This window comes from Rhodnius prolixus, unplaced genomic scaffold (genome assembly GCF_049639745.1).
Source record: "Rhodnius prolixus isolate KJV_2025 unplaced genomic scaffold, Rpr scaffold_2, whole genome shotgun sequence".
Taxonomy (NCBI): domain Eukaryota; kingdom Metazoa; phylum Arthropoda; class Insecta; order Hemiptera; family Reduviidae; genus Rhodnius; species Rhodnius prolixus.
In genome coordinates, this window is record NW_027411592.1 from 38,311,966 (window position 1) to 38,550,913 (window position 238,948).

Genomic DNA, 238,948 nt, shown 5'->3' on the forward strand with positions numbered 1-238,948 from the left:
CACTAGTGAGGTAAAGTTGGGCATTAAACAGCTGATTTTAATTGAGTAATGAGAAAATTGCTACATGGTTGCAGAAAAAAGAAATTACAGTAAAATATGTTTGCTAGTCGCCTTCGTCCACGACACCTAATTGGTAGTTGGACGTTAAGCCTGCCTGAAAAATAGGTAATTACTTTTTTTACATTACCCTTTTTTACTCAACTCTTAAAACATTTTTTTGCTAAAACTCATGAACTTTTCTTCTTCAATTTTCATATTTTCATTAGAAAATGGTTTTCTGTAAGTACACTATGCCATACTGAAATTCATCTTCTAAAGCTGAATTTATTCTCAATATGAATTATGAAGGGATTCCGGTTTAAGTTCTAACCTTCCCTGTTATACTGCAATTATAACACTTAGTTTCAGCTATTGGTATTGTTGATGTATTTTGATCTGGTCCAAAAGTAATGATTTTTAATAAATCAGTACTCTGGAGGTATAGAACACTACGTCACATTTTAAATTTTTTTACAAGAGAGCAAATGAAAGATTTGCCGTTTTTTCATAAAAAACAATAATTTTGTATTAGAAAGATTAAAAAAATTAATTTTGAAAAAATGGACTTAGTGTTGAACACCTCCAAGGTATGAAAAAATAGGTATATTTTTCCAATAAGAATTCGATCGAATATTATGAAAAAGTTTTAGATAATTTAATGTAAACTTTTTCTTTTATACATTAAAAAAATGAGGCATTATCGACATGCTGGGCTTGCCAATTATTTTATAACTCACATTCGATGATTAATTTTGCTGAAAAATCAAGAATGCTTGGTTATCTCGTCTATTGCAAGCAGCCAAGGAATTCTTTTCCTGAAGACCTGAAGTATAGGATGTTTAAATTGGATAAAGGTACCAATATTTTCCTACAATTTATCTCTTTTCTCTTAAAAACATTTCATGCAATTATTATTTATTTCTAAAATCTTTTTTAAAAACAAAACTTCTCAGCGATATATGTTAATAGAACATACATAAGAGCTTTCAAAAAGAGGAAGTCAGAGAAAAGACGCAAGACCTAAAAAATATTCTGTTCTAAGACTTTTCAGCATTCTTAATTAATGCTGAGAGGACATCAGAACTTTTTCTGATTATGTTAACACCATTAACATCCAGTTTCACTATTGATCATATTCTTATAAGATACATCCTTTCAGAAAAGGTATTCATCAGGGCAGCTCAGAAATATATCTCGAAAAAAAGAATATTCCGAAATTTGTCCTTCAATCAATACCTCATTTTTACAAAAATAGGAAGCAATAATGAGCGAAAAGTCAATTAAATTTAATAACTAAAAGCAATACAAATATAATTTATCTTAGACATTTCCCATCTACCGAATATTTGTGATGCTGTAATCCCCAACCTACAAAACACATTTCAGTTATAAGGCAGTGTGATGATATGCTCTCAATTTGGAACGTCTAAGTATAGGTTATATAAGAAAATGTTATTTTACAAAATGCGTACAAAAGCTAATTGTGCAAGATTCTATTTAAGTGCCACGTATAACCATTAAAATGGCTTAACACTGACAGCTAACAGCTTAATACTAAATATAATCACTGTTGGGTGTTTTATATTATTGTTAGTCACAATACCACCAAAGTAGACTGGTATTGTTAGCGTGAAGTTGCGAGAGTTGCTATAATTTATACATAATGAATGTTTAAATGCTGTTTTAAAGAAAATTCATTTCTTTTGCGCTAATTGTTATTACCTTACATTAAGTGAAACAAATAGACATTATCATGAAACTGTTTGTAGATAATAAATGTAATTAGCGAAAATTTATAATAAAAAATTGTTTATTTTAGTTTCTTTTAGGCAATAATTATAAAAGAAGGAATGGAGGAACTAATACTGTTTTATTTTACAAATTTTAAAATTTATGGATTAACTGGAGTTACAAACTTAGAATATCTAAGTTTTAAAGCATGCGCCTCTAACTTAGACTCTAGACTACAAGCTTTAAACAAAACTATTGAACTAAGAACAATAAAAGAGCGTTTAAATTCTTCACAATCTAAAATTGCAGTGTTCATAGTCTCTCAATTTATTTATTCTAATTGCTGCTAAAAATGTATGTAAAAAAAAAATTAATTAATTAGCCAGGAAGTTACATCATACTAAACACTCATTTTACTAGGTTACTAGGTTTATCTAGGTTACAGAAATTTTGTTACCTAGCTAGAATTATTAGTATACGTTGAGAGAATTGTCGTTAAATATTTGCTTAAACAAGTTCCGATTAAGAGAATAAAGAGAAAGTATTTGAAATTCTCCATCGATTTTCTTTCACTATTTTTCACAAAAATGTTTTACTCATCAATAACATTTTGAACTGTACGTGTACTCATCAATTACCCTCTTTTGCTCAGTCAGCAAGTGGAGTGTGAGACGGAAATATAAGTGGAGTCGAATTCTCTACACCAAACTGATTAGCCTACATCTGATGGTGGATGCAAGTCTTAACCAGCACGGTGTGCCAAACCACATTTTATTTTATTTTTGGGTATTAAATAAAGAGACTGATGCTGTAAAACATTTTATTTTAAATGTATACATATTTAGTTATTATCACCTTCAATATTCCCTACAGCGCTCCATGCGAATTTACCATTGTACGAAACAGTGCTGGAAGTCTTCCTGTGAGCTCCTGCATGACGCATGCCGCTTTTTCTTTCACAGCTTCAACAGACTGAAATCGTGTTCCTTTTGATGCAGATTTGATTTTGGAGAACAGATAAAAGTCAAATGAGGGCAGGTCAGGCGAATAAGGCGAATGGTCTAAAACTGGGATGTTGTACTTGGCAGGAAACGTCTTGACAGACAATGCAGTGTGAGCTGGCGCGCTGTCTTGACCAATCGGTTCGTTTTTTCCTTACTCTTTCACGGAGTTGAGCAAAACCCTCACGGTAGTAATATTGATTAATTTTAATCGATATTTTCATCCGTTTTGGACGTGGAAGGGCGACAAGGGCGGTCATCATCTCCGACATCTTCTCGGCCATCTTGGAAACGCTTGAACCTCTCAAAAACTCGCGCACGTGATAAACATTCATCGCCATAAACTTCTTTTAATAAAAGATAAGTTTCAGTAGTGGTTTCACCAAGTTTCATGTGAAATTTCACGACGATTTGTTGCTCTACTATATGTGTAGTATCATGTTTTCGGCAAAACGAAACTAACTGCTCTTACACAAACGACGGTTCCGGTCAGACTAATTTCTCTACAAACACGTGAGACGCTGCAATCGAAAGAGAAGGCTTTACGCTGCACAGCTGTCGGTCGTTAGGATTTGGCGCATGCATAGTTCTTCTGTAGCAGCATCAGTCTCGTTATTTAATAGCCACACCTCGTATTTCTTAATTCAAGTATTAATTTAATTCTCCATTTCAATGAGTTCATAATCGGAGGAATTAGAACAGTGATTGGGTCTCTGTCCTCCCACTCGGAGATTCTAGGTTCGAATCCATCAACTAATCCTCGATTTTTTTTCTTCCCAAAATCGTCTTATGACTGGACTACGTTCTCAGCAACAAGTGAACACTATCCAGAGGACACACTACAAATAATTAATGCACTGCCTAAATGATTTCAACCTACACAATCTGTGTTCAACTATTTAGGATTCTAAGGATGCATTATACCTTTATAATGCTCGCCTATCTTAATAATTATTTTCACCAACTTGTACTTTATGGGCACAAGAGAAAGTGATTTTTTATTTTTATTTTCCTTCCTTTGAAATCGTTGACAGTTACAAATTATTTCCTTTCTTTTAGGAATCTATTTGAAAGGATTCAATTATTATTTTTTTTTAGAACGAGATGAATTGTTGTTATTGGATTTGATATTACTGGCTGGCGAATTCTATTCTGCAACCTTCGAATAGTCCATCAATCTTGTTCCCAGACAATACTCATCTATTCAAAACGTTCTTTTTATAAATTTTTAAATAGTAACGACATGTCGAGGAGTAAATACCTCTATATAACTTAACTATCACAGTATCAGGAACTGTCAAAGCAAGAAAAATAAAGAAATTAATTACAAAGTAAAGCAATGCCTATTTTTACAGACGGTGGATGGTGGCTACTAGCAAATATAATTTACAATAAATTCAATTATTAACCATTTAATAAAATCCAAGGCCTATACCGGTAATCCAACCCAGTATACCACAGTACATCTTGCGGGCCTCGCCTCTAAACCGCTTGGCTACCGTGGCGCCTACCATGAGGTGTTACAATAAACATAACCTACAACCCCGTCAATCCTAATTCATCCGAGAACTTCAGGATTGAAGCTAGCGAAGACTTGGAGACAGATTTCAAAATTAGATAGTTCCCTATTATGTACACGAATAATCAAGGAAAATTTTTGATTTTGCACAAACAATTGTATATATCAGCAAAGTAGGATTGTTAATAGAATTTAATAACACCAGTTCTTTATATTTTCTGATATCTCATAAGAACAAGAATTTCAATCATGCAGATTATGGACTTTCTATTTTTAACAAAAATACAAGTTTTGTAGCCCCTTGAAAATGAGTAAATAATTTGAAAAATTGTTGTTCATTGTTTTTGGTGACTGATTTATAGTTTCAATAGGATGAAAAAATAAATTTTACTGACTGAAATGGCATTTATTTTTTCATCCTAATAATTTGAAAAAGTTGATTTGAGTGTAAATGTAGCGTGTTTGACCTGCCTATGTTTGCTTAGCGGAATTTAAAATAGCTTAACTTCAAATTTTATGCATCGGTTAGATCATAGGCTTTTGCACCAATGAACTTTCGGTAAAAATCGATGAACTGGAAGTACCAATATTCTAATTCGATCAGTACCTAAAAGTACTGAAACATACTATTTTAAAGTACGAAGTATTCAACAAAAAGATGAGTGTCCTTAAGTTGAAATGGATATTCTTCAATCGATCAATTAAATCCGAAAGCAACATACGAAACAAAGAAGATGGATAAAAAGAAGATAAGGTAACATTTTATGGACTTCTAAACGAAATTTAAGATTCGTTATTATTGCTTTCCGACTGATTATGATATTACCTGAATACCAAAATCGGATAGGAAGAAGTTTTCAGACTTACTGCAGGAAAAGAAAGTTAAAACTATCATATACATAGAGAATTTATAGGTAACTAAGGCCTGAGGCAAAGCGTTATTCAATATCTCAATGGAAGATGCAACGAGAAACTTTCACAGATACCCTGGAGGTAAGGTTTATTATAAAGCTATAATGCTGACAGAAAGTAGAATAAGTTATTTTCTACTAGTGAGCTGTCCCGAAAGATAAGTATGTTGTTATCATAAATGCCTTCAGATTTTTAAAAAAATAATAATAAATCGCACTCACATCAACAATTAAGTCTCACAATGTGACAATTGGCAGAAAATACCAAATTGGAAGGATATAACATCGTTAAATGACATCATGGTGAAGTTAAATCCTAGACCTGCAACATTAACTACCTTCGTAACTATTTCTAGCTTCACAGTAGTTCAAATAACATTTTCAGCCGAAATTCTTTAGTTCACAGGTGACTTGAATAAAGAAAGCACTGGTTAAGTCAGTTCAAAATGATATGTCAATAAAAATCTATCCAATTATCAGCTTCAATAAGCCTAATAACTACTATTATTTTAAGTTTTATTATATTTAAGTTATTTGAAGTATATAATAATGATATGTCCACGTTATGTGGTAGAAAGGAAACGAATGTTTGATGACTTATACAGGTATTTAGATGCACCATTTCGCTACTAAGACATAATATTCTCCACCAACGTCTATGTGCTTAAATCTGTAGCAGAGCTAGCAATGAAATATGAATGTATTTAAAAGTTATAGCCGATTAGAATGAATGCAAGAAAATGATTAGAGAAGGATTGCGTGATTTTAATTTCGGTTAAGCTAAAAGGATGGCAGGAGCACAGAGTACTGATCCATCCATTAGTTGTAGTATATGTAAATAGCGGTATATAGTAGAGTGATGAATGGGTGAAGGGATGTATTTATAAGTAAGAATGGAGAGTGAGTGATATTCTAGTGATAAGCACCTAGACGATGCTGGCTGTGTACATAGACGATGCTGGCTGTATGGCGGAAGCCAATGCCAAAAAAAAAGAGTTATTTGAAGAACTTACGACAAAATAAAAGTAGATATAGAAATAAAACAGAATAAATTCAAAATAAAAGTGTATACATTCCTATTTCCCTATAGATTTGGAGGTTGAATGAGATTTAAGAAAATTCCTATAAAAAATGTAAATAGTTAAAACATTAAAAAACTAGCGAAATTCCCTCAGCTAAAGGCTGTCACTTTTTATTATTTTTTGGAACAGGTATCAATTCATTTCTTGGAGGAAATGCTGGTGAAAGTCGGACTGGGGTCACATAGTTGTCATTGACTGGCAGAGTAGAAAAATAAAATAGAGAACCTTCATACACCACAGAAAACTGAGCTAAGTAATTGGGAAATACTATTACCTAACACATAATCCAATAGTTTCGCCAAGGTTGGTAATCGAGCCCTTCATACTTCCTTAAATATATGATCTTTTTGGCCCTGATATTTTAATCCTTGTACTTTCTAGTCACAAAGAAAAGTTATCTTGATATAAGAACAAAAAAACAAACAAAAAAGAATGGCATTAATTATCATTCGAATTGGAATTGTTTTCGTAGGTTGTTTGTTTTACTAAGAAATAGAGACCAATAATTTACTGAGGTAAACATTTTTGTTTTTTTAAACTACCTGCTAAATATTATGTTAAAATATGCAAAGAAGATTACATTACCTTGACCTCTGTTTACTGGAGTTGAACACCAAACTTCTTAGTAAACTGACTTGATACAAAATTTTAGACTAAATATCGCAATTCAACTTGTAAATTTTAAGTATATGAGAAAAAAGATGGACAAGGGAAATCCAAATATAGAATTTAACAATCAAATTCACAACTCGCGATTTCCAAAAATGGTAAGAAACTCTCATTAAACCGTAGTTGACTCACTTTGTGTAATTTATTTCAACAGTAATAAAATTTGAAATAAGAATAGGCACAAATCTTCAATCCGCAAATATCATAGGAATTCAAAAATATTTTGCTAGTTCGTAGCAGGAAGACCAAAGAACACTCGTCAAACAATGATTTTAATTAAGCGATTTTTTTGCCAGGACAAGCTCATTTAAAAAAAATAGGCAAAGCGAATGCTCCTTATTTACGAGGGTGGTTTGAAAAGTTCTCGGAATGTACTAGAAGGAAGTATCTTACCTCGGTGGAACTGCTTTTATTTTTCAACATAGTCTCCCTGTAGACTAATGCATTTGGTCCAGCGATGTTCCATTGCCTTGATCCCATCTCGAAAATGAGATTCCTCCAGGCCTGCAAAATACTTCTCCAATTCGGCTGTCAGTTCTTCCATTGTAGGAAATCTCCGTCCACCGAGGAAAATTTTCAGCTTGGGGAAGAGATGAAAGTCTGATGGTGCCAAATCAGGTGAATTTATTTATTATCTTTATACTTATTCTTCATTTCATTTTTGATATTCCATTCTAAATCTCGTTCGCTTTATTTAATAATTTTTAATATCCGATAATTTTTGAACTGACATGAATCAAACTTATAAAAAGTAAAGTAATCGCCTATTTTTTTTAGGGGGGCTTAACCTTCAACTACCAATTAGGTGCCGTAGACGGGGACGGAAGCACTAACTTTACTATAAACAATTTTTCCTAGTCATACGCGAGATTCGAACTGGGGATCTCCCACTTACAAAGCCACGCTCTTGACCACTAGACCTGCACCCGTTCAAAATCAAACTTGTAAAACATTTACCAAAAATAAATTAATTACGACTTATATGTATATTGAAGATGCCATTTTTCTTTTCTTTTTTGCTGAGGAAGTTATTTTAGAAGGATACTCTCTATCCCCAATATTATATATCTTGTTTGCAATTATAACCGTAATTTCTTCAGAAAATAATCATGATGTGCAAACAATAAAACCATAAATGTTTTTCTTATCTTAAGGTATTCTACGTACAAAAAATTAAAATTATAAAATTAATTAAGCAAAAACAAAGTAGGTACACATTTATAGAAAATATTAAATTTACAAACTTCCTGTAACTTTTACTGAGAAAGACAATGACTTGACTTGATTATAATCCTTCCGTTTTATCATACAAATTTCCAATGTACGTGCTTTCAAGTAACAGCTAGTCAATTGGCGCAGAATTCCTAGCACGCAATATTTGATCGTGACCTACGTAATATTATGTGAATTCCCAGTTGGAATGGATGTTTCAAGTATTGTACAAGTGAATAAAAACATTTCAACATAAAATTATAGGTTCAAACAAGTCTTTTATTGAAAAGTTTTACGACAAAAAATACTAGAAATTGCTGACGGATTAAGTTATGCCCTTTAATAATGCAATAATTAGAATTAATGTTAGCATTGCAATACCTTCTTGTCCATAACTAAACCTATCTTCTGAGAAACTAAATCTATTTTCTTCCTGATAGATTTCCATGTTTAGTTCTGAATAAAATCCGCCACAAAACGCGCAATTGTCCATTGTAATCCCGGATATGTTCTTTGTTATTACAAAGAACATCTCTTATTCTATAGGATTCCCATTTGAATAGGAAGTTGCCTTCAAATAGTAACAAAAATAACACAGCCAACTCAATTTTCAAAAAGAAAGTAACTCTACGATTAACTCTGAGATTTATCAATCAATGACCTCTGATTTTTCATAAGAAATCAATGATTAATCACCGCTGGTATCTTAATGTCTGGTATAAAGTGATGTTAAAATGATGAAAAACTTAGGGATTCACCGACTTCTTAATCCGTAGTTTGCGAAATTTACAGTCAAAGATTCGAGGGAACAGAATTGCATTTAGTTGCTACTTGCGCCTAGAGTTTGGTTGGTAACAATTGTTAATGTTAAACTAGCAATATAATAGAGTTACCACTGATGGTTATCTCTTGATTAGATGCATTATTGGAAACTTGTTGAGTATTGTTCTTGAGATCTTGGATCTTAAAAGTTTTTTTTCTGTTATTTAACTGCTTGCTGCCGTTGCTTAAATATGTTTAGATTGTAAAATTGTTCGATTGACAGTTTCAGAGAAGGCAAAATTTTAAGATTCGTATAGCTGCAACATCGAACTGCACCCTAGACTTGCCCAGGCGTGTTGTTTTGCTGTCATTGTAAGTTTCTCAGTTGTGAGTTATACGTTTCTCAAATCTAATTATCACTTTTGGTTTATTTCTGCTTTTTAAAAAAATATTTTGTATTTTAATGATCAATAAAAATGCTATTCAAAGTACCGGCCGGCCTAAGAACACAACTGAGAATGACTCAAAATGACAGGACGACTTGGACACGCCAAAGAGGTTCTTGGACGTTGCAACTGGTACAAAGGTTAGAATTTCGCCTAATCTGAAACTCTCATTCGAATAGTTTTTGCCAACAAATTTACAGAATTGTCTAAAATCTCTAAATGTAGCATGCAGCAATATTTATTTTCAAACACCTTTCAACCTTCAAGTTCGATTTTTTGTGTGCTTTTTTCGGGACAATAAAGAGCCGATTGAATTCTATTGCCATTGATCAAAATTGCATTCATAACTTACGAATTCTAGTTGACCAAGTTTTATAGTGTGAATTGCCTGAAAATGTAATATAAAAAATTAAATATTTTTCCATTAAAAGCAAATCTTAATTTTGATGCTATAGATGGAGATTCTGTCTGTGATAGAGTAAACATAAAAAAAGCACATAAAAATATAAGCCTTTTTAGTTCGATTGTGAAAAGACACCAACCGTACCCTTTCTCTGAATTTATCTTAATGAACTAGCATGATCTATTGGTAAACTTACGAAACTATTTTATAGATTAGGAAAAAATAATTATAATAATAATGATCAATAAAAATATTTGCAATTCAAATAATAATCTCCGTCAAGTGAATGTTCAATCTTCGAGTACATGGGTACCAAGTAAAGTATGTGATTCTGTATTTGAAATGCCGTTTTTGTTTTGTGGTTTTAGTTATTCACCAACTTATTATTTTTTTTATGCATAACTTTTTTGCAAATAAGGTAAGTCTTTCTAATCACATGTAATTGTTTCTTCGATTTATTTTCCTTATTTGTTTATGAAAGATAAGCAGATAAAAAAAAAAAAAAAATAGAATACGCACAATAGTGCTATTATTTTAACTTTCTAAATGTATTTCTTTATTATTATTATTAGGGCAAATTATGTGAAGTAATACATTTGCTAATGTTCGCAATTCACTCTCGTACTAACCATCTGTGATTAATCTGAAGATTTAAGTCTTATCAATTGCAAAATTACGTATTTCTTCCTTTTTTTATCTGAAACAGTAAAGTCAATTCTGACATTAAGTTCTACACAGTCTCTTAATTTTTACTGAAGTTTTGGAGGTCGCAAGAAGGGCAGATATGAAATCAGAAAAATGAAATCACAACAGTTTAATCACCAATTTTTCTAGAACTCGATTTCGCTATGTCAATTAACTAAGAGAAAGATTTAAATCAAAGAGACAAGAAGATCATGATGAACTTTATGACAGAATTTTCCAGGCTATATTGTCTTATTTACAATTGTAATATGTACTAAGATGGCGTGAATTTTAAGAAAAATCACTTTCATCCAATCCAGTAAATCACATAGACAATAATCGCCAGAATATATTTAGGATAGACTGAGAGTGGTTCAACTGATAACATTGTGCATGAAGAGGGAAATGATTAAAGACATCATTCATCATCATCTGGACATCGAAATAAATAGATTACTCTTTAAAGGTAAGAATTTAGTCTCACTGTTCTATAAAGGATTGTTAAGGTACTGGCTAGTAGGTAGAATTCTGTTTATTAAGGTTCTCAAGTTTGCAAAACGTGGCCTCTTTGACTGACCATTAAGTTCTTAAAAAGGAAAATTAAAGCAATTAATCTTTTCTCCAATAGGTGAAGACAGATTTGCTTAGCTGATGCTTTAAAAGCTTTAAATTAACTGAAGAGCAAAATAAACCAAGTGTTACTTAAATAGAATTTCTACTATAAGTAGTAAAGAACCAATCAACACTAGACAAAGAAATAGCCTTATCTAAAATTCATCATAAAAATATTACACTTTTAATGTGAGAGTATTAAAAAAAATTGAAATTGAGAATATTTTTTAAATTAAGTAAAATTCTAGGTTAAATCGTAGGTAACCTTGGACAACTAAAGCAGAACTAATGAAAACAAAACCAAATAAATTAATACCCCCACATAGTAATTGGATTGTGTAACACAGAAACGTATGCTTGAACAAACATTTTTAATAAATTAAATCCAAAATTCAGAATAATGATCAGACCATGAACCAATTTGTACGAAAGATATAAATAAACAAATTTAACTGTTTTACATGTTTTTATTATTCTATGACCGCCAAAACGCGAGAAATGTAGGCCTCCGAAAACACTTATACGCTGCTACCACAATAAAATCCCTCAACATTCTTTGATTAGTTTGTTGGCCTTCACGCAATAACTAAGAATATACACTGACTATCAACTGACTAAGATTCTCCTAGCAAAGAAAGTGAGAGCAATATGTCAAGTGTAAGGTCTTCAGCACCCTGTCCTCACCCAACGTAAAAAATTCTTTGATCTTCCTTCTGCTGGCATTCAAATCGCCAGCCACAGTAGCGTACAGTCTTCACCTTCCCGAAATCTCTTAAATGCTTCTTTCCCAGACTCAACAAGCACCTTGTAGTATCCGGACTGATTCCTCTTACCTTCATTCAGAGCCTTTCCGGCTTCCTCAGTCTTCTCTTCCTAAACATTCCATTTCTATATTTTTATTTATTTATTTTTGAGATAGCCATGGCAAGTACGGTTCCACAGAATAATGTGACCTCTAGATTTCTCTCTTGAAAGTTCATTGATTAGCTTTTCGTTACTCTCAATCCTTGGATGTCCAGGATTCCATCATTCCGCAGGCAAAATTAGCCAAGCATTGTCTGCAGCTTAGAGTCCTAGCTGGATTTAGCTACTGATCGTGGAGTTCCTTGACTAACAGGAAAGTTAGTTATCTCCGTAATACCATGCTAGACCTCTTCCAGCGCCTTGCAGTTAATAATTAATTAACGTTCAATTAATAAATTTTTTCTTACTCATTCTCATAGGAAAACGAGAATTACAATAAAAACCACTATAAGCAGTGCGACCCAGATCTACCGTTTTGCTTCTAAGACACAAATATATGTCAAGTTAATCAAATAAACTATTTAGTATTTACATAATTATGAAATGTGAAAGTATGCAAAAAGCACCAATCTAATGAAAAGGCAACATAAAAAAAGAGAGTGTATTAATTAAAGATGATTTAAAGTAGAAAATATTTTTTAAAATAAGTAAAACTCTAGGTTAAATATATAACTAAATTACATTAAATTGGGTCTAACCTAGAACCGTACTAAAGCTGAAATTTATTTAATAAACACTGGTCATTATAATGGTGATGATATCATCTCCTAGAGAGTCGTTTATTAGCATAGTGATGATTTTTGGGTGACTACAGACTATGCCCACAACAAATCAACTTTCGGGAATCATCTCCCTCCATATATTTAAGCCATATATTTTAAACTCTCTTTTATCAAAATCATCTTTAGATTTCTGCTAAAGTAAGACGATAAACTTGTGAAATAGCTTCTAATTTCTGCTGTACCTTTCCTGTATTCTGCACCTATATTCGAGAAGCAATTTGTTCTAAAACCATAATAAGTGCACCGAAATAAGTAATACATCATTTATAATACACAAAGGTCTTTAATATTAACTTTCATATTTGGTCAAATTAACAATTACAGTTCGGAAAGTTACAAAATAAGATAGTAATGGGGCTATTTATCGTATTAATTAACAGATAATCAATTTTTTTTTGAAAAAAAATTATAATTAATTTCGAAAGGGCATTTCATAAAAAAGTTTGTCCTGCTCATTTGTCCATATCTAGAATAATTGAGGCTACAAATCGATTTCCATGTATTTTACACTGTAATAATTTGTTCACGGTTGATATCGTGTTAAAACTTATGTATAATGAAAAGGTTGTGAAGTAATCACTACGATTATAATGTAAATGCTCTAACGTTACATTGTATACATTTTATGCGAGTAGAGGTCATTTGTTGATTATATTAACTTACGCTATTAAGTAACAGATCAAATGTCGAGTGTAACAACTAGAAATAAAATAATAAAATTCAACTCAATAGAAAAAAAAAACTTTCTTTTACCTGAAAATCTGTATAACACATTTATTAAGTAGTTTCAAAACTGTGAAGAGAAAACTTGTGGTGTGTACTTTCTCAGATTTTCTGTTTTTCCAGTAATCTCAAAGTATTTACCAAGGAGACTTTCTGTTACTTCATATTCCAAAAGTACTTACACATTTCATTAATACTTTTTATAAGTTTATTTCAATTCAGGTTTGCTATTTTAAGGGATCATCTCTTTAAAATATATTGTGCTCCTTTGTGATCTTGTTGACTTCTTGCCTGCAGCAACAGTGAACTCAATGCATGCTTTTCTTGCGTAAAGAAATTAAATATTGTCCTCATTTTTCCGGATTCCGTTTATCCAGCAAAATTACCAAGTAACTGGAGGATTGAATATCGGTCCATCAGCAAACAAAATTCAGATGGGAGAGGTTAATGTAGATTTAGTTTGATATTTTTTATATCACTCAAGAGAAAATAAATGCTTTGCTTTCTTATCTTGTACATTTCCGCACCTAACATTTGTTATATTATTAAAACCTAGTTGTAAATATTTTTGGTGTATTAAGTAACGTTTTTAATTAGCCTTTATCTTTCCATTGAACAGTAATTCACATTAAAGTATCTGAAAGTTAGTGTTAGGCCTGGCTAGTTAGCGAAATGATCACAACACGGCGCTCCAAGACGGTCTGTGGAAGAGATAAAAAAAAAAAAGGATGGAATTATACATTGCGGTGAGATACATTATGGTGTGTGGTAATCTTGAGTAATTTACTGGTGATATAATCTATCCAGAGGTTAATCTTAAATAACGTCAGCCACCTGTTACAAACTTCTCATACTAATTGCAACGTGGCGTTATTAAGGAAGAATTCTTCTGAATTACGGATTTTATGATATCCTAAAGTTTTTATTTAGAAATAAAAACGCGAACTTCAACATTTGCATTTGAATTTATCCTGAACGATTTTTTTTGACGTCATTGAACATTCCGGAAAAAACATATTTTAAGATAAATATGTTAAGAGAGAGCTAAATGTGTTTAAGCGTTTGTGTACTGAGTGAGGACGCAAATAATTTGGAGAAGAAAAATTGGGGAATTTCAAATTTGGTACCTTAAGTAAGACTTTATGTACAGTCCAGTTAAGTACCTCATCGAGAGCGGTTTATTAACTTCAGTTTTTCAGTGTCAAAGAACGCCGTTAACTGCATACATAAAACCAACTACACACTTTATTTGAACGATTTTACATAAAAAATTACTTTATTATAAACATTTATTGTTATATTACAATTATTTACATTACTTACGTATTTACATTACTTATTACATTTTCTGCTGTTTCTTTTATTGATGGAGGAGTGTTTTCTAAACAGAAATCACTAGAATCCATTTTAAATTTCCATAAGGTAACACTATAACCTTTTTAACTGTTATAATTAAAAATATCTAATTATTTATTGAAGTATTATTTTTATTTCTATATTCCTTCAATTTTTATTTTATTTTTTAATATTCGTTTTTTTAATATTTAGTTACGTTAAATAAGCTTATTAAAGTTTTACAGAAAATATTTATGTCAATAACAAAACTTCTTATATCAAGGAAGCACAATAAAGTTTTTCCACTCACTAGTGAGGAAAGTGGCACTAATGGGAATTTTTCCCCACTAGTGTGGGAAGTTGGGCATTACACAGCTGATTTTAATTGAGTAATGAGAACTTCCCTACATGGTTGCAGAAAAAATAAATTACTTTTTGTAGACTGTGCAATGAAATTTTTAATTTTTTTTAGTTAATAAATCTAATGATTGCAGAAAAAATATAATATTTAACTCGAGTGTCAAGTATTTTCCTCACAATCGGCAATTTTCACTTGCACTCGCCTCGCTTCGCTTGCTCGTGCGTGCAAACCCTGCCTCGCGTGAGGAAAAGTACTACTTTCCACACTTGTTAAATAAATAACTATTAGATCGTTTTTTAAGAAGTTTATTTTTTCTCCGCCCTCCCCCAAAATGACCCCAAAGTATATCGTGTGGTTCATCTAATTTTGAAATAAATAAGCTCACTAAATTCTTTTATCAGAAAACAAACATTTGGAGGTTCAACTTTACAAGGTTTATACTTTGCGAAAACTATTGCATTAGATATTCCTATAATTTAGAGCATGTCAACAATTTTTAGGGCATTGCCGGCCTTCGGACAGGGTTAACTTTCTTTACAGACTAGACAGTGTATGTGGTTTCTAAAAAGAGAAAATCTGTGGGTAGGTAATTGGATTCGCACACAGGATCTCCGTGTGGGAATCCAGAGCATTAACCACTAAGCTAATGACTCTCTAAACATTATAAAAGGAGGAAACTTGTGTGTAAAGGACACATCTAAATTAACGTGTTTCAATTTTCTAGCATTAATGCAAAAGATAAAAAAACAGAAAATGAGTGAAGATAGATTATGAAAGCCACAAACTTTTGTGTAACAATAAAAGTAATTTAATAACAACTGTTTTCGTGTTCTATCTGACTATAACTTAAGTTGAACGACTGACATACGTTATTATTCTAAAACTGTAAGAAAGCGAATGAATTGTACAGTACGAATGAATTGTAGAAGTTTATGATACATTTACTAAATACCAGATATGATCGGTGTATTATACACGCTATACCGCTATTAATGAATATTGAATTACCTTAATATGAGTAATAAGGTAAGGTGGAATCATAAAAAGAATTGGTACATTCTACACTGCGTAATTAATATTGGCAGATGTAAGTCAAATTATTCTCTGCGTCCTGTCTTCTATGACTTCCCTAAGTATTCTTAATTGAATTATTTTTCTCATTTGATTAAAAAAAGAATCCATATTATTTACCCTTCAAATTTTAACTCCTAAAGGCTGTTAGTTTGTAATTTTCAGTTTGTGTTTTTATTAGTTTTGTAGCCGTGACTTACGCGTCCCACTGAACTCTTCCATAATCAAATCACTTCGCCAGACATCCTACTTTATAGCAACAAACTTACGAGCAAAATTATTATACCAACCCTTGGAAAATAAAATAAAAAAATTGTGTATATAAAAGGGTTTATTTTTCCTCGTAAAGGTATAATCTCATTTTCGCCTATCAGGATATCAGGATATACTTCAATTTATTCGGCAAGAAGAAGACAAATTAAATTAGGGCATCTTATTTAATATTTGACCTTAAGATAACTAGAGTACACACTGCAATACTCTGCAGAACTCCTACTCGACCTACTTCAGTTTACTCGCCTGTAAATTAGCTTAAATTCGACATCTCTATTCCACACAACGATAATATTTTTGCGAGAAACAAGACTTAGAAGATTCCTAAAAGTATTTTTTGTTTCTTTCTTAAAAAAAGAAAACAAATACGAAGTGAACCTCCTCACTGAAGATGAACATGCGACCCGCATTCCATACAAATGACGCATGTCTATTTGTTTTCCATTATAGACACTTTCTTTTTTATCTTTATCTGTAGCCTGCATTTAAGTACCAGTAGTGAATGTGAAATAATTTTTCCAGGCGAAATGTTCGTTTTTAATGTTAATGTTTATCTATTGATATTTGCATTTTACGAGCTTTAGTTATAAACTGCATATTAACAAAGCATCATTTTGTAAGTGGTAGCAGTTCTTGATCAGTTGTTAATTAAATTTTTTTTTATGGAATCTTGAGTTTTGGCCTTTTTTTTTATAAAGAAAAAAAAAATCTCTTTAAGTCAACTTTTTGCACTGTATTTAGTTCATCTACCTTTATCGATTCATATTTTTAAAAAAACTAGTTGAAAGTTTTACTAATTATTAATATCCGCTTGTATCTTAATTACGTCAAGATGATTCAAAATAAAATTAGTAACTTCCATACATTGGCTTTATAGAAGTTTCCAAAAGACTTTTTGGTGAAAATCGTTCAGTTTTAATAATATACTTACCAAAATCTTAATATATAATTATTATATTGTATAACACACGATATAAAATATTCAGCAATATAACAAGTTTGTTGAGACTCATTCCTTTGGCAGTAAAGAGGAAGATATTTTACATTTTGTTTTATTAAATTCCTTCACCATGAAAGAGCTTAACTTCCCAGAATGTGCTGTAGGAATGTTTACTATCACATAATCAAATTTTCTAAAAAAAAAACTGCAAATGGACAGATGGTCAATTATTATTATTATTTCATTGAATACAAAACTTAACATCGAAGAGAAACTTTCACTTCTACAAGATTGTAGATTTGTTGGACGAACATTTCTTCAAAAAAACTAGTTATTGCCCATTTAGGTGCAGTATGATACACCATCTACTAAGGTAACTGTGAGACCTAAGACTAAACACTATTTATTAGCCTTAATAAATTTATTTCTTAAAAATCGGGTATGAATCCTGAGTAGGAATTCCTCTTACTCTAATTCTCAAGGATCCAACTTACAAAGTTTCTTCAACCTTCAAATGTGTTCTAAAGCAGAGCTGTAAGAGGCGAGAACCTCTATAAAGCTGTGTGGTGGTACTGGATTCAATATCCGGCCTAGTTCTTCTTGGTGTTTATGTAATGTGATAAACTGAGAAACATTTATTAAAATACAATAGCTATCCACCTTCGTCTTCGTCTTCGGATAGTAATGCCTGAAAGAATCATGACGGGTTCGGTCATAATTGTCCGAGCCAACATGCTCCTGGTGCATACAGTGTATTACAAAATCTCTGAGGAACCTAGAAAAGACCTATTTCGAGGAAATGTATGCAATTGACATAGACAACTCTGCGTGATACGCATATGCTAGTGATTTTAAGTCTACCTTTATACCAGACAAGACTCACATAGAACACGGTGTTGTGGCTAGCTGACGAAATTATTTTTAGCTCCATGTTTATACCTGATTCTTTAATCCTGGATGTCGCTTACTCAGTCGATTTGAAACTTTTTTTTTATTATTACTATTATTTGGTTCATCTTACTCGGTTATCGTTAAATATTGATGAGTAAGAAGTGCCTCAGAAATGCAATACAGTTGAGCGGCCCGACTCGGGTCGATGTTTAGTCTATCTACTACAGGACACTGCGCTAAAATAAGTGAAGAAAACTTGAAGATCCAGTTTATGTCAAGTCCGCTTATAATCAATATGAATTTGAATTATTTGGATACAAATATCTGTTCTCCCTTCTATGGTTCTCAGTTTTTTCTATAATTCAACCAACTTACATAACCACGAGAGTTCTAACGAATTGTAATTGACTTCATTTCTAATAGTTTTTTTGGTAAGTTGTTATGTATTTTTATTCCTATGTGCTTCATTAGTCTACTTAGGCGTTGTTTATTTGTAAAACCCGGGCCCTGTGGAACTCAATAAATTGGTCGAATTAGTTTGTTTGTAAAGACGGAGTTTTTGTTTTTTATTTTGTCTGAACCCTCGCTAGTTCAATCCTAAATTACTTATAATCAATATCCATGAAAAATGGAAATTGAAAATGGTACTTTGCTAGGACGTCCTTGGAACAAAAACAACAGCCCTTCTATATTTGAGAATACAGTTGTTGATTGTAAAGGAAGCAACTTGCTAGACTAATACCACTGCGAGTTAAAAGATCTGTTCAGTAAATACATTAGATTACAATTAAAACATGATCCAACTAAAAGAAAGGAACGCAGGCAAAATGCTGCTTGTTAACCGTCCACCTTTCACCTCCAAGGCGGGCACCGGAGCGTTAAGAATCGATGAGCCGAAAAGTTGCTGGATAATAGTAAATTACCGGATGCTAGTAATACCGGCAGCATAGTCCCCTTAAGAGTCAGGGCATTCGCAAACCAGGACAGTCGCAAACCTAATGAACATAGTACCTAATCAAATTTAAAGATATTAGCAGAAGTTCAAGAAAATCTCGGATAACTGAAAGAGGAAAGACAGGAAATTAGGTTAGTTATTTTGTCTTAACTTGGATTTTAGCAACTCAGTTAATTTCGTTGATATCCCTTTTTTAATTAATAGGCCCGTATAGTACACAAAATGATACGTTTAGGGAACATTGTCACACCCCTTCATAGAAATTTCCATAAACAATTGTAAAAAAGCATTAATTAAATTGACGGTTCTGATTGACTGATTAGACCAAAACCACGTATGTATCTACTGTTGGCTCCAAAGCAAAACATTAAATTCGACCCTATAATAACGTATTTTAGTGAAAGCTCTGAATTTACAATAGTTTTTATTCCTAAACTATTCCTAGAAGTTCTTCCTATTCAAAAAAAAAAAGACGTTTATTTATTTACTGTTTGTTGAAACACAGTGTTTACTTGTGACGATAGAGTGACGTTGTTGTGAAAGATTTTGATTTAAAAATTTGTGGTTGCTCACTTTGGATAATAACAAAATTCTCAAAGGCAGAAAAAAAAAATCCTCTGCAATGTATTAAAAAGAAAATGAATGACCGTTACCAAAGGTTATTGTAGTTTATTTTCCTTTTTTCTCCCACGAAAACTAGGGAAATATATCAAAATATAGCTATAAAACATACAAGGTTTCAAATCTTAGGCAACACTGTCACCAATATTTCCATTCTAAACAACTTTATTCTCACAATAACTTATTCAACGTATTGGAAATGGATTAATAGATACACTGATTTCGTTTACATGACTCGTCAGATGGTGTAGAATTTGTTAGAAATAGTTTTCACGCCGTAATAGGTTTACAAAATATTTTTATTTGTACTACATTCTTGCGGATAAAATGCTTTCCAAATGTTTTGTAGATACTGCCATTTAGAATAACCTTCTCGCAATCAAAATTTTCTCAACTTTTTTTTTTTTTGTCAATTACAAATATCCTCTTAACATAAATAAAATGTAAGTATCCAAGGACATTTAACAATTCTCTGAGCAAACTGTTTCTAGCTGGAACTAGTCCCCTAGTATCAGAAGATGGCAATTTCATTTTTTCATTTTCATAGGGAATTATTTTATATTATCTTTACAATTAAGTAAGTAAATTATGCAGCTTCTGTTCTTAAATTTGTTTCCTTCCTAAAAGCAACCCGCTTATTTTGGACTTAGTTATGGCACTGAGAACGCTGGACTTCAGAAGACCCAAGTAAAAAAAATAAATAAGACTAAACAAAGGAATAATTTTGGTAAATGAGCTTGCTAAGCTGTTAATTATAATTATAAATAATTACAACAGTCATTAATGCTTGTTAGAAAATTGGTTAATCATGTAAGACAGCTAAATCGGTTGTTTTAGGCATTCATTCAACATGTGTGTATCGTTAGTGAAATCGTTGACTTTTTCTAAAGAGCATTTTTTCATTTTCAGAGATCCTAGAAAGATGTATGTCTGAACTCTCAGTTTCTAAGATCTTCATCATCAACATTGAAAGAAAGCATAATCTGCGTGAAATCTGAAAGTGAACTTCAGTTTCTGATTTCATTGAAGTGTTATCAATAAACTTACACGCCTCTATTTGCACTTTTCACAAGGAATTAATTGTGAGTTCTCGTGACATCATTTGAATATGACTGATGACTGATTATTTATTATTAATCATTTACTACAAGAACAAACAATTTAAAAAGTACCATGAAAACATAGAATCAACTTTCTCAGCCTTACAAGCGCAAATAGAAATATAACATCAATATTTCGTTCGTTTTCCGCAAGTAATTTTTCAATATTTACAATTCTACAATAAAAAACAAATATTTATCTAAAAAAGCAAATAAAATGGAATATCGTTGCTTGATTGTGAAAGAGTATTTTCTTTTTTCTAGGAATTCTTGGAGTTCACCTCAATACCATCCGCTAATATAACTTGATGAAGGAACTTGTGAGAGATGTAGGCCTAAAACTATCCGGTTTATTTATGAGCTTTCTTTTCTTAAGAACAGAAATAACTTCTGTTTTCCTCCATGGTGCAGTGCAGTCTGCAGCCAGATAAGGTTTCAGTCCTATCTCCTTAGTTGAAGTGCCTAAGAAAACAGAGACTTTTAGGAGTATATAATCTTGTCCACAGCTCTTTACTACGTCTCGTTTTTGGGTGCAGCTGCTAGTGCTTAAGGTTCTTCAAAGAGAAGGTGGCTGGTTCATAGTGGCTGGTTTTAGATTTCTTTTCATAAACATTTGCAACTTTCTCATGCTATGCCGGAGCAGGCAACTTTTAAGAATTTAAAATCATTTTAAGAAAGAGGCTCTGGAAATCTAATAACAGTAGATTTGATTTCAAGCAATCGGGCCAATTTGAATTATTCAATGGAGTTATGATTAATTTCACAATTAGAATCTTATGTTATATGAATTTCTATATTGCCTAACTTTAGAATTAGGAACTTAGTGAATTAAGAGTAGAGATTAAAATGTAGCGAAAAGTTAACACAAGCAATTATTACTTTGTGTGGTTGTTTATTTCACAAGCAATATTATTACGCAATCGTTGTTCGTGATGAACCTTCAAAAACTTAATCTTTTAAGATAGAGAATGTACGGATTAATAATTACGAGAAAATAATAGAGTAAAACAAGAGATAAATAGTATTTACAAATGAACTCGGGCGCAGAAAATAGCTTGGTGGGACAAGCTAATTATAGGTAAATCATTGTATTTAATATTAAAAATAATATAAATGAGAAGGGGGATAACAAATGAACAAGCTAGATGTACTGCTGTCAGTGCTATACAAGATACTCTCCTTAGCAATTACTCTGAGGATGGAACTGTGGACAGAAAGGATTATTGCTGAGGCTTCAGGCAGAAGAATTCTTCAATGGGCTTTATTTCTAAGATAACTGTTAAGGAATATCTAAATAATAATGTACCTGCATCTCAGTTCATAGATTTCACCCAGACTTTTGATGCAATAAGAAGGGACGTAGTTGGGGGATCCTTATAAGTTGTAACGTAAAGGTGACATACGAAACGTTAGGTAAATATTGACAATATACACAGATGGGCTCAGTGACACCAATTTTATTAACCATACTATCCACACAACAATAAAAGCCGTCCGAACTAACAATATTGGGACCATGTAGAAGAAGATGATTCTACTTGTGGCACATGGGATAAAATTATTTTCTCAGCACATCTCTTTTACGTCCTATTCGGCTCTTATGAAAAGTTTGAAACGGCGGCAGCAAATTAAGGCCTGAGCGTTAACAAAACTGAGAACTTCAAGGCCTCAGGAGCGCTTTGTGCAAATTAATGGCAACAGCTTCTTTGCTGTAAAAGGTTCAAATAACTGGGAATTTTGGTAGCAGAGGAGAATGATGTGTGACCCGAAATAGAATAGCTAGCAGATGCCTTGATGCTTTAAATAATGTGCTTCGGCTTCAGATCCTTTGCAGCAAAAATCTTTATTTTACAAGACGATAATTAGATATATCAATGCTTATGTCAGAGAGAGTTAAGTTCTGAACAAGAAAGAGTCAAGTGATCCTGAGTGTTTGGAAACGTTTTAGCCCGGTAATAGAAAATAGGAGCTGACTGAGAAATAATTAAAAAAACATATTTGGGAATAATTATAGTTATAATTGTTAAATAATGTTTAATTAATACATTGGTAATTTTGTCTTTGTGGGTTGGCGGCATTGTGGCGTCAGTAATGCGGCTTGTAGCGTCTGTACAGCGTCATTGTTGTTGTTGTTGTTGTTGTTGTTGTTGTTGTTGTTGATGTGTACTGGGAGTTAGCGTCAAGTGTATATAGTACCTTGTGTAAGAAAGTACAATTAAAATAAAAACTATAAAACATATAAGTGTTGTTTATTCGTAGCAGCTGCAGCAGAAACCTCACAATTAAAAACATTAACAAGAAAACTTTTAACAGGTTATGGGCCCAGGCCGTTGTCCATCTTAAAAACTACTAAAGGAATATAAAGGTTAGTTGCACGTTGCTACATTAAAACCCGTAAAAATGAATCTATTAAACGAAGTGATAGAAATAGACAAATTGAAGAAACCCGAGGACTTCCAATGTTGGAAATTTAAAATAACAATTTTATTGAAGGCCAATGGGTTATATGGCATTGTGTCTGGGGAGGAAGCGTCACCTCCACAAGACCAAAAGGACTATAATTTGTTTGTTCAGAGGGACGCAAAAGCGCAAAAACTTATTATCCTCTCAATAGACAAAATACCACTGACACATGTTATGACTTGCAATAACTCTAAAGAAATGTTCAAAAAGCTAAAAGAAGTGTATGAGCGAGACTCAACGCAACAAAAATTCGATTTAATGCAAGAATTTTTTAACTTCAAGTTTAATAATAGCGTTGATATATCAACTAATATTAGCATTTTAGAAAACCTGGTTTTTCGGTTAAAAGCCCTGAATAATGAAATAAATGACAGCATGGTTATGTCAAAAATTTTAACTAGTCTTGACAGTAAATACAGACATTTTTGGAGTGCCTGGGAGAGTACCCCCAACGAGGAAAAAACACTGTCAAATTTAATCACAAGACTAGCAAATGAGGAAAAACGTTTCTCATGCTCAGAGGATGTTGCAGTAGCATTCAAAAGCGTGATTAAAAATAAAACAAATCGTTCTTATTCAACACCGGTAAAATGTTTTAGTTGTTCGAAACCAGGACATATATCCAAGTTTTGCCCCAATAAAAGGCAAAGTAAATTCTGTAAGATATGCAAAAAGAATAACCATGAAGAGAAGAACTGCTATTTTAGAAAAAATAAACACCCTGAAAAACACGACATATCTTTTCTGGCCAACGAAACATCAAACTCCAAGTGGATATTGGATTCAGGATCTTCGAATCACATGACAAATGATGAAAACATATTACAAAACGCGAGGAAGACAAAAAAGGACATACAGTTAGCAGACAAAAGACTAAAAGGTGTGAAGGAAGGGAATGTGAATTCCGTTTCTTGTGAGCTAAAAAACGTTATTTATGTACCTAATCTAGAAAAAAATCTAATATCAGTTAATAAAATTACGCAGAACGGGGGAGTGGTAGTATTTAAGAAAGAGAGTGTAGAAGTTTTCAAAGATGATGAAATAGTGTTACAAGGAAAACGGAATTCCAGTGGCCTATACTCGGAAGATCTGGATATTAAGGAAAGAGTAGAAGCGAACTTTGCTGAGAATGTGAATCCCAGAACATGGCACAGACGTTTGGGACATGTAAGTCAAGAGTATATTAATAAACTCAGTGGAATGGTGGATGGATTGAATTTAAAAAATGAAAGACCTCAGTTCGACTGCGAGACAGGTATGCAAGCTAATTTAAATGAAATAATTTCTTTAGAAGATGAAGTAAAACAAATGTACGTAGAATTACGAGCGTCTAAAGATAAATTGCTAAAAAAGATCGAAGAAGAATCTTTGATGACTAATAAGTATATGAAAGGAAGAGGTGAATTAAAAACGGATGTTAAACCATTAGAAAATCATATTTTAGAATTGAATGAAGAAAAAAGAAATCTCGAATGTAAACTTAAAAAAATTCAAAGTGAATTACATTATAATCAAGTTAGTGAGGATAAAATCCAGACTGATATAATAACTGCACCAAATGGAAATTCGCCTGTTAAGGGTAGAGAAATCACTGGGAAAAATAGAAAAGAGAGACGGAAGAAATTACTGCAATTACTTACTGAGAAGGAGAAATCGGAGAGAAATTTAGAGAAAAAGGAGAAGAAATTAAGATTTGCTGATGAACCAGAAAACACGCCTGTAGAAACTTATGCCAAAGAGCTGGAACAGCTGAGTGAAACCAGTGACAGAGAAGTCAAAGAAGAAGAAGAAGATACAGTAGGAGATGAAAAAAGTGCTACAACCTACCAAATGCTCAAAATTAAAGGATTAACACCTAAAAGAAAGAAAGAAGTGAGAAATCCGCGAGTAAGGTATAAAAATAAATAGAAGAAGAGCTTATATAGCTTACTCAGACGCCGACTATGCGGGAGACCCTGAGACTCGTCGCTCAACAACTGGATTCGTGATATATTATGGAGGCGGGCCGGTTAGCTGGTGCTCGCGAAAGCAAAATATAGTGGCATTATCAAGTGCGGAAAGTGATTATATTAGTAATGCCTAATGTTGTAAAGAATTAATTTTTATAAAAGAACTCATATATGAACTAACTGGTGAAAATTTGAATTGTACATTATTTATAGATAATAAAAGTGCTATTGATATAATAAAGAATGGTAACATAAATAAAAGATCAAAACACATAGATGTAAGATACCATTATATAAAAGAAAAATATGACAACTGTGAAATTAATGTAAAACATTGTAGTTCGAATGATCAAGTCGCAGACATTTTCACAAAACCTTTAGGTGGAGTAAAATTCAATAAATTTAAAGACTTAATTGTTTCATAAATAAATGCATACCTGTTATAGATAAAGATAAAATTAGGGGGTGTGTTAAATAATGTTTAATTAATACATTGGTAATTTTGTCTTTGTGGGTTGGCGGCATTGTGGCGTCAGTAATGCGGCTTGTAGCGTCTGTACAGCGTCATTGTTGTTGTTGTTGTTGTTGTTGTTGTTGTTGATGTGTACTGGGAGTTAGCGTCAAGTGTATATAGTACCTTGTGTAAGAAAGTACAATTAAAATAAAAACTATAAAACATATAAGTGTTGTTTATTCGTAGCAGCTGCAGCAGAAACCTCACAATTAAAAACATTAACAAGAAAACTTTTAACAATAATTTGTAACAAGGATTAATATAAATTACCTGATTTTTATCAATGAATAAACTTTATAACCATTAGAGGAGGACCTATTTCAAACAAAACACTTAAAAGCTAATTTTAAAGCTGAAGTAGATCTTTAGCATAACTCCTCAAAAATACTTCAAAATGATTTCATTTCGGTAATCCAGCATTGCACCCTTTACAAAAAATAACTTTGATCATCTACAGGTGGCATAACACCTCTACAATATTTAAATTTTTGATTGTTACTCTTTCGAAAAACTACCCTTATTTATCCTATGGTACAATAGAATTTTTTTTTTTTTAATGATTTAAGGATTGTCAACATCTATGGTTATTGGCGCCCGGAGCTTTTTCCAGTGCACTGCCGGCCTCCTGACAGTGTTCTCTCTTTACAGACAACACTGTCCATCACCGGACAGTGAGCTGTAAGAAGCTCCTAGGAAGAAAAAATCTAAGGGTCAGCAGCTGGATTCGAACCCGGGACCTCCGCGTGGGAGTCCAGTATGCTAACCTCATAGCTAATCCCTTCCCTGGTACAATAGAACTATTGTTTTTTCTTAAAGGAGATCAGGGAATTCAAAATTTTAAGAAAAAAATAAATAAAGTGTTGTAGAATAAAATAAAAAATATTTAAAAATGGTTCATTTGTTATAAGTTTTTGTTTTTTAAAAGAGTCCCTTAATTACAAACACAGTTTACTTTTGATTGCCCTTGATAACGTGATGCACGATTAATACAATTAACCTCGATTCGATGTGGTTATTTAGTCGGATTTCCAGATTTGTAAATATTTTTTTTATTTTATTTTTAAATAAAGAGAAAAACAAAGTTTTGCAAATATTTGTTAGCGAACAATAGTTCCATTAGTAATGTTCCTGTCGGCTTTGTTTTCTATTTAAAACAATAAAAAATACGTGAGTGTATATCGAAGGTCAGCTTTGTCAGTATCAATTTGATTTGTCTAATTAAAGGAAAAAGAAAAGAATAGAAGGTATTACAAGTTAAATAATTACTTGGTTAACGTCTTTTGAAGAATTTATAGTTTAAACTATAATGGAATTAACTTCTTGTTTGTTTCAAAAAAATTTATTGTTATTTTATTATAGTGTGTAACAATTATAAAAAAAACAAGAGATTTGATCAGATTTTGTACAAGGGCGTGTTTTATGCTGCCTTATTTGACTGGATTCCCTCTTGCGTGCTAAACCAGGATTGTGGGAAGGGAAATGTCTTCAGTTCTTGTTAAGTAGTTCATCTACCATTGTGACTTTAGAAATATTTTTGGAATTAAATCTTGTAGCATTGTGCCTGCTATTATATCTGCACAGATTAGATATAAAAGCGTAAAAAATATAATTGTTAATAAGCACAAGCCCTGAAGATAAATAAATAATGGCTGAAATTGATAATATTCTGTCTTCCTTTTGGATAAATGTACCAGTCACCAAAATTGATGAACAATATTGTATAATTTTTATATTTGTAGTTTTCAGTCTTGGTGAAGTTTTATCCCTAATTTTCTAATCTGCATTTTATCAGTGTAATTTTTTTTTGGGTGAATATTTGCATTAAAATGAAAGAATAACTTAATATGGAGTTTAACTTAATGGCCAAATACCTGCTCAATGCTGTTATTAAGCACCCCTAAGAATTCAAATTTTGAAAGAATTGGCGTTATTGAGAGTTCTATAACACAGGTTTCTAAATTAACAATTTTTTTCTAAAATAATTTAATCCCCTAAGATCTAAAAGATGTATTTTGTTTCAACACTTTCTCTAAGTGTCTTCAAACACTAACATTATGCTAGGAAATATTATAATTACGTTTTAATTAGATTAATGATGTGGTTTGCCAAGAAAAATTATAACTTGACAAAATATTAGATACCTCAAAGCATAAATTTCGCTTTACCAACTTATATTTACTTTTAATTATATTCACCATTACAAAAAATAAAACACAAAAAAATTATTAGTGATTGCGTTAGGAAAGGAAAATAATAATTCGGTAGCCATTGATTCTTATTTAGAGAATGGTGTTAGGTTTAGGAACAATCAAGTGGCCAACAGTAAGTTAAAATCAATTGAAAATAGTGAAATGTAAGCTCTTTGATTGTATATTACGCTCTTTCAGCACATCACGAGGTTAATTAAACATTCAAATGAAAATCATTGGAGCAGAACGAAGGAATAAAACAAAGAGATTCTATAAAAATGTTTTAAATTTTTCTGATTCAAGGATTTTTGTTTTATTAATTTGCCTTAAATCATTTAGAGCACTTTTTGAACCGTAAAAGTAAGGAATAATATTAAAGTTTGATAGACCAAGAAACTCTTCGCTATTAAATTAACTTAACACAAAATGAAAATAAATAAATAAAACACAATACGTATATTTTTTAAATTTTTGTTTGCAGTACAGCCGCTGAAACACCTGGCTTGCTTTGTAATTTTCCTCCAGTGTTCTCTCGTTCTCTTTTATCATTTCCAGCACCTCAAATCGTCCTCGACCTCCACCAATCACCATCTTTTTTCGGCCTTCATACGTTTCTCATTTCAGTTTATGTTCACACAACTTTTTAACTAACCTATTGCTTCGCATTCTTTTCATGAAACCGAGCTATTTAATGATGTATTTGAATTGAATACACTTGTTTAGTATGCAATTTTCCTCTGTAACATGTTGCACAACAAGGCAGTCTAGAACTAGTCTTGAGATCTCCTTAAAAAAAACTTGTTTAAAGAAGATGTTTAAAAAGTATAAGGGTTGATTAAACGCCAAAAGGTACACAAGTCAGCTAGTACCCATTATTTCATTAATATGTACTTCACTGATATCATTTGAGTCATTAACTTTTCATTAATTTTTTTTTTTAGAATTTATTAGATGTCACAGACCCTTTTGCTGGCCCTTATACTCGTAATAACAAATAATAAAATGTATATTTCATCTTCATAATTAAGTAGAAGCTTTATTTTAATTCTATTCCAAATTATTCTTCTGATTTATCTTTATTATACCCTTCGTTCTGTATAATAACATATACATGCACATTAAAATATAAAAAAGATTAAGGAGGTGTTGGTTACTATTTAAATTTGAATCACAAAGTTAGAACAAAATTTGAATCTTCAATTCGTCTAACAGAAGTATTCGACAGCACAAATAACACACATTTAATAAAAAGTAAATCATTCAACAATAATTATTGAATTCTTTATTGTAATTTACTGTAGTCCCTTTAATTGAGTACTTGTAGTAAAATATTTAGTAGATATAAAGTAGGGATCCTGGCGCAGGGCAAATGAGCCAGGCCCCCCAGCCGCCTCCGGTTTACGTTATCCTTACCCCTCTCCCTAAACATTGTGCAGGTAGTCCCCCTCTACCCCCACTCCCACTCCCAATCTCCAACTCCTCCATCGAAGAGTAGATATAAAGTGGGGATCCTGGCACAGGGCAAATGAGCCAGGCCCCCCAGCCGCCTCCGGTTTACGTTATCCTTACCCCTCTCCCTAAACATTATGTAGCTAGTCCCCCTCTACCCCTCCTCTCAGACAGGGCAAATGAGCCAGTGAGAAATAAAAAATTATTTTTACCTGGTGTATTCGATCCGACGACTCTGTGCACCAAAAGCCGACGCTTAACCATCCTTGACCATAGTGGTAGTCTTGTGTATGGTTATGAAAGATGTGAATCTTATGTTTCGCGGTCGGTGCTCTGTGGTGTGGGGGATTCAAGTTTTGTGCCCGGTGTTGGGATCTGGTTTTAAATGTCAAGGCTACGACAGTGGCTGTTGGCTCAGGGTTATTGCACCGGTGAATTCCTTTAGAGGGGGGGTTGTCCTGGTAGTTACATGTCGCGGCAGGTGGGCGCACTGCTGGAACATGCTCGTGCACAGCACAAAACTTGAATCCCCCACACCACAGAGCACCGACCGCGAAACATAAGATTCACATCTTTCATAACCATACACAAGACTACCACTATGGTCAAGGATGGTTAAGCGTCGGCTTTTGGTGCACAGAGTCGTCGGATCGAATACACCAGGTAAAAATATTTTTTTATTTCTCACTGGCTCATTTGCCCAGTCTGGGGGGAGGGGTAGAGGGGGACTAGCTACATAATGTTTAGGGAGAGGGGTAAGGTTAACGTAAACCGGAGGCGGCTGGGGGGCCTGGCTCATTTGCCCTGCGCCAGGATCCCCACTTTATATCTACTCTGCGATGGAGGAGTTGGGGATTGTGAGTGGGGGTGGAGGTAGAGGGGGACTAGCTACATAATGTTTAGGGAGAGGGGTAAGGATAACGTAAACCGGAGGCGTCAGGGGGGCCTGGCTCATTTGCCCTGCGCCAGGATCCCCACTTTATATCTACTCTGCGATGGAGGAGTTGGGGATTGGGAGTGGGGGTGGTGGTAGAGGGGGACTACCTGCACAATGTTTAGGGAGAGGGGTAAGGATAACGTAAACCGGAGGCGGCTGGGGGGCCTGGCTCATTTGCCCTGCGCCAGGATCCCCACTTTATATCTACTATATTTTAATAATTAACTGTCCTAAAAGTGTGCGTATCTTATCTATTTTATGTTCCATATAAACATTGAGACTGTGGGAAGAACACCTAGATTAAGAATATAGTTGAAGAAAACTATATTATTTAATATTAACCCAGATAAATATTAACCCGATTATTACCTATTACTTTTAAAATTTGACTACTACATAAAGTAACAATCACTTTAATCGAAGAATGAACTTGAACCGACGATTTTAAAAATAAATAAAATAAACGTATAACGTTTTTCTTTTTAATCTGTGATTAATAGTTTGATTCTTATAGATTAATAGATATTACAGTCAATCTAAGTTAAATGTAGCACATCATCTTAGTAGGTCCAAGAGCATAATGACACTTTAGACTCACGTAGGGAAGCTTTAACCACTTCTTCGCTTTAAATTTTATTAAATCAGACTAAGCGTTATAGAAATATTAGTAATAATAGTTTTACAGAGGACCTTACTTGTGTGGGGCAAACTCCCCCTCTTTTGTGGCACAGCGTCGAAACATTCAAAATGCAAATCTGTACAAAATTTTAATTCGAATGACACATCATTCATGAAAATCAGTTCACGTGTGGATAATTTGAAACGATTGCTATACTTCTCTTAAACAGGCGTAAGAGCAAACCGTCGCTTTAATGTTACGTAGGGGAGCTCTAACCCTGTCATCCTACCAAATTTTATCAAAATCGGGCCAAGATTTACAGAGTAATTAGTAATAATAATTTTAGAGGGGGCCATACACAAGTAAAGCTAAATGCTCTCTCATTCGATCTACACCGTCGAAACTCCCAAAAGGCATATCTACATCAAATTCAGAATCGAATGAGACCTCATTCATGAAAATTGGTTTTAGAGTTTAGGCGCTACGCACTTTACAAAAAAGGTAACAACAACAACAAGAACAAAAAGAACAAGACAAATTTTTTTTTTTGAAAATGCGGTTATTGCTCAATTTCAGCAACTTTTTTCTCGAAAACTATTATATCTGTGTTGTTGCCAAAAAATGCAGCAAAAAAGAAGGATTTGCCCTAAATATTAAAGACAATTTGGCAAATTTATTTTCTATAAAAAAATAAATAAATCGTCAAAGTTGGGTGTTTTTCAACGTTATGCTTTTTCGTGCACTTTTTGACGATCAACCCTTATACCGGACAGTTTTAATAAAAGTAAGGTACCACATTTCTTTCGCTGGCTACCTCCGTTTTTATTGGTCCAAGTGTGGCTTACTTTATGATGACGTCATCAGCTAACAATACCAAGAGACCGCCTACATTTCACACCTCTATTCCGCCAATGAGACCTAGCCAATACTTATTGCTAAATATTTTAGTAAAAATACGACTTTGATTTTTTTATTAATTTTTCCCTCATAGGTATTTGATAAAATATCTGAATATGCAATAAAAAAATAACGTCTTAAAAACACAAAGAACAAAGAATATTCCTGCATGATCATTCCTCTACAGCACTTCTAATATAATCTAAAATCAATAAAGTTCATAATAATATAGATTAATAAACCATATAGATAAAAATATAAAAGTAAGGTACCACAGTTCTTTCGCTGGCTAACCCCGTTTTTATTGGTCCGGGTGTGGCTTACTTTATGATGACGTCATCAGCTAACAATACCAAGAGACCGCCTACATTTCACACCTCTATTCCGCCAATGAGACTAGCCACTACTTTTTGCTAAATATTTCTAGTAAAAATACGACTTTGATTTTTTTTACTAATTTTCCCCCATAGGTATTTGATAAAATATCTGAATATGCAATAAAAAAATAACGTCTTAAAAACAAAAAGAACAAAGAATATTCCTGCATGATCATTCCTCTAAAACACTTCTGATATAATCTAAAATCAATAAAGTTCATAATAATATAGATTAATAAACCATATAGATAAAAATATAAAAGTAAGGTACCATAGTTCTTTCGCTGGCTAACTCCGTTTTTATTGGTCCGAGTGTGGCTCACTTTATGACGACGTCATCAGTTAACAATACCAAGAGACTGCCTACATTTCGCACCTCTATTCCGCCAATGAGGCTAGCCAATTCTTTTTGCTAGGTACGTATTTCTAGTAAAAATCACGAAAATCGGCAGATGCAACGATAATTTTAAACGAATGAAACACTTTTCCTTAGGAAGTGTAAGAGCAGAACGTCGCTTTAATTTTACGTACGGGAGATCTAACCCTTTCATCCTGCCAAATTTCATCACAATCGGGCTAAGATTTCTATAGCTTATAGCTATAATAATTTTGAAGAGGCCTTACATACATGGGGCTAACTCCTCTCCCATTCAATGTTCATCATTGAGAACACCTACATGTAATTTCGAATCGAATGACCCTTCATTCATGAAAATCGGTTTTCGCGTTTGGACGCTGCGCAGTTTACAAAAGAGGTAACAACAACAAGAAGAACATTTTTTGAAAATGAAGTTTTTGCTCATTTTTGGAAACTTTTTTCTCGAAATCGGTTTTAACTAAGTATTTGCACAAAAGTTGTAAACGAAGATTTGCCCTTTATTTTAAAGAAAATTTGGGAATTTTATCTTTTATAGAAAAAGAGAATAAAATTGTGAAAGTTAGGTGTTTTTCATCGTTACGCTTTTTCGTGCAGTTTTTGACGTTCAACCCTTATACAACGGTCCTGCCGGACAGTTTTAATGAGATGCTATTGTGTACAACATACCGGTGGGTAGCACTGAAACCAAAAATGAATTAAGTGGCACCAGTAATTTATTCCTGGAAAAGAGTTCCACAAACTCGAACGTTTAACAATATTTTACGGTTGCCTCGAAATAAACTGAATTATCTTATCTTAATATTAATTAATCATTCAGCACCGGTGGAACAGATTTAGTTTACCCAAGCATACGGAGCTGCAATAGAGAAGTGCCCTGCAAAAGTCAAACTTTGGCTGGAGTGATTATTAGGATTTATCTGAAAGCGGGTTATTATCGATTGTAATTCTGATTAATTGGCCAAACCCAAGTCTTGAGATTGATGTTGAATATAAAAAATACCTTTATCAGGTCTCTGTGTTAAACCAGCTTTGATAAACTTTCCTCGTGCAGTCCATTTGCTCTCCTGAAAATTGAAGTTGCACAAATGGCCAAAGGATGATAAATTAGTAATGCTACCGAAGGGATATTTTATTCTTAACAAATTTGCCCACTAACAACTTACATACTCTTGAAAATATGTATGATAACGCCAATGATATACATAAATTAATTGATTTAATTTTTTACACAAAGTATTTGATTTTATGAAATTTCCAAATATTCATTCTTAAAAATAGCAGCGATTCTTTCTAGTTCAGTAGTTACAATTATCTGCAAGAATTTTTTTTTCTAAGATAATGTAATGTATAATGATAATGTAATTTTTCTCAGATAATACCTAAATATAATGTTTAATTTACATACCAGATGTCGAAAAAGCCAAAGAACATAATTAACAAGATCAGTTTCGATATAAGCCAATAGATAGCACTAAAGCACACACGTTGCATTGTTTGCAGCGTAAGAGGTTATTTAAAATATTGATGGTTACATTTATTGTTTTGTTTAGTATGTTTTGTAAAGTAACGGGTATTAATGTTAATATTCATTCTCATTAAATGTAACAAATATGTGGTTTCATTTTAAGACTAATACGTTGAAGTGATTAATTTTAGATTTTAGGCATTAATCCACATTTTATTAATATTAAGTTTTTATGAAGATGTATTTGAAAATAGCAGGAAACTTCTTCATAAAATAACATTTTGCCTTATGGAATTTTTATATCTTTTGATTGGAAAAAATCGGCATGTTCGGTTAGCTACTGTTATTAGAAGAAAGTTTTCTCAGATTATTATGAACATTAAAAGTAGGTAAGGTACAGCAGTTATTATTCTAATTTAACATTACATTTGTTTTCCCAGTGTAAGCGTTTAATATATATATTTATAAAGATATATATATTTGTACAGAATAACCCTAAACCTGTATTTTAGATTTTAGTAAAATAATTCATCTATAATTTTTCAAGAGAAATTCAAGTAAATGAGCAATCTTTTTTTATAAATTGGCCATCCACTCCGTCTTTCTTGGAATAATCTCGTTCATGTAACCATGAATTACTACATCTTAGTTTAGTTGTTACAGTTTTTGAGGCTAAAACCAAATGCGCTGGGATCTGGAATTCTTATGTGTTTTCTAAAACTTGTTTTTCTTTGTTGGAATTCATTTTGTTCCTTGAAATTATTGATACATGTTATCACATTTGTTAGATGGCCAAAGACAATTGTAAGTGAAATAAAGTAAAACAAAATATTTATGTCAGAATTTCAAGTTTGAAAAGTAAAATGTGGAAATTTTGGTATTGATGAGAGTGATAATGGTTCTCTAAACCATCAGTTGGCCACATCACCATTCTCTGTGTGATTATGTTTAGAGTAATCGAGGTTACTTTATATGTCGGTCTGAGGAATAGAGGTGCTAAGGTCTCTGAAGAAATGGCTGGAACTCTTTCGCTTGGGAACGAAATCTTTTTTTTATTATTTGTAATTTCATAGTATATGTTACTTTAGCCCTTTATATTAGAGCATTTGTATGAAATTTAAACAATCCTAAAAGTTGTAGGGAATCATTTTAAGTATAGTTTGGTCAGCCCCTTTGTATAGATTGCTCTACCTCTGTCAGCTTATTATTAAGCTAACTCTTCAATCCTTTATTTCTTTCTATTTATGTGTTAGTTACTTTTTTGTGTTTAATTATAGAACATCTGTTGTTCTAGAAATCAACTTAACGATGTGACTTGAGTTCTACAATAACAGCACGGAGGCGGCGCACAGTATGTAAGCTTTAATATAAGAAGCCACAAATGAATTTATGCCACTTCCTCTTCATAAATCTGGTGAGATTTTTTTTATCATTATTAAAAAATGTTTAATACATTAATAGTTGCTTTTGAAAGTTAACTATTATATCATTAATCTCCTTAACAAAAACTTACAGTTTAAAATGTTAAGTATAAGGGTTGATTAAACGCCAAAAGGTACACAAATCAGAAGTACCCAACATTTCATTAGTACTTCATTGATATTATTTAAGTAATTTTACTGCATTAATTTTCATTAACATTTTTTAGAATTATTAGATGTCACAGACCCTTATGCTGGCCATTTTCATCTACAATATATTTGTTCAAGTAGCACACCATTTAACTTAAATTGATTGACTGTAATATCTTTTTATCTATATATATGCATTTTAATAAAATTTGCATACTTTTTAGGACAGCTAATTATTCCAGCATTTTACTATAAGTAAAATTAAGGGGACTAAATTAAATTAAAATTGAGAAATGAATAATTATTGTTGAATAATCTACTTGTTAGTAACTGTGTGTTATCTGTGCTCACGAATATTTCGGTGAGACGAATTCAAGACTGAAATATTGTTTTAGATCCTCCGTGATTCAAATTTTTTAAACAGTAGCCGACTCTAACTTTGTCTTTTTCTACTTTAACAAGCATGAATATGTGTCAGAATAAAGGGCACATTAAAGAGAAATCATAAGAATAATTTGGAATAGAGTTAAAATAAAGTACCTATTTAATAACGAAGATATAATATACATTTTATAACAATTATAACAAAAAAATATTATAAATGAAGTGGCCAGCATAAGGGTCTGTGACATCTAATAATTCTAAAAAATGTTAATGAAAATTAATGCAGTAAAATTACTTAAATAATATCAATGAAGTACTAATGAAATGTTGGGTACTTCTGATTTGTGTACCTTTTGGCGTTTAATCAACCCTTATACTTAACATTTTAAACTGTAAGTTTTTGTTAAGGAGATTTTTGTACTTTTTGGATAGATTTTCCTTTTTGTCTATTTTGTATAGTTACATATCTGCTTTACAGATTTTTTTAAAATTTGGAATAAGCAATACTATCATTATAACCTGATAAGGTGTTAAGTCGGAACCGTAACTACCACTGAAGAGATCTTTTTAAAGAATGATTATAGTTGCGGTCCACAAACCATCCTCAATAACAATTTTTTTGATAAAGCGTTTTGAATAAAATAGGAAGGTATTTGTACGTAAATAGAAAAATTAAACTGCGATTTCAGTACTTCCTTTTAAGAGGAGTAAGAAAAATAAACTGCGAATACAGACAAAGATTTTGAATCGAACGGCAATTCATTGATGTAAATCGGTTCACTCATTGATTATTTTAACGATTGCAGTACTTCCTCTTGGTAGGAGTAAGAGCATGATGGCACTTCACAGCCACGTAGAGGAGCTTTAACCGCTTCTTCGTGCTAAATTTTATCAAAATCGGACTAAGGGTTATAGAAATATTGGTAATAGTTTTAGAAAGGGCCTTATTTGGGTGAGGCAAACTCCTCCCCTTATAAGGCACAGCATCGAGACTTTCAAAGTGCAAATCTGTACAAAATTTCGATTCGAATGACACTTCATTCATGAAAATCGGTTCACGTGTCGATAATTTGAAATGATTGCTATACTTCCCCTTAATAAGTGTAAGAGCAGATCGCCGCTTTAATATTACGTAGGGGAGCCCTAACCCTATCATCCTACCAAATTTTATCAAAATCGGGCCGAGATTTACAGAGTAATTAGTAATAATAATTTTGGAGGGGGCCTTACATAAAGGGGGCTAACTCCTCTCCCATTCGGTGTACAGCGTCGAGACCCCCAAAAGGCACATCTACATAAAATTCCGAATCGAATGACACCTCATTCATGAAAATTGGTTCACGCGTTTAGGCGCTACGTTGTTTACAAAAAAGGTAACAAGAAGAACAAGAACATTTTCTGAAAATGCCGTTTTTGCTCATTTTTGGCAACTTTTTTCTCGATACCTATTAGATGTGGGTTGTTGCAAAAAAATTACAGCTATAAAGGAGGGTTTGCCCCATATTTTAAAGAAAATTTGGGAATTTTATCTTTTGTAGAAAAAGAGAAAAAAATTGTCAAAGTTGGGTGTTTTTCAACGTTACGCTTTTTCGTGCAGTTTTTGATGGTCAACCCTTATACAACTGTCCTACCGGACAGTTTTAATTTTTTCAATATTTTTGCCAAAATATTGTTAAATAATTCTTATTTGAGATAAAAACATGACTCTTAAAAGTTTACTGCAAGTAAAGAATATTATTCTATTAATTCAATACAACACCAAAAAAAAGGAAGAAAATCAAATGAGAAAGTAATTTGAATATTAATACCAAGTGAAAATTAATGAAATGCATCTGTTGGACTAATTTTATGTATTGTTTTTAAAGGTTATTTTGGAAAGAAAATGAATATATTTGAAAGAAATGAGATGGTGTGATTCAACGTGTAAACGGTTAGTAGTAAATTTCAAGGTTTGGATGTTAAAAAGCTAACCATATCAAACTAAAGTAATTATAGGTATTTTACCACTAATATATATATTTTTTAAATGATTTATCAGGTGCAGTGCCAGGCCCTTTAAAGCATCTATCCAATTAGAACTGCTATGACTTTCCTTTTTCTACTCACTTCCAAAAAGAGTGTTCAGATGTTGACGCATAGAAACGCACACAACCCCTTTATTATGTTTTATCTATGCAAAAGTGCAGTTTGAAGGGGACTTGCTACATGTGAAGTAATCATTTATAGAAAGGTAAACATAAGATAAATAGGAATATATTAAAACTGTCCGGTAGGACAGTTGTATAAGGGTTGACCATCAAAAACTGCACGAAAAAGCGTAACGTTGAAAAACACCCAACTTTGACAATTTTTTTCTCTTTTTCTATAAAAGATAAAATTCCCAAATTTTCTTTAAATCTTACTCCAAACCCTCCTTCATAACTGTAATTTTTTTGCAACCACCCAGATCTAATAGGTTTCGAGAAAAAAGTTGCCGAAAATGAGCAAAAACCGCTTTTTCAAAAAATGTTCTTGTTCTTGTTCTTCTTCTTCTTCTTGTTGTTCTTGTTCTTGTTGTTACCTTTTTTGTAAACAACGTAGCGCCTAAACGCGTGAACCGATTTTCATGAATGAGGTGTCATTGGATTCGGAATTTTATGTAGATGTGCCTTTTGGGGGTCTCGATCCTGTACATCGAATGGGAGAGGAGTTAGCCCCCTTAATGTAAGGCCCCCTCCAAAATTATTATTACTAATTACTCTGTAAATCTTGGCCCGATTTTGATAAAATTTGGTAGGATGATAGGGTTAGGGCTCCCCTACGTAACATTAAAGCGGCGATCGGCTCTTACACTTGTTAAGGGGAAGTATAGCAATCGTTTCAAATTATCGACACGTGAACCGACCGAAGTGTCATTCGAATCGAAATTTTGTACAGATTTGCACTTTAAAAGTCTCGACGCCGTGCCTCATAAGGAGGGGAGTTCGCCCCACCCAAATAAGGCCCTTTCTAAAACTATTATTACCAATATTTCTATAACGCTTAGTACGATTTTGATAAAATTCAGCTCGAATAAGTGGTTAAAGCTCCTCTACGTTGCTGATGCTCTTGCACCTACTAAGAGGAAGTACTGCAATCGTTTAAATAATCAATGAGTGAACCGATTTAAATCAATGAATTGTCGTTCGATTAAAAAATCTTTGCCTTTTAGGGAGAAGTACTGCAATCGTAGTTTATTTTTCTTACTCCTCTTAAAAGGAAGTACTGAAATCGCAGTTTAATTTTGATATTCACGTACAAATACCTTCCTACGCTTTTTCAAAAACATTGTTATTGGGGATGGTTTGGGGGACCGCAACTATAATCATTCTTTAAAAAGATCTCTCCAGTGGTAGTTACGGTTCCGACTTAACACCTTATCAGGTTATAATTATAGAATTGCTTATTCCAAATTTTAAAAAAATCTGTAAAGCAGATATGTAACTTTGTAAAATAGACAAAAAGGAAAATCTATCCAAAAGGTACAAAAATCTCCTTAACAAAAACTTACAGTTTAAAATGTTAAGTATAAGGGTTGATTAAACGCCAAAAGGTACACAAATCAGCAAGTACCCAACATTTCATTAATACTTCATTAATATTTAAGTAATTCTACTGCATTAATTTTCATTAATAAGTTATTTTTTAGAATTTATTAGATGTCACAGACCCTTATGCTGGCCACTTCATTTATAATATTTTTTTGTTATAATTATGATAAATCACATAAATATGTACATGCATGTTAAAGTAGAAAAATACAAAGTTAGAGTCGGCTACTGTCTTGAATTCGTCTTACCGAAATATTCGTGAGCACAAATAACACACAGTTATAACAAGTAGATTATTCAACAACAATTATTGATTTCTCGATTGTAATTTAATTTAGTCCCCCTAATTTTACTTATAGTAAAATACTGGAATAATTAGCTGCCCTAAAAATATGCATATCTTATTTACTTTATATTACATATATACAACATTGTGGGATGAATACCTACATTGAGAATGTAATTGAAGAAAACTATGTTACTTGCGATAAAGCCAGATAATTATTATAAACGTTTGACTACTTCATAAAATAACAATTACTTTAATCGAAGAATGAACTTAAACCGACGATTTTTGAAAATCATTGATGTATGTTGGTGAAGTTTCTTTTAAAAGAAAGTTTTGAATTTTTTAGCCTCATAATTTTTTTTTATTTTTTGTAACGTTTTTCTTTTTAACCTGTAATTAATAGTTTCATTATTATAGATAACTAGATATTACAGTCAATCTACAGTGCTACTTGAACGTATATTTTGTAGACGAAAATGGCCAGCATAAGGGTCTGTGACATCTAATAAATTCTAAAAAATAACTTATTAATGAAAATTAATGCAGTAGAATTACTTAAATATTAATGAAGTATTAATGAAATGTTGGGTACTTGCTGATTTGTGTACCTTTTGGCGTTTAATCAACCCTTATACTTAACATTTTAAACTGTAAGTTTTTGTTAAGGAGTATATATAAATATATATATACTTTCTCATTTCGTCATTTTTTTCTCATAAAGGCTTTAATTTTGAGTAAGTTTCGAACATCTTTACTCGCCATTAGCTCCCTCTGTAAATAATTTAATTCCATTGAATTTTCTCTCACTTGTGGTTTGTGAGTTTGCGTTTTTGTTTTAGTGAAAGAGAGAAGAAATATGTGAATATTCTTTGATAAATATTAGTACAGTACATATTTACCTTATAACCGTAATATTATTACTTTTCTTATTTAGAGTGGGGATATTGCAAAAATGACAAATTTGAAAACATTCGTTTTTTCCAAAACTCTTGTAATATTATACTCTAAAAGGAAAAAAAACATGTTTGTTATGCAAAAAGCTAATTTAATTTGAAAGGAAAGAGATTTCTATTTACTTGACGATAGTGAGTGGTTAGAGGCAGGCCTGAAAAGCTAACATATATTGTTGTATTAGGTTCGATTCCCGGTCTAGGTCATGGATTTTATTTATTGGTTAATATGATAAATTTAACGCAAAGTATGTTTGTTACCCGCCTCCGTCTGCGACATCCTGATCGGCAGTTGGACGTGAAGGCCGCCTGAAAATATAGGCAGGAATTACTTTGCTTTACTCATTTTTATTTGGCGATAATTCGTAATTGGTTTCACTTATAAATTCTCAGAAACTAAAACAAAAAAAATATGATATTTAAAATTGTCAAAGTTTGGAGTTGTTTAACTATTACCCTTCTTCGTGCAGTTTTTGATAATAAGCCCTTATCCCAGTGTTCTACCGGACAGTCTTAATGTATGTATTAATACTTTTCCTATTTATAAAATGCCAGCTTTTTAAAATTATTTATTTTGATGGATAACACAACTTTATTGTAATTAACAGGATTAAAGTAAAAAATAAAGTACAGGGCAATTATAGGAAAAAAGTATAATGAATAAAATAAAAATATTTAATTTATATTAAAATACAAGTTATAAATTTTTTACAATAATAGGTAGCGTAAAACGAAAACATTTGTCCGTCCAAACTGTTTTGTTTCTGACAGTTTTTTAAAGAAGAAACATCCCTGTGGAAAAAATTAAAAAGTCAGGAACATCATTCCCAAGCTGTGAGATCTCTCACGATTGGAGTATTCTTTGTAAAATTACGACGGGCAGCTTCAATAGAAATTAGAAATAGATAATAAAATGGGTCTTATGATTTGGAATATAGAAAATTGATTCTGCTAAGTAGGTCTTTAGCAATGAATGATTGAATATACAATCTTGAACTACAAAAGATTGTCAATCGATTCTCCTGGAGACGGAAGAGGAGTATGTCCGTGGACATTTGATCTTCTAACTTTACCATCCAAATAAAATTAATCGATTCTTCCCGATAATTGTCTGTGATAAACTAATTTCATTTTGTTCATATAAGTTACTCAATGGGATACCAAATGTCCAAAGAATTCTTTTAAGGCACACTAAAGAATTTTAAAAATTCTACATAAATATCCGGATATGTGAAAATTTTCAATGATAATGATGATATTTTTATATGTACAGTAATATTGTTTATTATTTTACAAAATAAATATGGAAATTGAAAATTTTGAGATAAATCATAGTTGTTTAATCTAATCTTCTTAGTTTAAGTAGCTGTATAAGTTCTATCTACTACATAAATGGCTTCACCCTCTGAAGTATAATCTAAAGCTACTAAGGTAAAAACCTGATATTGATGGAGATTGGTGGAATCGAATTTGCTGGGTGTGATACCAGACTTTACCGTTTGAAAGTGATATTTTTTAAGTAGAAGGCAATTTTATCTTGAACTAATTATTCAAATAATTTTTCTATGACTATTGTTTTCATCATATTGATGTTTTAAAGTTTAAAAGCAATCGAGTTTAGCCATAATATCTCCTAAGTGTTACAAATATAGTTATGATTAAAATAATGGGTCACAATAAGAAGTAGAACCATTAAAAATCTTTTATATTTTAATAAAACTGAAGAAAAATGTTGTGCAAACAAATCAGCAAAATTTAGAAGGGAGTGGAGTCAGCAGTATTGTACAACATTGTGGGACATGTTCGATTTCCTTAATGTGTTTTCATTTCACTAGAAGAATTACATGTTTATTGGAATACTAACTCAAACAAAAATTAGAAATTGCTGTGGCAACGCTAAAGTATTTTACTCTTAAGAATAGAAAATTTAATCTAATCAAAAGAATAATACAAAGAAAAAGTTTATACTATCTGTGAGCTTTCTAATGTTTGTTTAATTGAATCGTGTAGACAATCAATTGAGAATTAAGCAAAGGATAGTTACTGTTTTTAATAAACTAGTTTGACAATTATTACTTAAAGAAGATTATTGAAAATATTCGTTAAAACCTCAAAATAATCATTAACCCCCTTTTGGAGGGGGAAAATAATAATAATAATGTTCTAGATTATTTAACTTGAAATATACAACGTGAGTTCAAAGTCGCAGCTTTTATAATATTGGATTATAATATTTAATTGCACCGTAGTAAAAATTATTGAAAATATTCGTTAAATTTCAATTTTTACTCTTGTCGAGAGTACCTCTAACGCCAGGGAATTTATTAAATCCGTGCAAAGCTATTAACAACACTTCCTGAAACTATGCTAACAGGAAAAATTGTGCTTCAGTCGTGTGTTATATCACACTGGTAGAAGTATCTATTAAACTTCAGAATAAAATATTAGCTCTTCACTAACATGTCGACTAGAACTAGTACGTGAGGTACTAAGTGACAGTAGGAATGTGGTCAATGTAGACGTACCAGTAAAACAAATGGTATGGCATTCAGGAAAATTATATACAATTCTATTATTTGTTTAGTATTTAGTTACATTAAAAAAAAGAAAAAAAAGGATGCACTATTATTTGGTACTTAAAGTTAAAAAAATAAGAAACCTACAAATAGTTCTAATCTTAAAAATCATACTTCAATTTATAATAACACTTTTTACTTTGATTACAAATTGAATGGAGACAGCATTCTTGCAGCTATTCCCCTGGAATTCTAATAATGTATTTTCTTAAATATTTCAGTCTATGAAATTGTAATTATTTTTTATATTCGTTTGGCATATTGTGTTCCTTATAACCTTCTTGTACTATTACAAAAGTTAAATAAACATAATTGTATAGAAATTTGTACAAAAAAACATAATAATTCAGAAAAAATATGACAAAAAATGGAGTGTTAGTTGCTTTGAAATGTAAAAAAAAAAATCTGATTTCAGTAATTTAGAAGTTAAACTCTTGTGAACATCTTCGAACCTGGTATTATGCAAGCATTCATCCTCATTAAAATGCTCGAAATGCCTCTCCTGCACATTAATTTAGCGATAAAAGTAGAAAATCATTTGAAAATTAAAAATTTTAACATAATAGGTGAAGCGGTAACTAAGTAAAAAAGACTGTCCTTACCTTCTTTCTCTAATTTCTTTTAATATCTCATCCCATACTACACGACATTCTTCTCAGTTCAATGTACAGTACTGCAAGCATAATTACGTTTTTTACTGCCCTATCTTTCGTATGATGCGGACAGCCAATCATTTTGACTTAGATTTCTTTGGCACTAATATACAAAATTTTCTGAATAAAGTCAGATATGAACTATTTCTTTGAGCTATTTTTACTGTATAAATTTGTATATAAACCTCTAAAAGGTAAAATAAAATGCTAAAGCCTAATTATAAACCTAAATTATAGACTGAGAACTATTAGTATTATTTATGTTATTAATTTATTTTATTTTATTTTTATTTTTTTGGCGCATCAACAGCTGAGGTTATTAGCGCCCGGAGCTTTTTACAGTGCACAGCCGGCCTCCGGACAGTGTTCTCTCGTTACAGACAACACTGCCATCACCGGACAGTGAGCTGTAAGAAGCTCCTAGAAAGAGAAAATCTAAGAGGTCAGCAGCTGGATTCGAACCTGACACCTCCGCGTGGGAGTCTAGTTATATGTTATTATTAAAATTATTGTTGTTTCTGTAAATTGGATTATTGATCTGTTTTTAGTTAAAAATAAAAATGAAATAAAGACATTTGCTATCCTTTAGGTAGATCCCGAGGGATATCTAAAATACACTGTTCACAACAATCTCTGGTTGGTAAGTTAAAAAGAAATATTTGAATGACTCGTACATACCATGACTTTTAATAGTGTCTTGTTTATTAAGGTTATAAGTTTAAATCTTCCGCCATCTAAGTATGGCTTGAACTTATTTCATTAAAACATTGCATTTTCTCCATTAATCAGAGAAGGTGTTGCAATTTTCCAAATTTTGAGTTTTCACTTGAAATATCCATGTTGAGGTCTTGTGAGTCCAAAAATGTGGTTTGGGCGAAGAAAGTATTCCCTTGATAACTTCTTGTACAAGTTCTTCAGGAATCAGCACTCGCTCTGATACAGCAGTAAAGGCCCAGTTAGATCTCAGATACACCATAGCTGTCAATACACATTTAATCATTCAGAACAGTTACTTGTAAAAATTCATTCCCAAATCAATCCTCTTTATTCAGGAACTCTTTAATCTCTATCTTTAATAAATAAAACTACACTAGCAACATTTAAAACTAAATTGCATAATTATTTAATGGAGCTGTTCAAAAGGTGACGCCAATTAATTTAAATATATTTACCTATTTATATTTAAATTTAATTCAATAGTTAATCAATTATCTAATAATTAATATTGTTACATAGTTAAGAAAGTATTTGTAAATGTTTATCAGTTTAGAAAAGAGATTTTATGTTTGATATCTATTATTTAATGAACCTTTTTTAATGTTGCACTTAAGGGATACTGTCCCAAGGCAAAATAGAAGTTTATTTTCTTTCTTTCCTTGCATGTTACGTATGTGTACGTATCCTCTGTAACTCGAAATGACAGAAAGTTGTAATTTGATAAATATTTACTTCAGGTGCTAGTTAACATTGATGGCAGAATAAGGTTTTGGTCGGTTAAAGTCAGTCAGCCGGTACATAGCGTTGTACCGAATAAATTTGTCAGTTGTTTTTGAGGGGGAGGATTTTTTCGAAAACGGCCCCAACGATTTTCCTTTAACTTGTTGTCCTAGTTGCGAATATGTAGATATATAACTTTTATTTGAAAATTTGTCTAGAAAGATTTCATTTAGGACACTTCTAAATTAAAAATAAAATTAAAAAAAATGTATAGTATAGTGATAACTAAGGAACGGATTTTTATGTATTTAAAAATGCCAAATATTTAATTAAAATATGCATTTATTTTCGTCAATTATGTGGAAAATATGTGATTTTCTTAAAATATTTTCTGGAATATTTAAGTAAAATGGACATTTTTTTTTATGAAAATGGATTTTTTTTTGGGTGGGGGGGTAAGTTATAATTATTTATACAAGAAAAGAACATTTTTACAATTTATAATAATTTATTAGAGTTAATTTTCCTTATTTCCAGTTCATACTGCAACTCTTCCTTCAACAGCCTGTACACATCCATCATAGGGAACCTAAAATTCTCCTTCCGGTTCAAGATGAAGATGTTAAAAGGATCCCTTTGTTTGTTTTACTCGAGCCCCATGTTGGGCGCCAAATTGTTACGCCACCCTCAGCTCTCGAGGGGCAACAAATACCTCTGGAGAAGGCAGGCTCAGTGGAGACCATCTTTGATATGTTCTCGAATTTTGGTTAGTGTATCTTTATAGATATCTTCCAGGTAGTTTTTCCGCAGAGTGCTCTCGTCAGGCATTTTTTTCCCAATATAGGTCTCTAAGAATCGTTTGAAATGAGGATTTTTAAGTTTGTGGAAAGGGATATCTGCTCTAACCAAAGCCCGACACAGATCTGTACTAGAGTAGACTTACTTGATGATGGAGATGTAAGGAAGGCTTGATAGGACGTCCTCTCTTTCTTTCTGTTTTTATTCTCTATGTGCGATCCGGTGGCAATATGTTGGGTGACTTGGGAACGTTGAGAGCAAGAATCGCGCTTGTCACAAGCTGTGCAGTACAAAATGTCTCCATCACTTTGAAAAAGTTCTGCTGGAAACTATTTAGCAACCAGTTGTTTGTTTCGTGGCATTTCACCCAAAAAAGAATACACTAAGTGACCAAACGAAATGAATTGGACACTTCAATGAACGAGCTGAAAGAACAGACAACGTCACACAACTTCAAAGAACTAACAAGTGCCCGTCACTGTTTAGCAGCATTCTGTGTAAATTACAATAACCATTGTACCCACTGTGATTCACAGCCCTACAGTCTGTGGTTCACAGTTCCTGTCAACCACCTCCCAATTATGAAAATATGCTCAAAATGAAAAATATGTACATATTTTGATTAAATATGTAGAAATATTTATTTATTTTAATCAAATATGTATAAATATGCGATAACATCCAAATATGTGGAAATATGTGAAATAAAAGTAGACTCAAACGGCTTAACAAGTGTCAGTATGAATACTTCTAGTTGAAAAACGTCTGTAAATTGCCTAGAAAAAAATATGTAAATACATACGAATCCGTTCCCTAGTGATAACAAACACATAAATCTACATCGTTTATTAGAATCATTTTTTCTGAAAATTCGATTATAGATTTTTCACAGAGGAGTCTAGATTACCTCTAAATGCAATTTTTGTATTAATGACGATTCTATCAGTTCTATACTGTTAAGGGGAGTCAAATGTGTTACTTAAGTCCGAGTAAGAAGACAATATTATTTTAACTGGTCTTTTTACTGAAGTGATCTTTAATCAATGGATTCTCAATTTAATGAGATTTCCCCAAAATCCCCAGTATTTCTATAAATTTCATTCATAAGCATAGATATATTTATCGTTTCTTTAAAAAATAAAAATAAATTTTTTTATGGCAGTTTTCTAGGGAAGGGAATTGGCCCTGTAAAGTTAAATTTTTGTGAAATGTAGGATTTTACTCCCAGTGTAATGTTGATAAGAACCAAGTTGGAAGTAAATTAGTGAATTAGAGCTTCTCTGTTACTTGGAATGTTTCTGATACTTATAATTTTGGACAACACCCAAAGTGATAAGAGGATAATAAATTATTTTTATCGCACATAGTTAACAAAAAAAATAAATAAAATACCAGAGGATAATACATTAATATTATTGCAAACAATTACAAATACAGCAAGAGGATAAACAAATTAATTCTATCTCAAATAATGAAAAATAGAACATTATTTTAAAACTTGAATTGATAGGCAAGAGAAACTAATCAGTATGCCTATTTTTTGAATTCTATTTCATTCTATGATTTCCTTCTCCATCTAAAGAACTTACTAGATAATTCGTACATGAATTTTGTGCAACTACTAATAGCGGTACAGTTTTTTATAAATAAGGCCGCCAAAGTCTTACATAATCTATTTCACGTGTACTGTTATTTGTGTTGTGCAATAGGAACATGATATACCGATGTGCTCTACATCCTTTTATTTTTGTTACATGTTTAAAAGTGTGACTATTTCAAGTAGACAGACACCTAGAAACAAATTAATTGCACCTGATTTTTTATAAATAGAAAAAAAAAATCAAATAACTTGCTTTTTAATTCATTAAATTAAAAGAATTAATTGAATAATGGATTTATTTAGTTTTTCCATAAGGTCTTCCACTCTTTGAATATTAAATCGTTTTTCTATCCTTTGTAATTAACATTTGTGCATAAAATAAATAGTTGTTTTTAAACGATTTGATAATTCTTTAAGAGGGCATTAAACCTTGATTGAAACGCTTGACTTCTGATGCATTGGTGCATTAATTCTTGTCATTTCTGTAAATATTTTAGAATGTATTTCTGAATAAACTTTTTGCTGGCACTTTCATTACTTATCACAATCTATGTTACTTATTTCCTGGAAAAAAAAGAAGTTAAGAAACATTAAGTATATCTTGCAGGTTTTTTAATTTAATTTAAATTTTTTTTTTTTTTTTAGAGGATATTTTGCATCACGACCAACTAAATCTAATGTGCTTTCAATTGGGGCCAGGTGAGGCAACTTAACTAGTACTCTGCCAGGTATTGAAACTACATGACCATATTCTCTGAGAAAGTTCCAGAGAGTAAAGTGGGAGCCAATAATTTGGTAGTACCACTTTCCGGTGCCAACTCATCTCTTCTCTTTTAGTGTCCTCCATTAATAGTCTGCAAGAAAGGTCACAAAAAATTGAAAACACAGCTACCTGGGTAGGGTAAATTCTTCTCTAATAGCAGGGTTTAATATATTCTTTCCATGTTTCCCAGGGTAGCCATTTAACAGTGTATAAATAGTAGCGAATAACTATTCCCAGGAGCAACTCACGGTCCCAATGCTCTGAGGTAGGTCCAGAAAGTAAGTGTACTGAATTTTTGTAGGTTACAAAAATGTTTATTTGAACAAAAACTGATTAAATTAGTACATATGTAAGCTATTTTCCGACATAGCCACCATTCCTCTCTGTGCAGGGAACCGGGGTATTAATTTTTTGATGCCTTCGCCAACCCCTTCGTCCACTTCTCCACCTCCCCCTTCACCACCTCGTCGGTTGGAAACCTTTTTTCCACCCATGTGCAGCTTCAGGGAGGTAAAGAGATAGTAATCTGAAGGTGCTAGGTCAGGGGAATGCGCGGGATGGTTCAGGACATCCCATTTAAACGAGACGAGCAGTTCCTTCGTGGCATTGGCCGTGTGTGGTCTGGCATTGTCGTGCAGCCTTTGTCAGCATGCCTCTTCTCTTGTTCTGAATTGCCCTCCGCAATTTTTTAAGGGTCTCACAGTATCTTGCAGAGTTGATGGTCTCCCCTTGAGGCATACAATCTATTAAAATTATGCCTTGACAGTCCCAAAACACGGATGCCATGATTTTCTTGGCTGAAATTGTGGTTTTGAACTTTTTGGCGGAGGGTGAAGAGGTGTGACGCGCCACTGTTGAGACTACCTTTTGGTTTCAGGTGTGTAGTGTGCAACCCAAGTTTCATCTCCAGTAACAATGGAGCGGAGAAATTCATCATCCATGGAGTTTGTAGCGTCTCAAAAACTCTTGCGTATTTCGCACTTGGCGGAAGATTGGATTGACATTTTTCACGAAACCTATTGTCACGTGGACAGTTCTCAACGTACTGACCTCCAACCGGTCTCGTTGCGGAGGAGAGGAATCAGGCTACACGGTAGTGTAGCCAACATGTCGAACTCCGGCCTTGATAGGCTCAGTACACTTACTTTCTGGACATGCCTCGTATATCCAGGTTCTAAGGATGGCTTCTTTAAATCAAGGGAATCTAGCATTTCCAGCGAAGTTACAGAAAGAAAAAAAAGAGCCGGACTCAAAGGATAACCCCACCTTAGAGCCCTTTCCCCCCTCTCTACAATGGCCTCTTCATATCTTCTGAAGGTTGCTCCCCAAAAGTTTTTTTTTGGAACATCCTCTAACCCCTGGAAACCAGCCAGGATACCTGAGGAAAACCTTGATATTGTTGAGCTGGAACTAACTACTTTTTGGTGCCATAGATATTCCACCATCGAAGAGCAACTCACGCAGTATATACTCACTATATTACTCTGCTCAAGATTTTTAGAGAAACCCTAGAAGAGAGAATGTATCAACCAGAAATACTACTTGACTACAGGTTTTTTGGGATTTACTCAAAAAAGAATTAAAACATTTTCTTTCAACTTGTTATAATGATTGCATTTATGTAGATCTAAAATTTGCCCACTTAAGTGCGATTACTTTTTTTTTTGTGCTGCCTTGCTAACTATATAGCAATAATAAGAATTAAATTTGAAACTAAAATTAAAGAAAATCGGGTAACCAGAGGTGCTACCTCACTGAAAAGATTTTCCAATATATTAAGGTTTCCTTGAACTCGGCGCCTAGTTTTTCATTTAAACTTCTATGATTTAAAATATACTTAGATTAGTAGAACCTAGATTAAATTTGGGTGGCCTCAGGGCCTACGCCACTGCGACCCCTTTGGGTCTATTGTGGCTCCCCTAACTTTAAAGCTCACCCTCCAGACCTGTCCTTTTAATTAGACTCTTAATGCTGGAGAGCGACTCTTGGGTAAAGCTCACAGGCCTTGGTTTTTCCTCCCCGAGAAGTAACATCCTTAGCCAAACAAGCCCCTCACACTGGCACAACACGTGCAGTGCTGTTTCCTCCTCTTCCTGACAGAACCTACAAAGGCTATCATCTGCCAGGCCCATGCGATGCATGTGTTTACTGAGTCTGCAGTGGCCAGTTAATAGACCTACAATCATCCTGATAGCCCCACGGCCTTGGCGGATTAATTCTGCAGTCAGCCTCGGCGAATAGCCTTTAATAAACTCCTTCGCCTGTCTCTGTCCAGTGGTGGCAGACCACCACTCCTGAGACCTACTCTGCACCCATAAGTTAATGGTCGCAGTCTTAATACACTTCGGAACCCCAAAACAGGGCTCCGGGCCAACGAAGTATCTCGCAGAGCCTTCCCGGGCCAATAAATCTGCCGCTTCGTTACCCTTATGTCCTGAATGACCAGGTACCCAGACCAGAAAGACCTTATTTTGGTCACTAATTTCCTTCAGGGCACCCAGACAGTCCCAAACCAGTTTTGAGTTAACCTGATAGGAACTAATTGCCCGTAGAGCAGCCTGACTATACGAGAAAATTACGACTTTAGAATTAATAATTCCTCGCCCTTCAATCTCGGTAGCACAGAACCTAATTGCAGCCAGCTCAGCCTGAAAAACTGTAGCTAGCTTCCCTAGGCTAACCGAAAAGCTACATTTCGGCTTCACCCCGTTCACTCCCGCTCCAACTCCCTCCTCCATCTTGGAGCCATCAGTGTACCACATTGAATCTCCCACCACTGGGGGTACTTAGATTAGTAACTCTACACCTTGTATTAGAAAAAATTTTCCCGGAAAATTCAACTTAAAGTACATTAAATTCAACTAAAGTGCCATTTTCACATAAGGTACGGTTCTACCTTTTCAATAGGATGAAAAATTAATGCCAGTTTCAGTCATTATAAACTTTATTCTGCCGGAGCTTTCGAGCTAGGGCCTAGGTCATCTTCAGGGCTGTGGAAAATATTTACAGGGTGTTAACAATTATATTACCAATTAATTATATTACAATGAATATGTATAATGTAACTGAAACTGGCATTAATTTTTCATACTACTGAAACTATGATTCAGACACCAAAAATAATGAACAGTTCTACCTTTTGTTTCTGTTAAAAGGAAGAAAGTTAAATTTAGTGATAAAATCTATTTTTAGAAATTTCTCGACCATAATTATCTCTTTATTATTCACTGGATAGCCCACTTTCTCTTTGGGTTTTCTTGGTATAGTCAGTGGTAAACTTCTCTGCAAGGTTGTGTTTCAGTGTATTGTGCGGTTGTAAAAACTACACCCAACTTTGACAATTTTTTTCTATAAAAGATAATATTCCCAAATTTTCTTTACAATATACGAGGGTCGTTTGAAAAGTCCGTGCAAAGTCAGAGAGATAGCACTACTGGCGCGTATCGAGGTTATGTTTAGTTAGTAGCATCTCTTGGAAGAACACACACCAAGTTTCAGCCAGATCGGTCTATTTCTTTGTGTTTGGCATTCGTTTGAATCGAGAAAGTCGAGTGATTTTCAAAAAATGGATGAAAAAGAATTTCGTGTGTTGATTAAACACTACTTTATGAAAGGCAAAACGCCTCAGGAGACTAAAGAGAAGCTTGATAAACATTATGGTGACTCTGCACCTTCGATTAGAACAGTTTATAAGTGGTTTCAAAATTTTCGGAGTGGCCATATGGGCACAAGTGACGCTGAACGTTCTGGACGCCCTTACTACTCCAGAAATCATTGATAAAATCCATGATATGGTGATGGATGACAGAAGAGTGAAGGTGCGTGAGATTGCTAGTGCTGTGGGCATCTCGAATGAACGGGTACATAATATTTTGCATCAACATTTGGACATGACAAAGCTATCCGCAAGATGGGTGCCGCGATAGCTCACGCTTGACCAAAAACGAAATCGTGTGAAGTGTTGCAAGAACGGTTTGCAGCTGTTCCAGAAGAATCCGCAGGTCTTTAAGCGTCGTTTCGTCACTGTGGATGAAACATGGATACATCACTACACTCCTGAGACCAAAAAACAATCTAAACAATGGGTTACCAAGGGGGAATCTGCGCCAAAAAAGGCGAAGACCGTTCCTTCGGCCGGAAAGATTATGGCGACTGTCTTTTGGGATTCGCAAGGAATAATCCTCATCGACTATCTGGAAAAGGGTAAAACTATTACAGGTGCATATTATTCATCGTTATTGGACCGTTTGAAAACCGAGCTGCAAGAAAAACGCCCACGATAGGCCCACAAAAAAGTCCTTTTCCATCACGACAACGCACCAGCTCACACCTCAGCAGTTGTGGTCGCAAAATTAATGGAAATAGGGTTCCAACTCGTTTCACATCCCCCCTATTCTCCAGACTTGGCTCCCTCGGACTACTATTTGTTCCCCAATATGAAGAAATGGCTGGCGGGAAAAAGATTTTATTCAAACGAGGAGGTGATTGCAGAAACGAATGGCTATTTTTCAGACTTGGACAAATACTATTATTCGGAAGGGATCAACAAACTAGAGCAGCGTTGGACGATGTGTATGAGCCTAAAAGGAGACTGTGTTGAAAAATAAAAAAGGTTTACCCCAAAAAATTAAGTAGTTTTTATTTTTGCACGGACTTTTCAAACGACCCTCGTAGGTCAAATCTTCCTTTATAACTGGTTTTTTTTTTTTTTTTTTTTTTTTGCAACAACTCAGATCTAATAGATTTTGAGAAAAAAGTTGCTGAAAATGAACAAAAACGGCATTTTTTGAAATCAAAAATTAATTCTACTATTTTCTTTAAATTAGTGTTATGACCTAACTTTACTTTAGACAATTTTTTTTTTTTTTTTTTTTAATGTAGGGGAGAAGTAATACTGAGGAAGATATTCCGAGATGAGAATAGTAGAGTATGACATGTTAAAACTGTCCAGTAGGACAGTTGTATAAGGGTTGATCGTCAAAAACTGCACGAAAAAGCGTAACGTTGAAAAACACCCAACTTTGACAATTTTTTTTAGTTACCTGTTCATGCTTGACTTGTTCATCACAAACAATTAATTTTTAATGTTATAGTCCTTTTAATTGGAAGCAGTTTTACAATAATCAGATAATGAATCTCACTGTTTATCACTTAAGTCATCTATGTTTTTTGTTCTGAAAACATTTCTTTTCCAAACCATACTAATCTATGCTCACTTAATTTATGGCAAACTGCGAGGAAGTGATTAATCGAATCGCTCAACATTATATCGCTTAAGTATCAATTGTTTTCTCTTTCACAATGAAATGGCAAAAAAAATCTTGATTTATAAATTAGCTTGCATTCTACAGCTTTCCACCTCTTAACTTGCAGAAGTGAATCACAGCAAATTTATTTATTTATTTATTTATTTACAAGACGGGCAATCACCCAGTTACAAAGAAATATAATTTAAAATAACATTTAATAATAACTCAATATATAATAATTATAGAATATACATATATCATACATTTATACATATATATATCGTAGAATAGAAATAAAGATAAAATAGAAATATTATATACACATAATTTACTTAATAGATGAAAAATACTTCAAAATATGTACTATAAAATATACTTTAAAAATAGAAACTTTACTCAATTAATAAATCTTAATATCACAAATGACCGGTAAGTTTTCCCTAGTACCAATCACCGCAAAATCAGCTATTTAACAAATGTTTCAACTCGATTATGTTGGTGTTGAATAAATCAAATATATCAGCGGGTAGATGATTAACTTGATCCGCAACTCTTGGAAAATAACTGAACTTACGATAACTAGTACTATGGCACACTTTAGAAAACACTTGTTTTTGTCTAGTACCGTTTGTTGGCACGTGAAAATTTAACAATGATAAAAGTTCAGGGCAGTTTATATTATTATTTAGAATTTTGAAAATAAAATTTAAGTCTGTGGCTTGTCTACGAAACTGTAAAGTACTCAAACCAGTAAATTCCATTACGTCATCGTACGGTACCTCTGTCATGGCTTTTGTCTCTCGATACCAGAGCAATCTTAGGAATCTTCTTTGAAGTGATTCAAGTTTGTTGACGTAAGTTTTATGATAAGGAGACCATAAAGCAGAGCAGTACTCAAGAATAGGTCGCACCATTACTTTGTAAAGGATAATTATGGTTCTGACATCTTTAAAGTTTCGAGTAGATCTAGATATAAAGCCAAGCATTTTATTTGCCTTTGTGACTATGGAGTTCATGTGGAGGTTGAATGAAAGGTTAGCACAGAACTGATCTGTGCTAAAATGATCAAGATCAATAAATTCTTATTTTCAAAATCATTAATTTAAAGGAAAACGAATTAATATAATCCTCCTTAACATTTTTTAAGATCTGGGCAAAAATATCATTCCAAACATGCAAATGTTCTAAAATTAATTTTGATATTAAGTAATGCCTATTTTTACAGGTTGGCGTTACGTCTAACTACCTAATTAGGTATCGTGGACGAAGGCTACTAGCAAACATACTTAACTAATAAATTGTCATAATAACCATTAAATAAAATCCAAGGTCTAGACAGGGAATCGAACCCAGTTACCCATAATACTTATTAATTTTTCGAGCCCAATGTCGGCATTAATTTTATGATTACTTGCTAATTTTGCAATATCTTTATGCTAGTAGAGAGAGGTTTCCAGAGTTTTAACAGAAATGAATATTTATTGCTTAGCATATGGAATGGAAATAAAAAAAAATCACATTCTTTGTAAGTAAATATGATGTAGTAAACTAAATAATTTTTTTTTGTTTTTAAAGTGTAACAACTTTTCAATAACATCATATTACTGGCCTCCCAAAACCTGAATTAAAAACTGTCCGGTAGGACAGTTGTATAATAGATTTTGAGAAAAAAGTTGCTGAAAATGAACAAAAACAGCATTTTCAGAAATCTAAAATTAATTCTACCATTTTCTTTAAATTAGTGTTGTGTCCTAACTTTGCTTTAGGCAATTTATCTTTTACACATTCAGCTACATTTAATTTAGAGGTAATTATTAATCCTAAACATTAAAATTCGTTTACAATTTCTGTACTTTTTCCTTGACAATACCATTTATCATTTTTTGCAATCTTACCTCCATTTTTGAAAAGATAATTATCATTTTGTTCGTTTTCAAGTTCTATAGAGTGACACACTCATTTAATGACTTAATCATTAATTACAATGACTTAGGATACGAAGCAAGGAGCACTTTGTCGTCTGCGTAACCAAGGACTTTTATTCTAATGAACATATCAGTGCATTACCTCCATTCAAACTCTCCTATCATTGACTTACATGAGAATAAATTTACTCGAGTTTCAAAATAAAGTTATGGTAAGTATACTTGGTAAAAGGCTTGCGATGACTACGTCCAATTAGCCCTAAGCCAATGTTTTTGAATTTCTGTCAAATAAGAGGAAAATATTCCTGGGCTTTCCATTTCAAGCAAAAAAGAACTGCTTTTGAGAAATCAAGAAAAACTATATATACGCGAGAACTAACCATTAAAAGGCCTACAACAATTATGGATTAGGAATTTTTAAAATCTGGAGTGAACGCCGCACTACTTTCTAATATTTTTTTGGCGGGCGCAACGACTACGACGGTCATTAGCGCCCTAAATCTAGTTTCCTTCTTGATCTAGAGCCACTCTAGCTGGATGGCACTGGCTATTATCCTATGCTTCTATCTGCAGAACCATTTCCAGCATGGATAATATTATAATTAGTAGTAGTAGTAATAATTGCCTATTTTTTCAGGCAGGCTTTACGTCTAACTACCAATTAGGTATCGTGGACGGAGGAGACTAGCAAATATACTTTACTGTAAATTTCTTTTATTAACCATTAAGTAAAATCCAAGGCCTAAGCTGTAAATTTCTTTTATTAACCATTAAGTAAAATCCAAGGCCTAAGCTTCACAGGTTTCACCTCTAACCGCTCGGCTACCGTGGCGCCAAAATTATTGGTGTTAGGATCTTTTCCCAACATGTTCTATCGTTCAATTAACAATAATTACTGTTGTAACTATTTTGTTTTTATTTAAAATTTTAAGGCGCGTTAACATCTTGATGTCTTTGGCTTGGCGCCGAGGGCCTTTTTCCAATGCACTACCGGCCAGACCTCTCTCGTTACAGATAAAACTGTTCATCACTAGACAGTGAGCTGTGAAAAGCTTCTTCGAAGAGAGAAATCTTGAGGACAACAGCTGGATTCGAACCCGAGGTGTCCGCGTTGGGATCCAGAATTGGGTTAACCGTTGAGCCCCTACCCTCTTAAAAAAAATTATTTCCACTAAATTACAAAATGGAAAAATTTATTTTTTACTTTTTTCTCAAATTATATTATAATAAGATGGCTAATCGCCACATTTACATTTGTTTATACGTAGTATGTGGAGGCAGTTGTTATTGTAGAAGTACATACTATACTAGTACATGTAATCAGTCTGCTAAAGGCATGAAATTATTTCTTTTCTTGTCATAATGTAATAATACAATTGGATAGTTTCTTATTTTTACTTTTTTTTTCTTTTTAGTTCAACCGAATCACTGATTTCAAAACTACGGAGGTTACCGCGAAAGAAACACCTAATTATACCTATAGCTTACAAAATAAAAATAAACAAAAAGTGGTAGGGGAATTTCTAGCTAGTTGTACCTACCTGTTGGTGCCTTTCAAACGGTATAGTCGTCAGTAATCGCCAGGAACTGCCGCTGACAACAGGTTAGATTAAATACAATTTTTATACTTGTATTAATCTAAAATTTTTTTTTCCACGATCTTTTTAGTTTTTTTCCTTTTATCTGGTAACTGTAGCACTAACTGACAGCCCTTATTGGGTTAAGATGTTAATTTGAGCGTTGTTGATGACGTTATTGTTGAGATTATTTGTTTGGGTCGAAACGTTCATGTAAAAAGAACGAAGTTAAAAATCCATTGGTCTTCTTTTTATCAATATTTTTCATTGTTGTTCATTAACTCATGTTTTTTTTCAATTAATTTCAATTATAAACTATCGCCACATAATTTTAATGAATACAAATATAAGTAATAAAACTATTAGTAAACAAATTAAACAACCGCAAACAATTCACTTAAAATTTAAAATTAATCAAACATGTGAACTTAACTTTTAAATAGCTTTTATAATTTTTGCTTTAATTAACTCATACTTTATTTACTAGTAAGGAAAGTTATTGTAATCTTGCAAATTTTCAATTTTTTTGGAAATTTATAGGAAATATCCACTGATTTCGAAAAACAAGTTTTTAACATATTCATTGATTTGGATGCCTACGCCCATACTCAAAAACGAAAGAAAAATCTTTGGAAGTTGCAATTCAGTATTTCATTTCGATAACACCAAAATTAAAACTATTTTGGCGTACCAATTATTTATGTGTAGTTCTACCACTTTCATTTAGTTTTTTTTTTTTTTTTTTTTTTTTTTATAAAAATTCAAATTAGGGCACTTCTGGATGAGGGTAGTATAGGTTCAAAGTGATATTTTTGTATATTTCACAGTTTTGCCAACAATGTAATAATAATAACCGAATTTCAAGAAATTGGCCGAACTGGAGTACTGCTTAATGAATGAATGGATTTTTCAATATTTTATTTTGGGATTATTTTTTTTAATGACTCCTATGATTTTATTTAAACCTGCTGCACTATTTATTTAAATCCTAGATCCTTAACTATTTATAACTTTATTTCCAGAAAATTTTGATTAAGAGTTCCTCTGTTTAACTAGTAGATCACCTCGGAAGTGCCACGTTACTGAAATGTACTCTTGTATGTACTGGTAGGGGCCATTAAATATTTGTCTAAAATCTTCCGGAAGTACATTGCTCAATAGATAGTTTATTTTTATTTTATTATTATTATTATTTTTCAAATTCGCTCCTAGAGTTTTGTGTAAACTTCGTACATATATTACTTACTCATAGATTTATAATTAATTCGATCATTTTTCTAGAAAGATTCATTGTAGGGAGGTTTTCGGTGATGGTTGTGATAGACTTCTCTGTAGTTACATTACAGTGCAAAGTACGGTTATACTGACTGCTCAATGTTGACAATGAGTAAACACAACACAAATATTCTGTGTTTAAATAAAGTTTTTGTGAGTTACAACCTTGTGAGTAGTTGTAAGAGTAAATCATGAGAGTCACACAGTAGTTTTTTCAATTATCTTTATTGTTTCTTAGCATTAATTGGTGGTAATTCTGGAATTAAGGTTGAATTTGAAATGAAATTGGTAGAATTACATTTAAAAAAAAAAAGCACGGTCAGAAATGCAATACTATTATGGTATAAATGATGACTGCAGCAAAAAAATAGGAGTAAGGCATTCCACTTCAAGTGAGCTGATTGGACAGTATAAAGATTAGTATTCAATTTGTTTAATTGTTTGATTACTTATGTGATTTATGGTAGAATTATTGACTTTTATTATTATAATGTTTATCATAAAATAATAATTTCGTGCACCTTTTTCGTGTGGCTTTTTCTAGATTAGATTAGATTAGACTAGGGTGGCCTCAAGGCCTATGCCACCGCGACCCCTTTGGATCTATTGTGGCTCCCATCACTCTAAAGCTCCAGATCTGTCCTTTTAATCAGACTCTTGATGCTGGAGAGCGGCTCTTGGGTAAAGCTCACAGGCCTTGGTTTTTTTCCTCCCCGAGAAGTAACATTCTTAGCCAGGCAAGCCCCTCACACTGACACAACACGTGCAGTGCCGTTTCCTCCACTTCCTGACAGAACCTGCAAAAGCTATCATCTGCCAGGCCCATGCGATTCATGTGCTTGCTGAGTCTGCAGTGGCCAGTTAATAGTTCTACAATTATCCTTATAGCCCCACGGCCTTGTTGGTGGATTAATTCTGCAGTCAGCCTCGGTGAATAACCTTTTCCCAGTGATGGCAAGCCACCACTCTTGAGACCTATTAACCATAAGTTAATGGCGGCAGACTTCAGTGGCTTTTTCTAACATGAGGAACAAGTGATAAAATTGATTTTTAATCGTAGCAAATTTATGAAATTTCGAAGAATTTTACAAAACCGTTAGCTTCATCGAATATTCTTATTTAAGCCATCTTTTAACAACTTTAACTTTTAACGAGAGTACACTATCCCCAGGCTGGCCGTGCACTAAAAAAAAAGCTCTGGGAGACAAAAACCTCAGATGTTGACAAGTCTTAAATCATAATATAAAAATAACTCCATATTTTACCAGAAGACAAGTTAGTTATTATATACTATCAGTTCCAAACCTATACCTGTTCTTCACACTCGGAATTACAAATCTCTGTTGATATTTGAAATAAAAACAAGCCTGTTCAGGCTCGCGTATCTTTTATTTCCTTTATTTATTCAAGTTTCATGTTCCTAAGAAATTGTTTTGCATCGAACTGGTCGAACTTCAGTCCAAATTGTCGAATTATTAATATTTACAAACAATTTATTGGGCATAAAAATCTTTAGGAAAAGAGGCTTCTAAAAACTATATATTCTTCTCTTTTTTGTTAATAAATTAATATAATTTGATAAATTCGAAGTTATTTCGACGAGAAGTGGTCAATAGATAAGATAGAGTGCGAGAAATGGATGAAGTTCGCCCAAATCTACTATCTCTGCTAATCTTTAAGTAGATATGATAGCGATAGATACTTAAGATTATACCTAAAGTGACTGGACGAATTTGCCTCAGAGTGTATTATTTTGATTTTGTTTTTAATCTCAATTGGCTTCGCTGATATTCTCAAAGCTTTTTTTTTTTCTTTTTTTTTTGTAAAGCATGTTTATCTAAAAATTGAAATGATGGAAACACTCGTATGTTCACTTATGTTTTAAATTTAAGGGGTAGTAAGACACGAACTTAGTATCTCCGCGAGAGAGCCCTATGCAAAACCTGAGCTATTCAATTGCTTTATAAAAATGTATTTATTAAAATAACGATGGACAAAGCGAGATACACTAAATGCGGACTACATAGATAAATAAATGAAATTTTTTAACTAAATAAGTAATTTCACTGGCAAGCCGAGTCCTGTTATTCTCATTCATCCCATCCATCCCTCTACTATATACAACTATTTACATAAACTACAACTAATGGATGGATCAGTACTCTATATTCCTGCCATCCTTATAGCTTAACCGAAATTAAAATCACGTAATCCTTCTCTAATCATTTTCTTCCATTCATTCTAATCGGCTATAACTTTTAAATACATTCATATTTCATTGCTAGCTCTGCTACAGATTTAAGCACATAGATGTTGGTGGAGAATATTATGTCTTCGTAGCGAAATGGTGCATCTAAATACCTGTATATATCGTCAAACATTCGTTTCCTTTCTACCACATAACGTGGACATATCATTATTACATGCTTGAAATCCTCCTCCTCATTGCAATCTACGCAAAGAGGAGAGGACCTTTTGTTGATCCTGTGTAGATACGATCGGAACACCGCGGGGTTCGCTCTCAGCCTGCTTATTGTCGGTAACAACCCATTTATAGAATTGATTTTGTATTTATTTGTCCTAAAGGGAAGAGATTAGCTGTACGGTTAGCGTATTCGATTCCCACGCGAAGATCCAGGGTTCGAATCCAGCTGCTGGCCCTTAAATTTTCTCTTCTTAGGAGATTCCTACGACTTTACTGTCCTTGATGGACAGTATTGCCTGAATCGAGAGAACACTGTCCGGAGGCCGGCAGTGCGTTGAAGAAAGCTCCGTACACCCAATAACCTCAGATGTTGATGCGCCTTAAATCATTAAAACAAATATTTAAACAAAAGAACTGAATATTAACCGAGGTTATGTTAGAAATAGCTTGAAAAGATCAGCCTACTATAGGCAAAATTCATTGCCTGCAAAGGCATTTTCATCACAGGCTGTTTCGCCGGATTTAATTTCTAGGTTAATCATTTATTGTTTTTGTTTTGTTTGTATTTAGTTTGTTTATTGGGTTAGTATATAGATCGGAAGTGATGTACGCAACAGCTATTTCCATAAATTATTATTATTATTTTGTTAATTAATTACAAATCCATCGTGTCATTATAAACGTATTTTTATGTTTATAATGATAAAATGTTTCATTATAATTTATTTGTTATGTTGTCCAGTTGCCTTCGGTAATTATCTAAGGTGGCAAATATAATTAGCTGATCATTGTTAATTTCGCAGTAAAATCAAGGTCAACAGACTCTTAATGACTAATTATTATCATTATTATTATTATTATTATTGTTAGAAAGCTTGCTTACAGTCTTAAACATATGATTAATTGCTCTAACATTCAACATCAATGAAACGCGATTCAAACTACTCGTACTTTAGGGGTTCATCCTTGGTCTGAAAAGTTGACTACATATTCTGTGTGACATATAATTTGCCTTACGTTAGTTATTGTATTGTACTGGAATTTTCATCTGTAATACATCAACTGTAATTTATAAAATGACTAAATATTTAATTGTAAATATTTTAATTACTCAAAAAAATTAATAATATAAAATAAAAAATTAATAATATAAAATAATTTGTTTTTACAAGTATCGATTTAACAAATCGATACAATTTGTAATTTATTTACTCCAATGATTTATTTGGCTAGACCGTTCATGAAATGATTCCAATTAAATAACATTCGTGTTTTTTTCATTAACTTTAATTAGATTTGATAATTCTTGTCTTGTTTCTTGAAATGTATATATTTTTAGTGTGTAACTTTGAATTTTGCTGTAATAGCTACAATTTTTTGTTGTAATCTCTCAACAGATTTTCTTGCATTAATACTTAATATCAAGTAAATTATTAGTTTGTTTATCCCCAATCTATTATTATTATTAATAAGTATAACATTAATTTAGATGATTAGTTGCATTTTCAAATTTAAATTCCCAATTAAAATGATAAGTCGGTCTTAGGGTATTTCTTTTATAATTAGGTAAGTTGTATACTTCTTTTGCTGCTAAGAAAAGAATTATTTTTCCTTTCAAGGGAATGAAGTGAATTTAATTCAAAACTAGAGTTGAAAGAAAAAATGCTATGTCAATTACTTTTACCATTTTAACGATTCTTCTAGATATTTCTCCTGAATATATAGAATAGTTGTATTCTTGGTTGATACGAGAGGTCTTTATAATAAAAGAACATTATGTATTAGCACTTAGTAATAGTATTACTGTATCTCTATTAGAATGTGAACGATATGAAGGGAAGGTTATACGAGGTGTGGCTATTAAATAACGAGACTATCGCTGTAAAACATTTTATTTTAAATTTATACATATTTAGTTATTATCACCTTCAATATTCACTCCTCCCCTATCCCTACAACGCTCCATGCGAATTTACCATTGTACGAAACCGTGCTGGAAGTCTTTTTCTGTGTGCTCCTGCATGATGCGTGCCGCTTATTCTTTCACAGCTTCAACGGGACTGAACTCGTGTTCCTTTTAATGCAGATTTGACTTTGGGGAACAGATAAAAGTCACATGGGGCCAGGTCAGGCGAATAAGGCGGATGGCCTAAAACTGGGATGTTGAACTTGTCTAGACACGTCTTGACAGACAATGCAGTGTCTTGATGGAGAACCCATGACTTGTTCTTCCACAAATCGGGTCGTTTTTTCCTTACTCTTTTAGGGGAGTTGAGCAAGCATCTCACGGTAGTAATGTTGATTAATCGACATTTTCATCCGTGTTGGACGTGGAAGGGCGACCTGGGCGGTCATCATCTCCGATGTCTTCTCGGCCATCTTGGAAACGCTTGAACCTCTCAAAAACTCGCGCACGTGATAAACATTCATCGCCATAAACTTCTTTTAATAAAAGATAAGTATCAGTAGCGGTTTTACCCAGTTTCATGTGAAATTTCACGACAATTCGTTGCTCTACTACATGTGTAGTCTCATGTTTTCGGCAAAACGAAACTAACACCTCTTACACAAACAACTGTTCCGGCCAGACAGATTTCTCTACAAACACGTGAGACGCTGCAATCGAAAGAGAAGGCTTTACACTGCACAGGTGTCGGTCGTCAGGATTTGGCACATGCATAGTTCTTCTGAAGCAGCATCAGTCTCTTTATTTAATAGCCACACCTCTTACTTCTTGCAACCATCAAAATTTGCTCAAAATAACACAATTAATGTCACTACATTAATACCATATTCGGCCATTAGTTTCTAAGTAGGTTATTTATGTAAGAGGCTGTATATTTTTAATGATTATTAATTAGACAAGTTTTAATTAATTCAAATTTCATTTTTTCTCTTTAGAAATCTCGTAATGCAGCTTAAAGATTTTCCATTTCGCGGTGGTGGATGCGAAGTCCCAAATGAAAGAAAAGAAGACGTTGCCAGCATCAGGAAATGGTTAAAACATCAGGCACATCTTCCACAAATTACAGGTATATCTTTTTTTTTATTTATTTTTATAATTGTTTTAATGGCAGCCTTAGTTTTTTTTGGATTCAGGATATAAAGTATAATTTCTTATGGGTTGGCTCCCTAAGAATCACGACCTGGCAGGCCGTCTTGGTATTATATCATTTGATACAGGCTCTCTGTAGCTTTCCTCGTATCTTCATTCGCTTACAGCCTCCCGGCTAAAAAAGATTTGATCATTTTATCCTGTCAGATGCCTTTATAAGTTCACCAAGCACACATTTTCTTTTTTCCTCTAGGACCTTCTCGCTTATTCGCCGCCCAGCAAATTCAGTGTTCTGTGAACTTTTACTATTTCTAAAATCTGAAAAATGGTTCCAGTAAATTGAATGCCTCAAAATTTGTGTCAGCCTCTCTTCTCCAGTATCTTTTAATAGTCTTTGCGGGGAATAAACAACGGAATCCTTTTGTTCTTCTTCTATTTATTTTTTTGTAAATAGATACAATTTTTTAGTCCTCCCAATTCTTGGACACCTATTTCTCCTTCTAAATCTGGTTAAATAATTGTAGGTGGACTTCTTAATAGTAATTATTAAGATTGTATTAAAAGGGCGGTTCCGCCAAAAATGGGAAGAGATGCATAGACATGCACTTTCCTGCCAATTGCCCCTTACTGCCAAAGAAATAGATTCAGCTTTAACCGGGTTTCAGGTATCTATTATTCTCTGCTTTAGTTCATCTACAGATGCAATCCCGACTTGATTCTGATACACCTAGATTTAGAAATGCTTTTAGATAAGCTCAAATAAGGAAAGAAAAAAGTTATGACTAATCACCTTGTTTTTCAGGTATCCCCAAAGGAAATAGTCCATAGGTGTCAAATCTGGTGAACGAGGTGGCCACTGAATCGCCCCCCGTGTCGATATAACACCATCAGGCATGTAAAGAGATATCTCGATAGGCAATTAGATGGGCATGTTCACGACACAGGGGGCGATTCAGTGGCCACCTCTCTCACCGTACTGGACACCTATGGACTATTTCCTTTGGGGACACCTGAAAAACAAGGTGATTATTCATAACTTTTTTCTTTCTTTCCTTATTTCTGCTTACCTAGAAGCATTTCTAAATCTAGGTGCATCAGAATCAAGCCGGAATTACAACTGTAGATGAACTAAAGCAGAGTATAATAGATACCTGTAAGTTGGTTAAAGCCGAATCTATTTCTTTGGCAGTTAGGGGCAATTGGCAGGAAAGAGCATGTCTATGCATCTCTTATGGTGGAGGCCATTTCGAGCATGATCTGTAATATTAATGAGGAGTAAAATTTATAATAAAATAGTACTTTTCTTCTTATTCAATCAAAAAACCGTTATAATATTATCATTTTGAAATTTCTTATAAGAATCATGTTTTCATTCATAACTTCTAAAATATCGCTCACAGAAAAAAACCGTTCAAGTAAATTTTTCTTTAAAAAAATAGAGGAATCTATTTCTTAAATAAAAACCGCACCTTCCCATTTGAAAAAATGAAGTTGGTGCCTGTATCTCGCTTCTGGAAGCACCGAACAAAATTTGCAAAGTAAATTTGGATTCCTAACAAAAAACTAAGGGAACACGTATTTTTTAGTTTTTTTCTAGCTATCTTAGTTTCCGAGAAAAAGTCGTTATATAGCTTGGGACACCCTGTATATATAATTCAATATTTTATATTACACTTTCGTGGAGTATTTATAAAATTTACGTTTAAATAAAATGAAAATATGTCTTTTGTGGCAACAGTGGGATATTTATTAATGCAACGTAATAATGCTTTAGAAAGTTCTCATCTAGTTCCGATGAAAAGTGGAATGCAATTTTACAAAATCGAAATAGTGAAAAGCGAGAATTTAAGCCACGTATTATTAACTATCAAAGTGTAATTGGTCGTTGTTCAGTGGTTTAGTATGTAAAGGGATAAGTAATCGTTCATTTTATTATTTTTTTTAGACTTTCGAGAAACACATTCAGTTATTTACATGAGATAATACTTTCATTTACATGATATAATTTTTTCGGTCGCCATCTTTCCTTTTAAAAATTGCACCAAATTTCTGAACGCCCACTTCGACCCAGCTCTCAAAGTGGGGCGTTGTGAGCTTCGCGTGAGCGAAAATAATGACGACCGCGATCGTCATGTGGAACGGCTGAAGGTACATTTTGATCGTTGTGAGCGCTTAGTGGAACGCACCCCTAGAAAGTTCGTTAAGATGACCAGATGCCATAATCTCCGATAGGGAAACATGATCTCCCGAAGACGAGAAATCTCATAGTAACCATAATACTATCAAGATGATCACCTTTTCTAATCATACTTACTCTTAGATTTGCCAATTAAAGTTTCCAATTTGGTTTCATCGGAAAATATTATGCAAAACTTACAATAGTTGATTAACTGGAGATCCTTCGTTCCACTTGGGCCTACAATTGGCCTCAGCTTCAAATACCGCTGCAGGTGTCCCTTTATTTGCACTCTTAAGTCCCTGTGGATTCCAGTCTAATGGCTGTTTCGGAAATTGTACATCAACTATTCTTGGGAAATAGCTACATTCTTACTCTCGGCTTCAACTATTTTGTTTTCGTGCTCTCAGTTTTGTTGGTTAAGTATTTATTTGTTTAAACTGAAACTACGTTTTTTTCAGAATTTATGCGTCGAATAAAAAATCAAAACTTAAACTAATTCAGATACATCAAAGTGAAAACAAAAACTATAAATACTTCACATAAAAATACTTTTAATTATTTTTTAATTAAAGTATTCATTATTTTAAATATGATTTATTACTATTTTTAAAAGTAGTTACAATCCGAGGCCACTGCCGCCTGCAGGTTTTCTTTTCAGTGTTCGGCCTTCGGATATTGTCCTCTCGTTGTTGCTGTTTAATGAACAAGGAAATAAATTTAAGATTTGGTGTGAACATACGTGAACCACTCCTACCGAAGTGAAGGCGTGATATATGAGACAAATTTAATGAACCACCACAGATGGTGGTGGCGAGAGCGGGAAATCAAAATTGAAATCTGCAATTATTTATGATTATCATTTGGTATAATAATTTCTTAAATTTATCCGCAGTTTTGCTAAATTAATTGTCTTATTAATAACTTTTATATTTCACAGTATACGGAAGCGCTAAACAGTCTTAATATCATTCGGCTTCAAAACCAAAAAATCCGGTTTATGTGTCCCTCAAATGTCTGAAATGCTGAAAATAAAGTAGTTTATTAAAGTGCAATCTTTTCTTATATTGTATTACTAGAATGCAATGAACAATTTAACCTATACTTCGCATATTATTCAGGCTGCACACAAAGGAAAAGTAGTTCGCCTGTTTGTCTTCCAACCCACCTTGAACTATAAGTAAATTCTTTCTTTTTAAAAGTTTCGAAAAACAGTAACACATTGATATTTTATTAATTTAGTGCTTCTCATTACCATAATCATTTAAAATAATTTATATACAGATCCCTAATTAGCAATTATAAACAAATCATTTTCACACATTTTTAATTTTTCTCGTAAGAATATTTTTCTGTATGATGAAGAACCGGTTTTATGAGTTCCTCAAAAGTTTCCTTTTACTGCCGCTAATCCTTTTTTAATGATGACGTTGTTCAAACTTAAGTTGTCCTTAGATACAACTTAATAATAGCTGATGAACAAATTTATGTTCTGTTTACATACGAGTAACCTTGAACAACTTCGCATTCACACATCTGGAACTAACCTTTGTTTTTATTTTATTTTCTTATTCATTTAAAAATGATATATTTTTCGTTACATTAGAATCTCAAATCAAAAAAATATGCAGTACTTGATGTTAGTAAACTGGTTTGCTTACGCCTGCTTATACGCCCATTGTTGTTCAAAATTAGAATACCCGAAACCTATAAACATTGGTTAGATCTAACGTAGATCTTAGGTCGCTGCTGTACATTATACAGGGTGTTCAGCATAAGACTATGGCAACTTCGGGAGGCGATTTTGGGCATCATTTGCAACAAAAAAATTCCATATAAACTATGGCTCGATTCGGCTCCGTTTTATAGATATTTTTAATTTTATGTTTTTTCAAGGTGTTACTACTTTTTAGCAAAACGTTGTCTATATTTCTCAAACTATTAAAGCTACAGCTATTTTAATAAGCTCATTAGAAAGAAGGTTAAATTTCCTTTTAAATAAGCTAATTTGTATTCCAAAATAATAATATTAAGTATTTTACTTTGTGGCCCAAACATAAGAAATAGCAAGTTTCTGAATTTTTCCAAAAACTTTGACTTCATTTTTCTCAAAAACATTTTATATGAAAAAACCGTGCACTATTCAGGAAAAACATCTACATACGGATCACCTTTCGAACGGTATACAATAATTAGGGTTATGTTAAAAATTGATACAGAAATCTGTTATTAATTGCAAAAAAGTAGGCCTCAAAACAGCGTCGGCATTATGAAAGGAATTCACCTACCATAAGAATATAACTGATCAGAATCATCAAATCCAGTACGTTTGTAAACGTGTAATTTAATAATTATTTTTTTTAAGAACTATATTCAAAAATATAAAATTTACATTATAAATAATAAAATAAAAAGAAGAAAAATGACTATGATGTTAAATGAGGGTTAGGTATCAATTTCAAAGGATTTTCGTTTAACGAGTTTAGATCTGTGTGTTATTCTGTAGTTAATTAAAGAAATATGCTAGATAATGTGAATAAATCATCATTTTGAACTACTCAATAAAATTTTGGAATTAACAGGTTGTAAAGAGCTAATGAATAAGCCGAACACAGGAGATTGTGGAGAGCTAATGAATAAGCCAAGAACTTATTACTCGCTACGATCCCCAAATTAAATAATAGTGGATGGAATACTTCACCGGACCGCCAGTACACCTCCACGATCGTCTTAGCGTTCGGACCACCCTATCAGGAAAACATTTAGAATACTCCCGCCTAGCTTCTCCACTATTCCCATCTAGGAAACCGTAGATGTATAACATATCGCGATATTTAATATTCGAATACGCTGGCATAATGATAGCAAAATGACAACTAAATATCTAATGAAAATGTAGACTCGTATTAAACTATGCCGACAATGTTTTGAGGCCTACTTTTTTGCAATTAATCACAGATTTCTGCATCAATTTTCAACATAACCCTAATTATTGTATACCGTTCGAAAGGTGATCGTATGTAGATGTTTTTCCTGAATAGTGCACGGTTTTTTTCATATAAAATGTTTTTGAGAAAAATGAAGTCAAAGTTTTTGGAAAAAATTAGAAACTTGCTATTTCTTATGTTTGGGCCACAAAGTAAAATACTTAATATTATTATTTTGGAATACAAATTAGCTTATTTAAAAGGAAATTTAACCTTCTTTCTAATGAGCTTATTAAAATAGCTGTAGCTTTAATAGTTTGAGAAATATAGACAACGTTTTGCTAAAAAATAGTAACACCTTGAAAAAACATAAAATTAAAAATATCTATAAAACAGAGCCGAATCGAGCCATAGTTTATATGGAATTTTTTGTTGCAAATGATGCCCAGAATCGCCTCCCGAAGTTACCGTAATCTTATGCTGAACACCCTGTAGAGTTCATTTGATATTTGCAGTTTATACAGCACCTGTAATATTTTGTTTGGATAAAATTTAAAGGAATTTAAGTATAATCTAGAGCTCACTTAAGTCTATAATTCAATGGCTGTGTTAAAGAATCCTGATATACGACCATTATTGCTGTCGAGGTACAAATGCTTTCCAATCTTCCCTGCCTTTGGTCCATCTACCGACTGTTCAATCTTAACCTCTTTTTTCGAGAAAGTCTTCCCTTGCTACATCATTCCAAGTAGTTTGTAGTCTCCACCTACCTCTTTGGCCCCTGCATTTGTCGCCTCATCGCAAAAGTTTTGATGTATTGCCTAGCGTCAATTCTCATCATATGCCCAAAACAGCCCAATCGTTCTCTCTCTAAGCAGTTCCTTCTCAGGTTAAACTGAGAAGAACTAATTGTTGCATTTCTAAACACTGCATTTTCGTGTTTTTTTTATATTTTCCCAATGCTTCAAAGAAACTCCCATTTTACTGCTTACAATTTGCTGTAATCTTTTGAGGTTTGAGGCTGCCGTACGTCAAAACTAGGATGAGTAGTTTTTTTTAATGCTATAGTTTTTCAATTTCCCTATTTTCTTTTTATTTATAGAAGCCTCTTTTCAAGGCATTAACGTTCTCTCGGCCGAAGATATTCTATCGTTGATTTCTTTTGTGATTCGTTTTGTAATTGAAGAGCTTGGTGCAAAAAGGAGTTATCTACAGTTTTTTAAAAATTTTAGTAGGGACAAAAAACTAAATATGCTTTAATATGTATTCCTTATGTTGTGTCTGCTGTAAGGATTAGTTAATATATTGTGATGGGGGTCATTTGGGGCTCAATTTGAACTTTCTAGGGCATTTTTTAAGCTTGCTATAAGCAAAAGTTATTTTGCAGCTAACTCTTTTTTTGCACCAAAATCATAATTTTCAGTAAAACTTGAGTACATATTAAGTACTTTAGTCAACAGATTTCTTGTTTTTGAGCTTTTAAGCGGCATTTTGTGTCTTGTCGAAGCGAATGTTAGATATATTATTATGCCTGTCAAAAAGAAAATTAATAATATCTACCTAATATAAACATTAAATAAGCCTAATATAAAATTTTTTGTTTGATTGATGGCGTCATCTTATCTGTTTGGAGCAAAAGAAATTTATCTGCAGCAGAAAACTCATTTTTGCTCCAAATCTAACCTAGGTTAGAGAATAAGTAATAATAAACGAGTCTGCTTAAAGACTCGTTTATGCACCTAAAGATGTAGAATTGAACATACAATAGGGGGGCGCCACTAAACACATTTTCTGAAAAAAAAATATAGATAACTCCTTTTTTGTACCAAGCTCTTCAATTGATGCTTGCCCCAGATAATTACGTATAGTTGGCCACACATATTTTACTTGAGGTTATAAAACCTCATGTTTTCATGGATAATAACTCCCATACTTGAAGTGCACAGCCTTCTTGTGTTTTATTTATATATTTATTTAAAAACATTAATCGTCAAGCCCAATAATTTGTAATATTCAGTCATATCTCTTGTAAAGTATCTCAACCGGAGTTCCTCTTTGCTCAATAGATTGTTAGTTTTTTACTGACATGGCTCTTTGGTTTTCTGTAAACTTCGCATATTTTTACATTAACGTTTTACACTTTTCTTTTTTAGTTATTTATATTTTTTTTAAAGAAAAATTCGTTTAGGACAATTCATGGAAAGGCTCCTCTAAAAGTTGTCATTTTAAAGTAATTTTCCTTTTTTCTAACTGCATAATATTGGTTAAAAAAAGGTGTCTGAGAGAAAGTATAAGTTGTAACTTTGAGATTAGCAGTAAGGGAGAGCCACTCCAGAGTAATTTTTTAAATCCATTCATTTCGAAAATGGCGCTGAGCTAATCTCCCCACTATCAAAATGCTAAAACTGACTCCAGCTTACATAAGTTATATAACTGAATTATTGTATCATTAACTGACCTGATTTCTGTGTGTGAAACAAAACCAATTATAATTATTCAAGTTAACATCATTTCCCAAGACTTGCTGCTGAACATTTTTCAATAGTTAGTGCTATGAATGAGTAGTCATATAAATGTATATGTTGTAACTGGGCAATATTTTTTATCATAACACATACTATTGTGTTAGTGAGTATTAAATACGTTTCTATAAAATATGTTGTGTTCAAACGAAAGAATATAACTTGATTCTTATAATTCATAATTTATTTAAAGAACGTTATGATGTTACGATCGAAGCGAATCAGTTGGATTTATACGTACGTAGAAAACCATAAATTTTTAATGGGGTTTACTTCCGAAGACTGCGGAAGATGATAAATAGTTTCCAGGCATTATAAAGCAGCAACTCCCTTCGGTTTTTTAGTATGTATACATAAGTATGTGCTTTCGAGTCCCAATTTAGGAGCATATTGTCCGGAGTATGTCCACGTAAACTTTCAGCGTTAAGAGTTCCGTCGATGATGACAAGTTCTTCTGCCACCCCATGACTCTACAGTTTATCTCTTTTTTTAACTTCTTTATTATTTTCTTCTCCAGGGGTGGATGCTGGTCTAGTGGTCAAGAGCGTGGCTTTGTAAATGGGAGATCTCCAGTTCGAATCCCGCGTATGACTACTTTTTATTCGTTAGAAAAAATTATTTATAGTAAAGTATGAGTTTCCGCCCCCGTCCACGACACCTAATTGGTAGTTGGAAGTTATGCTCCGCCTGAAAAATTACTTTATTTTTATTTTATACTTTATGTCTTCTCCAAACGAACTTCCGGCCATCTCCTAAAAATATTGAATTTGCTTTCATCAGAAAAGATTAAATTTTACCAAAAAAATCGAAAATTGAGCGAAATCCAGTCTCTTCACCCTGATTGATTTCACTAATGAATGGTTTCTTCGTTGCAATTCTATCTTTGTAGCCTGCTGCATATAGCCAATTGCAAATGGTCTGTGGCGTAAGCTAGAGTCTCTGAAGTTGACACGAGGTTTTCCGAGTGAGTTTGCGTGCACTTATCAAACGAGTTATTGGAAACTTGGCGCACTAGTTTGTGCGTTTTTCTTGCAGGAACTTTTCGTGGCCTTCTCCCGAACGTTTTGCGATATCTATGGAACTTAGTTATTTTAAACTTTGTAATTACAGGGCGGTCGCATTTAAGTTCCTCTCCTCTCTGGCGACTTTCGCCCCATCTCAATCAATTGTTAACAAGGACTAATATTTATTCCAAAACGTGCTTCCTTATATTTAAAAATTTTTTGGTGAAACCCTAAATATGTATAATAGGTGGTGGTTAGTTTATAAGAAGTTGACCACCTTTAAAATTTTCAATTAGTTATAATTAGTTAATTATATGCTTATTTTTTCAGGCTTACAATTAGGTATCGCGGACACAAGCGACTAGCGAACATACTTTACCTTATATCCCAAAATACAATAGTTTCAACATTCGCTGACGATGTTTCTATTCTTTCATCCCACTCCGATCCGGTCCAAGCCAGCCAGAACATTCAAAGCCATTTAAATTTTCTCGAAACCTGGTTCAGAAAATGGAAAATAAACATTAATGGGCAAAAATCAGTGTACATTACTTTTACTTTACGAAAATCTGCGAGTCCACCAGTTTAACTGAACGGTGTAACGATTCCTCCAGCTGACGCAGTACCATACTTAGGACTGTACATTGGACAAGAGACTCACGTGGAACCCACATACTCGACTGAAACGACAAGAAGTGAACAGACGCTAGAAGCTACTCACTAGACTACTTGACCATAGATCCAAACTCAACTTGAATCACAAACTGACAATTTACAAAACACTGTAAAGACCCAAATGGACATACGGAGCAGAAGTGGGGGGCTCAACCCAAACCCTCTAACTCCAAACGCCTGCAGACACTACAGTCTAAAATCCTACGGAAAATGTTTAATGCTCCATACTACATTACTTACCTTACCATACACACTGACCTTCACATCCCTTTCGTCGCTGACCTAATAAAGTCTCGCTACTGCAACTTTCACAGCCTCCTAGCTCTCCACCCTAATCCTCTTGTACAACAATTCTCCCCTCCTCAACTTCCAGACTATTCTGCTCGTCGTTTGAACCGGAAATGGCCTAGGGACCATAGGAGTGCAATCCACTGATAAAGAGTTTCACCAATGGGTGATTGCTCTTACATGACATTCATGTCAACTTAACCTGTACGATCAAATTTACTTGATGCAACATTTGTTGTAGTTGTAAATATGGCTAATTTAGTGACAAAAAACTTTACTGTAAAGTTCTCATATTAAACATTTAAATAAAATCCAAGGCCTATACCGGGAATCGAACCCAGTACCACAATACATATTAGCTTTAAAGGTCTCGCCTCTAACCGCTCGGTTACCGTGGCGCTTTACTAATTATATGTTTGATGCATTTTTTTAAAACTCTTCTTGGAAATCAGTGGAATCTTAATTTCCTACCGTTTAGTCTTCGTTCTCAAAGATTCTATCACTTATATGGCAGGAAAAAATTAGTAGAAAATTCATTTTTGTGAAGCCACCTAGTACTGTCAGAATTAAAGGCCATTTTAGAGTGCTGTTTCATTGTACATTGTACCTTTATGTTGAGTTAGGCTTGCCAAACATAGACCATCTCGTAAAAAACATTTTTCATGTCATCATGGGTGATAAATGGGTTCGTTTCCGCTGGAAATTTCATCTACGCAAATTTGTACGATTGTTCATAAATTTCAGAACGAATGATAGCGTTTTATCTCAGCAATTAGTTTTTCATTTATTTTTTATTTTTTAATGAAATCTTTAAAAAACAGTTAAACTGATGCTAATTACAAGTTTAGCTCAGCGTAAATAATGATAATTAAATTAAATAGACCATTCTGTACCTGTTGTGTGCCAGCGTTAATTGCTCGAATGTTTAACGACTCGTACAACTTTGTGAATTGATAATTTAATAATATTATTCAATCGCCATTTAAGAAGGTAATTAGCAAAATAGTGACTCTATAATTCAATGCTTCCATCTTTATTAAGGTTGTTCAAGTTGTTTAGGAGGTAATCGTCAAAACTGTGCGCGTACTGATGTATAAAAAAATCCAACTTTCAATTTTGGATCTTGTTTTAAAAATTTAAGATAAAAAAAAAGAAAAAATTCCGAATTTGTTGAAAAATGTTGTCAGAAATGTTCTTCATTTTTTTAAGTATTTATTTGTATTTTATTTATTTTTTTAAGCAAGATCGCGCGTAAACGTGGAATACGATTTTCTCGAATGAAAAGTTATTCGATTCGAAATTTGATGTACACATATCGATGATATACGAGGGTCATTCAATAAGTTACGAGACAAATTATTATTGCTCAAAAACGGTTTATTGAATCAGTACAAAACTTTGGTTACTTTTCAACATAGTCCCCAGCAACACTTATACACTTGTCCCATCTTTCTGCTAATTTGTAAATGCCCTTGGCATAAAATTCTTTGGGTTGATCTCGAAGCCACTTTTGCACCTGATTTTTTACCTCTTCATTGGATCGAAAATGTATCCCTCGTAGACCATCTTTAAGGGGTCCAAACGGATGGAAGTCTGATGGGGCGAGGTCGGGGCTGTAGGGGGGATGTGAAAGGATCTCCCATCCCAGTTTCTGAAGTTTTTCTTTCGTCAGCTGTGCCGTATGTGGACGGGCGTTGTCATGAAGCAAAATCACGTCTTCAGTCAAGAGCCCACGGCGTTTCGTTCGAATTGCAGCTCTTATCTTGTTTTCCAGCATGTCACTGTAGTACTGGCTCTTGATTGTTCTTTGGCCTTCAAGAAAATCACAATAAATTGGCCCCTGAAAATCCCAGAATACTGTAAGCACGACTTTACCGGCAGATGGCTGGGTCCTGAATTTTTTCCGAATGGGAGAAGTCGTATGCTTCCACTCAAGGCTCTGTCGTTTTGACTCTGGCTCATAGTGGTGGATCCATGTTTCATCACACGTTACAATTCTTTTGAAAAAACCTTCTCCTCGATTTTTCAACTGTTGACTGATTTGAAGCCGGGTTTCTTTGTGAGCGTCCGTGAGTTGTCTGGGCACCCATCTCGCACAGGTTTTCTTGTACTGCAGCTTGTTGTGAATAATGTTATGGACAGTCCCAACACTCGCGTTTACTTTTTCACTTATCAGTTCAACGGTGATACTACGCCTATTGTCCCGAATTAACGCGTCAATCCGAGATTCGAGAGAGGAAGTCCCAACTTCGATCGGTCGTCCACTGCGTTGCTCGTCAGAAACTTTTGTACGGCCACTTTGAAACTGTTCTACCCATTTGTAAACGTTTGAACGATTCAAACAATTGTCTCTGTACACTTTTAACATTCTTTTGTGGATTTTACTACCTTTCTCACCTTCCGCGACTAAAAATCTGATCACGGCACGTTGTTCTTCCACGGTGAAATTCTCGAGCGGACTCGCCATCGTTAACTGAGTAAATTTGAGGTTATGTTTACAAAATATAATTGAACAGCTGATCAGATGTCATCGCAAGGTTGCCAACTTTATGTCCTGAAAGTTTCATACGGATCAATTTAGCTGTTTTTGAGCAGTAGTAATTTGTCTCGTTACTTATTGAATGACCCTCGTACATAGTTTTAGGAGAGGAGCGTTAGTCCCAGGTATATAATATATGGGCTTTTGTTGTCAATGTCCTGACACCCAGACAATATGTTATACCAATATTCATCCGAATTTCGATCCAGGAAGTATTAGATTGTTTAGTTATTTTCGTAGGATTTGGTAGCCAGTAGAGCTGTCTGGATTTTAGAGTAAAGTAAGTAAAGTAAAGTAATTGCCTACTTTTTTCAGGCGGTTTTTACGTCCAACTACCAAATTAGGTGTCGTGGACGGAGGCGACTAGCAAACATACTTTACTGTAAATTTCTTTTATTCTTCTTTCCTGGCGCTACTACCTAGTGATGTGGGTCTTGGCCTCCTCAATATGCTTCCGCCAGTCGTCTCTATTTCTAGCGGCTCGCCATCCAGTTACGCAGTCCGAGGATATTCCTCGCGTCCTGGGCAACTCCATCAGTCCAACGCAGTCTAGGTCTCCCTACCCTCCGCCTTCTATCCGGGATCCCGCGCAGCAATTTGGAGGGAATCTCATCGGCACTCAGCCTCGCCACATAGCCTGCCCATCTCAGCCGGTTTAATTTAATCCAGGCTACTACTGGGGGTTCCTTCATTAGATCTCATATAACTCTCTATTCTTCCTACGTCGCCAGATCGTGCCTTCACGTACTGGGCCGTAGATTTTGTGCAGTAATTTTCTCTCGAACACATGCAAACGGTGTTCGTCTGTCTTTGAGATGGTCCAGGTTTCTGAGGCATATGCCAAGAACAGGCCGAATGAGAGTTTTGTACAGCCTAAGTTTGCTGCCTCTTGTCAGCAATTTACTTTTAAGGTGCTTATTTAGGAAATTTCTTTTATTAACCATTAAATAAAATCCAGAATCGAACCCAGTACCACAATACACAGCTTTGCAGGTCTCGCCTCTAACCGCTCGGCTACCGTGGCGCCTGGATGTCTGAGAAAGATTCTGAAATTGATTATTCTTTATCTTGTGTCCTAGAGCTCCGTCCTAGGAAGCGCACAAAGTTGTAACTTTAAAGTAATTTCTAACGACTAATTAATTTTTAATGATAGTTCCATTATTAATGTTTATTTTATAGCTTAAAGAGTGCATGTCGACTAAATTACTATTTTGTAAAGATATTCGCAGACATAATTTTACTTAAAATAAAGCGACAATCTTGTGTTCAAGATAAAAGTATTATTTTTAAATGAAAAAATAATGGATTTACTTCTCCGTCTTGCTGCCCTCTCCCCAAAAAAATTCTGGGTGCGCCCCTCGGTGTGTAACATTCTCTAGTTTACATTGATTTATTTACTTTCTCCGATCTCATCAAGAACTTGGAATATTAAATGTTTTTAGTGTTATTATAATATTAAACAAATTTTTAATTTCCAAATTATGTTGTAATTGATTGCAAAGTTTGCTTATTAGGTCTACAAAAAATAAGAATATTAAAAGATAACGTGCAAGCGATCTACCTCATTCACTTAAAATACTAGTTTTTTAAAGATTCCTTTATTTTTGTCCCCAGCGAGGGATAATAGAATATTAAACTGTGTTCACCTGTATTTATTTTATCTAGGTGAAAGAAAATTGAGTTATTTATGTAGGTACCCATGTTGGTATTAAGTGCATGCATCTGGAGATTGTGACAATTACAACGTCACAAGGAGCTCTCTAAATACCATCTACACTTAAACTAAATTATTACCATGTTGCATAACATTAGTGGACCTTATTTAACATACTATCCATAGTAAATATATCCTTTTACTTGGACCAGTGAGACTGATTTTGTATAAGATAATTTAAACAATCACTGACACTGTCACTGTGGTTTATTTCAAAGGAGGACCTTTAGAACCGTGTGGATAAAAAAATTTTTGTATAAATTTTATAGTTTTTCCGCCGTTTATAATTGCTTTTGGATAACCAAAACTGGGGTTCATACCCTACCGATTTTCTCTGATTGAAATCATTAAAATTCCACTCTAATTCTAACCTACAATTTTCTTGAAACCTCCAAGTTTTGTTGAATATAAGTTGCCCTCTTTATTTTGTAAATACGAGGGGGTACCCAAAAAAAACCGGAATTATTTTTTAAAAGCTATTTATTTACAAATTTTTTACAGAACAACCTTATCCCCTTCAAAATACTCTTCATTACAACTAATACATTTGTCCCACCGGTGCTTCCACTGTTCGAAACATTTTTTGTAGTCATCTTTAGAAATGGCTGAAAGCTCCTTCTTCGTTTTTTTCTTGACCTCTTCAATGTTGTCAAATCGGTGACCTTTCATGCCCTTTTTCATGCGTGGAAATAAGAAAAAGTCGCACGGAGCCAGGTCAGGCGAGTAAGGTGCGTGGGGCAGCGGAACCATGCCATTTTTAGCCAAAAACTATGTAACAGAGATGGCTGTGTGTGCAGGTGCATTGTCGTGGTGGAAGAACCAGTCTCCTGTTTGCCACAAATCGGGTCTTTTTTGGCGAACATTATTGCGCAATCTTTTCAAAACTTCCAAATACAAGGTTTGATTGACGGTCTGACCTGGGGGGACAAACTCTGAATGGACTACGCCTTTGGCATCAAAAAAGCAAATCAGCATTGTTTTGATGTTTGACTTGACTTGACGACATTTTTTTGGTCGGGGTGAAGATGACGTCTTCCATTGGCTCGACTGTTGCTTTGTTTCTGGGTCATAACCATAGCACCATGACTCATCACCAGTAATGAATGACCTTTGACAGAAAGTCTGGATCAGTTTCAAGCTGTTGTTTCAAAGCACGACATGTTTCAACTCGATGTTCTTTTTGATTGTCAGTCAGAACTCGAGGAACAAACTTGGCAGCAACCCTTTTCATCCCCAAATCTTCCGTTAAAATTCGCTGAACCGAGCTCCAAGATAACTCACTACTCTCTGACAGTTGATCAATTGTCTGTCGACGGTCTGTGAACACCAGCTCTCGAATTTTTTCAACATTTTCGTCGATTCGGGCAGTTGATGGACGTCCAGAACGAGGTTTGTCATCAATCGACATGTCGCCATTTTTAAACCGAGTAAACCACTCGTATACTTGAGTTTTTCCTCTTAGCGTCATCTTTGTAAGCTGTTTTCAACATTAAAACACTTTCAGCAGCATTTTTGCCGAGTAGAAAACAAAATTTCAGAGCTGCACGTTGTTCACTTAAACTTGCCATCATAAAAAACGAAAAAAGAACAAAACAGCGCTGGTAAAAACAATCACTGCAGATGAACAGAACAAGCCAGGCAGACAACACAGGCAGGACTGAACTGGCAAGGAATTGCGCTATACACGTCTAGCGGCAGAAATGCGTACTACATAAGCTCCATGCGCGGCAACGCAATTCCGGTTATTTTTGGGTACCCCCTCGTAGACCGTAATGCAGCGTGTATTTCAGGGAAAAGATTTATTTTTCAATTCCCCCAGAAACTCGGTAGTTCTTTAAATAAACACTTAAGTAAATGAATTTGAAAACTAGATCTTGATACCTTACCTAATCCTTTTTAAGAATTCTAAAATTTATACGCAAATAAATTATAAAAAATAATAAATAACAATCTGTAATGAAGCAACCAACTTTTCTAATACCGCTCCTTTACATAACTTTTTTTGTAAAGCTTCGATCTTGTATTGCAAAAATGTTTGACTTCGGCGTTATAAAAAGAAAATTTTGAAGGAGAAAGTGAAGATATCTGAGTTTTGAAATCAGCCAGGAAAGCAGTGAGATTGCAGCACCCGGTTCTTTGCATCAAAACTCCCTTTAGAAGGATAATAATAAAATAACAAAGAATTTTTGAAATGGTATTAGGCGGAACTGTTTTCTAAGGAACGGATAGTTGTACCTCGACGCTGAAGATGAAGGAAAAATAAAGTGACACAATAAAGGGAATGAAGCATAGATGAATGGCTTAGAATTTAGATGGTCTAATTGTGCCGCTAGTGTCGAAAGACAAGGTTGGACAAAATGAGAAATGAAAGATTAAGAAAAGGAAATAAAAGTCAAAGAAAACAGAAAGGGGAATGATTTGCAAGAATAAAAATCATGAATGTTACGGACACTTGAGAAGAATTCCTCACCGGGACCCTGCGAGGAGGAGAAGACCAGCAAAGATACAGGATGTTGATATTGGCAGGAAGAGAGAAAGAAAGCAAGTAGTAATGTTATTGAGATAAGCATTTCTCGAAATTTTGGTTACACATTTTGTTCTCAATAATATCGCAAGAGTTAAAAACCATAAAGTGTACAGAAATCTCAGAGAAGGGCTTAACTTCATCTCTGAAATTAAGAATCTGTTTAAAGTTCTATGAAAAAGTGTTTTAGAATTATTGAAAGATTAAAATAAAAAAAAAAAATCTAATTAAGCAGACCACTTTTGTTTGATTAATTCCTTTCGAATTTGGAATTTCACTTATTATATATTTAATTAATTGTAATAATAATTGGATAATGAAGAAGCCGTCCGTACATTTAACCGAAAGTGCACGTTAGAGGAAAGTTTAATTTCGTTTATAGACGGTACTTAGTTTTGTTTTTTTTTTTTTAATTTTTCGAATGATGTAACAGTGAAGAAATAGGTTAACGAACAAAATAGTTCTGGGTATTAAATAAAGTGGTTTATTTACTAAATTAGTTTACATAGACATAACTTGTTAAAGTGTTAGATAGTTCACTTTCACTAAACTATAAACAAGAGTACCTTCAATTAGAATGTGTTGAATATCTGTTCTCTTCTTTAATATCTATTTCGGTAGACATAATTTGCTTATATGTAAGGCAGTCTAAACTTCTGTTCAATTCTTAGTAAGATAACTTCCATTATTGCGCCTAAATCTATTAATAGGGCAAAACAAAAAGTCAAAATGTTTGAGAATATCTGCTTCGTGTCCAACAACTTGTGAGAAAACAAAATAATAATAAGATAATAACAATAAATAATAATAATAATAAATAATAATAATAAATAACCATAATAATAATAAATAACCATAATAATAATAATAACAACAATAATAATAAATAACCATAATAATAATAAATAACCATAATAATAATAATAACAACAATAATAATAATAACAACAATAAGGGAAGGGATTAGCTATGAGGTTAGCATACTGGACTCCCACGCGGAGGTCCCGGGTTCGAAGCCTAGGAGCTTCTTACAGCTCACTGTCCGGTGATGGACAGTGTTGTCTGTAACGAGAGAACACTGTCCGGAGGCCGGCAGTGCACTGGAAAAAGCTCCGGGCGCTAATGACCTCAGCTGTTGATGCGCCAAAAAAAAAAAAAAAAATAATAATAATAATAATAACAACAATAATAATAATAACAACAACAGTAATAATAATAATAGAAGATATAAGGTAAACTATATTATCCGAATAAATTGTATTTTTAATTCAATTTGCTTCCCAGAGTAAACTGCAGAAAGCACTAGTAGGAAATAATTATTTATTGTAATTCATGTAATTGCAAAGATACTTCTGCTTGGGTTTAAAACAAAGCAAGAGAAGTGATAAGAATCTTATTAATTGTTTGTTGTTATTATCTCTTGTGTTTTCTTGGAAGAGAAACGCTTTTAATTTGAAAATGCTTTCAGTTTTAATCACTTTATTTAATAACTTACATAAAATAATTCTTATTATTCTTTAAAACAGATTTAATTGAAATTCAGTAAATTAAGTTACTTCATGATTCATTATCCGCTATTTAAATTCATAAATATTTACAAATGGAAATATGATAACAATTACTTGTTTTATGAGATAGTATTATTACAATTTATCCATTCATTGTTTTAGTTATTGTTATAAACACTGTATCAGTTTCATGAATCATTGTGTTTGAATGTAACGTTGGAAAAATGCTTTAAAAAAATAAGATGTCACTTTCAAATCATTGTGTAACAAATGACAGATCGCTGGAGCGTGAACCACTTGTTTTCACACTTTTCATTTAATTACCACTTCTATTATTTCCAAATCTATGATATAATACGAACTTATTATTTTTTCCGCTTCATTTTATTTAATTAACGAGTTGAATGACAAATTTCACTTTTTGCTAGTTTTCTTCCTGCATTTTAGTTTTTACATTTACATTTGATATACATTTATTCAATTTATATGTACACTTGATAATGTCGTGTGACTGTTATTGCTTGATTTATTTTGAAGTTCAGTCCATGGAGTTTGGTACCAGCGGTTAATTACCAAAGAAATTAGTACTTTATGTGTGGTACAGCAATATACTGTAAGTACTTTGTGGTACAGTAATATACTGTAAGTACTTTATGTGTGGTACAGTAATATACTGTAAGCATAAGTACTTGCGGTATAATTGTTATTTATAAGCTGCCAGACAATCTGGCTCAAATACAGCGGTTTAAGGGTTGAGTTTTTCTTCTTTTAGACAAGTTCTTATAAGCATGGCTCTCGTTTTTGTGGTTTACCACATAGAAAAATGCTTAAAATTCATTTTCCCTACCTACTTACGTACCAACACCGTTTAGCTACGTTTAACTCGGTTTAATTTATTTTCAATATCTAAAATCCTTTTTCAAATTCTTAGCTTTACGTCCGATTTTGCTACCATTGCTATAATTTTAGGAATTATAATTTTAAAATTATTTATATTTTTTTACTTTATGATAATTACTATTTGGATTTAAAAAATATGGCTTACGCCAAATATTTAAAAAGATAAATCTGTCTAAAATAAAAGGTTTTTTTTTTTAATTTTAGCACGCTCAGGAACAAAGTACAATGAAACATAAAATTTTTTAGTAATTAATTATTTCAGAATCTAAACAAACTGTTTGGATTCATTTTTACTAGGAAAACGTATCAAGTTCCAGAATGAACTGTTTAGTATGTGTTAGTATTTATTTATCATTTAGGATCGCACATTATCACTGCATTAATATAATAGTTTAAGCAACTATTGTTTCTACTATCGATGTATTGTTATTTATTATTTATCTTCATTGCATTTCAACAAAGTAATTGTAATTTTTATATAGAAGCAAATTACTTATTTTAATTGTGATCATTCATGGTTTTTAATTGCTTTTAAATTATAAACGCCTGCAAATGTAAATTGTTGAAACTATTGAAGATTGCCGGAACATGTTAAAGAATTTTTATTTAATTACATTTTGCTAAAGTTGATGATTAAGATAAATTATTTACCGTCAGTAGGTTGATGACATTATAGCTGGTAATAAAATCTTTTTTAAAAAAAACTATTGGTTTAGGCATGCTTTCGAGAAATGTGTGCCACTGTATTTTTGTTATTTATTTATTTTTAGTTTTAATTTGCAAAGCCTTACGAGCGTTCAATTATTATTGCATGATACTCTTCTTCAATACTATTGCGTTGCTATAAACATTAGGTTAAGGTTCAAAATCTTTACAATCTTATTGTTAATTCCCTTTTTTTTACCAAATATTGTCACCGGCCAGAAGCGAGGCGAACTTTTTGGCTCCACTCTTAAAGAATGAAGCCTGTTTCGGCACTTACGATCGGGCAAGATTTTTTTAAGGTAAATAATTAATTTTCCTTGAAATAAGAAAATATGATTAATATTTAATAATTCGTAGGATGATAGGGTTAGGGCTCCCCTACGTAACATTAAAGCGGCGATCAGCTCTTACACTTGTTAAGGGGAAGTATAGCAATCGTTTCAAATTATCGACACGTGAACCGATTTTCATGAATGAAGTGTCATTCGAATCGAAATTTTGTAAAGATTTGCACTTTAAAAGTCTCGACGCCGTGCCTCATAAGGAGGGGAGTTCGCCCCACCCAAATAAGGCCCTTTCTAAAACTATTATTACCAATATTTCTATAACGCTTAGTCCGATTTTGATAAAATTCAGCTCGAATAAGTGGTTAAAGCTCCTCTACGTTGCTGATGCTCTTGCACCTACTAAGAGGAAGTACTGCAATCGTTTAAATTATCAAATGAGTAAACCGATTTAAATCAATGAATTGTCGTTCGATTAAAAAATCTTTGCCTCTTTGCCTTTTAGGGAGAAGACTGCAATCGTAGTTTATTTTTCTTACTCCTCTTAAAAGGAAGTACTGAAATCGCAGTTTAATTTTGCTATTTACGTACAAATACCTTCGTATGTTATTCAAAACGCTTTTTCAAAAAAATTGTTATTGAGGATGGTTTGGGGGACCGCAACTATAATCATTCTTTAAAAAGATCTCTCCAGTGGTAGTTACGTTTCCGACTTAACACCTTATCAGGTTATAATTATAGAATTGCTTATTCCAAATTTTAAAAAAATCTGTAAAGCAGATATGTAACTTTGTAAAATAGACAAAAAGGAAAATCTATCCAAAAGGTACAAAAGTCTCCTTAACAAAAACTTACAGTTTAAAATGTTAAGTATAAGGGTTGATTAAACGCCAAGCGGTACACAAATCAGCGAGTATCCAACATTTCATTAATACTTCATTAATATTTAAGTAATTCTACTGCATTAATTTTCATTAATAAGTTATTTTTTAGAATTTATTAGATGTCACAGACCCTTATGCTGGCCACTTCATTTATAATATTTTTTTGTTATAATTATGATAAATCACATATATATGTACATGCATGTTAAAGTAGAAAAAGACAAAGTTAGAGTCGGCTACTGTCTTGAATTCGTCTTACCGAAATATTCGTGAGCACAAATAACACACAGTTAATAACAAGTAGATTATTCAACAACAATTATTCATTTCTCAATTGTAATTTAATTTAGTCCCCCTAATTTTACTTATAGTAAAATCCTGGAATAATTAGCTGTCCTAAAAATATGCATATCTTATTTACTTTATATTACATATATACAACATTGTGGGAAGAATACCTAGATTGAGAATGTAATTGAAGAAAACTATATTATTTGCGATAAAGCCAGATAATTATTACCTATTATTATAAACGTTTGACTACTTCATAAAATAACAATTACTTTAATCGAAGAATGAACTTAAACCGACGATTTTTGAAAATCATTGATGTATGTTGGTGTAAGTTTTTTTTAAAAAAAAGGTTTTGAATTTTTTAGCCTCATAATTTTTTTTTATTTTTTGTAAGGTTTTTCTTTTTAACCTGTAATTAATAGTTTCATTATTATAGATAACTAGATATTACAGTCAATCTACAGTGCTACTTGAACATATATTTTGTAGATGAAAATGGCCAGCATAATGGTCTGTGACATCTAATAAATTCTAAAAAATAACTTATTAATGAAAATTAATGCAGTAGAATTACTTAACTATTAATGAAGTATTAATGAAATGTTGGGTACTCGCTGATTTGTGTACCTTTTGGCGTTTAATCAACCCTTATACTTAACATTTTAAACTGTAAGTTTTTGTTAAGGAGTATTTAGTAATAATAAGCATGTTGAGTAATAAAATTCACAAATATGTATTCTTTTTTAACCCATCCATCTGCCGAATGGTTTTAACTTAAAATAAATTATTTTTCCCACTGATGATATAAGAAACAAACAAGATGAGTTGAATATGATTCAGCTCATGAAATGCTACCTCAAATTCCCACGTATACACTCAATAGTAAATCAATGGCATAAATGTAACAAAGTGTACCAATTTTTATCGCAGAGTGCGAGAAAAATACTTCTCCCAAATGAAGAAACTATATCTAAAAATTATTAATGATTAATTTTTCATTTGTTTATTCATTTATTTATTTTTTTAACCTTTTATTGGAATTTACCACTGCAACGGTTGTTGCAACAAGCAAATGTGGTAGCTGATAAAAAATAAAATAAAAGAAAATCATGAGTGGAGAAGGCACCCATTGTTGTACTCCAGTAACGTGCTTTGCTATACTGCTCTCACGATAAGAGTAGATCACAAGGCCATCTTCTCTTCAATCTCCTTAGAGGATTACCTGGTAATGTGGAGGAAGATAGGTGTTCTATGAGAGGGTTAGGATGAGCTGCTGTAGAGTGGAATGAAATTTGAAGAAACGAGTGTTAGCAAGATCTTGTAATGAAAGGGATTTTGAGGTCACATTATGGATAGTGAGGTTAGATACATAGAAGTTTTCGAAGTATTTTTGACTGTAATGCCTGGAGGCGTAGTGAGTTGGAACGCTTAGTCGATCCCAATACTTCGATGCCATATGACCAAATAGGTCGCAGAAACAGTAGTTATAAGAGTCTTTTGTTATGTAGGTTAAGTTTCGAACGTTTGTCAAGTAGTCTGGCGAGAAGTTTGTAGCGTTGGTTAGTTTCTTGTCTTTTCGGTATAGTATGAGGATTCCATTTAAAAAAAAAAAATCATTTAATCGCTAATTTATCAACATAAAGCTCAAAATGTTTTTACGAAATTCAACTTAAAATTAGTCTATACTTAGAGTAGGTTAAATAACGCGAATTAGTTTTCAATTTAAAAAATATCTAGGGAAGGGATTAGCTATGAGGTTAGCATACTGGACTCCCACGCGGAGGTCCCGGGTTCGAATCCAGCAGCTGACCCTTAGATTTTCTCATCCTAGGAGCTTCTTACAGCTCACTGCCCGGTGATGGACAGTGTTGTCTGTAACGAGAGAACACTGTCCGGAGGCCGGCAGTGCACTGGAAAAAGCTCCGGGCGCTAATGACCTCAGCTGTTGATGCGCCAAAAAAAAAAAAAAAAAAAAATATCTCTTAACATATGTTCAATTTCTTTAAGAGCAAATTTTATTATTTATATAAATAATAAATTCACTACACACTCGACCTTGTTCCTGTTAGCTATTGTAAATTGCGTTAAGTCTTATGTACAGTCACGTATGTCCTTGATTGTAGTAATTTTTAGAATGTTACAATTGCAAAGGAGAATCATTCATAGTTTTTAGTTTTTAAAATTATATTTAGAACAATTTGAGATCACACTATCTTGTTTATATAAATTCTTTCATAAAGTTGTTTCAAAAGTATAAAAAAAACATTAATTAATGTGAAAAACAAAATTAACAAAAACAAAAAGGTAAAGTAAAAATAAATAAGTAACTTATGTTACTATGATATGAAAGTTTTAATTACTTTCTTATTCTTAGTAATATAAAGTTAGTATTTAGTTTTCAGAACCAGGTCTAAAGGCCTGTAAGCGTTTGTGTGTGTGTTGTTTGTATTTACAGTGACTTTAAAACTAAATAAAACTAGCTGAAAGATCAAAGTATTTTCTGATACCAAAATATTTGGTGATTATAAAAACTTAATTTATGAGAATGGATTTCTTTTTCTATGAATTTATATTTCCTTAATTTTTGGTAAAGTAAGAAAGTTTTAATAAATAAGACTCGTTATCATCTCCATGTTGCATTAGGAGATGCTAAAAATGGCTAACTACAACCGAATACTAAATGATTATTTTTCCATGTTTCCTGATGGACTAATTTAAAGATTTAATAAAGAAAGAGTTGAGAATTAGGTTCTTAGGCTTTTCTCTGAAATTTGTGTATACTTAACATACAAATCTTTTTCTAGAAAAACTCGTTTTAGGGCAGTTTTCAGAGAGTGGTTTGGGTAGGCTTCTTAGTAAGGTTTCCACTTCAAAATAGTCTATGGTTACAAATTCAATAATTTTGGAATGAATTAAATATGACTACTCGAAATAAATGTGACTCAGTAATAAGAGAATGTGTAAGTGTTCAAACCAAATTGTTTTTGTTCCTTAATTCACTGAAGAAGCTAAAAATTTTTCACTGTTTAACACCGTCTACAATCTCCGTAGAACGTGATAAGTCAGGCTGTTGTCAGAGTGAATTGATTTGACCAACTTTAACTAAAATATAATTGAGTGTTCAATATTATCCTTGGGAATATTGAGAAGCGGACAATAAAATTTTATAGACAAATTTCTTTACCGACATTTCAACAAATTCTTAGGCCTTCTTCAGGTTAATATAAATTTGTAGAGTTATATGTACAACTACATCATCATTACTGTTGACATCATTATAATAGTAACTATTATTGTGTACTACGTTGTTTATTAATCCTGCTAGATCAGGGGTCGGCAACCCGCGGCTCTTTTATCCAAATTTTGTGGCTCTTCAGCCTGTCCAAAATAAATTGTATATTTCAATTTTATTGAAACAAATGAAAATTTCATTTATTAAAGTAAAGATATTTTTTCAAAAAGAATTTTAAATGTGATAGGTTTGAAACTGAATAGAATTATATTAAAATACAGTACGTACGTAATACGAGTATATCGGACTGCCGCCATTTTCATTTAAACACAGGTTTAGTTATTATTTATTTGTTTATTTACTTTGCAATACGTGAAAATATATATATAAAACATTTAAATGTTATTGAATATCATAAAATAATAATTAGTGAATACAAATGATCTACAGACTTCTTTACCCTATCATCCTACGGCTCTTGGTAAGATTTATTAAAATTATTTAAGGAAATGTGGCTCTCTACTTAAAATAGATTGCCGACCCATTTTACAACCAACAGTAAAGTTTGCCATAGAATAATTGTTGATTGATTCATTCTGGTGAACTTGTTTTCTTACTTCTGACTGATTTTGGTTTTCCTTCCATCTTCAAGAGATTCACTAGCATATAACTGTTGTTTTAAAGTACATCCGTCTTAATAATATAAATAGAAAAAATGTAATTTAAAAAAAATAATTGTTCAGTCCAAATTAAGTTTGGCTCAAGGATTAACATTACATCAACTAATTATTGAATTAAACTGTTTACTGAATGGAAAAATAACGAGGCAATGAGATCCATCCTTTTCCCCCGCAGTCACTTATTGCAAAAATTGTATGAAATCTGAGCTGGCAAAACAATGTTAAATTCTTAAAATAACCAAATTGCCTTTTCACATAATTTTATTAAAGATAAGTTTTTTAAACAGCAAAAGCCATATTTATACGCATTTATTTACAAGTTAAAACTTTTGAAATTAATAAGATGAAAAATAAATGCCAGTTTCAGTCGTTATACATTTATTCTGCCGAGCTTTCGACCTAGGGACTAGGTCATTTTCAGGGCTAGTTTACAAAGTAATATTTTATATTATAGGGTTGGTGTGTCTTCTGTCTTGTTTGTTCATGGACTGAGTGTCAAGACAAGATAGAAGACACACCAACCCTATAATATAAAATATTACTTTGTAAACTAGCACAGAATGTGTGAGACACCCACTCAATGGTAAGTTCCCTTTACACCCTCCCAATACTGGATTCTCGGAGAAATTATCCTCCTATCTTGTGAATCCAGGCGATATAGGCACACCTCTCAAAACTCTTAGTTACATCCAATTTCAGGAAAAGAAATTCTTGTATCTTCCTGGCTAATAGCCTGGAGCATCCTTATCTCCCTCCAATTCTTTCCTAACTCGCTTAATCAACTTCTTTCTCCAAATAATTTTTTGTTTCCAAAAATTACTTTATGACATCACCCACAAAGTTGAGGATCCTATCGATCTTTCTACCTTATCTGCTTCTCACCTGGGATGTTCAGATTCCAAGAAGAGCTTCTTATTTCAATGTCTTTACATTTCTTTTCTATGCAAGGCCAGCAGGAAAGAGATACGATGATGGGCGAAAAGGAATGCACTAATCTCTTCAATGTCTTACTTAAATACTTATTTGTACATCTCTCATCATTGCAAAGGTTACATTAGCAGATTCTTCCCGGTGGTACTGGATAAGTGGCTGAAGTGTGATTAAAAATCACCACTAACTAATTACTTTTTACATAAAAAATAAGTATTTAATGATATTCCTTATTCATTAAAAGTAATTACGTTGTAAAAATAAATAAGTATTTTTGTATAACTTATTATTATATTATAACTAACTAAACTAGTTTTACTTAATTTTTTAATTTTAAGGCGCGTCATCATCTGAAGTCATTGGCACCTACAGCTTTTGTTTCCGTGCACTGTTGGCTCCGGACCGAGTTATTTAGTTACAGATATCATCATTCTGTGAACTGTAAGACGGAAGAGATATTCTGAGAAATGCCGACTGGATTCAAACCGGGAATCTCCGCGTGGGAATTCTTTCCCTAACCGTCGTTGTTGCCTAGAAAATAGGTCCTTATAATATGTAGAAAATCTGCATGATTATATTGGCGATTAAATATACAGTATTGTGAATTGCCGTTAAATTAATAGGATTAGTTTATTCTTGCAATTTTCTCTAGTTCTTTTGGATACTTATCAATAGTGGGGGTAATCAAATCCGAAATTGGTATACCTTAATAAACTTAGGTACGACAGGGGAAAGGCGCTAATGACCATAGACATCGATGCGCCGGAAACAAAAGTACGAAAGGCGTATTGTTTTATCAATAACATTGTAATTTAATTGCGTACTGATTATTTTTGGAAGTCAAGCGAAGTAAAGAAGACGTAAAGTGACGGCTATTTTTCAGGCGGCCTTGACGGCCAACTAAGGTATCCTGGACGGAGGCAAATATACTTTTATTATTAAATTCTTACATCAAATAAAAACCAAAGCCTAAAACAGTGGAATCGAATAGGGTACTACGGATACATCTTAGTTTTAGGAGCCTCGCATCTAACCGTTAGGCTACCTTTATAATTGTTAAAAACCGCTTGACGCCTTTGTAACAATAATTGCATCTCAGGAAGTTTTCATTGGTTAAGATATTGCCACAGAAGAGGTTAGGGGAAGGGAGTTCATTCCTTATCGTCTTCCTTAAGTTGAGGTGATGAATAGTTTGGCCTTCTAACGAGATAACACAGACTATAATCCGACTATGCAGTGATCAAGTTTCTGACCGCAATAATAAAGGTTTCAAAATAAAGAAAAGATTATTTAGATTTTCTTGGGGTTAAATATCTTTATTACTAATGAGAATTGAGATCATCGACTGCTAAGACCATTAGCTCTTATCTTGTAGCAATTATCACACAGCTATTTAAGTAAAAATAATTAGTTTTAGATGCCCTTGAAATTGTTTAAAGAAATTTAAAATTTGTAGAAAATCTACATGATTATATTTGCAATTAAATGCACGATAGTATCGATTAAGTCTGACTTCTAGTTAGCGAATCGATCAATTGGAAAGTGATAAGGTAATTTGCCCTACTCTCTAATTTAGATACATAATCAACATTACAGTTAATGTTTACTAATTTTGATTTCAGATGAACATATCATGCTGTTCCTGCACAGTAATTACTTCAGTGTTGAAAAAACTAAGAACACTATTGAAACCTATTTTGTTGTACGTGCTGAAAATCCGGAGTTATTTTGTAATTGGGACATAACAGCATTAGAACAAGCTTTCAGAATATAGTAAGTAATTATTTATTTTCTTTAGTTTTACGATTGGTTCCTTCATTTTCGCCATTACTGTTTCATTGATAATTAATCAAGTAAATAAGTGTTTAGTTACTTAAATTGAAGATAATGATACATAAAAAAAAAAACTCTTCTCAATTTATGGATCTGTTCTAAAAAGAAATATTGCTTATAACTCAATAAAGTATAGTGTGTAAGAGAAGAAAATTTCATGCTAATATGTTATTTATAAATCGGAATATAGGAGGCACAATTTCAGACCGTTTTATGACCCAAACAAATTTCAGCTATCAATATCTTCACAACTTATGGATCTGTACTCAAAGCAACAATAGCTCATAAATAAGAAAAGTGTAGTGTATAAGAGAACGTAATGTCATACTAATATGTTGTTTAAGGAGGGAGAATAATATAGCGGTCGTAATTTCAGAGATTGTCATGACCCAAACAAATTTCAGCTATCAATATGGACATTAATAATAATATTAATTTATTTACAATAAAATAAAAGCACAGTAATGCAATGGAAATCTGGCTGTCGAATAATCCTTACAGCCTAGTTGATGTATGTCTGCATACCGTCGTGGCTTTTTCGTCGAACTCTTTCCTTAAGACGATTTCTATGAGTAAAGCTTTTTCAGTTTGCTGTCCAAAAGTTATTCTGATTAAAGTTCTTAACACCGATCTTTTTCGGTGATAAACAATTGTTTCTGTGTCTGAGTGGATCCTGCGGCTGTGTCAAAGCAATATAACTCGCAGTATTTATCCTTAATTCTGTTCTATAATTTACATTATTCACTGTCCATTGTCTTCTCTGTTTAACGAGCTAATGACTGAGATGTTGTACTATTTCAACTACTTTAGAATTCAAATTTAATGCCATGAAGTGTGATGTTAAAAAAAAAATAAATAAATAAAATTAAAAATGCTAGTACACGTGTCTGTAAAAAAAGGAATTAATAATTAGTGCATCAATATACTTGCATTGATTGACTTACCCTTGACATAATAACTTATTATTTTCGATTATTCATCCTTTATTCACTAACAGTCATTGTATGCTTGATAGAGGTGAAGGTATGTCTAAATATAATTTAAGTCCTTCTAGGTAATTGGTTAAAATAACATTTTTATTAATTTTATGTAAAATCTACCGTACTATTTTTTGTGTATGCTTTTGGATATATTACCTTCTACTTTGATCAAGGAATTACGAGGGTCGTTTGAAAAGTCCGTGCAAAAATGAAAACTACTTAATTTTTTGGGGTAAACCTTTTTTATTTTTCAACATAGTCTCCTTTTAGGCTTATACACTTCGTCCAACTGCTCTGATCAACTGTTTGTTGATCCCTTCCGAATAATAGGATTTGTCCAAGTCTGAAAAATAGCCATTCGTTTCTGCAATCAGCTCCTCGTTTGAATAAAATCTTTTTCCCGCCAGCCATTTCTTCATATTGGGGAACAAATAGTAGTCCGAGGGAGCCAAGTCTGAAGAATAGGGGGGATGTGAAACGAGTTGGAACCCTATTTCTATTAATTTTGCGACCACAACTGCTGAGGTGTGAGCTGGTGCGTTGTCGTGATGGAAAAGGACTTTTTTGTGGGCCAATCGTGGGCGTTTTTCTTGCAGCTCGGTTTTCAAACGGTCCAATAACGATGAATAATATGCACCTGTAATAGTTTTACACTTTTCCAGATAGTCGATGAGGATTATTCCTTGCAAATCCCAAAAGACAGTCGCCATAATCTTTCCGGCCGAAGGAACGGTCTTCGCCTTTTTTGGCGCAGATTCCCCCTTGGTAACCCATTGTTTAGATTGTTCTTTGGTCTCAGGAGTGTAGTGATGTATCCATGTTTCATCCACAGTGACGAAACGACGCTTAAAGTCCTGCGGATTCTTCTGGAACAGCTGCAAACCGTCCTTGCAACACTTCACACGATTTCGTTTTTGGTCAAGCGTGAGCAATGGCGGCACCCATCTTGCGGATAGCTTTGTCATGTCCAAATGTTGATGCAAAATATTATATACCCGTTCATTCGAGATGCCCACAGCACTAGCAATCTCACGCACCTTCACTCTTCTGGCTGAAACTTGGTGTGTGTTCTTCCAAGAGATGCTACTAACTAAACATAACCTCGATACGCGCCAGTGGTGCTATCTCTCTGACTTTGCACGGACTTTTCAAACGACCCTCATAGTGCACTGAAAACTATCTTACGAAATTCTGGTCTTGCCTTAGATGGGTTGTTGCCGGAAGGTTGCCTAAATGGTCTGCATTCCTTCTCGAAATCGAAGATCCATAAAAAAATTTACTCAAATATCCTTAGTCAATATACCAAACTTTTATGTTTTTTTCCAGTCATATTATTAACATTAAAACCATATGAAAAAGCAAACGTATTTTATGTAAATAAAGGAATTAGCGCAGTGAACTTACCAATCCGGAGCTTCAGGTTCAATTCATTTTGACAATTCATTATGAGGTTATATGAAGGCCAACTATTTTAATACTTTTTACCACATTTGTAAACTCAAAGGTCATTACTGACAATGGTTTATTTTTCCATATCCTCAACATCTTATTAGAATATTAATCGATGTTCAAATTTCTTTCATTACTAATGTAAATTCTAAAAATTCTTATTAACATTAAAACTACCAACTAATAATTAGATGCACCTGAGTAACCAAAATAACAGGTCTTTGATTATTGTTCTTTATTCACAAATTTATCGTTCAAATGTTTAATACAAGATCTAAATTGCAAATGTGAGAGCCTTGAAAAAAAAAAATAATGATTTTAAAGAAAGGTGATTGCGTAGGGACCTTAAATCGGGCGCAACGACTGCTGAGATCATTAGCGCCTTCAAGAGTATTCAAAATGTTATAAAAATTATGTTTACTTTATTTATTTATTTTTTTCTGTACTCGGAGATAATATGTACGAGGTCTGTAAATTAAGTAATGAGACTGATTTTTTTAAATTTATTTATTCAAAAAGAATTACAATTCTATAATGTCACCTTCAAAATAACTTCCTTCTGAAGCCACAGAGCGCTGGAGACGTTTCTTCCACTCCTCATAGCAGTGCTCGAAATCTGATACTGGAATAGCCTTCAGCTGGTCAGTTAAAGCCGTTTGAATGTTTTCGTCTGTCTCAAAATAAGTTCCCGTGAGATGATTTTTCAACTTCGGGAAGAGGAAAAAGTCACAAGGACTCAAGATCAAGATAGGCGAATAAGGAGGCTGAGGAGCCACAGGAATGAGCATGGAGTGGCACACTTCAACCTCTCCAAGGCCCCAAAAAAGCAAGGATGGCGAAGTCGAAGATCAAATGCAAATGCTGATTTGTTTTTTTCGATATCCACGGAATCGTCCACAAAGAGTTTCTACCTCAAGATCAAACGGTCAATCAACACTTTTACCAAGAGTTTCTTGAAAAACTTCGAAAAAGGGTCATTCGTGTGTGAGACCAAACATCAAGAACAAGTGGGTGTTGCATCACGATAATGCTCCTTGTCACACAGCAATTTCAATAAACGAGTTTTTGGCCAGTAAAAACATTCCTGTGGCTCCTCAGACTCCTTATTCGCCTGACTTGGAGTCCTTGTGACTTTTTTCTCTTCCCGAAGTTGAAAAATCACCTCAAGGGAACTCATTTTGGGACAGTCGAAAACATTCAAACGGCTCTAAACGACCAGCTGAAGGCTATTCCAGTATCGGAGTTCGAGCACTGCTATGAGGAGTAGAAGAAACGTCTCCAGTGTTGTGTGGCTTCAGAAGGAAGTTATTTTAAAGGTGACAATATAGAACTTAATTCTTTTTGAATAAACAAATTTTAAAAAATCAGTCTCATTACTTAATTTACAGACCTCGTAAACTAGATGTGATGTGACCCACAGCAAAAACTTTGGGGGAAAAAATTGAAAAATGACCCACATGTAAAAAAAACATAGCCGACCACTGCTCTAAACCCTTCCAAAACCCTTTTTAGCATAGCTGGCAATCTGGCAACAATTGCTACATTATCTGCATAAGCGAAATACTGCGGTCGGTTACAAATGCTAACCCTTAGGTTCTCGATTATTATTATTACGGACAGCCACTTCATTAAAATAAATTAAATAAAACGAAGGGTATAGGAACTCTCTGCCTAAATTTACAGAAAATTCTATTTGTTTGGCTGCAAAAGATCTATGGTGACTCCCTAAGGGTAGCCACAGTATGTGCCCTTAGCATCGGCTTTTTTAATCTTGGACATTGTGTAAACTGTTAATGGATGATGATGTTGATGATATTAGAGTTTCTGTCCAACTCACCATTTTTTTTTTAGAGCCCTTCGTATATTGGGTGGGTATTGGCAGTGTCAGTGTTCGTGTTGATAACCTTGGGTTCTCCTATTAATACCAGATCCTTAGAGAAGTGACTAGTCAGATTTAATATTTACCTTCTTATTTTGAGAGCATATTGGTTTTGAATAATTTTTTGCCTCAAATTTTGCATAAAATGCCAATTAATGTTAGGCAACTTCATGAGGAAATAAAAAAAAGTGAGGAAAATTTGAAAAGAAAGAATTTAGCAAAAAGAGTAAAAAACTAACTTTTTGAAATACTCTTTGGTCCGTTTGAAGTATAAATGTTATCGCGGATATCTATGTTATATAAGAGATGAGCCATTCTAAATGTCAAGATTTATTTTTTGGATAACTTAATTGCCTCTCAGTCCTCTCCTTTTGTTTAAAACATAAACAAAAATTATATCTACATGGTTAGAAATAGACTTTCCATCACAAAAGACATAAGTATAATTCCGTGCTTTCTGCTTGAATTCGCGTGCTCCCCGTATAAAGAATAACTTTTCAATTTTAAAACACTATGCGATACACTAAATATACAGAACCCATCAATTATTATAAGGTTTCATTAATTTTGATTTCAATATTTTGTACTAAATGTTTTACGATTCATTAATAATTTTAAATAACACACATAATGGGACCACGTAACCTCTCTCATTCAGTTAGCAATTGTAGTGCGAGATGCTAGGGGAAGTCAAAATCACTACACTAAACTTATTAATCTACCTCTAATGATGGATGTAATACCGAAACCTGCCAGGGATACAATAAACACTTGTGCTACGTCGTATCAAATCGAAAGATATCCAGAACTGCGGAAATAACCAAATGTTTGTATTGCTTTTCTTAAAAATGATTTCAGTATTTTTGAAATTTTCTGGTAAACAACTCGTAACGATTTCTTGAAACTCAATGAACTAATTTTATAGGGCGCCACAGTAGCAGAGCGGTTAGAGGCGAAACCTGTAAAGCTAATATGCATTGTGGTAGTGGGTCCGATTCCCGGTCTAAGGCCATGGATTTTATTTAATGGTTAATAAAAGAAAATTTACAGTAAAGTATGTTTGCTAGTCGCCTCCGTCCAAGACACCTAATTTGGTAGTTGGACGTTAAGCCCGCCTGAAAAAAAAAAAAAAATTGTATATCTATTATTTTTATTTCTAAATGTGATGTAAAGAAACTACAAGAAGTGGTAGGCAGATTCTCTATGAAGTGCTATTTTTTGAAATTAGTACTTCGGAGGTGCACAACATTATGTCACATTTTAATTTTTTTACAGGAAAGCAAATGAAAGATTTTTTCGCGGTTTTTTCTTACTTATAAGCCCCCAGGAGTTATTTTGCTTAAATCTTTGGTGGATAATAAGTAACATAGATGCTCGTTAACAGATGGTAGCGTATTAAAAAGAAATAATTTTGTATTAAAAACGTTAAAAAAGGAAATTTTGAAAAAATGGACTTAGTTTTGTATACCTCCGAGGAACTATGAAATATATTTGGGTACTTTATTAAGAGGTTTAAAGTATCGCTAAACTAGAATATAAAGGAAGAAAAAGGAAGGAATTTTTTGCACACTCTAGGGTGAAGGTTTGATTAGGCTATCCTGTAAGAATAACCTGCTGCAAGGTTTTTACAAATTGTAATTTGGTAGCAATAATTAAATTATCAAACTTTTTCAGTTTGCAAAAAATTTGAGAGTTAGAACCTTGAGTATAGTTGAAAGATAAAGTCATTTCGAGTGTTCAAACCAGGTTAAAAGGGGGAAAATAGGACCGTGAGTACAGTTGGAAGATAAAGTCGTTTCGAGTGTTGAAACCTGGTTAAAAGGGGGAAAATAGGACCTTGAGTACAATTGGAAGATAAAGTCATTTCGAGTGTTCAAACCAGGGTAAAAGGGGGAAAATAGGAACTTGAGTACAATTGGAAGATAAAGTCATTTCGAGTGTTCAAACCAGATTAAAAGGGGGGAAAAATAGGCCCTTGAGTACAATTGGAAGATAAAGTCATTTCGAGTGTTCAAACCAGGTTAAAAGGGGGAAATAGGACCTTGAGTACAGTTGGAAGATAAAGTCATTTCGTGTGTTGAAACCTGGTTAAAAGGGGGAAAATATAACCTTGAGTACAATTGGAAGATAAAGTCATTTCGAGTGTTCTAACCAGGTTAAAAGGGGGAAAATAGGACCTTGAGTACAGTTGGAAGATAAAGTCATTTCGAGTGTTCAAACCAGGTTAAAAGGGGGAAAATAGGACCGTGAGTACAGTTGGAAGATAAAGTCGTTTCGAGTGTTGAAACCTGGTTAAAAGGGGGAAAATAGGACCTTGAGTACAATTGGAAGATAAAGTCATTTCGAGTGTTCAAACCAGGGGAAAAGGGGGAAAATAGGAACTTGAGTACATTTGGAAGATAAAGTCATTTCGAGTGTTCAAACCAGGTTAAAAGGGGGAAAATAGGACCGTGAGTACAGTTGGAAGATAAAGTCGTTTCGAGTGTTGAAACCTGGTTAAAAGGGGGAAAATAGGACCTTGAGTACAATTGGAAGATAAAGTCATTTCGAGTGTTCAAACCAGGGTAAAAGGGGGAAAATAGGAACTTGAGTACAATTGGAAGATAAAGTCATTTCGAGTGTTCAAACCAGGTTAAAAGGGGAAAAATAGGACCGTGAGTACAGTTGGAAGATAAAGTCGTTTCGAGTGTTGAAACCTGGTTAAAAGGGGGAAAATAGGACCTTGAGTACAATTGGAAGATAAAGTCATTTCGAGTGTTCAAACCAGGGTAAAAGGGGGAAAATAGGAACTTGAGTACAATTGGAAGATAAAGTCATTTCGAGTGTTCAAACCAGGTTAAAAGGGGGGAAAAATAGGCTCTTGAGTACAATTGGAAGATAAAGTCATTTCGAGTGTTCAAACCAGGTTAAAAGGGGGAAATAGGACCTTGAGTACAGTTGGAAGATAAAGTCATTTCGTGTGTTGTAACCTGGTTAAAAGGGGGAAAATATAACCTTGAGTACAATTGGAAGATAAAGTCATTTCGAGTGTTCAAACCAGGTTAAAAGGGGGAAAATAGGACCTTGAGTACAGTTGGAAGATAAAGTCATTTCGAGTGTTCAAACCAGGTTAAAAGGGGGAAAATATAACCTTGAGTACAATTGGAAGTTAAAGTCATTTCGAGTGTTCAAACCAGGGTAAAAGGGGGAAAATAGGAACTTGAGTACAATTGGAAGATAAAGTCATTTCGAGTGTTCAAACCAGGTTAAAAGGGGGAAAATAGGACCGTGAGTACAGTTGGAAGATAAAGTCGTTTCGAGTGTTGAAACCTGGTTAAAAGGGGGAAAATAGGACCTTGAGTACAATTGGAAGATAAAGTCATTTCGAGTGTTCAAACCAGGGTAAAAGGGGGAAAATAGGAACTTGAGTACAATTGGAAGATAAAGTCATTTCGAGTGTTCAAACCAGGTTAAAAGGGGGGAAAAATAGGCCCTTGAGTACAATTGGAAGATAAAGTCATTTCGAGTGTTCAAACCAGGTTAAAAGGGGGAAATAGGACCTTGAATACAGTTGGAAGATAAAGTCATTTCGTGTGTTGAAACCTGGTTAAAAGGGGGAAAATATAACCTTGAGTACAATTGGAAGATAAAGTCATTTCGAGTGTTCAAACCAGGTTAAAAGGGGGAAAATAGGACCTTGAGTACAGTTGGAAGATAAAGTCATTTCGAGTGTTCAAACCAGGTTAAAAGGGGAAAAATATAACCTTGAGTACAATTGGAAGATAAAGTCATTTCGAGTGTTCTAACCAGGTTAAAAGGGGGAAAATAGGACCTTGAGTACAGTTGGAAGATAAAGTCATTTCGAGTGTTCAAACCAGGTTAAAAGGGGGAAAATAGGACCGTGAGTACAGTTGGAAGATAAAGTCGTTTCGAGTGTTGAAACCTGGTTAAAAGGGGGAAAATAGGACCTTGAGTACAATTGGAAGATAAAGTCATTTCGAGTGTTCAAACCAGGGGAAAAGGGGGAAAATAGAAACTTGAGTACATTTGGAAGATAAAGTCATTTCGAGTGTTCAAACCAGGTTAAAAGGGGGAAAATAGGACCGTGAGTACAGTTGGAAGATAAAGTCGTTTCGAGTGTTGAAACCTGGTTAAAAGGGGGAAAATAGGACCTTGAGTACAATTGGAAGATAAAGTCATTTCGAGTGTTCAAACCAGGGTAAAAGGGGGAAAATAGGAACTTGAGTACAATTGGAAGATAAAGTCATTTCGAGTGTTCAAACCAGGTTAAAAGGGGGAAAATAGGACCGTGAGTACAGTTGGAAGATAAAGTCGTTTCGAGTGTTGAAACCTGGTTAAAAGGGGGAAATAGGACCTTGAGTACAGTTGGAAGATAAAGTCATTTCGTGTGTTGAAACCTGGTTAAAAGGGGGAAAATATAACCTTGAGTACAATTGGAAGTTAAAGTCATTTCGAGTGTTCAAACCAGGGTAAAAGGGGGAAAATAGGAACTTGAGTACAATTGGAAGATAAAGTCATTTCGAGTGTTCAAACCAGGTTAAAAGGGGGAAAATAGGACCGTGAGTACAGTTGGAAGATAAAGTCGTTTCGAGTGTTGAAACCTGGTTAAAAGGGGGAAAATAGGACCTTGAGTACAATTGGAAGATAAAGTCATTTCGAGTGTTCAAACCAGGTTAAAAGGGGGAAAATAGGACCGTGAGTACAGTTGGAAGATAAAGTCGTTTCGAGTGTTGAAACCTGGTTAAAAGGGGGAAAATAGGACCTTGAGTACAATTGGAAGATAAAGTCATTTCGAGTGTTCAAACCAGGGTAAAAGGGGGAAAATAGGAACTTGAGTACAATTGGAAGATAAAGTCATTTCGAGTGTTCAAACCAGGTTAAAAGGGGGGAAAAATAGGCCCTTGAGTACAATTGGAAGATAAAGTCATTTCGAGTGTTCAAACCAGGTTAAAAGGGGGAAATAGGACCTTGAGTACAGTTGGAAGATAAAGTCATTTCGTGTGTTGAAACCTGGTTAAAAGGGGGAAAATATAACCTTGAGTACAATTGGAAGATAAAGTCATTTCGAGTGTTCAAACCAGGTTAAAAGGGGGAAAATAGGACCTTGAGTACAGTTGGAAGATAAAGTCATTTCGACTGTTCAAACCAGGTTAAAAGGGGGAAAATATAACCTTGAGTACAATTGGAAGATAAAGTCATTTCGAGTGTTCTAACCAGGTTAAAAGGGGGAAAATAGGACCTTGAGTACAGTTGGAAGAAAAGTCATTTCGAGTGTTCAAACCAGGTTAAAAGGGGGAAAATAGGACCGTGAGTACAGTTGGAAGATAAAGTCGTTTCGAGTGTTGAAACCTGGTTAAAAGGGGGAAAATAGGACCTTGAGTACAATTGGAAGATAAAGTCATTTCGAGTGTTCAAACCAGATTAAAAGGGGGGAAAAATAGGCCCTTGAGTACAATTGGAAGATAAAGTCATTTCGAGTGTTCAATCCAGGTTAAAAGGGGGAAATAGGACCTTGAGTACAGTTGGAAGATAAAGTCATTTCGTGTGTTGAAACCTGGTTAAAAGGGGGAAAATATAACCTTGAGTACAATTGGAAGATAAAGTCATTTCGAGTGTTCTAACCAGGTTAAAAGGGGGAAAATAGGACCTTGAGTACAGTTGGAAGATAAAGTCATTTCGAGTGTTCAAACCAGGTTAAAAGGGGGAAAATAGGACCGTGAGTACAGTTGGAAGATAAAGTCGTTTCGAGTGTTGAAACCTGGTTAAAAGGGGGAAAATAGGACCTTGAGTACAATTGGAAGATAAAGTCATTTCGAGTGTTCAAACCAGGGGAAAAGGGGGAAAATAGGAACTTGAGTACATTTGGAAGATAAAGTCATTTCGAGTGTTCAAACCAGGTTAAAAGGGGGAAAATAGGACCGTGAGTACAGTTGGAAGATAAAGTCGTTTCGAGTGTTGAAACCTGGTTAAAAGGGGGAAAATAGGACCTTGAGTACAATTGGAAGATAAAGTCATTTCGAGTGTTCAAACCAGGGTAAAAGGGGGAAAATAGGAACTTGAGTACAATTGGAAGATAAAGTCATTTCGAGTGTTCAAACCAGGTTAAAAGGGGAAAAATAGGACCGTGAGTACAGTTGGAAGATAAAGTCGTTTCGAGTGTTGAAACCTGGTTAAAAGGGGGAAAATAGGACCTTGAGTACAATTGGAAGATAAAGTCATTTCGAGTGTTCAAACCAGGGTAAAAGGGGGAAAATAGGAACTTGAGTACAATTGGAAGATAAAGTCATTTCGAGTGTTCAAACCAGGTTAAAAGGGGGGAAAAATAGGCTCTTGAGTACAATTGGAAGATAAAGTCATTTCGAGTGTTCAAACCAGGTTAAAAGGGGGAAATAGGACCTTGAGTACAGTTGGAAGATAAAGTCATTTCGTGTGTTGAAACCTGGTTAAAAGGGGGAAAATATAACCTTGAGTACAATTGGAAGATAAAGTCATTTCGAGTGTTCAAACCAGGTTAAAAGGGGGAAAATAGGACCTTGAGTACAGTTGGAAGATAAAGTCATTTCGAGTGTTCAAACCAGGTTAAAAGGGGGAAAATATAACCTTGAGTACAATTGGAAGTTAAAGTCATTTCGAGTGTTCAAACCAGGGTAAAAGGGGGAAAATAGGAACTTGAGTACAATTGGAAGATAAAGTCATTTCGAGTGTTCAAACCAGGTTAAAAGGGGGAAAATAGGACCGTGAGTACAGTTGGAAGATAAAGTCGTTTCGAGTGTTGAAACCTGGTTAAAAGGGGGAAAATAGGACCTTGAGTACAATTGGAAGATAAAGTCATTTCGAGTGTTCAAACCAGGGTAAAAGGGGGAAAATAGGAACTTGAGTACAATTGGAAGATAAAGTCATTTCGAGTGTTCAAACCAGGTTAAAAGGGGGGAAAAATAGGCCCTTGAGTACAATTGGAAGATAAAGTCATTTCGAGTGTTCAAACCAGGTTAAAAGGGGGAAATAGGACCTTGAATACAGTTGGAAGATAAAGTCATTTCGTGTGTTGAAACCTGGTTAAAAGGGGGAAAATATAACCTTGAGTACAATTGGAAGATAAAGTCATTTCGAGTGTTCAAACCAGGTTAAAAGGGGGAAAATAGGACCTTGAGTACAGTTGGAAGATAAAGTCATTTCGAGTGTTCAAACCAGGTTAAAAGGGGAAAAATATAACCTTGAGTACAATTGGAAGATAAAGTCATTTCGAGTGTTCAAACCAGGTTAAAAGGGGGAAAATAGGACCGTGAGTACAGTTGGAAGATAAAGTCGTTTCGAGTGTTGAAACCTGGTTAAAAGGGGGAAAATAGGACCTTGAGTACAATTGGAAGATAAAGTCATTTCGAGTGTTCAAACCAGGGGAAAAGGGGGAAAATAGAAACTTGAGTACATTTGGAAGATAAAGTCATTTCGAGTGTTCAAACCAGGTTAAAAGGGGGAAAATAGGACCGTGAGTACAGTTGGAAGATAAAGTCGTTTCGAGTGTTGAAACCTGGTTAAAAGGGGGAAAATAGGACCTTGAGTACAATTGGAAGATAAAGTCATTTCGAGTGTTCAAACCAGGGTAAAAGGGGGAAAATAGGAACTTGAGTACAATTGGAAGATAAAGTCATTTCGAGTGTTCAAACCAGGTTAAAAGGGGGAAAATAGGACCGTGAGTACAGTTGGAAGATAAAGTCGTTTCGAGTGTTGAAACCTGGTTAAAAGGGGGAAATAGGACCTTGAGTACAGTTGGAAGATAAAGTCATTTCGTGTGTTGAAACCTGGTTAAAAGGGGGAAAATATAACCTTGAGTACAATTGGAAGTTAAAGTCATTTCGAGTGTTCAAACCAGGGTAAAAGGGGGAAAATAGGAACTTGAGTACAATTGGAAGATAAAGTCATTTCGAGTGTTCAAACCAGGTTAAAAGGGGGAAAATAGGACCGTGAGTACAGTTGGAAGATAAAGTCGTTTCGAGTGTTGAAACCTGGTTAAAAGGGGGAAAATAGGACCTTGAGTACAATTGGAAGATAAAGTCATTTCGAGTGTTCAAACCAGGTTAAAAGGGGGAAAATAGGACCGTGAGTACAGTTGGAAGATAAAGTCGTTTCGAGTGTTGAAACCTGGTTAAAAGGGGGAAAATAGGACCTTGAGTACAATTGGAAGATAAAGTCATTTCGAGTGTTCAAACCAGGGTAAAAGGGGGAAAATAGGAACTTGAGTACAATTGGAAGATAAAGTCATTTCGAGTGTTCAAACCAGGTTAAAAGGGGGGAAAAATAGGCCCTTGAGTACAATTGGAAGATAAAGTCATTTCGAGTGTTCAAACCAGGTTAAAAGGGGGAAATAGGACCTTGAGTACAGTTGGAAGATAAAGTCATTTCGTGTGTTGAAACCTGGTTAAAAGGGGGAAAATATAACCTTGAGTACAATTGGAAGATAAAGTCATTTCGAGTGTTCAAACCAGGTTAAAAGGGGGAAAATAGGACCTTGAGTACAGTTGGAAGATAAAGTCATTTCGACTGTTCAAACCAGGTTAAAAGGGGGAAAATATAACCTTGAGTACAATTGGAAGATAAAGTCATTTCGAGTGTTCTAACCAGGTTAAAAGGGGGAAAATAGGACCTTGAGTACAGTTGGAAGAAAAGTCATTTCGAGTGTTCAAACCAGGTTAAAAGGGGGAAAATAGGACCGTGAGTACAGTTGGAAGATAAAGTCGTTTCGAGTGTTGAAACCTGGTTAAAAGGGGGAAAATAGGACCTTGAGTACAATTGGAAGATAAAGTCATTTCGAGTGTTCAAACCAGGGGAAAAGGGGGAAAATAGGAACTTGAGTACATTTGGAAGATAAAGTCATTTCGAGTGTTCAAACCATGTTAAAAGGGGGAAAATAGGACCGTGAGTACAGTTGGAAGATAAAGTCGTTTCGAGTGTTGAAACCTGGTTAAAAGGGGGAAAATAGGACCTTGAGTACAATTGGAAGATAAAGTCATTTCGAGTGTTCAAACCAGGGTAATAGGGGGAAAATAGGAACTTGAGTACAATTGGAAGATAAAGTCATTTCGAGTGTTCAAACCAGGTTAAAAGGGGGAAAATAGGACCGTGAGTACAGTTGGAAGATAAAGTCGTTTCGAGTGTTGAAACCTGGTTAAAAGGGGGAAAATAGGACCTTGAGTACAATTGGAAGATAAAGTCATTTCGAGTGTTCAAACCAGGGTAAAAGGGGGAAAATAGGAACTTGAGTACAATTGGAAGATAAAGTCATTTCGAGTGTTCAAACCAGGTTAAAAGGGAGGAAAAATAGGCCCTTGAGTACAATTGGAAGATAAAGTCATTTCGAGTGTTCAAACCAGGTTAAAAGGGGGAAATAGGACCTTGAGTACAGTTGGAAGATAAAGTCATTTCGTGTGTTGAAACCTGGTTAAAAGGGGGAAAATATAACCTTGAGTACAATTGGAAGATAAAGTCATTTCGAGTGTTCAAACCAGGTTAAAAGGGGGAAAATAGGACCTTGAGTACAGTTGGAAGATAAAGTCATTTCGAGTGTTCAAACCAGGTTAAAAGGGGGAAAATATAACCTTGAGTACAATTGGAAGTTAAAGTCATTTCGAGTGTTCAAACCAGGGTAAAAGGGGGAAAATAGGAACTTGAGTACAATTGGAAGATAAAGTCATTTCGAGTGTTCAAACCAGGTTAAAAGGGGGAAAATAGGACCGTGAGTACAGTTGGAAGATAAAGTCGTTTCGAGTGTTGAAACCTGGTTAAAAGGGGGAAAATAGGACCTTGAGTACAATTGGAAGATAATGTCATTTCGAGTGTTCAAACCAGGGTAAAAGGGGGAAAATATAACCTTGAGTACAATTGGAAGTTAAAGTCATTTCGAGTGTTCAAACCAGGGTAAAAGGGGGAAAATAGGTACTTGAGTACTATTGGAAGATAAAGTCATTTCGAGTGTTCAAAGGGGAAAATTGAACCTTGAGGGAAAATAGAACCTTGAATATTGTTTGAAGATAGAGTCGTTTCGAGTTTTTAAACCTGGTTATAGGGGGAAAAATTACAATTAAAGTAAAAAGAACCTACATAATGTTAATTCGTATTTAGGGAGTTTTAATTCATAATAAAAAAACAAATGTCTTTTTAACCTATTAATTACAGTGATGTTCAGTCAATAAAATGATTTTAAGAAGTTTTCTGGACTTTACAATCACTTCACCTTATATTCAAGTTTCAGAGGTATGTGATAACAAAATCGTAAATAAAGAATGGGCAGTTAAATGAATGAAAGTATTTTTTAACGATAGAAACAGATGACAGTACAAAGGTTGAGGCCATTAAAGTTGAATAATCGCTTCTAAACTGCAGGATGGTAGAACAAGTGGATAGATGCGTGACAGAAATCTCTTGGAACAAGGGAGATTGGGCACTAGGAGAGGTCTGCAATGTTAGCGTGTGTTTTGCAATATGAGGTATGTGGGCCACGAGCACTAGTAATACTGTTGGACAAGGCTTGCATCACAGTCAGAGAGAGAGATTGGTTGGTCGGTCACCGAGAGATGGTCAGAGCCGTTTGGCTGACCCACACGAACTCCATCTTACTTATCTATTTCCTACTATCCACCACATTCCACTAAATCTCTGTTCTAAGTTCAATTAATATTTCTTTACACACATTCACCGCCGAATTGGCAATAATTCTTGCGAAATCGAATGCCTATGCAAGACACAATTAGTTTCCTATTTTGGTCATTACAGCGCGAACATTTCTAAGAGACTTAGCACTCTTTTTTTTTGGAGTAGCAAGTGAATTAGAATTAGAAACTTCATCTCGGAAATAAAGTGTCGTCGAGGAACACAAGACGGAAATTTCGGAAAGACCTACTTTCGGATAATGTCTTCACTATCTCAGCCGCTGATCAGCATCCTTTATTTCAGTGATTTCCACTAATTAGTGGACATTATTAAGATAATAAAGCATCGTCAATTATTTCAAGAAGTCAGCTGCTGAAACTAATGTTAGAATTCACTACTATATCAGTTGTAATTGATAATAACTGAAAATTTAATTTTAAATATTTAGTTCTAATAAAGAAAAAATCCATAAAATAAATCTATTTTGAAAATTATCTATTTGTTAATCTTGACTGATTCAAAAATAATAATAATAATAATAATAATAAAATAGGGAACGGATTAGCTATGCGGTTAGCATACTGGACTCCCACGCGGAGGTCCCGGGTTCGAATACAGCTGCTGACCCTTAGATTTTCTCTTCCTAGGAGCTTCTTACAGCTCACTGTCCGGTGATGGACAGTGTTGTCTGTAACGAGAGAACACTGTCCGGAGGCCGGTAGTGCACTGAGAAAAGCTCCGAGTGCCAATAACCTTAGATGTTGACGCGCCTTAAAAAAAATATATAATAATAATAATAATAATAGTGCTTTATTTACCATTTTTTTTAACAAACAAAAATCGCCAAGCTCGAAAAACACGTCTAACCTTAACGGCTGCCACTTAAGAAGTAAACAATGAATATTACTGAAAATTTTATCGTACTTCAGGGGCATGTGTACCAACATAATAAAAAAAAAAAATTTACAATCAGACTCTCCAAACCCGCGAAATTTAAAAATTCCTGTTACTTTTTGAACACACCTCGTATATCAAATAATACAAAGATAAAATAAAAGTGAAAAAAAAATCCATGCCGAGTTGCTACATCGAAACACAACAAAATAATATCTCATCAGTAGTATGTTACACCAAAATAATTACAAATTATTTATAAACATTACAAAAAAATAAATTAATAATTCACTGAAATTCCTCCATAATCAGTCTTCTGTACAATAGCGCTGCCTTTAAATATTTACATAAGTTAGTTCCAATTTTTCCCATTAAGCAAAAGAATGACATCCTCCTGGGCTAACTTTTCCTACCCCCAGATATGTAATCTATAAGGAGCCAGGATGGGGCATATCCCAATAAAGTGGAAAATGTCTTCAATCTCAGATAAATTGCACAGGGTACACTCTTGCCCAGACTCTATACTAAAAGGCCTGTAGTTAAAGTACAACGATTCAGATCTGGCCTGCATAATTAAGTTGTGCCTCAGAAAGTGTCCTGCTGTCCTGTTACGGACATAATCTACGTCGTATAGCAGTCTGGGATACAGTTTATGAAATTGTCCCATTCTAGCACGCGACACCATGTTATCTTTCTCTTGTTGCTGATTTACAAATATTTACTCTTATATTTTGTTTTTTTTCTTTAAATTATTCAAATAGATTTAGCTTAGGGATTAGCTATGCAGTTCTAGCGTATTGGCGGAGATCCGGGGTTCGAATCCATTTGCTGACCCTTAGATTTTCTCTTCTTAGGAGCTTCTTACAACTTACTGTCCGGTGATGGAACAAGATAACATTGTCGAGAGGACGGTAGTGCACTGAAAAATGCTCCGGGCGACAATATCCTTATATTTAATTAATTTTTAATTAAATAACAAAAAAATACCAACGTGCTATATACAGTCGAACCTCGCTTAGGCTGGAAACATAGTGGAGCGGCGAGCAAAGCGGCGATGATAGCGAAGAGCAAAGCGGCGAAATCAAACAGAAGTTAACATATGGGACCGCGCATAGTGGCGAGCAAAGCGAAGATAGAGCAACTCTATCTATTTCTAGTGTTTGTTTTCGCCGCTTTGCTCTTCATTATCATCGCCGCTTTGCTCGCCGCTCCACTATGTTTCCAGCCTTAACGAGCATAATTCGTTCCAGAACCTTACTCGTTAAGCGAAATACTCGTTAAGCGAAATACTCGTTAAGCGAAACAATTTTTTTCATTTAAATTAAAATAAAAGGGGACAATTGGTTCCATGCAAAAAAAATATTGATAAAATTTTTTTTTATAACATTTATTTCGAAAAAATTATATACATATGTACATATGATGTAATATAATATAAATTACATATATTAATTGAGATAAATATGTACATTCATAATTAATCCTTTTTAATTATAAACCCTATTCAACAAAAATGTCACGTGTCACCCAAGCCTTGTTATTGGCTTTCCACATTACATTTAGTTTGTTCTTGTGGATGTTGCATTTCTTAAAGGCTCGTGGAGTTTCCGAATGATACACCAGCAATGGTTTAATTTTCAAGTCACCGCTTGCATTAGCACAAAACAGCAACGTGAGGCGATCTTTCATGGGCTTGTGGCCGGGTAATGCTTTTTCTTCTTCTGTTATGTAGGTTCGCTTGGGCATTTTCTTCCAAAAGAGACCTGTCTCGTCACAGTTAAAAATTTGTTGTGGCAAGTAACCCTCGGAAATCAAAAGTTTTTTGAAGTCGCTGACGTAGTTCTCAGCTGCCTTCTTATCGGAACTTGCTGCTTCACCGTGCCTCATAACGCTGTGAATGCCGGTTCTTTTTTTGAATTTTTCAAACCACCCACGGCTTGCTTTAAATTCTTTTTCGTCTGTTGACGATCCTGGAGTTTTCGTAAGGAGATCAGTGAAAATTTTCACTTTGATCGTTCAACCCCTAGAACAATCTAAGCCTTTCTTCTCTGCCCAGGTCAACTTCGTTACAATATTTAAACACAAATGTCACTTATATGGACTTTCCCTATACACCACTCATTCGGTGAAGTTCGGTTTCGACTGTATCAGTGCATTAGATACGTGGAGAATATGAAACGCATATGCGTAAACAGGAATGACTAATCGAAGAATGCGCAGTTTTCGATGAGTCAGCGAAAACTGCGCAGTCAGCGAAATGTCATTAGAAAACTATCGTTATGCGAAACATCGCTCGCTATAAGAATCAATTTGTTTTACTCGTTATGCGAATTACTCGTTAAGCGAGGTGCTCGTTATGCGAGGTTCCACTGTATATCTGTGGCTTGGTGCAAGAAGTGCAAATGTCAAATTTTGGTAAAAATGAGTAAAAAATCTGTTTTGATATATTAACCATCAGAATTTTTCTTGCAAGGAGTGCCAAAGTCAATTTCAAAGTAGTAACTGAGTTACTAAAACTTACTAGTGCCAATGTCAAAATTTAGCATCAATATTTGGGGGGCCCTCCAGGTAAACCAAAGAGGACGTACTCTCGTAATCCTTTTTTTGAAATTGGCACTTCTTGCACTAAGCCATAGATATATATTTTTCAGCAATTTTGAGTTGCGTTTTGAACTCCTGCGATGTTTCATTAAATCTTTACGCATATCGTCATGGAAACAAGGCAGTCGTTTAATCTAATCGTAATTACCGGAAAAATTATTCGCAGTCGTGATATTAACTTTGAAAGTCCCGATCCTTTTTGCCTATTCCAAAGTAAATTATCTGTTAACTATTAAGTGATGAAATTACAATTTATACTTTTCCAAACAAGGTGTGACAATGAATCAGAATGTTATGGTACATTGAATATTCCGTACTAAAATTGTTTGTTATTCACTTAGGTACCAGACTTTAACACTTAGTAACCAACATACAGAGCCAGTTTCTAATCTCACCAAATAACCGGGAGCGGTGTAGAAAGCCATCTTTTGTAAAAGTTCAACTGGTTAAGTTTCAAGCTGGCCAATGAAAACACTGCCCTTATAAATACAATTGTTTCTTAAAGAAACCATAGGTATAATTTCAAGTAGCAATCCAGATCTAGTTAAAGTTTTTCTAAGTTAATAATACTCTTATAGATCTTATAACCTCTGTAGTGTTATAAAATAATGTGTGCGATTTCTTAAATGTCACCACTGTTTATTTAAAAGTTTTGTTTTTATTTTGTGTGCGTTAATGATAATCCTAAACTCAAATATCTGTAGAGAGCGAGTAGTCTGCATAAGAATTTACAATCAATATCAAATGATTGGCGTTGATGCCTGTTGACAGAAACTTCACTTTTTGTCTATTGCCTGACATGATAAATTGAATCTAAAGCGCGTTTGAAATTAAAAAAAAAAGCCAAATATAAAGCTTTTTTTCCTTTCACTGTTTTCAAAAAAAAGATGAGTGGAAAATGTCTTAAGTGTTCTATGCCATAGCTTAGCCGTAAGCAAGCTCAAGTGTAAGTCTAAAAATAAAAGCACAAGCCCCAGTAACTGTTATCATATGAATAAAAACTGCAAGTTAGTTTGGTTACAAGAAAATGATCGGCAAAAACGCTTGGAAAACGATTAATTACGCAGGATTTTCTCTTAGAAATTAAGGAATGTAAATAACATGTTCAGTAAAAGTGAAATAAAACATTATGAAAAATGTTTACGTAATATTACCTTACACGTATAAAGCGACATCACTTTAACACTTTTTCTGGACTAGTATGTCCAGTAGTGTTCTTCTAAGTATTCCACCCAGCACATCTTTAGTTTCTACGTCATTAAGTAAATCCATTCATTACAATTAATACATTGTAAATACTGACGAAAGTGCATCGTGAATGTTATTTCATTATTTCAATTTTGTAACCTAAAGTTGAAAGGACATCCAGTTAAAAATGAATTATAATTATCAGCACTTTTAAAACTCGAAGTATACTTAGTATTCTATAAGTTTTTGTAATTACTATCATTTTCGCTTCTCATTTTGACATAACGTGAAGAAAGCAGCTAACGTTTTATCCGGTCGATTCAGGTTTATTTGTTGCACATCTATATAATAGGTACATATACGAGGGGGTACCCAAAAATAACCGGAATTGCGTTGCCGTGCATGGAGCTTATGTAGTACGCATTTCTGCCGCTAGACGTGTATAGCGCAATTCCTTGCCAGTTCAGTCCTGCCTGTGTTGTCTGCCTGTCTTGTTCTGTTCATCTGCAGTGATTGTTTTTACCAGCGCTGTTTTGTTCTTTTTTCGTTTTTTATGATGGCAAGTTTAAGTGAACAACGTGCAGCTCTGAAATTTTGTTTTCTACTCGGCAAAAATGCTGCTGAAAGTGTTTTAATGTTGAAAACAGCTTACAAAGATGACGCTATGGGAAAAACTCAAGTATACGAGTGGTTTACTCGGTTTAAAAATGGCGACATGTCGATTGATGACAAACCTCGTTCTGGACGTCCATCAACTGCCCGAATCGACGAAAATGTTGAAAAAATTCGAGAGCTGGTGTTCACAGACCGTCGACAGACAATTGATCAACTGTCAGAGAGTAGTGGGTTATCTTGGAGCTCGGTTCAGCGAATTTTAACGGAAGATTTGGGGATGAAAAGGGTTGCTGCCAAGTTTGTTCCTCGAGTTCTGACTGACAATCAAAAAGAACATCGAGTTGAAACATGTCGTGCTTTGAAACAACAGCTTGAAACTGATCCAGACTTTCTGTCAAAGGTCATTACTGGTGATGAGTCATGGTGCTATGGTTATGACCCAGAAACAAAGCAACAGTCCAGCCAATGGAAGACGTCATCTTCACCCCGACCAAAAAAATGTCGTCAAGTCAAGTCAAACATCAAAACAATGCTGATTTGCTTTTTTGATGCCAAAGGCGTAGTCCATTCAGAGTTTGCCCCCCCAGGTCAGACCGTCAATCAAACCTTGTATTTGGAAGTTTTGAAAAGATTGCGCAATAGTGTTCGCCAAAAAAGACCCGATTTGTGGCAAACAGGAGACTGGTTCTTCCACCACGACAATGCACCTGCACACACAGCCATCTCTGTTACACAGTTTTTGGCTAAAAATGGCATGGTTCCGCTGCCCCACGCACCTTACTCGCCTGACCTGGCTCCGTGCGACTTTTTCTTATTTCCACGCATGAAAAAGGGCATGAAAGGTCACCGATTTGACAACATTGAAGAGGTCAAGAAAAAAACGAAGAAGGAGCTGTCAGCCATTTCTAAAGATGACTACAAAAAATGTTTCGAACAGTGGAAGCACCGGTGGGACAAATGTATTAGTTGTAATGGAGAGTATTTTGAAGGGGATAAGGTTGTTCTGTAAAAAATTTGTAAATAAATAGCTTTTAAAAAATAATTCCGGTTTTTTTTTGGGTACCCCCTCGTACATATAAGTTATAGTTTGTTATATTTTAATGTTAACTTCTCTTTCAATGATTGAGCAGATGCACAGAATTCTTGCAACGCCATCATAAGTGCACACGTGCGCATTTCCTAGAAACACCCTCCATGTCATGTTTGTATGTAACACATATTATATTCAAAGATCATAATTATAATTTAATTCTTATTGCACCTTCATAGAGTATGGACATTGGAGTTCCCTAATTGCTGTAGTTAAGTGAATATTAACTATCAATCAATTTTGTATTTCTTTATGGTTGTGTGTATTTAAAAATAAAGTTTTTAAAAACACAGTTGTTCAATAAAATAATATAACTTATATAAACACGCACGAACACACGGATTAGCTATGAGGTTAGCATACTGGACTCCCACGCGGAGGTCCCGGGTTCGAATCCAGCAGCTGACCCTTAGATTTTCTCTTCCTAGGAGCTTCTTACAGCTCACTGTCCGGTGATGGACAGTGTTGTCTGTAACGAGAGAACACTGTCCGGAGGCCGGCAGTGCACTGGAAAAAGCTCCGGGCGCTAATGACCTCAGCTGTTGATGCGCCAAAAAAAAAAAAAAAAAAAAAACGCACGAACACAACCTTGTGGCAAAATTTCAAAGCTATCGGTGAAGAACTTTCGGAGATTTTGAACAATTTTTATTTATATAATTTATAAGAAAAATTATAATATTTTAGGACGTAATGTCAAGAATATAATTTATGTCTACCAAAATCTTCGTTTGGCTTGGCATAATAAATTCAATGTTGAAAATGATTACAGCTTCAACTGTATTCAATACTGCGTTTTGTTACCTACATTTACCCCTGAATTCAATCTCCTCAGGTACCTCTCAAAAAATTAATTAAACTAATTAATTAACTAAAATGATTTGCCAATAGGTGAATTTGAAGTATTTATGCGGAAGTCGCAAAAACTTAATAATCTTTACGAAATAAAAGTACTAACTGTTTCTGAAGAGATGAAGGGCAAAGAGTAAGAAGTTTAAGTCATGCTTAATTTTTCAGGCGGGGCTTTACGTCCAACTACCATTTAGGTGTCGTGGACGGAGGCGATTAGCAATCATACTTTACTACAAAATTCTCATATTAAAATTAACTAGTTAAGCCAAAGACGTCAAACCAAATCTCTGTTTCGGTTCGTTTGACTTGTATACTCGTTGTGCAAAATATAAAATTGCCATTAACTATAAAAACCCGAAATTTTAATAAAATACAATAAGAATATTATTTGGTGGGATGTTTCCTTTATCTTACCAATAGAACTGCCAAGTATCTTATTCGGAGTGGGTGGTGGGAGCCAGCCAAATGATAAGTGGTTGGTACATGTTTGGTCTCCTCATTAGAGATTGGGAATTACGCCCACAAATAGAAGCTTTCAACCCTTGTCCAATGCCGTTTTTACCTTAGATAGAGGTTCAGACCTCAGTACGAGCATGATTTCATTTTGCACAGAATTCAAGGCTCTATTCTTCCTTTGTAAAAGCTCTTGCGTCCCTAGTTAACTAGGCAATTCATACGTGAAGCGATGCAAGATTTTGAAATGCACAGAATGCTCTATAATCTCAAGTCCCAGAGATTGCAGAAAAAGTGCTTGCAGTGACTATTACTACGTTGTTGTAAACTTTTGGTTGTTTTGCCCTGCGTTCGACACCCGTCATTGTCTGATTTTAATTCTGTGGGGAGTTTTTAAAATTAAATTCCGCGCTTAACTGGTTAAAATAAATCCAAGGCTTAGACCGGAAATCGGACCTAGTACCATAAAACATAAGTTTTGCACGTCTCGCCTCTAACGGCTCGGCTATCGTGGCGCCTTGTAACAAAAGTATTTGTAGCATATAAAATACAAAGGTAAAAGAGAACCCTACCCTCAACATATTGATTAAATAGTAGTTATTCATCTATCATATTTTGTTATTAGCGTACCTAATTTGAAACTAAATTTTTAACACAGTTATAATTCTATTCATAATTTCATAAGATGAAATCCCTCCTTATTCGAAATTTATTTCTAAGTAAACTTCTTCAACAAAAAATCTCTGCTGCCAATCTGATGTTGACAACAAAATAGTTTTTTCTTCCTTAGCATGTTTTCCTGAAAATAGTTTTTTAGGTTCTTCCTGTGTAATCTAATAATTATTTTGTCAAGCAACAGCTACCATGTTTAGCGGACTGAAACCGAACTAAAAAGGTGTTTTTACACTACACATGTATTCACTTTTCCATATTTGTTTTATTATTTTATTAAAAGAAAAAAAAATCAGTTTATCCTACAGAATAATCTAATGTTAATAAATAGTTATTTATTTAACAAGTGTGGAAAGTAGTACTTTTCCTCACGCGAGGCAGGGTTTGCACGCACGAGCGAGCGAAGCGATGCGAGTGCAAGTGCAAATTGCCGAGTGTGAGGAAAATACTTTACACTAGAGTTAAATATTATATTTTTTCTGCAACCATTTATTAACTAATAAAATTAAAAATTTCATTTTTACAGTCTACAAAAAGTAATTTATTTATTATAAACATTTATTGTTATATTACAATTATTTACATTACTTACGTATTTACATTACTTATTACATTTTCTGCTGTTTCTTTTATTGATGGAGGAGTGTTTTCTAAACAGGCATCACTAGAATCCATTTTAAATTTCTATAAGGTAACACTATAACCTTTTTAACTGTTATAATTAAAAATATCTAATTATTTATTAAAGTATTATTTTTATTTCTATATTCCTTTCAATTTTTATTTTATTTTTTAATTATTTAAATAAAATAAATTTAAATAAGCTTATTAGAGTTTTACAGAAAATATTTATGTTAATAACAAAACTTCTTATATCAAGGAAGCACAATAAAGTTTTTCCACTCACTTGTGCGGAAAGTGACACTAATGGGAATTTCCCCCCACTAGTGTGGGAAGTTGGGCATTACACAGCTGATTTTAATTGAGTAATGAGAACTTCCCTACATGGTTGCAGAAAAAATGTTTTTACTTTATTTGATACCATCCATTATCATATTGATACAGTAAAGAAAAATGTCCTTATTCAGGTGTGGAGTCAATTTTAAGCTAAGTTCCAGCTAGAAAGATATATTATTATTTATTTAAAAATGTATTCCTTCAATAATTGAATTTATTTTACTTAATAATAAAACGCTAGTTTACGTGAAACTCATTCAAAGTATGAGGCATATGATAAAATTAACATATTTATGCTAAAGTGGTCGACTGTGGCTAAAACAGTACTCCATTGTACCTTGGTGGTCATCCGAAAGACTGGTTTACTTTAAGAGTAGTTTTTTTTTTTTGGAAATTTTTCCAAAAAATGGTGTCGACAATTGTTTTTCAATTTTATATTCACATGGACTGATTGGTTTCATAAAAGTGAGATAGTCTGGATAGGAAACACTGAATGGAAGACAGCAGTATACTGAAATGGATAAGAGCTCTAATGGACACGGATTTTGATGCGCCTCGAATAAAAACCAGAAATACCATAAAAAAAATTAATAATAACATAATAAAAAGCGTTTTTATATTACCTTTAGCAACATTGGTAACCTTGTCTAAGATTCTTATTCCTAGTCCTTAAATAAAATAGCACTGAATTAGGAAATACATTTATTTATTAATAATTTAAAACTACATATTCACTTTGCAATTTCCATCACATTCATTTCCGTTTAATCCTAATTTTTAAGATCTTTAGGTCTGTTAATGGACAGCAGAATAATTTGTTGCATGAATTATGAGGATTCCTCTTTATACTTGGTGAATACTCCGTTAAATCGGGATTCTAATGAGTGCTGGTTCATATTTACAAACTTTAAAAGATATCAAAAATTAAATCTGAAAAAATTATTATGTTTGTTCTTAGAACACACCAATAATGTGTTGATTAAATTTTGCTTATGGCTTTTGTATTAGGTTTCTTCATTTTTTAACTCGCTTCATTTCACTAATCAGAAGAAAAACTGTACCACTCTGCCATCTAGCGATTAATTTTAGTAACTAATGCTACCTACAAACTCTGGATATATATGTAGCTCATTTCATGTTATGCTTGCACTATATTTAAATATTATTTCTTCTGAATAAAAAGTAATAAAAGGTCTATTTTTGCCGGTGGGCTTCACAGTCAAATAACTGATGAATAAAATGAATTTGTGCCCATACCAACATGAGAAAAATAATTAAAATTATTATGCATAATCAATCTGAGTACTTTGGGTTTCTTCTGACTGAACTTGTTCCTGAGCTACATTATTATTATTCCAGTGGCCTTAAGGGGAATTAAAACACCCTTAAGAATTTTAATGTTAAATAATTAACCCCAAATTTAAACTTTTAACAAGTGCTGTGTTCAATTTACTGCTTCTCTCATATTCAATTTAATAAATTTCTAAATTTAAGGACCTGCTTACTTCCTAATTACTTTTACAAATATTAGATTCTTATTTTGTAATCTTTTTTTTTTTTTACAGTGAACTTTCACCATTACCAAAGACATCGCCAGAAGGTTATAAAATATTACTTTATCGTTTGAAAGATAATGATCCCTCTAAATTCATTTTTCAAGAAGGAATGAGAGTTTTCTTCGCGTTCAATGATGTGAGAATCTCTGAAGATGGAATTGTTCCAGGTTAGAATAATGTTCTATGGAGTATCGTAGTTATGCTTAATGTACGTATTAGAAATTCACTATTGTAGCTTTATGTTGATTTATTGAATCCTTATCTGCATGTATATCTGCAAAATGTTGTTTATGCTTCAACTTAAACATTAGTAATCTTCTATAAATCATAGCACTTAAATGTATTCATTGAACAAATGAGAGACAGAGATATTTTTATAGTAAAAACAGTTCTCGTGAATTGAACGTTATAAATTTGGGAATTTAATCCGTGACGATTAAGAATTTTAAACATTAATCTTATTCTGGTCGTAATGAATAACTCATACCTTAAAAAGCCATTTTTTTTTCTTTTTGCAAATTTTCTTTGACTTTTTATGGGAGATCCATATACCTGTACCTATAATGAGGAATTTCGCTCTTAAACTGTAATAATTTAAAAATTAGGCCTCTTTCAAGAGAGGATTTTCCCTCCATTGAGCTCATGAATCATTGAGAGAAAATTCCACGTTGAATTATAGAGTCACTAATCTAATACTTTTATTTTCTAAATTTATCATTACGTTCTTTTTGTTTTAGGTTATATAGTTCTGTTTGACATGAAGGGCTGTACTCTTAGTCATCTTGCTAGAGTGTCCACTGTGATGTATCTAGTCAAAACATTTATGTTATACATACAGGTAAGATTTATTTGAAATTTAGCCATTATTTTTTAAGCAACGGGTTAAATAATCGAATAGTTATGATATAGTTAGGCTCTTAGATTTTCCCCTTCTGCTCACTGTCCGTGTTAACCGTAGCGTGAGAACGCTAGTCGGAGGACGCACTGAGAAGGCACTGGGTGCCAGTGGCCTTAGATGTTTATATTTTTATTTTTGTACAGCCATTTTGATATTATAAAACTACATTGTAATGAAGCCTATATTTTCTCACACACTTAACAAATATTTTATATAAAGTATAAACGTAAATAATGAGTGGATTTCAGTTATCATATCGTAGAAGGTTGGATTTTTTTTGTTGCTGTTTACGTTACTCTTTTAGTGCATTCGCTTCTTTTTAGTATATTTTTGAATATTAATCGATTTGATGAGTAATGCTCGAATCCTATCTGTACTTCAAAATGAAGCACATTAATACCATGTGTTATTCGTTGATACTATACACATTTATTGCAGTAGAACTGTAGAATTGCGTGTATAACCATTATTTATTTTGGTTGTTACCTTTCAATTTTTCTAATACTCTAATAAGCTGATTTTTTATATTGTAGAAATTCTGCAGAAGCAAATTATCTTGAAAAACATTAAATTACATTTCATGAGGGGGGTCCATGGATAAAAACCTGAAGTATAAATGATATCTCGATAATTTCTCTATTTGCTAGAGACATTAATTTCAACTAATTCTGCTTACCCTCCACATTACCTAGGATAAAACCTATCTCGTAATAAGTAGTGCTGAAATTATCAAACGTGTATTCTATTATTAAGGATCTTCATCAAATCCTGTTTCCCCACAGTTGAACTATTATTTTATACTCTTCAGTCATGAAGCTGTATTTAAGTAAGAAATTAGAAACAACAATTATGAATTTTAATACATGTTTTTAATTTATACACCATAATATTTAGACAAAAAATGAGTGCTTTATTTTTATTGTAATTTGCCTTATAATCAAATACTTTATCATTAACTTTTGGAATTGTGACAAAAATTCATTTTTTTCAGGATTGTCATCCAGTTCGATTGAAAGGTGTCCATGTATTGAATACAGCATCATTTATGGATAAAGTGCTCACCTTGATTAAGCCGTTAATGCAATCGGAATTAGTAAAACTGGTAAATTATTTTATATTTTTTGGATTGATTTGCAATATTCGTTATTTTGGGGAGATGTGTACATTATAACAGACTGAATAGGCTTAAATAAAAATAAATAAAGCCATAAACCAGTTGAGACGCTATTGAAGAAAAGCAATGCCAAGGCAATTTTACCTCTCAACCTAAAAAATGTGTAAATTGGAAAAGTTTAAACTTATAAGATCACAGTTTATCTGAAGTCTTAAATTGTACAGCATCGACTTTTATTTTATAATGAATTTTCCATTGATAAAAAATCTGAGATGAATGAGCTATTTTTACTTGTATTGGCGAATGAATTACATTTAATAGACTCTGAACATGTAAAAGCAGTAAACCCTATTTTGAATGACGATCATGGAAGATCCTTTATTGTTTATAAAGGTGTATATTTCTATTTAATTATACAATCTGTAATGTATTGACAAATAAAAGGCTACTTCTAGTACTATTTCTGTATGGAATAAAGTAGTTATGTTATTTTTAGGATTTATTTCTTTTTTAAAATTAATGTCGTGGAAATTACATGATTTTATTTGTATTTACCAGCTCTAAAAAAAAAAAAAAATACTAAGCTCGCCTACCATAAAATATTTTTATGGTTTGACAATAAGAAATTATTGTATGATTATTTCTGCGATTGTTTGATCAAATATGATGCAATAAAAATAATTTACAATATATATTTTAAGTAACATGTTTAAGACAGGTCTGATTTGATTTGACTGGGACGCATTTAGGTGTAGAAATAGGCGACAATTATTAGTTTTTAAATAACAATTGCAATTTTGGTATTATACATTTTAATGATTTTCAGTTGCACCTACACAGCAGTATGGATACACTTAAAAAGTTCGTTCCTCTTGAATTACTACCTGAAGAATATGGTGGTGACTGCAAATCTGGATCATTTCTTCATGGTATAAACATATAAATATAGTTTAATTACATTCTGGCTTTAAGCAGATTTACATAAAAATTTGTGTAAATATCAAATTCCCAGTAATGGCATGTACGAGGTGTGTTCAAAAAGTAACGGGAATTTTCGTTTTTTGAAAAAAATATTTATTTATTCATCTACATTAATATTGTCGCCTTCAAAGTAGTCCCCTTCGCATACAATACACTTGTGCCAGCGCTTTTTCCAATCCTCGAAACACTTCTGAAACTCGATCTTTGTGATAGCTTTCAGCTCTTTCAGCGATTCGCTTTTAATGTCATCTATGCTTGTAAAACGACGGCCTTTTAATGTTCTCTTTATGTTTGGAAATAGAAAAAAGTCACATGGAGCCATGTCTGGCGAATATGGAGGCTGGGGCATCGTTAAAGTTTTGTTTTTGGCCAAAAATTCACGAACAAGCAATGAAGTGTGAGCAGGTGCATTATCGTGGTGCAAAATCCATGAATTGTTTTGCCTCAAATCCGGGCGTTTTTTTCGGATTGCTTTACGCAATCGGCGTTGAACTTGTAGGTAGTACTCCTTATTGATTGTTTGACCTTGTGGCAAGAATTCATGATGCACTATGCCATTAAAATCGAAGAACACAGTGAGCATAACCTTCACATTCGACCGCACTTGTCGAGCCTTTTTCGGTCTTGGCGATCCAGAATGCCTCCACTGGGACGATTGAGCCTTAGTTTCGACATCATATCCGTAAACCCATGTTTCGTCACCTGTTATAACACGTTTCAGTAGATCCGCATCGTTGTCGACTTCATTGAGTGACTCTTGAGCAACTTCCATTCTCCGCTGTTTTTGTTCGAAATTCAACAATTTTGGAACAAATTTTGCTGCCACACGTTTCATACCCAAAACATCCGAAAAAATTTCATGGCATGAGCCAATTGATATGGCAACATCATCAGCGACTTCTCTGATTGTGATTCGGCGATCGTTCATAACCATTTCTTTCACTTTTTTCACGTTTTCATCGGTTGTTGATGTGCTTGGACGTCCAGGTCGTTCGTCATCTTCAACGTTTTCGCGGCCATCTTGGAAACGCTTATACCACTCGTAAATCCTTGTTTTACTCATAGCAGACTCACCATATGCCTTTATTAACATTTCACACACTTTATTTCATTTTTTACGCAAAATTTAATACAAATTTTTTGATCCATTTTTTTTAACAAACAAAAATCGCCAAGCTCGAAAAACACGTCTAACCTTAACGGCTGCCACTTAAGAAGTAAACAATGAATATTACTGAAAATTTTATCGTACTTCAGGGGCATGTGTACCAACATAATAAAAAAAAAATTTTTACAATCAGACTCTCCAAACCCGCGAAATTTAAAAATTCCCGTTACTTTTTGAACACACCTCGTAAAATCATTTGTCTTTCGTGTCTCTGTTGACACAATTCGACCATTTTAAGTTAATGGGTTGGCAACTAAGTCATTTCGGTTTTCACTCACAGGGAGCGGACCTTCATTGTTTTAATTAGTCGTGTTGGTGGCGTACTTTGCCTTATTATATAGTAAAGGTAATATTGAGGTTACTTTAGAAACAAGTTGTGCGTGCTTTTTCCAAAACCCTTACTTGTTGGTCCATTTCAAATGGAGTGCAGAAACGAACATTTTCGGCATATTTTACTTTTTTATTTCCGCAAAGGGAAAAAAGCTGCTGAACCTCACAAAGAGATATACCCCCGCCAAACTGGGTACAAACACAGACTGAATGCTCAAACTGCAATTTTGGTATATTAATTAGTGTTCTGTCTAATGGTCAGTACAGTCATTCTTCTCCTTAAAAGGGGAAACTAGCCCATTTTTAGGAAAATTATTCTCATCATAACATTTCGCTAAGATGTGAAGCGCCTTATGTTATCTCATTCAACAATGCTTATCATTGCTGACAAAACTTTGACATTTATATGCGAATAAGATATCTTTGCAGAAAAAAAATAGATAGAGAAAATGGATTTAAGAAAATTAATACAGAAGCTGGAAATTAAGAGTTTCATATTTATTTTAATATTTTACTAATTTTTTGTTTTTTAATTCGCAGAAGAACATTACAAGTTAATGAAGAGTGATTATTCAGTTTGGTTAAAAGAGAGTGGTGACCTCGTGGCAGATTTAAAAAAGAGACCACAAAAGAAGAAAATCACAGATAATATGCAAGGATCATTTAGAACGTTATCTATTGATTAGCAACTTTAAATTTAATTTTTCACATTTTTTATATCACACACAGAAATGAAATTAGAATATTTTTATTTTAATTTTAAACTTGTTTGTTATATATTTCATGTTACCGTCTAAATTTGAAAAACGTTTTCAGATTTAAGTGTACTGATACTGAAATAATGGAAGTGTACCAAAATTGTCAAGGTAGTAATGAATTACTTTTAAAAGTAGTTAAAGGAAGTGTTCCCTGGTTTAAAATTAAGACTATTGAAATAGTACCTGAGAAGGTTTTAACAAGTATTAATTGTTAATAATTATTAATAGTGAGTTAGTGATTGGAAGAATGTTAGTGCATAACATTGGAACCATTTAAGGTTTAACGTCAGTTATTTTTCATTTTAACAAACAAATAATAATAATAATAATGCCGATAGCGATATTCATGAAACAAAAGCCAGAATTGAAAAGCAAAGTTCCCTAGTGATCTCTTGAGATAATATGAAAGATGTGTGTCGTTTATTTTGAAATTTGTAGTAATTCATTTTAAGCCATATTTATTCATATATTTGGAAATATAACGTTACCAGAAACAATGTTCACCTTTGCTTTGTAAAATACAAATTATATCCCTAAAATAACAGTTTATTTTTCGTAATGTGTGATTAAAAATAAATTTATTGCTTTGGCAACTGTAGTACATAATTACTACAAAAAAAAAACTGCAATTAGTTTACTATTTTATGAGCACTATTTACACAAAAATACTTCATTTATTTCTTTCATTGTTTATTTTATCTAAGGATTCTCTCTTTATTACCTTCTATGTTAGCCATGTTGGGACGGTTTTGGTTAACTATGTATTCTGCGTTTATATCTAGCATCATTTACCTCTAAAGTACCTCAGTAATAAATAAACACTATTATTATTTTAATAACTACATTTTAAAATATATTATTGAGATTATTTTTTGTTAAGCATTAATATGAAATTATATTGTTAAAGTTTTGTTTTATTTTTTTATATTCAACCTGTTTTATTTTTGTTTAATTCTTTCATTTTGTAGAATTCATCCATTTTCTGGATATCTTACTACATCGCAGTAACAGGGAACCAATGGATTAGCACTCTACATGAAGTTCACATTCTGATTGATGACTCAATATGAAGCGGAGATTAATGGAGAGATTCTAATTTTTTCTAGTACCTCCCTCCTTCAGTCTTGTCCATTTTGCTTTATTGTGTTGAGCTTTTTAACATTTTATGTTCTAGCTATTTTTCTTCCTTTTTTCTCAAATGTTCCTTAAATTAAACTCTACCTCATAAGATATAAGATTCTTTCACTTCTTGGGGGACTAAGACAAAGTTTCTTGAGGATCTTCAAATCTCCTGTTCTTAAGAGAGAATTTATCTCCTTTTTTTTTTTTTAACTTTCCCTTTTTCTTAGTCAGATTTTATGCTTTGAGATTCTAAGATCGTTTGAAAAGAAACATTTGCCAACATAGTAATGATTTGCATTAAAAAACTATGAACGTATTATTTCCTTTCTAAGAGATTCAACATTATAGCTTAGAACAAAATATAGCAACAAATTAAGGGCAACATGTAATATTCATCACATTCAATGTAATTGTCTAAGCAGTGGAAGGTTCTTGAAAACAAACGTTGCTTAATATTTAAATTTTCTCTATGTTCCAATACTGATCATTTTAAATGGGGGTTTTTCTTAGAGCAAGAGACCTAAAGAAGAAGGAAAAAAACAAAAATTAAGTAGCTTCAAATGGAGATGTTTAAGATTGTTGGAGTGTGGATTCATATCGCAGAAATTCCGAGCTCATTTGCAGCTGGCTGCTCTCAGAATTGTCTCTTTGTTAGATTATAGAAATTTACTAATTTTAATTACAGGAAATGATAGAATTTCAGAAACTTACAGCAAGATAATTTTTTAGTCAAAAACTTTAGTATAATTTCAAAAGCTGCAAGTTTTAATATGAAAGTTCTTTCTAGAAATTGTTTTGCACTAAACATAAATTATAAACTTTAAATATACATTAAATTTACTTTAAATAAACATATGTGACCAATTATACCAAAAATTTTAATTGTTCATAATTATCTGAATTATATTGTTTTACAGATTGGGAATATAAAGAACCTAAATGTGTTTGGCTCGTTAAAAAATATCGTTAAAACTAATTTCTCTTTTTTTTTTTTTACGAATTCGGAAAATAGTTTTTAAATAAAAATAAATGTGAAAGCTGTACAAAACTCTTTTGGGATTGAAGTATTCTTGAGTTTGAGAATGTGGCTATCATAAGCCATTCTTTCATTCAGTATCTTTTATTACTACCTGTCTATCCATTTCAATTATGTAAACTCCTCATCCGCTCAATGCTCTGCTTCTTAGCCACTGCGCTCTAAAAAAGCAAAGCGCAGATATTTCCGGAGTTGCAATATGACTGCTCTGGACGTGACCGGTAAGTTCTACGACTGGGTTGTAATCACAGGAAATATAAAACAAGTATATAACTCTCTCTACATCCTTTGGCCTCTAGACCTTTTATACAATTGTTCTAAATCTTTGAAGGAGTATTGCAGAAAGCAGTTGAAGTCGCTTCTATTATGAGATCCAGTTTTTAGCTTAGTAGCTCTCTTGCCTGCGCCTGATGGCCTTCGTACCTGAGTCTAAAAACTGCATGCAAAAAATATTAAAATTCTGCAATTCCAACCTGCTAATTACTCTTCCGTTTTGTTACAAATCAAATGTAGAAAAAGAAAACAGTAGGATGACCAAATTCATTATCAAATACAAAAAAAAAAATAAAGGAAAAATTTAATCTTCAAATATCTACCGAAAAGGTAATTTAGCCTTAGTTCTACCAAGGATTGTCTATTTAAAAGAATTCATAGATGTTTGATATCACAGCTAATTAAAAAAAAAATATTTCAATTTACAAATTTTCTATTAATGTGAGTTGATGGATGACTAATTATAGGATGATTTTCTAAGAGGTTCTCCATATATCTCAGTTTTCGGACTTCTAATTATTATTTCGCTTTCTTACGTCATTCCAGAGCCTCATTTATTTTCAATTGTTTTGAAGGCACTTTTACCCGGTCCAAATTTTTAACTTAGAAAACAATTCTGAAATCTCCTAGAAGGTGGATTATAATTTTTCGAAAAAAAAATGACCCGTTTTTGTACAATCTTTTCAAGATTTTGATTAATACATTGTTATAATGTTCTTTTTGTGGGTGAATCAAAAAGTATTTGTCCACTCTAGCTCCAAGATACTTGATTTCTTTATCCTCTTAATTTCTAATCCTCCTCACGGATCATTTGGCCTATTTGGGTTCCAGAATTATGATAGTATAAAATATATCAAATGGTATTTCTAAATGATCTCTTAAAAATCAAGAAATTTAATTAATCTGTATAATCCTTAATAAAAAAGAATGAATTTCTTAATTAGTGTTTTTAAAAATAGTACTTTAAATATAAGGTATTTTTGAACGTAATTCTTAAATTAAATCTCTCATAATTACTAGACATCACAAAAACTATTTCAGTGACGAGGATGGCAACAATATGAAGTTAATTTAAACAGATCTTTCTGAAAAAGAATATTTATTCTCCGAGTTAAAATGGAATTTAGCACACCATTTTTTATGTTGAAATAAAATCTTTATTATTGTAATTAAGGCGCGCCAAAATTTGAGGATTATTGGCGTCCGGAGCCTTTTTAAGCGCACCACTAGCTTCAGGAAAGTTTCCTTTTATCTATCTCTGATTTGGGCTAACTGTAAGGGGCTCCTAGAAAGAGAAATTTTAAGGGCCTGCAAAAACTCAGTGTATGCACATATATTTTTTGTGAAAACTTCCGAATTAAATATATGAGGTGATTTTATTTCGAGATTACTCAATGTTCCAATGAGTCTACTTTTTCTGTTCACCCCCCAAACGAATTCTGAAAAAAAAATATTGGGATAGAAAACTTATCTTTACAACTCAACAATTGTAATCATTTGCTATTTTAGTTGATAATTGATTGTTGATGGTTATTGTACCTTCTATTTTACGGCTATTTTTATACGAATAAATAGCTTTCCTAAGTATAAGAATTCTATATCTTTCCTTAAAAATGTCTTTAATGGAATCAAAACATATGGAAAAATTATTTACCCATGATTTCATTAATTTTTAACATATGTGATTTAACATAACTGCTTACAGTATTAGGCAATTAATTCCTTAAATTCATCCTATGATGCAGATATTGTTACCTTCAGTTAAATTTAAATTTTGAAGTATTTAATATTGCAAAAAAAAAATGGTTCTTTCGCAGGCAATATTCTTGTTTTAAAAAACTGTTTCTAAAAAATTAATGCAAGATGGGATGCTACACGATAATTACCTATGATAAAGCAGGTGATTCATCTTCTTTCCAAAATTAAGTAGAGGTTACCTCATCGGAATAGGTTAGCCATCCCCTTTAACAGTGAGTGTGAATAACAGCTAATTTTTGTTGTGCGTATAACTTAGTGAACGTAAAAAATGGAATTTCCTAACTCCGGTCAATTTGAGGTGACCCATGAAAGTTCTTTTGATGCGGCTAAAGCTTTTTTAGATAATGAAAGAGGTGAACAAAATGAAAACGTTTCGAGTAAGAAGAGTGAAATGAAAGACACTATTTCAGAACTGAGAGAAAATGATAATATAAAAACTGGTGAAAATTCCTTAAATAATTCTAACATTAATGGAAATACTATTGAGGAAAAGAATCCCGAAAATAATAAACAAGAAACTGAGCCGGACATTTCAGTTGTCAACAGTGAACAAGAAAAATTTACAGATTCAACTTCCAAAATAAAAGATAAAACATCTAATGAGGAACATTTATTTAGAGATTCTAAAAGCAGTAAAGAAGAATTCAATAAAGATTTTAAGAAACGAGAAGATGCAGAAAGCAAAGAAGTGGGAACGAGCAGTTTAGAGAAAGACGAGAATAAAAATGAAACAAGTAAAGGAAATAAAGAAGCCCTAAATCAAAGTCAGTCTGCTAGTGATAGTGATTCTAAGGAAGAAAAAGAAGAATGGATGGACATTTTAGGGAGTGGTCAGTTGAAGAAAAAAACTCTGAAACCTGGGATTCCAGATTCTAGGCCACAAAAAGCTGATGTTTGTGAAATAAGTGTGACAGGTAAGCTTGAAGACGGAACTATTTTTGAACAATCAAAGTGCCTAGAAATAAATTTAGGTGATAACGAAACAATTCAGGGCTTAGATTTTGCTTTGGCCCTAATGGATAAAGGAGAAGAAGCAGAAATTATAATAGCTTCTAGATTCGGATATGGCTCCCTTGGATGTACACCACACGTTCCTCCAGATGCTACCTTGTACTATCATGTTACTCTGTTGGATGTTAAACCTGAGCCCCTAATAAGCACATTAAGCATAAGTGATAGAATCGCAATAGGCAGTAGGAAAAAGGAACGAGGGAACTGGTGGTACTCACGAGATGAACATACGCTGGCTATTCATTCATATAGAAGAGCTCTTGATTACCTCGACGATACTGACATCCCTGGAGAACATTCTGATAAACAAATGCAGCATCTTTTAGAGGAGAGGCTAAAGACTTACAATAATTTAGGGGCATCTCAGATGAAAATTTCCGCATATGATGCTGCATTATTATCAATTGACCAGGTATTAAATTGTCAACCAAAAAATGTAAAAGCACTTTTCCGTAAGAGCAAAATTCTGAAAGAAAAAGGTGAACTATCTAGGAGCATCGAAGTAATCAGGCAAGCACTTGCTATTGTACCAGATTCAAAAGGTTTTCAGCAAGAACTGTCACTTCTTCTAGCAGCTCAGCGCAAAGATAATTCCAAGCAGAGAGATTTATACAAGAAAATGATGGGAAACAGTTCGCATGATAATGAAACAGATAAAAAGAAAAAACCTCCGTACAACGCATTCAAATGGATAGCTGCTTTTAGTTTTGCCGTTGCTGTTATAGGAGCAGTAGCTTTTAAATACAGGTTGTAATGTTCTGTTATATTTTGTTTACCAGTAGAAAATATTATTTTTTAATTTTGTTATTAAAGTTGTAATATCTATAGTCATTAATTTAATTATATAGCACCATTCCTTTAACTATTGGCTATTTCTCCTAAGAGAAACCAGGAAATAAGTGAAAAGTCATGAATGAACTGGAGCCGATGTTTTCTACCAATTAAAAAAAAATCTTTTTATCTAATTTTCAAATGAAGGAAACACAATGTGGTGTGAGAAATGTGATATTTGCATAATTAGGTTGAAAAATATTTTCATATATATATATCATTTTTCGTTAATTACGGATATAAGTTTTTTGGTAACGATTATTAAGATATTTTTTAATTATAAGGAAATTATAATCGAGGAAAATCTTTTCTAAGTAGATGAAGGAAAGAGGTATTCACAGTAGTATAAAACAACAAAAAAAAAATCCTGCTATAGTTTTGTATAATATGGTTGTTTAAAAATGTGCATGTTTGTAAATTTATCTAAAATGTAAGATTTCTACATAAATATAATTATTTGCTGATTAGAATAAATCGGCCAGTTCCATTAAGCACATATTGTGTACATTAAAAATAATAATACCTTATCTTCTTTAAATTGTAAGTTATAAAAATAAATAAATAATTTAGAAATTTTAGCTTTTTAATTAATTTCCTGTTTCTTTGGAATTTACAGACATATTGGGAAAGAAATAAAGTTGGTATAGAGATGGTAAAGAAATTGTAAGAAATCCGGAGAAGGCAAACAAATTAGCGCTGTACTGTGTAGTTTTGCAGTTGTATTTGAACAATTGGATTGTGTGAAAAAAGCAGAGAAAAGTCATGAAGATTTTTGTGCATGATTAATTGAAAAAATAATACGTGAAACTGCTGATTTATAAATATTGCAAGTGATGCTGATAGAAAAAATTGTTTTGCCAGTAACTGGTTTATTTGTTCTAGTTTTTTCAAATTGTAATTAAATGATGTCATCTTAGGCGAATAAGCATATTCAGTTTTATTTTGACTTTCTTTATTATTAATATTTATTTTTAAAAAATTTGTATTGCAATAGAATCTAAACCACTTTTGTTAAGTTGGTTTGGTCTCTGGATACACCCTACTGGAAGTTGCTTCAATAAAAGGGAAGGGATTAGCTATGAGGTAAGCATACTGGAATCCCACGCGGAGGTCCCGGGTTCGAATCCAGCAGCTACCCTTAGATTTTCTCTTCCTAGGAGCTTCTTACAGCTCACTGTCCGTCCGGTGATGGACAGTGTTGTATGTAACGAGAGAACATTGTCCGGAGGCCGGCAGTGCACTGAAAAAAGCTCCGGGCGCTAATAACCTAAGATGTTGACGCGCCTTAAATCATAAAAATAAAAGGTGTTGATTTTCACTGTACTCAGATCAATAAGGCCTCAAAAAGCAGTCTTAACTATTTATACATCTGATATGATTTGAAAGAGTTGAGTTTTAATCACTTGAAATAATACTATGAATCTCAGAAAACAGAAATCTGAGCTCCCTAACAATGTGAGCCATATCTAGCTAATCGTTTCAAAGGGGGAAACATGCTTAGGAGAAGATTTGTAGGTTGTGAATAAATAACATTTCTGAGAATAACCAATTTGGTAGCCCCGCTGAAAAATAGCCAAATTATTTACCTACATGTCTGATATTCTGAGTTTATACCGTAACGTGTACATTGGTTGAGGATATCACATTACGCCTGTATGTGTGAAACGTTGGCATTTTAACATTTCTTGATTTGGGCCTACCTGGCAAATTCTCATTTATAAATATTAAACCAAATTTACGCTTCACATTCTTTCTTATTTTATTTAAATTTAGACAAAAGAGAGCCTCATTAAAACTTTATGGTCTCAGGGTTTTAATGAATTCTATATTCCAACTTTAAACATTGCTCTGTAACTATAATTTAAAAAAGAAATGTTGCAAATCAATATTTCTTTATAATGTAGACACAATATACTACAAATAGTACAAAACTAAATATTTATCTTATGAGTTCACCACTTGGTTTTTGTGTGTCATATCCTCCATGCATAATTTATTATATTGATGCATTCATGTTGTATATCTACTTGAAAAAAAAATACATATATATATTTCTTTCAAATTATCATTATTCTTTCAAAAATAGTGATGTTAAACGGTTACGAAAGAAGCATTTTTTATTTTCTTTACTTAATTTTTAAATTGTTTAATGATTATTAAAAAAAAGTGCTTTTATGTATGTAGTTTTGAATGAAGATATTTAAGCGAAAGAATTCACTGGGAGAAATGTGAAATATTTCTTCATAACTGAATTTAGTAACTATTTGTTAGGGACTGAATTTGTTAAAAAGAACTATTCGGAACTAATTATGCAACTAAATGAAATTAGAGATTTATAGTAATTACTGACTCCTGAATACTGCTAACTCTGCATGAACTGTCCACTGTCAAGCCTCCAGAGTTCTTGGCCAAGTAGAAAACAAAATTAAGATAAGTGGCTGACAGTCCAGTTTGGTTTATACTTATTGCTACTAGATGGCACTGCAATGAATTCTTCCTTACATAAATGTTTTTTAAAAATGTTTCAGATAAAGTTTATTGATGTACATATAGAACATAATGTTTACTGGAAATCGTAGGAACTGTTTTTGAGAAAAATTGAAAAGTCAATTCAGTAAAGGGCCGCCTTTTGATTGACTGGTTTTTAATCACATTTGTAATTTAGGTTATCTTTTATTCTTATTAATATTTATTTGGTGTAATAGCCCATACATTACACTGAAACGAAACATTATAGAATACCATAACACCACTTTTACTAGAAGTTGTTGTTAATCAAATTTAGCCAGTAGAGTGTTTCAAAGAAAAGTTGTAAAACTACCTATGTGTATTAAGTATACGAAGTTTAAAGAAAATCAAGGGAGCAGTTTTTAAAAAATCACAAAAAAAAACGTAAACATTGATACTGTAAAGTGGCATTTTCGGTTAGTTGATTTTATCTAAAAGCTCAGTCGGGTTCGAAATTTTGTTTTTGCGATTTTTCGCTTTTGTTTTATGCTGCACATGTACTCATATTTTTAGCTTCCAACGACTTTTGAAGTTACCTTCACCTTTAAAGTAAAAGCTGTCGGGTTCATATAGTTGTTCTGCACAGCTGAAGAAAGTGACATTCTACATTATCCACTTCAGGGCAGCATTAGTTCCAGAGGTACTTCTGCTTCACAAACCACTCAAACATCTGTCAGACAATTTCATCAAACCGTTTTCTACCATAATTAATTTGGTCAACTTTTTTTGAGCTAGTGTAGATGCAGTCTTGTTTGGAGCCTTAATTTGTTTATTTGATATATAATATCGCAAGTTTTACTTCTTTTTTGTAGTAAATTAATCATTTTATATATTATTCTGTATTTATCTTTCGGTTGTATATGTGTCAAGTATTGTAAGAACACGTTAGATAGGTACTAAAGGCTTACAGTCCTAGAAATATAGTCCTTCCCATTTTGGTAATTTCTTGGAGGGGGAGAACCCAATATCACACACACACCCACCTATTTATAAAACCATTTTTAATTTTGGAGGGGGAGCGTTCAGGGAGCTTCAAGTCTACTTTCTGGGTGAAACTCGAAAATTTGAATAATTAAATATATCGAAATATATCTTTTGTACCTAGCAAGAGGAAGTAAAAATATTGTACTACCTTTTACCCAAACTTCTGACAACGAATATCGATTTAAAACATAAAAACAACGTAATAACTGTCATGGAATGGGCTCTCGCCCTGTTCTGTTCAATGTTCCTGGAACCAATTCTCCAAAGAGTGAAGAATTGTGATCCACCGACGTTTCACTGGCATTACGAAAGGAGGTGTTAATCCAAATTCATTGAATAAACTATTGTACTAATACACTCCAAAAGAAGAATAAAAATATTAAAAAAACCTTCTTTCAAAATATAATTTAAATTAAAATAACTTAAATGTTTAGTTGATCTTTATTTTATTTAAGTAATTAAGAATACATTTTGGATATTCGTTTTCGAAAAGGAGATAGCTATATGATTGTAATGCGTAATACTGAATCCGCACCCTGCTCCTGCCATACAATTTTATTTCATATTAATTATGTGAAATTTAAAGTAGTGTGTTTGTTACCTACCCTTTTCGTTCATGTCATCTAATCAATCAGAAGGGCGGACTTAAAAAAATTAAGCATTACTTTAATTGTATAAGAAATATTAGTTCACTTCAGAACTACAAATTACAAACGACAAAATTATCTTTAGTTTTCTCTATAAGAAAATGAACTTACATTACTTTTACCCTAAAAATTAGTGTACTGTTATTCTCGAGGAGAACGTAAATTTAAAAGTGATGAATTAAAATTCGTTTAGCAATTATCATTCAACAAGCAAAAAGTGAGTGAATAGGTTGTTCATAATTCAAATTCGACCAATACAGAAAACAAAAATTTCTCACAAAAAAATGAAATTTCCTTCAGAATAATAAGTACATGAGACGTCCTGGTGACCCAGTGTTCAAAGACAAAGCCTATTCATATTTAAATTCACTTTTGTTTCTAAAAAAAAAGGTTACCGCCCTTACATTGGTGAACACCTGTCCATTGTTTAATAACAGTACACTATGTGACCCACCTAGTGACGATAGAGTTCCCCATTTTTTTATTTTTAATACTTTTTCTCTTTTTTGGATTGAAAGTAAACATAAGCATTTCACTTCTAGGGAGCTAGGCTGGAGATAAGTGTTTGGGTATAGTCACAGCCCTATTGTCAACAGTCCCTTTTCATACTCAAACTTGATGATTCAACTTCGGTAATGTTATTCTTTGGTCGTCTCCTCACAATTCAATTCATAGATTCAGCTTCTTTTTTTTGTTTTTGTTTTTTTTTAAAGGAAAAAATTTCTCTTCTTTAAAGTAGGTTAATGATTTTACATACTTTTTAAAGACAAATGTAGGGTACAAGCTTTTATTTTTTACATAATATACACACATAAACTTATTCAGAATAAAAAAGGAAAATATCGTAAATGCATAGTGAAAACATTGGTACGTAACGATAGTAAAGAAAAGTAAAAGTAAAGACTAGACAAAATTTATTGCTATAGTGCATTATTCTACCTAATTGTGTGAGTATTTAACTAAATAGAAAAGGAAAGTCATAACTGCTTCCCCTTTGTAATCCAAAATGTTTTAATTAATAATTTTTAAAAATAGTTTGTATTTTAATTTAAGGTTTTGTTTCTTAAATCCATTAAATGAAATAGGTAGTATTAATGAACTAGATAGGATGTTTATGGTAGATTAAGGTAATAATGGTTTTGATTATACGAGTATTGGTTAACTATTGTTTAAATCTGAAACTAACTGGAATACTGCAAATGAAGGCTCCAATGCAGCTCGACCTCTCCTCCGTGTACACCCTGTATAGGAACCACCTTACACTCACATTTAACTTATTTTATATCGCGTCACATTTATTTGCCTCTTTTTTTGTCAAAATATAAAATATTTACTATACATTTCTCTATTTATTATGTACATAACTTATTTTTTTATATTTTCCCATTAAATATACTCCTACTACACTCACACAAACACAATACAATATTCGTAATAATATATATTTATATATTTTTGTAAGTGAATTTGTGTGTTCTTATACGCTTTTGAATGTACACATATGTGTTTATTTATTTATTTTACATCAAGAATTAAAAAACAAAAAATATGTATTAATTATTGTAAAAAATACATTGTTTTTCAATCTAACATTTATTTATTTAATCATTTTGGACTAATTTTGGTTTATAGTTCTTCATCTTCGGTTCAATAAATAGATATTGTAGGTTTTGTTTATTGCCTACAGCGAACTTCACCAATCTGGTAATTGAGAAATGCCCGAAATCAGTTTAGTGAACAATAAACATGCGCATTATGAAAGATAAAATCACGTATCCTAACCAAAAACCTTTAGTAAATTTACATATTTATTTTTCGTAGTGTTTGCTTTGAATGTCGCAATAATGTTTTCTTATTTTTGTTAAAAGCATAATCCACTTTTCTAGTTTTAGTTTTTCCTATGTAATTTTTAGAACTTCTGATAAGATATATTTTCTTTTAAAGAATTGCTTTGAGTATTATTTGTTCATTCATTATTTGAACATACATTTGTTCTGTAGGTCTAGTCTAGTCAGTCAACATCATGTTAGATTTGAGTGAACCTATGTAAACCTGGTGAGACATCAAAATGGTTAAAGATGAGTATAAGATGGTCCTACATGTCTAGTGAGTTGCTGTGGTGGTTTAAAGTGCGTGAAATCTCATATATCACCCAAATTACTAATCTATACAGATTAGTCGCAGTAAAAATAATCTTGGCGATAATTAAAACTAATAATTTGTGATTAAAAAAATTAATCAGGACTAATAGTTGATAATTTAGTGGTAAATAACAACTAACGTTGATCATTATTATTTTCTTTAGTCACGCTTAGACTGGTGTAATCGTGATTAAATGTGATGCAATTGAATTAGTCATGACTATTTTTAGTCGCGACTTATTTTTTAATTGCAATTTGAGTCATCTGTCTGCTCCCCTCATAGGGAATATTTATTGAAACTAGAAGTTTCAAGAAAATGTATACGAGACGATGAAGCATTGAGAATTGAACTTGGAGGAATTCGAGCAATTATTCGGACCAGATTTTTAGTTGTAGAGATCGCCACTTCAGATGAGTCTTTTAGTTGTTGTTTACTTTTAAATTAAATCATTTAATTCTTATTCTTCATGAAAACCAAGTAGTTTTATCGCCGCAATGTTTTGTTAAGTTGCTTCCAATTGAATATCTTATTTTTAATTAAGGATAAAGCAAGAGAGAGGAGTGTATTCAAACAAATGTAATCTGTTTATCAACATGCTACTAGCTACGTGCTCTACATTCTACAAGCAATATTAGTTTTCTTTCGGAACCTCTTTCAACATAATATTGGCAAAATAATTTTTTTTTTCTAAAAAAAAAAAAAGAAAAGAGAAACAGTAAAGGAACAAAGAGGATATACATTTTGTAGGATCCAATTTACAAAATCCTAATGGGGTGTTTTTAATTCCACGCACGAAAGGTATCAACAATCAGCGTTGAATAAATTTGGGAACCGAATATTTAGTTGGCTTTGGCTGTTGGACGGTAATTTTCTTCCATTTGTAATTTCTCTGTTATTTATGTTTCTGGAATTCATACAAACATTTTGTTTTGCCTATACAACACTAGACTGAAAATAATTTTTCATGCTACTATTGGCTGGCAATCAGCAAACGAAAAGACTTTTGCGAGAATCTTTGTTTTACATTTAATCCCAGCACGTCAATCCTGTTTAACGCGAAATTGATTTGGATATCTCTCTTTCATTCAGGTTATGTTAGAAAATAAGAAAATTAATCTGGACGACCACAGTACCCCTCTTATGAGAGGAAGAGAAAATTATAAACTACTGCAGAGCACTACAGCCCAGGGTGGGCCTTGGCTTCCTTGACAACATTAAGCCATTGCTCTCTGCATTTGGCTTTTCTTTGACAATTTGTAACGCCCATTATATTCAGGTCATTTTCGACATCCTGAGCCCAACGTTTTCTTGGACATCTTCTTCCTCTTTTGCCTTGCATAGCGGTTAAAAAGATTTTCTTCGGCATTCTATCGTCCGGCATTCTTACTATATGGCCTAACCAATCTATTCACGCTTTAATAAACTTTACAATATCACATTCGCCATACAGCTCCTATAGCTCAATATATTTTTTTTATCCTCCATTCACCTACCTCGCATACGGGTCCATATATCTTCCTCAACATTTTTCTTTCGAAGACTTTCAACATTTTCATGGTAACCGTACATAGGGTCCATGTTTCGGCGGTGTAAGTCTCACGACTGGTCTAATTAATGTTTTGTACAAGATTATTTTTGTATTTCGTGACGATAAGGCCGAAAGGAAGAGTTTAATATTAGCGAAGTAAGCGCGGTTACCGGCCATAATCCTTTTATCTACCCCAGAAATAATCTTATTCTCACAATTGAGCTCAGCCCCCAAAGTAAGTAAACGACTTTACTATAAACTAATATATTTTATTTACTTTACTTAATTTACTTTAGTTGTTATTTACTTTTAAATTAAATCATTTAATTCTTATTCTTCAGATATTTCATGAAAACAAAGTAGTTTTATCGCCGTAATATTTTGTTAGGTTGCTTCCAATTGAATATCTTATTTTTATTTACCGCTCTCAGAGCACATTGATTTGAAACGAAATCTTGGGAAAATTGGCTTTTCGTAGGTTTCTCTGGAAACTGGAACTACATAATAAGCATCCCTCTAATGTGGCCCAACAGAAAAATTTGCCAATAAAAAGAGCAACTAACATACTTTTTGTTTTAATGACAGTGGAAGCCTTTACTTTTTAGGCACTTATAAAAAGCGTTGGCGATTAATTTTACTGGCAGCTGCATTGTCAAATCATTGAAATGTTATGTGGATTATATTATCTTTCTGTAAGTTAAGAGTAGAAAACTTGATATTAATATAGCCAAAATCCTTCAAAGTGTTTAATTAAAAAAAAAATTCGTTCAATAAGGCAGCAGCTATATTCTATTAAATTTTTAAAAAGTGCGCCTCTACGTGGAAAAGATTATGGAAAACAATATTAAAATTAATTCAAGGTTATTCTGAAGTTTGATTTAATTTCAACAACTGATTTAAAGTTCTTTAAGAGTGAGAAAAACGTGACAGTTCTTGGGTTTATTAAAGAAAGTTTTCTAGAAGAGGCCAAGTTTTTCTTTGTTATCTAGTAAACTTTTCCAGAGTATTTTCATTCAGCAATACCAACATACTTTTTTGTTTTAATCTTACTTTTTTTTTAAAAAAAAATAAAAAGGTCTGACATTGAAAGCTCTTACTTTAGAATTAGCATTTCCCAATAAGTTCTGTAGGTGGGAATTGAAATGGTAAACTCCCACTTTTTGTCCCGTACTCATAATTTTACATAATTTTGGTTTGTTATACAATTTTTGAGGCTAAATTTATCCAACAATTGTTGCAATAACAATCGCACTTAATAACTAGAATTTAACTAGAATTGTGATAATATGTTATTGTCTATGTATGAAGTTGTGGCGTAGTTGCCCATCTTGATCAGCTAGCGTTTATTGATATTAAGAAAGAATAAGGATTGGAGAGTAAGGTACGCTTGATATGAGATTGGGATATGTGGTTTGTTGGTATGAGATAGTATGATTTGTAAGTATTCTTTCTGAACGATACAATACAATAACTTTATTTGAACATATATAAGACAGGTAATAAGTAGAATATAGTATTTTGTATTATCCTTGGTGTTTGAAGACATTTGACATTTATCGAAACATGAGCGTCTGAACTGAGATTGACACCTCGACATTACGGTGAAGTTTTGAGAAAGAACGAAGATAAAGCGCGATTAAGAGCGTAACTACCGAAAGGTTCTTTGAAACTTATATTGTCGATGCTAATCAATTAAGTACGTAAGTGTTAGATGGGTATGAAACTTAAATATTTAGAGGAATAAGTATAGTTTTGTGCAGTTTTCACTAGATGATGACAGAATCATAGATTACACCCCCTTTTTTTTGTTAATAACTCGCCGCTTTTGCATCTTTTATGAGCATACAAAAGACGTATTTTTTCTTAATGGGTACTTAACGAAAATTAATTAAAGATGTTGTTGCAAATAGAACTCTTTAACAAAAACTTACAGTTTAAAATGTTAAGTATAAGGGTTGATTAAACGCCAAAAGGTACACAAATCAGCAAGCACCCAACATTTCATTAATTCTTCATTAATATTTAAGTAATTTTACTGCATTAATTTTCATTAATATTTTTTAGAATTTATTAGATGTCACAGACCCTTATGCTGGCCATTTTCGTCTACAAAATATTTGTTCAAGTAGCACTGTAGATTGACTGTAATATCTAGTTATTTATAATAATCAAACTATTAAATACAGGTTAAAAAGAAAAACGTTATAAAAAATAAAAAAAAATTATGAGGCTAAAAAATTCAAAACTTTTTTTTATAAAAAAAAATGTAATATGTAATATAAAGTAAATAAGATATGTATATTTTTAGGACAGCTAATTATTCCAGTATTTTACTATAAGTAAAATTAGGGGGACTAAATTAAATTACAATTGAGAAATCAATAATTGTTGTTGAATAATCTACTTGTTATTAACTGTGTGTTATTTGTGCTCACGAATATTTCGGTAAGACGAATTCAAGACAGTAGCCTACTCTAACTTTGTCTTTTTCTACTTTAACATGCATGTACATATGTGTGATTTATCATAATTATAACAAAAAAATATAAATGAAGTGGCCAGCATAAGGGTCTGTGACATCTAATAAATTCTAAAAAATATTAATGAAAATTAATGCAGTAAAATTACTTAAATATTAATGAAGAATTAATGAAATGTTGGGTGCTTGCTGATTTGTGTACCTTTTGGCGTTTAATCAACCCTTATACTTAACATTTTAAACTGTAAGTTTTTGTTAAAGAGATTTTTGTACCTTTTGGATAGATTTTCCTTTTTGTCTATTTTACAAAGTTACATATCTGCTTTACAGAATTTTTTAAATTTGGAATAAGCAATTCTATCATTATAACCTGATAAGATGGTAAGTCGGAACCGTAACTACCACTAGAGAGATCTTTTTAAAGAATGATTATCGTTAAGGTCCCCCAAACCATCCTCAGTAACAACTTTTTTTGAAAAAGCGTTTTGAATAAAATAGGAAGGTATTTGTGCGTAAATAGCAAAATTAAACTGCGATTTCATTACTTCCTTTTAAGAGGAGTAAGAAAAATAAACTGCGATTGCAGTACTTCTAGGCAAAGAGGCAAAGATTTTTTAATCGAACGACAATTCATTGATTTAAATCGGTTCACTCATTGATAATTTAAACGATTGCAGTACTTCCTCTTAGTAGGTGCAAGAGCATCAGCAATGTAGAGGAGCTTTAACCACTTATTCGAGCTGAATTTTATCAAAATCGGACTAAGCGTTATAGAAATATTGGTAATAATAGTTTTAGAAAGGGCCTTATTTGGGTGGGGCAAACTCCCCTCCTTATGAGGCACGGCGTCGAGACCTTTATAGTGCAAATCTGTACAAAATTTCGATTCGAATGACATTTCATTCATGAAAATCGGTTCACGTGTCGATAATTTGAAACGATTCCTATACTTCCCCTTAACAAGTGTAAGAGCTGATTGCCGCTTTAATGTTACGTAGGGGAGCCCTAACCCTATCATCCTACCAAATTTTATCAAAATCGGGCTAAGATTTACAGAGTAATTAGTAATAATAATTTTGGAGGGGGCCTTACATAAAGGGGGCTAACTCCTCTCCCATTCGATGTACAGGATCGAGACCCTCAAAAGGCACATCTACATAAAATTCCGAATCGAATGACACCTCATTCATGAAAATCGGTTCACGCGTTTAGGCGCTACGTTGTTTACAAAAAAGGTAACAAGAAGAAGAAGAACAACAACAACAACAACAACAAGAACAAGAACAAGAACATTTTTTGAAAAAGCCGTTTTTGCTCATTTTCAGCAACTTTTTTCTCGAAACCTATTAGATCTGGGTGGTTGCAAAAAAATTACAGCTATAAAGGAGGGTTTGCCCTATATTTTAAAGAAAATTTGGGAATTTTATCTTTTATAGAAAAAGAGAAAAAAATTGTCAAAGTTGGGTGTTTTTCAACGTTACGCTTTTTCGTGCAGTTTTTGACGATCAACCCTTATACAACTGTCCTACCGGACAGTTTTAATACCTTCGTTCATTAAATAAATAAAATTTACAAAGGCCAACAATAAATTACAAACTTGACAAAAATTAAGTAATAACAAAATAGAATTTCCATTGCAACTAAACATTAAAAATAGTTGAGAGGGGAAGGATCAACTTGGTATAGTTATATTCTGAGAATGTCCGTCACCATTTTGGTCAAGCAATCTTATATGGCCACTTTCAACTATTTGCAACGTGCTTCTTTATCATATATAATAATCATGTGACTGCAATAGTACACGCCTTAGGGAAGGTATTAGATCGGTGGTTTATGGAGATCTCAGATTAGAATACAGCTGCCTGACCGAGATTATCTCTTCCTAGGCTTTACTAAATCATTTTAAAGAAAGCTTTGTATCATAGTCCTTTATCCAAATTCAGGTCAGTTATCTGCTTTTGTTTCCTAAAATGTTGATTCCTGATTTTAAACGTGAATTCCTTATTTAGTATTAATTCTATCAATTCCTCTTGTAATTTTAGAGTTCTTGCTAAATTTTTACTGATGAAAATGAATTTAAAATGTTACTAGGCTTGTTTATTTTGAAAATATCGTACCTGGAGAGCATTCAAATGCTGGCTATTGGAAATATCATCTTATTCTACCTCTTGTAAATTTGGAAACTCGCTGGATTCTATAAGACCTAAACTTTGTTTATACACAAGAATTTTTGCCATAAAAGTAGAAAATAAAACTTTTTGTTTTAATTAATTCGTTTATTAAAATTGAAGCTGCAGATTTATGTCATTAAATTTATTAATTGTGCTCTATAATTATCAGAGTTTAATCAAATAATTTCATAAGTATCGTGTTAGTTTTATAAAAAAAAAGTTTTAGAGCTCAATGGAACAGACACTACTTGTCTACGAACGTTCTTCAGGGAGAAGCAATAAACGATGGAAATCTGTCATTTAATAAAATGTTTTTGAATGTGTTGACCGCATCTATGACCTGCTAATAATCAGAGAAGTTCACCAAGATTTTTAGATACTAAAGATTTCAATTTTTATTTATAGAGAGAGATTTTATATGTTTTTACTTCCCTTTAATTTACAGAAAGCTCCCAAATTGAATCTGATCCTACCATCGCCCCTAAGTGATAGGATTCTTCATCCTCAGGGGGATCTTACCCTTAGGAATCTTCGTTGTAGAACCATGTAAATAATCATATTTAAAAATTTCTAAAAATTGGTTCTCTATTCTTTATTAAATATTGTAACCCATTTGATCGCCATCTGCATTTATATTTTATTTCAGTGGTCATAGTAGATCCATGGACAAACGGAGCTATTAAAAATTACCTTCCATGCTTTTTCGTGTATTCCTCCACGACTGTTTTGAAAGCTGCTGTTCATACCTGCTGTTCAACACCTGCATTTTAATGAAATTTTGGCCCATAGAGTGCCAAGTAGCTCATGTAATAAGACTAAATGAAAAAGGTTTTATGGCAAAGGATGGTTTTCAGTCTCCCTATTCCGTTCTAAAGCCCAGTAATTCATTATTAGCTGAGAAATTAAATGAGAAAAGCTATTTTAGAAAAGTCAACCGAATTAAAGTGGCTAAGATTCTATGTGTCTCCAAGTGATAACCATGCAATATTCTAGTACACTTCATATTATTATTACCCGAGCAAATTGTTGTCTTTTCCTCGAGTACTCAATTACCTACCTTCATTTGTGTCACTGTAAAATATTAGAAATTTACACATTTCATTATACATGCGAAACGTAGCTGCAGTACGTGGACATGCATTGTGACATATTTCTGTTTTAAAAATAAATGAAAAATGTGTAAAAAATTAGAAAAATAAAATAAAAGAAGGTCATTTACACAAAATTCTTAAAAAACGAACTGTTTGTTTGAAAGCAAATGAATTGACAGAAATCAAAATATTTCAATCATACAACATTGTAGAACTTATCGAATGTCATCTCAAATTAAAGAAAAAAAAGAGTAATGTCTTGCTGCAGGATTTCGTCTTCCAAATGTTGATCAAAGTAGATGTGAAAACCGTAGATAGGTATTAGCTTACGTACTTAATTTTTGAATTAAACATTGAATAAAAATAATCCAAATTGGGAAATTGAACCAATACTTCTTTGCATTGCTATTTCAAATTATAATCATATAGTACACAAAATGGATAACTTTAAAATTATAATTTTTCTGTCTTTTCTTTTTCTGGTTTTCCATCTATCGACTATTTTGGTTATTTGAGCTCTAAGTGCTTTTTTTTTTTTTACAGAATCAGTTCGAAATCTGTCGCCAGTGGAGAGATATAATCTGTGACTATTGGCTTCATACTCTTCCTAAATTTTACTACTGCTAGACATGGTATCCCTTACTGACGGCTCTCTGCTCTTCCTGAGGTTTCCTAGAAAGCCTCAGTAGTTTCTAGGAGATATGTAAGCCTCCCTTAAAGGGCGTTGGGGATGAATATTAGCACTATTTGGAGGCCAGCAGTGTACTGAGAATGGCATAGGACGCCAATGACTTCCTTAAATTAAATAAAAATAATAATGATTACAAAACCTTCTTCTTTTCTACAAAAAAAAAAAAACCTTAATTTTTCCCCTCATCTACATTCGTTTTACTCTTTCTTGCCCCTCTTCAAAAATAGGGTAAAAACAGTAATTATATCACGAATAACATGAGCTTACAATTGCGCTTGTTTCAGCGAACCTTAATGTGAAATTCTAAAAAATACGCTTTAATTAGACTTAGCCTAATATTTTTCTGAAATTAGGAATAAAAAAAAAACAGAAAGTAACGCCTTCTACGTTTAAGCCTTTAATTAGGCCAAATAGTGAAGGTACTATTTATCAAAAAGCATATTTTTTACTGAACATAACGTGTTATTAAAAAGTTTTATTTATCCCTTAGTAAGGGTTTTTTAAATTTTTTGCCTTAGCATTAAGTTGGACTTGTACCCAATGTAAATGTTGATATGTTGTGGAGAGGATATAGGCATGCAGCCTGAAACCTCCTTTTATATATATTTGTATAAAAAAATTTAAATTGTAAATAAACATTTTCAAATTCAAATTCAAATTTATCCCTAGCATGAACATTTTTAAAAACATTATTTTTATAGCATAAATTTAGTACACAGTTAAGTTTGCAACGCTATAAATAAAAATTTTATTGTTGATTCAACCAATTTACCTATTCTACAGACCATAAATTATTCATTATTGTGAATATCTTTTCAGCGACCAAGCTGAACTGAAACTGTACTCCATAATTTATTCACTGGCCTGGACTACGGCATCGTACTTTCAAAACGAGGACAGTTGCGGTCAATACGGGACGTATGGTGAGCCTTACTTTAATCCCTTGTCAAAAACATAACTCTAGTTTTGAATATTGGTTTTAATGGAATGAATACTCAAATAAACGAATAATAAAAAAAACGTCACTCAACTGAATAGAGAGATTGGGGTCCATCAACCTAGGAAGAGAAATAATGTTGCGCAGTTAGTCAGTTATGATGGTCCTACAGGTAGATATCATAAAACTTAAGTTACATCTTGTGCGGAATATGTAGTTGCTTGAGTTTGAAAGTTTTAGTGTACATTACAATATAATGTAATGGCGTTCTTGCTAATCCAGTGGAACGCTATTTTCCAATGCCCTTTTCTTTACAGATACATTAAGTAATATTATTCTTCCAAAATGTATCATTTCACTTCTTCTTACGGCCTTGATGTTTACATCAATGTTCTAAACCTTTTTTTTTTGCTCTAGTTTAAACCACTAACTTTTTTTTCCAACAATTATAACTAATACATGGAAATGTTTTCCAACTTGGTATTACAGTTTAAAACGCAGTTTAACTGGTGTCATAAAAATGAAATGGAAATGGAAATTAGTTTGCTTTTGAGTATAGAGAAAGTTTGTCACTAACTACTCGAAGAAGTTTGGTTCGTCAGTGGGAGAATGTTTATTGTTTACATAACAATAGTTCTAAAGGACATGTATATAAGTTCAATACCACTGTGGAGGGTGTCGCAGTTAGACACCGGCTAGCCCAAGTCCATCCAAACACGCTGATCGCAGGTAAATTATTTAGTTTTCCCACTAGCTTGAGATCTCCTATAAATATTTATTTTTATTGACCACAAAAGAATTCGATTTCATATCTTTAAAAAAAATCTCATATCTTGAACACCCATACGACCTTCCATTGATAAAATTCTTAAGGTTTTAACTTGAATAAACACGGAAATAACCCTTTAGAGCAGGATTTCCAAAGTGTAAAGGCACAATACGATAATAGGGGGGCACACTAGACTATAATATTAAACATATTTGTGAACTAATTTTCAAATTATATTTTGAATAAATAAAAATTAAATAAAATAAAAATAAGTAGTGCAGTGAATTAAGTAAGCCCTGTCAAATTTGGACTCCCTTGCTCACTGCTCGCCGATGGACAGTATTGTCGTGAGAGAGCTTGTCGGGAGCTAAAGACCTTCCATGTTGATGCGCCTTAAAAAAATTAATAATAATAAATAACTGAAATAGGTTTGATGAAATTAAAGCAATAAAGACTGTGATTCTTTGATAGATATGATTCCCGATGGTATGAACTCCCGAACCTGAACCACCAACTGAATGCCATGTGTGCATAAATAGTTAAGAATTGAATTAGTTTTTCTGTTCTGTTTAGGATGATCTATCTTTGTTTTTTTACCATCGTTTTGATTGGAAGTGCAAACTGCATGAATGCCACAGGTGAAAGAAGAGACTTTACTGGATATCCAAGTCACCAATATGACGGATACGACTCAAGTCTTTCTTATGGACAGACAATGGAAAAGTGGGTTCCGCCAGCAATCACTTCTTTGCCTTCTCGTGAGTATTTATTTTTCAGTTTTAAAAAAATATTTGCTATCATTGATAAATGTAAATATACTCAAGAAAACAAAATTTAGTAAAACTTAGGTCACATTTTCAACAGAATGGCCACATGAATTTATGAAAATTTGTTGTCTGCCGGAGGCCGGCAGTGCACTGGAAAAAGCTCCGGGCGCTAATAACCTCAGCTGTTGATGCGCAAAAAAAAAAAAAATAAGGGAAGGGATTAGCTATGAGGTTAGCATACTGGACTCCTACGTGGAGGTCCCGGGTTCGAATCCAGCTGCTGACCCTTAGATTTTCTCTTCCTACAGGTCACTGTCCGGTGATGGACAGTGTTGTCCGTAACGGGAGAACACTGTCCGGAGGCCGGCAGTGCACTGAAAAAAGATCCGGGTGCCAATAACCTTGACGTGCCCTAAATCATTTAAAATAATAATAATAATAATAAACATTAATTTTGAAGAAATCTTCAAACCACATTGCTTTCGAAACAAATTATTTTATTGACATTAAAATTTCAAATTGCGTGAAAAAAAATATCATTCTGAAAAATGAATGTTTCATAATACTGAACAAGATTGGTTACTCATCACTAAGGAACGGATTTTTATGTATTTAAAAATGCCAAATATTTAATTAAAATATGCATTTATTTTCGTCAATTATGTGGAAAATATGGATTTTCTTAAAATATTTTCTGGAATATTTAAGTAAAATGGACATTTTTTTTTATGAAAATGGAATTTTTAGGGGGGGGGCAAGTTATAATTATTTATACAAGAAAAGAACATTTTTACAATTTATAAAAAGATGTGTTAAATTTTTAATGTTGAAAACTTCACTCTTCTAAATTGTTTGCAACCACATGAAATTTCAAATGTTGGAACGTAAAGTGACGACGATCTGGGCGTAAGATGGACTTGTAACGACTAAATTCCTTTGAAATGAGGATTTTTAAGTTTGTGGAAAGGGACATCTGCTCTAACCAAAGCCCGACACGGATCTGTACTCAGAGTAGACTTACTTGATGATGGAGATGTAGGGAAGTCTTGATAGGACGTCTTCTCTTTCTTTCTGTTTTTATTCTCTATGTGCGATCCGGTGGCAATATGTTGGGTGACTTGGGAACGTTGAGAGCAAGAAACGTGCTTGTCACAAGCTGTGCAGTACAAAATGTCTTCATCACTTTGAAAAGGTTCTGCTGGAAACTCGCGAAGATATTTAGCAACCAGTTGTTTGTTTGAGGCCGATGTTCGTAGCATTTCACCCAAAAAAGAATACACTAAGTGACCGAATTGAAATGAATTGGACACTTCAACGAACGAGCTGAAAGAACAGACAACGTCAGAACAACTTCAAAGAACTAACAAGTGCCCGTCACTGTTTAGCAGCATTCTGTGTAAATTACAATAACCATTGTACCCACTGTGATTCACAGCCCTACAGTCTGTGGTTCACAGTTCCTGTCAACCACCTCCCAATTATGAAAATATGCCCAAAATGAAAAATATGAAAAAATATTTACATATTTTGATTAAATATGTAGAAATATTTATTTATTTTAATCAAATATGTATAAATATGCGATAACATCCAAATATGTGGAAATATGTGAAATAAAAGTAGACTCAAACGGCTTAAAAAGTGTAAGTATGAATACTTCTAGTTGAAAAACGTCTGTAAATTGCCTAAAAAAAATATGTAAATACATACGAATCCGTTCCCTACTCATCACTCTATTGCCTGATCGTTCAGATTTTAATTACCTTCAGAGTAATTCTTCTAGGGAGGTAAGAAAGGAAATTAATTGTTACATGTTATTCTTTGAATTAAATTCGATTAGTGTTATTTTGAGGAAGGCAAGGTAAATAAGATGAGTACAATAAGAGAGACAAGCTATCAGGTGAGACTAAATAGATTATCTAAGACAGATAGAACTACCAATCGATTCTTCTATCAAATCTTTGATCACTATACAGGAGATGTTCAAAGGATTTCATTTTCAAAATGTTTATTTAGTTAAAGGACTTGTACAGCAGTGTTATACTAAACAATGCTATGTTACCATACAATTTTATTGGCCGGTAATTTTACAAGTACTACTTCATTTACTTGTATTCAAATTAAAAATGTATATACCTAAATTTTAAATTAAAAAATTCTGTCATTTTGAAGGCATTCGATTAAAAGATTTTCGAGCTTGGGATCTTTTTAAAACGAACATAACATAAAAAGAAATAGAATAAGCATCCAATCTTTTGATTCAATCCAAAACTTATAACAGTACCCTTGGGCGAGTCTCAAATATTCTGCAAACGTTTCGGAAGGCTTATGAGTTACTTAAGGGCGTTTCAGCTGTTAGTGAGAAACTGAGCCAATCAGGTCAAACGCTGAAGCGCTAGTGAAGTCCACTTTCTGCTGGGAGAGCATTGAATTACGGCCAGAATGATTCCAGATCCATGCAAGAAATTGTTCCAAAGCAAGATTAGAATAAAAGTCGGTAATTGGCAACTTATATTTCAGCCTAAAATCAATATTGCAAGAGATGGAAAAAAATGTTGACAATATTAATTATTAGACTTGGAGGGACGGCATGAAACATAGGTATTTGATAAAATTAGATAATTATTAATACAAGATCTAAAACTATACTCTCGCAAAAAGAGAAAAGTTTACAACTTGACATTTTGTTAGCTAGGCATTTTTCTACTTAAATTATGGATTTTTCAATCTCCTAGATTTGTTGTATTTTCAATTTGTGAAATGATCGTATAACAATAACTCTTTCTTTCAAGTATTTCGTATATTTCAAATATTAAGAATTACATTAATGAAAGACTTAGTTCAGTGATTCCGTGTTCGAATCCAGCTGTTTTGCATTTCTCTTCCTAAGCAATTCTTACAGCTCATTGTCCTTTGATGAACAGTGATGTCTGTTACAAGAAAGTAATATATCCGGAGGCTGGCAGAGCCAAGGTTTGCAAAGTCGTTTAGCTGGAAACAGGCTTCTTTCTAGTGGTAATTGTGTACACCGTGGAAATTATTAAAATTAGTGTAATTATACAACTTGGGGTATAAAAAAGAGATTATGTTGTAACCTCCATTTTATCGCCTGATTGTTAATGTGCAATGAAAAAACACTCGTTAAAACGTACCCATGTTACACTATAAAAGATAAATTTTCTGAAATTTAGGTAGGAAATTTGAAGCTCAAACCTAATAAATTTAAAAGCTATCTTTAATCGAGTTTTGTGAAACAGTTTATTTAAAAATTTCAGATAGCTATAGCAAAATACACTGCTTAGATTAAATGACCAACGATAAAAGTTTGTGTAGATAGATTGAATGCCAGCTAGTGTGTGATGGGGTAGGTAATGTGTGACCATGTCAGTGAACATTACCATTCTCTTGATTATTGGATCCTACCCAAAAGCCATATCCAGGGATATTGCTATGGCTAACACTCGTACGCATTACAATTCTGATGATTTCGCTTATTGTTCTGTTAAAGTCGACCATTTTACAAACATCATTAAAAAGTATGTAATATATTATTAAAAGTAAATCAATTATTATCTAAATATTATAAAAAATAATTAATTGTTGGCCATATAATTATAGCAAGAATATCTAGAATATTGTTTGGATTTATAAACGGGCATATTATTTATTTATTTTAAATGTAAGTTATGTCAACATCTGAGACCATGGCGCCTGGAGCTTTTTTCAGTACACTGCCGGTCTCCAGACTCATTGTTCTCTCGTTACAGGCTGTGCAGACCAACAACAGCTGGGTTCGAACCAGGGATTTTCGCGTGGAAATCCAGTAGGCTTAATATTCATTCCCCACATAAATTATTATTATTTTTTTTTATTTTACAGTTTCAGGTTGTGGTGGTTCACTATCCACATTAATGAAACCACTACTCGCAGCCATAATTGGTGCTATGCTGATCAAATTACCGTTGCTGTTTATGGCCAAAATAGCAATATTGAAGTTAGCATTGCCTTTTGGAGTATTATTAGCTGCCTCTCCCATATTTCTACCGCTATTATATATGATGTTTTCTAAACAAAACCAATCAACAATGACTATGGATATGCCTGCTTCAACGGAGGGCGGCCCCTCTGGAAGGGCATTGCTGGATTTTCTTCAGTCTTCATCTTGTTTGGAACACATTGCCTGTACTGTTGGAAATTCACAGGCAAGATCTGAAACAGTTAAACCAGTATCTTGGTAAGCATATCTAAGATATATTTGTATATATTTTGATTGGACTGATGCATATCAAATCTAACACAGTTATTCATTTTGAATAAGAAAAGAATAAACTGAAAAAGAGAATACATCATGTTTCTCAGCATTGCTAAACAATGTAAAAATTACATAATGTGCTGTTGGTACACAAATCGAAAGACGAATAAATTATATTCTTTAAAGACGGACAGTTAAAAATTTGATAAAAGATTTTTCAGAATTTGATTCGGTAATTAAAAATAAAAAACTATGCTCTTTAATAAATTTTTTTGTTTTATTACAAATATTAATTTGTTGTCAACAAATTTATATAATATATAATTATAGTAATGAAATAAAACTAACTGATTGTGTAACTGTAATAGGGTAACTTTTAATTTGTTTTATTTTATTTCTAATTACTCATTAATACTAGAGTTCCACAAAACAATATCGTCAGAAACTTAGGAACTTAATGCCAAATATTCAATTTTTGACTTATTTGTCGTAGTTAGTTATTTCGGTGAGCTTTATTCAGAAACTGAATAGCATACGTGTATTTTTTTTATTTTTTAATGATAACGCTTAATCATTACTTCTTGGGGGGGGAGGAGATTTTTAATTTATGAAAGTACGACTGAAATGTTTTCTTCGGCTTCCAATCTGAAAAACCATTAAATAAGAGTTACGTGTCTCTGGTTCCGCACACAGCCAAGTGAAATGATTTCGCTACTTATCTATCCATCGTTAAACCTAAATCAAATATCCTTGAGTGTTCAGATTCCCGCACACCCTCAAAAGAGAGACCAATTTGTAAAAATAAATAAATATAAGACCTCGAAACGTGATATCCGGTTTTAATAAAAATTGGAAATCTGTAATCTGCTCTCTGATAAATAAATGGTAAAATAAGTAAAAAAAATAACTCTGTATTAATAAATAAAATACCTTGCACAGTTTAAATAATGGTTAAGTGACGTGTGTAATAGAAGTAGATATGGGTATGATTGGTTATGAGACGAGATATTGTATGGGTTCTCTGTGGGAGTAAGATAACCCACCTGCAGTACCACAATGCCGAACGTTCCTCGATATTGTTTAATAGGACACCCATATTATATCTATAGGCTGCTACTCACTTGGTAATAACCACAATGCTTCTACCCATTGTTGGTTCACCACCAAATAATGTTCTATTTATGTTCTCAATTATTCATTGATTGAATGAATATATTGAAAATATAAATATGAGGTTGACGTTTGTGCTAATTTTAGCATCTGTAATTGATTATTCCAAACACTTTTAACTATCGGGAAATGAATAAAGGGGAAATTACAATATTTTTTAGTTGAATTTTTAATTGGAATCGGTCTATTGTTAAAGCTGTTAATCTCACAAAGCAGGCAAGCAGCGTCAGCAAAAGGGGAATTGACTTACAAGTCTGTGCAAAAAAAAAGGTGGAATTCTGAGACGACAATAACATTTTGCTCCCCAGAAATATTAAATAATAAATGCATTTGATATAAATCATATCACTGTCAACAATAAAATCTTACACGACTTTTCATAATACTATTCTCAACTTCCAACTTGCAAATTTTTTCTTCAAATTCCGTAGATTTGTCATATTTAATTCTTATCATTTTATAAGGAATGTATCCACCTTTTTCACAGATGTACAGTTAAATAACTGAATTCCCCAGAAAAATGTTATTAGCAAAAGTTGTATTTGTTCCCATTGTACAAAGTTTAAATAAAATCATTGGGCGCATTCAGCAGACAAGAGCGCTACCAGATCGCTCCCAAAGGGAGCGCTTTATTTCTCTGAACGCTCTGCTACTAATATAACCTAAACATAAACTTTTTTCGAATTAATATGGCGAGGAATCGGTCAAATAAAAAACTACTCTTCTTTTAAATTAAAAGGTGATAGGCCATTTCAAAATCTAGTATTTATTAATCACATTTCAATTTTTTAACTTGTTATCGAAGAGAAAGAAGAGCACGCGATTGGTCATTTTTATGTATTTTTTCATCCCCTTTCTAATAAAAATATTGCCAAGGCAGTAAAGTTAGTATTTTTCTTAATATCGGGAAATAAGTAGTTTTCCGAGTGATTTTTCTAAGAAAAATCAAATGTTAAGAGCTTTAGATGTTCTCAAGCATACACAAAATAGCTAAAAATTAATTTTACATCTGTTACGAACAAGAAAGTTTAATAATTATTTGGTAATTTTGGGAGAGTTGCGTTTAATTACCAAAATAATTGGAAAAATTTCAAAATTGTTTTTATAAATACACGTACTTTGCTAGTAGCGATCACCGCTCCGTCGAAGTAGCATAGAAAATTTCCGCTCCATAAGATGGCGTCCGCTGCCATAACATGTTGTGAGAGCGATGCTAAAAAAAGTGCGCCATTCAGCGGATAGTTCCGTAGCGCTCTTGTCTGCTGAATGGCTCCAAAGGAAAAATTCATTCGGTAAAGTGGCACTTTCAGTTCAACTCGCCAATTTTCATCATATTTGAAACTCGGTCTAACAATTGATTCTTATTCTCCACCATGCAGGTGGCAAGTGAGTACAATAAACTGTAATGGCACGTTAGAGGAAACCAGACTACTCCTTCTCCAAAAAGAGCTCTTAATCATATCTTTCTAGCAAAATGTTTTGAATAAAAATGGTAGATTAATGTGCGAGCGACTAGCACAATGATTATATAGAGAAAATCATCGCCACTATTGAATTTATCTTGCGAAGTTATACTTTCGTTTGAATCATTTGAACTAAAACATATACAATATTATTGAAATATCGATTAAAGTATTAACCAACACCTTATTACCTTATCACCTTATTCGTGATACCTAAATGAAATTTCACTATTTGAACTGATAGCGATATTCTGTTTTAGAACAAGAACCAAAGTAAGAGAGACACACTTTTTTGTTTCGTTGTACTTCAATAACGGATACTACTTACGAAACAATGTCAAATGTTAATCTAAGGTCCGAGTAAACTGCAAGAACCTAAATTTAAAGCGCTTATAATGAACTATTATACTTTATCATTTTAACAATTTTTATGAATAATTAATTTTTGGAAGTTTTTTGATGTTGTGTCTTCGTTTTGTGATATCTTTTATCATAATAGTTACTAGATGATGGGAAGGAAATTTAACATTTACAACGTTATCTGTGAATATAAATAAGAGCAATTCTTTGAGGTTTTTGTTTAGAGAGAGGTAACAATTCATGTTTTCATTCGAAATATCATCCATTTATGCCCTCGGTAGATGATATTTAGGTCGGTACTGGGTCCTACCTGCTAGGCTTTAACCAACTACGGCAGATGTGACTGTTCAGTGAACTGGATTCAATGCACGTAGATGAATGCTGCTGTACATTCTTATTATGATTATTTAGCGTCACATATGGACAAAAAATTTATAGAAGAGTGTGTTTCAACGTTAGATGAATGATTTATCTGTACATTTCGACATTTTAAGAATATTACAATAACATTACTTCTTTTTTATCTTGAATTTAAACCATTTTATGAAACATCACTGTCGTCTGGTACATTTTTTTTCGCTGTGATTCTTAGTTATAACTTTTAAATTTTACCAAACTTCACTTTTTTAACAGAAGGACATTAATTGGTTTAAATTCGCTCGTTTGATGGACTAAAAGAGTTCTTTTAATGACTCCTGTCTTGCTAGGTGCACACTAATTTCAGTAGAGTAAAATATGGTTTTTTTTTCAACCTTTATTGAGATTTTTACAACTGCACAGAAATAAATGCAACAAGTAAAACAGATAGTCCATAAATGAGTGTGCTGATAGGCTAAAGGCCACACGACTGACGTGAACTACGGCCATCCAACGATAGCAGAAATATGTCATCATGGCAGGAGATTCATGGCTGCCATACTAAACAGTCGACACTACGAGGGTCGTTTGAAAAGTCCGTGCAAAAATAAAAACTACTTAATTTTTTGGGGTAAACCTTTTTTATTTTTCAACATAGTTTCCTTTTAGGCTTATACACTTCGTCCAACGCTGCTCTAGTTTGTTGATCCCTTCCGAATAATAAGATTTGTCCAAGTCTGAAAAATAGTCATTCGTTTCTGCAATCACCTCCTCGTTTGAATAAAATCTTTTTCCCGCCAGCCATTTCTTCATATTGGGGAACAAATAGTAGTCCGAGGGAGCCAAGTCTGGAGAATAGGGGGGATGTGAAACGAGTTGGAACCCTATTTCCATTAATTTTGCGACCACAACTGCTGAGGTGTGAGCTGGTGCGTTGTCGTGATGGAAAAGGACTTTTTTGTGGGCCAATCGTGGGCGTTTTTCTTGCAACTCGGTTTTCAAACGGTCCAATAACGATGAATAATATGCACTTGTAATAGTTTCACCCTTTTCCAGATAGTCGATGAGGATTATTCCTTGCGAATCCCAAAAGACAGTCGCCATAATCTTTCCGGCCGAAGGAACGGTCTTCGCCTTTTTTGGCGCAGATTCCCCCTTGGTAACCCATTGTTTAGATTGTTCTTTGGTCTCAGGAGTGTAGTGATGTATCCATGTTTCATCCACAGTGACGAAACGACGCTTAAAGTCCTGCGGATTCTTCTGGAACAGCTGCAAACCGTCCTTGCAACACTTCACACGATTTCGTTTTTGGTCAAGCGTGAGCAATCGCGGCACCCATCTTGCGGATAGCTTTGTCATGTCCAAATGTTGATGCAAAATATTATGTACCCGTTCATTCGAGATGCCCACAGCACTAGCAATCTTACGCACCTTCACTCTTCTGTCATCCATCACCATATCATGGATTTTATCAATGATTTCTGGAGTAGTAACCTCAATAGGGCGTCCAGAACGTTCAGCGTCACTTGTGCCCATATGGCCACTCCGAAAATTTTGAAACCACTTATAAACTGTTCTAATCGAAGGTGCAGAGTCTCCATAATGTTTATCAAGCTTCTCTTTAGTCTCCTGAGGCGTTTTGCCTTTCATAAAGTAGTGTTTAATCAACACACGACATTCTTTTTCGTCCATTTTTTGAAAATCACTCGACTTCCTCGATTCTAACGAATGCCAAACACAAAGAAATAGACCGATCTGGCTGAAACTTGGTGTGTGTTCTTCCAAGAGATGCTACTAACTAAACATAACCTCGATACGCGCCAGTGGTGCTATCTCTCTGACTTTGCACGGACTTTTCAAACGACCCTCGTACATTCGCAGTTGGTGGCTAGGCCATCGACGCTTCAAACGTCGTGCTAGATTAGTTGAGAGGGCTTGGACTAAAGAATTTTGGACTTGGAAAAGAGTCGAAGGGAATTTTAACATCATTTTGAAAAGCTTGGTTAGAGACGTAGAAAAGAGCATTCTCTAGGGTGCATTTTGGATTGAAGAGATTGGATGCGATAAAGGTTCGAATGTTTGACTGTCCCGTACAGTTCTATCCCGTATTTCACATAGGAGCTAGTAGTGAGTGAGTAGTACTGCTGCTTTCGTAACGTACCTAATGTCAGTTTCGAACGTTTGTCTAGTAGTTTTTTCAAAAGTTAAATCTGTTATTCAATAGTTCCTTTTGATCGAGAATGAAGATTCCTGGTTAGTCGTTTGTAAAGGTAAAGTCCAAGGTAATGAATTTTCGTAACGTAAGAGTACGGTTGTTATGTATGTACGGTTGATATGTATGGGAAGGAGCGGCTTAATGTGAAGACTAGGTGTTTGGATTTCCTTTGATTAACCTTAATTCTTCACTTACATAGCCAAGGTTCTAGGGCATAGAGATGGGATGGCGATTTGCCATGACGGGATCATTGTAAGACGATAAAATGTCCGTATCTCAGCGAAGGTGTATGGCAGGGTTTGGATGCAGTGGGAGGTCAGCAGTATAAATTGTCTAAAGGAGGGGAACAAGTTTACTCCCTGGGACTCCTGCGAGTATACGGAATATGGGAGAAAACGGAGTGTCTTGTACAACCATAAAGTAGCTACTAGCAAGGTATGATTTTCGGATGAAGTAGTAAGTTGAGGTAAGGATGCCCTTAAGCTTCCATAGAAGAAAGTTACTACCAATAATATGTCTCCGACCGTGAATTTTGGGTACCATTCAAGAAAAACCTTGGCTTTTACGCTTAAAATCACAACATAAAACCTAAATTTTTATTTTTCACCCCTGCAAAAACGCTTTATTTTTGAGTGAGCAAAAATCCATATCATTCTGTACTTATGTGTTTACCAAATGTCCCGTTTTGAGGATACTATCCTGAATGTCTCGGTCATTGGCTAAAAATAGAAAAGTGACAAATATATACGCAGAATATGGGATAATTTATTGACGCTTGCAAGTACACCCGGCTTCCGGAAGTGTTCTCACGTTACATATAAACACTTTCCGTCATCTAGGGGGAGAAAAATGTAAGGACAGGCAGCTGGAACAGAAACCTTGAATTGTCATTCGCAAGAAGTTTCCAGTGGTTCGGATTGCTTGCTTAAGTATCCGTCGCAAATGACTAGTTTGAGCTATATTATGAACTAAAATGATGTTCCCGATGAGGTCGCGACTTGATTTACAATATATTTGGAAAAATAATTGCTCTTAATGTGATTTCAAATAAAGGCTTCTTCGTTAGACAATACCCTCTACACACAGATGTGTGTAGTGGAGATCCACATCTAGACACATCGTTTTGGTTCGCAACAGGCCCACAAACTTTCACGCCAATCCTTTGGTGGCTTCAATAGCATTATTGCAAAAGAACGCTTTCATCATAGGCTGATAGTGGCTCTTATCACTAAGCCACTGAGTAAATATTAGTTATGCTCATATACGATATATCATACTTGAACTGGTTGATTCTTTGTACTAAATACAACGTTGCAGAAAAATTTAGCAAATAAAGCTTTCGTTTCTTTTAGAAAATTCCATGAACGCTCCAACTAATTAAAACTTTTAAGTAAGTTAAGATTAATCTGCATTCAACACTATTTACAATATACTTAGAAGGTTCTAGTTTTTGTTGAAAACTTTTATAAGTTCATTTAAGCAAATAAATTTGCCTCTAGTTGGATTTTACGTTTTAATTAAGCTCTTGGAGCATTCTTTAAATGAAGTATCTCAAATTATTTCTCCATCAGTTGAAATTCCTTTATCAATAAAATGTCTATTGATAATCAGACTTATTTCAAATAGATGAATACAATTCTTGTATTAATGAAAGTTATTAATACAAACTTCTTTCAAACTTTACTGACGTAATTCAAACTTTAAATGGGAGATTTTCTAATAATTTAAGCCGATTTATTAAATACTTTTAAGATAAAACAAATGGCGAATATTGATTAACAGAATATTTAACTTTCTTACTTGGCTAATTTAACGATTCGTAAGTATTTATTTTTATGCACTTCACTTACATTTACTTATTTATTGGCTTTGTTTAGCGGATTTATGTAAAATTTGCAAGAGTTCTTCTTTTATTTTTTTTTTCCATCGGGTTTCTCTATTCAAAAATTACCTTGTTCTAAATAGCCATTTTACCGGCCTAGAGCATAGTCTTCATTCACCAACCTCATTCCTCTTCACTGTAATATTGAAATGATAATTTAGTATAATTTTCGTATGCTGAAAATTTCTTAAATCTCAAATTTGCAAAAAGCACTCTTTTATTTCTTTTATCAAACTGCTCACTAATGTAACAATTTTTTTTTTTGTATTACTAGTATTTAAGAAGCATCTATATTTGAGGTTATTGGCGCCTAGGATGGGACTGTGCCTGGACAGTGTACTCTTGATAAAGTCAATCTTGTCTAAAGTGCACTGTGAATAGATCCATAGGGGTCGCGGTGGCGTAGGCCTTGAGGCCGCCCTAATTTAATCTAATCTAATCCACTGAGCTAATCTCGCTGCTAAATCAGCGCTATGGTCACAATAACATTTAGTGTGGAGCACAAATTTTTTTTCGGACTTGGCTCTGTTAGACTAACAATTAATTAAACAATTAAAAAAATTAAAAATTAATCACTTTGGTAGAAGATGAGGTTAAAGTAATTTTCTTTATTTTCTGTATTTATCTCTTATTTTCTTGGCTAAAATCTGCTTGAGTAACACACTATTACGGTTATTACAAAGTGACTTTAGCTAGTTCTGGGGAAAATGTGACATTAAATGATATTAAAAGCAGTGTCTAGGTGTATTCTGCTCGGCTTTAATAAAATTATATTCAAACCCTTTGAACATGACAAGAGAATTAGCCGCTTTAACAATTACATATACGAGGATAACAAAATGGTTGAATTAAATTTACAAAATATAATTGCACTAACCAATGAAAACACTGTAAAAAAAGATGCTTGTGGTTTCAAGTTTTTTCGTCGCAGAAGCAAGCATGGTTTTTTAATTAGAAGATTGGTTTTGTTCCATCTGGCTATATCTTCATTGCTTTAACCCCACTTATCCTTCAATTGGAAAATAAAATAAGTCACTCAGGGAATTTATTAAACTCGAACCTAAAGCTTTGATCACACGTCAGGTTCGTGACAACCCCTCAACAGCAATTCACTTCCAAGATCTCCCGCAATTGTTCATTGCATGTAGTTTGGTATAAGCAGAACTTAAACCTATCCAACTAAAGTTCATGCTTAACACCTATAAGACCCTTCACGTATACCTTTTTTTATCATTAAAGCGCCACAACAACGAATGAGGTTTTTGTACAGTCTTCTACCTTCTTAGACAACCTCTGGATTGCAGGATTTCAGTAACCAGTCTACTGTACATAAATATGATCTTCGTCAAACTACACACACTTGAAAAATATCTTCTTTCAAAAATTTACGTAACCCGTAATAACGAAAGAAAACATTGAGAATAAAGTGACTTGATGGTCTTTCTAACTAAACATTGATTTTTTTTTAAATCATTTTCGCGAACAAGGTGATTTTAAAAAGTAGGCTAACTGTAAGCAATTTCTCAACATTTAGAATTAGCCATATTTTTAAACGAATCGTTAAAATATATTAGCACAATGGTTTTTGTGAATATTTTACGATTTTCAATTATTTAAAAACGATTTTATCACAACAATATCAAAATTGAAAATTCAAATTTCATAAAGAATCTTACCAAATAATATAGATGAAAATTATAGGTTGGCCATGAAGAAGGTGGATGTGATATTCCTTACTGTCGCATCTCCCGATGAAGATAGGATATTCGAACCTCGTACAGATTTATCCCTAGAACATAGCTATCCGTGGAGAGGATTAACATCCACAATAAGTGATTAAAGAAAATATTTGTTTTCATAACTAGGATCGTGATAAAAAGCAATAGTTACCTATTAACAGGCACTCTAACATAATGAAGAAAATAATGTTTTGTTCAATAACATTAATCTCTTAAAAGACCTCTCGTTTACTAAATAATAAAGTGAACCTTAATCGAGAATATTCAAAGTTTATAAACCTTGTATACTTCTTAGTCTTGACATAAACTTTAATGAAGTTTAACTACCTCATATTCAACCATTAAAAGTTAAGGTGGGGTTAAATTACTTTTTAACCAGGTGATTCTAACCTCCCTTAGGTTTATGATTAAAGAAAAGGAACGTTAGTTACTGTGCGAACACCTTGTCGGCACTAAAATGAAATCTTCTATCTTTTGTTTCTCGCTTGAAAATTAATATTGAAGATTAAATTTCTTTCTTATAACTCATTAACATTTCCAAATGATGAAAAACAAAAATCTTTATAGCAATAAGTATTAATAATTTTATCCGTTGTAGCACATGTTTTGTGTACTTGGACCGGTTTTGGAATTCTTGAAATTAAAGATTACTTACCAGAATAATTTTAAAGAATTTCATACCTGACTTACTGCTCTAATTAAACCTTTTTAACTTCATAGGCTAAAATATGTGAAGAAGCTCCATTCTGGAACAATTGTCGACTTGTTAGCCATTCGTCAAAATGAGATATAATACGGAAAAAATAGAAATGTGCAATCCTACAATTTAAAGCACCGTTCGGTGTTTTTTTTAGGCATAAAACTTTTAATTATGTTATCAACTTTGCATTAATCGGTCAAACTCTTTAAACTACTAATATAATTTTGTTTGTAATATTTCAGGTTATTGAAGTGGGTGGAGTCAGTGTTGACTAAGGACAATTCGGCCAGATCACGAGTTAGCGCCTATAGAGCTGCGTATTTGGCTGGGGCACACAGTAGTCAAAAATCATGTTTAGCTTATGATTGCGTTTTACCGGAATTATTTGTGCATCAAGGAACAACACAATTTAAAATATTTTAAAATCAAGTGTATACATATGTTGATTGATCTTGTATTTCTATTACTTAAAAGCAGGGTCTAATAAGACTGATATTTAATTTGTAATTATTTATTCAATTGTATTTTATATACGTATATAGTTGTATTATACTGTATACTGTGTCTCTCTCAGAATACCATGCTCTTCATTTTTTCCGATGAAGGTAATCGAATTCTGTATACCAAATATTATAAGTAATGCAGAACATTTAATTAATTTTTGAAAATAAAATTTGGAACGGAATACATACTTATATTAAGTAAATGTAAAGGTCCTGAAATTGTTACTTTTTCTGAACACTTAAACAAATCGCTAGAGGTTATGTTCTGAATTTTTCAATTATTTTTTGAAAAATATGACAATCTGAAGGACTAAATTCTTTTTTTTTTTAATTTTTATTTGAAATTTAGGAAGGCACCATAGAAACTCAAGAGTATATTCTGATTGATCTTGTATTAAAAGTAAATATGTACAGAAATCATAAATATATATATATTTTCATATGAATTTAAAAAAAACTACCCTGTGAAGCATTCCGATTAAGAATTTGCTGACATTAACACTATCGATAGAAAGGACGTCTCAAGGCCACTAGCATTTAAGCCTTCTAAGAGGTTTGTCAGAGAGAGTTCAGGGCGACGGACTTGAAGGTTGAAATGTTAGAAGAGGGTATAGTATCTCTGGTATCTCATTTTGTCACTAAAATAGGAAGACCTTTCCATACTTACATTTAGCTGAGTAGATGCAATTAATAACTTATCTAACTTTTAACTCAAAAGTTTTGCAATAAACAAAATAAAGAATTCTCTTTCGATTAACTTTATCGCATTAGCTCTTTCATTATAAGAGCGTAGTCTATCATTATGTAAAGTACGAAGACTGACTTTGACTTTCATTCTTCCTAACTTAAAGCAAGTAATGTAAGTCAAGTACTTATGTAGGCGCCAATTTGAACGTTAGTAGTTCACTCCAATTTTATCTTTAAAAGTATTTTCCTTTTAAACAGACTCTCGTTTGGGTAAAATACTGCTAAATGAAGGACTTAAATTAATAATTATTTATATGAAAAAGAAAAACAAAATTAGGACAAACGAAAACATATGGAAGGCCACTTGTCCATTTATCTCATCGCTTTCGCAACCTTCTGCTTTTTGTTTAGTTCAAGTTTTAGGTCTTGAACAGATTATTATTTCGTGGTATATACTGTAAGGATCCGACCTAAGACTCGATGGGCCCCTATCCGATAACCATTACTTTCCAAAAAATCTCATCATTAACCAGTTCACAGATTTAAACCTAACCCTTTATACCTTTTTAAATCCATTAAAGACAAGTTTAAAAAGTCGTCCCTTCGAATCACATACACTAAATATCTTCAGATTGTAGAGTACGCAGCACGGGCTCCAAGGTAATTTGTCTTAGAATCTATGGAATCCTCAAACCTGAACTGTTAATATTGAATAAACCGAATTACCTTAATGTAGAACTAGTGATGATCCTCAGCTGCTGTATTTAACGTTACTAGGTCCTTTTGGCCGTACTCCATTGAATAATTTCAGAGGATTTAATAAATTGTCTTCGGCTTAACTTTCTTGGAATGGGCGCAAGAGTTAGGCAAGATCCCATTTCTGTTCCTTCACTCCTTCTGTGATTATAGTAACTCAATAACTGCCAGAAACTGGTAATGCTGGTCACTCTGGGAATACAAAGAAAAGAGAAAAGCCAGTCTTCGCCATCTTATCTGATCACGTGGAAAAACGCTCTTTGCTTTCTTTTGTCAAAGTTCATTAAGTGTTCTGCTTTCCTATTTATACAGTTTAAACGCTGTTAGCAAAGTAAGTTTAAAGACAAAAATCTATTCAGTGAGTGGCACTTAGGGAAGGGATTAGCTATGCGGTTAGCGTACTGGACTCCCACGCGGAGGTCCCGGTTTCGAATCCAGCTGACCCTTAGATTTTCTCTTTCTAGGAGCTTCTTACAGCTCATTGTCCGTGATGGACAGTGTTGTCTGTAACGAGAAAACACTGTTCGGAGGCCGGCAGTGCACTGAAAAAAGCTCCGGACGCCAATAACCTTAGATGTTGGCCAATAGCCTTAAATCATTTTTTTAAAAAAATAAGTGGCACTTCGCTCAGCCGATTTCTTTCAAATGAAGGAAATCCAGTTCTACATTAGATCCCTAATATAATTATACAGGCGGCTGGGCAATAAAATGTTCAAAATAAAAATATAAAATATTTAAATTATGTATTAAAAAGTTTCCCTCTAGAGGAAAATGTAACCGCTTTCCCTCATCCTTAGACGTATCCTTGATCAAATTTTTGGGAAAATGTTAATATAAGTTATAACTCTAAGTGGATACACAATTAACGCAAGTAGGAAATCTTTTTTTTAGAAAAATCTCAAAAAACTGAAAAATCCATTCAGTGAAATCTTACTTCAGGTGGACCGATTTGGATCAAAACCTCATTGTTTTACCGTCAAGTGGTAACTAAGCAATGTATCAAATTTCAACTTCGTGCGATTTACCATTTTTGAGTTATGGTGGATACACCCGCATCTATACACCAGACTAATTTTGAATAAGAGCCACGATTTAATATCCTCACGGCTATCCTCAAATATACTGTTCTGGTGAAATATCAAAATCAAAACTATACAAAATTACAATCGTATCTTTTCCTCACGAGTAGAGAAAAGAAGGGGAAGTTAGGCTGCAATACAGTTCTTATATCCTTTAAAACCTACCCAAGTAATGCCCGAAATGAGATTGGCCACTAGCTTACTAGAATTTAAATCAGAAAAGGATTACGCTTGTCAAATAGAGGTTTCTGATAAAAGCACGTCTGAAATGTAAAATATGGACGGACGACCTACAATAACAGTGACCCGTGTAATCTTATCCGATTAGCTGCATCCCTCCATAGTACATAGAAATCTCACAAATCTAATTTCATTCTATCCAATAGGAAGGAAATATTCCACAGAACTGAAGAAATGTACATTTCACTTTTCCGGCTACTTCGATGAAGTATGTATAAATAGTGAAGCAGTAAATTTTACTTATATTCAGATTAAATGTTATATAAGTTTATTGCAACATTAATAGCTGGTTTCTCAATCGAAAGCCCCAGCTTTGAATCTAGTTGCAGCCCTTAGATTTTCTCTCCCGTGAAGATTCTTACAACTTAACACGTCTGCAACGTTATAGAACACTACCTGAAAACCTGCAGCGTTCTAGGCGCTAATGATCTTTATATTTTTATTATTATACTCTTTTTTTTTTATGAGGACTGGGAAATTTCTAAGAAACCTGTGAGACATATTTGGAAAATTTAATAACGATTTGCTTCGGATTTTACCTAGAATTCATACTTTAAACTGATCTATCCCTGGAGAAACTTAGATTTCAAAAATTTATTATTTATTTTATTTTCAATTATCAGATAGTGGAAAGATTTATTTCTTAAAGTAGGAAAGAGTTTTTACTTCTTTTTTCGCTCACAAGCTTCTATATTTTAGGAGAAATCAACATAATTGCTGTCAGCCTGTCAGAACGACAAAATCGTTCTATAATAAAGTCGCTATATATGAGAAGAAAAAGCTAGTTCACAGCTGTACTGATGGAATTACTCTTTGGGCCAATATCCTTCAGTGTACAGTATTGACAATGCGACAGCTGGAGTAAATATAAATGGAAATATGAAATGCACAGGTGATCACTATTAGGACGTAAATGCTTTCTTCTTTGCAATTTTACTTGCAAACGACATCTAAAAATTAAAAATACAATAATTTTAGTTTTAGTTTTAGATTTTTTTTTAAAATTGAATTGTTAGATAAAACGTATACTTGTAAGGAAAGAAGAAAGGATTTAAAGTAGGTTCACAGAAAAAGGTAGAAACCCTTTCTGGAAATAAACTAGGCTTCGCCCCGTTGTACCCACTAATGCCTTATATCTCATTTTTCATAATACTGCTAGTCCATAAACACAAGAAGCTGGAAATTAATATAAATTCAAAAGATAACTATATAATGAGGAAGGTGGTCTGGCTGGTTTTGTTTCAAACTTGTCTAAAGAAGATTTAGAAAATACGAGTAAATTATCTTCTTCTGTGCTTATTCTTCATTCCTAGGCATCACAAATATTTATACATTTTTCAAAATATTTAACATCTAACATAGTAAATTATTTCTAGCTGAACAAGAAAACTTATAGCCTTCTGATGTTTGAATACCTCTTTTCCATTATAAACACACTTGCAAAAAATAAAAATAAAACGATAAAGGTCCACTTTTTGCTATTGGGCTATACTTTCATTTTGTAAATTAATATACCAGTACTGGAAGAACAATAGTATTCCATAAAGATACTCGGTTTAAGACACAAGGTACCAGGCAAAAACTTATTTCTTGAAGGCTTACTTTCGGTCAAAAGAAAGAGAAAGAATGCAAAAAATCTATAAATAAATATCAAACCAGTCGAGAATTTCTTATTTTTCCATTAATTCTGCAATCCTAACTTCAAATTCAGGCTACCCTTTTTACATAATCCACCTATGGCTTAGTTATCAATACTACAAAGCAGAAACATTTACAATCAAACTAGACCAGAATTACTTATTTTTCTATTAATTTAGCAACAGTAATCCTTAATATTTCATGACTGTATAATTCTCTTCTTTAATTAGGTAGTTATTAATACATCAAATTCACAGAATCAAAATCACAGAATTTCCTATCAGACTCTAGTCTGACATTTCAATTAATTTTAATTCCTTAATTTTCCATTAATTTTGCAATCGTTACTTCTAATTCTAGCTACCCCGTGTGTACAATCCACTTCTGGCTTAATTATTAATACACTGAAGCAGAAATCTCAATCTTTCTAGTCAAACTAGACGAGAATTCATTATTTTTCCTTTTATTTTGCATTCATAACTTCAAATTTGGACTTCTCTTTGTGAACAATCCACGTATGGCTGCGTTATTTATTTAATAAATTAGAAAATTCAATCCTTCCAGTCGAAATAAATGAAAAGTCCATATTTTTCCATTGATTTTGCAATTGTAACTTAGATACTGAACTACGCTGTGTGTACATTCCGCCTTTGGCTTAGTAATTAAATGTATAAAGCAGAAATCTCAATCTTCCAGTCAAACTAGATGAGAATCTCTTATTTTTCCATTAATTTTGCAATCGTGACTTCTAATTCGGGGTACCGTGTTTGTTTCACTGAATTTCAAATTTCCGTTACAAAATAATCAGAAAAATAAGTAATTCTTGCCAAGCTTTGAAGAAAAGTATTTAAACTGTCCGATAGGACATTTGTATAAGGGTTGATTGTCAAAAAGTGCACGAAAAAGCGTAACGTTGAAAAACACCCAACTTTGGTTTGAGTTTAGATTCATTGTATTAATAACTAGCCGGAAAGATAGAGATTTCTGCTTCAGAGATTTATTAACTAAGCTAGAGGCGGAATTCATACAAAGCAGGGCCGGCGTCAGCACCCTGACTACCCAGGCAAGTGCCGTGACCCACATCGCTACTAAAGAGCCTCGGCAATTACCGGCCCTTACCCGAGTGGAAGACCCAGAAGGAACGATTAAAACGAATCAAGAAGTGGAATCAACAAACCCCAAAGTACATGGTTTTAAAGAGAATGACTTCCAAAGAAGTCGACGGTTAATCTTCAGAACAGCGACCGAGAGATAGCCTATTTATTTAGATAGTTTAGATAGGCCCAAGGGCCCACAAAAACCTGAAGTCGGTCCTAGTTTTGAAGCCTTCTTGATAGATTTATTTCACATTTTACGGCTTATTTAACTAGAAATGAAGTTCACTTCCCCACTCCATACGTATTAATGTGTTAGCGCGATGACATACTTTTATAATGTTCATTGTTTGAAGGTGGCTGTTTAAAGGCATTATAAAAGAAAATGCAGAAGTTACAAGTGGTAGTAAACTAGTCTGTGAGGCACATCATTTAACAGAATGTTATTCACCAGGTAACTAGAAATTGGTAGTATACTAATGTCGTTATGTTTCCAGTTTTTATTTAATTTTAATTATTATTATTGAAATTTTTCCTCTCATAAATTAAGTATCCAAATGAAAGTGATTAAAAATTAGCATGCGCATTCTACTTAAATAATTTAAATCTACTATATGGATTTCCAGCCTTTATTAAACACAGAATTAAAAGACAAATTATTTCCTAAAGTGTTTTCCTGTAATTAGCGGAATACTTATAAACTACCCAACTGTCGGTCGAAAGAATCCATAGCACAAGGTACCAAAAAAGGGCATTTTCACGTTAAACAATTTCAAAAAAATAAGTTCCTTTAATAGTTTTAATTTTTGATTAAAGTTCCATCACTTACGGGCACGCTTCATGAATTCACTTTTAAGTGTTGAAATGGTTTCAGATCCACTTCACAACGACCTTGAAGAGGAGAACTATTCTATGTTTCAAACATTTTAAAGCAATTTTTCAAATGTACGCATGAAAAATTTTTTTTTTAAAAAATCCACCCCTTTAACATTACACGTTTTACATTTTCTTCTGCAATTAGACAGTAATGTGATCGCACTAGATTTTCAAAATAGAATTTTCAACAGAAATCGTGTTTAAAAAAAGTTTTCAGTCAGTTGTGCAAATAGGGGTGTCAGGATGTTGGCTAACATGAGCGTCAGAGCTCAGAGGGCCCCAAACCATGAACTTTACTTTTTGTTTTATTTATTTTGACTTTTCGTTCATTTATGTGTTTATTTTAGATTAAATTAAATTCCGATAGATCTCAAGAGCTACTTTTGGATTCGCACCATAAGTCAAAAGTACTACGTATCAAGTATCTTATCAAATTTATCGTTTTGTTGCAGCTTTGAACTTTCTAAACGTGAAATTAATATTTTAATTTATAGACACAGAATCTTAATACTAAAAATATAAACTTACATGTGATAAACTCCTGTGAGGAAGAACTCGAATGGTCACAAACGGAGACTACAATGATGTATTCTATTGAACACAAGTTCAAGTTGTGGAAGGATAACTGGGAAAGCCTTGAAAAATCAGGAAATAAATATTTGAAAAATTCCCGGATTAGGGTTCAAAAAGTTAATGGAACAACCACAATATTTGTTTTACAAGGGGTTTAGGCACATAACAAACGAATTCAAAAAGTATTGTACTAATCTTCATGGTGCTTTAAACAAAATAATTCTAGTTACATATGTGATTCGGTAATGAAAATAGACTTTTTTTTGATGGATTTAAAAACTCTACTCATGATATTCTATTCGCGTGTAATGTTGGGGTAAATTTAAACAAATTTATTCATTAGATTCTAAAATTAAATGAATTAAGAATGCATTCCACAGAAACACATTTAAACTTCGCAGAATAACAACATTAACGAACCTGCTTTATTTTACTAATTTCGGTTTGTCACCCTGTTAAAAAAGAAAAATTGTTTTCCATAAAATTGATTTACTTATTTAATTAACAAAAAATCCTTAAATATTTAATTTCTTTCTGTTAAATATTGTGTCAGTTCTGCACACCCATTTGTAAATTAATTTTTATTTTTTGATTATATTTTAATAATAGTAGTAATACGAGGGTCGTTTGAAAAGTCCGTGCAAAGTCAGAGAGCTAGCACCACTGGCGCGTATCGAGGTTATGTTTAGTTAGTAGCATCTCTTGGAAGAACACACACCAAGTTTCAGCAAGATCGGTCTATTTCTTTGTGTTAGGCATCTGTTTGAATCGAGGAAGTCGAGTGATTTTCAAAAAATGGACGAAAAAGAATTTCGTGTGTTGATTAAACACTACTTTATGAAAGGCAAAACGCCTCAGGAGACTAAAGAGAAGCTTGATAAACATTATGGTGACTCTGCACCTTCGATTAGAACAGTTTATAAGTGGTTTCAAAATTTTCGGAGTGGCCATATGGGCACGAGTGACGCTGAACGTTCTGGACGCCCTGTTGAGGTTACTACTCCAGAAATCATTGATAAAATCCATGATATGGTGATGGATGACAGAAGAGTGAAGGTGCGTGAGATTGCTAGTGCTGTGGGCATCTCGAATGAACGGGTACATAATATTTTGCATCAACATTTGGACATGACAAAGCTATCCGCAAGATGGGTGCCGCGATTGCTCACGCTTGACCAAAAACGAAATCGTGTGAAGTGTTGCAAGGACGGTTTGCAGCTGTTCCAGAAGAATCCGCAGGACATTAAGCGTCGTTTCGTCACTGTGGATGAAACATGGATACATCACTACACTCCTGAGACCAAAGAACCATCTAAACAATGGGTTACCAAGGGGGAATCTGCGCCAAAAAAGGCGAAGACCGTTCCTTCGGCCGGAAAGATTATGGCGACTGTCTTTTGGGATTCGCAAGGAATAATCCTCATCGACTATCTGGAAAAGGGTAAAACTATTATAGGTGCATATTAGTCATCGTTATTGGACCGTTTGAAAACCGAGCTGCAAGAAAAACGCCCACGATTGGCCCACAAAAAAGTCCTTTTCCATCACGACAACGCACCAGCTCACACCTCAGCAGTTGTGGTCGCAAAATTAATGGAAATAGGGTTCCAACTCGTTTCACATCCCCCTTATTCTCCAGACTTGGCTCCCTCGGACTACTATTTGTTCCCCAATATGAAGAAATGGCTGGCGGGAAAAAGATTTCATTCAAACGAGGAGGTGATTGCAGAAACGAATGGCTATTTTTTAGACTTGGACAAATCCTATTATTCGGAAGGGATCAACAAACTAGAGCAGCGTTGGACGAAGTGTATAAGCCTAAAAGGAGACTATGTTGAAAAATAAAAAAGGTTTACCCCGAAAAATTAAGTAGTTTTTATTTTTTGCACGGACTTTTCAAACGACCTATATATGAACTTGGTAATCTGTCAGCAGGATTCTTTTTTATGCTCAGAATATTTAGGTGAATATTCATCAAAACTTTGTCACACGGACACTCTCGGACCCTTTTAACAAAAATAAAGAGTGGAGACATCTTTGGGCATAAAATTACTATCAAAATTTTTAGTTCCTGATCGTCTGAGTATCTTACACTAATTTTTTAAAACAAGGGATAGCAGTATAATATTAATACAACACCTCTCATTTAAAAATCACTTTCGCAGTTGGATACGAAAATATTTTTAAGATCTTAAAAACATGCTAGCAAGTTTAATAACTTCAATGTCTATTTTGTAGGTCTAAATGCAGTTGCTGTATCTAGTGTAACAAATATTAAATGTCGATTTGTTGAATTTTGTAACGTACTTTTAACGGTCATTGCAATATCCTATCGGAAACTGTCAACTTTTTACAATAAACTTATACTGCATCAAATATAGTAATAAGTTCTACAATAAAAATAGAACAGAACAAAACAGAACATGAATCAGCATTTTAAACAGGGAAAGAATACGTATTGTAAAAGATTGTAAAAAGTAGAATGTTAAATTGAAGGTAATAATAAGTATCTAGACCCGAATGACTTGATTCCCCACTTCCTTAAATCAAACATCCAAGACGAGACTTATTCAAAAAATCTATTCACTGGAACAGCGAATGAAAAATGGTAGCCTAGTGTGTTTTAAAAATGTAAATGGGAACAATCAGAAGCAATAATCACATTCTGTTCTCGTTAGATACAAGTTTTCTATTTTTTTTTTGAGACTGATACTTTAGATAAGTGAAAATGATGTCTATTTCAAAACTTTTGGCAGAATAATGACGAAAATCGGAGCTTAATCAAGATTTATAGAAGAATTAACGAAAAGTTTACTTTTTCAGAATAGAATGACCGTGAAAAAATCAATTTTGCCCAAAAAAATATATAAAAAGAACAAAAGCATTTTGAAGTGATAACTTTTGACATTGCGTTTTGACCCAAACACTAATTTTCCTTCCGTGTCTACATTCAATACATCTATTTGCTTTTCTTTCTTTTTTCCTTTATTTATTTAGTATATTAAATGGCGTGCGGATTATCTGCAATTTATTTTTTATTGGCTCATGCCCAATTCAATAGGTGCATACATGGTTCTTCCTTTAAATATTCAAATATTATGTCTGATAATATCTACAACAGCATTAATAGATAGAAATGATGATAAGAGGATAAAACTAGATCTTATAATGAATAATTATGGAATGAATTCTTAATAAGTATGGTTTATAATAATGTCCAATGTGTACAGACAGCATTTCCAACTGACCTAAATTCTGCACTCTGGCTATCTTTTTTTTCAACATAGAGTGTTAAATTTTTATATTTATTTATATAAGCTGTTGAATAACAAAGTTCTTTGGAGAAAACAAATTTAATTTAAAAAAGAATTAATTACTTTTGTTTGTTTTTTTTAAATAATCCAAAAGGTATTACTTTTTAAATTGATTAACAGTATAGATATAACATAATGACGCAATTCCCGTGTTAGTTTTTCTTTTTTTTTGTTCAATATGCACAATAAATTATTTTAAAAAACTAAATACTATTACATTTTTTGGAGATTAAAATATTAAAATGCTGAAACTTGTGAATCTGGCTTTTTTTTCAAGAAAAAACTTAAGAATTGTTAAGCTAATATTTGATTTAATGATATGATTTTATAATAATTTTTTAGTGATCGGCGTTTAAAATAAATTAATTAAAAACGTAGCTCACATGATACTGAAATCTATAATATTTTATTTGGATAGCATTTAGATATTTCAAACTAGATTTTCAGCCTTCCAAATTGGTCTGAGGTGATTTAATGAATTTGCTCTTATTTTTTGGGGGAAATTATGCTATGATTTCCTTTAAACGTGGTAAATACATCACCAAATTTAATTTCATTCAACTTAATGTTACAAAGGGCGTCCTGGTAATACCATCAATTATCCTCCAGATATTAAAGCATATGTATATTTAAAATCATAATTTAAAAATGAAATCTTTTTAAACGCAGTTTGTTTCAAAGAATTTGGCCATATAGAAAAGAAAATAACATTTTATTTTCATACTTTCTGGAGAGATAATTTAGTTAGCGAAACAAAAATGGCATCCGTTACAAAAATATAGAGTAAACACACAAAAATTACTTACATAGAATGAAGACGAAGTTGGAAGCAATTTATAAACGAACACACAGGCGGAGAATATTATTGGAAGAATGCCAACTCTTTTTTTTTTTGATGACTCTGATAAGCTATAGCTTATCAGATTCATTGGGCCTTTGTTCTTTACTAAAGCCAGAATCTTCCAGAAGCGTTTTCTGTAGAAGATTGCATCAGTAATCACCATAACATCAACCATCATACAAGAACCTAATTATTTAACATTAAAATAGTTTTTTCTTAATGTTAACATCCTTACATTGTGGATATTAGAATGTGAAAAATACTATTTACTTTTACTCTTAGTTTTGGAATAGTTTCAAACTCACCTAAATAATTAGTAAGACCCATCAAAAGCGATAGAAAACGCTACGTATGAACTTTGTCTTAAATCAAAATTACCATTTTTAGTATTGTACTGTTAGTTCTCTTAGTTCCTCAGAAATAACTTGCTTCGTAATTGAAATAAAACATTGAAATTTTTGAGAAACAGAGCGAAGAATAGTTAATGATTAAAAAATATTGTTCATCAGGCGCATAGCAAGCAAAGTAGCTCTAAAGCGAAGATTGATATTCCCTTCCAGAATTTGCAAACCCAAGACATTGGTTCTTTATCAGTTATTTAAGTACAAATTCACTTAGTGAAGTTGAGAAGGTAGCGGGTAGTTGCTATCATGTGATTTTGTATTTTAAGATTTCACTAGAAACACAGGCATGAGGTCTAACTTCTGAAAAGTAGGTAGTGCCACCAGTTAAAGCGTAAAAAAGGTTTTGATCGAAATTGATCTACCAAAAGTATCTCTTCACTGAATTGATTTTTCTTTATATATCTTCTTGGAAGTAGCTCCTACGATTTTCTTTCAGCTTGAGATACTAATTGCGCAAAAGTAAAAAGGATTAGTCTGGAGATTAGATTCAGGATTAGGATTAGATCCGGAGGTCTCAGATTCAAAGCTAGTCCTACTGATTTTCTCTGTATATTTTATCTTCCCAGAGGCCTCTGAGAAGATACCGGGAGCCGATAACCTTACATACTGACGGGGCTTAAAAAAAAAAACAAGTAACTAAAGTCATAATTTGAAGAAAATCAAAATGCCGAAAGCGTCCTTTTTACTCATTAGTTTTTATTTTCTCTTAATATTTATAATAATATACCTACTGATAAGGAAAAATGCGACCACGTGAAATTCTCGGAATTGAATTTTTTCACCGTAAGTGTTTGTTTTCAGGTATCTGAAACAGAAAAAGAGGTTTTCAGAAAATGATGATGTTGTTTACAAAATATTTCAAAAAAAAAAAAAAAATGCAGGGGGCTGAAACTTTTTATTTGTGTTTGGTTGCCTGCGATCATCATTTTGGACTGGTAGTACATTTTTAAAAATTTTTTTTGAGATTTTCACATCATATTTGTTCACAGCAAGCTGCAAAAATAAAGAAGCTTCTTATTTTGCAAAATATTACCCTACTCTCTTACTTTCTCAAAATTCTTTATGAATAAAAATAATAAAATGTTTTTTTGATTTAAATCAAACTCTCCAGAAATTAATTGAATATTGTTTCAGAAATGTAACGGCATTTCCCATAATACTTGCGCTTCTTATCTTTTACACAAGAGAAGATGTAGCTCAACATTTGAATGGGATGTACCGTCCGGACTATGATCGATATGAAGAAGTAGTTTCTGCGACTTCATCGGATGCTTTAGAACATTTATACTCAAGAATAAGACCAGCGAAGAGCTATGACATAACCATTCTATTTGTTATAGTTTTGTTTAAGTTTTTATTGATTAAAGCAAAAATTTTTATAATTGCTTTAATCTTCTTTCTTAAGATACCCCTTATTGTAATATTAATCTTTGGTAAATTTTTAGTGGCATTGAACGTAGCTAAGTTCGTTAACTTATTAACTTTACTATTCGGCATAATGGGAATATTTCCCCTAGTTGCTGGACCAATTTTGCTATTAGGACCTTTGCTACTACCACTTGTGTCACTGCTGCCATCACCTCTGCTTCCTACCACTACAACTACCACTCCTGCTCCCCGTCGAGGACGCAGAAGAAAACTTCATCAGCAAGACAACGGTCTAAAGAAAGTTTTACAATCAGACAATTCTTGAGTTAATAGCAACTCGGGATCAAAGGAAAAATCTTATTTCTTCATAACTGCAATATCATGGCGAGTTACAAAATAGCTTTAAAGAAACAATGGTGGCCGGCTTTTCAGAGCAATTTAACACAACTCGTAGCTCACAGGCTATATGCGGCTCGCCGTATTCAACTAGTATACAATTAAATCATATTTCTATCAAAATATGCAAGTGTAAATATACCTATTTTTCACCTTTCCAGTAATGTCAAATTGCAAATAGTGTTTTCACGAATTTGAGAGGTCTAAGAACTTTTTTTCTTCCTTTTTTTTAGCGCAAGATTAGTTTGTAAGAGTGAAAAGAATATCTCAAAAACGAAAATTGCAGCTACTTTAAAGTTGGCATTTCGTTTTGTTACTTATTGTAAATCCGATGTTAAGGTTATGACAGCCAGCAGAGCCACATTACAAACGAGATTTTGCGCTTGGCTCGATTGCCCTGCAAATGTCTCTAACTATTTTCCATTACTTAATTACTCTTTGGTTACTATATTGGCCCAAAATATTATTTAAACTTACTGCCAGGGAGCAGAAATTTTATTTCGGAACAGCAGCCTTAAACTTTTTTTCCTAAAGAGCCCCATCAGAACAAATTTTGTTCCACCTATTGGACGTTAAAAGCTTGCTTTAATTCCAAGGATGAAAAAATCTTCTATTTGAATTGCCTATTTACAGTACAATGATTTATTTTAATTTGTGAAAAAACGGCCGGAATGATTTGTGTTAACTTGTTATACTTACATATTTTTAAATTGTATTACTTATAGTATATTGTTTGCATTTCATTGGAAAATTATAGATGGTGAGTTTTGAAGAATATAATGACTTGGTTCAAGTTTGACAAAGAGGAGGATTGAAAAGGGTATTTTTTTTAAAATTAAAATTAATTCAACATATTTGTAAATAATTATTACTAATATAATAATAATTATTAACTCTTAAAGGTTAAGGATTTCTTATTTGTATATCATCATAATTGTTTTTAACACAAGTTAGTTGAAATATCTTTTGCATCATTATTTTAGAAGTTTCTTTTTATATTATATATTTTTTAATAAAAATATTTCTATAATTTTTTGCCTTGTACATTTTTTTATTAACAATTTTTACATTCAAAAGAATGCACAATTTTTAAAATAAAACACAAGCATATTAAAAAAAAAGAAGCAATAATAATTAGGTAAGGGTTTAGCTGAGGAGCTTCTAACAGCTCACTAGCTAGCTGGTAATGGACAGAGAAATCATAACTCGTAAGGTTTGCTGAATATGTCTTATAGATATATTTCAGTGTGGGTTTATGCCTGTATTAGATAAAGTAGTTTGCTATTTATTTTTCTCAAAAAGAAGAAGAAAAAAAAGAAAGTAATGTTTACCTAACTTTTAATGAGTCTCTTACGTCACAAATGCCACTTCTGGAATTAATGAAGAATGAAAAGCTCTGATTTTTTCCGGGCTGCTCAGGTGTTGTAAAATAATGAGCTTGAAAAGTTATGTTCTGCGCGCTCTCTAAACACACTTCTGTCAATAGTTGCAGATTCTTGTACAAAATTACGGATCCTTTACCAGCATCAGAAAACGTTTTTGTGAATCAGGCGAGTCCAACTTAGTTATGTGACCAGATGGCACGATACCCGGAAAATGCCGAAGCAATCACATTTTCTAACGCTTCTAAGCAATATTTTTCCTTTCTTAAACCAATCAATTATTTTCATTAAATCATTTTTAAATAAGGTCTGGTTAACTGACTATAAATTTCATTCAATTTGACGATGAGATTACTTCCAAACTCCATACTCTGAACGCTTACCTTCTGCTTTTCTTAAAAATAATTTTTCGTTGTTATCCCAAAAAAAATCTCCTTTAGAACGAAACCCAAAGGTCACAAATGTCATTTTTAACTTCCTTAGTAAAAGAAGATTCTAATTAAGAGCTATTTCCTGACTCAGCTCACAACCAGATTCTCTTTGACTACAAAAATATATTGTATATTTCTTTCTTTCTTCTTTTTCACAGACGAAGGTTTTTGTTAAGAGCTGGTCATATTAAATAATAAAGTATCTACAGCAGCATCTTCATTAGTGATAAATCTCTGTACAATATATCGATTAAATGAAGAATATATCGATGTAAGTTCAAATACAGAGATCCCGAGCAGTTATCAACTGAGCATAACCTCCATGTAGGTAGCAGTAAACTCGCCAGTATTAGTTGTTCACGCCATCGTATCATTTGAAAAATATACATCAAAATTAGTGATTATTATCTATCCCTTTCTCCGAATTGCGATATAAGTATTGCTACTACTCAAAGTGTCAACAATGAATTTAAGTCTAGCTGAGAAAAGAGTTTTAGTAACTGGAGCAGGTCAAGGTACCGAAAAAATATTTATGTAAAATAAAAAAAATATATTGCTGATTAAATTAATTGAAATAATTTCCAAATCAGTATTAAATTCTCTTCCCTGCTATAGTTTAATTATTTGATTTGTACTTGTCGTACAACTAGACTTCAGTTATTTCTGTATTTCTAAGACAACACTTATTATCCTAAGATAATTTTAGACTCAATTAAATAAAAATCACGACTAAATTATTATGCTATATTAAAAATCCTTTTTTGATTTTAGAGATAGACTAGTTTTTAATATTATCTAGATGTAAGTTGGCATTTCATACCATACTATTTGAATTTTTTTTTTTTATATTCTTACAAACTTCTGCCAGGTATTGGAAGGGAATTGGCTAAGAAGTTAGTAAAATGTAAGGCGAAAGTTGTAGCATTATCGAAAACTGAAATACATCTCAATACCTTAAAAACAGAAGTTCCTGAAGTGACAACTGTTTGTCTGGATGTAACTTCGCCTGAGATACAGGTCCTTATTGAATCATATGGCCCTTTTGATGGCCTTGTAAATAATGCTGCTTTGGCAATATTAGAACCATTTTTGGAAGCCTCAGAATCGAATTTCGATAAGTGAGTTGTACAATACATTCTTAAATTCCGAAATTACAGTATCTTTTAAAGAATAAGAATAAGTGCCGATTTTAAAAAGACTGTTAGTTAGGTCAGTTGTTAATTTTTTTTGTTGATGTCAGGGCTAATATTTAATTTTTGAGCTAGATTATTTGAAGTTAATGTGAAAGCACCTTTACGTGTAAGCCAAGTTGTTGCTAAGCAGATGATTCAACATAACATTAAAGGATCTATTGTTAATGTTTCATCTCAGGCGTCAAAGGTATAACTCAATACTTTTTCATTTGTCCGAGGATAGAGAAGTAATTTCTCGCATTGAAATTAAAGCGTAAAGGAACGTGAAAAGTTGCTCACATTCCGGGGTTCTTAACCTGTCATGAGTGAAATGAGAGTCAACTCTTCTTTTTTTTTAAAATGAAGCTAATCGCTTTATCTTACTCTTGATTACTTCATTTGGCAATATGAACTTTTAAAATTTAATAATTACAGAAAAGTGCTCTTTTTTTTTTTAATATTCAATCCGACGCTGTAGCATTAGCATTTTGATATTCAACCCTTTCTCTTCTTTTGCTATTCTAACTAATAGTTTTGTGGCATTCATTTCATGTGAAAATTTTTTAATCATTGTCATCAATAAGATTAACATGTTTTTACTCCTGCAAAGAACTTCTGAGTAAAAACGTTAAAAATCAGGAACATCCTCAAAACAAAACTACACATACGTAAATATCCTTGACAATTCATTGAACAACTAATTATCTTCCTCTTCAGGTATTTTAAAGGGATCATAACAGCATAACAGGTATTACTTCGATTCGTCACCAGCAACCCACCACAATAAATGTCCTGTGATTTTTTTTTTTTTGAAGTACTTCATAAACAAATTAGACAGTTTTGGTACATTGCTGCAAATGTTTATTTTCTTTAAGGGTTCTACACCCTTCTGTGCTCGCTTTTGTTATGAATCTTTTGCTTTTGTCAATTCGTTGCTCTAATCATCGAGTAATAAGTCATTTATAGGTTTTTAATGACTATCATTCAGTCCTTATAGGTTATGTAAATAAGAAAATTTTTGATATGACTGCAGGAAATAAATTACTTTGGTATCAGGTGAGTACCGTACATCTGCTATGGGGTAGAAGTTTTGTAGCTGATAGGTAGATAGTTGCATTTTCTTGCTTTTTCACAAGATTACAGATTTTCTGTATTTCATTTTATCCAACCATAAGTGGACGTTTTCAATCCTCAATGATAAGAGTCAAGTAAGTTTTGGGAACATCGATAAAACCATTGTGCAGTCTACCTGTTGAACAGTTGGATTATCCAAAGATTGATTGAGCTCTTAATCGAATTATTGCGAGAAAATTGTTTCTGATAAAATTTATGGAAGTCCCCTGAGTTAGAAAAAGTGGAATTTATTAGGAAATGGTCTTTGTGTGAATGTGTGTGCATTTAGTATATAAACACAAGTCCTAAAAAACAAAAACAAAAAAAATGCAGAAGTCCAAACTTTTATTTCGTCAGAATACTTTTTTTAGGAACTGACAAAAAGTTAGCTACCAAAATTCCTTAAACAGTAAGTATCACTTTACTGAATATTTTGTTTCACTTTACGAGATTTTCTCGAATTCAGCTCAAAATTATTTTCTTTAAATTTGGTACAAACTCCAAAGGCTTGCAACGGTTTTTGGAAATTAATTCAAGAAATTTCGATTAAGGCGTTTCTAGGAGAAGAGGCTGGGAAGACTATCTAGGGTCTTGTTCAATGTAATTGATGGCCTTTCCTATAATCTTTTTCCAATCTGTGATAATAGGGGTGCTGATTTCATAATTGTATTGCTTTTCTTGCTAGTGAACTTTTGTTATTCCACGTCGCAACTGAGAAAAATATTTCTTTAGGTGTGGAATTATTAAATTATTTTTATTACCGGTTGAAGTACGGTAAAATAGGATTTCATTCTGAAATTTTTTTGAAATGTTTTAAGCGAGTAGATTTTTTTAAAAACATTAATAAAGCGATCAAAGCCTACTGTCTTCTGTCAGATAGAGGGACCATGGTGTACAATGGTTAAGAACCCCCGCTTTATTTGCTTAATCAATAGGATTGTTTTGTTTATATGTTGTATAACCTCGTCCACATCTACATAAATGGTTGGCATAAAAATGTTTCCATCATACGGCGACATGCAAGAAAAAAAAAAAATTATGAAAGTTTTACTTCTTTTTCCTTAAACATACTATTTATGTAGGAGACATAATGGGGTTCCCCTAGCTGAGATACTCTTCAAATCCCATTTTGTTTTTTGCGGTGTTTTCTCAAAGGATAACTTTTTTTATATTTGTTTCATTCTCAGAAAAAAAAAAGATACCAGTATCTTTTTTAAATGTGAAGTGGCGAACAAATAGTAGTTGTATGTTTGGCTTTTCAACAAAAACTGTCCTTTTTTCACAAACCCAAGAAGCTCATCCAATTTCAAAAACAAATCCGAAAGCATGTTCTGTGCTGGCTATTTTATTTTTATTAAAAGTATGAAAAAGTAAAAATGTCCAACAGTTTTGGGATAATTCAAGATTTATCACTGATGCTAAATTTCAATATTTTATTTTGAAATTTAAGTTCAGAAAAGATCGAATAAAATGTTTACGATGAAATAGAATTTTTAAAGGTTTCTCCACCCTGTCACTGGTACAGTTATAAATTAAGCCAAAGCTTCAAATACGAGGGTCGTTTGAAAAGTCCGTGCAAAAATAAAAACTACTTAATTTTTTGGAGTAAACCTTTTTTATTTTTTCAACATAGTCTCCTTTTAGGCTTATACACTTCGTCCAACGCTGCTCTAGTTTGTTGATCCCTTCCGAATAATAGGATTTGTCCAAGTCTGAAAAATAGCCATTCGTTTCTGCAATACCTCCTCGTTTGAATAAAATCTTTTTCCCGCCAGCTATTTCTTCATATTGGGGAACAAATAGTAGTCCGAGGGAGCCAAGTCTGGAGAATAGGGGGGATGTGAAACGAGTTGGAACCCTATTTCCATTAATTTTGCGACCACAACTGCTGAGGTGTGAGCTGGTGCGTTGTCGTGATGGAAATGGACTTTTTTGTGGGCCAATCGTGGGCATTTTTCTTGCAGCTCGGTTTTCAAACGGTCCAATAACGATGAATAATATGTACCTGAAATAGTTTTACCCTTTTCCAGATAGTCGATGAGGATTATTCCTTGCGAATCCCAAAAGACAGTCGCCATAATCTTTCCGGCCGAAGGAACGGTCTTCGCCTATTTTGGCGCAGATTCCCCCTTGGTAACCCATTGTTTAGATTGTTCTTTGGTCTCAGGAGTGTAGTGATGTATCCATGTTTCATCCACAGTGACGAAACGACGCTTAAAGTCCTGCGGATTCTTCTGGAACAGCTGCAAACCGTCCTTGCAACACTTCACACGATTTCGTTTTTGGTCAAGCGAGAGCAATCGCGGCACCCATCTTGCGGATAGCTTTGTCATGTCCAAATGTTGATGCAAAATATTATGTACCCGTTCATTCGAGATGCCCACAGCACTAGCAATCTCACGCACCTTCACTCTTCTGTCATCTATCACCATATCATTGATTTTATCAATGATTTCTGGAGTAGTAACCTCAACAGGGCGTCCAGAACGTTCAGCGTCACTTGTGCCCATATGGCCACTCCGAAAATTTTGAAACCACTTATAAACTGTTCTAATCAAAGGTGCAGAGTCACCATAATGTTTATCGAACTTCTCTTTAGTCTCCTGAGGCGTTTTGCCTTTCATAAAGTAGTGTTTAATCAACACACGAAATTCTTTTTCGTCCATTTTTTGAAAATTACTCGACTTCCTCGATTCAAACGAATGCCAAACACAAAGAAATAGACCGATCTGGCTGAAACTTGGTGTTTGTTCTTCCAAGAGATGCTACTAACTAAACATAACCTCGATACGCGCCAGTAGTGCTATCTCTCTGACTTTGCACGGACTTTTCAAACGACCCTCGTATGATAATTTGTTTGTGCAGTGTTCTGAGCTCCACAATCTATATAATCCAGAAGTATGATGTGATGCTCATAACCTTCAGTTAATAAATTTGAAGTTTTTTTTTTAGTCCCACAACTTGCTAATAGATGCATTTGTCACGAAACATACGCGACTTGATAGTTTGCAAACAATGGTTAAGTTAAAAAAAAATCCTTGTAAAACAAGAGTGCATGATTAATTTGATTGTTTTTAACGTAAGTTATAGATAGCAATTAATTTGTTACAAATTTAATTTTTATTCTGTGTTTAAGGGGAAAGTATTTATGTATGTGTGGACGAGCTTCTAGTATTGTACAGATAGGCTGCTGCCATCCATTTAATACAATTATATAAATAACTTCCTATAACTTGCTAGATTGCTTTAAGAGATCACGTTGTTTACTGCAGTACTAAGGCTGCATTAGATGCTATGTCTAAAGTTATGGCCCTAGAATTAGGAGAGCATGGAATAAGAGTAAACTGTGTCAATCCTACAGTTGTAATGACGAAAATGGGAAAAATTGGATGGTCTGATCCAAGAAAAGCTGATCCTCTACTTCAAAGAATACCTTTGCATCGTTTTGCTGGTATGCATTTGAGAAATTAAAACAATTTATATAATTTTTGTATTTATTTATTCATTATATTGTAAATTATTTGTGAATGTTTTATTTAAAGTATGCAGTTGTAAAGAAGTTTGATCAATCTATAATTTGCGGAAAATGTTGATATTATATTGAAGTATTTAAATTCTTTTTTTAATTTTTTAATAGAAGAAATGTTTTTATTTTGTTTAATTCATTTCAGAAGTCGATGAAGTTGTGAATGCTATACTGTTCCTGCTGAGTGAAGAATCAAGTTTCATTAATTCAGTTTCTTTACCGATTGATGGAGGTTTTCTTTCAAGTTGATTTTTTAAGAACATTTTTACAAATTTAATCACTTGAAACTGTATTAAATACTTTAATGTTTAAATGATTTTAGAAAATAATACAGTGTTAAATTATTGTTACATTTTACGATAACTTGTACTATCAATGTGAAGCATCCTTGTTTAATTTAATAAAGTCTAACAGATTTAAAGTGTTAAGCCTATTGTGCTTATTTATGAATTTATTGTCCTAAACTCAATACTTGTAGGCTTCTTTTGTTTTGTCTGACAGTATTTTCCCTTGTCTGGCTAAATTCCTCAGCTTGGGTATCACTAAATCAATTACTTCTCTATTAATGTCTTCTTCCCTTAATAGTTTAATCTTTGAGTGACGAAATCTATCAGTGCTAAACTTTGTTTTTATGTTGCCTGAGGTTACGGTTGTTATTCTCCTTACACAGTTAGGGGTTCTACGTGGTTTCTTACTATTTTCTTTAACTTTTATTGCTTCTTCCTTTACTTCATTAGGTTCAACTTTGACATCTGTCCCAGCTGCTGATGGTTTCACTTTTTTAGATTCAGAACTAGCGGATAATTTATTATTATTATCCTCTCTATTAGAAGTTGCTTTGTTTTTCTTACTAGATGATTTTCTGTTCTCGTTCTGACCTTTTACGAACTTCACTTTCTTCTCAAGAGTGTGCGAATTTGATTTGGGTATCAACTTCTTTGCCATACGCTCTACTTTGTTCACTCTGTTGGATTCCTCACCCATAGTTATCACTTCTGCGCTCACCTCTTGTGCAACCTGTTCTTTATTTTCTTTAAGTATTTTTTCCGATAGTTCTTTTCTTAGTTCTTCAATAGTATATTCCATCCTACTAGCTGATACATCTTTGACATGAGCTTTTTCTTCTGTTATTTGCTCGTTTATTCCTACATCTTTTTCTATGGACTTTTCTTGACCGTTCAAAGTAGCGCGGGACTCACTGTAATCTCCATGTGGTACTTCTAAAGCTGTAAAAAAATTAATTTAATTTATCTTTGAAATTTAAAAACATTTTACTGCATAGCTTAAATGAACATTCACAGAGGCATACTGAAAATTATATTAAATGTAAAATAAGTTAATCGGAATTGGGAACAATAACAATTTATACACTTTATTTTCTCTTAACAGGAGTAAAGTTCAAATTTTCGAAATGATTTTCAAGTAATACACATGGTATAAAGTCTCCCGAGTGACAACAATTTTAATCAACTAATTTCACTTTCCTCTTTGAAGTGTGCAAAAAAACGTAACTCGGAACTTTGTGAACATTTTTATTTTATACCTTCGCTTAAAAATTTAATAAGGAAATCAATAAATGTAGTACCTTTAATTTCAGATTGAAGAATTTGTAAGTAATTAATAAAATCTTCTCTCTTTTCTTTAAAAGATTTTATTTCACTGTCTATTCTTGAGGCGATGCTGAGATGAGATGAAGTTTCTATTGTTTGCACATCTTTCGTCATTAGAATTTTAGACCTGCAAATTTTTGGGACATATCTTAATGAAATCAATGATAATCATTCCATTAGGGGGGGAAAAAATCATTAATTCTCACAAATTTTCCCTTAATGATTTAGCCTGAAATGATCCCTACTTCTTGAGTAAATGAGAAAAAAAAAAAAAAAATTAGAGATTGTGTGGTTAAGATGAATGTCAGGAGAAGATTTCTTGGCTAGGCGGAATGCATATTTTGTGTAATAGTATTTTTATGTTTTATAAGATTTAAGGCGAGTCAACATCTAAGGTTATTGGCGCCTGGAGCTTTTTTCAGTGCACTGCCGGTCTCCGGACAGTGTACTCTCGTTAAAGGATAACACTGGCCATCACCTGACAGTGAGCTGTAAGAAGCTCGTAGGAAAAGGAAATCTAAGGGCCAGCAGGTGAATTCAAAACCGGGATCTCCGCGTGGGAATCCTAACCGCATAGCTAATTAACGTACTATCAAATATTTGCGAGACCTAATAGCTCATTGGTTAGAGTTTGGTTTCCCACGCGGATATCCCAGTTTCGAAATCAGCTGCTTCTTATTAGATTTTTTCTTCCTAGAAGCCTTTTACAGCCTTCTGTTAAGTAATGTACAGTATTCTCTGTAACGAAAGGATACTGTCTGTAGGTCGGTAAGGCATTGAAATAATTACTAATGGCACTAATGACCTCAGTTGTTGATCAGCCTTACATTAATAACAAATATAAAAATAATTTATTAGTTTGTTATGATCAATATAAAAAAATAGAAAGAAATGCGAATGCATTACAGAACAACTGAATTAGAGAAGATAGATGGCTGTCTTTCTTCTCTATATGACTTTAAATAAAGACAAAAAAGCTCTCTGACACTACTAAGTGTTAGTATTGTAACATATTGCATGATTTTTGTCACTTAAAATAAATCTTTCTATCGAAAGAATGAATTTTAACAATTAATTTTATACTCACTCTGTCGTTTCTTTTTTAGGAAGGTCTTGCTTGTTAACATCCCAATTAGTTTCAACCGGTTTCTACAACAAGTTCAACTCAATTGAGAAAAAGGATTTATTGATTTACTATAAATTTCTTGCCACATTCATATCCGTGTTTATTTTACACTAGATTTTTCAGATAAGGAAGAAAAATAATGATCAGAAGTTACGGGAAGGGCACACTGATCCTGAATTTTCAAGCCTGCTATCGACCTACTAGCCTAATAGCTACATCGTCAGCGATTGCTGACTAAATGTGAAATGTTTATAATCTTTATCTCATTCCATACTACACGACATTCTTCTCCATTCAATGTACCGTACTGCAAACATAATTACGTCTTTTACTCCCCTATCTTTCGTGTGATGCGGATAGCCAATCATTTTAACTTAGATTTCTTTGACACAGATATACAAAATTTTCTAAATAAAGCCAGATGTCAACTATTTCTTTGTTATTTGTATTGTATAAATCTATATAATAATAGAGGTTATTATATAGATTTATACAATACAAACAACTCAAAGAAATAGTTGACATCTAGCTTTATTTAGAAAATTTTGAAAATTTTTATTTAAATTTTTGTCAACTATTTCTTTGAGTTATTTGTATTGTATAAATGTATATAATAACCTCTAAAAGGAAAAATAAAATGCTAAAGCCTAATTATAAATTAAACCTAAATTATAGACAGAACTATTTGTATTATTTATGTTAATTTATTGTTGTTTCTGTAAATTGGATATTGATCCGTTTTTTATTTAAAAATAAAAAATAAATCTTCGACAAAATATGGTTCAGTTGGTCAAATAAGAAAATGTATTGGTGTCTTAACTTACCCTTGGAGCTGTTCTTCTTCTATGTGGAAGTCTTTGTACTAGATGACACTGGCAATTCTTAACATCTTCAGGACATATGGCCTGCATTTTTTTATTTTTAGGTAAAATAATTAGGTACTAATAAAGCGATAAATCTACCAATATATTCAAATAGTATACTTTTCCAATGTTGACTATGTTTACAAGTAAATTAAAATAAGCGCTTCTACCTTATATAATTTCGATTTTGAATATTCCAACCTTGATTATAAACATTAAAATGGTTATTTCTGTAGACCGTTTTTTATTTTTATTTAATTCACTATGCTTGAACAACATGTACGAAAAGTGTGAGTTAAATGCCAATACGATTACAAGGTCAAAGTTTCAGTCTTGAATCTTTTAAGTTTTTTTACGGCGGGGAATATTGACAATTAAGGAAGAATTTTCGTGACTATCACTCAAACCCGGCGAGGCTTGCATTAAACATACTGCATTCTGCCTTTTTATGGCCTCTCTTCCCGAGATTCAAAAGCAGCTGAAGGGCAAAACATTTATCTTATTAAATCTTTTTGGAGGTAACTATCCTTCCAGTGATTACTTCCCTAAGGACATTCACTTCTATAACAGCGGTACTGGGTGCCTTTTTCCATATCTGAGTTATCAAGGTTCCCATGGAAGAACGGTCTCTGTCCAAACGAAGCGCAAATAGTCGAAAAGGGATATTTGCTTCAAGGAAACGGAAATTTCTTTCATTTTTGGAAATAGTTAACTTCTTGCAACCTTTAGCAATTCTTGGCATAGCAAAATTTAATCTCTACTAACCCATAAAGTTCATCTAGACAATACTGATTATTTTATTAAATAAAATTTGGACATAAATTTAAGTTGATTATTCATCATCAATCCAATTACCAAAAAAAAAATATTAAATTGCTATAATTTCTCAAATTTAAATTATTCAGGAAAGTTGTTAATTATCTAGAATAATCTTCTTACGCTAATGTAAATTCACTGTAAACATTTCATACATGTTAATTTACTATTTCTGGGCAGTGCAATCTTTTCATCTAGTTTAAGTTGGGTACAAAAGCGGATATATTATGTACTTGCAGAACCGAATTTATCTTGAATCAAGCAGTCTCTTTACTTCCTTAATATCAAGCAATGAGAGGTTTTTTTATTTTCGCGTTTATTAACTTCTTTTCCTTATTTTGCTTTTATTGTTGATCATTTGCCGTGAGCTCCAGGGCCTGCCCTCCCTGACGACTCCCATGATCTTGACTGGAATCGAAACCCAGACACCCGCAAAAGAGTAATTGCGCAACCCTCTTTGCTTACCTACCTGTTGCAGATTGGGCGATAAATGCCGCATCTCTTATATAGTTTCAAGAAATGCAAAACTAATTCAACTAGGAAAAATAGAAATTAATAACAGGAAGAGAACAAAATAAAGCTGACGCTGTGATGATTGGATTTGAAATTTCAACAAGCGTTAATTAATATTACTGTTAAAATTACATACTTGACATCTGGATAGTGACGCTTTAGTTATTCTCTTAATATGAGCATCCATAGAAGCTTTTTGTTTGCAAGTGATACCCTTCCGCTTATGTCGAACAATTTTTTTTGGCCGTTTTTTTGTAGAAATTGCACTTTCAGATGTGAGAGCTTCAGTGAAGTGGTGTTGACCATACCAGTTTCTTTCTTCATTATGTAATTTTGCCTCCTTTGCCATCTTCCATTCATTTACCTCAGGTACTAAAATATATTAATTATGTTTAATTAAAAGTTTAGATCAATTTCAAAATGTTGAATGTTTGTTTCAAAAAGCGTTTCTCAGATTTCTCTTACATCCACACATCTTGTAGATGACAAAATTCTTGAAGGTAGAACCTAGATGTAGTGATTTATTTAACTGTTATTTAATAACACATATTGCCTTCTATGTAAAAATGAAAGAGAGTGGAATGAAAAGAAAATTTTAAAATTTCAAAATGTATTGTGCAATGACTCCCATTCAAATTATCGATTATCTTCAGACTTGCAATTCTAGAAATATTTTTAGTGTTTCTTAATGTTCTAAAGAGTGTACAAGATAAAATTGGGAAAATACTCGATCATCTCTCAGTCCACTTATTACAATATTTACAATTAAAACATTTTCTTGAAATAATTAGTTTTCTGAAACATAAATGTGCACGTAGTGGAGGCATAAATCACTCTTTGGCAAGTCTAAATGTAAGCAATGTTCTGCAATGCGCAGCAGTTCTTAGCTAAGTCCCCCTAGTCCTAAGTTTCGAAACAAAGATGCTCTGCATTTTAGAGATTCTTTGATATCTAGAGCTCTCTAGAAATCACTTTTGTCTAGGGACTCTATAATCTTCTCAAATATTCGATGAAAAGAAACCCATAACCAACTTTATACATTACTATTTTCTTACTTATGTATATAAATGATAAACGTAAGGAAAAGTAATTAATGCGCTAAATAATTTTATTTTTCTTTCTTTAGCTATAGGGACTATTTCTTTCCCTAGTTACTCTAAAGTAACTTGTATAAAAGTATACCCACACGTCCCCATATTTATTTATCTTGGGTTTGATGTCTACGATTTCGCGTCCATAATAAGCTTCTAATGAATGCTAATTGTTAAGTATTCTAAGCTAATTGTATCTTATTGTTATGCTTATTGTGTATGGGGTGTTAGTGTTACGTAACAAACTAACTATTTCAATTCATTCAATTCAACGTTTAGTTAACATTGGAACTATTTCGAATAAATTAATAGTTCCAAGAAGGAAAAAAATTGAAAGAATTGGGATGAGAGTGAACTTATTATATTTACTCTTACTTGCTCTAAAATGTTTACTTACAATATTTAGCAGCAAAATCAAGTAGTCCCATCATTTTGATTAACTGTAAATTTAGCGTATGTAGTGAATTGTAAATTTATGAACTGTTTGCGGAATGGATTATTCTAGACATAGAAATGTGGACTTTTATCTGTTTCTGAATCATATTTACGTTAAGAGTAAAAACATCTGTTAACCCCATATGGTTGGTGTGTTTTTATGTAATCAGATTTGGGGTACTGGTTGTAGCAGCTGCATATATATAATAGTTACACCTAATAGCTCTCAGATGCAGTTTTTTTTTTATTTGGATTGCAAATAACAGTAATTTGAAAGTATGGTTAGGTCTTTAAACAACCCTCATTAGTACCGCGAAGTGGAACGCCAAGACCGCTTCTCCATTAACGTCTGGTGTGGCATTTTGAAAAATAAAATCATTGGTGGCGTATTTTTTCGATGGCGCTATAAATAGTGATACATTTATAGTGACTTTTGAGTAATATTACCTATAGCAATATTACTAAGAAGAGGTTCTACTGGACTTAAGGTTGAGGATGTGGTTTCAGCACGATGGTTTGTTATGAAAACTAATGATTTTTTTAATATTTTTTTTGTCTACGTTACAACTCACATCGTCTCTCTCGTCACAGGTTGCCCTGTCCAGCCCAGTTCTCAATTCCATCTAGAAGAGCGTTAGATGACGTTTTTCTCAAAAGGTGAATTGGAGATGAGGACCCGTATCCTAACCAACGAGTTTACCCGATGTGACCTCCTAAGATTTTTTTTTTTTTGGGGTGGTTTAAAAGATAAGGTTTACGCCACTCTATCAAGATCAAGAGAAGACCTTAAGAATAAAATAGTAGAGGTCTGCAGATCGATAACTCTAGAGCATGGTACTGCGGCTTACTGCTTGCAAGCGTAGACGAGGAGTTTTTGAGCCACACTAGTAAGTATTTTCCTCTCCACAGCAACATATTCTTACCTTTACCATAGGTCAAGAAGTCTTGCATACGAGGTACATTAACATGATGTGATGGTTGCTTTAATTTGATAGTGATAAAACAAATTCATCCTGATTCTCCCACAACCAATACATTACACATTTTTTTAAAATCTTCATATTTTTTTTTCCGCCACAAATAACATTTTTCGCTGGCAGAGGGCCCCCAAACGTTTATTTATGTTGGAAAATTAATATTTAAAACCTATCACGAATAAGATAAAATTGTAATTTTGCTCTAAAATATCTCAACAAATATTAGCGATATCGAAACGGGGTCATCGCCATTTTTCACAATTTATTTAGGTAATTTTCATAATCATTGTCAAAACCAGTGATCCTTATGAAGCTTCGTCCAGTTTTTTGGCCATAATTACGCCAGAAATGAAGATATAGCCTCGGGGATGGAAAGTTTGAAAACTAGACCAAAAAAACAGGTAGTTTACTTCATGTTTTTTTTCGGATTTCCGCTTTCCTAAATAGTTATTGACGATAGGTCCGTTTTAAATGGATCATCCTTCATATTAAAGGTCCAAGTGCACAGTCATACTCCGGAAAAAAATTAGTCAAAATTTTTGTAAATATAATTTTCCTGAATTATTTTCTCGGCATTCCTCGAGATGTATGTTGACCTATTAAAGTGGTATCGCTTGGAGGGCCGCACTGGGTGGTTAAAATTGAAAATAAAATCGGAAACATAAATAAAAAAGTAAAAATATTGAAAAATGAAGAAATCTAAATAGAGAAGAATTTATATATCTTGTCAGTAAAAAAAACATGACTTTGAAGAAAAAAAAATATCCAAAATTAAGATGTTATTTATTTTTGGTATTTATGGCGCGTCAACATCTGAGGTTATTGACAGTGCACTGTCGGCCTATGGATAGTGTTCTTTCATTACAGACATCACTGTCCAACACCGGACTGTTATCTGTAAGAAGCTCCTAGGAAGGGACAAACTAAGAGCCAGCAGCTGATTCGAACCCGTGATCTTCTTGTTGGTATCCAGATTCGCTAACCACTCAGCTAATCTCTTTCCTTTAAAATGTTATTATTAAAGTTATTACTCAAAATTAAAATTGTCACTTGAAGTGTTCATTTATTTTCACTTTACAAAGTTCATTTTAACAAACTGAGTAAAGCAAAATATATTATACTTTCTAAGTTAATAAAAAGGCATTGAATTGTAGGCATGATTTATTTTCGTTGAATATTACATGTCCAACAAATTATGTACAAAGAATATGAATTCATACAAAACGTTCTCCGAAAAATTTTTATTTACAATTATGATACATATTTGCTTTAACATTAATTAAGAAGAATAAATATATGGCGCACCCAGAATTTTTCAGGGGTTCATACATAATTTTTTCTCAAAAATGACAACCTGGAACAAGGTTCTTAAATTTTCACATCGATCACACTTATAAATTAAGCAAATATAGGACCTGCCGGTTTCGATCTTCCTCATAATACCCCTCATAACTCGCCTCTAAATCTATATAAATAAAAATGTAAATGTTCGTTTGTTCAAAATCTTAAATCTCCGAAAGTTCTTTACCGATTGCTTTGAAATTTTGACACAACGTTTGAATTCGATAACACGCGTGTTTTTGTTTTTTATATACCTATTATATTGATGTCTCACCTGCGTCAGATAAAAACATGCTTTTTTCGTCTGGCCCATTTGTTTTTTTTTTTTTTTTTTTTTTTTTTTTTTTTTTTTTTTTTTTTTTTTTTTTTTTGGCGCATCAACAGCTGAGGTCATTAGCGCCCGGAGCTTTTTCCAGTGCACTGCCGGCCTCCGGACAGTGTTCTCTCGTTACAGACAACACTGTCCATCACCGGGCAGTGAGCTGTAAGAAGCTCCTAGGAAGAGAAAATCTAAGGGTCAGCTGCTGGATTCGAACCCGGGACCTCCGCGTGGGAGTCCAGTATGGGCCCATTTGTTGGACGTAAAAGCAACACATGCTATACTAAATATTTGACTGTTGAGTTGAATGTTCATAGATTTTAATGTACAAGAAATAGTCCTGGATCCACCGGCTACAACGTTTCTTTTACTAAACAAGTTCACAACGCTTTCTTCATGTTATGTCAAAATGACGTATTTGCGAAAAAACTGCTGTATTCGGAAGTGCCTACGTATTACGCACGGAATGCGAGTAGAAAATCATTGGACAACGCAATTAGGAGACAACCTGGCATATTTAAAGAAACTACGATAGGCGGACCGTGCATCTTAATCAAGATAAATGCTTCTTTCTTCGCATGCTGCAGGTAAATATGCCCGGTCCAACGTCTCCCAGCAATTGAGAATTGTCAACGGCGTTACGTACGCCTCTTTCCGCAGTGCATGTCAAACTCTGAACCTATTGGAGATCGGCCAGCACTGGAATGTATGCATTAATGACGCGTGCTACACGTCACACCCAAATCAAATTCGTGGATTGTTAGCTATCATATTGACAGCCGGCTCTCCTTTATCTCCAACAGAGTTATAGGAAAAATATAAATCGCATGTGGCTGAAGATATTTTCCGTCAAATGCGCAAGGAAAATTGAAATATGAGCATAGATTTCGTATATTGCAACACGGGCGATCTTTCATCGTGTGTGCAATCAAATATGTGCTCAAACGCTTGAGCGAAAAGACATTTACGATCATATAATCGCAAACTGTCAACAACGGGGTAGGAGAAATCTTCTTAGATAAACGTTCCTAATTAGATTGATTCTGGCAGCAATTTGATCCCAAAATGACATAGCCTCAGCTCTTGCGCCGTCTAGAATAGTTCCATTTAACCAGTCTAGCAACGCGTGGACGGGTACAGCTAGTTTTAAATAAAATCTTTATAAAAATTTAACACGTATATATATCTACCTTAGAGATAATTTTCATTTTATGCCAGATTTTCAAACTGAGTGTTTTCCGAAAACTTTAAAAAGGAATCACAACATGTGATTGTTGGAAGACCAAACATTTGACAAAAAATAGGAGGACGAAATATTAAAGATATCAGAAGAAGTTGAAGACAAAATAAGTTTCTTTTTGCAGTTCGCATTGCTTGATCGGGAATGGTCCTGAGGATTATCTTACGTAGATACTTTTTACACAACTTAAGCAGGTCATATTGGAAATAGCTTGCAAGTATTTATACAAGTGTTAAGTTTTTATTTGCAACATTGAAATTCTGATGTCTTTGACACCTCTTTTAATAAAACTTAGGAAAAAAAAACAAAATCAAATTGAATTTCATATATTTATTAATTTCTAAAGGTCTTCAAGTTAATACAGTCAAGCCTGTTTCTGTGCGTTTTTTTTTTTTCTGAGATTTGTGCGGTGTTTTTTATGCGGTATATGTGTCGACATTGTAAATATGCATCAGTCAATTTCATTAGGCATGCTCAATGTATTATATAAACCTCGCTACTGCAGCAATTGCTCAAATAAAACAACAAACTTTAAATTCGTGCTGGAAAGCGGTTTGGCCTGAATGTGTCATCAATAGGAATGTAACCGAAAGCATCCATGTTATCTTCAGAAATCTTAGCGCTAGCAAATACTACCTTCTGAGGAGAAGGTGTTGACACTTTCAACGAAAATGATCTTATCGAAATGATTAAGGACGAAACTATAAATGATAAAGACATTATCAATAACATAACAGATCATGAAGACGGATAGGAAGAATTGGATTCTATGACAGCGGATAAAATATATGCAGGGATCCAGCAAATAGGAAAAGCTGTTTCCTAAAATAGATAACAATTCCAAAGAATTTGAAATTCTAAATAGAGTTTCGATCGTGTATATCTGGCTTTCGCGACGTTTACAAGCAGCTGATCAAACGACCGTCGTCGCAGAAACTAATTACATGGTAAAAATGAAAATATATCAACGCTATTATCTTCAGGAGACAAAAGCGATTACAAACCAGTTCATCATAAGAATATGCGCATTTTGAACTGAGACGAATAGTTTTGAAAATTTCTCCATGTTTAAAATGAGGAAATAAATTTTTCTTTAATGTTTCCATGGTAATTTAATTTTTTTTATTTGGAATGCACTTGCTCGCTATTTCTCGTAAAGCTTTGGCATATTTTCTGAATGAGGCTTTTTTATATGCAGCCCATATCTACCGCACAAAAACAGAGTTGATTGTAAAGGATAATACTAAAGTTCCACAAATTTGGGGTGTAGTTTTTGTAGTTAAATTATAATTCATTTTCAGAAATGAATCTTCCTTTCCTGAAAAGAGAATCACCAAAATATGTATTCACTAATTTAGGCATTATTGTACCATCGTAATGTTTGCTTGTTTTTAAATTCAGCTGCAGCAATGTAACGCCACTCCAATCTTCTGGTGGTGTGGAAACTCTCATTTTATTAAATTTACTAATTATATCCGATGAAACGTACGCCCAAGATAGATAAGTTTCTAAAGGGCAGCCTAAACATTTAGGGCAAATAAAAATTAATAATTTTATATAAAAGTCAATTTAACCAAAATAATGAAGAAGGGAGCCAGTATTAATTATGAACTAGTTAATCCTTACCTAGAAATCCTGCAGCACTTCTACCATATACAGCAACTCTTATTACATTAGTCCCATACAAAAGATGTAATTCAAAAGAATATAAAAGGCAGAGAAATTTATCACCATCTAAAACAAATAAAAGTAACAGTTTTAAGAATCATATTTGATTTAATATATAAAATAAATTCCGAATTTTAAAGTTATAAGATATTTATTTCTTTATACAAGCCTCTTTGTGAGGTATCAAGCATCTTCAGGTTGTTTTGATCAAAAGTCAGGTCACATTAAGAACAAAGCTTCTTAGTAATTTTTGACAAATATCATATGTATATTTTTATGTTTTAAAAAGTATCGACCATTAACGAAGAATCGAATATTTTATGGATATTTTTTTCAGGTAGCCTAAACGTCTCACTACTAAATAAAATATCATGGACGGAGGCTATTACCAAACATACTTTACTATAAATGTCTTATATAAAGCTTCAAATAATGTCCAAGGCCTGGACCAACAATTATTCACATTAAGTACAATTCGTGCCATAATTTTGAATTATTAATGGCACCTCGTTTCTATTAAAAAATTGCATTTTTTGTTCTTCCTTTTTTTATCCTGGCGCATCGACAAGATAGCGCCGTTCTATCCCACTCAGAAGGGATGACACTTTCCTTTTTATCAGTGACGACCATCAAGCTTCCTTGGGGAAACAAAAAGAAGCGAAGAGATGCTAAATGAAACTGCCTTCTCTTATACACATTAGCCATCGAATCCAATAGATGGAGAGAAAGAATTAATAGTAACTATCACAGAAACAAGACAATCACTTATTCAACTCAAAATTACGGGCAAATGTTTCCGCATCCGTGCAAAATTAACTTTGCAACACTGCTATTTTAACCAGCTAGGTAATAATTATTACTTATTTTTTTTAAAAATAATATTCTTTGTTTTTAACATCAGCTTGGTATTAAGAGTTAACTAAAAATTGAAATAGATTTAAATATAAACTCGTTGTTAGGTTAAAATATTACTGTTTAAAACAGAAAATGGTATCAAATACAACTGTACTTCAGTTTGTGGTATCGGTCATTATTTAAAGAAGATAACATAGGAATGAGGTTCATGTGGGGTATATATGTGAGAGAGATTAGTTGTAGGCGTAGGTAATTACATCATATTATTTTTTTTCAATTAAAGGTGCGTCAACATCTAAGGTCATTGGCGCCCGGAGCTTTGTTTGCCATCCGAACTGTGTTCTACCGTGACAACACTGACCATCACCGGACAGTGAGCTGTAAGAAGCTCCTAGGAAGTGAAAATCTAAGGAGCCAGTACATGCTAAACACTGAGATAATCCCTTCCCTAATATTAAAAGACATTATTATTTTTATTCAATTATCATTTAATGTAACTTACTAGAGTAGCCTACCTCAACCCCTCTCCAAAACTGGCTTTATAATGGATTTTTTATAGAAGTATAGGACGTTTACAGAAATCCTAAGATCTTTTTTTTCTGAGGTTTTCCTCAACCAAATATTTTTTTGTTTTATTTTAAATTCAGCTTCCAACTGGGTCTATTCCAGATATTCACTTCTCTCAGTCCAAAACCGTGGAGGCTTTTTTTGGAAGCCATCTATCCACATTTCCTTCGATCTGCTCTTTTTTCATCTTCTTTCGGCTTCCCGGTCTAGGATTTTCGTAGCCATTCTTCTATTTTCGTTTTGTACGCCGTGTCATTTAAGTTTCTTTTCCTCCACCTTCTGAAGCAGGTTTTTTTTGAAACGTCAATTTTTTTCCTTATTTTTTAGTTTCGTACTCTTTCAAGCCTTGATAGTCGTGCTGCCCTACTCAAGTAATCCATCTTGGTGGCTAGAAACTTTTTCATTAAAGCCTTATGCAAGGTCTAAGTCTCAGCACCACATAGTAGTATACTTTGTATCAAGCTATACAGATAGCTCCGGCAAAAACAATCTAAAATCTACATGATTTCAATAACTTCTCTTACTGGTACAATAATGCCTTGAATAGAAATAATATTCCAACGCAATTTCTACTAATACTCAAATTCGTATAATGGTAATTAAAAATTCATTACTTTTAGAACATTCTGGACAAATGCGATGAAGATGATTCCGGCAATATATACACTTCGACAGAATAACATCTTTATAAGATGGTAGTTCTTCAACAGCAAAATATTTCTTACATCCAGAGCGACAGAATCCTTTAACAATGGCTAGTGGATGTAAATCTGTTGAAAAAAAAGTAAGTAAATTAACTTTGTAAACTTAAGAATAGTAATAGTTTTTGTAAATGTGATGAAAATTCAGGTTTACCCACACCTCCTTCTAAGGATCCATAGGTACGGTGACCATATTTTGTTTTTTCGGGAAATAAAGGACATATTGAAGAAAATAAAAAAAATACCTCATAAAATTCATGTTTATTTTATTGATGACGAAAATTGCGCAATATAACAATGCATACATTAAAATTTTAAGCAATCTTAATTATTACATATACACACACATTGTACAAATTTAAGTAACATTAACTTTTCAGCAAAATTAATTTTTTTTTTAATAGCGCCGGTTCACGCTTTAAAAAGTCATTAAATTCCATATAGTTCATTCGGAAGTTGTATTTGGCAGAAATACAAGCTTCTAATGTGCTTACTTTTGACTGGGTTTTTTTATTCGTCCACATATCATTTACCAATGAAAATATTCGAATTTTGTAAACTTTGCGAGGACTTTACAAAATAAGTTTAGAGGACAGAGCAGTGAAATTAAGGACTGTCCTCTTAAATAAAGGACGAATGGTCACCGTAGCTATAGAATTGTATTTTGCATGAACAGATTTAGAAAACCCTAAAAAAAAAATTAACAAACAGAATACACTCTGCCAAGACACAATTTTTTTTTAAAATTTTAAGCAAGTTATAATTTATATTTTGTTTCTGCAATACACCTTTACTGTACTCATGGTTAATGCTTAATGGTTGTGTCCTAAAGTTACACACCATTGTTAAAATTGTACACAAGTAGGCATGGGCGCCCCACCATGCTATCAGATTCTCGAAACTTTGTAAGAATAGTTTTTCAAAAAAGTTTAAAGAAAATTACAGATATGTATGTGGTGAAATAGCATACCAAGTTTAAAGATAACGGTGCAGCCTTTTACAAGAAAAATTCAACAATCTAAATGTATTCTTTAAACTGAATTACGCTTAAATGATTTTACAGGGATTTAAAAGTCAGGCAATATTTTTTAAGTTCATTGGTATTATGTAGGTGTCAAAATTGGTAAATTGATCAGAAAGGCAACTTTAAAGGTTAAAAGTTTACTCTACTTTACTTCTTTTTTTTCAGAGAAACTCTTTAAATCAAAGTAATTCGCACTTAGAAGAGGGCATAGTACAAGTTTAAAGGTAATCATTGGTGCGAGTATCGAGAAAATTCGTGAAAAATTAAAACTCTCCAATAAATCTGGGCGAAAAGTTTAAAACAAAATCTTAGTGTTAGTCAAATGACGACATGGATTTCAAAAAAGAACACCAACTAACTCTGAGCATTCTAGTATAATTAAAATTTTTAATTTCCTAAAATATTTTTTTCAAAAATTAATATCACGTTTTTCTGATACAACATAATTTCAAACATTTTACCGATCGTAATACTCCATCTAACTAGGAGTAAGTAAAGAAGAAGAAGAAACAAGCAACCAATGAAAGGTCTCCGCAGCCCTTGACGATGTCACGTCACGCTAGAGGATATAAAATTATGTAACATTTAAAAGTGGTTAACGTACATTGGATTCTTAAGTCTAGCTCCCGGTTTTGAATCCAGCTACCCGTCTTTAGTTTTTCTTTTTCTAGGAGCTCCTTACAAGCTCACTGAAAAAAAAATCAGCACATTAGACTTTGTTGACTATAAGGAGAGAACACTGACCGGAGGCCGCCAGTGCACTGAAAAAACCCCAAGACTAGAAGTTGACGCGACTACAAAAAGTAAAATAAAAAAGAGGTAAATTGTATTTAATAATATGAATTAAAACAATCTATTAAATTTAAATTAACAGGGTTAAAAATTAGATGCAATCAGATTCGAAGAGTCTGTCAATTTCTGAATATAGTGACACCTTGCTAAATTTCGTGGACGATATTTTGCCAGATTCTTGCAAAGACTAATATTCTTCACATTTAGTACATTGTGTGAATGAGTGAAAGAACTTTAGTTCAATCAATACTGAAGTTTTAGCCCTAAAATGCCCAAAACTACACATTCCAAGATTTGTTTTTTTAATATAGTTAAAACTAATAACAGGTTGGTTAAATTCAGTTAGGTTCAACACCTGAAGTGTAAAAACGGTTAGTGATTGTAATTTACAGTTGCAACCAGATTGGGATGCAGTAGTTCTAACCTTTCCCATTCGCTACTGAGCATAAGAAACCATTGTTTATTCAGAGTGTAGCACAATCATTGCCTAGGTGGGTCAGGTAATTATCTTAGGCTGAGAAACCGTCTATAGAAAGGTAAATTTATCCGTCAATTACAATTGTCCTCATATAACTAAGGCATTAAGGTTTTGCTTTGCTGGCAGTTACTATTCAAGTAGTAGTAGTACGAGTAGTATGACCTCTATGTAAGAGAGAACCAGAAACTTTAAAAACCGTGTTATGTATTCGGTTTAAACCGTTCAGATTAGATTTCCTGTAATAATTATTATTGTTGTTTCGTTTATGTTTTGTTAAGCTATATTCATTACACTTAAAATGCGACAGCAACAAGGAAGGAATCAGTTCTTAATTTTGGTAAGTTAGGACAAAACCGATCATTATTTGGACATAATAAATGAAAGAAAAAAAGTAAAAATCTATACTTTATTATAAAAGACCAAAGTATAATCATAGCTCAAAAATACATTTTAACATAAACATTTAAATCAATAACCATAAACAAATGTAAAATTATAATTACATTATATTTTAAAATTTGTTGGATATAAACTCCTGAGTTCTTAAACCACTAAAAAAGGTTTATTAAATAAAATAAAAATAATAATTATAATATAAAAAAACTAACTAATAACAGATTTTAGAAAATTAATCCTTTGGCTTTCCAATGATTTCTGTTTTCACACTAAGAACGTTAAGTAAAATATCATGCAGTTGTTCACAATATTATAAAAGTTATACTTCCCGCTAAAATTTATTTTTTAGTTTCAAAGAGATTCTAAAAATAGAGGAGCGGGATTTAAACGGGACTTAAAATTAAATTACCACAAAATAAGGTGACGCAACTAATGACGGAAGCTTTTATTTCCCTATTAAAATTTTTCCAACACATGCTACTCATATGGAAAAATTTATCTTGCATAGAAAATGTGGCTAGGCTATCCGGCTACCTATATTATACTTTTAGAAATCTTAGCTTCAGCATGAGAATTTTTGATTATTCTATTATTAAAGTTACTACTGTATCGATTGAACTAAATAAATTAAGGATAACAAAAATGGTGACTGAATGAAAAAACATTATCTTAACAAACTTGTAAATAGATAAAGAATTGTGTAAAACCAAAACATTAAAAAAATCATTTAACGAAATAACTTTAAAAAAAAATACAAATACAAAAATACAGTTTAAAAATTTGGATTACAATTTAGCACCATTTTTTGTTTTAATTTTAAATTTATTATTATAGTAGCTGTGGTAAACAGCACAAAAATTTTGGTTCTTTCAACGTTACTCAAAAAAGAAACAGATAAATCCTAAAAAATAATTATTATGGAACCTCGTATTTCGGATCTCTGCAGCTAAAGCTAGGGGAGACTCTGATTATAGCATTTTAGTAAATCGCTAATTTCGTTCGCATCAAATTGTGGATGAGAGATGATGTCACAGATCCCCACAATCCCTTAATGTGTATATGTATAATTAAATATTCATCAAGGAAAAATGTTTCAATAAAAAAATTGCCTTAAGGACGATGTATACAAGTGTCAGCACATACGTCCGATCGGGAGGGCAAGGATGCCTCGATGCTTAACAAAAATTCATTGAGGGTTCTTATTTTATTTATTCTTACAGATTCTTAAGATCTAGAGCCTCCCAACAGTCTGGGGGCGCGCTACTTATTAGCCCCGGACTTCTTACATTTTAATTATAACTATTAATTACTCTAATTAATTAGAAAAAAAGAAATTAGTTGTAAATTATCGTTAAATATCAAAATTATATTTCTCACTTATGTTTCGCTCCTGCGTTTAAAGAGCAATATCGCTGCTTAAAACTAATCTAACTGCACTTTCTTAAATATAAACTTAGTGATTCTGAATGTTTCCGATGTACATCAAGCCGAGTGGATTCACGACCTTGGATAATTTACATGATTTTTTTTTTTTTTTTTTGAGCAAAATCTAGCGAAATGACGGCCCGATGTACGGAAGAATACAACTTAGATTAATAATTACACTTTTTTTTGCCGTAAGTATAAAAAAATAATAACAACGTGACGAAGTGATTGAGGAAGCAGAACGGATCAGTATTCTGTACTTAAAAGAGCAGCAGAGTTCAAACACTATTACCAACTACAAGTGTAACTAGATTTTTATTATCTCGCCAATTTTCGGAAAATTGGCGAGATAATAAAAAGTAAAGAAACATATTCTTTCATAACATATTTTACGATTGATCAGGATAGAAACGATTGTGAATTTCGAATTCTATTTGTCACATTTACAAGAAACGAACCAAGAGCAATCAAATATTTCAAAAAGTAATATTCTTTAAACAGTGTAATATTGTGTAACAGTGCTATCGTTTTATCGTTTTAAATAAAACGAAATCAACTTAAAAATCACTTTGCTTTTGGCTTTTTTAGCAACAATAAATAAAAATAACAAAATTTAGATTTACGTACTTGATAACAAAAGCAAAAATATCCTAATAATATTTGTAAAAAGGTTTTGTTACAGTACTTTAACAATCTTTTGAACGATTAAATGTTTTGAACAAAAATATGGTTTAACAAAGTCTCTTCGTGATGTTGATTAAATTATATTTGACAATTTAAGTTAACATTATTAATTGTCCTTCAAAACACTCACGTTTTTTGAAGATGAGTAAATTGTTCTCAAAAGGGTCAAGAATGTGATTAATTGAACTCCAGAAACAAATTTGTTCACCCCTAATAAGTATATTGGAAATCAATCTGTCTTCAATCTCCGATTTCTCTTCAAATCACTTTTTCATGATAAAAGTTTCAAATCCTAGAGTCGTACATCTTTGCGTTGTTCCAAAGTGGCACAGTAGGAAGTAACCGTGGCTCCAGCATTATTGAACAGCATGTTCTCGAGAGTACACAGAAAATTCATAACTTGTTTTCCCCAATACAAACTCAAAATAAATTGACATAAATGTAACCTTTCTCTTACCACATAAGAGAAGGTTTAGAAAATTAAATATTAACTTCGATGAGGGTTTTTTTTTTAATTACTAAAAATATTTTTTCGGGCATATTCTTCTTCTCTTTTAGCACTGCGGGTTCAAGCTGGTTCTCACAATCTTTTTGTGTTATTCAGCTAAGAAATTTTCAAATAAACTGTCTGCAAAAAAACAATTAATTTTGGAAATGTCTAGTTCAACCAAAAATGTTGTATTTAATTAAATGATTTTTTTTTTTTTTCTTCACTAGGAGAAATCCTAGGACCATAAAATAGTGTAAGTTAAGTGAATAATTGAATTTAGCAACTATTATTATTATTATATTTTTTTCTGACGCATCGACAACTTGGTCATTAGCACTATTATTATTATTATTATTTTTTTTTTATTTTTCGGAAATTCGGATTGAGAGTTTTCAAATTTCTGCTTTCAAGTTTCTGTAGAACATTTCTTGTAGTGTGGCCTATATTAAAATGTTACTAGACAACAATCATTCAACCAAAAAAAACTAAATATATGGTAAACTTTTTTAGTAAACGTATAATAAGCGTATAAACGTTTAACATATAATATACGTAACTAAACGTATAAAGAGTTATTTATATATTATTTTATTATATATTTATATAATGAGTTATTTGTTAATGAGGTATTTATCTTTTAAACAGCCGGACATTGGTCGAGAAATAATTTATTGAAGGAGCTATCTAGCTTTAAACCAGGAAGATCATGCATTGACAATTTTAACAGTACTAGCCTTTTCTGGATTAAAACAAAAGTTGGAAACTAGTGTGAATTATCGTTTAAGTTCAGTAAGAGTGGTTAAAAATCTTAGCAAGAGGTCTAAGAAACCGTTACAACATTCATATTAATAATAAATTGACACTCCCTGGGCTCTCCAATTAATGTAATTTTAAATATTTTTTGAACACTAAAAATTGAAGATGATGCTGTCTGTAAAAAGAAATTTTATGATAATGCAATTTTAATTCAAAAGATGGGGTATCAGAAGTATCACGATTATATTTTCTATTAAAGCTAAATAAATAAATATTATGCCATCTGGTGTAACTTCTGATACTTTTTTCCCAAATGACTATTTCTTGATCGAAATCTGTCCTCTAGGCCAAGTACAAAGAGCTTCAGTTACAGAAAATGAAGTTTCTGGAGTGTGCAAAACATTTATGAAAAACATAGCGCCTACATTTGATTGTCTTTAAACATTATGTTTAAAACAACCCTATCTTTTAAATTTAAAGCACGTCAACATTGGTATTCGGCATATTCTTCAGAGTACTGCCAGCCTCCGTACTGTATTTCATGTCCCATATATACAGACAACGCTTTCTATTAACGGATGGACAGTGAACTAAATGAAGTTGCTAAAAAGAAAACCCCTTTCATGAAAACATAAAAAGACTGCGTGTATTTGAAATTTTAATTTGTTTAAAAACTGTTGATTATACAATTATCTCACCTTTTTTTTTTTATTTATTTATTACCGGACTGCAAAATAGATACTTATGGACATGAACGAGCCTTCTCGGAGTTTTGAGGTATAAGGAGACTCCTCTTACATAAAACGACTCAAAACAGATCCTTTGTGCAGAATTTTTGACATTATGCAGGAAAGGCATTATCTCATGACAAAGAACATTAAGTTAAAGTAACTGATAGGGACCAGCTGAAGGAGGAAGAGCTTAAGCTGGCAGTTTTTATGAAGATCACTAAGATTACGAGCCACCCGAGATGAGCGATTTTCAGATATCTGATCTATAGGAGAAGTACAATGCCTATATCGAAGTTTAAAAACTGAGTAAGTCAAAGATTGACTCAACTGAAATAATATCGCCATAAAAGTTATAAAATGTTGTTTACGAGTTACAAGTAAGGACTTTTGAATTTCCGTACTAATTGTTATTAATTTCCCTCTTGCATCACATTACCTTATATAAAATGTTTATTTTTTTAGCCACATCACTACTATACTAGTCAAATTTAATAAAGACATCGTCAGAAATCCGCAATGTGATAGGCATAAAGGTGAGCGCAGCAATTGCTGCCTATAAGCTCGGAGCTTCGAGGTTCGAAACTAATATAAATACTACAACTAACTTTCTTTCATTTTACTAGGAAAATAACTTACGATTTAATTCCGGAAACATATCCACAAGTACTGCTTTGATTTGAACCTTCTGATTCAGTTTTCTTAATTTTGAAATTGCGGCTGCGCAAAAAGTATAAATTGTTATCTTTACTTCATAAACATTTTATTAAGTTATTGTCTTTAATCTTTATTTTAACTAATTCTATCGAATACTTACTTTCCCTTGCTTCTGCATCTTCATACTGTAAAATATGTTACATTAATCTTAACTTATAAATCAATGCTATTAAGAAACTAATGCTTAAGTAAACTAAGTTAGGACAATATATAATTTTAAAAAATAATTAGCTATTTTGCCATAGCATTAGTTTCTCCGCTAACGGGATTCTTAAATAATTTCTCATTAAATACTAAGTGCACTCTAACTGAATTAAGGACAAGAGTGAAGTAACCAACCACAACTACAACTATAAAGGGTGAAAGAAGAATTGTGCCAATAGTTCTGAAACAAATCTAACGATAAAAAAAGAACAAAAAAAACCAGTCCATCTTAAAGATTTTTTTTAATGCCCTAAACTCATTTTCCTATAGTATTCATCTGGTGTATAGTAAAATTTTGAAAAGATCACCATCTTGAGTGTCTTTATTGAAAATTCAGATGAACTAAGCTTGAGGCTAACCTGGAGATTTTTAATGTTTCACTATTTAAATAAATGTGATGATTAATTAACTTTGTACCTCTATAATAATTAATTATATTTTTAATTTTTGTAATATAAAGGTTTGAATTGCAATAAACAGATCGTAAAATAATTATAACTTGAAATAAATTTTACAGAACAATTTTGCAACTTACCGAAAAAAGTTTCTCTAATGAGGTAACAGACTGTTCCGACAATTTCTTAAATATATTTTTAAGTTCCGAGCCTACTGACGAATTGTTAAGTTCACTGATCTCCTCTGCATCGTAGTACGGCTGGGTTTGTTGACTGTTAATGTTAACCTCTTGATTAGTAGCAGGGTTTGCAGAAACAGTAGTATTACAGGTACCAGTTCGAACAATTTTATTCAAATCAGGACTATTTTCATCATAATTGTTAATTTGTAATGCAGCATTTTCAGTTTGATTTTCCTCATGCGTTGAATATGGTGAGGAACTGCTTGCCTCTACATGATTACTATCAACAAGTGGGAACAATTTTATTTCACTATCAATAGGCTTTGTTTCATTACTTTCGGAAATACAGTCAAAATCAAAATCTTCTTTAAATGCGCAGAATTCTAACAACTGTTGGAGGATTTCTTCCTGAATTTTTTCTTCGTTTTCGTCTAATTTTTTAGATAGAGTTCTTGACTCAAGAACTTCCGGATCAACGAAATTATTTTCAAATTCTTGGCAATTTTGATCAGAAAGTATTCTTTTGGTTTTTTCTGAATGATTTTTAATTGGAGAACCTGAAGCGTTTAGATCAACATAAAAAAGTTTTCTTTTTTTATGATTTGTCTTCGTCGTAATTAATTTAGTTTCTAAATTTGGGTTTTCTGAAACCAGATTGTCTTTTTCTGTTTTTGTTTTTCGGCGATTAGAGTCAATTTCAGTAACATCAATTCCCTTATCGTTTAATTGATTTTTTAACGGCGTAGAATGTTCGACTGGTAATGATAAATTCTCGATATTGTCTAACCAGCATTGTACCCTTTCAGAAGCCTCAACTGCCGGTACATTAATTATTGAATTAATTTTTGCTTCAGAAACTTTAGAATAATCATTTGTGCCCGAATGACATTTCTCTGACACTTGACAATTTCTTCTTGGCAATTTCTCTGTCTGAACTGTTCCATTATCGTTCAGGTTAATGCAGTCGTACTTTTTATTTATGGAGTTACTCACGCAATTTTGCACTGCAGTTTCACTGCATTGTCGAGAACGGCCAAGTTCATTCGTTTTTAAAGAAGTAGCCTCATTTTTCCTGATACACTCGCAAATTTTACGTTTTGCATATTCTTGTCGATCATTAAAAATAACTCGCGTCCTAGAATTGCAATCCTCGTCTAGAGGGTTTACAAAATAATTAGGGTCATAACGTTTTATAGTATTATCAGACTGCTTACTGCTTGATACAGAAATTTTGCTGCAAATATTTGTATATTTTCTATGATGAACTTGGTTCAAACAGCGATGAATCCTTAATTCAGAAGACTTCTCCTTCTTCAGACATGTGTTTAAACAACCTTTCCTATTACTGGTAACTAACACTGAATCTTTGTCAATTCCTGTTTCCGATTTTGCCAATTTATTTGTAATTGGCACTCTTCTAATATCTCTTGATTGTCTTAAAAAGAGGTTTGTGGTTTTTAGATTAGCGACTTTGTCTGTGTATTTATTCGAATTCTGTAAAAAATAAAATAAAATGTTATTTACATAATATTCAATTGAAATAGAAACAAATCAACTTTAAGAATTACTTCCCCTTCAACAACTAAATATCTTTTCAATGTAAAGAAATATCATACCCCAATGTTAGGGATTGTACACAAAATTTGAAGTGAAGACGATCTAAAGGTTCTAACTTATGCATTTTCTCCAAGTCCCGAATTTTTAAAAACATTTAATCCTTACTAAATTAATCGAAATTGTAAAACGTACATTTCACTGAAATGACATTTAAGAGCCTACTTCCATTCTTGCTAAAGTTGCTCTAAAACAAATTTTATGAAAAAAATTATAGAAATAAAAGTTAAAGATTTACGTGAATGTAATGTATTTCGAAGTTAAAAGAAATTTGAGAAGACAATTTCGAAAAAATCTCAAACAAAAGAAATCCATTCTGCAAAGTAGTGGGTAGTTCTGGTTATGGAAAGTTATCTAACATGGATTTAGAACAGCCTAAATAATATACAAGACAGTAACGTTCTAAAAGTTGTCCTTTAAAGGATTAAATGCAATGCTACATGCAACGCTTCCAAAATCCTAACCTATCATTAACTTCAATGTTCCACTTAAACACCTGTGATCCCTTGAGTTCCTGTTAATCCTGTGTCTTGCTATAGATAATAAATAGTAAAAGAACAACCACTGAATTTATTTCGGATAATTTCGGATTAAACATAATTTAAATTTTAAATAAATTTAATCAAAATAAACCATTGTATTAAATTAAATCAGTTTCTGTGTAAGTAAAGATTTTTAATTCCAATGTTCCAAAATAAATATGGTACAACCGTAAATTTTCTGTTCCTAGGATATCTTCATTAACTAAATGAGTGTTCACTGCAAACCTCATAAAGTATATGTAATATTAACCAGCACAAAACTTGAAATGCTCTTTGACTTAAGCCCTACTATCATTGAACCCCACCCAAAAATCCCTAAAATCCTTTTCGCGAAAGTTTTACATTTAAAAAGTAAAGTAAATAAAAAGGACTTAAGTTTGAAGACTCGGAGTCATAGGCTCGGTAAAATTATTTCCTTCGAACATAAAATATTTTAACCACACTACTACCGAAGAGATTGAAATCTAAACGCACTAAAAGAAGGCCCTGATATTAAAAAAAAAGTGATTTGATCGCACACCTAGATTCTCATCAAACTCAACATTCCAGTTACAAAGTTAGATTCGGCCTTAATACTGTTCGTCTACGACCATATGAAATGCGTTGAAGCCGATTTATAAGAGTTGTGTACATTGATTGATGAATTTTGACCGGAATTTTCGTGACTTATCCAGCTTTAATACTTGAGTCCCAAGTAGTATTTTAGGTTAACAATTCTTAGATTTCATTATATTTTTATTTCCTACTCTCCTAGGAAATCGCAAAAGTATTATTTTCTCCTCAAAACATACAACTATGGCGAAATCGGTAATTCAAACTTCCTTATAACAATAAAACACAGGATTTAATTAACATACTTTTATTCTCAGGGAGGAAAAAGCAAGAAAATAAATAGACAATGGAAGTTAGTTTCAACTAAAGTTACAAGTTAACTTTTGCTTTGCTATCAATCATTCTTTTTTGCACTGACAATATTATTGAAAGCACTATCGAGGTAATTATTTTAAAATATCTGATGTTTTATTAAGTAAATTAGCAGGTAGTTATTGAATTCAATGTAGGCCATCCACTTTTTTGAGTTTCAGATTAACATATGTTCCAAAGTGGTTACATTTGTCAACATTTCCAATTACCATTTCCAAAGTGGACAAAGAGTCGGTAAGTGACTGTGAAACGGAAACTTAGTCGACGCCAAATTCTTTTCACAAAACTGATTAATTACCCTCTGACGATGGTTGAACATCCGAAACTGGTGAATGTGTGTGCTTTGAAAGATAAAATAAAAAATTATATTTAATAGCTACAGAAGGACTTTGGTTATAAATATAACTATTTGGAAATTTGTTGGAACACGTATACGTAGTGCGCATACTCCGAACCATCATAAACCTAACCACCTAACTAGAAATGTCGACAAAGCTCTGTTCAACTTTTGTTAATCATTGTCATAAAGCAACGTCCTAAACCCGATACAACTAGCAACCTTAGAACGCCCTAAAAACGGCGTTTCTGAATAAATGGATACCGCGAAGGATTCATCCCCATCAGGTATAATCTCTTGTTCTTACTATGACTGAAGGCTTGAATGGTGTCTTCTAACGAGGGCAGCCTGTTTGTGAACATGCTTTCTGATATTGGACTTCAATAATGTGAAGATTTTCTTTCAGGAAATGAAAGCTTATAATTTAGAAAAGCAGCTTCATTTATTGTATATTACATTTTTTTAAATTCTCCTACTAGCTATAAATTCTGACTTCGTATTTTAACACACTCTACAGCGTACAAAAGTTAGAATCACCTGGCATTATTCAGATTTTTTCAAAATTGTTACCGAGACATTTAATCTTCTGGTCAATGGTCTGCACAATCAACCCTGTGTAGTAATAGCAAAGAATATTAACTCTGCATTAAGGAAATGCCACTGTTTTAACTGTCTATCCTAACATTTGATAGTTGATCGCTATCCTTAACATTTTATATCGACAGAACTTCAAACTTATGGATAAAATAAACAAAACGCCCACGACTATTTTTATATTGTTATGATGTTGGAACTGCCGAAAAATATAGGTAAAAAATGCAGCACAGGATATGTCCAATAAAGTTGCATAGAAAGCATCCATTTAAGCTTGGATTAAAAAAAAAAAGAAGAGAACATTAGAAAAAAAGATACCCTCAAGAATGATTTAATACAGCCCTGCGGGAAGAGCCGTTAGGATAAACCAGACTATGAAAGATAAGAAATGTGCGTGGCAATTATTCTTAGCCAAGGCCAGAATGAGATAGCGAAGAAATAAAATACTCTTTTAGAGCCACCCACGGGTGGTAAATAATATTCCTGTCAACGTCGTATTCATTATAAACATATTATTATTTTATAAAGATTTGATCTGCACTTATAACTTACTTTCTTCTCTTTGGGCACAGAAGTGAAATAGTCCTTATTACAAGATGTCTCTTGGGTGTATTTCTTTTGAGCGTAGAATCTACTTTCCCATAAACAGTTTCTTGATCTAGAAGCGCAATTCTCTTCACCGCGTTCAAAATAATCTGCTGAGTTCTTTTCAATGCATTCTTTACAATTTCTTACTTTTGACAATTCAAAATTCTAAAAAATAAAAATAGAGGAAAATTAAAATATTTTACTAAAATACCTTATTTAAAAAATGTTTAAACCAATCCCAATAAAATAATCCTCTGATTCATAGCAATAAAATAAAACTTCTAATTTATTTTTACCCATTAGACACTGTATAATTAAGACCTACATTAAAAAAGTAATGGTAGAAAGCACTTATAACAATCTGTTCTGGACCGAAAAAACAATGTTTCAATGAAACTTAAGATTACTATATTACTGTCACGATTATATTACTATGGGCAAGTTAATGTTACTTCGTAACATAGTATTAGATAATACTTTGAAATCAGGGAAGAGACAATTTAAATCCTAAGGATGTTTTATTTACTTTATATATTTCTTAATAAGAGAACATAAAAAATAAAATTAATAAATTTATAGATTCAAACTTACCAAATTTGGCATGATCCATACAAAACCACAAAGGTTTCCGATAGAAAATGAAGGTTCACTAGAATGAAATGTCCAGAACATATTGAAATTCATAAAGCCCAAAAATGAATTAATCGGTACTTGCAACAATTTCGATATTAGGACATTGCCCAGTATCATAAATCTAAACAGTTTTCCTTCTGTTAATAAACTTTCCTCAGGGAAGGCTGAAAAATTATAAAGACTAAGACGTTTTTATAAAGGTGCTTCTGCAGATTTACCAAATTTTGACTCATACACTCATATTAACACTGCTATCTCTTTTAATTTCATCCTTTCCAGCATAACTTTATGAATAGAAATGCGTGTCACAGAAAACAAAGAAAAGCACATGGATTCAAAGTTACAATATGGATACACTCCATTTCAAATTAGTGACTGTAAGAAAGGAATCACTCTGGAATACTACCTTTTAATTGGAAATAAGCTTTAATATTTCTAAAGTGTGACATTATTTAATAAAGAAAATAAAACAAACCTTTCTTCATTTCCAAAACCAAACAATCATTATTACCATTTCTCAAATCGCGATATACTGGATATTTGTGAACAATTTTGCCCTGCAATAAAAGAAAAAATAGTGTACAAGAATGTGTGGTTAATTTCCTAGCATATCAGATTAGAGCTCATCCCAAATCATTTTTTTTTTCCTGGGTAATTTTCTTAACACTAAAAGTATTTATAGAAGTAGAAACATCAAATCCAAGAAAAACATAACGGCTGACTAAAAGTAACCTATACAATAGTATCTAAATTAGAAATACTTACCACTATAATTCGTTTTTCAAATTGCATTTGCATTTCATCATCGTAATCAACACAAACACCAGTTAAATTTAGTACAACGTAAGCATCAATAATTTTATGAAGTTCTTTTAGATTAATAACTACAACTGAATTTTCGGACATGTTTTGAATAGATAACCAACCTTATTTTGTTTGATAAATAGATAATTACGTTAAATGCCCAACAAATTAAAGTCAAAAAAAGGCTCACAAATGAGTTTAGGCACGTTCAAATTTCAGTGATGTCTGGAATCAAAACAATAATTTTTCTCCTCGAGTTTTTAAGTTTGAATTGCTTAAGTTTACTCATTATTTGACATGATCAATTTTTTTTAAAGAAATATTCAAGAATTGAAAATAAGTTATAAAATAATTGGATAAAGGCCTGGACAAATATTAGTGTTTTGGGGGGCTCCTTTATAACCTTTTGCCTCCTCAGATTCAACAGATAACTTTTCAATGAATTTTAATAGATATGATAGTGAACAGCTTTAATTATTTTATTTGTCTATAAAATGAAAAATTATAAACAAATAATAATTTTTACTATTCTACTTTAAATTTCGTTAAATATCAATCAAACGTTCAAAAAACAAAACAAAAAACCTGTATTTGAATGATGTGCCTGAACTTTTCGATAAAAATAAGAGCTTACTTCTAAAGATTTTTACGTCAAAAAAATTAAATAATTAAGTAGGAAAACTACAAAAATAAAAGTCATTAGCATCTTGTAAATTCGGCTGCATATTTATTTTATTTTAAAAAATGAAGAAGTACCTTCAAAAATAATTATTATTGTTCATGGTTCCTAGTTGAAGATAGGGTGTACTCTTAATCAAGTATTTTTATTTTGTTCAAAGTTCTTAAGAAGAGCAGTCACGTTCATTCTTCCCGGTATCTTTCTTAATTGTAATGAGGACTAAAAGGAGAGATCATTCCGTACTCTTTGGTTTCCAAGTAGTACGTGCTCGTTTATTATTTTCGGCCCATTCTCCTCTAACCAAGTTAATTGGAATGAGAAGGCATTGTTAGTAAAGTCTCTCCCTCTATATGGAAGCGTGGTAGCAAAACTGAAAGTGTTAGTTTTGTGCTAAGAGTTGAAAACATTTTATCAAGGTAATGATACGGTTGAATTGCAGAACTGGTCGTCATCAACTGATAGAGTAATCAATACTCTAGAGGACTCTACCTATATCTTAAATGTAGATACCTGGTGAACTATAATATAGAAAAACTGATGTCTAATGATGCGCTATAAGAGATACTCTTGCCAAGAATTCTGAATATAAAAGTTCGTTATGGTCCCTATGATTGAATTTTTACAACATCCCATTTCCTTAGTTTATTGACAAATGTTTAAAAAAGGCGAGATAAGAAAAATGTAATCTAGCGCACCCTTTCACTTAGTATCTTCAACATTTCTGTTAATTAGAAATTCAATCCTTAATTTTATTATAAATCATTTCAGTATTAAATTAGAGAACTTTACAAAGTAATGTGTCACATAATTTCCTTCTTCAGTCTATAATATATTTAACGTATTTTAAATATTATAAATAATACTCCCATAAAACGAAAATACTTTGTAATTCATTTCTTAGCTTCACTAGATACCAGAGCAACCTTCAGCTATCGTCTAGAAAGAATTATCTTTGTAATTTTTAGCACTTTTCAAATGGATTAATCTTTAGTGACTCTTTGCTTAGATACCCTCAATTAGATTAGTCACAATTACACCTTAACATGCATTAAAAAAAAACAACAACAAATTTTATAGTCTCAGACAGCAAAAATGTCTATATTTAATTAATCCTAAAAAAATATGACTGAAAATGTAATGCAGTATAATTATTTAAATGATTTTATTTGTTAATTAAATCTCAACAGTTTATGGATGGAGTATGGAATTCATCGTTCTAAGATCAATTTAGGGGTTCAAAATAATGCAATTTTAAGCACTTTAGAACTTTTTATCGTTTGATTGAAACTTACCTTCAACTTTTTAACACCAAAATTTTTTTGTACGAAGATTAAAGTAATGTAAATGAGCTGTTTTGCTGGTGAGTTTTTCATCCGATTTCCAATCAGGTGTATAAACAGAGCCGGAAGCTGAAAAAGTTTACTGAAATTTCTCTTAATGTACTCATTAAATAATATCTGAAGCGAAGCCTGTTTCAACTATTGTGGTATCTCTTTCTCGAATGTGCTAAAATTTGAAAACAGTGAGCAGTATTTCTCTGTTATTCTGATTAACCCAAGCAAATAAATGAAACTCAACTTCTTACAACTTCTCATCATTCACCGAACAACATCAAGAAACAACTTACTTTTCTAGTAAATTATTAATGGCTTAAGTTAATGCCATCTCTTTTTCTGAAGTAAAGATCAGAAGTTCGTAGAAAATGAGTTCAGTGTAAGTGGTGAAGTTTCCATGTTATAGCCATGCTGTTTGGTTTGGTTTAGGATAGAATTTCTGAACATTTGTACGAACTTCACTCCAGTTAGAGTGTGACCTGACAAAGAATATTTTCTTATCCGGATGGATATTAGGTCGCTACATTGCCGCCTACTTCCTTAAAAAGTCAGAATGGCGCTGTAAAAAGGATAATACTTTTAACTTGGGAGTTGCCTACTTATCTTATTCTTTTCAACGAAAAAAAGTATTTTCTTATTTATAAAGAGATCTCTTTATTTTACCAGTTACGTACTTTCTCATTTAATTTTCTATTTCTTACTTCAAGAAAGTTTCGATCGTGTCGCATTGTCAAATTGAGTTTTACTGGAATTATTATGTTCAAAACGTGTTTCGTATCGTTGCTAAAAAATTGAATCCAGTTTTTACATTTATTGCTGTCGGATTGTAATTATAATTTTAAACTAATTAGATTAAGATTAAAATCAATTAAAAATTAAATTTTTTTATTTCTCAAGTTTTATTTAATATAAAAGTAATAAAAATTATGCTGCCATTCACTGAAAATTTTAAATATGCCTATGACTTAATCATTGTATACATTATAAATTTAAAGCTTTTAAATAGTTGGATGCTAGTCAGTTCTACTATTTCCCTTAACTACGTTAAAACCATCCCGAGAAAAGAAATAGGAATTCATGATTAACTAACCAGTCACGCAAATTTCACTGACGGCTTCAAGAAATCATTATTTATGGTAATCTCTCTTTAGTAAATGCGTCACTAAACGCATAAATTAAATTAAAAGTTGTTTTTTTCCCTAAATCTGGTTTGCTTTAAAAAGAGATGAAGCATATTTACCAGATATCAAAACTTTTTAGACAAATTAAGAGAATGATGTTAACTACTACTGTATTATTTAACTAACATGTAAAAATAATATTTTTCTTGCTATTTCATAAGTGAATCTTATACAAATAATGAAAGATGAGTTTCACAATTTAGTGATGCTTCGGAAGGAAGTTCATACTACATAGTTTGACAAAGAGAATTTCCGCCCGTGAATTCCCAATCATGGGGAAGAATGGATATGAGCGCAGGTTTCCCTCTTATTTCAGATGTCAAAAGGAAAGAGAGGCTTTGGTTGAGAAGAAGAACGTCAATGGAGGGAAACACCCCATAAATACCTTGAGAAATTGAATGATCTACTAATGAAATCTTTATTTTAAAGAACTCTGGCATCTTTAAGATCTTGCATGAAGAGGATTTAACTAGTCACGCAAAGAACAGAGTCTTAAAAATAAATAAATAAATAAAATAAAATAAATAAACGCTGAAAGATCTTGGACTTTCTTCGCTTCGTTTTTAGGCCTCTTGTGACTTCATAAAAATTCCAAGCGGTAAAAATATAACCATCTGTATTCATCATCATAAGTAAAGTAATCATACTCCATTTTTGTTTAGTAATGTCGAACGATGGCTTGTTTCGGCCGACTTGTTTCGGACTTCCTTCCATTATCAGTGGTTTGGAGTAGAGATTTCTACTTCAATTACATTATCGTTTCGCAATGTACTTGCTGACTGAAACATGCGTGCTACGAAGAATAAATTCAAAATTATTATCCAGCAACGTAGGACCTAACAACATTTTCAATTTTTCACAAATCTTCTATTGTAATATTAGAAAAGTAACTATTACTCCGCCAACATGCAAAATGTATTCTTCATTTTGGATTTCTTCAATCTCTAGACTCAATCTATCTAGTGCACCCAGAGAAGAGGCTCTTGTAATCAACATTGAACTGAAGTAATGTTGTGATTGTACTACTCTTTCCAAGCTTCTGAACTCACTATGAACATTAGAAACTATGAATAACTACCATCAATTCATTTCCTTAAGTTCAAATTTTACTAGAACGAGAGTAGTTTTCAATTTCCTTAACCTTTCTTATTTCTTTGCAGTTAATGTAGCGAAGTTAGTTAATATAGTACAGTTAATATAGTTTCTTTGCAAAGAAATATTCTTGATTCTCTTATACCCTTACATGGCTGACTTACCAATACATCCCTCTTCCCTTTCTAGGTAATACTAATTTTATATTCATTAAAAAGTTCTTATCCCTTAGCATTTGTGGCTAATTCAAATCTGTCTTATGCGTACATGGCTTTAAAAAGAGTGTAGAAGGCAGGTATCTTCCAGCTGTTTTCATCTCATCTATTTTTGATTAAAACAAACTTAATTTCAGTCTCAAATTGTATATTATGTTGTACACTATTGAAAATTAATTTTCCATTCAACTAATCATCGCGTTTAATGAATATTTAAATGTAGGAAGTATATATCCATGCATAATATACATATGTTTATGCTGTGTACATAGGTACCTCTATGAGCAAGCAGTTTACTGAATAAACCTAGAGGTTGTTTGTAAGGTAGCATAAATGAGAACGACAGTGTGGATAGGGAACGCAATCCTCAAACCACTAAACAGCTTGCAGCTACTCCACTGTCGTGAGGTTGGTTCACTTTCTCAATTAATAATGACCATCACAGTGGACAAGCCTTAGAGCCACTATCTCATAAATCTTTAATGAAGAAAGAAATAAAGAAGTTTTTATACTCATTTTTGCTTTAAAATACTATTTTAATTACAAATGTACCAATTTTATTAGGCATTAATATTGATGAATATTAAGCTTTGAATGAATATTTAGGGTAGTATCTTAGTGATACTTGGTGAGATGCTACGATGCCTCCTAATATCAACATTCCTTGAAGTAAAAGATGTAAAAAGAAGGTACTACTTTTTTTTCAGGCAGGCTTTACGTCTAGCTACCAATTAAGTGTCGCGAATGGAGACGGATATCAAACATACTTTACTGTAAATTTCTTTTATTAACCATTAAATAAAATTCCAGGTCTAGACCGGGAATCAAACCCAGTACCACAATACATATTGGTTTTGAGGGCTTCGCCTCTAACCGCTCGGCTAACGTGGCGCCTAAGTAAAAGATGTATTTTTACTAATTCCTCAAAATCCTTAAATTACTAATTAGCCATTTCAATTATTTATATTAAAACAGCTTAAAAAATTTGATTTAGAAAACGTAGCCGTATTTATAAACCAGGAGTATTGGTTGTAAGACAATATCTAGTTAAAGGCTGTCTTTCGAAATGAAACTTCTCATTTTGTTCCTACTGATCGGCAATCAGCAATTTAAATCTGAATTTGTTTAATGATTAATTCTATAAAAGAAAGCCTTGAGAGACAGGAAGACGGGAATCCGGTATTCATTCACTCATTCATTTTCATTTTATTTGTTTCTTGATGGCTGGGGAATATAATTGAAATGGTATTACTTTTCATTGTGAGTGTTACTAAGACGCTTCTTACTTTGTAATTTATTCTCTTATGTTTTAATGCAAGGTCTTGTTAACAGTATTACTTTCCATTCCATTCAGCTCTTTATATATTGCTATAAAGCTTTTAGAAGTGTCTTTGTTTACCTATTTTACAAATTGAATTTTCAAGTTGAATAACGTTCCATGTAATTATCAATAATTATCAGATTGTTTCATTCAAATTAACGTTTATTCATGTGAATAAAAATTAATGAAAAAAAATGAACGATATTCTAGAACTAATGGTCAATGGAGCTAATAAAAAAAAAATCTAATTAACATTTAATAACCTCACCAAAATACATATTTTTGTACCATTATTTCAGAATATAAAAAACATAAAAGACAATTTTTAGAAAAGATATTCATAGAATAAGGGGCGTTAATATGTATTCTGTGTTCGGGCCAGCTATCTATGATAGAGAACGACTCTAAATCCTTCCCAAATATTCAAATGTTTTCTTTTCGGGAGAATATTTCAATACTTTCTCGATGAAGGGAACCAATTTCAATCGGGTAATCTAATGAGTCAATTAAATAAACAAGCCAATGCTTTCTCCCATTTTAAATACTTTGTAAAAAATTTAAGGGCTATATTTTAGTTCGGATTCCGGGAAAGTTTAGTTTTAGAATATTTGTACAAAGTCTATAAAAGAGATAAGAAATAACTGTGATGATAAATATTGAACTTAAAATTGGCAGTTGAACTTAAAGCCCTCCTGAAAAAATAGGCATTACTTTACTTTTTTTTACATTGAACTTAGAAAATAAAACTTTTATGGATGTAAAAGAACTTTTAGTTTAAGAAAGTCAATATTGCGACTGCTTAACTTTGATGTAGCGACGTTTAAGTGTCTCTTCCAACTTTAATCTTCTTTCGCTTGCATCCTTTGAAATAAAGACATTTAAATGTAAACTCTTCTTTTGCTGACCGAGATCTTAGATAAATAAGAAAGGGGCATTCAGTTTTTAGGAGCTATTATCTTTACCTCAGTCAGAGGTAATGTCTCTCCTAGTTTCATTAAAATGAAAAGATTAAAGAAGAAATGGAGAAGTCATTAGCTGAAGCGCGTTTAGGCTTTTTTCTTTTCATCTTCCTTTTTTTTATTATTTTCAAATTAATTTTACCGATGGTGGAAATACTGAACTATTCTTACAGTGTGAACAAACACTAAATGAAGCCAATTTATATTATTGTGATTTGGTGGATTTGCATTTAGAGAGATGTTTTTGTGAAAGAGAAAGAAAATGGAAGAGAGACTGGAATAAAGACAGCATAAATGCGAACTGGTCTCTCTTTTTTATAGAAAGAGCCGCTTCTATTCTCCTTTACTGGGCATGGGGAATGTACTGGTTTAAAGAGAATACGCTAGTATTGCTTGCTGGATGCTGAAACAACGCTTGACATGATCTCGGCCTTCTATTCAACAGCAGACAGAGTCGGGATACTCTTTCCCACAACCACATCACGCTATCGGCTTCTATTCACTCCATTCTATTTCCCGATCTGATGATTAACTTCATTCTTACTTTTAACGAAGCAGTTATTTTAATTTTACTGTTTCATATTCGATCCTAAAGAAACTTTTTGTTGCCAAGTTTCTTAAAATTAAATAAAAATTAGCAATTAATTTTGGAATAAGGTCCAAGTCAGCGAATTTTTTTTTTTTCACTTTTAGCAAAGAAACGTGCATTTTTTCGTGACCTATTGAAAAAAATTAAAATGTTTTAAAAGATTTCTGAGATGTTTTAAAAATATTTATAAAAACTTGGCACATAATTTTCATTGCGATTTCTGCTGGGTAACGGATTCATCGCTGTAAAATGTTATTATTGCCACCTCGATTTGTAAATATTAGCCCGCTAAATATTCCGCTGAGTTGGATCTTGCTTTTGTTATGGGTGATCTATATGCAGTTTTATGTAAGCCAAAAAACAACTTCTTCATTCTTCAAGAATGTACCTTAGGAATATCTTGGAGCAGCTTCAATGAAATATATTTTACGGACAAGAATCCTTCCAGTTTCAAGGAATCAGCAGGGCAGAAAAACTTTTCTCTGGTACCTCTCAAAACGTTCATTCGACAATCTGTTATTTCAATGAAATCAATAAGGAACTCTTCTTCACCCATGGGCATTGTAAAGCTGTAGACTATATATATAACCTGTGAGTTTCAAGATCTCACAATTTTGTTCGACCCAGAGAAGAAATAGGTTTATTAAAGAACAAAATTCAACAACTTTGTGCTCGGATTTTTTGTTAGCTGCTAGCAGTCATAGAGTGAACATCTATGTGCAATGTGAATTCGTTTTTATGGTTTTTAACCTCAGTTAGAGAAGTTTGTTTTTTGTGAAATTCAGTACAATTACTCTTTAATAGAATCTGCTTTCTGTGAGAAAATTTGAAGAAAAAATATCGAGTGGTTTCGTAATTACGTCAATTTGTTTAAATTGGTTTTATTTAAACAAACGCTCCAGTCACTACATTTCGGGAGTGGTGGGGATTGTGTTTCACTGTCTCTCTTTGTGTACGTACTTTGATTCTGTTTACTGACAGCGTAATTGCATAAAAATATTTTTAATATTTACTTTGACTAATAATATAATACATTTTGAAATACATCTAATTTAAAATAAATTAGGGGAAAAATTAGTTACATTAAAAATATAAAGTGGAATTCTTTTTCTGGTTACTCTGACTAGATAATAAGGCTTTTTAATAATCTTTTCGTTTGTCTACAAAGCTGAGTATACATTCAAAAAGACTCAAGTACATCTAAAAGAGTTAGAAGCTCCCCCGAACTCACCAACAGAGTCTCTGTTGTAGAAAATATGGGTTCGCCAAAGGAAGTAACTATAAACTTGGAAACTTTGTCTGCTCTTTTGGATAAAAAACTCGCGCATCTGGCAACAAAAGAGGATTTTAAGGAGTTACGAGAAGAATATCGTTTAATGAGAGAAGAAAACAAATTATTAAAAGAAAATATTGAGCAATTGAAGGAAGCAAACAGTAAAAATGAAAAACTTTTAGAAGAATTAGACAAAAAAGCTCGTCGAAACAATTTGATATTCTGGGGTGTTATAAACGCTTCTAAGTCGACTAGTAGCTATTCTGAAAATGTTTCAAAATTTTGTGAAGAGCTTCTTCATGTGAAAATTAACGTTGAAAATATTCATGCATTTGCTTTGGGCCATCAACAAACTTCGAACCCTCCTTTATTGGTGACTTTTAGTCGTTTTCAAGATAAACTAGCTATTCTTGCCGCCTCGAAGAACCTAAACAATACTGGTTTTGCTATACATCAAGACCTCCCGGATGCGACCAGAAAGAAAAGAACGAAACTCTTGTTAGTTCGTAAGGAGTTGTTTAGACTTGGCAAAACCCTTAAAGTATCTCTGAGAAGCGATAACTTAATTGTAGAAGGCCATCTTTTCACCTGGCGTCAAATGACTGGTCTGTGCTATAAAAATCAAGATGGTCTTCCAAGATTACGTGAAATTACCGGCCTGGATCTGAGCGATTTCATTTCCGCCGTAACTGAGAATCGCCTGCCAAGGGATTACTTCAAGCAACAATCTACCACTGCACTTGGTCCTCCACCGACATTACCATCTACTTCGACTCTCCAACCGTCCTGAGACAGGACCGTCTGCTGGAAGTCTTCAACAAACTTTAAATCTACATTAAGTAATTATAGTATATTATCTTATAATGTTGCAGGCTTAAAAGGTAAAGTAACCGACTCTTATTTTATGAATCTTCTTAATAATCATCAAATATTTTGTTTATTTGAAACTTATGTTGTAAAGGATAGTGTTAGTTATTTTTCACAATTTTTCCTAAATTATAAATTGATGTGGATACCTGCAATTAAATCATCTAAATTTGGGCGTGCTAGTGGGGGGATATTAATTGGTATACGTTCTAATATCTTAGAAAAAGGTTTTAGTTTTGTAAAAGTTAATGAAAGAGTGGTAATATCTTTTAGTAAGCAAAATTTTTATATGTTAATAGTTCCAGTTTATTTGAATCCTTCGAAATGGCAAGACGATTTCTTCTGTTTATCTAATTTTTTATCTGGAATAGCGAATACAAATGTAATTCTTTTAGGTGACTTTAATGTTAGAATTTCTGATTCACAATCTCTGCCAGAAGATCTTGTCTTGGATGATGTTTTATGCAGTCCTGTTAGGCAGTCCAAAGATAAGGTATTGAATTATAATGGAACGAAATTTCTTGAACTATGTGATGACTGTGGCCTAGTGATCTTGAATGGGAGGTACCCTGGTGACCGGGAGGGTGAGTTTACGTTCATTGGCGGAATGGGCTGTTCGGTCATCGATCTCTGTTGCATCTCTCTTAATTGTCTTCCTTTAATCAGTGATTTTAGTGTGTTGCAGGAATCGTTTTCCGACCACCTTCCCATACGTATTTCACTTAGCTGTACCGCTGACGCATGTCACGACAATACGGTTGTGTTGCCAATGCTGCCCCAGTTAGTCTGGCATGAGAGCTATACTGATATCTACAAACAGAAACTGTCTGAGCTGGTTACAGTCAATTTCCATCTTCCAGCAGACCCTCAGTGCAGGGTAAATCAACTGACTTCTTTTATCAAAGCTGCCGCCCCTTTTAATTCTAATAATTGCAAGCTTTCTTACATAAGATCCTTTAAAAAAAAACGATGGTTCGATTACAGTTGTGCGCACGCAAGGAGAAGAGTATTCAAATTATTGAACCTAGTCCGCAAAACTAATTCTCCTTTGGCCATTGTGGCTTATCGTAAAGCAATTAAAGATTACAAGACACTCTGTGTGGACAGGAAGAATGAGTACTTCGCGTCGATTCAAGTTCAATTGCAAAAGGCTAGAGATTCCAAGCGGATCTGGCAATTAATTAACCAATTCAAGCAAAGAAGTTTTATATGTGGCGCGGATATAAATATGAATGCTTGGTATGTTCATTTTCAGAGTTTGTTGGACCCCTCTACCCGGGCTCCGTTGGTCTTGTACGCTGAACCCAGTATTTATTCTGACTGTCTCGACTCGCCGTTCAGTACTGATGAATTATTATTGGTATTATACAAATGTAAATCTAATAAGGCTCCAGGTTATGACGGAATAACATATGAGTTCTACAAAAATGCACCCCCCATATTTTTGGATGAACTGATCTCATTATTTAATTACATTTATGATACAGGTTCAGTCCCAAAATCCTTCAGTGAATCTTTAATTTTCCCCATTTTTAAAAAAGGTAATGTCAATGATGTATCAAATTACAGGGGCATTTCGTGTTTAAACACCATATCTAAAATATTTACAGGACTTCTCTTAAATCGATTAGAATTGTTTGTTAAAGAAAATAACTTATTAAGTGAATTCCAATCTGGATTTCGGTGCGGGTACTCAGTTTTGGATAATATATTCATATTAATTAACTTAGTAAATCTGACCTTTCTTAAACCAAGACATAAACTCTACTGTTATTTTATAGATTTTAGAGCTGCCTTCGATTGTGTAGATCATCCTTCTTTAATTTACAAACTGTATAACCTGGGTGTATCTTCCAAATTCAATCGAGTACTGAGAAATTTGTATTCCGCTGCGCAGGCGGCAGTCCGAGGTAGGGAGGGTATAACGGAGTTTTTTGCAATCACTAGTGGAGTTAGACAGGGCTGTCTCCTCAGTCCGATCCTCTTCTCCATTTTTATAGATGACCTGTCGAGAGATCTAGAGGGCGGTGTGAGGGTTGGAAAAACTAAAATTAACATTTTGTTGTATGCAGATGACGTCGTACTCATTTCTGAAAATCCTGTTCTTTTGCAAAGAAACATTAATATCACCGAGGCTTATTGCCAAAGATGGGGCCTCTCTTTAAACGCAAACAAATCTAAGATAGTTGTTTTTAGAAAAGGTGGCCGACTAGCTGCTAGAGAACGTTGGTTCTTTCAGGGCCAGAAAATTGAGGTTATTAATCAATATAGATATTTAGGGATCCTCTTAAAGTCCAGTCTCTCCTTAAACAGCCATTTTAGTGAAAAAATCTCAGCGGCTAAGGTTGGAATAAACAAAGTCTGGTCGTCCTTTATCTGTCAGAATGAGGTCCCCCTTGGTATGAAATATCAGCTATTTAATTCGGTCTCGAGAACCATAGTTTGCTACGGAGCTCAGATCTGGGGTTTTCAGAATTTTGACCTTCTCGATAAATTTCAAAGATATTTTCTTAAGAAGCTCTTTTCTTTACCTTCTTCCACCCCTTCTTATATGCTTCATATAGAAACTGCAATAGATCCTCTCTTCCTGCACACCTTGAGATTACATTTTAATTACTGTAATAAAATTTTATCTCTTCCGGAGTTTCGTCTCCCACGTATTGTAGCTATGGAACTTATCATGGAAAATGTGGGTTTCTTTAGACAATGGGCAGCACTGGCTCAGAAGTATTCGCCCGAGGTAAATTTCTCATTGAGTAATTTTGATAACTGGCAAAAATATCAATCAGATATCCTCATAAAAATTAAAGACAGTTGTCAAGAGGAGTCTCTTAGGCGGGCCAGAGGTACAGAACGCTTTCTTTTGTACAGAACACTGGTGGACGTTAGTTCTCAATTTGGACTGTTCTTCGGTGAAAAAGCAAAAAGCAAGTTGCTGTTGAGTGACATGCGTTGGCTTTTTAAACTCAGAGGGGAATTATTACCCTTGAGTTGTGTTCCTTGGATTGAAAAAGCGGACTCTCAGAAGCTGTGCTCTCTTTGCTCCCAAAGTGCCCAAGAAGACCTTTTTCACTTCTTGATTGATTGTCCGTTATTAACGGAGCTTCGATCTCAGTGTTTAGGGAAATCTGGTGTTACAGGTCATCACATAGTTAATCTTCTTTCTTCTCCGGATTGTAGATCCGTCATTACGTTTGCTAAACTAGCCTGGAACTACAGATTAAAGCGTCTCAATTATTAATTTTCTTTAGTATACATATTTAGTTTATTTTCTTTGTCAGAGAAGAATTGAAAATCTTTTGGTATAACCCATTTTTTATTTTTTATTTTTACTCTCCAAGTATCTTCTATTTTCTCATTTTATAATTGTATAATTATCTCTTTATTCCCCTCTCTTTTTGTTCTCATTAGTGTATTAATATAACATTCTTAAAATATCTTAGTAATTCGTGTATCTGAATGTATTTTTCATTTATTTTCTATAAGCAGTTACTCCAGCAGACGGCATTGGCCATGCTGTATACCTTGTGCACTTAACACTTTTGTACAATTGTATTTATTTAAATAAAGGTTATAATAATAATAATAAGGAACTCTTCTTCACCCATGGGCATTGTAAAGCTGTAGACTATATATATAACCTGTGAGTTTCAAGATCTCACAATTTTGTTCGACCCAGAGAAGAAATAGGTTTATTAAAGAACAAAATTCAACAACTTTGTGCTCGGATTTTTTTTTTTAAATCATATTTGATTTATTAACAATCAAAAAAAAAAATTTCATGTTAAATTTTCTGTTAATATGGATGTTACTCATTTTTGGGCTTGTCCTCCTGACACATCACACTAATATCAACTGCAGCCCTTCAATTACCTGAATCAGTATTAAACAAATATAACCAACATTTTAAATAAATAACTATAAAATATTAAAATGCAACACCCGTCCATGACACCTAATTGGTAGTTGCGATGAGTTAAATAGGCGATTACTTCCCCCCCCCCGACGGGACGGGACCCATGCCCCACGGCACCGAAGCCACCAAGAGGCTTATTGAGCCTTCCCCTTTTGAGTCTAATAGATGAAACCTCCCCTTCTAAATAGGTTGAGGGCTTTCCCTACCAGTTCCTTCTGCGCTATAATCTCCTTTGGTCTCAAGGTACCAAAGGCAATTTGGCAATAACAGGTGAGAGGAGGGAAGGGATTAGCTATGAGGTTAGCATACTGGACTCCCACGCGGAGGTCCCGGGTTCGAATCCAGCAGCTGACCCTTAGATTTTCTCTTCCTAGGAGCTTCTTACAGCTCACTGTCCGGTGATGGACAGTGTTGTCTGTAACGAGAGAACACTGTCCGGAGGCCGGCAGTGCACTGGAAAAAGCTCCGGGCGCTAATGACCTCAGCTGTTGATGCGCCCAAAAAAAAAAAAAAAAAAACAGGTGAGAGGACAATTCTTCCTCTTCCTGGTACAATCTGCACAACGGTTCCGATCTAATAAGCCTTACTTTGTGCAGGTACTTCCTGAACATTCCGTGCCCTGTGAATAGGCCTGTAATCAGAGTGATCTGATTTCTGCCCAAACCTAGAGTCACTTTGGTTCTTTGTTTGCACAACAAGGGTGGGCGATTACTTTACTAACACATTAAAATACATCTATCTATTCAGATCCAAAGAATATCCTGATTAACTAAAGAAGACTCATTGCTAGAGGCAGAATGCTGCTCTGGAGCTTTTGTTGAATTTGAAATTGATTGTGCAATATATGGAGGTAATATCTGAGTTCAATTGTTACAAAAAATGCCCCAATGACCTTTTATTTGTATCTTGGTAAGCGTATCTAGATCAAACTTATTTTCTTTGAAATATTATGTATTAAAGAATAAACTTTAGAAAAATTATTGAACGGAAATCTTTGGCCTTTCCACTAACTCTCAGAATTACTATAACTATTCACTAGATCTTTATAATCTTCATTCATTTTCCTCAATTTTTTAATTCACTTCAATTAAGGGAAGAAAAATAAAATAGAATACTGGCAATTTCTTTAAAATCTAATTTCTAACCTTGTATTCCTTTTAAACCGTTCGTTTTGACTGATAGTCAAGAAGCACTATTATCTTCCTGTAGTTCTCTTTACATGTGGTTACACTACAAATAGCTTTCATCCTTTGAGCGCCACTCTACGATAATATTACCAACACGAATCTGATTATCTCAGCTTCAAAGCTATTCTAACTCTATATCAGAGACCTCTATCGCGACTGCATGCAACCGACAACTCTGGTTGGATCTCATTTAATAGATAATTGCGTATTATCCTATGAAATTACGTGGATTCACTCCACTTACTTAAAATGGTTGAAACTAATGAAAACCGAAAAGAAAGAATATAAGGTTTTGTAAGAGCAGAAGTACTGTAGTCATTTAGGATGAAGTGGTAACTTACAAAGTTCTCTTATCAGAATTTTATATATTTTAAAAGTTTTTTAAAACTATGAACCTGTAAGAAATATTTAATTAATTTTATAGTAAATAGAAGTAGATCCGTACCTGCAGCCACATGACCTGTTAGAAGTGCCTCTGAAGTGCAGTTCCAAGAGAATCGCAGAACTTTCTATAATAAATTTTTCAGCCAAATGAAAAAAAAAAAAAGATTGAAGTGGGTTTTGAAAATATTGTATAGGACTGAAAAATAACGATATACAAAATTTTAAGCTTAACAATGTAAGAGAAATTAAAGGCTCTAATGGTTTGAGAGATTACTTACTATTTTTGTAAATTCAATATGAGTATTTAAAAACATGTCAGGCGCCTCGGCAGCCGAGCGTTAGAGGCGAGGCTCATAAAACTAAAATGTAGTGTGTTTGCAGGGTTTGATTACCGGTCTAGGCCTTGGATTGTGTTAGATGGCTATTATGAGAAATTTATAGTAAAGTATGTTTGCTAGTCGCCACCATCCGCATCTGAAAAAATAGACATTACTTATAAATAAATTAAGTAAATCCAGGTATGTACATAATGATATCTATTAAGGAAATCTATATAATTACTTCACACTAATTTATTAATAACAATTTAAAAAATCCACAAAGTCACATACAGTATTTGAATTACCTTTTCCTTGGGTATGTTGTTGCAATGATTGGCTAGAACTGATAAAATACTTGAAGAAAATTTTATAGGTTCGTAATAAATCTTCTGCAATAATATAATAGATTGGCGCTAATGACTAAAGCAGTTGATGCGCCGAAGAGAAAAAAATACAATAGATTATATTTGATAGGTATTACATTTGGAATCTATAAGGCCACAGGTCCTAGCTTCAGTGGCCTCGGATTGTCACAGAAGAGCCAAAAAGTCGATGCGCCAGAAAAATAATACAATAACAGTTTATTGTTGCTACAAATACACATTTAATACTCAACTAGTATTTAAAACAAAAAGACAATCGTCCCATTTAAACATATGTCGCTCCTATGTATATCAAACCTCTATTCTAAATGCATCAACTACTTCTTCAGCATTTCAGGATCCACCTTCCGTAGCTGGACTAAATGTCGCCAATGCGTATGACCTTTGAAACTCATAATGGAATTTTCGATTTCTAACTGCCTTTACAAATTTCTATTTTTCCTATTTATTAGCATCCCTATTCACTAAATAAATGACCGAGTACTTCGTCTTTTCGGAGGTTTCTCCGTTCTCTTTCCAAAAACCAAACGGCTTCGTATGAATCGTACTAAAAATGAGACTACGGAGGCTCACACCATGATGGTAAACTATCAAAAACTTCGATTTGTATCCGTGTTATTGCAGTTTACAAATTTAAGCACTGACTAAATAGTCCGATCCTTCTTTTCTCCTGTCCATCAGTGGCTGGTTGTAATGGGCCTGATAGTTTAATAGTCTTGGCAGAAGGATAAAAATTCAGCGGAAATTCATTCGGAAGTTTTCTTTAAAAGGGAAATACTCTGCAAGACTAAGTGATATGGGACAGAATTCTGCATAAATTACTTATTAATGAGGCGTACTAATAGTCCCTTTTAAATCGACTTTGATGGCATATTTAGCACTTTCATGTAATATAAAATAACCTATTTTATATTAGTTTCTTTTTTCTTCTACCCATCTTGGGGAAAGTCCTCGAAAAACTTCTACTACTCCGTCTCCAAACTGAAATAGCCCCTTTAAATATCATTCCTGACCATCAGTTCGGTTTTCGAAGTTGCCACTCGACTGTTCTCCAGGCACATCGAGTGGTGGATGTAATCGCTACTTCCCTTGAATTAAAGCAGTACTGCCCGGGTGTCTTCCTTGACATATCTCAGGCATTTGACAGGGTATGGCACACAGGACTGCTTTATAAACTCAAACGCCTACTGCCTTCTACCTTTTATCTCATTCTTAAATCTTATCTCTCCGACCGTTTCTTCCAAGTCAAACAAGGTTCTTCTTCTTCTCCTATCCTTCCAATACTTGCTGGAGTTCCTCAAGGAAGCATTCTAGCCCCCTTCCTTTATATTCTCTATACTGCCGACTTACCAACTCACCCGACTACAATTACTTTCACTTTCGCCGACGACACTGCAATTCTTTCTCCTCATCTAGATCCTGTAATAGCAAGGCGTGCACTCCAATCACACCTAAATCTTCTCGAGCCTTGGCTGCAAAAGTGGAGAATCAAAGTGAACGAATGTAAGTCTAAATACATAGTATTCACCTTAAACAAGAAAACTCTCCCTCCTCTCTCCTTCCACAATACTTCTATACCAATTTCTAACCAAGTACGGTATCTCGGACTACATCTTGACAAACGACTAACATGGAACCCTCACACGAGACTCAAACGAACTGACCTCAATCTGAGGTATAAAATGTTGAAAAGACTACTCGACAAACGATCAAAACTGACCCTGACAAACAAACGATCACTATATACCGATCTACTTGCCCCAATATGGACGTACGGAATACAACTTTACGGAAGTGCCAAAAAATCGAACATCAACCGACTTCAGACCTTACAATAAAAAATTCTAAGAACCATAGTTAACGCTCCCTTCTACGTCTCCAATCATACTATACACTCTGATCTCAATATTCCTCTCGTTTCTGAAATAGCCCAAACTCGATACACAAAACTCCATTCAAATCTACACGATCACTACAACCCTCTGATCCACAACATGTCTACCACAACACTTCTTTCTAACCCTCAACGCAGACTAAAGCGGCGGTGGCCACGCGACCATCTCAACACAACGCCGACCTCCTAGGATGGTTGCTGTGTAAGCTTGCCAATCTGGCAAACTAACGGCTTCCATCACTGGATGGTCGTCGTTCACTCCAATCACGCCCTTGGCGCACATGCATGTGCGCGTATGTGTATGGATATGCATATACGTGCATGTGTATTTGTGCCATCCCTTTTCACTCATCACTTTTGCTTATTGTACTGCATACAGTTGCAAAATTAATAAACAAATAAAAAAAAAAAAAAAAGTTTCTTTTTTCAATGATTTAAAGCAAATTGCATAGTTCAGAAATTTAAGGGGCTAATTAACCCTATCTATCAAAAAGTAATTTGAGGCTTGAAGTAGACTTTGTACATATTGAAGTAATGCTTGATCTGAAGTCATTACTAAATTCGGTTGATGCGCAGGTGAATAATTAATTTGATAGTTGTTAATTAATTTTTAATTAACCACGTTGAAGCAACATTAGTTCAAGTTATAATGTTAGATAAGGCGATATAACATTCGAAGGGAAGTTTATGAAAACAATTAGTTCTGTTTATACGAGTTTTGGGGCACTATAAAATCTCTGCTTCACTCTTGCTGTATTCTTAGATTAGTATGTCTTCCTCTAACAGACATTAATATATTTTTATGTTACATTTGTGCATATTTTCGTCCACACACATGCTTTAATTACATTTCTTGAAGGGCTTTTTACTTTTTAAAAAATAATTACAGATCAATTACATTCTTATAATTAATGTATCCTTCTTTATTAGAAATTAAAACTGTCCGGTAGGACAGTTGTATAAAGGTTGATCGTCAAAAAGTGCTGAAAAAGCGTAACATTGAAAAAACACACAACTTTGACAATTTTTTTATTTTTTTCTATAAAAGATAAAATTTCCAAATTTTCATTATAATGTATGGCAAATCCTCCTTTATAGCTGTAATTTTTTTTGCAACAACCCAGATGTTATAGATTTCGTATTTTTAAAAATTGACTACTTCTTGTTACTTTTTTCATAAACAACGTAGTGCCTAAACGTGTAAACCGATTCTCATGAATTACTTGTTTCGGTCTAAAACCAAAACCTAAAATTCTTTTCAATTAAAACTGTCTTTTAAACAAGATAGTGCTGGAATATATTTAGCAAAAGTTTAAAATAAAACTTGTACGTACAGACTAAGTTTAAAGAACATTGTAGGAGCTATTTTTAAATAAAAGCAATAAAAAGGGTGGAAAATACCTTCAGTAAAATGGCATTTCTTTATGAGGAATTTTAATCGTTTGACCTGGGTCGGATTCCATACTTGCTTCATTAATATAAAAATTCATGCACACTTTTTATCTGTACTACTTGAATAACTTTATTCCACTAGGGATATCAAAATGTTGTAGCGTTCTCTTGTTAGACGAGTAATCTCTTTTTCGATTTACCAATCGAATTTTTTGTTTTTTGTTCTGTTAAAAGCGGATTGTACCTAGTACCATTGTAAGAAACAATGGTTGTCTTCGTAAATGTCACCATACTCTCAGGGTAATTTTTCACTCAAATCTTTCTCATCGAGGAACGGTACAGCTGATTGGCTCTAATCGAATAAAAATCAATTAAATCCTCCGTAGTTAACACAACTTACTGAACGCAAGGGAACAAATCATTACAATGCCATTAAAGCGAAAGCCTTTTCGTTAGAATTTAATAATTTGTTGTCCCACACTGAAGTCCACTGGTTGTCAAAAAGATATGGATTTTATACTTTTTTTTTTTAGAAAACAAAGTTGATAATGCTATGCGAGCTTATTTGATTAACTCAAAAAACATTATTTAGCTTATTTAACAGAGGTATTCAACAATTTAATGAAGAGGCAGTTTCAAATTGAAGAAATTAATTCAATAAAACAATGTTATTTTTGCGTTTGTAACCTAACTTCTGTGTAAACTAAGTATATACTTAAATTTCAGCCAGTTTCTGAATTTATTAAATGAAGAAAAACAATTATGTTACCACAATATTTATATTACAATATATTACCAAAATTATCACAATATAGTTATGTTACTAGCATTTGGTTGGTTTCATTCAGAGTTTAATCAAAGATATGAACTTTAAAAAATGAACTGCTATTTATATTCTAAATCCTTAAGCGGTGTTTAAAATTTAACAAACTTTCTACAATTAAAAAATTGTATTGATAAAATGAACAGTAAATAAGAAACGTAACTTAAAATTTAAATCTGGATATCAATATTTATGTTTAAAAAATTCAGAAATCTGAACTACATGCTGAATTAAGGACTGCAGTTCAAACGTTATTAACAACAATCCCCTCAAGTTATTTTGTGAATTGTTGATTTATCGCAATCATAAGATTATTAAATAAAAAAGAAACCCATTACAAATAGTTAAAAGTGGTCACGTAAAATTACTTGGCTAAAGTAGAGGCAGACATTCTTAGAATATAGAATATAACTACTCCAAGTTCCCTACTAAAATACTTTTAATGTTTAGGTGCAATGAAAATTCTATTTTGTTATTACTTAATCTTGTTTTAAGTTTGTAATTCCATGATAACTTTATTAAATAATTCAGTTATTTAACTTACTAGATAATTTATTTGCCACAAAATCTCTCTGGTTGTTAGTGTAAATTACCTACATTACTATCTTTACCTTACTTGATCGCTCATAAAGGATTCATTAGTCCGAGGAGATTAAAAACTTCGTGTATAGAAAGGTTTATCATATTATCGATCCTAATTCGAGATAAATACAGTCGACTCTCGATAAATCGAAATCCAAGGGACTACAAGAAAAATTCGAATTATCGAGACTTCGAATTATCAAGAAGTTTGAATTATCAAGAAGGGGGAAAAAAATCGAATTATTAAGAGTTTTTATTATGTATATATGTATGTAAATACGTATATTGAAAATACGTATGAGCTTACCTAAGTTTTAGACATTTACAGCCTCAGGTAAAATAGTAAAAATAATGAAAACGACAAAAAAGAACAAAAAAATTACATATGTATTAACATTTCAATAAATAATAATACACATATGTACCTAATTAAAAAAATGAAGAACAGTTTTTTGTTTCAATGTGGCTTGACTTAGACAGTGACTTAGAATTGTAGAAAGCGTTGATGGTGGAATATTGAAAGTTTTGGCGGTATCTTTTTTTTTCGAACCACTTTTCGCGGCCGCCATAACTTTTTTTTTGCCGGACACAGTAAGGGAGGCGAACTTCCCATCGTGAAAAACTAGGAAAGAGAATTGGAAAGTTAAACTGGGCTGAAAGGAGGGAAACATTACGCAGGAAATGAACAATAAGCGGAAAATGAGAAGTAAACATTACTAGGGAAAATTCGAATTATAGAGCCTTCTCTCCCCCTGTTGTTAGGAAACGGATTTCGAGTTATCAAGCGTATCTAAATACACTGAATTTTTTCGATTTACTGAAGTTAGCAGCTGTAGAGTTTGAATTATCGAAAAATTCGAATTATCGAGGTTCGAATTATCGAGAGTCGACTGTATAATATTTTTTTGCTTTCTGACAAAGATAATGCGATTCTCATTGCAAGTTTGTGTTGATAGATTTAAATGTAGCTAAAAAAAATATGCAACAACTTATTTAAATATTTCGCATTTTAATAATAAAAAAGTTCCTTGAAATTTGATTTCGAAATTAAAATTGGAGTAATGTTAATGTGTGCAAACTAGTAAGTAGGAGATCAACAGTTCGAGTCCCAACTGTAGCTACGTTTTTTTTGCTTTATTCTACGGCCGTTTTTTAAACCAAGATTAAAACAAAAAGAAAGCTGACATTTTTGAATGAAAACACTCTGAAAAAACTTTCTAGATATCAGAGAAAACTTTCTCTAGCCTCTTCTAGAAAACTTTCTTTAACCCCAAGAACTGACATGTTTTTTTACACCTAAAGAACTTTAAATAATTCAGTTCTTTTGTACCATGGGGTTTTATTTGCAACTAAATCTCTCTAGATATTCGTGTTTAGTTCCTACTTAAATCTAGTATCTTCGCTTTACTTGTTGCTTATAAAAAATACATTTGGAGGGACGAAGGAGTAACTTTTTATAGAAAAGGCGACAGTAGGCGAAGAAAGTTTTGGAATCCATGAGCTAGACTCAAATAGATACCCATCTATATCTGTTGCCCATTTTGTATTTGTGTTGTTAGGCTGGGATACCCGCAGGCCCCCACCAAGATCTCTGAGGAAGTGGGCTATCCCAGCGTTTCCCAAAGTGTGGGTCACGACCCGGCACCGGGTCGCAGAAAAACACAAAATATCTATATCATTTTGCTCTAAATTTAATATTTTTCGAAACTTTTTCAAGTACTGCAGGTGGCAACCCTTTACCACCGTTTCCTACCGGACCGTTTAAATTCGGATGTTCTGATTGGCTGATTTCGATTCGTCATTCAGTGCCTTCTGTCGATATTGAAAAGGAAGAAATGCTTAATCTTAGTGAACAAGAAGTTGATAATTTAATTGAAATTTCATGCGACACCGATCTTAAAAAAGTGTTTGAAACTTTTTGGTTGCGCTGTCAAAAGGAATATCCAAGCGTAAGCCAAAAAGCGATACAATTTTTAATGCCTTTTGTCACCACTATCCTCTTATACGTGTGAAACTGCGTTCTCAGTCTTGGTGTACTTAAAAAATAAGTATCGAAACAGATTGGATGTCGAACCTAATTTGAGAATAAAATTAACATCATTAAGTCCTAATTTGAAATTACTATGTGATGAAAAACAACATCATCCTTCGCACTAAGGTCAAAATATGTAAAACAAAATTTACTTTAAGTTTTAAATGAAGATAATGGATTGTCTTTAATTACTTATGTTTTTGTTATACACTCAGTGACAAAAAAAACCGGTCACATATTTATAATAAAAAAAGCCGCACATTTGTATTTATTCGTTTAATTCCAATTTTTTATCTATGTATTAATTATAACGCATGTAATAATTTACTGAATAAGTTAATTTTAATGCCTTGTTGATTATTACCTCCTCTGGCCCTTCGGATGGCTTCCAGTCTCCTAGGCATCGAGTAAATAAGCGATTGAATTTCATCTTGTGAAACAGCATCCCATAACTCACCAACAGCAGTTTGTAGCTGATAACATTTGTTGGGGGTGACGGAAGTTGCCTGAGGTGTCTCTTTAACATGTCCCATAAGTTTTCAATGGGATTCATGTCTGGAGAACGTGCTGGCCAATTCATTGTAGTAATTGAAACATCCTCCAAGTAATGGGTAACAATTCGAGCAACATGCGGTCGAGCATTATCCTGCATTAACACGAAGTTATCCCCAATAAATGGAGCAAATGGGACCACAGCTTCCTAAAGAATCTCTGCAATGTACCGTCGAGCAGTCAAAGATCCATTCTCTATAGTAATTAGTTTGGTACGGGCTTGGATGTTGATTCCACCTCATACCATAATTGGCTGCCTTTGAAAAGGTTGGGATTCTCGCATGGTACATGAAGCATAGCGCTCACCAGGTCTTCTCCATACACGGTTTTATTAAAAAATAAAATTTGTTTTGAAAATAAATGTTTTTTTATAAGGTGGGTCGCGAAAAAAATTAAAATTTCGTACCGGGCCGCGGTCAAAAAAGTTAGGGAAACGCTGGGCTAACCGTTTCTGCATGCAAGTGAAAATAGCAACTAAAAAGGAACTTTGGTAAACACTTCGGTAAGCTTTATATTGTTAGTCGAGGATAGATGTAAAAGCAGACTGTGCAGCCTGGCGTTTTTTTAAAAATAGATTTAAATATTTGATGGTTTTTAATTTAAATTTATTTGTTTATTATTATTATTTTTATTTTATTTTTTTTTTCATGATTTAAGGCGCGTCAACATCTAAGGTTATTGGCGCCTGGAGCTTATTTCAGTGCACTGCCGGCCTCCGGACAGTGTTCTCTCGTTACAGACAACACTGTCCATCACCGGACAGTGAGCTGTAAGAAGCTCCTAGGAAGAGAAAATCTAAGGGTTAGCAGCTGGATTCGAACCCGGGACCTCCGCGTGGGAATCGAGTACGCTAACAACATAGCTAATCCCTCCCCATTTGTTTATTATTATTATTATTTTGTATTTGGTTCATTGTTTCAGTAACGTGTTTAGACGTCTAGTAAGATTAAAACTGTCCGGTAGGACAGTTGTATAAGGGTTGATCGTCAAAAACTGCACGAAAAAGCTTAACGTTGAAAAACACCCAACTTTGACAATTTTTTTCTCCTCTTCTATAAAAGATAAAATTCCCAAATTTTCTTTAAAATATAGGGCAAATCCTCCTTTATAACTTTAATTTGTTTTGCAACAACCCAGATCTAATAGTTTTCGAGATTTTCGAACGTAATCTGCTACCGCAAAACATGTTTCTAGAAATACTTCAATACGTTTTTGGAATTTGGAGAGTTTAGGCTAGGCTACAATCAAAAAGAATACTTGTAGTAAGGTAAATTTATTTATTTTTCCTACACCAGCAGCTCCTTTTTTTTCCAACTAGTGACTCTTTGGCGTTTAGCCAGTAGCTAGTAGCGTCCTTGTAACGCAGGCACTCCTTGGAAGAAGCGACAGGCTCTAACAGAGAGAGCATGTACCTATTTAGTGTCTTCTCTATTTGTTTTATTTTATACTATTTACAAAAATTTCATCTCCATTGCCTTGAATTGGCTTTTCTTTTTTTTTAAATAAAGAAGAACAAAAATATATAAGTGAATTTTAATTAAAAATTAAAGGAATTGTTTTGGTAGCAGAGAACTCGCTAAGAATAACCTTCTTTAACCTAACCTTCTCCTTTAGAGAGACTTCGAAATTATTACTTCAGACGGAAATTCCTTTTTGAAAATCTGAAAGCAGACATTTGTCAATTTTCAATCTTAAAAGTAAGAAAAATTAAGTTAAAATGTTTTTATTTCTTGAATAAACCATTCGGTATGAAAATTGCTATCTGCTATAAATTTATTGATGCTTAACAGTTTCAGACTCGGCTACATTATCTAAACACGGATTATACATAAAAGCAGTAAGTAACCAGTAAACTTTCTAACTAATCCATTAATCTACCTTGGGAATACTCTATACACTAGCCGTGCTTTAAAGCTTCCAACATCAGGTATACAAAGTTAGTGATAAACTTTCATTATTTGCTGTTTCAAATGAAATATTTTTCAAATATAGGCCATTGCTTAGAAAACTACTATATTTTATTAACTTTTTGAATTAATTTAAAATATTTTATATTACTGCGATATTTTATTTTTGATATCATATTTTTATAAACTTTGTCGCAATTTTCTCTGACATCTATTTATTTCTATGTTTGGTAGCACTTATGAATAAAACATGAGTTTACACTCACCAGAACATACTATCTCTCAAAAACTTTGTTCCTATATTTCATGGATGAGTAGTAAGAGATATTCCAAAATTGGTTCCTAGAATGAACTTTCCTTATCTTGGTGCTGAAAAGAAATTTAAATGATGTCTCAGCTGTGATACATTCAAGGCCGACACTAGCTTTATTGAGGAAATCATGTGGCCACAGCCAACTAGATTAAAAATTACACAGTAAATAAAACGATCTAAATAAATAGGCCACGCCCTCGGTCGCTATTCTGAAAATTAGCCGTCGTCTTCTTTGGCAGTCATTCTGTTTAAAACCTTGGGCTTTGTTGATTCAACTTTTTGATTCGTGATCTGGGTCTTGGCACTTGCCCGGATAAGCCTGGTGCTGACGCCGGCTCTGCTGAGTATACTTTCTACCTCTGGCTTAATTATGAATACTTTTGAAGCAGAAATCCTAACACATCCGGTCAAACTAGGCGAGAATTCCAAATTTTTTTTGGATTAATTTGGCAATCGTAACACAAAATTCAAGAGACCATGTTGTATACATACCATTTGTTTTGTTTATTCATTCACTGAAGCGGAAATCTCTATTAATTCCGGCTAACTAGACGAAACTTTCTGATTTTTCCTATTATTTTGCAATCTTAACTCAAAATTCAGACTACATTTTTTATTCATTTCATTTTATTTATAAGGATAAATAAAATAAGGATTTTAGTAATTTATTACACATTTCCATTAAAAATGCAGTGATCTGTTTCGTAATGGTTAATAACTTATAATAATAATAATAATAATAATAACGAATTATGTATATGAAAAATATTATAAATAGAAAGTGGCAAAGTCAGTGGGATAATATTGATGAAAAACTTAAAGAATTTAAACCATGTGTGCGAAATGCTAAAGTCGAGAACTACCCGCGGCATGAATCAGTAATTTTAACGAGGCTAAGGATTGGGCATACACGTGTGACACATGGGTACCTCCTTATTGCCGAAAGAAGGCCGAGGTGCCCACGATGCCGAGAAAGGCTGACAGTGTCGCACGTGTTGGAAGGGTGTCAGGCACTGCGTAGCCAAAGAGAAAGAGCTGGCCTGCCACATGACCAGCGCGCAATTCTCCAAGAGGGTTCTCCTTATGTAAGGAGGCTATTTGATTTCTTAAAAAATATAAATTATTATGATAAAATTTAGGTATAGATTAGGTTAGTTTGTAGTTTAGTTCTTTTAAAGGGGAAAGGAATATCGAGTACTTTCCTCTTGTGTGAATGAGTAGTATATTGTTTTTAATAGCGTGAGTGTATTTATTGGCGTGAAAGTATTTATCTGCGAGATTGCTATTGATGTAAATGTATTTATAGGCGTGAATGTATTTATTAGCGTGAACGTATTTATTAGGATGAATGATTTTATCAGTGTACGTGTATTTATTGCGAGAATGTTGGTATGACTGTTAGATTTAGGCTTTTAATCCGGGGTTGAAAGAAATTTATAAAAGTATTTCAACCCCCCTTAGATTTAAATTCATTTAGGATTAGGTCACTTTTAGAGTGTGCAGGAACATTTGTTAAAAGTACTGCACACTTGAGTTATTCTACGAAATAGCCTCCTTAGGATAGTCTATATACGAGGGTCGTTTGAAAAGTCCGTGCAAAGTCAGAGAGGTAGCACCACTGGTGCGTATCGAGGTTATGTTTAGTTAGTAGCATCTCTTGGAAGAACACACACCAAGTTTCAGCCAGATCGGTCTATTTCTTTGTGTTTGGCATTCGTTTGAATCGAGGAAGTCGAGTGATTTTCAAAAAATGGACGAAAAAGAATTTCGTGTGTTGATTAAACACTACTTTATGAAAGGCAAAACGCCTGAGGAGACTAAAGAGAAGCTTGATAAACATTATGGTGACTCTGCACCTTCGATTAGAACAGTTTATAAGTGGTTTCAAAATTTTCGGAGTGGCCATATGGGCAGTGACGCTGAACGTTCTGGACGCCCTGTTCAGGTTACTACTCCAGAAATCATTGATAAAATCCATGATATGGTGATGGATGACAGAAGAGTGAAGGTGCGTGAGATTGCTAGTGCTGTGGGCATCTCGAATGAACGGGTACATAATATTTTGCATCAACATTTGGACATGACAAAGCTATCCGCAAGATGGGTGCCGCGATTGCTCACGCTTGACCAAAAACGAAATCGTGTGAAGTGTTGCAAGGACGGTTTGCAGCTGTTCCAGAAGAATCCGCAGGACTTTAAGCGTCGTTTCGTCACTGTGGATGAAACATGGATACATCACTACACTTCTGAGACCAAAGAACAATCTAAACAATGGGTTAGCAAGGGGGAATCTGCGCCAAAAAAAGCGAAGACCGTTCCTTCGGCCGGAAAGATTATGGCGACTGTCTTTTGGGATTCGCAAGGAATAATCCTCATCGACTATCTGGAAAAGGGTAAAACTATTACAGGTGTATATTATTCATCGTTATTGGACCGTTTGAAAACCGAGCTGCAAGAAAAACGCCCACGATTGGCCCACAAAAAAGTCCTTTTCCATCACGACAACGCACCAGCTCACACCTCAGCAGTTGTGGTCGCAAAATTAATGGAAATAGGGTTCCAACTCGTTTCACATCCCCCCTATTCTCCAGACTTGGCTCCCTCGGACTACTATTTGTTCCCTAATATGAAGAAATGGCTGGCGGGAAAAAGATTTTATTCAAACGAGGAGGTGATTGCAGAAACGAATGGCTATTTTTCAGACTTGGACAAATCCTATTATTCGGAGGGGATCAACAAACTAGAGCAGCGTTGGACGAAGTGTATAAGCCTAAAAGGAGACTATGTTGAAAAATAAAAAAGGTTTACCCCAAAAAATTAAGTAGTTTTTATTTTTGCACGGACTTTTCAAACGACCCTCGTACATGAACTAGATTAAGTCGTTGTTACATATGTCATATACTACTATATAAGTCTTACACACATGTTTATAATTGTTAAAGCAAAACCCAAAGTACTTTTAATTGCATGAATTTTAGAAAATGTCAACTTGTGAACATAAGGGATGGTACCATCGGCGAAACCGCATTCCCCCTCGTCGGCTAGACCGATGATGTAAGAGGGGAGCGCGGTCTGCTTCCGTTTGCCTAGGCTCCACCCTGCCTTGCTGAGCAAGATATGTGTGTGGCAGCCTGATAGGACAATAGGGTACCTTCCCAGCTCTAGTGGCCTTTGAATAAGAAAAGAAAATGTGTAGCAGGCGCTAATGGCCACAGACGTCGATGCGCCAAAAAAAAAAACGAATTATGAGAGAACGGATTAGCTATGCGGTTAGCGTATTGGATTCCCACGCGGAGGTCCCATGTTCGAATCCAGCTGCTGACCCTTAGATTATCTCTTCCTAGGAGCTTTTTACAGCTCACTGTTGTCTGTAACGAAAGAATACTGTCCGGAGGCCGGCAGAGCACTGAAAAAGGCTCCGGGCGCCAAATAACCTGAGATGTTGACGCACCTTAAATCATTAAAAAAAAATTAATTACGAATTATGCATCACAAAATGAATACCAGAGTTATTCGGAAAAGTGGTGCTTTGATTATCGGCATGAAGACGCTCGCACAGAAGGGAAAGTCTTTCGCAGAGCCGGAGAATGCTAGAGTAAAGGGGCTGAATTTTAAAAATTACTTTTCGTTTTCTTATTTGATAATCTTCGCATGAATTTTACAGAAAATTAATAAATATATGTTAATATATTTATTAATATGATGAAACCAACATTTTTAAAACATTTTAAGATATTATCACCATAATTGACAACAAACTAATAACTAACTGGATGTTAGTTGGATAGTTTATTAGAAGAGCAAACAACGGATAAGTCTAGTAGGTTGCAAAGATTTACATATATCTCAGTAAGCCGCACCAGTCTGATTAGTTACGGCAGCATGTTCCTGTCGGGGTAAATCCTACACATTGTTCATTGGTTAATAGCAATAGAGGGGAAATAACCGAGAACTAACGTTCTACTAAAGTTCACAAGAAAGTCGCAACTAGGCTAGTGGGATCCAGCTTGGATTTATATTATGGACTTATACTAGCTAAAGTGTCTCAACATGCTGCACAGGTGTGCTGCTAATATTTAATTACTACTTCGT

General features: G+C 33.1%; 6 protein-coding genes and 6 long non-coding RNA genes across 25 annotated transcripts; 5 read left to right on the plus strand and 7 right to left on the minus strand.

Annotated features, from left to right (window-relative positions):
• Nucleotides 1-35,459: 35,459 nt before the first annotated feature.
• On the plus strand, nt 35,460-123,866 carry LOC141449597 (alpha-tocopherol transfer protein-like). Of its 2 annotated transcripts, XM_074119157.1 has the most exons (11): nt 35,460-35,579; nt 37,986-38,050; nt 38,159-38,350; nt 57,345-57,532; nt 64,108-64,238; nt 91,670-91,820; nt 117,717-117,874; nt 118,445-118,545; nt 119,597-119,707; nt 120,546-120,648; nt 122,739-123,866. In XM_074119157.1, the coding sequence occupies exons 5-11, from the start codon at nt 64,118-64,120 to the stop codon at nt 122,882-122,884; spliced, it is 891 nt and encodes a 296-aa protein (XP_073975258.1). In that variant the 5' UTR covers nt 35,460-35,579; nt 37,986-38,050; nt 38,159-38,350; nt 57,345-57,532; nt 64,108-64,117; the 3' UTR covers nt 122,885-123,866. The 2 variants fall into 2 exon arrangements, with proteins under 2 accessions (XP_073975258.1, XP_073975259.1); XM_074119158.1 differs by lacking the exon at nt 57,345-57,532.
• Nucleotides 123,867-124,223: 357 nt separating this feature from the next.
• LOC141449598 (uncharacterized) lies at nt 124,224-125,319 on the minus strand. The gene is made up of 2 exons (XR_012455606.1): nt 124,790-125,319; nt 124,224-124,598 (listed from the first exon to the last, which is right to left on the minus strand). It is a non-coding gene; the product is annotated as an uncharacterized lncRNA (long non-coding RNA).
• Nucleotides 125,320-127,131: 1,812 nt separating this feature from the next.
• Nucleotides 127,132-129,917, plus strand: zda (peptidyl-prolyl cis-trans isomerase zonda). The gene is made up of 2 exons (XM_074119155.1): nt 127,132-128,903; nt 129,604-129,917. Exons 1-2 carry the CDS (start codon nt 127,414-127,416, stop codon nt 129,632-129,634), a joined length of 1,521 nt encoding a protein of 506 aa, XP_073975256.1. The 5' UTR covers nt 127,132-127,413; the 3' UTR covers nt 129,635-129,917.
• A 14,114-nt stretch (nt 129,918-144,031) lies between these two features.
• LOC141449605 (uncharacterized) lies at nt 144,032-160,924 on the plus strand. 2 transcript variants are annotated; one of them, XM_074119166.1, is made up of 4 exons: nt 144,032-144,151; nt 145,508-145,692; nt 149,581-149,935; nt 160,082-160,924. In XM_074119166.1, the coding sequence occupies exons 2-4, from the start codon at nt 145,509-145,511 to the stop codon at nt 160,260-160,262; spliced, it is 720 nt and encodes a 239-aa protein (XP_073975267.1). In that variant the 5' UTR covers nt 144,032-144,151; nt 145,508; the 3' UTR covers nt 160,263-160,924. The 2 variants fall into 2 exon arrangements, with proteins under 2 accessions (XP_073975267.1, XP_073975266.1); XM_074119165.1 differs by lacking the exon at nt 144,032-144,151 and adding an exon at nt 144,772-144,894 and having other exon boundaries at nt 160,082-160,922.
• Nucleotides 149,772-160,103, minus strand: LOC141449606 (uncharacterized). Of its 4 annotated transcripts, none has more exons than XR_012455616.1 (5): nt 159,963-160,103; nt 159,821-159,885; nt 159,077-159,200; nt 157,369-157,536; nt 149,772-149,910 (listed from the first exon to the last, which is right to left on the minus strand). It is a non-coding gene; the product is annotated as an uncharacterized lncRNA (long non-coding RNA). The 4 variants fall into 4 exon arrangements; XR_012455615.1 differs by having other exon boundaries at nt 159,291-159,885; XR_012455617.1 differs by adding an exon at nt 158,278-158,409 and having other exon boundaries at nt 159,291-160,082.
• Nucleotides 160,925-163,676: 2,752 nt separating the features above from the next.
• LOC141449603 (uncharacterized) lies at nt 163,677-175,751 on the minus strand. Its single transcript, XR_012455613.1, has 4 exons — nt 174,940-175,751; nt 172,576-172,649; nt 171,406-171,574; nt 163,677-164,054 (listed from the first exon to the last, which is right to left on the minus strand). It is a non-coding gene; the product is annotated as an uncharacterized lncRNA (long non-coding RNA).
• On the plus strand, nt 175,735-181,660 carry LOC141449601 (D-erythrulose reductase). The gene is made up of 5 exons (XM_074119164.1): nt 175,735-175,936; nt 176,290-176,539; nt 176,687-176,801; nt 180,947-181,157; nt 181,378-181,660. Exons 1-5 carry the CDS (start codon nt 175,885-175,887, stop codon nt 181,479-181,481), a joined length of 732 nt encoding a protein of 243 aa, XP_073975265.1. The 5' UTR covers nt 175,735-175,884; the 3' UTR covers nt 181,482-181,660.
• LOC141449600 (uncharacterized) lies at nt 181,518-187,790 on the minus strand. 2 transcript variants are annotated; one of them, XM_074119162.1, is made up of 6 exons: nt 187,649-187,790; nt 186,297-186,532; nt 184,793-184,873; nt 183,930-183,991; nt 182,818-182,969; nt 181,518-182,458 (listed from the first exon to the last, which is right to left on the minus strand). In XM_074119162.1, exons 1-6 carry the CDS (start codon nt 187,680-187,682, stop codon nt 181,698-181,700), a joined length of 1,326 nt encoding a protein of 441 aa, XP_073975263.1. In that variant the 5' UTR covers nt 187,683-187,790; the 3' UTR covers nt 181,518-181,697. The 2 variants fall into 2 exon arrangements, with proteins under 2 accessions (XP_073975263.1, XP_073975264.1); XM_074119163.1 differs by lacking the exon at nt 184,793-184,873.
• A 57-nt stretch (nt 187,791-187,847) lies between these two features.
• LOC141449602 (uncharacterized) lies at nt 187,848-207,562 on the plus strand. 5 transcript variants are annotated; one of them, XR_012455610.1, is made up of 7 exons: nt 187,874-188,200; nt 188,278-188,573; nt 195,274-195,437; nt 196,544-197,197; nt 201,289-202,436; nt 206,651-206,775; nt 206,867-207,562. It is a non-coding gene; the product is annotated as an uncharacterized lncRNA (long non-coding RNA). The 5 variants fall into 5 exon arrangements; XR_012455611.1 differs by lacking the exon at nt 201,289-202,436 and having other exon boundaries at nt 187,848-188,200; nt 206,867-207,558; XR_012455609.1 differs by lacking the exons at nt 206,651-206,775; nt 206,867-207,562 and adding an exon at nt 202,593-202,784 and having other exon boundaries at nt 201,289-202,507.
• LOC141449599 (uncharacterized) lies at nt 190,317-209,882 on the minus strand. Of its 3 annotated transcripts, XM_074119159.1 has the most exons (10): nt 209,623-209,882; nt 209,333-209,414; nt 208,816-209,021; nt 208,189-208,389; nt 203,584-205,119; nt 202,945-202,969; nt 202,767-202,847; nt 195,268-195,423; nt 193,190-193,297; nt 190,317-193,083 (listed from the first exon to the last, which is right to left on the minus strand). In XM_074119159.1, the coding sequence occupies exons 1-10, from the start codon at nt 209,761-209,763 to the stop codon at nt 192,848-192,850; spliced, it is 2,772 nt and encodes a 923-aa protein (XP_073975260.1). In that variant the 5' UTR covers nt 209,764-209,882; the 3' UTR covers nt 190,317-192,847. The 3 variants fall into 3 exon arrangements, 2 of the variants coding, with proteins under 2 accessions (XP_073975260.1, XP_073975262.1); XR_012455607.1 differs by lacking the exons at nt 190,317-193,083; nt 193,190-193,297 and adding an exon at nt 196,983-197,067 and having other exon boundaries at nt 195,283-195,423; XM_074119161.1 differs by lacking the exons at nt 190,317-193,083; nt 193,190-193,297; nt 195,268-195,423 and adding an exon at nt 198,139-200,781.
• Nucleotides 209,883-218,906: 9,024 nt separating this feature from the next.
• LOC141449607 (uncharacterized) lies at nt 218,907-230,525 on the minus strand. Of its 2 annotated transcripts, none has more exons than XR_012455618.1 (4): nt 230,015-230,525; nt 224,937-225,132; nt 224,720-224,783; nt 218,907-223,044 (listed from the first exon to the last, which is right to left on the minus strand). It is a non-coding gene; the product is annotated as an uncharacterized lncRNA (long non-coding RNA). The 2 variants fall into 2 exon arrangements; XR_012455619.1 differs by having other exon boundaries at nt 224,720-224,854.
• A 3,370-nt stretch (nt 230,526-233,895) lies between these two features.
• LOC141449608 (uncharacterized) lies at nt 233,896-235,179 on the minus strand. Its single transcript, XR_012455620.1, has 2 exons — nt 234,810-235,179; nt 233,896-234,297 (listed from the first exon to the last, which is right to left on the minus strand). It is a non-coding gene; the product is annotated as an uncharacterized lncRNA (long non-coding RNA).
• Between the last annotated feature and the right edge of the window lie 3,769 nt (nt 235,180-238,948).

Coding starts and splice junctions, on each gene's coding strand:
- LOC141449605 (XM_074119166.1), top strand. CDS start 145,509: ATGATCTATCTTTGTTTTTTTACCATCGTTTTGATTGGAAGTGCAAAC. Junction 145,693..149,580: donor AATCACTTCTTTGCCTTCTC/GTGAGTATTTAT, acceptor TTTATTTTACAG/TTTCAGGTTGTGGTGGTTCA. Junction 149,936..160,081: donor ACAGTTAAACCAGTATCTTG/GTAAGCATATCT, acceptor GTAATATTTCAG/GTTATTGAAGTGGGTGGAGT.
- LOC141449601 (XM_074119164.1), top strand. CDS start 175,885: ATGAATTTAAGTCTAGCTGAGAAAAGAGTTTTAGTAACTGGAGCAGGT. Junction 175,937..176,289: donor AGTAACTGGAGCAGGTCAAG/GTACCGAAAAAA, acceptor AACTTCTGCCAG/GTATTGGAAGGGAATTGGCT. Junction 176,802..180,946: donor TTTCATCTCAGGCGTCAAAG/GTATAACTCAAT, acceptor ATAACTTGCTAG/ATTGCTTTAAGAGATCACGT.
- LOC141449597 (XM_074119157.1), top strand. CDS start 64,118: ATGCAGCTTAAAGATTTTCCATTTCGCGGTGGTGGATGCGAAGTCCCA. Junction 118,546..119,596: donor CATTTATGTTATACATACAG/GTAAGATTTATT, acceptor CATTTTTTTCAG/GATTGTCATCCAGTTCGATT. Junction 119,708..120,545: donor AATCGGAATTAGTAAAACTG/GTAAATTATTTT, acceptor AATGATTTTCAG/TTGCACCTACACAGCAGTAT.
- LOC141449600 (XM_074119162.1), bottom strand. CDS start 187,682: ATGATGGGACTACTTGATTTTGCTGCTAAATATT. Junction 182,970..183,929: donor CCTAAAAAAGAAACGACAGA/GTGAGTATAAAA, acceptor AAAAATTTGCAG/GTCTAAAATTCTAATGACGA. Junction 182,459..182,817: donor TCTTCAATCTGAAATTAAAG/GTACTACATTTA, acceptor ATTTTTTTACAG/CTTTAGAAGTACCACATGGA.
- LOC141449599 (XM_074119159.1), bottom strand. CDS start 209,763: ATGTCCGAAAATTCAGTTGTAGTTATTAATCTAAAAGAACTTCATAAA. Junction 202,848..202,944: donor AGATGCAGAAGCAAGGGAAA/GTAAGTATTCGA, acceptor CTTTTTGCGCAG/CCGCAATTTCAAAATTAAGA. Junction 193,084..193,189: donor AAGTGCTGCAGGATTTCTAG/GTAAGGATTAAC, acceptor CTAAATGTTTAG/GCTGCCCTTTAGAAACTTAT.
- zda (XM_074119155.1), top strand. CDS start 127,414: ATGGAATTTCCTAACTCCGGTCAATTTGAGGTGACCCATGAAAGTTCT. Junction 128,904..129,603: donor GCAGTAGCTTTTAAATACAG/GTTGTAATGTTC, acceptor TGGAATTTACAG/ACATATTGGGAAAGAAATAA.